Source organism: Larus michahellis, chromosome 4, assembly GCF_964199755.1.
Source record: "Larus michahellis chromosome 4, bLarMic1.1, whole genome shotgun sequence".
NCBI lineage: Eukaryota > Metazoa > Chordata > Aves > Charadriiformes > Laridae > Larus > Larus michahellis.
In genome coordinates, this window is record NC_133899.1 from 32,026,823 (window position 1) to 32,303,767 (window position 276,945).

Below are 276,945 nucleotides of genomic sequence, written 5' to 3' on the forward strand. Positions count from 1 at the left end.
GTGGGCTCCTAAAGGTTCTTCCCTTTCTCACCCATGGGCTTGAAGATAAAAATATGATTACCGTCCCTTGCCTGCCTTCTCAAGCTTAACTACGCATGAGATGGTGGTTCAACCAAGGGACTAAAGGGATGATTTGCACCTCATTCCCCAGACAGCCACGCCAGCAGTCTGCAATTCAGAGCACTCTGTGTAAGAGTTGTCTGTTCTATCATGGTTTTGCTGTTATTTTTATCCTTTTCTTTTGCTACAACTCCAAAAATCTGCAGAGTCTTAGCTAATTTGGCTTCATTTACTGCAGAGATTTCAACATTCAACGAACCAGACCAAATTACTGATTTCAAATGTCTGATCTATAGCATGGATAGAGTCTTGAATCAATTACAACTAGCAGAAATGACGTGTGTGCAGAAGTGCAGACTGGTTCTAGCACTGTACCCCTTTCTGTCTCTATGCTTTTCCCAGGAACTGTAGAGACTTTTTCAATAAAATGCAGAGTCTATCCTTTTACAACATTTTTGCTTTCTAGAGATCAGTTTGCTGGCTATGCTCCGAAGTCCCAGACACTCTAAGAAACAAGGCTCAGCAAGAAATTTGAGAACAGTGTGTCTTGACTGGAGCATACATCTTGTGCGAAGAGACACCCGGGGCTATAATTTTCCTAAATTTTCTTTGTGAATGGGCAGTTACCTTCCCAGGTGTTGTGTACTCTAGAGGCACTATGAATATAGCCACACAAAGTGTAACTGGCCACTGCTATTGTAATTCTAAGCAGTTTCAGCCATCAATGAATCACACTGCAAAGCATGGGTTTTCTTAGACCTCTTCTGTGAGCAAGGGGACCATCATGGCTGAAGGAGCCACCTCCCTTCAGATGAGCCCTGGGAGATGGCCCTATATGCACTTCCTACTTGAGTTAACAACTATGTTTTGTTCCTTGGATAAAGCAGATGGAAAGCACATAAGAGACTGTTACCAGGGTTGTGGCACGTTAATAGCTTTTGATGTTTGTCCCCACCATTCCCATAACTTTAAATTACCAAGATTGACCTGCCCATCCCAGTTGCAAAGGGCTGCATTTATAACAAATATGTTTTGTGCCTACAGAGCTCTTCCCTAAAGTCTCAGCTGCCGGTGCAGAGGAATAAGCCTGTCTGTGTGTTTCATTAACAAATCTTTCATTTGCACAGATTTTCTACCAATTTTATCACGATTTTGTCATAACTAAACTCAGGAAACAGATTTGCAAAGACCATGCTGAAAGGTTCTTCTCTCTTCTTAAATAGCATTTTACCCTGGCATCATATATGAAATAATTGTACGATGTGGTAAATTCACACCAGGCTTTGGTTGTTCCAGTTGATCCAACAGTTTTCGCCAATTAATGACAACAATTTTCCTGTAATATAAAAAATGAATCAGGTCATAGACTTGCAAGCTGAGCTTTTGAATGAATTCATCCAGAATTTTACATGTCTGAGGTGGATTCATAGTGCTAAAAGACTAAGCATATATGCAGCAGTTTAAATAATCAGACTAAAAGATTCACAGTGTATATATAAAGTTGCAAAATAGTCATCTTAAGGAAAACATATGTTTGAAGAACACTTAATGTTTATTTTCCCATTATTTGAGTAATTTTGAAAGGCATTTTTCATGGATACACAGTGTTAAGTAAGAAATATGACAGTATTTTGCCTTAGGGGGATTGTGTTCTTATCTTCTGACTTGCGAGAGGCATGGGGTGAAATGTCCAAGCTGTTCTAGCTGTTGTAACTACATAATACCACTTTGAAGTATGTTAATATTCTTTCTGAGCTATTCCACTGCTCTCCACTGAAACCCTCCCATTACAAGTTGTCTTCAAATAACAGAAACAGCTCAAGGAACCCCTAATCTGTAGGGCTGGGCGATGCTGCTTTAGACATGTTGCAAAAGGGAACAAGAAAAGACAAGAAATTAAAACTAACTGATGTGGCCAAACTGTGGAAATTCATGTGTCTTGAATTCCACGGGCTTACTTTAATCAGTTCTGTGATCTGTTTAGTTAAGCTGTTGTAAATCCTAGTGTAAGCACTATGAGGGATATTTAGTGAGGCTAAAACAAGGAAGGCTTGTTTCCCTCGGCTCTTTCCAGTCATGGGAGAGGGAAAAAGGCTTTGCCAGGAGAACAGCTTCGGCTGCGGATCCGCTGAACTGATCTCATGAGAAGACGCTGAAAGAGCGATGTCCCTTCCTCCAGTCTGTCTGCTCCCTCCAGCTAGCTCTTATACTCGCTGGGCTTTCCCACCAGCCAGATGAGCTTTCTAACACAGAAGAAAACGATGCCGCATTTTTCTGCTGGGTTGTTCTGCTGGCAGGCCGGTGGCTGAACTGGCACACGGGCTGATCTGACCCTCTCTAGGTAGGGGCTCCCCTCACAGGGTGATGAGCAGTACTTTGAATCATTGAGCATCTTCACAGAACTCTGTGCCTTATAAAGCATCACCATTATTCTGCAATACATATATGTACATACATATATACACACATATATACATACACAGATATATATCAATATGTATATATGCCTGTTTAAATACTAACTATAGAGACGTACATACCCCTACATTTGCCTAAGAAGGGGTTGTATAAATGTATAAAAACTATGTTGAGAAGCAGTTTGTTTAAAAAAGAGTCGCTATGGCTGCAGTGGCTTTCGTGTATGGTTATTTAAAAGTGGGCTTATGCAGAACGAAGTGACAGACAGATGTGTATCTTCGTGCGGTCAGATTGCCACTGGCTGTTGGTTGGGCTCTGCTTGCTAGTTATGGCAAAGGACAACATTTCTCTGGTGTCCTGGGTGAGCAAGTCTGGAGCTCACTACTCATAGCCATCTGTGGGCAGCTGTGACTCAACCAACCACGCTGAAGCTGTTTGCTTGCTTGAGAAAGGAGGTGGATGTGTGTCATTTCCTTGCATAGACACATAAGTGCAATTTTCCTTTCTGCTTTCTTTTTTTTTTTTCTGTTTTATCTTTTTTTTTAATGAGATAGATAGCAAATCACTTGGGACCTACAATGCGGTGCAAACTGCATAGGAAGGCCAAGGCTTCTGAGCATGAAAAGGTTGAAGGATCTGAATTTTTTAATGGGTCTTCATTTGAATTCCTAAAAAATCCAAGAGGCACCTGAAGTGACAAGGCACTTAAAAATGTTGTCCTTGGATTACACAGTGAGCCTATCAAACAAGTCACAACACTTAAATTCAGAGGCATAGGAAGGAACTGTGTCACGGAGCCTGCGGCTGAAGGGAATGCAAAAGAAGTGATTTTAAGAAAAAGCAAGTGAGTGCTTGGCAGACATGAAAAGAATACTTGTTCACTTCCATGTGATAGTCCAGCTTCTGAGAAAGAAATATCTTGAAGGTCTAATATTGGGGATTATTTTTGTCCTTCGTTTGTTGTCTTCTGGGAAATTAAATCAGCAAGTGGCATAATCACAGATTTGAACATCATGATCCATTTCTGATGGGCTGTAACAGTATTTCCAATGCTCTGTTCACTGCTCTGTTCCTTTCCATTTTAATTTACCTTCTTAAAAAAGCACACACAAGAGAAAGGCAAAAATATGACAATGAGAAAAGAGAAGGAAATGAGAGCAGACATTCAGACTTCAAAGATCTTAACACGATTGATAAAGCCCTGAGTGTAAATACCAAAATTAATATCATTCTTTTCTTCCTTTCTTGAAAATGTTTATGAACGGTGTGCCATTTTTCACTTGCTCGGAAAGCCCAAGTCCAAGAACTGTGCCATTAGTGAGGTGCACACAGTGCAGATCCCTGTAGCAAGTTAGCAGAAGTCTGCACACTTGCTCATTTGTAGGTCAAGAGTTTGGGTTTTGCCTATAGAAAAAGTAGGTGAAGTTTTGAGGCTCACGCTCTGCATAGGATGCCAAAAGGTTTAATCCCTTAGGAGGAGGAAGACTAAATAACAGGTCGATCCCAAGCCACTCATCTTTGTGGATCAGTAGGGATCTGGTGCTCTGTGCAGACCCTCAGCTTCCCGAGGAGTAAACGGGCACACGTTGCATGCAGCAAACAGATCCAGGTCCCGTGAGACCCTCTCTGCTATTTTGGATCATCTCTGCCAAAAAAAGTCTGCCAAAAGTCAATTTGCAATTGTTTCCATAGCTGTGTCTCTATAATGGGGTCATTAATTATCCTCCATGTTATTTATGAAACAGTTCTAGTGATTTTCAGACGTGGCCTTTCCGTTTTGACATCTGTGCTGCAGAGATGTATTCACAAGGGCCCTGATGCCCCCTGAGCTCCACATGGGCAGACTCTTGTTCAGGTGACCTCTCTGGAGATGCAGACCCTCCACCGAGCAATCACAATGGATCAGGGCCCAAAGACTTTGCTTCCAGAACTTTCAGAGGTGAAACGTGCTAGAGCTGAGCAGGCAGGAATGCTGGGAGAGCTGCTCTCTGCCTGCAAAATTAGGAGAAAATGAGTGGTCTTGATTTTATGGATTAAATTCTTGGATGTAACTAGTATGGTGCATCCCTATTGCATACTATATAAGTACATATACCACCATAGGCATGGAATATATCATTCTATGATATGTTTAAGTGCTGACATTGAAATACTTGCACCAGCTGAAGGTGTTATACGTGGTTTTTTATAGTTGCTTATCTTCATAATTACAATCAGTAGTTGTATTTCCCATTCAAAACTTTGGAATAATGTTGATTCTTTTCACTTCCAACCATGACATTATCTGTTGGACTCATCTGGTTTTTCCTCTCTGAGATGTACCTCAGCAGGATTTCAAGCAGCAAGGATCTGTTCAAACCACCCACATTTGGCAATGGAGGTAGAAGCACAAGTATGAATAAATTCCCTAGCAACTCCCAACTTAAGAGACAGGGATAGAGAGATCACAAAGATAGTACTTAGTTGGTGAGGGTTCAGACTGGTTTGGCTAGAAGGCACCTTTCTATCCACAAGAAAGATGCTGTCTGTCTTCAAAGACTTCATAACCTGATACACCAATTACATTTGTGTGGGTGATAGTCTGTGCTCAGAGCTACGCCAGAATTGGTATACCTGTTATTCACCATCAGGTGTAAATACTAAAAAGAAATATAAAAAATCTGTCAATCCGTATCTGGAAGGAAGCATAGCAGAAACAGAACATCTCCCAAGGGATGCTGGGACACTACAAAGTAAACCCAGCGTCTCCATAAATAGAAGTATGGGCCTCCGTAGTCTGAACTAAAAGTTCATTCTCTGTGGCTAAATAGGGCAAGACCTGAGTTTGAGGACTGCACAGGATCATCCTCATCACTAAGCTGCTGGTGGGCACCATGGCACGATTTTCTCCCTGTGTTCACTGTTAGCAGAGTCAACATTGCTCCTGCAGGCCTCTTGGTCATAGCCACCATGTCCTGGGCAGTAAGAGAGGTGAGCTGTATCGGCGCAAACTGTGGCCCTCCGTGATCAGAAAACGGCCTGTGTAGCATTTTATCTTCTAGCTTGGATGCAGCCAAAAATCTAGTGCTTAAACTGATCAGTCTGGCCAGCCCTTGGCCTCTGTGTATTAGGCACCATCTGGGAGATGGAGCAGATGCTGGCATCCATCACAAACTCAACATATTAGGCCAAGTACATGAATGAAACTGTGGAGCCTACATAAGGATTAGGTACCTAAAATCCTCATTGGATGTGGGTCTTAGTCACCGATAGGGTACTGATTAGGCATTTAAATTGGTAACTGTGGCTCTGAAAATCCTCCCTCAGTAGATACCAAGATCCAGAGTATCTAAACATCAAAGGTCCTTCGTTTCCTGACGTTAAAAGTTCCTCTGACTGTTGACTATCGTGCTGTAGGCCTGCAGATCTACAAACAAGGCACTTGTCCATGTACATCTCATAAGCTTGATACAGGAGGCTGCCTTAGACCACATTGAGAAGACTCCAACAAAAAAAGGGCTCCCACTGAGTGCAGACAACTGCAGCTGCCTGAGAATAGCGAGCCCAGTATTGTCCCCCTAGAAGGGAAGACATCATCAGCAAAGCATTCACTGAGATCGTAGGAAAGCCAGGTTCATTACTTATCTATGCCTACAGGGACGCACATTCCCACTTCCTAGGACACCACTCTAACCACCGGGTGTCAAAGAGAAGATCTCTCCCAATTTCCACCTGAAAGGTATCCAAGATACATTTTGTAAGAAAGAGAGCAAATACAAATGTTGAGATTAAGGTAATCTCTTGAGGGTCAGGAATCCTGTAGTATAAACTTTCTTCCTGGATCTACTCATGCAGACGATTTTCACATGTAGTGTACCGATAGTCCTAGGAACAGAGGTTGAAAGTCAGGTTGAAAGTTTGAGTGATTGCCCCATGTCTTAAATGTTCTGAACACCCCTCATGGAAAAGAGTGCATACACCACCTTCCTCCGTATGACGTTGTCTCTGACATTTTGAAAGAAAAGAGTGGATTTTGTTCCTATGAAAGAAACTGCTGAGGTCCCTCGCTTGATGGGGTGCAGAATATGGATCCTAAGTGGATGGGGGCCCGGGTTGGCAGCTCTAGGAAGGAGCCTCATCACTGTACATGGATGAGGTTTATACAATTCTTTCTGCTCTTCCCCCAGCAACCTGGTGATCCTGGATTACACCCTGAGGACCTACTCCATGTACTGCTCCTACCCAAGGACCCAGCACTGATGGTGGATTTCTCTGTGAGCTATGGATGCACATTGCTGTGATCATGAGACACTTCCATCAACTTCTGAGCTTATAGTGCTGCAGGAATGCTGAAATGTGTTGGTTAAATGCGGCCAACACAAACCACAGTTCTACATGCTAAACAAAATTGTGTTGTGCAACCTTAGTTGGGCATTATATAATTTATTCATAAAGCACTGTATAAACACTAGGAGGAGTTGTTTGTCATTGAATTGAGCAAACACACTGCTGTTGACTTGTTTCTTTGGCCAATCTGTTCTTCTGTTGGTTATCAACATGTTAAATGCCCAGTAAAACCAGTTGAGGTTCCTGAATATTACCTTTGTTCCACTGAAGTTCAGGTTGGAAGGACAGATGGCTGGACCATATGCACGACTTGCTCTGTATATGTTTTTGTCTGTACGCGTGCATAAGTGCCTGGACTGACAAATACAGACCATGTTCTGGTTTATATCGCAAATACATGTTGCAATACTGTATCACTTAAAGTGACATTACTGTATTCCAAGCAGACAGTATTTTACAAGAATCAATAATCATGTTAATTAATAATGTCTAAACCCTCTACAGACTTGTTTTCCAAGGACATCAAAGTACTTGGCAAATATGGGGCTAATTCATGCTCCTAGTATCATCGTATGACTTTAGTGGAAATGTTAATGTAGAAAAAGGTGTAGGAACATTTGCCTATTTCATACCAGTGAAAGCAGAAATGGTGAGCGAATCTTGTGTTGTTTCTTTTCAGAAAAGACCTTCCCTACTTGACTGGATGCAATATTTGCTGTCCATTTTAATTCTTGTCATTGCTCTAACTTCTGTGAGACAAGGCTCCTCCTCAGGTCTACCTTTCAGTACTTTTGATATTCTGCTGGATTAGACCGCTGGTTTTACTAAGTCAAAAGAGATCAAATTTGGCAGTGTGCTGGAGTAATTGAAAGGAAGAATTATACTACCGTAGAAAGAAGTCCCCATATGAAGGCACAATTAACAAAACTGCTCCAGGTGTCTTCTGCTAGTGTGTGATGCTGTCTCCTTTTCTCTTACCAATCTGTGTAACTTCCATCCTAAGAATTTTTTTGCCTGCTGTAGTATCAAAACAGAAGGTCTTAGAGATTGGAAGGTCAATGAAACAAGCAAGCCATGATTTATAAATGAGACATTTGTGAAGGTGAAAGAATGGCCACTTTCCACGGATCCTGGAATCATCATTCAGTAGATTCTCAAACAGCCAAAATTGTTTCTCATGCACGTTTCAGAGCAAATGATTAGGCACAGCCACACAGAGCCACCAGAACAGAAGAAAGAATGAAAAGGAACAGTACATGAGAAATCATAGCAACATCGAGAAATTCAGGTTGGAGGGACCTGTCACCTAATCCAGCTCTTCACTCAAAGCAAGGCCAGCTACGTGGGTTGCCCTGGACTTCACCAAGTTTTTACTGTCTCTCAGGATGGTGATTTCCCATCCTCTGGGCAGCCTGCTTGCCCAGTGCTTGCCTGTCCTCAGAGTAAAAATATTTTTCCTTATATGATTTGATTTTCTCACTCTCCTACTTGTGTCCCGTTGCTTTGCTCCTGTTACTGTGCACCTCCAAGAAGAGTCTGGCTGCATCTTCCAATACCCTTCCATAAGGTAATTGAAGACAGCAGCAAAATCACCCTCAGCCTTCTTTTTTTAGAGCTGAACAAGCCCATTTCCCTCAGTTCCTCCATGTACATCATGCACTACAGACCCCCACCTATCCTCTCTGCCAAATCCTCTCTCCTCTCAGACCTTTTTGGATCAAGGATACACCGGTGCAGTTGAGAGAGACTGTGACCCACTGTCCAAATTGTGCCCTACTAGGATGAGAAGCAACTGCACTGAGGGTGTTGGAGCATTGTCAGAGCTGTGTGGGCTCCAAAATATTCCTAAACCAGCAATTTTTAAAATGCAGCAGTCTCTGGATCAAAAGTGCTCACGAGTGCTGCTGCCAAGGTAGTTCTAAATTTCTGCTCATTGCAGTTATTGCTACGGGAACATTGCTGGCGTAACATTTTCTCCTGGAGTCTTTCTAGAGCACCTGCTTCATTCACCACGTGTGCAGACATAAGCCAGGACAGATGCTCAGGGAAAGAGCTGAAACCCCAAAGCTCACAGGGCTGACGCCCTTTATCAGAAAAGAGGCCACCCAAGTTCTTGATTTAAGGAAGGAGGCAGGAAAAAATCTCTGGAGAAGAAGCAGCTTCCTTACAATGTTTAAGGAAACCCTTTCCAGAGACAATATTAAAAATGCATGGGTGGGGTGAGAGAGAAAGAATTCTTATTTATGTATAAAGTTACACATGGAGACAACGTCCAAAATCACTGAAAAAAAGAGTCTCTGTGTCTCTGTTTTCCTGAGTTATGATAGCATGTGTTTAGTATTATGGCTAATCCCTTTTAGGAGCCAAAGTTAACATCTACCAAAGCATAAGGGTTTTTGGTTTTTTTAAAACTCAGTTAAATTCTAGCGCTTCAAACCTACTTATAGCAAAAAAAAAAATAATAATCTCTGGAAACTCTTTATTTAGTTTTCTGTAACCGAAACAATTATATAATTGGATAAGCAATCAGGCCAGTTCAAATTGGTGAAATTTTGCATTACAGAGCAGTATAATATTTTGTTATATTCAAATATAACAAATTATATTTGAACCTGGCAAAAATAGTAACATAAGAAACGTTGTGCTTTTTTTTCCCCATTAAGAAAGGACAGCCACATAGATCTGTTCTAAAGGGGGTTTATTGTAGCTTAAGGAAATAAACCTAAAGACTTCATGGGATGACATATTGCACACATCCCACAGCACAGAGGTCTCGCAGGATGGTTGGATGCAATGAAAGGCGGCTAGAGAGGGTGTCCTTGGAGGCTGTGCACCATTCTCACATCCCAGCACATGACATTCCAGCCACTGAGGTTGTTGTCTGTGTTTTTTTTTGTGCTCAGCGTGTTGAAGTGAGCAGCCTCTGGAGGTAGCGAGTCACAAGGCGGGAGGAAGGAGCAGTTCGTGACTCCCCATCCTGTCTTTTCAAGCAGCACAGCTGTCGGATCAACAAGATGGTAAAGCATGTATGTGTTTCCCAAATGGCTTAAGTCATTTGTCTTTCACTCAAATCTCTTTTGGTTGTGAAATAAGGGATTTAACTTTTAACAACATCATCTCAAACAAAACTTCTGGGAGCTGTGTGTGTGTAGAACTCATTAGGGGCTTTCTGTGGAGTTGCTGGTAGGAGCAGCATAAAAAGGAAGGTTGTAGAACTGCTGCATTAGGAAAATTTCTTATGTAGGAGAGAGCATAAAGCTAAAAGGGACATTACTTTCCCCAGAATCAGTTCTCCCTCATCTTCTCCCCTTCAATGGCCTCCAACTCCAATCTGGCTGTCAGTGACAGTGTCCCTGCTGTGGTGCCAAGCTGTTGGGGGCTGTATGAGCAGCACTAGGGCAGCAGGAGCACGTGGGCAGGACAGGCTCAGTCTCCGTGGTTGCTTCTGCCAGGACCAGGTCTTCTGCCATGGTCTTCAGTTCAGGATTAACAGAGAGTAGGTTTCCTTTTTCAGATATTAATTGCCTAAGAAAATATAGTACTTCTATTTCTTGTTGGCACAATTCTTTAATAATTTTCTTGCTTTGAGGACTTAAAGGCTAGGACTTAGTGTAGCACTTCATAGTGCCTGGAGAAGGGGACCACTGACGGCAAGAGCCATGATCCCTTTCAGGAGTCAGCTCTGGCAGGACAAGGAAAACACAAAGCTGGTGGAGTTTCTGCACCTCATCCCTTCCTCGTCCAAGGACAGTTAATTCCATATGGTTTAAAGCAGGGAAATTAAACGAGAAGCAGAAAGGCCCCTTAATAAAAACCTGAGGGATTCAGTACGGACTCAGTGCCACCCGGTGTCAGCCAGAATTCCCATCTATCCAAGCTCAGTTTCCTGCAATTTGTTTCATCTTGCCAAAATACTGCATAACAAATCACCTTCTCAGATAGCACGGGGAGATAAGCCGTAATTCCACAACACAGCACTCGCAAAAAAACCCGTTAGTGAGGTCTCCTTGGGCAAAGAGCAACCCAAGTAGTGAGCATATGACTTCTGGTGATTTGCTTCATGACCACGGCAATTCGGCTTTTTTCATTAACCTAGCAGAATGAGCAAAACACCAAACTGTTAGCTTGATTGATACTAGCACTGCCTGGGCTGCCAAACATTTAGCAGATGATAGCTAATTTGTACAGCTGCTTTCATCTGACTGATCCAGTAACTTTTCCAGAGTCAGTTTTAGGGGGGAACATGACCAGATCCAATTTCTGTAATATTTTCAGAGAATTGACAGGAGAAACAAGCCAGATCAAACATGGGCATATCCCTTTTCTACACATAAGGCCAGGAGAGAGTGAACCACAGGAAAAACCACAAATTTTCCATGTTTTTAGAACTGGATGGTTCAGCTAATCTCATCCAATGAGCCAAGGCAAAGAGAGAGGAGAAAATGTTTTACTACAGATCACCACTTCAATGATGAAGACTTACTTCTTGGGAGAAGAGCCACCACTCTGTGGTATTTGCTCATCTTCTCAAGCTCAGCCCCTGGGTTTTACTCGTTCACACTCTCCTTGACATTCGGATCTTTCCACCTCACTCTCTGTCTGAAATTCAGGAAGAAAACACTTTTCACAGCTGAAGGCCCCTCTGCTCTGCAGAGATGTTTGTGTTTTGTATAGTATTAGAGGCTTGCTCTCTTGTGTGGTTATATTATTTACCCTGAACTTACCCAACCACCGATGCCCGGTGTTACGTACTCAGACTTTGCAGTGGGGACTTAAATACACTTAGATGAAGTTGCTTTAGGAGAATAAAAGCCGCAGTTTTGTAATTCTCTCTGTTTCTCAAGCCCGGTTGCAAATCTCTCCCTTCCTCCCATGCAGGCAGAGCCATCTTCAGACATAAAAGCTTTACAAGGACTTACGGATTTGATTAGATAGATTAAAGAGACACAAAGATGAAATTTTCAGTGATCTTCCTGAAAGACTGAGGAGTGGATGGGAACAAGAGCCTCCTTACCAATTTGAGGTCTAATCGCTTTAACCCCTCTGTGTTTTAGAGGCCCAGCCTGCAGACAGAGATGCTAGAGGAAAACCACGCTATCCAAAACTGTCATGAGGGTCCGGTGAGTGCTCTTCCCTGTCTTCAGACATTTCTGAGGTCAGTCGTGGGCCACAGACTGTTAGGAGTCACAGCAAGGATTAGCCATGGTGTGAGAGACCCATGTGAGTTGCTACAAGCTGGAGAGCGGAAACTTTGAAGGTCACATCTAGGCTGCTCAATGCCCTGCGAGGGACGGGTGCAGGCGTGGGAGATTCTCACACCACCTGCTGCTGGGGCTGTCAGACCATGCCTTTCCAACAGTGAGATGCCAACCCTGTATTTAGGCAGCCTATTATAGATGACTTATTTAAATAGCCTTTTGCATATTCTTTCCTTCACTCACCTTTTAGAAGAACACCAAGCAGCAAAACTAGCTGGACCCTGGTCGTTGGCTGAGCGCTATGCCCTTCACCTTCACAGTAAAACCCCGAGTACGTGACAAAAGCAGCACTTGTCAGTTGTGATTTTGCTCACAACCACCTATCACACAGCCTGGAAGCAAAGCAAATGAGTAATGGCACTCCCACACTCAGATGTATAATTGACCATCGATTTATTCCATACGAGAGACACGCACATGCATCCCATGCGCACAGCAGCCCCCCCACAAAGCAATCTTCCCCATAGGCGTGTCATCAATACGACCACAATTTGTTTCACAAATCAGGTGTGTTGCAAAACATAAATGCCTGCTGAGTCAGAAAGTCCATCTGGCACTGTCTTCTCTCTGACACCGACAAGAAGCAAATTCCTGGGGGAAGAGGCAGGAAACACGACAAGTATTGAGTTACCTATTCCCTGCTTTTACCATCCCGGCCCAGTTCCCTGCAGCCAGTGCTTTAGGGACCGTGAGCTATAGGTAGCATGTGAACTATCTTATTTAATAGCTCTCAATGGGCTCCTTTTCCCTGAGTTTGTCTAAACCTGTGAAGGCTTTTGGCCTCCACAACATCCTGCAGCAATGAGTCACGATTCAGTTATGCATTGTGTGAACAAGTACTTCCCTTTGTTTATTTTAAAATAAACCCGCTACTTGCTCTTTTCACTGGGCACCCTTCAGTTCTCATGTATAACAAATAATGCCCTGTTGCTCCTCAGCCACCTTCTCCACACCATTTGTGACTGTAAAACCCTTTTTATTACCTCCCTTTAATCGTTCCTCGTGTCCTTCCCATTTATTGCTATTCAGTCTCCCTGGTACTAGGAATCTAACAAGATCAGTGTCCTCAAATGCAATCCAGTATTTTCTGCGGTACCCCAGGGGCAGAATAGTCTGGTGTCGCCTATAAATGCCAACAAGCTTGGAATTAGACAGTGGCAGATAGATTAGGCTGTAACACCGTGAGATACGAGCTTGCTTTCAGTGCTCGTTATGGGCAGAATCAAGCTGAAAAGAGGATTTATTTGGCTCTGACAGTGCCCTCATTTGAGAAGGTCACCTCACATTTTCCTGACAAGAAGGGTAAGACCTTGCCCGCTTTGTGAGCTTTCTGACTGGACCCCAACTCAGGCCTGTAAGCTGTTCTTCCAGCCTCATGCTTTCTGAGGAGTGTGCACAGATGCCTGAACCAACAGTGATCCTTACGAAGTGGATCAATCACTTTATGACCCAAAGGTAGAAGTACCTATGAAATGATGAAAAAAAAAAAAAAATCCCCAAGGATATCACTTGAGGATGGTGAAATGGGCAGGAAGACATGCCTCACCTACTTCTAAATGCACCAGCTCTCGTACTCCGTTTTGCTACCAGTAAGTTTAACCACAGCAAAAGTGAGCTCAGCAGAGCTGATCATCTGAACACTGTGGACAGAACTGTCTCTCCTGGCTAAAACAAGCCCACTTTGACTTTGTTTTGTTCAGTAATGAATCCGTGGACAAATTAGTTAGTACAGCTCAACAGAATTCAAAGGAGATGACTGATGCCCAGCTATCACCAACATGGCTCTTCTTGTCTTTGAGTCACATAAAGGTAACTTTTTGCAAGCTTAAGGTGTGGAAATGCTATTGAAACCACACATCCCTTTGGGTTGTAACTGGAGCATCCTTTGGCTTGAGGGTTTGCTAAAAGAACAAAATGAATCTCAAACAATACCAGAAATTGCTTAGGGTTATAGAAAATTAGCTAATTATCCAATATGGGGCAAGGATTTGTTTATTAGAACAAGCGAATGCTTGCCATGTTTGTTGGCATCTCATGACCAGTTAACAAGCCGTAACGCCCTTCTTTCAAAACATTGCATTGACAATGCAATTTGAAAGGAGTATGAGTCGTGGGACTGACCCCATCGGACTGGTGTAAGATTAGGTTATACCAAAGGAATCCAACAGAAATGCAGGAAAAATGTCTGCCTGCTGTGGATGTGCCCCTACAAGGCAGCCATTTTAACAAAGCTGGTATTTTTTCTCACTTATTAGTATTACAGCCAGGCAGACGAAAGCGCAAGTATAAAATTGTGAAAATATTAAAAAGTTATACATACTGGTAGCTGTAGACGAGCCCTCAAAATAGTGTCAGAGGTCAGGTAGCACAACGTAATCTCCTAACCCTGATGGCCAGGGACTGACAGACTCCAGGCCTGAAGTTTGGTAAAGGAATTTATTCTCCAGAAGTGATGGATTGAGGTTACATTTCAGCAGCAAGGTCACAACAGTGAGATAAGGAAACACCAGGGAATCTGTTACTCATCATGGGTTTATCTCACTGGACCACAGTGTTGCTACTCCTAATTTGCACCAGCGCAAAGGTGAGCTGAAGGAGTTCACGCTGCAGGAGTGCTTGTGTAAATAAAATGTGATGTGCTTCGCCAGCTCTGCCAACGCTGAGCTCCTCCTCTCTCAGGTCAAGGATTCCCCACAGGGGAAGGTCGGGCACCAGGTCAGAAGGGATCTGTGGTACCCAAACAGGTCTCCTGCTCCAAACACTGTGGGCTTTGATGGTGAAGAGCCACAGACCAACCTATGGCAGAGCCTGGGCACTGCCCCGGTCCCAGAACTGTGTCCCAGCCCTGGTCTCCGAGGAGCTGTCACCATACCACAACCGCAACCTGATGGTTTTTACCTGGGCTGGCAAGCCACTGATGAAATCCTCACTGGAGAGCTGTTCCCGGCACCTGCAGCCAGTGGCACCTAATGACCCCATTCATGATGGACTGGGTGCTTGGGCAAGGGTGGGATTTCCCCTCTGGCTTCCTGGAAGGGACCAAGGGACTTCAGATGCTGTAGTGATAGGGCAGCTAGAGACTCACAGAAAAAAATACATGAAAACATCTCATCTTGCTTCACTCAGAAGGAAACAGAGTGACTAGGGACAGAAAAGGGACCGAGAAGCAGAGCTCAGATTGTTTCTTGTATGGGATGACAAGACTGTCCCCAGAAGTGTGTTGGTTTCTGCACTTCGTGTTCTCCAGCCTTCTCAGTTTTTCTGAGTCTTTCTATGCACTATTAGCCCGTGGCTCTGGGCAGAGGGAGAGGAACTTCTTTGATTTTCAAAAAAAGCAACAACAGACTCTGCCCCGTGCTGGGAATGGAGCGTATTGACCCTGATTCTGTTCCTGGTGAAGTTGGAGCAGAGTTAAGGCCCATAAAGTAAGGCATATTCGACACAAGCAAGGATTACTGAAATAGCCTCTACTCTGCAGTGAACTAGAAGTGGCAGAGATAAAAATTGCAGGTCTGTAGCTCAAACTGGGAAGCTGGCTATGAGAAATCTTTGATGGAGTCACAGCTCCTACTCTAGCAATGGAGAAAGATGCCATGCTGGTGTTACCATAGAGAGATCCCTTATTTCACTGCTCTGGCAAGCTGCTGCCAGCAGGGGGTTTTGTTGGTTCTGTGTGTTGGTTTACCCCCTCCCCCTCTGCTTTCTTTGGTGGAGAAAATAATTTTTCTTCTTTCTGAGTTTGGAAGTTTCTGGACTTTGACCCCTGCCTGCGCATGGAGCAGCTCAGGGTCAGCTCCTGGGTGAGGAAGGGGTCAAAGCAAGGGGTATTGGAAGGATGGCTCTGGAGAGCATCATTGCAAACATTTTTGAAAGACACTGAAAAACTGTTCCTGTTATGTCTGGTGTGGAGCCATCGCAGCCAGGGAAGATGAGCTCTCCTTCAAGAGGGTATGGCAGGGAGCTGTCAGATAACTCTGCTCTACAGCCGTGAGCCCTTGTACGTTCAGAGAATTTAAAAGGGCCTTTCCCTTTATTCATCCTTTCTGCTTTCCTTGTCTGTCTCTCCTCATTTGCCAAGATTATGTGCTGGCGAGAAGAGAGAGAGTGGGTTTGGCTGGGGTAGAGTTAATTTTCTTCAGAGTAGGTTGCACGCTTGCTGCCTGCCAAGGTTAAACCACGACAGAGGGAAAAGCATCAGTTCCTCACGCCTCCCCCTGCACTCCCGCATGCCTTCCAGCTCCTCCGGGAGGTCCCAGCATCTCCGTGTCACTGCTGGAGGAAGCTCCTCCTGGCAGCACTGTGGGGTGGGATAAAGCACCCCATGCGTCCAACTTAGCGGGGACTGAGAGCAGCCGTGCGTGAAGATGTCTTGGAGAGGCTTACTTTTAAGCCTCCTCTGGGACCTTTGCTTCTCTCACCTAAATAAAGCAAATGCTGGCTGAGAGCTCTGCTCCATCTGGGAGCTGAGACCCTGCGCTAGGGATGGAAAAGCCTCCATCAGTCTACACTAAGAGTATTTTCTTTGCTTGTGAACAGCCAATGACTTGCACGATCATGCTGATGGTGCTATGGGAAGAACGGCTCTCCAGAAGGAGAAAGCTCTGACAAACTGGCCCTGGACAGTCAGCACAGGCAGCTGTTCAGCTGAAGGGAAGCCCAGTGGGGTTTTTGGACCCCCCAACAAATGCACAGACCCATCTGTAGTGTGGACGGTGACGTGGAGGAGGGGTAGTGTGATAACCAACCAGAGGTGCTCCAGGAGGCACGTTCTGCTTTGTGGTCACACTTGGGCAGCGTCTATAGCAGCAGCGATACCCAAATCACCACGGGCTTGCATCAGCCTGAGCATGAAGGCTGGTGAGCACAGTCAGGATGTGAACATGCAGACAGTCTTTCATCCACTTGGGGATTTGAGGGCTGTAGATTCAGATCTGCCAGGACTTAGACCCATCCCTAGGCGCTCTGGATATTACCAATAGCGCTGCCAGAATATTTGCTGTAGTTGCCAGCTATGACTGACAGCTTCACAGGGGGGTTCCTCAGGCCCCCACGCGGTGAGGAGCTCTCTGCACATGCAGCAGCAGCAGCAGCAGAAGGATTAAGCATCGGGATTTTGCACACCTCCGTAGGTAGCTGGCAATGCCGGAGGGATGGTGGGTTGCAGAGCTCACAGCTGGAGCTGAGGTTTGTGGAGGACATCAGGGTGTGGATGCACCAGAGAGAGTTGGTACACCTCCCCAGAGAGCACCTGCGTGCAGGCCAGGCTGCTGCACCTCCAGCCAGGTCTGCGCAGACAAGCTGGCCCCAGCAAGCAGCCCCAGCACTACCCACACAAACTGTGGGGCCTTCCCACAAGATCAGAATCAATCCCTACAGCCTTACACCATCATCTTGTTTGCTTGCTTAGCCTTTCCCTATATATCCCACAGACAGTACAGGGAAACGTGTTTTTTTCTGGTGTGGCCATGCCCGTGTGTGTCTGAGTAAGCCGACATTGTCCCAGCCTGAGCTTTCGCCATTCTAATGGCTTCAGGTTTAATCATAAAGTGCTGTTATAAATAATGAATTGTGAGAGGCGACGTCTTCCAGTAAATCCCGCCGTGTCTGCTTATGTTTGGATCGCTGCATTATGCTAAAGTCAGCTGCTCAGTAGCTATTAGCGTGGGGAGGCACGGAGCGGACGGGGGAGAAACGAGAGAGGCATTAATCTGCTTTGTTGGGTGACGATTAAGGGGCAGTGCTGGGGTGACTGGTTTGATGCTCAGAGTGGCCTGACTCTGCTCCATGACAAACCATAGGCAAAACCCAGGCTAAGTCCAGTAGGAGCTGGATCAGACAGTTGTGTGCTTGATTCGCAGTACAAGGGGGGTTTAAATCGTTAACGGCCTCATGTGGGAACTCTGGTGAAGGAGTCATTCGACCACCGGGTGAGGGACAGATTAGCAAGGGAAGGGGAAGCCATTTCCCTGGGGAAGCAGGGAAGTGGCAATGAACTTCCGACTGGGATCAAAGGATATCCTCTTCCACTTTTACAATGGATCCATACGGATTTCAGGTGGGATCTGCTAACCACACAGTGAAAATGTTCATATTGCTTGTACAGCTGGAACATACCAGTCCTCCGGACCAGGGTGCGCAGGAACAGCAGTAGGAGCTTGTCCTTGCTGGGAAATGATTGACATTACACTGACTTTTCTCTGAAGACAATATCATGATTAGAGAAGGCCTGAATCAAATTAAACACAATTCAGAAAATACAAATGGGACTTACATGGTCTCCTTTGAGAAGTACCCCGAGTTTTGATGGATTTAACCTCAAAACTCCCCTGCGGAGTACATGCCCTGTAGTTCCCAGTTTATTACTGAAGAGCTGAAACACAAGGAGCTCAGGCAGTGCCCAGCCCAGCTTTGCAAGACCTGCATGATGCTGGTGACTAAGAACGGACCCATCTGTGTGACAGACGCTGCGCAGAGACCCTGGACGAGCCCAGGCTTTGCAGGCTGTAGGATCAGAAGCCGTATAGCAGGGCTGAAGCGCTGCTGTACCCGAGGGGAGCATCTCCCAGGGAAGGTGGGCTGTGCAGCCCGGGCCAGAGGAAAATCACATCTCAGGGCTCGCTCCTCCTCTCTCTGCGCAGTACGTGCTGTATCATGCTACCAGCCCGCCAGGCTCGCTCACATCTCACTGCACACAAATGCCCTGAATCTCCTCTTCAAACGTGGCCCAGTGCAGGTCCCCACCTCCAAAGGTTTGCTTTTGTAACACCCCCGCACAGCTAGCCGTGGATAATTAACGCCGATGGAAACGAAGGACTTCAGAAGCCTACCCAGAAATGGACTGATTGGAAAGTCCTGCTGCTCACCAACTGGTTTTAATGAAAGTAAACGACTCTAATGAAGTATTGTGCTGTGAACAATCTCATGCTGGCTCCGGACTGGTCCAGCACAATTCCCAGGGCTTGCTCTGCTCTGCGTGGCCGAAGGCAACATTGCCCCCACCAGCCACACATCCTTGCCTCCAGCTGGAGGTCCAGTTCACAGACCCTTTTTTCTGGGACACGCACTCTCGGCCGGGCCATCCTGCTGCTCAGCCACCGCCACCGAGGGGTCACCGTCCAGGTAATGCTCCAGCTGTGCAAAGCAAGGAACAGCTTGTGTTTCCAAATATCCTGTATCCCATCTCCCTGACTTTGACTCAGCCCACCCCCAGGGACCTTATAGGAATCTGGATGGCAAATTTTGGTAAGAACCTGAAATATGGTCAGTGAGCAGTGCTTTTCAAATAAGAGATTACTTTTTAAATAGCAAGAGAGCTCTGGCTACTTATTTACTTGATTGGCACTTTCAATTTTTAAGCAACAATTTATTTAGTTTTAATGTAGAATAAAACATTTCCTGGTGTTTCAAGATCATCTACATTCTTCACTCATTTAGGTTTTATGTGACTGTTTCTCCTTCTCTGCTCTTCCATCCTGACTCCTCCCAACTGGCATTAATGGAACTCGGAGAAAAGGAAAAGGAGGAAAAAAATAAAGAAACCCTTTCCCTTTTCTCATCTTTTACATCACAGTAAGCCAAAATGAGAAACATGGTTTTACTGCAGATTGGAAAAATTCTATTTGGGGGAGGCGGCGGGGGGGGGGGTGAAGGCAGGGGGAGATAAACATAAATTGTTCTAATTATCTTCTGACTAAGGCTGCTCCCATTTCCACCATCTTCCAGTTCCCGAAGCCCTTACCACGCAGGCTGCCTGCCCAGGGCTGCTGCAGAGTCCTTGTCTTACACTCCCGCCTGCAGCATTTCAGCCTCCAGCCAAGACCGAGAGTGCTGCAGACCCCAGCGTTTAACCTTTCAAAGGGCTCCTCTGTCTCGGAGACACATCGTGCAAATCTTCTCTACTTAATGTGAGTTCTTGGCCTGGCCCTGCAATATTGAGTGGTTATGGCAGAGAAAGAGTCTGTGATGGGTGATCAATTTAAGATGGTAAACAGTCTGTCAAGGACTGTTCCAGGAAATACATTTTTTTTTTGAGTCATTTTTATGTGAGAACATGAGGAGGGTAAGTAGAGAAAGCTAACAAGTGTATTCGCTTGGAATTAATAACATCTGAGTGAGATACACAGGCTTCCCATTAGCTAGCAGTAGCACAGAGACATCCCAGAACCTAGATTTTAGGAATGGGTGAAGAATAACAAATGCAAGTGATGTAACCACTGCAGAAGAACAGATTTTTCAAGTCAGCATTCACCTGTTAGGCTGGTCTTCTACTTCACCAAGGCACACTCCTGTTTGGGATGGCATTTTATTCTCATGTCAAGCCATTCTGGGCTCGGAGAAGCTAGAGCCTCAGCTGGTTCAAATTAGCAATATCCCCGTCACCACCCAAGGCCGGGGGAGTTAAGGCATTTGCACCTGTGGAGTCTTCCTGAGGAGATCTGTGAATGATCTTAGGGCAGGCAGACAGCTGAGAAAAGGTTGGGCAACAGCAAAGAGTTTCTTACCTCCTGTCCTGACCCTGAAAGTTGCACCTAGTTTAGGAAAAACAGAGTGTTATTTTTTTCATTTCTATCTTTTTTTCTTCTTTTTTTCCAGCATCAAGCAAATAAGAGTATACAATGGGCCTCTGAGCCTCCCTGCACATCCCAGGGATGCCTGTATCTTCCCTCACCCAGCTTCATGGGACTTGGCTGTTTTCTTAGCGCACAGTCCACCTCCTGGATACACTTCCTGGCCAGCCTTCCAGCCAGTGGAAAACAGGGTCTCTCCATTGCTTTTACAGAGCTTTCTGGTTTAGCCTGGGTGAGAATTTCTCTCTTTGACTTCCACAGGAGTTCTGTGGCCCCTGGGTTATACCTTAGAGCTCCTGGGCCTCTTTGGTCTTGCTATGGATTTCCTTAGGGTGGGCGAGCTGGTAACACCACTCCTGTCACGGGCTTTGTCTAGATCCTGCAGAAGACCTAAACCAGCTCCCCATATAATACCCCTCCCATACTTGTTCTCTTTGTTTCCCATGTTATTTCTTCTCTTTCCTTTGGCTGTGACTCAGTCTGGTGAGCCTGGGATGAAAGCAGCGTCTAACAGCAATGATGGGAGTGGAGCTACAACTTCACTTGGTCCCAGGGGTGATGATAAAATTGCACTTGGAGCAGAGGCTCCCTAGAGCCCGTTAACCCAGGGATGACTGCAAGTGAGTGAGAGTTGCCTCAGGGCTGCAAGCTGACATGGTCTTTATATGCTGCTCATTTGTGTATCTCTGTCTGTTTAATAAGTTGACGAGTTTGTTCAGTAATTGCTACAGTGAAAGCAAGCCAGCAATAATGCAATGCAATGTTTGGATTTATTTAACTATTTCATATTATCACAGGGAGATTTTATCTTCTGTTTACCCTTGAACACTCTTGCTCTTATCCTGCCATGGTTCTTTACCCTGTCTCTGGATTCTTCTCTTGTCTCTAGGTCCTGTTTTCCCTTTAGTCCCACACTCCTTCATATGTGCCCAAGTGTACTGCCCATCTCCTTCACCCTGACTTTGCTTCCTGCCATCTTCCACACCATCCCCTCCACCAGGAACATAATCTCCAGGGTGTGCTGGTAGTTATTCCATGCAATATCATCACAATGGACCCGCACACCGTTCCTCACTCCTCTTGCTGGTTTGAGCTGTGTTTCTCCTGTACCTTTCCCCCTCTATTTCCCATCCTGTGCCCTTGGATGAGGTGAGTGCACAAGCCAACCTCTCCTCTCCCTCTCCTCTTCCTCTCCTCTCCCTCTCCTCTCCTCTCCATGCTGCCACACTTGTAACTTAAATATACTCCTCTTGGATCAGAGCCTGCTGTCTGCTGGACATGACTCACCCATTGCACACATTCAGCAGTGCTAAAGAAAGGTAATAACAACATATATGACTTTTTCATCAGTGGATCTTGGAGTGCTCCATGGAAGATGCCCAGACAGCCTCCTTTGCACGAGGGGGAAGCTGAGGCTGTTAAGAATCTTGTCCAAAGTCACCCAGCAAGCCGGAATTCAAATCTAGGGATCCTACACTTCAGTGCAGTGCTCTGTGTCGTAGGTCTTTAAGCAAAATGGCACAAAACATCTACCTCTCCTTCAATTCTCACTTTCCTGGAATAACGAAAATTAGTTTGAAGCCCCAGGTCGTGTTTCACGCATGGCCTGCTGTGTGTCTGCATCTACCCTCCCCTCTGGACTGGGACCAGGAGGATTGTTCAACGCAGCAGAAGAGACTATTGCATGGACAAGAGCCCCTGGCACGGACACACGAGGGTTATTGCAGGTTCAAAAGCCACGTGTGAGTTCTGCTGGCACAATCTGGGCAGGAAATTTTACAAACATGCCAACTTTCCTGTGTAACTTCATCTCTCCTGGCAGTATATGCGTGATTTATTCAGACATATCTTCACCCCATACTTTTCCCATTCCATTTCAGTTTACTAGAACTACGTCTCTCTTCACTCTTCCAGAGAATGCACTGTCATTTCACCAGTGCAGGGAAAAAATGTGAATTTTTTAAAAGTAAAGAAAAAAAAATCATATTTTCATCTCTTTGTGAGTATTATGATGACAGAAATAATCATCAACACAACTCAGGAAGATCAGTTACTGCCACAGTCAAGCCCTTTACCTCTTATTTTTCTGTTTCTTTTTTATGTCCTCATTTATTCTTATAAATCCTTCCTTTTACAGCCTTCTTTTCGTTATATACACACCTTCTTTTATACCTTTTGGATCACGTTGTGATTTAGGTACATATTTCTGCTTTCTTAAGGTCTGAAACTCTGTATGGTCTAATCCTTGGTATGGAGTTATGTCACCGCTAGGAGGTTATTAGCAGAAAATTAAGCACAGATTAATTCTTCGCCTACACGTTTCTTGCAGCAATCCACATCTACTTACCTGTTTGGTATGATGATCTGGCAAAAAATACCTTGAGCTCTTGGTGTGTCTGTCTGCATGGTTAAGCAGCAGTGGTAGCAAAATGGCCAGGAAGGATCATGGGAGGTAGCCCAATAGCAAAAGGCTTGCAAGTGGGACATTGGTTTGGACAAGTGATGCCTCAAGAGGTCTAAACAGGGTTAGTGACTTCAAAGGTATTTTTTTGACAGCTAGAGAGGTGGCTCGAGGAGTATAAGCCTTCCATGACAACATCTTTGACTGATTGCTGAAGATAGCAAGTTTTGCCACAATAATAATTAGGATGCATTGCTTAATGCTTTTTTTTTGGGGGGGAGGTGGATAATGTCTAGGAAATTGCAGGGGAGAAGCAGCAAGGAGAGGCTTTGGAAAAAGAAGTTCCAGCTCCCAAACACACAGCTTAGCTTATGCTGTCAGAAAGATGCCAGAGCATCCAACCGATCCTGGGGCCTGTGCGTGGAGCTGGACCCAGAGGACTGAGGTGCAGTACCTGGTGCTAACCTTGTGCCTTCTTCTAGCCAAGCCAGCTCCTGCCTCGGTTTCCCCATTTCTAAAACAGTGCTAATTATATGTTCACTCCCTTTGTGAAATGCTTTGAAGCCTACTCATAGCCAATGTTACCTACAGGGCTGGTAATAGCTATTATAATGAAATTATAATCAAATTATATATATATATAATTTGTATATACATCATAATTAAATTATAATTAAAACTGCTATTAAAATTTAATTTTTGCATGACTTGAGACAACATACACAGCTGTTCCCAGTAAGACAGAAGATCGCAAGTTCTTTCAGTATAGAGCAAAACCGCCATTAATTTCAAGCTGGAGTTTTAGTGTAAGCAAACCAACAAAGGAAAGCCTAAATTAAAGAAAAGTATCAAGGGATTTCAGGGTTGTTAGTATCCTACGGAGCTTTTAAGTTATTTAAGCAGAGGTGCTTTTCAGCATTGTTTTGACAAACACATAAAAGTAGGAGTAACAGAGTTCAGCCCTCTGCATCAAAAGTGAAGATCCAGATCTGCTTTTGTCCATATTTTTGGTCTAAGCTCAGCATCCCTAATTCATAATTCAGACAGATGTGTTGACTTTTTTGTAACTGGCAAAAGGTTTGTTTCTTCCTTAATTTAAGTGGCTGTTGGCTGCCAGTCAGAGAGAACTTTACTCCTTCCCACTGTTTTGCAGTATAAGAATAATTCAAGCTTTGCATTAATTTGAAAGCTCTCTCCTAAAACTCTAACCTCCAGTAGCTGTTCAATTTAATAAAAAAAAAACCTGAAATGTAAGTCAGGTTGATTTATATATGACTCAAATTCCCTGGGAGCATGATCTCTAGAAAAGAAGAAGAAAAACATTAATATAATGCAACCAATGTTAGATACAGGACACAGTTCTCTAACTGAAGATGGAGTGAATTGCATTTCCAATTTACCAACACATCAGTCACCTTTGTTTCAGAGGCTCTGTTACATTTAATGAGTTTGTCTTCTTAATGAGGCACTGGACGCATTACAGAATTAGGGTTAGAGCCAAAAATGCATTTAGCTGCTCAATGCCTAATTCACAAGAATTTCAGTAAGAGTGAGGTGCAAAAATACCGCTGTGGGGTCCCTTTGCATTTAGCTGTGATGGCTTTGTATGGCAGAGGAATGAGGAACAAAATGCAACCTTTTGCTTAAAGTGTTGAACTCCCCTTTTGTTGCATTGCTCTGGCAGTCCCCTCGAGCACGCAACTTCCCTTGAGACCTCCCGGGCTCCCCAGCTCCCCACCAAGCCTGTGAAGGGCAGGGATGAGGACCAAGGTCAGTACATAACTGATCGTGGGACTCCCTTTCCAAGGTCACAACGTCCCCTTGGCAGCGGGCTTTCTTCATCCTCCCTAGCCTGACCGTACCAAGATGTTCCTCCAGTTTGCAAGCCTGGGATTTGTGCAGAAATTGGGCACAGTGAACAGGAGGAGGATGACCATGCTGTGGTCTCACTTTGACATGAGAATTCTGTAGTTTGTACCATGGACCACCCAGATCCCAGAGCTGAGCCCTTCCCATCCACTGGACGTTTCCTAAAGGATCTGGGCTGCAGGCACAGTGCACATGAAGCCTTCCCCAACAGCAGGCAGCAGAGAGCGCTCGTTTGGACTTGGCTGCAGCTCTCAGGAGCTATTTGTAACACACTTGGCATGTTTAGAAAGATGCCCTCAGCTCGCCTGCCTTCAAAAGCCTCTCATTTTGCGTACAAGTGGTGCTGTGAAATCATGCCAGTTCTCCTGAATTCTCGATGATGGCAACATGGTTCCCACAGTCTCAGCCCAAGTTTCTACTTCCGGAGAAACTCTCGACATGTTTATCTCTTTGTGCTGAGACAACTATCAACACGGCTCTGCTCTATGGCTGCATGATCAGATAAATTACTGTTTTGTGGAAACTACGCCTGGTGCACATTTCTAGCTCAATATCTGGAGGAAAACTAAGGCTTTATTTAGGTTATCTGCTGTGAGGAGATAAAGTGCTCCGTGCACTTCTTGCTTAGACATGAAAGCTTTGCCACCATCTGTAGTTTATGACTACTATGTTGTGGCTGAAGATGCATTAAAGCCCCAAATCAAAAGTGGAACTCTCCTTTGGTGGTTGCTGCAGAGGAGACAGGCTCTACCACTCAGTCCCAACAAATCTAAATAAGTGAGAAAGTCACCAGGGGAAAGGCAGGATTGTACAGTCTGGGCCCTGAGGCAGAGCTTGACTGTTGCAGAAGTCCTTAGCGCATACTGACCTAACTCAATAGGAATTAGGAACCTGGGTATTCGGGAGGAAGTCTAAAGGACTTGCTGAAGTCACACAGGGAACCCAGGGCACAGTTAGGAATTGAAAGAAAATCCCAAATTGTTTGTTGGTGCCTGGACCACAAAAAAATGATCTGATCATGTTCTTTATTGTGAATCATAGAACAGTTTGGATTGGAAGGGACCTTTAAAAGCCAACTAGTCCAACATCCCTGCAATGAGCGGGGACATCTTCAACTAGATCAGGTTGCTCAGAGCCCCGTCCAACCTGACCTTGAATGGTTCCAAGGATGGGGCATCTACCACCTCTGTGGGTAACCTGTGCCAGTGCTTCACCATCCTCATCGTAAAAAATTTCTTCCTGATATCTAGTTTAAATCTTCCCTCTTTTAGTTTAAAGCCATTGCCCCTTGTCCTATTGCAACAGGCCCTGCTAAAAAGTTTGTCCCCGTCTTTCTTATAAGTCCCCTGTAAGTACTGAAAGGCTGCAATAAGGTCTCCACAGAGCCTTCTCTTCTTCAGGCTGAACAACCCCAACTCTCTCAGCCTGTCTTCATAGCAGAGGTACTCCAGCCCTTTGATCATCTTTGTGGCCCTCCTCTGGACCCACTCCAACAGGTCCATGTCCTTCTTGTGCTGAGGGCTCCAGAGCTGGATGCAGTACTCCAGGCGGGGTCTCACCAGAGCAGAGCAGAGGGGGAGAATCACCTCCCTCAACCTGCTGGCCACGGTTCTTTTGATGCAGCCCAGGATGCAATTGGCCTTCTGGGCTGCAAGTGGACATTGCCAACTCATGTCCAGCTTTTCATCCACCAGTACCCCCAAGTCCTTCTTGGCAGGGCTGCTCTCAATCCCTTCATCCCCCAGCCTGTATTGATAACAGGGGTTGCCCCAACCCAGGTGCAGGACCCTGCATTTGGCCTTGTGGAACATCATGATGTTCACACAGGCCCACTTCTCGAGCTTGTCCAGGTCCCTCTGGATGGCATCCCATCCCTCAGGTGTGTCAACCACACCACTCAGCTTGGTGTCATCTGCAAACTTGCTGAGGGTGCAATTGATCCCACTGTCTATGTTACTGATGAAGATATTAAACAGTACTGGTCATAATAACGACCCCTGAGGGACACCACTTGTCACCAATCCCCATTGAGCCGTTGACCACTGCCCTCTGCATGTGACCCTCCCACCAATTCTTCATCCATCAAATAGCCCATCCATCAAATCTGTATCTCTCCAATTTAGAGAGAAGGGTGTTGTGGGGTCCTTGTCAAAGGCCAGATAGACGACATCCATAGCTGTTCCCTTGTCCACTGATGTAGTCACTCCATCACAGAAGGCGCCTCGGTTGGTCAGGCAGGACTTGCCCTTGGTGAAGGCATGCTGGCTGTCTCGAATCACCTCCCTGTCCTCCATGTGCCTTAGCATAGCTTCTAGGAGGATCTGTTCTGGGATCTTCCCAGGCACAGAGGTGAGGCTGACAGGGCGGTAGTACCCAGTTTCATCCTTTCTACCCTTTTTATTGTGCTTTTAAAACAATTGCACAGTTGCCCAAGAAAGACAGGCAGAGGGCTCGGTCTGGCATAACTCAACTCCTGCCAGTTTTGCTCTGAGAGAATTTACCCTTTATGACCTATAGGCTTCCTCCTTTCTCCTGTCTCTGTGGGTATCTTGGCAGCCATTAAGCCTGAGTAAGTTCTTCCGAGCTGTCATTTCTAGAAATACAGGTAAATATTTTTGCCTTGAGTGGCTTTTGTCAGCAACAGGTGCTGTTTGAGAGTTTTACAACAGCTCAGGCAGGAGAGGTTTCAATGGGGGAGAAGGCAAGGTGACTCCTGAGAGATCTGAAGGGCTTCTGGGTTGAAAGAGGAGTTTTTGAAGAAGGAGCAGAGAACACTTTCTCCATAGGAAAAGAGTGTGAGCAGGCAGGAGCCATACTGCAGCAAGAGACTCTGGATAACAACAGCTGATAAAGGCGCTTCATTCCGTTGAAACCTGGTTTATTTTGCTGAAACCGATTCACTATGAAACATCATTTTGGATATGAGTTTCTTGTTCTCCTGTACTACTCCAAGTGAGCCCTTCAAGGTGTCACTAGGTTAGTCAAGATGAATGCTTTCAAGGCTCAGATACATCAGGTACACCTTTAAAATGGAGAGAGGTTTTGCAAGAACTCGGAGAAATCAAGATTTATCATGTGAGATAAAGGTGGAAGCTGCTTTAATTATAGATTCAGTGCACATTGCATTAAGGATTACTCAATAATGGGATGACCACTCAGTGCCCACAAAACCTCATTGAAGACTGATAAACTTGTCTTTTAAACATTTGCTCTTTGCTGTGCCAGATCTTAAATGGTTCTCTCCCGGTAATGCAGCTGCACCTATTCGGCAGACCTAGCTTTTTTTAGGTTATCGAAAACGCATAAAAAAATGAATCTGCAATGCTTCAAATGTGAGATCTTAAATGCTGACTGCTTAGCCTCTCAGAGGACCCGTGAAGCAGCTGCTGGACTTCTAAAGGTTAAATTCTGCAACCAAATTCCATTATGTTTTTAGCAACATCATTCGAGTCTGGCTGGCTCAGTAACCGGCCTGATGAGTGCTGCATTGGCAGCCCTGCATGGCCAAAGGTTTGGATCATGCCTCACATCTGCATTTCAGTTTGCAATTGCTTTCCCTGGGTCTCCCAAGATCTACAGAATCTGTCTTGGTGGTTGTGAAAGGACCACGGGGGATGTAAGCCCACCAGGGCGCCAGCAAAAATTACAAGGGGGTGGAGGAAAAGTGTTGGAGACCCACCACCAAACAATTTCTGAGTGTTTTTGGCAAACTCTCACTCATCTCGAAATGAGCTTAGCTGGTTTCTTATAGGAGGAAAAAAAGGCTTATGCATCTAGGACACTGTTTCTGGAGTCAATGGAGTCTTTTCCATAGACTAGTCCTGTGACTTTAGACAGGTAACTTATTTTTTCCTTTCCCCGTTCTCATATAAAATAAGAATAACAAAATTTGCCTGTGATTTGTCTCCATCCAAAGTTGAGTTAAGTCAAGAGCATCTCAGCTGGAGTCAATGGATTTGCAGGGATGCAAAAACAGGTGAAATAAGCAGTCATCAGTTACAAGTCTACTTAGAGTTAAGGTGTTCCTGGCTGTGTTTGCACCTCACCGCATGACATGTATATAATAATTGGCACACAATGTCATGATCTCAGCTGGAGTCATTAGATGGTCCTATCCTATAATTAATAAACATCGCCACGTTCACTGTGGTCTAAATATGACATGCAAAACTTTTAACAGCAGAATATTTTTTGTTTCATAGTCTCAAAACAATCTCAGAACGATACTCTGATTTCTACTTTAAAAATCTCTGCTTTTCTCTGGTCTTGTGGAAAGAAAACAGCCCTCCCCCTTGTCTCTCAGCCTAGAGAACGAAGGGGAAAAAAAACATTTATATGTCTTTGCATTCCTGCCAAAGTGATTATCAAAGTCTTTAACATTTACAGCATTTTGAAGTGAATCACCAGCCTACATCTCATCTGAGCATCTATTTTTTCACCATAATCTGCTTTTAGAGGGGCTTTTAACTGCATCAGACTTTTCTTTTCCATTAAAATGCTGTCTGGATGATTGGAAAATAGAATAGCCAGTCCTCATTGCTTAGTTTCCATAGTGAATGTCTGGAGCAAAGGTCTGCGGGATTATTCAATTACTGCAATAATGGCCTTTGACCTGGTAAAAACAATCCAAAAGACAGAATTCATCTATTGGATTATTTTTAACATTAATCATATTCTATTTAGAAATCACAGTAGAACAGCTAGGGTTCAAGACAGACTGCAAACTATTTGTGTGTACTTTATTGAAGTGGCTTAAATTTTTATGTAGATAGTTACACAAATGATGTCTTCAGGGATTTTTCCCCCCTCCTCACATTTATGTACTTTGCTAAATGTGCTTCGGACTGCAAAGCCTCCTCTCTCAGCAGCACATTACCAGCACTAAATACAATGACCGGTGTGATCTGAGCATTCTGTGTAGATATAAAATTGCAGATAAACAAATATTCTGGATCCTGAAACCGCAGAAGCGAGGGAAAGCAACAACACATTTCACTTGAGACTGAACTGTTTGTTTCCACAGATCAAATGAAGAGCGAAGAGACTCAAACAACTGTCCCCCCTTAACATTGCCCCATGTCCACATGTCATAACCTTCTCCATGACTCCACTTTTTGCAAGACGTGACTTCGGAAAAGAGTGAATCCCCGCTCAGAAAGGACTTGTCCCTGGACAAACTCCAGGGAAAGATTCCTGGGATCACCAATACATGCGTCATCCAGACGCGCTCCCCTAACGTCCCCTGAGCCTCCAACTGCTGCCGCAACAGAGCTGTGCCACCACTCCCAACACACAGCATTTACCGACTCAAAGCCCAGGTCCTCCCAAGGAAGGAGGAAAGATACAGGGCTAGCAAAAGAGGTCTGTGGGGCTGTAAATCATGATTAGATTTTCAGTTCAAGTACCAGTTGAAAAACACTTGCTGTTCTTGCAAGCTAATACAGGATCAGATGCCCATGCTGAAATTTGTGGAGGTTTTTGTTGACACTATGCTATACCCATAGCAAGAATGCATTAAGGACACTGGTAAACCAAATAAACATCTGAAAAAGGAATTCACTTGGCACTAATGCTGGCAACACACAGCTTCCCACCCAGTCATTTTAGAAACTACAAAACACATCTGCTTGGAAACCTGGTGACTGTAAAGAAAATGCACACCTGATCAGGAGCACGGTGGCCTGCTTTGAACACTTTCATCCTACTGTGGGAAGAAGTAGATTTATGTTTTGGCATTGGAGGCAGTGGTACCATGAGCACGAAACTCTCCATACAGGCCCCTGCAGGGGAAACCACCACCCGGCTGCTCACAGCAGGTTTGCTGGATGCCCGACGGACTTGCTTGGTACATCTTGCTGGTGGTATAACCGCACGGCAGCATGTTGATTAGTGAAAAGAGAGTGGTCCCGCTGGTCTGACAGATGAAGGGATGGGAGCATCCTTCCCTCTGGTGAGACCTCCCTCGTCCCATGTCTGCTCATCCAGCAACCTCTGTTGGCCAAACACTGGCTGTGCCTGCTGCTCCCACACCCCTGTGACCACCAGCACTCTGCATGTGCAGATGTGGATGTTTCTTTTGTGTTGTCTCATGCCAACATACACATTTCCAGTGAAACCCCCCCCATCAGGAGTGTATTTGAGGGAGACACGTTTACTCTCAGACACACAGTAAAACGAAACTTTCACTGGTACAAAGGGATAGATGTCTGCCCTGGAGCTCCAGAAATACTAGGTGAGATGAATCCTGCAAATTGCCTACTAAGAGCAATTGCTATGCTGCGATGTTGTGACTGTGTGGCTGTGCCCTTACACCAGGGCCAAGTAGAGTCCAAAGGGATTTAAATGCTCAGTCAGTTCTGGCTTTCCCCCAGGGCTGGATGACTTACAGAAGTCCCTTTCAGCTCTTATTTTCGATGATGCTGTGATAAAACTTGAGAGAATGAAGAAAAAGTATAACTTTTTTTCCCCTGAATGAAAATGAATAATTTCCAAACAGAGGAACCCAATAAATCATGAGCGCTCACTCCCAACAGCAGGATATATGGCACCCTGTGACGGGTCAGTTATAAATGGCCCAGCAGAAGAATCTGTTTTCCACTGGGTGAAATCAGAAATAATTCAGTCAGAGCAGGTGATGTGGCTTTGCTGAGGGGAAAATCAGATGCTAGAAGCATGCTGCTACCTGGAAGAAGAGGCTGAATGCAAAGAGGTTCCTAAAAGCCTAATTCTTCCCCGAGAGCCCTCCAGGTCCCTCCCAGCTCACTGGCAGCTTCACCGCTGCCTTCTGCTTGGCAGGAACATGTGTGTGTGTGCGCACACGTGTGTTTCTGTGTGTGTGGCCAAGATGCACACAACACAGCCTTCAGTGGTGTTGCCTCGGTTTATCAGTTAGCCTCGCCACTGATAAGGCTGTCTGCAGAGAGCAGGGCGAGAGTGCTGGTGGTGCTTGGCAGCATCCCTCCAGCCAGCAGCACGCTGCAGGAGGACTTTCCTGCACGGAGGTTTTGCAGCATCAGTGATTATGGCAGGCGGGGGGTGAATAGGGACCCACCACACAGATGGCCATCGCTTCAAGGAGTACCGCGGGCATATCTGCTGCCCCGAGAGCTCGCAGCACACGGGAGGTGCGAGGGCAAGGTGGGAGAGTGTGGCAGTCTCAAGGAGGCAGTGGGGGGGGGAAGATTCACGTGATCTGAGGGGATACGTGGACAGACCACGGCTTTGCAAAAGGTGTTTGTGCTTTACCCCCTCAACACTCCTAATGGGATGCAAAAAGTGAAGCAAATAAATCTGAAGCACACCAACAAAGTGCTGCAGGGACAAACTCCAGGGCAGAAAGGGTGAAAGTGGGCCTGCAACATCACATCCCTGCCTGAGGATAGGCCCCGCAGCTTTAAATGGTGCAAGGAGTGAGAAAAACAGCCGATACACAATGCCAGTGGCGGCTGGTACAAATGGAGTGCTGCCAGATCCCAAGCTGAGCATCCCTGGGGTGAGCTCCTTGCTCAGCTGGGGTTGGTCTTCAAAAACCTGCCTCAGTACAAGGGTTGTGTTGGTTGGTGCAAACCAGGGCTGTGTCCCAACCCATGTGGTGCAGGCAACGCTCACAAATTGAGGTCTTCCAGCCTGCCCCAAAAACTTTGGGCCCCACGACAGCAGCCACATGCCCTCTCTCCACCCGTAGGCTGCTTTCCAAACCCAGCGCTGAAAATGAGACTTTTGTCCCCCAGATTGACACAAGCTGGGTCTGAGCTGCTGAGCACTGTGGGTTTCTATTAAGTCCAGGGCTAACTGGATGTTTCCATTCAAAGTGATGGTAACCTACTGGTCACGGGTAAAAATTCTTTATCTTGGGATTGGGAATTTCCAGCGCCCTGTCTTGGAGCAATGACTTTTCAGCGCCTCTGCCCAATTATCCAGCACCACACCCGGCGCTTTTGGCCATCCAACTGTTCGAAGCAGTATGCAAGTAGCTGGAAAGAAATCAGCTACTTCAAGACGGGAGCTGTACAGGCAGATTATAAAAAAGCCAAGCAAGCACCTGCTAGCACAGGCTTCTGTAAAAGCAGTGAGAGCTAATACATCTCGCTGTGTAAGTGCTGCTTTTGATAGGGCTCTAATTGGGAATTCTTATTCAGCGTTGACTCTCTTTTATCAAGTCCTTGTCTGCATGAGGTTCTTCTAGGCATGGTAAAATGAGATTCATATTACCACATTTCTGCTCCTCCAGGCATTTTCACATCGCTTTTTCCCTCTGCAGATGAAAAGCAACAAAGTAATAAGCAGCATTTCTGTAGAATATACTGCCTCCAGACACAAACTGCATTCACAATTACTTCTCCCCATGGGGAAAATAAGGTGACTGAAGACGTAATGATAAGAGCGCCTCACCTTCGCTAAGCTGCTTTGATCCTGGAGGAACTCACAGAGTTCCAGAAAATCTGATCCCGAAGCAATATATCACGTGAACTGGGGCCAGCATTTCCAGGATTATTTTTTTAAATACAAACAACAGTCATACATGGAAAAAGCTCAAGACATTTTGACTGTCGCATGTCTCCCATGACAGCTTTGCGTAAAAAGGGTGAGAGACTATGAAAAATACCCATGGATTACCATACGCCCAAACATTCTGCTTTTTCCTTAAAAACGGAGTCCCTTACTTGCATTTCCTAAATCATGGCAACCTGGTGTTGACTAGCAGGAGATGTGCAGGTAGGGAGCATGGCCATTACATGGGTGCATCTGTGATTCAAGCAGAGTAAGTGGGGCTGGGCATAGCCCAGAGGTCTGAAATAAAACCATTTTGTTTCCTCTGTGGCTGCGAGGGACTGGAATTACACCCATCTCGCTGTGGGGAGAACCGGTGCCTATCTCTGCTCCTGGAAAACCTTTATCCCAAGTATCCTACAGCCTGGAGGTTAGGGATGTTTGCATTGTACCACGTGGAGAAGGACTTTCGGCATGTTTTTTCTATACCCATAAGCACAAGCTCCCTGAGAGCAGCTGGAGCCCCATCCCTCTATGTTCTTGTTTTCAGGGCGCAGGCAGCCCTGCACAAACCCAGAAAGAGAAACGTATGTGACAGCGGGGACCAGATTAGACAAGAGCTGAATGTCAGTGACATTACACTTATGAATGTAAGAGTCTCCATTTCCTTTATTAACCTAGCTTAAAGACAGGTGATGTCAAATAGGTGCTGTGCAGACAAATACAAGCTTAGTGCCTGGGATATTCCCACGGTAGTAGTTTTAGCTGTAGTAATTCAGAAAACATCTTAGCCTGAACTACCCACCCAAGACATTGAACATATCTAGCATTTTTAAGAGTGAGCTGTACGGCACAGTAGGGTGATTTAAGAAAAAACATTGGGGGATCTGGCTGTCCTTATGTAACAAAATAAATACAGAGAGCCTCTGTGTGAACAATACACTTCACACTCCGTAAGAGCTGCTGACCCCCGATGAAAGGATACTCTAGCAGACATGCAGAGATGCTGCATACAAATTCTAGCATCGGCAGAGCCATAGGTCCTCGAGCTTTCTTTGCTCTCACACTGTGTTGGTGGAAAATTTTACTTCCAGTGCCTAACTCTCAGCCAGATTTCTTTTCGACTTGGTTTTAAACAGCCTCATTAGACCATTCCTTAGGTGGCTTCGGTTGGTGCAGCTCAGCTTCCTGAGCCAGACTGAAATGAGAAGAGAAAAAACAAAAAGTAAGGCAGGACGGTTTTGCTTATAAGCTGCAAGTGGACGGTTTCATAGGCCTGACTAGGAAAATCTTCCCAAAATCTGCTTTCATAAACTCTCCAATCTGCTCTCTGCTGGCTGGCTCACAGATACTTTGCTGGCTCGGTAATGAGCTGTTATAAGTGAGACTCCTGTAAATCAGATGACTGTAGTCATTTGATGCTTATATTTGGCGTGCTGAGTCATAAGGATGGGGGTTACATCATGTCAAGTTAACCATGCAAAATGAATTACAGATGGAACAGCCAGCACCAGGGCGTGCACTGGGATGGTGCCTTCGTGCTGCACAGGTGGCCCCAAGGTGTGGGACCTGAGCAGCCACGGTCCTGCCCTTACCCCATCCACGCCTCATCGTCGATGGGGCTTTGTCCCCACCCCTGCTCCTGGCACAACTCTTCCTCCTCTGGTAGGAATTTCTCCTGCAAACAGCTTCTACAGCAGACTGCTACAAGCCCCCAGATAGCGTCTGGTCACACACCCAGGTTCAGAGCAGGGTCAGACAGGGCGTCCCAGCATGGAATTACACAGAGGACACTGTATTTTTCTTTAAAACAAAAAAGCCACATTCAGTTATTTTCCAACGCAGTGTTCCCTCTTAACGGCCTGTCCCTGACCCTGCCTGTTGGCTGTACGTTTCCCTCCTTGAGCTACAGCTTCATCCCTGCCATCCCTCCTTTTCTGCACCTCCTTCCTCCCTGAATGGTCCCCAGCCCTGTGCCCCCTCTCTCCTTGTCTTCATACCCACTGCTGACTCTTACTCTGTGATAAATGCTAGGCAACCTTTAGACTTCCTAAAGATAACAATCTTCTTTTAAGGGCTTAATGCAGCAGAGAAGCCACGGTAGCCTCTCTTAGCAGCCCCTTTGGATAATTACCATCGCTGTTAAATATTGCCCTGTCCTGCAGTTGGACGTACCCACTTCTCGCGTCGAGCTGTGGGATCTCTTCGTGCCTTTGGCTGCTCAGAGTTCACAACAAAACCACGTAGACAGGCGGAGTGGAGAGCAGCCATAGGATCACCTTCATTTTTCACAGGGGTCGGGCAGCTTATAAGAAAAAGCATTTCACTCCATCTGTCTTAGAGCAGTCTTGCACCATAAAATAAATCAAAAGCCTGCAAGGTGAAGCCAGGACAAAAATCCCATAACCTCACCAAAAAGCAGTGTTTCGATAACGTTATTCTGGTGTTCCCCAGCGAAATATTTTGCAAGTTGCCCCTGACAGGACACTCTTAATTTTCGGTTTTTCTTTCGGGTTGCAGAAGGCAAAGAAACCTCAGCGTATCTGCAGCAGGGGGAAAATGATGACTTTGATGGTTTAGCAGTCAAGCCACTCACGCAGGAGAAGGGGCACTCTGTTCCAGAAAACCATTTCCTTATTTTATCTGCTAAATATTTAATGCAAAATGCTCAACAAGGTTTGGCAGTCACCTCCATACCCTGACCGCTAAGTCACAGTCATATTTGCAGTGGTGCCCTCTCTGTCTGATCAGAGTCTTAAGTTCTGTGCTGCACAGCAGACCCATTTTCAGCAAGATTGATGGGAAGTCTCACCAGCCCCCACTGGACTAACTGGTTAGCAAGCATGGATTTGAATCCCTTCACTCACCAAACCTGGCTCCCCCACTTCTTGGACAAAAGCTTCAGCCTCTGTGGAATCGCAGAAAAGGAGGAATGGGAATTCATTTGAAAAGAAAAGAAGCAGCTCTGGTGAGGACGGTGAAAGGTGGTGTGTCTACACCTGCCTTCAGGAAAGGGTCCTGGGTGGTGGATCCCAGCTGGGTGTAGGTGTCTCCTCGCAATCTTGAAAAGGATGCTGGTCCCCTAGAGGGACAAGTTTTCAGGTATACCCTGTGCTGGATGGTATTACCCCTGTGGCAATGTCAGCCACTGACAGTCCGTGTGAAGAAACCAATGCATTTAATGGGCCACTGCAGGTGGAAACGGTGAGAAAGGCAGAGGCCGGGTGGCCAGTAGTCCCTCGCTGGCTGCTGGAGAGGGCTCTGTTCAAGCACACAGTCTCTGCTCGAATGCTCAGAGTCTCTGCAAGGCACAATGCTGTGCTGAGATGCCCGCACTTTCCACAGCGTAGGAGGGGGTTATTTCTTAGGGAGTCCCATTACCTCTGATGGTACAGGAGTTACCTTCCCTCTCACCGCATTTGATTTTTGTCCCTATTCTCTGTAAAACAGCGCAGCCTGCCCGGCAGTGTCAGGCCAACCAAGGAGAAAAGCCATCTCTGTGAGCCCTCCCGGCTGGCTTGCGGCCGGAGATGGTGCTGTGCACAGCGATGGGTCCCATTACCAGCAGTGCGGGAACCGGTCCCAAAGTTTTACAGCAGGCGACGGGCAGCGGCTGCAGCTGATGGTGTGTCCATGTGCGCTGGTGGCACGGCCGTCCTTCCCCCTGCGCCTGGCTGAGGCAGCAGCTGAGTCACTCTCATGCTTTCCCTTCGCAGAGGTACGGCACGTATGAAATAAATAAATAGCAGCAGCCCTGCTGAAAGGCTCCCACCTTACTGGGGACCAGGCTGAAACCCCAGCAGCCAGCAGCATCACCTTTTCTCTGCCTCTCCCTCCTCTGAGCTTGCTCCCCCTGCTCTCCTCTGTGAGCAAAGAGGGGCCACGGCCCCTCTGCCATGGCCAGTCCCCATCCTGGTGGGAGGGGGGATGCCCAGGCTTGGAGGGGCACAGCCCTCACTGCCAGGGAGAGGTGCGAGAGCCGAGTAAGGGCTGCATGAAACCTCCTTCAGGGCTTCAGGCTCTGTGCTTTAAAGCACAAACAAAAACCCCAAACCCGCTCTCCCCTCATTCCTGGGAAGGGTTTTGCAAACACACAAGATGTGCCAGCCCCACCCAGAGAGACCAGCGGCCTCGGGCCCCAGCCCCGACCTGGGCGGCTCTGCAGCAAGAGCGAGCAGAAAGGTGGAATCCCTGTCCCGCAGCGAGCAGCCGCAGCGCTGGCTGCAGCCGGGACCCTGGCCTGCGGGAAGCCGAGCGCACGCCGTGCTCTGAATATCCGATCCCGTGTGAGTCACGGCTCTCCCGGCTGCGATAGCGCTGGCTGAGCAAACACATCAGTCGGATGCGATGGAGGTTGCAACACCAAAACGATCCTGAAGCACCCTTCTGTATCTGGGTCTAGTAACAGCCCCAGGCACTCTCCCTCCTCTCTCCCCAAGCAGAGCTACTGCGCAACATGAAAGTGCTCGGGTTTTTGGAGAAATCCATACGCACCTCGGTCTCCTGAGGATAAGTAATTATAACATTGTCTGCTGGTGCCTGTGGGAGCCAGCAATGCGTTTCTTGGCAGCCCTCACATGTTGTCCAAGGCAGCTTTCCTGCATAGATCCAGGCGCTGGCTGTCAGCCACAAGTAGGACAGAGACGAATGCACCCACTCAGGAAATTATAAAGGAACTGAGTGAATGCTTTTGTTTATGAAGCAGCGTCATTTGGAGAGCTGTGAGACCCCCTTCCAAAGGCAAAAGCAAAGTGTGGAAATCACAAGCAGCTCCTAAGCCCATGCCACGCGTTGGGTCTCGCTGGGTGAACAGCGTGCGCGAGCCAGTGGCTGCCACGGTGGTAGCAGCATCCAGGAGCTGGCCATGGGGCAGAGCAGCCCCCTGCCCCTCCGCCACTCCCAGCCCTGCTGGGGGTCCTGTCCTGGGACCAGTGGGGGTTTGGTATCAGCACCATGAGCCACCCCCATGGAGTCACAGAGGGACACCACCACTGTGATGTTGTGCGTTCAGTGGGAAGGACTGACCCCAGGTCTGTATTGGTTGAGGTCCCAATGCTGAGATCTCTTGTGACCTCAGCAGAGGACTCCTGAGCAGGAATGAATTTTGTTCCCAAGACCTTAACCATTAGGCAGCTTTATCCTACAGTAGCACTTGCCCTGGAAGCCATTGGCTTAAGCTGTAACAATGATTTACTGACGTGTTGCAGATATTTCTATAATTCTCAGTCATTGAGGACGGCTTCTGATTAACTCGGATGTTAACTTTCACCAGCTCTTTGTTCATCAGTGTGCTTTTCTTCTGGCTTACTGGGTGCTTCTTGCCATCTGATAGGCACAGGCTGAGCACTTCAGTGCACACACACAGAGCAAAACAAACCCATCAGCCTTCCCCACCTGGTCACTGAGGAATTACCGTGGCTGCACGAACTGTGCATGCAGGGCGTCAGTGCAAGAGCGTGGCAGTCAGCTAGTGCTCAAAAGGGCCTTAATGCATTGTCACCTCCTGAGTGGTCCCTTCGGGAATCCCACTGATGGGGAAGGAAGATGGCCAGAAGGATGGTGACCCCCTTGTTATGAACTCACCTCTGTAAAAGATTTTTCTTTAGAAAGTTAGCCTTGGGAAATCAGGGGAATGATCTGGGCATGGATGAAGCTGAGAGAGAGAACAGATATAACAAAGGCTAATGGAGTGGCAAACATTACACAAGTGCCATATAAGTCTACAGTAGATAGGGAACACCTACTAGCAAAGATGGACTGGGCGGATTTCAGCACTGGGGCAACACATGAAACCCTGGGGTTAAAAGGCCTTTTTCATGTGGGAGATTACTTTGTAGAGATGAGTCATGGATGAGCTTTACAAATCGGGCACTCTCCAAGCCAGCAAGCTCTGGAGCAGGGCCTCTGGCAGCACAGAAAGAAGAGGTGCCCACCAGCCAAAGCATTTTCCCAGACATGCAAGAGCCCAGTTCAAACATTTTCCCTGCTGGGTCACGGAATGTTTTCATGTAGAGCACAGTGCCTCTTTTCTACTGCAGCAGTTCTCCATGGTGCAGTCAATGCTTACAAAAGACTCTTGTACAGCAAGAGGTCACTTTCAGGCACTTTCCTCCAGGAAATGGAGAGAATTGCTCTTCAGCTCTGGCAAAAGGGTGGCTTGGACATGATCTCCAGGAAAGAGTCTATGGTTACAAAGCCAAAGTGTGAGCAGGTACCTCTGCAGCTCAGAGCTTAGCGTCTATATTTCTTTGCAGGTCCCTGACACTCTCCTTGACATTTTCTGCAGGCTAACTCAGGTGATTGCTCCTTTTTGGCTTTTGAGAATCCCATTCATACATGTCCAGCTCTCCCAGGATCTGCACAGGACTCAAATCGGAGCTGGATAGGGAAATGTATAAGGTAAAGCCCTGAAATACTCATCCCTGCAGCATTTCGTAGTCCTATCTCTATATCTATCTGGGTAACGCATGTCACCCAGGTAGCTCATTACTTTTTTGGCTGGTTAATGGGGGAGCACTGATCTGACCAGTGTGGAAGAAGAGGTCTTTCTGCACTGATATTTCCTCTTCAGCTGGGAAGAAGAGATTGGGAAACAGAGCTACAGAAAACCAGCAGGTTTTCGATAACCAATGGGAATTTTTTCAAGCTCAAGAGTACATCTTCATAGCCCAAGGAAAATAACAATGAAAAATGTGTCCTTGTGAAAGGAAAGAAATTTATGTAATTGATTTTCTGCGACTCAAATGGCTGAGACAGAAGGAGAAAAATGAACTATCCTCATAACTGGATGTCAGAGTATGCAGATAGTTTCTTATAAAAATGAAAGCTTTGATATAGTTGAGGTTGATATATTCCACTCAGAAACATTCAGATACATTTTAATGAAGCTTTCAAAGTTTTTTTAATAGAATACTAACTAAAAGAGTCTTTCTGGGTAAAACTTTGAGACATTACACCTGATTGTCTTGAGAAAGAAGCCTGAAAGTGTATATATTTTACTTGGAATATCTGTATTGCACTTTCGCATTACTATAGTTTGATGACAATGTTGGAGACTAAACCTGGCCTAAGACTTTCCCATGGTTTACAGCAGTGAAATCTCTTCTGCCCAAGCCTTGATCTCCCCAAGCTTATCGGGAGGAGGCTAAAACAGAGAGCCCAGAAGGCACTCCTGTAAAAGGCATGAAGAGTCAGAGTAGACATTCTCAAAAAAAAAAAAAAAACGTTGAGGCACAAAGGCCCCAGTTATATCAGCAGCAAAAGCCAATGTCTTTACAAATAATAACCATGGAGGGGGTCAGTCTCTACAGGTCTTGCACAGTCCTCTGTCAGCCTGAGTCAGATGCCGAACTATATTGTTCCAGTATCCAAATGGCTTTGAAGAGCTGGTCAGTGGAGCTTGGCCTAAGAAATGGCCGAGTCAGGACATCAAAGCCTGACCCTACAGACACTCACTAGACACTGCATCATGTTTTCCTCCTCCTTTGCCCCATGGATGTGCCAGTACATGCTCACATGCATGCACCAAACACATACAGAGAAAAAAACCCAACATAGCAAGATCCTTGAAAATCAGGACCCATATTCTGGAGTCTTTGCTCAGCCCAGCAAAGTGGTGTGGCCCCACGTAACTAAGGCCTGGAAAAGACCCGGGGCTAGAGAGAAAACTTCCGTGTAAACAGCTGGCCCAAATTTTCTTAGGAAAGGTCCATCTTTTTCATGCATCTGGACTGTGCAGCCTAAGGGCCAGTGTACCTGGGCTCCTTTGGCATCAGAAGGGCTGCAGCAGAAACCGTGTGGTGTCTCACATGTTCGCTTTGGATACTGCATGTGCACAGCTCCAGCGGCTGCACAAATCACAGACATATTTAAAAAAGAGGGATGGGGCAGGAAGGGGGAAGTTGAGGCGGTCTTTTTTTTTATTTCGGGCAAAATATTTTAATGTTTTTCATCTGTTTTTTCCATGCACAATTATGAGCTTTGCTTACCTGTAGGAACAGCTTCAGGCAACTTACAAACTTGCTTCTACTGTTCTGTTCTTGCAGTACTGCTTAAAGCAGCAAGATGTGGCAGAAATGAATGACACCCATTTGGCTCCAGTAAACTTTGTTGCCTTACTTTCACATTGCATTCGTGCCAGAAAAGGTTTGTGCATCTGAGCTGAGAGCAGCTCCCTAAGCAGATTTTTCCTTTGGGGAAGTGACTAGCTGGATGTTACAAGCAGAGGAGATTGTATAACTCCGCAGATACCAAATCACAAAAGTCAAGTGGGAAGAGTCACTGGAACTTGTCCATGCCACGTAGACTAAAACACCTGATCATCTAGAAAGTTAAGTAAAACATCCTAGAGAAAAAACACAGAGGCAAATAGAACTGATAAGACAATATGCAGGATCTTGCAGGATCCCAAATAGAGGAACTGGCCAGAGCATAAACTTAAGCAGGAGGCATCTAGCAAAGAAGAACGGACACATTTCAGGAGGCCACTGAAGCTGAGGGGGGAGGCTGGGGAGGGACTAGTTGGACCTTCTGTTGGACGTGGCAGTGTGAACATGTTTTCCAGGACAATGCAGCTCCCCGCCAGCCCCAACAGACCTCAGTGAAAAAAACTCCTGCTGCCCATTTTCCGTATTTGCCCATGCCGTGGGAGCACCATCTGACCAGTAATCAACAACCGTGGATCAATGGTAAAGAATAGAGGGACCCCTGCTTTGAGAGCAAGGAAGAAGGGGAGGAGGAGAGAGGGATCAGGGCCTTTATGAGAGAAAGGATATTAATTGCTGCTAGAGTGCAAAAGCGGAGAGGAATGTAGGAATCGCGGCTGGGAGATATCTGTGCAACCTGGGAAGTTAAAATGCAGAGTGACAGTGACACCCGGGCCCGTGGAAATGAAGGAGCTTCTCCCACTTCAGAAATGTACCATTGCAGAGCAGCTGGAGGGCTAGAGAAGACACTGGAAGTCTCACGCAGACAGCCCTGCTGAGAACAGATGCCAGTGGCTGATCAGCCTTCCTCCAGCTCTAAGTTTCAAAGGCACTAGCTATGTTCCCCGTGTTTTCCCCACGTATTTTGAGGATCAGGGAGGCATTTGGCCCCATTAACCTTTCAGTGGTATGAAAGCTGCAAAGCAAGAGGACAGCTGGAATTCTTCCTCCCGTACATACCGTTGCTGACCTATGGCAAAGTCGTCTGAATGCACTGGTGTGTGGAGACATGGCGAGGCCTGACCCAGTTGACACTTGGAGAAATTGCTCAGGATACCTCCAGAAAGTAGATTTCTAGCCCCTGCTCTCTGGTAGTATTTATATTTTTGGCAAGACTATAGTGTTATTGTGCAAATCAACCGGCTGAGGAAGGAGATCAGGTGTGCCACGGCCAACACCAGCCATGGCCAGTCTGTGCCCTGCTCTCGCCCTGCCATTGTGCTCCTGCACAGGCTGCCCTCCTCCAACAATGCAGAGGGAACGTGGTGTGCTGGGCCAGAGCCATAAATCCCACTGGAAAAGCCTTACCTGTGAAACAAACTGAATCACACCTCCAGAGAAGGAAGTTTCTGACAAGAAGCCCAATTACTGTTGCTATTCAGTAAGCACACACAAGCTCCCTTCAGGAGATGTCTTAGCAGGTGCTTCAGTGTTTGGAAAAGTTGAACTGCAAAAGAAGCAAGAATGAATGTAGAAAAATAAATACGCAGCTCAGAACAATTCCAATCAACCCATTATTTGAATTGTCAAGATCCAGAACAGATGTGTTGACCCAGCTTTAACAATGTAAAAGTGAGACGTCCTTGGCTAGGTTCAGTTGTCCGAACGTAGGCAAGGGGTTCTCCCTGAGACAACCAGGGCATCCCGCCTTGCCTCGGCTGGCCTCTCTGGAAAGGGACAGGTTTATCCTGTGTCCTGTGTTAGATCTGCCAGCCCCATGCGGATGTCTTGGAGCCCTTAAATGGCTGGATGAGCGCTATGCACCCGTGCACATGCAAGGAAATGGAGAAACTGGGCTGAACCCATCCTCCAGGCTCCCTGTGCAGTAATGGAGAGGTGTGTGTGTCTTCAGCACCTGATGCTGGAGGTGGGGGAGGAATCTCCCCTCGGAGGTGCATTTCTCTTTTCAGGCACTGTAAAAAGATCCTTGAAAATTAACTTACACTGTACATGTCCCTCAGAAAACTAAAGACACTTCAGTTATTCCCTTCCTGAGTCATGCAAACGTACTCCCTCCCAGCACCTCACTTTTGGGTCTTTGTAGACTCAGTGCAAAACAAAGGGTCCAGAAATATGACACCACCAACCTCCTTCTGATAGGTAATGACTTTGCCTCACCCTGGGACATTGCTCAGCTGGTGGTCTGGTCAGGCCTTGCAGTTCTGCCACATCATGGCCAACTCAGCCTGGTCTAGGGGACTAAAGTCATGACAAACAGTGAAGGGATATGGAGCAGCATGGCTGCACAGCAGACGGAAAAAGGCCCTTGGACAGGCAGTTTTCCCAAACCACAACCCACTGGGGCACTTGCACCAGGGGCGGCTCTTCCCTCGCCACAACCCTTCTGGGGTATGAAATGTCACAAGATAGGTCTGGTATTGTCTTTTTTTATCTTATTCTTGTTTGCAGTCCCTGAGAGAGCATTAGCACATTGAAATTGCTTTTCCCTGTTCTTCTGTCATCTGTCAATGTTTCCATGACACATGCCCTGAGGCCATCAGACCCAGCTGCCAGCCCTGAAAGCATCTCCACCTGGCTACATATAATGAGCAATGGAGAGAGGACGTTTCCAGAGGATGAGACATTTGGATTTTACACAGAAAGGGCATGCTCAGAAAACTGTAGCATTAGCTCTGTTCACAGGTTGAAAATGCTTGCAGAGAGCAGCAGGAACACTGGGAAGAGCCTAGGGATGACAGGCTGAGCTTTGGCCCTGCAGAGGTTGGCCGTCAGGTCTCCCTGTGTGGTTGTGCAGCTACAACAAACTAGCAGCTCAGCTCCACGTAGCTGGCACGTGCAAACGAGATGTGCTGGAGCCCACTAATTGCAGCTGTGTGCATGCTGTGCCATTTCCAAGTCTTGGTCCCTTCCATCAGCACCTCAGAGAAACCCATGTTTTAGCAGTGACTGCCACTGTGGTAACATCCCTTCATCTGCATTCGGGAAGACTCTGTCTGACGGAGTGTGTTCAGCAAGCAAGAGGCACAGAGCTTTCATAATGGCCTTGAGAGAAAATGCTTTCCAGACCCAATGCTACTGTTCATTCATGTCTCTGGTTCTTCTGAGATAAGGCAGATGTGGATCCAAACGCTCACCCTTGCAAAACAGACTGACAACTGAACCATCAGCATGCCAGGTGAGTGCTCCATGGACTGGAGTGTTATGATAAAAGTGGGTAACACCCTAAACCACTGCAGATGGAGAAAACCAAACCTGCTAGTGTGGATAAAGTATGCTCCAAGGATACTTAACAAAACATCTCTTGAGATCCAGCAGCTCAGCAGGATCAGGAGTCCAGGCGGACTGAACTTCTCCCGCAGGACAGCTGTGGACACATGCGGGAGCAGATCCAGTCTCTTGGGCAACAGAAATGAGGTACCTCCAGAGTGTGTGTGTGTGTGTTCGGCATTAGACAGCAGCCCAAGCAGAGAGCTGGGGCGCTTGGCAGCACAGTGCTGGACAAATTTCTGCAGATGTCATGATTCAAGCTCTGAAACCTCATTTGAATCTAGTCCCCAACTATGGATCTCTTTCCAGGTCCTGCCCTGCTGCTTCCTGTGCTGGATGGTGACATATTGGTGCATTCCTTATCCTGCAAGCTTTCTGCGTTCTACAGCAATTCCCTACTGATATCACAAGCGAAAATAAAGCTAACCAAAAAAGATATGCTACAAGAAGCATTTTGGCTTTGTAGGTGCAAACACATGGCTGAAGTGAGTAAATAAGGGGAATCTTCCAGCTGAGCTCTTCTCCTGTGTGTGCCGGGGCACGTGCTTGCATCTGCATTTTTACTCGAACTGTTGTCACCTTCACTAAATATTTTACTATGTTCAAAAGCATAATTTTTAAAGGGCTGTCAACAGTAGGAAACAACACATGGGTTTTTATTCCTCTGCTGAGCTAAGAATAATTTGCTTGTCAGATGCCACACCCCTCTCCTGATCAGCTGGTTCTGCAAATAGAGAGGAACCACATCCTATGCGCACAGAGAATCCCTGAGTCACCTCTCTATCTTCTGATCCATCTTCTCTGTGTTCAAGCAGCGACAAGCTGGGGACCTTGGATTGGCTCTGCTGTTCAAGGATTTATGCCATCAGGCATAGGTAGCAGAATATAAATCTTAGGCATATAAATAAACTCTAGCAAAATGTTTATCAACTGTCACTACTGCTCCTACCCAAGTGGTGCCTCAATAGACCATGCTGACATGGTGAATATCCTCTTTTCAAGCCCTGTTGAGGTCCAGGTGGGTGTAAGGGACTCACACAAGCAGAACAGTTGTGACCTTACCCTGCCATGTTACCATGAAGGCTGTGTCTGTCGCAGGCACTGGCCCAGCATTGCGGCAGTTGGTTAATATGGGCTGGTGTATTTAACGCAAACTTTGGTCTCATCTCTTGATCCTCTGCAGTAGTTCACCTCATTGCAGGCATCTATGGTCCCACGGACACCTATGGTGGCATTCCTCTCACCTAACTGTAAGCAACTGAAGTGTAGGTGTCTACACCTAAGCTTGGTATCTGGGCTCCCAGGGCAGTTCAAGGGGTCACGGGTCTACAGTCATGGAGTCAAAACTGTCGGTTGCATGGTCCATATAGACAGTGAAGTCAAGAGCACAGTCTCTTAACAGCCACATATAGTTGGATGACTATAGTCCTCTGACTACAATGGGACACAGAGTGTAAGCTTCTATTCTGAAGCCATTGGAGTTGAACCCTACCCTTAGAAGTCCACAGACCCTACTGGTGGTGGGAGTCGGCTCTCCAAATCCCCAAAGTCCTGGCTGGGCCCAGCTATCTGGTGTCATGGTGGTTATGCTCATTAAGACACAGTAAGGGCTACATATGATTGAAGCTGGGTGCCAGAAGCAGTACAGCCACACATGTTGTCCCATAAATGCCAAGGAAGCCAACTGTAGCATGAAGCCTTGAAATCCCTTCCTACCCTGTGCTCCTTACCAATACCACGGCAACACTCACAATCAGAAAACGGGGGTGACAGTATGGGCAAATTCCCTGCTTTTAGCAGCACTCACCTCCTGGCTCACACTGGTTGCTCTCGTTCCCTCCTCAGCTCCCACCAGGATCAGGGAAACTTGCCTCATTGATCTTGGTGGGCACTGGACTGGGCCTAATGTGCGTTCTTGCACAGCAGCTGGTTTTGGCCCCAGGCTGGTTGCATGTGGAACAGGCAGCATGATTTCCATGTTTTGTAAATATTACTAATGAAAGGCATGGAGGGACTTTGGGATTTCTTTGTCTGATGTGCATTGCATAAATGTCTGAGCATTATCATAAGCACAACACTGAAGATCTACGTATAATTTATATTTTGCTCTTTTTCATCCTTGACGGTGGTAAGTAGCTGGCCACAAACTGAAGTTCATTCTCACGATGTGTCCCAAACCCCTTCCTTTGCTGGGTGACCAGAGTTTAAGTATGTGATTTTTAAGCACTGGCAGATGAGTGGGATCCCTTCTGCTGGCTTCAGGGGGGGTGTGGATCAAGTCCTGCCTCGCAGGGAAGGGAAAATCCCGGGGTCTGCTCCCCATTCTTGCACACCTCCCTGCCTTCTCCCGGGGAAGCATTTAGAAACCTGCCTTGCCGTTTCTCGGTCCCTTTCCCCGCGGGGCTGCCCTGGCCCTCTCCATCACTGGGAGGAGGCTGCGCTCTCCCTGTCAGCTTGCCCTCTCAACTGGAGCTCGGGGAGCGCAGCAGCCAATCGGGCAGCCAGGCAGCCTGGGCATCCTTTATCAATCTCCCTAAGTGTCTTCGGGTTCTGCTAGGAACATCCACATCACTCCTTCTCTCTCTCTGCAATGACCTGAAGCTCCAGCTCTGCAAGCAGCGATCAGTCAGGCATAATGCGATGCAGGGCAGCCCGGAATAATCTGGTTGGCATCCAAGGATGTATATTCACCGAGAGGCTAAGGAGTGTGTCAGCATTTAGTTTCAGTCTAGCTGCACTTTTCCTGCTGCACAGAATCACAAAGTCTCCGTCTCCTCCTCTGGATTGGGACTGATTCTGCACTGGGATCCTCTGAAAAGACAAAGTTTTCTTCTCTTGTTATTGCTCTACCACCATAATCTACCAAGATGTGTGACTGCTTTCATCTAGTTCTTCCTAACTGGCCAGGATCTCCAGCCAGTGGTGGGCTTACATTTTCTATACTTTTCTGTATTCTGCTTCTGCTTTTCTGTGCTCTGCTAGCTGCGAACCAACCTCCGAGGCAAACCCTGCAGCTTCTAGGGTGTGGCTTTCTCTGATGCTGCATGAATCAGATAAGGAAAAATAGAGTTAAGAAAAGCCTGTCGTTTCCTCCTCTAAACTTTCCTCGGTGCCTGCATTATGTTGAAGCTAAGCTTAAGGGAGCCTTTGACTTTGTAAACAAATTAAATTCAGTCATGTCTGAATTAACTGTTTCGGGTTGCATGCCTCAATTCACATGCTTGCCCTTCATTTCTCATAGCGATTAGGAAGCGACTAGCAGGATACAGTGCATGATACAACCTACCTGGCATTTACAATAGCTAAAAGCTGCGCTGCGTAGTGTATGTTTGCGAATTCAACGTGTTCTATGCTCTGTATTCAATCTGTTGGCTGAACAATACAGCACTCTGGAAGAAGGGCTTTTTTTTTCCTGTGTTTCCCGACTGCGGAGCAGAAGGAAAGGAGAAATTTAACCTCTTTTTTTTAAAGGGGAAAACACACACGTTTTAATATAAAATATTGTTGAAGCAGAACAGTGATGACTGGAGGAATGAGTCAAAAGAGTAATGAAAACCAGTTCTTAGCTGGCAGAAGCATATCAATAAATTACAGATCTGCTCTTTAGTTTATGCACATATTAACCTGTTTTAAAATAAGCAACTAGTAGTCTTAAGGTTGTGTCTACAAAAATGCCAAGAATGTGAAATTTCTACAGTATCTTTTTTTTTTTCCTAAAATATACAAAATCTATGTTTATCTACATTCTGCAATAAATTTCCTCACTATTTATTCTGGTAGAAGAAGTTATAATCTACAAAACACAGTCTGTAAACATTTTGATAGCCTAAAAGTAGGGAAGTTTTTTGTTTTGGTGGGTTTTTTTTTAATGTCTTCTTTTCTTTTGTAAATAGTTTAGGATTATGTTTTCCACAACAATGGAAGGTCAGAAATTGCTTGTCAGACTTCCAGTCACACCAAGTAGCATCCTTATTGCTTAAGCTGGCTTGTTGAAATCAGGGAGACGACTCAAGGAATAAGTCACTTCTCTCCACCCAGCGAAAAGATACAGTCCAACCCTCGGCTCGTTACCTGGTGTTTACATTAAGTAATTGAATTGGTATAAGGTTATGGCAAGTATTTTAGGACTACGCCCAGACAGTAATTCAGTATGATTTGCTCAAAATATCCTCAATACAAGTTTTGGAGGAGAGATTTTCTTTTACAAATGTGACTTTTTCAGTAGTATCATTTTCTTAATTTTTGTCTGCCTGCACAGATTTACTTCTTTAGCAAACATAATAGTTTTGTGGCTCTTGCTATTTACCACATCAGAGACGTTGATGGGACTTCTAGATGCTACCTAATAGAAAGAAATAAAACCAAAACACCAACAGAGCGTTCCACCCTCCAGGCTTTCCCCACTAATTAGCAAAAAGGTTTGGGTGGGTTTTTTTCCGAGGGAACAAAATTCTCCCATGTCACGAACATGGGTTGTCATCTCCCCGGTACCAGTTTGCTGGTGGTGCGAAAGGATGCTGCGGTGGGTCACGCTCAAGGGGAGCATCTCCTGTACCGGGTCACGCTACAGCACCAACCGGACCCCGGTGCCTGGCCTGGGAGGTGCAGAGCAGGAATGGGGCCATGGCACGGACAACAAGGTCCCCGCTGGGAAAGGACGCGGCATGTAGAGCCAGTTGCATGTGAAACTTGACAGGCGTCTGTTTTCCAAACAGTTATTGCTGATGTTTCTTGACAACGGGTTATCATCCTCGGAGGTCAGGGTGCGGCAGGGAAAAGCAGGTCTGTTTTTCTCAGACAGGTAGGCTGGCTGGCTGCCCGGGGCATGTGATATGTGTTTGAGAAAGCCTGCCAAGCGGAGGAGAAAGAGAGAAGGACTATCAGCATGGTGATGGGGCAGACTCATCTGAACAAGGGTGGGGAAACCACACGATGAATCCCACATCAAGAAGCGCATATTAAATCCCTTGTTTCCTCCGCAGCATGGAAGGAAGGCTTGTTAAAAATAGGCTCGTTTCGTAAGCTGCTGTCTCTGCTGCCTATATTCATCTGCCTTTGCTTTAGCTGACTGTCATGATGACATAGGTGAGAAACAGATAAACAAAAATTTGCCAGTTTTCTTTATTAGCCAGGCAAGCACAAGCATGCACTCAGATCTGACATCTGGAGGATGCCGGCAGCATTTTGCAGTTGTTGATGAACACCGAGACAATGTTTTTCATGGATAATTTTTGAGTCAGAACAACAAATAAGTAGAAGAGAACATCCGCATCAGCAAACTGTCGCAATTGGCCAAATTCCCAAATATAAAGGTCTTTCTAGCACAAGCGTTTTCTAAACCTATTCTTTACCTTGTTTGGGGAGTGACCTAAACCCCCCCAAAATCAATGGCAGTCTCTGAAAGTTAGTAAGACACTTGAGCAAGTTTGTATGGCCTCCTGGTTGCCACAGGATTGGAGCACAGGGTCAAAGCAAAGCGTGTATTTTAGGACTTTGCTGAATGGGCACTTGAACTGCAATGTTGCTGCATCTCAGGTGCCAGGTTCATCTTCGCACCGTGTGAGAATTGCACACAAGTGGGTTCCTGAGATCAGCCAGAGCTGTGAAAGCCCCTGGGCAGGATTCCATCGCAAGGTGTGACATCTAAAAACCACTAAAAGCACAGTGACATCCCTTCTCTTCTTCTTATCTGCAATGCCAAAGGCACGGCGAGGGCTGGGTGTACATTCTGTCTCACGAGCTGCTGAATACGGCCTACAGATTTTGAGGATCTAAACCAAAATGCCAGCTGAGCTGCATTTTTTCTTAGAAATATTTTCTCAAGATGTTTGTCTACAAGCTGTAACAACATCTATTTCAGACGCATTACGAGACAGAGATAAACAAAACCTGTAGGAGCCAGACTCCCAGCTCGGGTGAGGAACACCCTCCCCGGCTCTCAGGAGAGGCTCTGACCTGACATGCCAGCATATTTCATTTTCCTTCCTTTTGCTTCTTTCAGTGAGTATAACATTAGAATGACACAAGCCGTTTCGGTTTCAGCAGATGTGTCAGGGTGTCAAACTCACTGTCCAGTAATGCTTCCCAAATATACACTCCTTCTTCCCATGGTGACACCAAAATAACTGTGGTGCCAGCACCGACTGAAAGGGAATCTGATTCATCTGGCTCTGGCAGAGCTCCCTCCCAGCACTGTGAATCAGGCTCAGTAAATTGCATCGCTCTGGCTTCTCTCTGTTCTCCCTCCCTCCGGAGGCATCTCCCTCCCTCCAGAGTTTTTATTTTTGGTTATTAGTTTCACACATCTATTTCCAATGGGTAGGCACGGGCCCTTTGGTGACATATGAGCACCAAGTGGAAAAGAAACCTCAGCATGACAGAGTTCCACAGGCAACAAGGCTTTCTTTGTCCATCCACTGGGCAATAAAGTGTATTGCTGTTCTCCATCTAACTGCAAGAAATGAGGATGGTATGTACCCGTTAGAGGCACAGCACATTGTGTTTGCCACAGTTTCTGATTCATGCAAGGAACAGACATACCCTGGGAGCAAACCAAAACCAGCTGAAAAATGTTGATTTTTCTTTACTGCTGCATTTCAAAACTTCAAGGAGGAGGAAGAATGAACAGAGATCTCAAGTTAGCTTTGGTAGAGCGCTCCTCCCTGAGCAATTTGGACTTGTGGTGCATTTGCCCAGTGGTTCGCGCGCCGCCTGTTTCTGTCCAAGCCACTCTGGCTGCAACAACCTCTTTTTCAGAGCCCTTGTTACTGGGCGAGAGGTGGAGGAATGCAAAGCAAAGGCCAGGGAGCGCCCCCGCCAGCAAGGGCCTCTGGGGCCGCTGCTATTGCTACTCGCTCTGGTGTGGGCTGCTGCCGCTGGAGAGAAATGACACCCTCGGTTTGATGCGGGGACTCGCCGCCAAGACAAACAGCAAACAAACAGCCAGGCTGGGCTTGTCCATACAGAGGAATGGCTGCAAAATAAGCCTGGGTCCGAGCTTCAAGCACACACAGTCACCCCATGCCAGTGACCCATGCACATGGACCTTGTATTTCCTGGGAGTACAGTGCCGTGCACCCTTGTCCCGATCACCATCCCATTCCCAGCCCATCTTTCCCTTAACATCTGCCAGCGCGGCCACCACGGGTAACCTGAATCCACGGGGAACTCAGGGCTGCATTATTTAGCAGTGGGATATCTGGCTTGGAGAAGAGAAGGCTCTGGGAAGACTTTATAGCAGCCTTCCAGTATCTGAAGGGGGCCTACAAGAAAGCTGGAGAGCAACTTTTTACAAGGGCATGTAGTGATAGGACAAGGGGTAATGGCTTTAAACTGGAAGAGGGCAGATTTAGATTAGATATTAGGAAGAAATTCTTCACTATGAGGGTGGTGAGGCACTGGAACAGGTTGCCCTGGGGAAGCTGTAGATGCCTCATCCCTGGAAGTGTTCAAGGCCAGGCTGGATGGGGCTTTGAGCAGCCTGGTCTAGTAAGAGGTGTCCCTGCCCATGGCAGGTGGGTTGGAACTAGGTGATCTTTAAGGTCCCTTCCAACTCTAACCATTCTATGATTCTATGATCCCCATGGGTTTTTGGTTGGCAGTGAGGTTGCAGGAGGGTTATTTTTACCCTGGTCTGACGTAGAGTGCACCGTTGGGGATGGCGTGGCACTGAGGAGGTTCAAGAGAGGGGATAATGAGGAGCTCCTAAGGCCATTGTTACTGTCAAAGAAAAGGCACATGGAGCTGGTCTTCTGCATGAGGGAGCTCCATTCAGCCCGGCCTGCCCATGCTAGCACCCATTCATCCTAGGCAATGAAGGCCACCAATCTGTCAAACACCAAAGGAATAGCCATCTTGCAAGGATACATCCCTGCCTTTATGTCAACACAGAGAATTAATCATTGTATTCGGCTGTGAGACACAGACGAGTTTGAAAATGCCTACAAGATCCTGATTTTTCTAGGCTTAACCCTACATGCTTACTAGAATTAGATACTACTACCAAATTGTAATATCTATGTACCAAAACTTACTGGCGTAACATCTCCAATTTGTGTCAAAGTATCTTTGAGGCCATAAGGGTTGCACAAGTATAACCTTTCAATCCTGTTTCTCCATTAGTCTGTTCCTCGGCTAACCCTGCTAGCCCATGTACCTGCACAGAGCCTCACCGTGGGGACAGCAGCCAGGTCTGAGGTTAGAGTAATTAGCCGTGGCTGTGCTTGCAGGGTTTTCTTTAGCACAATTGCACCATTAGATTTCTATCAGTGTGAGTTCCTCTGTCAGAAGAGGCTGAAAAAAAAATCTCTCCAGCTGTTAAAATCACTGTTGGAGAAATATTAGTAAATTTATGCTAGTAATTTAATTGTCAATGATAGCATGCACTCTTTTACCTGCATTTAATGCTGCGTTCATAGAATACACAAGAGGCAGCAAACAAAACTGCCTCATCTGTCCTTTATTGCCACAGAGCTTTCCATGTCACCTCAACACAAACTTTTTCTAATGAAACACGTAGCTGGGATAGACCAGCAGATTAGTCCAGTGTGAGAGCGTGATGCACACCTATGCGCCAGGAAAAGAAGAGGAAACAGCCCTATCACCTTCACCCTTTTCTTAGAGCACAGAAGGCAGATGCACTGCATAATCTGGGAAGTTTTCCAGACTCGCTCTCTATTTTTTTTAAAAGTTCATGACACACAGCAGGAAGCTACTGTGGCATCACATGTTGTTCAGGAGAGGTGCTGTGAATGTGGATGAATATAGAACACATCGGGTTCTCCACACTTTTGTTTTCGAGGTCTGGCAGTACCAAAGCAGTGCTCGGCCTGGACTGATGATCAACATCAGTAAATCCCTTTGGGACTCAGCAGCATAAAAGGGGTAAATCCACCCCAGACTCCCAAGGAAGCCTGATGACACGGACTGGAAGACGAAATGTGATAGGCCCCAGTAAAACCAATGCTATATGGGGTGGTTTGTTCCAGACATTCATATTCAAGTTTCCTTTGCCACTATTTAAAGAAAGATCAAGAAAAGATTCTTCTACCAACTCCAAATTCAATACAACTGTGCCATGGAAAAGACTCAGCACTTCTGTGGCACCCCTTCTCTCAGTGGGATCAATGTTCTGGTAGGACAGGGACAAGAGATGGGGACTCTTCTGTTGACTCCTATCACTGACTGTGAGCTAATAAAATCAATGGGGGATTTCATCATAAAGCCAGGTTGGACCCTTGATATGTGCCTTTGAGAACATTGCTGCCTTCTTAGAGCCTCACCCTAAAAATTATTACCCTTGTCTTTATTGGGCTCCTATATTTAATTAATGGCTGAAAAGCACGTGGAGAAGGTTGAAGTAGGCAAATTATGCAACTTAACTCCAAGTCTGATGATTAGTATCACCATTCCCAGACTACAGTCTCTCTTTGATATTGGGAACAACAGCGAGAAAATGCTGATGATGGTGACATTGGTTTTGGCTCTAGCTGATGGTACGTATAGTTATCTCGTATTTTATAATCCAAATTACATCAGCAGATTTACTCTGGATTCACACTAGTGTAACTGGAAGAGGTAGTTGGACCACAAAAAGCTTTAGTAAATGGGGGTTAAAGCAATGATTAGGAAAACAAAAAGGATTAAAACAGAAGGTATGGAAAAAGATGAAAAAGGTGAGTTTCAGCAGCAAAGTGTGAAGGAGCTGGATCTCAAGCTGTTGTGAAGTATAGAGCAAACAGTGATCTGGCCCAACAGTCTTCAACAGCTGTTCTCTGTATTACAGAGAAGGGCCAACAACCTGATGAGAAGAGAGAAGCAGGGTTGGGCTCTGGTCCCTACACAGTTGAGGAGGAGCAGGAGAAAATATGAGACTTGGAGAGCCACGCAGATCCCACATCACCAGAAAGGCAGCAGTAGCATTAAAGGGAGGATGAAGAAAACAGCCTAGGAAAGCTTTGCCATGAATGATCATGAAATTATGTCAAACAACCTATAAACAGTCTCAGGGAGAAGCTAAATAACAAGACTCTTCTTGTCTCCCTCCCTTCCCCTTCATGTCCCCTCTTAATCCAGAGTGACCTTGGCAAAACAGCACGAGAATAGTTGAGCTCCACCTAATTCCAGCTAAGGATAACTTGCCTCCTCCCTACCCTGTTTCCAGTTCTTTGCTTGACTTGTGCCATGCTTGTCTCTTACTCTCTTATCTCTGTTCTGTGCCACCGCAGGAGCGAGTAGGGAAAGGAGAAATGTTAACCTTTTCCTCGATAAGCAGAACATGACTGGTATGAGAGGGAGCGCAGTGCCTTTGCTTGGCCACTGAATTAGGCAAGAAGAGGAAAAGCTGCCATTTGCATTTCACTGTCCTGATTTCCAAAGGGAAAAAAATCATAAAGGAGAATATGCTCCTCACCAGCATCAGTCCTGCAATCTGACTGAACTTTAGCAAAATATTTGCTGGGTTATGTAATAGAGATGGATTACAACAGCCTGCCACATGGCTGAAAACTGCAGTTTTAACCCCTGGACAGACTGCCTTGTGATAGGTAAAGATAAGCAACATCATGGGGTTGTAGGAATAGTCCAGCTCAGATAAACCTCTAAAATACAGTCTGAGGGTCCATCTGATACAACTGCTCCAAATATCTCAGACCACTTTTCGTCCTGATCTTCTTGGCTATGCACGGCCTTTCTCTCCTTCTCCTCACCTCTTGTCCTGAGCAGTCCTGAGACTGTTCCTCCCATTCCCCAGGTGCCTCTTGCTCAGGCTTCCCACCCTTTCTGGCTGCAGAAGACCCCTTGGAGATGTTCTCTTGCAGCCAGTTTGCAGTGCCATTCTCTCTTTATGTCCCAGATACCCCTCCTGCAACTGCAGGTGTTGTTAATTATCCAGACTCATAGAATAGTTTAGATTGGAAGGGACCTTAAAGATCACCGAGTTCCAACCCCCCTGCCATGGGCAGGGACGCCTCCCACTAGACCAGGCTGCTCAAAACCCCATCCAGCCTGGCCTTGAACACTTACAGGGATGGGGCATCCACAACTTCCCTGGGAAACCTGTTCCAGTGCCTCACCACCCTCACAGTGAAGAATTTCTTCCTTATCTTTAATCTAAATCTACTGTCTTTCAGTTTAAAGCCATTACCCCTTGTCCTATCACAACATGCCCTTATAAAAAGTCCCCTCCTATTACCTTAATTGACTGATCTGTGCCAGGACTGGGAGCAAAGATGTGGTAGTTTTGGCTGCAGGCCACTACAGAAACCAAGGCACGAACCCTACTATGGTCATTAACCCCAAGCAACCAGGTCTTCTCTGATGTTGTTATGTGCATCAGCTGTATGAATCGGCCATAGGCAGAGTTGCACCTTCATTTTTCAGCATAGCTACAGGCTTTAAAGTCTCTCTACATATGATCAGCTATTATTTGGGCAGCACTTAAAAACTGGAGAAGCTGAGTATTGTAGCTAATTAACTGAGCCAGAAAGACACAAAGAATGTTTGAAACAGAAGAGAAAACAAACAAAGTCTTGGCAAACGTTCAAAGGCAAGGCAGAATGGCTGCAATTCGCTGCTCAACAGGCAGAGAAGCTCATGATGGGTTACGGAAACACAGAATGGGCAAAGGGAGTTGCCTCTGGGAAGACCTAGCCGTGAAGGGCTCACATGATGTGAGGCGGGGTTTGGAGCCCAAGCCGCCCCGCCTGCCCCACCCTGGGACCTGGGCCCATGAATGACCCAAAGCGCCTCATTCATCACGGCAGGGACTGCTGTCAGCCAGGAGACCGAGACCTGCCCACGACTTCCAGGTAGGAGCTCGCCTCGTGCAGCACGTCTCTCATTGCCTTTCCTCATGCTGCCTTGCGGTCGCTGCTGCAGACGTGCAGGACAGGCTCCTGGTGCCCTCAAGAAGATGCAGTCTCTTGCTTCTCTGAGCACATACCGCATAAGAGCTTCTACCTGTGTGTTAGGTCTCTTCTCTCTCTTTTCCCCAGCTACTGGTGTTTGAAAGCCTCGCTGGATGTGTGCTAAGGTGATAAACTGGTTTTATTTCCCCTTCTCCTGGTATTGCTGTCATGATGAACAGAAGAAAGTAGGATACCCCCTGTCCTGACAGAGCAACCTACGTGCTGCTGCGGCATGTACATTCGCTTTCTTTACAAACGCCTGCAAAATAGAGAGTGGCAAGGAGCTTATTGAAATGGTTATGAATCATTGAACTTAACTGGCACCCACCCAGGCCCCCAGATGGGAGAAGAGGCGCTTTTTCTAAGCCCTTCCCACATTCTTGTGCAAATAGAAGGGATGAATGATCATCATCCCCAACGCCAGACAGTTTTCTGGGCCAAATTCATACACAAGTCTAAGAAAGCCAAGGGGAACTGAAACTGGTGTAGCTCTCCCTTCCTTCCGCTTCTTGCAATTACTATATTTCATATGTTCAGATCCTTCTGGGATTGCTTAGACTGACTTTGTGTAATTATTTTCATCCTTGGATTAAACAGGCCAAATATGTAAGCTGGATCTCGGCTTGCTGAGATCTTATTTTACACCATATTTTGTCCCTCTGGCATACACATTAGACAGCAGCAGATTGGATTTAAGTAGTTTTTCCAGAATAAAAGTCTGTCTTTGCTTGAGGGTGTCAATTTTCTACTAGTTCTTGCCGCTCTATCTTGTATGGGTACTTCAAAGGATCATGGAAAAGTCCTAAACCAGGCATCTACCAATGCTGGCTCTCAGTAAACGCTGTCTGACACCCCTCCAGACTTAGAGCATGCACAGATTTCTCAGCCTAGAGGTTAGGTGTGGCTTGGTGCAAAAGCCTGTAACTGCAATCTCATTTCTACCAGCTGTTCTTGTCCTTCATTGCTTGTGATCACCGATAAGATGTGCAGATTCATGGATGTGCCTAAACCTGGGGGATATCCTTATTTTCAGGTTAAATAGAGAATAGTGCTGATTGAATTTAAAGACAAAAGGATGTGAAGGCTGTGGGACCCCCAGGAAGGAGCAGTGGCTTTGAAATCAGCTTTTATTTGCCCTGTTAGATGCCAATAGGTACAGGGGGAGGGGTAGACTTTCAGTGTATCATGCTATGGGAAGTCCTGAGTCCGTCCTGTGTGGGGTGGCGCGGTATTTATGCATTACGAAATGTTTGATGTGTTCCATCTGCCACCAGGTCAGGGTCAACAGGTACAGTTAAAATTAAAAGCAATATTTTTGATGCGCACCACCTTTCTGCTGGCAAAGTGCCACTTAAAAGCTTAAGTCTTTCATGGTTGAAAATTATTTGCTCTGCAGCCTGAGATTTCCAGGCTTCACAAGGAAATAACAATAGTTTTGAAGTTTACAGCTGTAAGTCCTCTGTGTATTGGTTTTTCTTAACTTTTGCTGTGAGAATTTGGGGTCTAAAATGGGAATTGTGTTGTTTGCCCATCCCTTGGAGACACCTTGGCTAGAAAAATCTTACCATCCAATTTCTAAATCTACTATTAATACATGCTCAAAGTCTTCCTCTAGACACTTCCCTATGAACTTGTGTGCTAGAGGATTTGTAAAATGCAGTTGTGATGGGCAGAAAATGCACGAGGGGCAAACCCTAGCTACACACCTGAGAGGACCGCTTCCCACCAGACCCATCTCTCCAAGACTTCCTTCCTCCTTGCTCCACGCAGTAAATTCCAGCTGCTTCTGCACTGCTGGCATCTGTCTCCAAGAACTCAGGAGGTTTCCGCCATGCTCCTTGTTCAGTCCAGGCTGAAGATGTGCTCTCCTTGGCCAAGCCTTGACTAGGTCCAACCTGTACCTGAGCCTAGTCTCTCCAGCAGGTATTACGGTAATGCCTGCCCTAGTTTTTGCTCCTCTCTCCAGCTCTACAATCTGTAGGGCTGGTCCCAAGCAGGGCCTGATGTACTGCCAACCCCCTCCTGCCCCAAGAGTTGGATGTTCCTGGTAGGGACATGTTCTGTCCAGAAACAGAAATTTTAAGAGGGAACAAACAGGGCCACTGAACTAAGTTAGGTAGCTAAGAAAATCTTGCAGTGGTAGGGAAGGAAGGGCTGCTTCAGGCTCCTGCCTGTCTCATGCTGACTTTATCAGGGGCGCATACCCAATGGTCTCACCATCCTGGCTCTGGCACTGTTCTCCAGCTCTGCCTATTGCCTGGTCAGTCTGGTCTTCATAAAGTGACTGTTTCTTAAAATTTATGGGCGGTCTTGCTGGTAAGGCTCTAGGTAACATCTGGCAGGATGACATTTTCCTTTTTGCAGATCACTGGATGATGGCTGTGGGCCTTGAGCTGCTGATTCCTAAACCTGTTCTGGTTCGTAGGCACCCCAAGGGCTGTTCTGCAGTGCTGCCCTGTCATTACTTGTTCTCTTCTTAACAGTCAAAAGCTCCCCCAGATTAAAAAAGTGTAAACGAAGAAAATGAAAGATTAATGCTGTACCTGAAACTGTTCTCTTTTCCAAGCTGTCTTTTAAGGTCTCACTAAGGCTTGTCTTCCGTGCAGTTACCCAGGACCAATTCATCCATGCCCTTGCTCCTCTGTCTCACACCCCTTGGTCCTCCTCTCTCCCAGTTTACTGGAAAGTTAGGTGAGTGCTACAGAGTGCAAATAAATCTTCAAAGTTGTTGCTGGCATCTGCACTCTCCCTCCTTCCTCCAAATCAGAGCAGGGAGTTAGATTTGCAGCTTGGTTGAGATTTAGGCATTTGTGAGGCTGTAAATAAAATACTGTTCAAACTTGTCTGCGATATCCACGGTCGTCTTGATTTGCTGATTTTGCACTGGGCTCACGCTGCTGGTTAAAAGTGAGCTGACTGCCCCGTCTCATCTCTTCCTGGATAGCATGACTCACATTAGAAACCTCCTTATGAGTTTCTAACAACTTTATTATGGGGTGTGCACATACAGCATCTTTTTGATGGTCTCAGAGTTTGTGAGATGTGGCTAGGTTTTCATAGAGACCACGCATGATATGATAATAAAACTGACTAATTGGGCATTTGGGATGTTTCACTCCTTCATTCCTTTGCCAGTTTTAAAGTTTCAGGTTGTTGCCTGGGGACTTCCCGTTACCTCCAAAGGCTTCTGGTTTTCTGTGGTGCATGATCCGTTTCGAAATGGCGATGGTTAATGGGGTCCTTCATTTCTCTCTGAAGGATCTTTAAGAAAGGAATAAAGTTCAAAATCCAGGAGAGGAAATTTGTTCTTTTCCACAGAGAAAAAATCCATTTCTCTTTGAGTGAGAATTTTATATCTGACTATAAATATAAACCGTGTTTCATTTGCTTTTCCCTGTTGAAATTTTGCTGTTCAGGAGAAGGATGAGAGCACTTTTTTATCAAAGAGTGAGAGGGTACTTGGGAAAGAGACTCTACAGCCTTTCTGCTGTGATTCCTTGGCAAAATGGACTTCAGAAATAGTCCAATGCAGGGAAAGAATGGTCCTAGGCCACAGCATTATGGATGTGTTTCCAGAATTAGTCTTGGAGATGAAAATGCTGAAAGCAAGGTGAGGAGAAAGCTGTCTCTGAGGGGGTCATGCTGGAAATGCCGAGCACCCAATGTGAGGTGCTCAGTCCCTCCAGCTCCATCCTGCAGCTCGGCAGGAGGCAAAGTGGTGATAGTCGTGTTTCTTATTGAACCCCTCCAATGAGAAGGGCTCAGAAAAAAGAGTGAATGGGAAAACCTCTGCACTCAGCATAACTGAAGATGAGAAGAGGAGGGAACACAAGACAGTCAGATCAAATCGAGGTTAATTATTGGTTTTACGTTGTTGGTTTTATGTGCTAGGCAAAATCTGTGCTGCCATCTTATCAACATATTCGTGCACCTCCTTCTGCCATGAGCGAGAGCATGATGCACAGGGTGCGTGTGCCATTGTTACTCATGCATTTTTCAGGGCTGAAAGACAAATATTGTTGTTAATGAGCTAAATTATTAGCCCCTGTAGCTGTACTTAATTCTAGAGAACTACAGACCTACACCCAGTGAGGCCCATTTTCCACACAGCATGAATCACTAGCTCAGTTTTTGTGCTCACTAGTTTCGCATTTTAATTTTCCGTTCCTCTGTCTTTCCTCATGCGGGTGAATAATGGACCATTTATAATGCATCAACAATATCAGAGCATATGATTATGGCTCCAGTCCGTGTAATCCCTTCAGACAGTTCGCAGAGCACGAGCGCCTGTTGTGCAAAGCCACATCCTATTTCCACAAAGAAAACCGTAAGGGGATGCCAGCCTGGCAGCTTCTCCCCTCTGCCACTCGAAATAGCTCTCAGGAGCTGAGTCACGAAGCGGAGCCCAGAATAACGGGCGATTCCTTTAATCCAGGGACAATAATCAGCTGTGCTAACAATTACAGATGGAAATGGGCTTCAGGCAGTAGTTTCTCATAAGACACGCTGAGCCCTTCTATTGCTGTACATAAAAGCCTGGGTAAACTTTCTTTGAATCCAACTAAATAAGGCTGTGTCATCGAGCTTTATTCTCTTACACTAGGGGCTGAGCCTGCTCCTGCTGCACGTAGTTGTGAGGACTCAGGGGGGTCATAGAATCATAGAATTGCCTAGGTTGGGAGGGACCTTTCAGATTGTCAAGTCCAACCATCAACCTAACTCTGACAAAAAACCATCACTAAACCATATCTCTAAGCACCATGTCTACCCATCTTTTAAATACCTCCAGGGATGGTGCCTCAACCACTTCCCTGGGCAGCCTGTTCCAATGCTTAATAACCCTTTCAGTGTAAAATTTTTTCGTAAAATCCAGTCTAAAACCTCCCCTGGCACAACTTGAGGCCATTTCCTCTTGTCCTATCGCCTGTCACTTGGAAGAAGAGACCAACCCCCACCTCGCAGAGTCCTCATCAGCCCCGAGGACTGAACCCATGCTGTTTTCCCATGGCGCTGCAGGACCTGTGCTGCATACTGGCACATTCAGCATCCTTATCTTTCATCCATACTGCTTTAAGGATAACATGCTTCTCTTCATGCATCCAAAGAACTTCATTAAGGACTAACAGATCAGACTTAAGCGTGTGGCAGATGCTAATTGCAGTTCTGCTTTTCTATTTCCTTATCACACCTTTTCCTCTGTCATGGATTTTTTGCATATTTGGAAAAGGAATAGTTTCCTGAGAGCAGGATTTTGAGTTTGGAAATCGGTAGGGTCAGTGCCGCTTAACTGAATCCCTCTATACATAGGATGCACTCAGCAGGAGAAGGTGATGAATCATGTGTCTATTTAGTGTGAAATGGGAAGCCTTCACAGAGCTGCTTGTGAGTTGTCACATGTGTTTGTTGCCTGAGTCACTGACATTACTCAGAAATATTGGCTGGGATGCGGCATGTGGGTCTGCCCGGGCAGGAGCCTGGTCCATGCAGGATCCCGCTACTGCCAGCGGGGCTTGGAGGGAGCTTGGGATCATATGAGTGGGAAGGATTGCCTAAGTGATGCCATAAGGAGCACTACAGACATCCATTTCAGTTCCTCGAGCAATAACTTAGCAGCAGCTAAAAAATACATGAAAAAAAAAATCCCCAATAACATCTGTGTTACCCATTTATCCATAGGGATACTCATTTTAAATGAGAAACTTTTAAGGACACTTTTCCCCATTTTTTAAAAAGAAAGGTATTTAAAAAAACTAACATGAGGACAGGCTGAGAGACTTGGGGCTGTTCAGCCTGGAGAAGAGAAGGCTCCGAGGAGACCTCATAGCAGCCTTCCAGTACCTAAAGGGGGCCGACAAGAAAGATGGGGAGGGACTCTTTATCAGGGATTGGGGCGATAGGACAAGGGATAACAGTTTTAAACTGAAAGAGGGTAGGTTTAGATTAGGTATTAGGAAGAAACTCTTTACTGTGAGGGTGGTGAGGCACTGGAACAGGTTTCCCAGGGAAGTTGTGGCTGCCCCATCCCTGGAAGTGTTCAAGGCCAGGCTGGATGGGGCTTTGAGCAGCCTGGTCTAGTGGGAGGTGTCCCTGCCCATGGCAGGGGGCTGGAACTAGGTGATCTTTAAGGTCCCTTCCAACCCAAACCATTCTATGATTTCCTCCTTCTTCCAATCTAAACCATTCTATAAGTCTATGATTCTATATAATTAATCTGACCAAGCATGAGGTAGAAAACAGCAAAGCTACATCCCCTCTCCCTTCTTTTTTGCTGTTGTGTATTTTCACTGGTCAATCTAGGTACTTCTTGGGATTCTTTTAATTAATAAAATAATTTTAGATAATTTATTATTTGAGGGGGGGGGGAAGAAAAAGGTAAACTATCAGTACTTCTTGATTTTCTTGATTTAGCTTTCCAAATACTTTAATGAACATTGTGGAAAAATCTTTAAAATCCAGTTCTCCTCCTACTCTCCAAACACTTCCAAAACACCCTTTTTTAGGAAAAGGAAAACGGAAATATTTTTCTTTACAAGCAAAGAAAGACTGAAAACACAAGCATTCGTGTGAGAGAACAGATTCTGTGATTATGGAAGAACAGGACTCACTGCTGACAGCGTTCTGTTTCCTGTGCTCCCAGAAACAGTGCTCTTCTCTGCTCCCGACCCCCCTTTCAGCCTCTGTAGTTTTTCTCTCCAGCCTGCGTTCACAGAGTTTGCATCAGAAACTGAGAGCACTTCTGCTGTCAAAACTTCACAGTATATATAATGTCTTCTCTTAAAAAAAACGTGAGTTATTTGCTCTCATTTCATTGATTCCTATCTACGGGCAAATGCAGCCAGAACCAACGTAGCACCGTGTGCTGTGCAAGACTGAACAGCAACTTTGTTTACCGTTAGCATCATTATCAAATTAGGAGGAATTAATTATTACACATTGGATTTGTTTGTTCAGCCAGGTGGTTAGCAGCTGAACTCAAAGACATTAACGCAGTGATGGGGAAGGGTTTTTTCAGCATGTCACTGGTACCGGGCCTCACTACACACACAAATGCTACCTTGCTAGTGAGTACTTCATCAGAACATGAAGAAATCCTATTCATACTGATCAAGCTCATTTTCTCTGCCAGCAGCATCAAATACAATTTAGATTAATTTTCTGGATGCGTATCAAGGAATCGGGCAGCTTCAGTGCTAACCATCAGTAACATTTTTACTCTTCTCCGGCACCGTCCTGCTGAAAGGCAGGATGAAGTATTTCTCACCCCTGACTGAGGACGATTCCTGTTGTTCCCTCTCCCGTTCAGAGGGACAGAGTTGGTAACGAAGCATTAAAGGGCTCAACCTTGCTCCTATTACAGTTGAAGGCGAAACTTCAGCTGATTTCAGTGACAGCAAACGGGGGATGGAAAAGGCCGGAATCTATAAAGCAGCGAGATGCTATGGTGCACGTGGCAAGACCCTTAATGCCCAAAGATTTCATGGCAACTGTGCGGGTGCTGAGAACTGCACAGGATGAAGCCACAAACGCACTGTGGAAGGAGCAGTCTTTTTCTTACTCCCTCTCGGCTGCCGTTTCCCACAGGTTTCCTTTCTGGGGCACCAGTGAGCCAGTACAGCCGTGTAAGCTGAAGTGCAGAAGTCAGATAACCAGGCAGATTATCTGATTTTATTTACCCTGTACTTCTGGTTTTTCCCTTTCCTAAGGAAGGCTTACCTGTAATAGGATGTAGGGCTTTGAGGTGAATTTCATGTCATTGCAAAATCAGTTTCAGCTCTGTAAGGAAGCAGGAGACCTCACAGCCCCAGAAGGAATTAACCAAATGTATTTCCATCTCTCACGGATGTTGTTTACACAGCGCAAGCCAGTCCAGAGCGGTGTATGGTATATTTAAAACAAGGTCCTCTAACATTTGGATCCACCCCGTCACTCGACTTAACAGATACTTGATACTGATCAAGTGACTCGCTTCATTAAGAAATAAACCCTGCTGTGTTGCCGACCTCCGACAGCAAACAGTGAGCCCCATTGTCATCTGCTGAGTCCCTTCTCTGTCCCAGCCCACACGCCCCGAAGATGCACACCGAGTCACGGGCACAGCAGCAGCGCTGACCCTGTTTTTCCACGGTGGTGTGTGCCAGCCACGGGCACACAGCAAACCCCTGTGCGTGTGAAATACCCTCCTGTATTCCCCAGCCTCCCTGCGTGCCTCTGCAATGGAGGGGCTAAACAGGGTGATCATTCACGATCTGGAGGTAGACAGTTTATTAGCAAGACGGGAGCTGGTGCTTGGTTTTCCCCAGTTTGAAGGAGTTCCTCCTGGTTTTCCTGTTCACCTGGGCTTCTTGCTTGTGCTCGATGGCAGCGTCTGCCAGCTTGTGCCCACAGAGCAGGGCATGGTATCAGCCACAGGTAATCCCATAACAGATGGCACTCAAGATGCGTGCAAGCACCTCGGTTAAAGCAGTCTCAAAAAGAAGTAAATGTAAGAAATGTACCCCTGTGCCCAGAGCCACTGCTGGCAAACAGCCCTTTCCTGAGTGAGACTGCGTGGGTACAGCTGGGTCCCCGTGTGAATATTTACACCCCTTCCACCACCGAGAGCGTCTTTCACTGGGGCCCCAAAGCCAGGGGAAAGGGATTATTTCAGTGCACTTCCCAGTTACTCCTTTATCTGCTCCACTTCAGCAAATGTACTAATCAGTGCTTGTTCACTAAATGCCATGGAAACCCCAGGGCACATAGTGAGATCATCTGCCAGTACTTTTTTATTTTAAGATTTTTGTTTAAGAACTGGTTTTAAGGCTTTGGGGGAAAAAAAGAAACACAAGGGAGGGTTCCCTGAGAATCATTTCCACAGCTGGAAATAGACTTTGTCATAAGCTCTGACCATACAAGCTCCCACAAAAAGCAGGAATTTATACCCCTCCATACAGTCACTGGGAAAAAGGAAAAGAGCCCCAAAAAAATCATAGTGAAGCAATCAAAATGTGTTTTATTATAACAACTGAAAACTTTTGCATTTTCCAATGGCATCTGAGCTACTACATGAAATGTTTATACTTTCCTTTTATCAGTGTCTGCTTTTTATATGAGATCTAGAAACCTCAGTGGCAACATCCTTCAACTTCCAATTTGATAGATAAAAGTGTCTCAATCAAATACAACAAATGACCCACAAAGATTTTTAAAAGTACTTTCTCTTCAGAAATATCCAACTCAATAGACAGTCGTTCGAAAATACAGAGCTTGTGAATATTTTATTCACGGGTGGGCATTTTTTAAGTTTTATTTCCCTGGATTTCCAAACTGAAGAAAAATGACTGACTTGGTGATAACTAGAAGTACCAAAACTGTGGCAAGAAAAGAGCTTAAGGCAGCACAATGACACTAAGAAACAGAAATAATTTGATTGAAATCATTAATTTTTTCAGATAGTTGAGCATTACCATCTAGTACAATCAGGTTATTGGTGGTTAATTAACACCTATCTTTCCAGCTTGAAAAGATGCTTTTGTTCTCACGGTGTCAGCTGTTTCTCACTAATGCTCACTTTCCAGGGAGGCACGTGGTTCTGCTTTCTGTCTAATATCATAGCTTTTGAAATAGTAAAATAATAAAGGTGCAGGGTCAGCCAGCTCTGAACTCCAGTTGAGCGGGGAATTAAAAACAGCAGAGAGAAGGGAATGAGATTGTTGAGGGGAACATGGAGTAAATATTAACTTTGAATTAAAGCCCTCCACGGCACACAGTCCAGAGACGGATCTCTGCTGGCAGAGGACGAGGACGTTGATGGTTAGGTGACCCGACAGGCCAGGGTGGCAAGGAGCTCTGCAGGAGATGGTTCTGCTCCTCTCAGCTTTCAATGAGCTAGTATGGAGCTGACGGGGCAGGAAGGCAGCAACTCCACGAGGACCATGGTATTCTGCAATTCCTGTACGGGCCTTGCTAATTACAGCAGTTTTCCCCCAGGTCCATGGCCATGGCTGCATTGCCCCTTGGTCTGGCTGGCTCCTGTTTTTCTGGTTCATTCTGTCCGGCCTATTTTGGTTGCAGAAAGTCAATGCCAGCACTGTCAGGGCCAGTGGAAACGCATTCAGGGGACAAAGGGAGATGGAGCGTATGCCCCAGGACAAAGTAAAAGAAACTGTCCAGAGTGAATTAGTTTCCTTTTTCTTCTCCTCCTGTTAGTGAAAGGATTGGTTTTGGAAATGTCTCATTTTGTTTCATTTCTAAATAATGCTTTCTCTGTTGTTGGTGGGGTTTTTTATTTATGCTGGTTGTGGGTCAGCATTTTTAGCTTCCTTTCTTTTTTTTTCATCAGCAAGAATATTAACCACTAAAGTGAAAAAATATGTATTTAGGAATCCCAGAAAAGAATATTTGACTTTCTGAAAATACACAACTCTTCCCTGGGTTTGTTTGGGCTATTTTCCCTGGAATTTGGCTTTTACTACTCCATCCCTGGATACTGCAGAGTTGACATTTGTTTATCTTCACAAAGGAGAAACCTATTACTACATAAAATACTAGCAGTTGCAACTTGCCGTCAGCGCAGCATGCAAGCGGTGTTGGTAGAACCTACCAAGAGCAGGTAGACACTGGAGCCTCTTTTGGGTGAATTCTCAGGCGAAAAGGTTATAAAGAACACAAGACTAATCTATTTGGAGGACAGATTCCAGTTAGCTTACAAGATACGTGAATGACACCCATTCACTTTTTTAAGGGGGAATTCATCTGAATCAACTAACTTCAGAGTGAGGCCTTTGAGTGCTACACGGAGGCTTCTTAAAAGAGGCAGTGATGAAAACTCATTTCCATATCTGGCTCTCTCTCTGTTTATGAGGTTATACACCTACCTGTAGCTGGAAGAGTTTTATGCAAAAAAAGGTTGAAGCAAATCAATCAAATTAATGGTTTATGTATTGTGAAAGTGAAGAAATTCAGAGGAAGTTTGTGTGGCTGGCTGACATACATTTTTAGGTCCAACTAAATGATTATAAAATATATAAATATATACATTTCCATGTCTTAACAAAATGTGGGGTCATGGGAGACTAAGTATAGGAGATGTCTGTAAATTGGTGATTAATGTTGTATTTATCTTCCTGTAGGCTTGATCTGTGTGTTGGTGGCCAAATGCCTCCACAGCTGTCTGTTCATTCCTCTTGTTGCTAGTGCAACGATCAGTTCCATCTACTCCTCTACATCTTCTGTTCACACTGATCTTGGCTTTCTCTTCCTTTTTCTTTCTTTTGTGGTTCCTCCTCTTGGCAGCCCATTTTTCTTTAAGCTGGAGGTTCTCGGTTTTTTGACTCCTTTCTGAATTGTGCTGCTAAGTTCGCTTTCTGTAGCTGGTCTTCTCTGTTACCCAGTCTTATCTCCATGTGGAAGTTTGTGGCCTCGTATTTTTCCCCCAGATGTCTAAAGATTCATAAATGCTAAAAAGGAAAAGGAACAGAAATTATCACCCTTGCATCCTCTATAATGAACTACAAGAATTTCTGTTTCAGAGCATGCTTTGCTATAATCTCAGTGGACATTTTGTCTTTCTCTCTTTGGACCAAAGAAAACAAAAAAAAATTCCCATTGTTTTTCATCTCATTTCTCAATTACTAGTAAAGCAGCACACCCTTATGCAGGCCTAACATCAGTCCATTCACGTGTCCACATCATGGGTCAGGATGCGAATAACACTAATAAAAGAGAGCTTGTGTCATTTGATTGTGTGTTCTCAGCCTTACCTGTGAACCGAGTAAAGAAAACAAAGTTGTAATATAGGGAGTTGGGAAACGAGGTTAGAGGTGGGACAGAGAAATGTGAGATACAATGGTACTCCCTGGCAAGGCAACAGAGCGGAGAGGAACTTCAATATTGCCTCAGCATAATCCAAAGAGTTTCTCTTTTAATATTTAGGCATCTATCAAGAAGAGTAAACACAAGGGCTATTTGGAGTATGCCCACTGAATAAGTTATCACTGTTGTGCTGGAATCATTGGGAGAACTGGAAATTACCAGCTTGGTAGCATTTTTTTTAATAGCTCGGTAGACATGCAGTTGATTCGATAAATATTTAAAAATAAACCAAGTGGGCATTATGCATTCGTGTCCGTCAAATAATGTTAAAATAATTCGATAGCCACAGAATTCCACCATGCCGGCTGACAAGAGGGATGATTTTAGGCTGGAAGTTATGTGGGGATAAATCTCCAACATAGGAGTGGCATTCACCGGAGTTACAGCAGCAGGGCACTGCTCAGACGTTAGGGCTGACACGTTCAGTTCCGAGATGAAACTGGAAAAAAGCCAGCAACAATGAACGTAGAGTTCCCAATACCTTGAAAAAGAATATTGTCATTTCTTCCAGGTTTATGGAAAAACAGTTGGCTTCTCTCAACTTAGCCAGCGTTTTGTCTCCTGTGGGCTATAAAAATTCTTAAAAGATCGAAACAACGCCCATCAATATATTCAGCAAAGGCAAATGAAATAAAGCATTGAATGGCGATCGAGCCCACTTGCTGCTGTTACACCATGGTCTGTGCCCTGCTGAAGAGCTGCTGCTTGTACTGCTGGCTCTGGAGGTAGGAGCCAGATTTCAGCATCCAAATGAGCTGTCTCTGCGTCAAACCACGGTGTCAGGTTGGGCTCCTTGTTTTGCATGTCTGTTTCTAAAAATATATATTGTTTGTCAGGGTGATGTTGAAAGATGGTTCAGAAAGGCTGGACATTGGTATAGTCCCAAGGACTGAGCACAGAAACAGGGACAGCAGCAGAGCAAGCCAAAAATTAGCTAACTATTAGAGAGGTCTTGCTGCCTTTCCCAGCCATCACAGTTTACTGCCTTTCCTGCTGCTGACCACACCTCAGGAGGCCTTTATTGCTTCTGGTTGCCTCCATCCTTGTGGCAGCTGTGGCAGGTCTTGCTTGAAACACGTCACGTTGAAAAAAGTCTCACATCGCCTGTGCTGACACAGTCCAATACCTCATCTCGCTCCTTCGCTGCCATACCTCCCTGCGTTGGCTACAGCCAACGTATTTTTTGTTTCTTCATGTGGACGCCACGCTCACAAGAAGAGAGAGGTTGTGTATGAACTGCATAGTGCCTCACATAACATTTATATTAATTATGTATGAATATATATATAATATATAATTATACATTATGTATGCTTTTTATATATATACACAATATAATTGCATAATAAAAATACACATTTTATGATCCACTATTCATTTCATATGCAGGCAAACTGAGCTTATTAATTAGATAAGATTACACGTAGTATTTCTAAATTATGCTATATAGGTCATCTTATATAATTAATATATAGTATATAATTAGATATAATAGTATGCACCGATTACACAAAAATAATCACAGAATTGGCTTTAATATAAATAATGAGTTCTGTTAAGACCCAGTTTTCACAAATGCCTGTGTTGAGTATCCACAGGGGATGGAGGCAGAGCTCTACGCTCAGTTTGTATTGTCAAATTTCCACATGCCCTTTGTAGAAACGGTGTGTGCCCATTCCAAAGTTGGGTCCAGAAATCCGACATCTACAGAACCTCAGGTACTGAAACATACTGAGAGCCAACAGCATAAAAATCCCCAGCACAACACGTGCCCTGACACAAAATGAGGCTGCTCTGCAAACACAGGGGTTTTCCTCCAGCTGGCGTGGTTTTTTTACCTGTTCACATCCTGCTCTGGCGTGTTGGCAAAGCAGCCGGAACGATTGCAGGACACTCCCAGGGCTGCTTATGTGTTGTTTGCATTTTTGCACACTCTCTCACCTCACACCTATTTGACAGCACGCAAACAAGCAGCCAAATACTTCTGTGAAACAAGGAAGCCCCGGCTGAAATCTGTTGCTGTGATTTTTTTAAAGCTTCAAGTGAGGAGGAATCAGAGGATCAGTGGAATTCCAGAGAGAGGGAGGAATCAGCAGTATTACAAATTTCTTTCCTTTTCAAGGGGCGGAGAAATAGAAACAGGTGAGAGGAGGGTGCTGGGAATTTTAATAAATCCATTTCTGCTGGCGCTAAGCAGCTTTCCTCGTGTGTTAGTATTGGGACAGGCTGCAAAGGCAGCAGTAAGCACACCGGCACTCCCACGCTGCGAGCCATGATAGCGCTTCATTTGGTGTAAGGTCTGTGTGCTCGGTGATCAGAGTTTTTCTCAGAAAGAATTAAACAGCTGACTAAAAATGACAAGGAAAAATTAACTTAAAGAGGACACTAGGACAGCCTTGAAACCTGTTTGAACCGTGCTGTTGTGACAGACGGCATCCTGCGTGTGTGCACGCTTGCATGAGAGTTTACTAATACGTATAATGTTAATTACCCACTTCTGTCCTGAAGCAAGGCTGGGAATGAATTTCAGGAAAAGAGATGTTTGTTTTGCGCGGGCGCCCACATCCCATACACTTTCAGTCCCGAGGAAATTGCCCCGTATCTCCACCCTGTGTCCGCTCGTGCCTGTAGCGGTAGGCAGTAAGCAGGGAGAAGACACGGAGCTTACGGAAACCCGTGTACCCTCCGTTCCTCCGCGTCCCCCAGCATGGAAAGCCTGACCAGCAGCAAGCCCAGGGTCTATCCGCTGCTCCCGCCTCAGCTGAAGCCGTACAGCTGTTGCCTTAGTGGAGAGAGGGATTGGATTTCACAGGCTGTGTAATCTGCGACAGCGCTCTTTGGCTTGGGGATAGCAACAAGCCTCACCCAGGCTCAGCCATCCCCTTTCTGCCCGTGGAGGAACGCCCCGGTCGACATAGAAGGAAAATTGTTTGCTGAATTTCTGCACAGCCCTCCTTCCAATTGCTGGAGAGAGAGGGGGAGTGTGAAAGAGAGAGAGTTTAAGGCAGGCTCTGCACTGGTGTTCTGGGCTATTTCAACTTCGGGGCAACTTTAGAGAACTTCAGTTATTTTTGGTAAGTTTTGCTTTTTTTTTTTTAAACAAACCTCTCTCTCTCTCTCTCTCTTTCTTTCTTTTTAATCTCTGATGCAGATTGGTCAAGTTTGCAGTAGATGATGGGCTTTTTAAATTGCAAAGAGATGTGGGCGTGCGTATGTCGCGTCCTTTGATACAGAAACGGGACATTCTGATTATAAAGACATAATGTTCCCAGCTGCTGTACTTGATAAGCAAAACCTGAAGACGCTGCGTGTTAAGCGATACCACTGGGGAAAAGTATGGCCAGAACTTCAGCCAAGGTGCATCCCACCTGGCGTAAAGCTTTTTCTCTTTCCCGCGTGTGGGACGAAGTGAGATCAGGGATGAACAAATGTGTTCAGCCTGCTAAAAAGTTTCTGATGTACATTTTTAATGCAGGGGTTTCAAGCTTGTGCACGAAGCCTCCCAAAGCTTTCCGAGGGATGTTGGTTCTCAGTCCCATACGCACCCCTCCATTCAGTAATCTCTATTCCAGATCGTGCACGTTGTTTTTCCTGCTTCCTCTGTCTGTACACTTAACCCATCGTTGATCTCAAAGATAGTGAAACTCTTCCTTGTAGTACAAAGAGCCATAGTCCCAGTTGTTGCAATGAATTGCAAGGTGCAAATTGCAATTTACTTGTAGTGAAGTTGGTTTGTGATGAATATGAGTTTTCTGTTACTTATTTTCCCCATAGATATGATTGGATTTTTATAGTATCTGTGCTTCTACAGGAGGAATTCTATTTGTGTTGATATTATATCTCAGTAGATACCATTTGCAAGATATATACCATAATATACTGACTTGGCACTAGGATCCCTGTATGTTAGTGGTATTCGAGACTAAGATTAACCTTGAAGCATTTAATAGACCGATCCATAACCTTGTCAGTAGAAGCGGGATCCTGTATGCGTTCACTGCAAGGCTGCTGAGGCTAGTTCACAAAATGCTAGGGATTTTTTTCTGTCCACCTGTCCAGGTTCTTTGCCCCATCCACATGCCTTAGTATGTTTCTGAACACATGAATGCAGCTGATCAGGATTTGTATCTGTAGCCACCTGTAGAAAGAATGAAAAGCACATTTTATTAAAGCTTTGATAGAAAAGAGAAAAAACATTAGTCACGTGAGAAGACACCAGAAGTCTACCCCTCTACAACAAAAATAGCCATTTTTCTTTATAATTTAAGAAAGAAGAAACACAGAAAGTTGAAAGGTGCCTCTTAAGAGATACAGCACTTAGCTTACCATCACCTGTTGCATATACGAGGGAAAAGTTTTAAGTATTGCCTTGCTATATCCTTACTATAATAATGAAAACGTATAAGAAATTTTGCAGATCCAAGCAAATTAGAGGAAGAGCAGCTTACGACAGCCAATTTTCTTCCCAAATCTATCCTAACATAGGTCAAAAGTCCAGGACAAAAAGGTTTCAGATGTTTAACAGCACAGGAAAACATATCACCTCTCAGAATTTATTGGTTTTTATTAGCTATGTTTAAAAATGATAAGTGTGACTGGAACTTTTAATTGCAGTAACTCTATAACAATGGAGTTAACAATAACTCTTCGGCAATAAACTGAGCACTATAAATCTGCTCGAGGCACTCTGCAGTGCTGACATGTTCCAGGATGGCTGTAGCTTTTCTGTCGAAGCATGTAGATTTGTTAGCTAAAATTGCATTTTACTATCTTTGGTGTGGCACTCTCGTAAAGTAAACTCTGCTATTAGATTACGAGGCTTGTGTAAATCTCCGACTGAAGTCGGTTTGACTCTAGTCAGTGCTCGTAAGCAATCCATCGAGGATGGCTGCCTTCCAACCTCCTCTGCAGCGGGTGTTAGCGTCTTTTCAGTCAGACGGGGCAGCGGTAACTTCTAGCACTGATTCGCCGGGGGGTTGGAGGTGGCACGTATTTTCTGCTTTTAATTGTCTTGGACGCTCAATCTGTATTCACAACTATGAGGTCAACGTGCCTCTATTCACTTTTGGCTGTACTTGAAGCTCATCGCTGAAAGAAAATCCAGCAGTCTGTTAATACATGGTCAGGGGAATAGCTCTGATCTGAGTTAACCTCCTCTTGACCGCAGTGGGTTCAGTGCCCCGGGCTCGGTGTGAAGAGGCCGGGCTCGGAGGCACCCTTCTGCATGAAGCCACGCCGGGAACTTCACTGCCACTTTACTTAACATTGTCACTGTGAGTTGAAGGAGCAGAACATACAGCACTGGGATCTTCCTTGAACTATCATGTCCTCTGTGAAGCCACAGGAATGTATGTTCCCTTGGTTTGAACCTCTAAGGATGCATAGAGATTTGGGTTTTTTTTCCTTTGAGTTTTCTGCTAGGGCAAAGAAGTCAGTTCATCCTATGCAAGCGTAAAACACTGAGGGATTTCAGTAAGATTTTTTCCAGGATTCCTTACATCAGGAGACCTAAATAATCAGAATACAAGGCACTGTATTTGAAAGGTGTGAAAGTTACTGGCTTATATTCTGAGTAAATATTTGAGTAAATAGTTTCTAGATGTAAAATCTATCTATTTTTGCATTGCGTTATGATGTCCCTCACATCAGGGAGCAGCAAAATATGCACTGGAAAAATCAAGGGTTCCCCCTCTGGAAAAGCATCTCATTGTGTTTCTGGGCTCCATGTTGATGGTTCAATCCAAACCAATAAGGCTGCAAAAGGCCTCAACATTAGCCCTGCTCTGCGCGAGGAGGGGACCTGGCTCTCTGCACCGGCACAGGCAGATCGAGCAAGGGCGAGCTTTTGCTTTCAGGCAGTTTGACACGTCCCTGAGCCCTAGTGCACTCAAAAACTGTTTTCCTGACAACATCATCTAACAACTACTACTTTTCCGGCTTCCCTTAGCTGTAACTTCCAATCTGCGTAGCAGGCTTTTCCCTCCGAAGCCGAGTGGTGGAGCAGCACCAAGCGATGTAGGGGATTCAGCTCCTGTCGGAGATAAGATTAAACCCTACCAAGACTAGGTTGCCATCTCTCCACATACAGCAGAAATCAAGACAACATTCTTGTGGCAAGAAAGATCCTTTGGATGACCCACAGCTGTGCCTAGCCCCGGTGCAGGAGGATTACAGCTGCACCTAGGGAAACTTGCTAAATCCACATGTTTGCACATCTCACTCCGGATTTTTAAGTCAAGGCTGGAATTCATTATTTTATATTGGAAAAAAAAACTTCAGGCTAGGAGGAGACCTTTCACATACTAAATACTTCCTACCAACATGTTTACTTCCTGAAAGGAGGGTATAGGCAGCCAAATATCTGGAAGTAACCACTGACTTATTGCAGAAGATGGGTCTACAGTTTTCCATCCGAAAAGGGGAACCCATGGGTTCACCATCAAAACCTGACCAAACATGTAGTCCAGAGTGACTGGAACATGTCAACATATTTTAAGGTTATTATGGCATGTAAGTAATAAATAAACCAAGGTAACTGATAGGGGACCCATCTGCTCCCATAGCACAGGGATGGCAGCTCTGCAGGGAGCAAGTCCCAGGCCACGGTAACAGCCCAAATCCCAGCAAAATTCCACAGAGCAGGAATGCGAGTGCCTGAAGAAGAGCAGGCACCGAGCCCACTTCATCTGCCCAATAAAGATAGCAGTGTCTTCAGAGGGCAAAGTTATCTGTTTTTCAAAAACACGAACAAGGAGATAAGGTTTATATGATTTCCAAGCCTGCTGATAAATGCTCGAGACGCCAAAGACATAGTAACTGTTCTTCACTGCTGGGCAAATGTTGTTTCTTCTCTGTTGTTAAGAGAGCAAACACCACTTGATTTTGATAGCGGTGGGCTGTGCCTGACGTTCGCAGAGTCAGGGGAGCAGCTGTTATCCATGCAGCCATCTGATTTTAAATACCTTTCTACCTGCGCACTGACCTCTCAGCCCTCCCCCTTTGAGGAGCAGTATGGTTGTGGCCTCACTCAGCCAGCACCGAAAAGCAAAAGGTTTCAAGCTGCATGAATTTCTTCCCATTTCTACAAGTCCTAGCTAAATAGTCTAATAAACCACTATGGATATAAAATCTTCCACCTTGCAGTGAGTCCTGAAAGCTCACACATTTTATTAGTCCAGCCATCCCTATTTTCCCTAAGTATCCCATACTCCATACCAGCCCTAGCAAGCTAATATCATTCCGCTTCCCACAGGTCACGTCTTCATTTACTTGCTGTGTGGTTTGCCCCAGCACCCAGCCCTTTAACTGTCAGCCAGGCACAAGGCTCTACTTTTCCCGCAAACTACGTACATGCAGGAACTTTTATTTTCCTTGCCTCATGTCATTCTCATTTTAAGCCAAAGAACCAGTCCTAGCAGAATTACTTGGAGGACTGAATTCCAAAACGGAAATTTTAGCATGAAGAAGAAACTCAAAGGACACGCATCCAGGAGTAAAAATTAGAGTTTGGTAGTGAATGGGATAATAACTTTTCTATGCAGCAAGAACTGCTTTAACTGGTGTTTGCATTATATTCTGAAAGAGAAAAATGTCTAAGTGGGATTAAGCATCATTATTTTGAAAAATAGTGAGAAACCGGCTTTTAGTGAACCTCAAAGAGTTTAGCAGCTCTCCCTCAGATCAGATATTCACCCAAAAGGTTGTGTTGGGTTTTTTGTTTGAAATACGTGCAGGTTTATTGGAAAGTATATGAGCCGAAGCTGAAGGTCTGTGAAATTATCACAAGAAAGCTAGTGGTTTCGATTGCTCATATTTCCTGGTATGAGCTGAGCTTTCCCTATTCCCGATTCTAAAATCAGCCAAAAGCAAATAATTTACAAGAGCATAAAAATGTCATTAAACATTCCCCAAATATTTTCATATATGTCAGAGTGGATCTGATTTATGCTTTAGTGAAAGGTTGCATTGATTTTTATATGAAGTGTGTCCTCACACTCCTTAAGGTTGACTTTTTCACATAATGGGCTTGATTATGAGAAAAAAAAAATCATTTGCGCAACAAATAGCTCAACAACTCAGTGCCTAATTAGAGTAACCAGTTAGTCAGAGCCCATTTTGGAGGCAAACTGGGCATTTTCACATGAGAATGACTACATGCGGCATTTGTACGCGTGGTGATGAATGGCTACGAAGGCAATGATGCGTGCAGTTGCGATGCTAGCTTATTAATCAGTCTTTCTATGAACAGACAGTGCTTGAGTGATTGTGAAGAGTAATACAATACGTTCCTAGGCTCTGCTGTCACACTCTTCTTTTGTGGCCTACAAAATTATTGCCTGTGTAAGTGGTGTAAACCAGACTTTTGAAAGTTATTTCACACACAGGTATTTGTAAGGGGACACGTCAGTGATTTACAGAGCTGGATGGAGGCAGGACCCCCACAGAACTGTTATGAAAGGAATACAGTTAGTAATGGCACTGTGATCTTACATCTATATTTGGATTATATGTCCACAGTGGATTTAACAACTGCTTCAGTCAGTCTAAGAGGAATCTGTGAATGAAATGGTTTGGATAGAGATAGGAGAAGAAATCATACTTTACTTTTAAAATTATCCTTCCTCAGAGATTAAAAAGAAGCTTTTGGCTAACTGTACTGGGTTATGCGAGGAAAGCTCATCACAGAGATTAGGGCATTAATTACATAATTACAATGTATACATTGCATGCTTCACCAACCAAATATCTAAACCTTATTTATTCTAAATAAACCTTAAATCCCAGAGAATAAGCCTAGCGCTTGCAGATAAGCTCAAGAATGAATGTAACGTCTCCTAAATATACCAGCTTGTTTCTTAGAAAGAAAACAGGGTGCTTGGTGCGTGTGACAACAAATCATCACTGGGTCTTGTGGTGAGGAGATCAGAGCAGCCATCAGGAGGATGCTCCGAGGATCCCAAGCAAACAGCCCACAGTACATTTTCCTAGGAGCTCTGCCCATGCTCCCCTCTCCTTCTCTCCCTTTCTCCCTTTTTCTGCTCTGCTACCATGGATAAGCAGTCCCAGTCCTGCAGAATCGCTCACGTCCCAAGCATGTGGCCAGCCCTCGTCCATGGGGCTCATCCTGGAGACGTAGAACATTGTTCCTGTTCTGCTGCTGCTGAGCCGCATGGGTGGGTGTGTGGAGGATGCACAGGGTATGCCTATTCAGGAGGCCAGGGTGGTCAGAGCGTATTGGAAAATACAGCATCCCAGAGTGGCAGGGTCTCAGCAGCTGTAAGTCGGGGGAATCTGGTAGCACAAACGTTGTTTGGAGGGCAGCAGTGTTTTGTCGTTTTGGGGCCAGCACACATTGCTACGTGTGTAAGCAGCATTTACGTGCCATACAGGCAGTGCCTGGCAAGATGACAGCCCAGTCAACCTACGGGCTCTGGAGTATGTTGCCGTACAAATGCAGAAATCGCTCTCTCTCTTGATTTAAAAAATGATGCAATCCCTCTGTTTCAGCCTAGGGCCATGGCTTGCCCGGGAAACAGCTGCACATCGCAGCAGTAGGCAAGGCTGCGGTGGGCAGATGGCCAAGCAGATGGGTTGGTGGTTGAGCAGGTGGGGTGTTTGCGTGCAGGTAAATGGGGCTGAGCCTGGCAGCGTGATGCTGGCAGGGGCGTTCAGGGCACTCATCTCATCACTGGAGGGACGCAAGGTGCTCTGAAACAGAAGGCTTGAAGTAGCTGAGTCGGATGAACTTGTTGGATGTGGACCATAGCTGACGGCAAGGCTTGGGTAGGAAAACCTGCAGAAAAAATACAGCACCCGTGAAGGAAGCTTGTGACAGGCCCACCTTGACGTCCTTTGCAGGCTGGTATCTCTGGGGTCAGTCTGCCCAGCAGAGGCAGCGCTGAGAGAACGTACCCCGGCAAAAAGGCAGGTCTGGGGAGCAGGGGAGCCCACAGCATGCCCCACACCCACTGCCTCAGCAAGACTGCCTAAAGGTGCCTGCAAACCCTCCTGATACAATGATGGACTCAGAGACGACCCTGGAGCAGGGACAGAAGCAAATGGCAGGGGAAAAAAAAAAACAAAACAACAACGATTTTGGATTATTTCTCAAGGGCATTAAAGAGAGCAGCCAGCAGGGCCACACAAACACACGTCCTGCCACAAAACGGTGAAAACCAGCATGGGTGTGAGACAACCTCAAGCAGCAAAACCCCCTCCTTGCTCCTGTGAGCAACCACAGCCTTTCCAGGCCAGGGGAGACACCTTGTAGGTGCTGCATCAGACGCAGGTGCCGTAGAGCTGTAGTGGGATGTAAGCAGCAAGACGCACAGCAGTCCTCACAGCGGGCAGGGGTTTTGGGGTATTTCTACTGACCGCCGAGCTCAGCTGTGTTTTATTAATTTCTTTGCGCTCCTCTGTGCCTGGGGCTCATTGCTGGTTCATGTCCGGTCTCAGACCCACTTTGAAAAATGGGGCTTGGAGCCAGCAGATCTCCGCCCTGCCGTGTGATAGGGAAGCAGTGCTTCTGCAGCGCTCTCCCAAGTTGTGACATGCGTTGAAAGCTGGTCTTCTGCCAGCGGTCCTCTGTGTGGGGAGCTGCAGGTAACACCTCTCCACCCTCACGCTGGTATTCCGTGGCCTGGGCTGACATAAGTCAGGCCCCTGGGCAGCACACACAGGTAGAGCCCATGAGCCTGGGCCTGGGGCTTTCATTTGCACCAGAGCAAAGGGAGGGCAAAAGAGGTATAAAAAGCCAGGAGCGTTTCCTCCTTCCCATAAATCCCTCTCTTTTAAATGCCCAATAAGGGATGGGGAGGGAGGGAAAACTATCATACTCTAATCCAAAACAGGAGCTGGCTGTCACACCAGCACAAACAGACCACGCTAACTCCTCCACCAACCCTGTTCTTGCGAGGAGACAGAGATGGAGTGCGATAAGGTTTTGGCTCTTGGACACACTTGGAGCTACATGCGAGGCCAGCGGGGGCCTGCGCGCTCAGGGGAAGGGAGCTGGGACTTGCTAAGTTGGCACTGACAAATTACAGCAAGGAGCAATGTCCGTAACCCGGCTGCAATAGCTTTGAGGAGAAGGAGCGAGAGTTTCCTGCTCTGCAGAGGCTTTGCAGAAGGCGGTGTCACTGGCACGAAGGCAGACTCCGATCTGTCAGATTTACTATTGTTGCAAAAAAATGGCACAACCCAGCCATGTTTGTCAAGACTTATTCTTGTCGTTTATTGCTGCTGCAGTCTGATGGCAGGTTAAGGTCCCCACCGTGTTAAGTGATATACAGCCACCTACCCGGATATGCCTTGGAGGACTCACAAGCTTTGTGTCAAGCAAGTCGAGCAAAACAGAGGTGGCAGTAATGAGGAAATAGTGGAAACAGTTTTACAGGGAAAGAAGGAAGCTTTTTTAGGCTGCGTTTTGGTTTGCTTCGTTGTCTAGAAGATCTCAGAAAATCTCAGTCATAATAAATCCCTGTTGGCTGGAGAAAAGCTGTGGAAGCAGTTATCCAGCATGTAGGTTCATGCAAAGTGGTCGTGGTGGAGGCATATGGTACGACTGAGCACAAGCACTGTGATCTTGCCATGTGTGGGATCTCCTGCTGCTGTCCTGCGGAGGGGCAGAGACCTCTGCTTGGAGACCTGAATCCAAAATCTTGTGTACATTTGTTTTCTAGTAATGAAAAATGAGGGAGTTCTGCAAAGAGGAGTTAAGTATTTTAGGCAATGTGCAGCTGCTGAAGTTTTCGTTCCCACTGTCATGCCCTTCGGATGTTCAGTGGAGAGAAGGATACAACGTGTAACGCTGCATTTCTTTTTAACTTCTGTCCAGCTCCCCTGAAGTATCCTTCGGTAGCCAGAGCAACACATTGGCCATGGAGTTATAGCAACGGCAGCATAACACCTACAACTCCCAGCTGGACTTTTATGATGACAGGCAGGAAAAATGGAGTGGCATTTGCCTTGAGGGCGAAAAAAAAGGCAAGTGAGAGTGTGTTCAACTGCACAGAGACCTGGACTCACCTTGGGCTGGCAGCAGTAAGGATATTTTGCTGACAGGACATGCCGTATTCCCATGGAAATGAGATTTACATCGCTTTTGTAAAACACATGGAAGTGGCCCTCCACACAGACACCATAGATAGCTTAATGAGCAAATCTTAAATATTTAGACATTTTCTCTGCAAAATAAATTCATGGAAAATTAATACTAATTAGACATCAGTCTTTAAGGAAACCTGAGTAGACTCAATGGAAGAACCATCCTGACAGACCTTCCTACCTTTCAACATGCTAAAAAGGTATAGAGGCTTGTTTTACATCTATACTTGCAAAAATCATGATGCAGTATTTTAATTTTTTTAATAGTAGTAGATCAACCTATTCACCGGCTGAGTTGCAACAATAGTATTTTTGTAATTGGTTCTTTGTAAAGTCATGAAATACATATATACAATGCATATCTATATAAAAGTAATAGATGAGTTTTGCACTGATAGGCTAGTTGGCAAAGAAATCACTTTTAGTTGTCCATTAGGGCTGGATTCAATAGAAATGTTGGCTGGCTTCACTGCAAGCCTTGGAAACCAACGGAGTATTCAAGGCTTAGGCAGTCAGATGCCTGCTTTAATTTCTATTGACAAAGGAAAAGGAGGGATGAGTAAATGTAAAACATTTCCTTCCAGCATTGAGCTAAGAGAGGCAGCATGGTGCAGGGAGGAGGTGGAATCCAGGACATCTGGGTTGTATTTATTGCTGGCTCTGCTGCCAACTTGCTTTGTGACTTTGAGCAAGTCGGGTTTTTTGCTTTGCTACCTTGCTTTCTGTAAGGCAGGGAGAGCTCGCCTGCTTTCACATGGTGCTCTGGGCAGGTGTAGGGAGTTTCTTGGTGATCACGACTAAATGCTGCCGTCGCCAAACTGGCTTATTCATATGCGCCAGGCAATGCTGGGTGATGGATACCCCAGAGGGTGCAAGGGGTAGCTATATCCTTTGAGACCCCAGAGAGAAAGATGCTCATTAAGTAGCACTGCGCCTGCACAAATACAAATCCGTAAGCACTAGTAACCAGTGCGTTCTGGTACTACAGATCAGAAAGTCATTCTGGGCAGGAGCTGGGTTGGCAACCTCTTTCACCGATACTTATGATCTCTTATTTCATTTACTACACCACTCCCAGGGAAGAGCAGCTGCTTTTGGGGTAAGTCACAGGGGATGAGGTTGCTATGTTGAAATAGTCTCTGTGTGGTGCTTCCAGTACCCAAAGCCGTTTTCAGGTTCTCAACGTGGAGGAAAGAAGCCTGGCATCTTTTCTTTTTCTTTTCTGTAAGATGTATTTTCTGCCAAATGTGAAGAACTGAAAAAACATGTGAAAGCAAAGAGAGAGTCATATATGGCCTTCTGCATGTCACCAGCAATTGCTCTGTAGTCCAGAAGTGATGTTTAGGCCATAGCTGGAAAAATTCTGCCTGTATCTTATTCGCCTTTGTTTTTCACTTTATATAACACTGATGCCTTAATGCTACTTGCTGTATACATCAATTGAATTAATGGCTAATCTACAAAATGCTTGCATTTTTTTCTAAAAGTATTTAGTCTTACAAGGATGCAGGCGTGACTACTGTGTGCAATGCTGTGTGCTCTGCTGGATTTTACAAGACAGAATCCAAGCTGATCTCAGCCCATGTCACAGTCTGAATTACAAGATGAATGCGATGTAGCATGCCATATATCACTTTCATTTCGGCCAATAGATGTCTTGCTTGAGTAGGCAGAGAATTAAATATCCATACTTCAATATTTGATCTTGTGACACTAAATGACCAGCAGGTATCATCCGAGTCCTACAGATTTTTGTGAGCTTCCAATTATGACACTGTTCTGTTTAACCTGCTGATGGGTCAAGATGTCTTTCATGAGCATTCATGAACACTCTCCCTTGGAAAAACTTGGAACACTACGGGTTGGTCAGACGTCCCACTCTGCAACACTGATCTCAAGACTCTGTGCTGAGGGTTGGGACAGATGATGGAAGAACTTGCCATGAATTGTGATAATCATGTGCTTTTATGCACAGTACAAATCTGTGAATAAAGATGCAATATGCAGTCTAGAGCCAGAGGAATTAATACCAATAGAAAACATGGATAGAAACGGATCTGTATCTATACACTCTGCAGCGATAATCCTGTTTTTTTCACCCATGAAAGAAAGAGGTTATTAAGAATAACAGGGCAACACTAGTATAAATTTTGCCTGACATAATGTAGCTTTGTTGTAAGCTATCCTCATTTAGGAATCACTTAGGCTGTATTGATCTTTCCCTCTTCTGCAGTGTAGGTAATTTATTCGTCTTCCCATGGTAACATATTTGGCAACCTGAATCAGTCAACTGAACTGGGGTGCGAAACACCTGGGTCCAACCTCTGATTTGGTGGGTAGCGCAGTCACATTGCCTCTCCGCCTCTGACTCCCACTCTCTGTCCATCCTCCTCTCCCTTTGGCTCTCCCCATTAGTTCGACAGAAAGCTCTTTGGGGCTGGCATTGTTCTCCACTGTGTATTTGTACAGCATAATAAGGTGTCAGTCTTGGGACAGGCTCTTGGAAACTACCATAGTGTAAATTGTAATAGAAATTAATTAAGTGGATACCAGTGTCCTAGGTGTCAAGGCAGAGTGTAAAAATGGTCTTGAGTAAAGTGGTCTGAATGTTTTAAAGTGTGATCCAAAGCTTCTCCAAACTTCAGAGGCTTAAATCTGTCCCTTAACACAGAGACAGGACTTCCTGCAATGTACTCTAGTCCTGCACAGACAACTTTGCAATGTGAAATAAAAGCCGTATTTGAATCGTCGTGGGTTAAAGCCAGTTATTCCCACAGTTCCCGTTTCCTAATGTTTTCCACTCATGATGTTCTTTGCTTTTAATGTTCGTAGTAACTCATGCCAAAAAAGGTGTTTCCTATCATGTTCTCCTCACATTGTGTGTTGTGGTTGGTTTGGGTTTTTTTTTTATTCCATATTTTCAATCCCTGGAGAGCTAAGGTTAGTCATAAACATGCTTTTGGCTATCAGATTCATGTGTGGTTTGCTATAGCAACAAACAAAAGCATTAGTCAGAAACTGGCATGAAGCTATAAACACATTTCTTTTTTTTGTGATATTACCCAGAGTTAGCTTAATTTATGTGGTACACTGTTGCCACAGGACTGCATCGTAGTTAGTCTATTATGCTTGTTGAATAGGAACTTTGTAGAAAACCCAGAGAAATAAGCAAGTCTGTTAACTGATGTTGTCATCTGAAGATCACAAGCCAGATTCTGCTATTGCACTGCTATAAATCCAGCTGAACTCCTTCAGAATATGCATTCAGATCGGAGTAGAAAATCTGTTTCTATATCTATTTAATAAGAGGAAAATTATCATCAAGCAAATAAACACTCACTTTGCCTTTGCTGTTTTCACCTCCATAATTTTACTGCAGCAGAATGATTAGAGGTAGGCATTATCAGATTGCGGTAGATGGTTTAAGTTCACTGCCAACACACTTGGAAGACATTATCTGCAGCATGGCAGGGAGAGCGAGGCTTAGTTAAAGATAGTGTCTCTCCAGATGTCCCTGTGCAGCATGGGGAAGGTGCAGTTCGTGCGGAGCCGGTGTCTCTCCAGCCGGTCTGGGGACAGGGAGGAGTGGTTTGTGCGAGTACTCACTTCCCTGGGGCGTTGGCTGGGTTTGTACGACATTCACCAAAATCTCACACCTAGGCAGCTACTAGTCCCTTAGCCAGCTGGTTTAGAGGTTGCCCTGAAGGCTCTACAGAAGTGGTGATTTTTGCCTAGGCAGAGTAGGCACATTCCTGTTAATGCTGTATTCCAAACATTTGTCTTCTCTTCACTGCACCTTTTCAGGAACCTGAGCCCTTCTCTTTTTTGAAAGCTGCATTTAATAAAAAACACATGCATGAAAAATGTGTTTTTCAGTATCCCTGAGCTGGCACCGCTTAAGCTCCCTAGAAATTGTTCAGATTCATTGTCAGACCCCTCTCTTCAGACATGTAGCTGTGAAGTGTTTGTGACCTTCCTTGCTGCAGAGGCGTGGGGGTGCAGAGTAACATATGAATAATATGCACATACATCCAAGTGATAAGAGGAACAAAACCTCCAGATTCTTCTTGCACTTACATGATGCTAATACCAGTCCAGAAGTTTTTAATTGGGCCAGTGGTTCCAGCTGCATAGGATAATCCTGCGGCAACATGTAGTTTGCACATGCAGGCAGAGGCCCTCTGAGAACGGGCCTTTGAAGTCCAGGGATCAAGAACAGGATCTAGCACCAAGCGTGGGCCAAGCTATGTTCCAAAACCAAGGAACTCGTTTCCCTAACCGAACTCATAAGCAGAAGAACATGCCCCAGGAAATCCTACATTTTAGCCCTGGCCCTGTTCACCGTGCTTTTCTTAGTGTTGTTGGTTCTGGGTCCTACGTACTTGAGACTCTGGTCCTGGTGTCTTCAAAACCTTTTGACATAATCTTACCATGGTAGATTTACCTGGTGTAGAAGTGTAAAAGGACCTGTTTTCCAGTTAGCAGCTCCTGAAGTAGGACTTACTCAGGGCTACGCCTGGGTTGTCTTCCCCCTTTTCCAATCTGTGCCCAGTTGCATCAAGCCCAGCATTGAAATATGTCAAATACTTGATTTCTCTGAAAACAGGAGAGCTCTGGCTGCTTGTCTTCTTCAAACATCAGCCCAACGCTTTTCTGTTTCCTTTACTTCCTTTTTGGTTAAACGGTTTTGGTTTCCCTGTAAGAGCACTCAAAGTGTGATGAAGTAGCGTTCAAACTATTTGTAATGAAGAAAAAAGAAATTCTGCTGTCAGAGTAGTTGCAGAATGCTGTCAAAACTGACCCCAACAGCACTATATAAAGCAAATATTTCAGTCATTGCTAAAATGTTATTGACATCCTGGTTCATGGAGAACTTTGGGACTGCAGTATTTAAAAATGTCTCAATAAGATGGTGGTGGGGCTTTTGTTTGTTGATGGTAGAGTGAAGATTATTCCACCTTGTTAACAGTAGACAGGATAATTTCACGGTAGCAATTGTTCTCCTTTTCAGGCTTTATTGACTGTAAGCTGTATGGTGGTGGGGCAAGAAACGCAAACACACCTTCCTTAGGAGAGGGCAATAGTCCCTCTGCTGCACATGATGAACTGCAGCTCACAGACAGAAAGCAGAGTCCTCACTGGGGCTGTTGACAGGGCGCAAAAGAGCGTAAGTTCTAAAACACCATTTGATTTAAAATGCTGTTTGCAAGGATGTGCAGAAAAACCTACAGATGAGGGGCCGAGGGGCATCTCCAGGTATCTCCCATTCTATCCTCTTGCACTCAGACTCTCCACATCTCCGCAAATCAAGGTGGTCATTGCCATTCTGCAAGGTGGGAACAAGCCACTGGATTGTCCACCTGCTGCACAGATGTAAGTGACTCTGAAGAAGCCACCTAAGAAAAGAATCAGATCCACCTGCTTGCAATAGATCTCAAAGACTGGAACAACTGAAGCCCTGGGGTCTTCCTTTTCCTTATACTAGCTTTGTATTGGTACAATGCTGTTGATTTCAGTAGAGCCCTTGATCTAGCTAAAGGGCAAAATGTAATTTATTCTCTCTTGTGCATTAGTCTGAATCTAGCACAGCTGTTCATCAAGAAAAATGTTACCATGTGCCTTGAAAAGTAATGCATCCTGCTTTAACTGAGTTAAAAAATATTTAACCTGTGTCCGAGTAGGCCATTATGATAAAGAAACAGTTACTCATTTCCAGAAGATATCATTATTTTCTTATTACAGAGAAGCTCAGAATGTTTGGAACTGTTATGAATCAGCCTTAGGGATGATAATCAAATCCAAGAAACAGTCCTCTTAGTGCTTTCCTCTTAGTGCTTTCAAACAACTCCACCCATCTCAATTCATTCACCAGTTACTACATGGACGAACTGCAGGGTAGTTACTTTCTTGTTGTTTAAGTCTTTAACCAAAAAGAAATCCAGTAATGAGCCTTTTAAAAAAAAATGGTTTCTCCCTGTCATTTATACTAGCCTCTGTGAAACATAAAAATGAAATCTGTTTCCTTAACTAAACTGTGTTTTCCTCTAATCTATTAGGCAAATATGCTGGTTTGTTATTTTTGGGTGCCTCAGACTGGCTAGATGGTGTAGAGGGGAAAAATGAGCACTGAATCATTTAAAAACCACACGTAAAGATTCAAATATTTTTTATTTTTTTTTCAAAAATATAATGCAAAGAAGGTTTGTCACCTTCCCTTTTTCCTTCTGTAATTTAACATGCACTTAAAATTCCAGTGTTTTTCAGTCTCACATATCTGATTATTTCTAATCTCAAACAATAAAGATTAAGTTTACAAATTTAATTTGTAAAAGAAGACAGTTATCAAACGGCAAGTTTAGAAAATGCTGGGGCAAGGTAGACATCTGCTAGGGAAACACTTTCAAAAAAGAGGTGAAAACCAATGAACTGAAAAAAGGAGACAAAATTTTTGAAAAGAATTTGCTAAGTCACCTGTTGACTTCTTTTGGAATCTGACCTTTTTTGGACTGAAACCCAAGTTTATAGTTCATTTATTCAGGTTTCAATTGCATTGTTGTGAACAGAACTGTACTAATTAATTTATTAATTTGACTCAAGGGATCAATTTATCTATAAGTGAGCTTTTATGCTTTTGTAGAGCCACAGTCTGCATCCAGAAATTCTCTCTAATTTTTAAAGGGACTCTCCTACTCCGCATAAAACCAAGAGAAAGTGGGCTGTGCCAAATACTATTTTGCTGCCATCACTGTTTATTGACAGAAATGATTTTTATCTTAACAAAGTGAGGGAACTTCTAACTTTATCTTTGATGTAAAATATTTTCCCATAACAATTTTCTGTCACCTTTATCCCGTATCTCTTGTATTACATATACATTAAGGAATTTAAAAGCTTAAAGGATATTTTCTTCCATAGTGATTTACATCCAAACAAGATGCCCAGGGAAATTTCTCTCAAACTGGAAACCTTTTTCCAAGGACAGATATTTATATAAAAGCCCCCATAAAAGGTTGTGGAAAAGCTACAAGGTTTTTGCTGCATTCCTCTTTTGAGAGGGGCTATGCCCAGCATACCAGAGAGATGTGCAAAGTAACATCACTCCATTAATACTGCTACGTCTGGGCACTTAATTCTGCACTGAATTTTATCAGTGGAGTAAAGAGAAATGAAAAATCTTCCTAGACCATAAGGATCTTTAATGTGAAAAAAAATTTATATATATATGTATATGTGTTTATAGTTATATAAAAATGCAAAAATTTTTACTCTCCGTTGATTCTGATAAGGATGTTTTTTAAGCAGTGGTTTTGAAGAGCAGTTTGGGCTGAAAAATCTGTTTCTAATTTGGAGTGGTGAGTGCCATTTATGTAAAGCCTGCTTTGGGCCTTTTGCATAATGTTAGTAGATCCTCTGTTCTTATCCTTACCTTAAGACCTATCCTTAGGGGACAAATGTGCTCTCTAACAAAAGCAGCAAGAATTAGCGTCCCCCTCTAATGTGTCAGAGAGAGGACAAGGAGTAGTCAACTTACGCTGCAACCTCTCCGGGTCAGTACTGGGCTACCTTCAGAAACAGGTTGGTGTTTCAGACGCTAGTTCTTAAGCAGTACTTGCTCTAAGGCCAGAGAAATTGAGTCTCCAGGGCTGCCAATCAAGCCTACGTGGACAGCACAATCATTTTTAATAAATGTATTCATTTGATTCATTTCCGCATCTGAGCAGGACTGTGCTTTGGCAGTGGAACAGGCAATCTGCTCTGGGAGAAGCCTGGATTCTTAGCGGGGTGAATCAGCGAGGAGAAGGAATGTGGGAAAGTTAATTTGCTTGAGCTTTATGGGCCTTATCTGCAATAGGCACCCACCTGCCTCCACTTCTAGGCAAGTCGTGATATGAGCAGAGTTCACGCCTATCTAACAGGGAGGACGGTGGGAATCAACTCACTCTGAGAGGAAGGCAGCTTTGCATTCACTTTCACAGGCTAGTTTCTTATATAGATGAAGGGGTTTCTTCCGAGTGAAAAAAGCTGTGACATGCCTAATCAATATATTGGGTATCCAAATAAATGCAGAGCAGTTCCTACTGGGGTTTCTGAAGCTGGTAAGCAAGCGAGAGCACTTCATTTGTAACATGCCCCTGAAGCACTTCTTGAAACCCAGACCACGCAGACGGGCAGAGACAGCCTGGGAGATTTTAGCTGGGTATCCGTGCAACTATTTACACCACTGGTAGAGACTCAATCACAAGTAAAAACGGTATGTCCCAAGAGATAAAATTGTTGAGAGTCCCAGGAGATGAAACTGTTGAGGATCACAGTGGATTAGACCAGTCTTTATTGCTTTATTTGGCTGTGAATCTCTAACTCGCTTTTGCCCTGTCCAAAAGGGTGGTAAGAAATTTTGGTTCGGTCCAGGAGCTAGGACATACATAACCACAATTACTAAAAAGTCATTGCCTTCTTTTGCTGACTCTGGGAGAATAGAGGCCCTGCAGTCCTGGAAAAAGAACATAATTGATAATTATCAGAGAAGGTCCTAAATGTCACACCATCATCACAATAATTATACACCAGAACACCGTGGGAATTCATGCAGGAAGTAAAATTCACCTTGGAAACCCATTCTGTCATGTAAAACCTGAAAGAGACGAAAAATCCTGCCTAAGACAGGCAAACACACAGACACAGGGCAGGGCATTACACCTTCCAGGCAATTGTCGGACTAAATCTACAGAGATGATGCAGAACTTGTACTTCTGAGATGGAACCACGGGGTAGGGGGAAACAGCACTCAACCTCTGGTCATCTGGTGGGTGCCATGAGCATTTCTCCACCTGCCTTTTCCGCTCTGCGACTTGCAGCTGTATTTTAGCTAGCGAGAGGAGGGATGGACCAGTTCAGGTATCAACCACTGGCACCTGCTTTTGCTGTCTTTTTTTGGCATCATTCTAATCATGTTCTCACAACAAACTTAGGTTGAGACCTTATTTTCAAGCACTGTGTTACTCCTATGAAACATTATTCTTTTTTAGCAACAGGTGAAACATTGGACTAATAAAATGTTTTAGTAAATATTTTGTTCTTGTACCAGAAGAGTTACATGCATCTGGACAAATTATGTTTCTATGTAGCCAAATAACCAAAAAATGGTGATAGCTGGATGAAACTCATTAGCCCAGGATCTGGGAAATTTCAATTTGACAACTGCAAAAAAAAAAAAAAAGGTCTTAGGAAAAAAAAGTCCCCTGTGCTTTTCATGTTTAAAAACGACTAAAGCTGAGAAAGTCTGTGCAGAGCCCCACCAGAGTGATTTATTCTCATGCTCTGAAACATCCTATGGATTCTATTAAGTTTATCTTTACCATCAGAGGAAAGATGGACCACTGTAAAAATAAAGAGCTCCTTTCTGATTGATCTCATTAAAGTTTTGCTCCTATTGTGAAGTGTGAGCAGGCATGCTTTTAATAGTTTTAAATCTGTGTGCAGAGCTTATCAATAAACACACACTCACAGGAAAGCCATTCACTCTTCTTTTCATCCGGGGGCTGTTAGTTTCTCTTTTTATGGTAGTGTTTATAGCAGTTCTTAGTTGCCAGTGCTCTTCCACATCTTCCCTGATATTCGTCAACCTGGAGAAAATGCTCTATAAAATCCTACAGAGCTCAGCATGGTCTGTAAGAAACCCTAGGCATTTCTCTACTCGGATGTACTTTGCAGAGCAGAGTACAGTTCCTCTTGATAAAAGTAAGGAGCTAACTTCACAAACAGGTCTCCAGTCGGGCGAGGAGACTGATGATTATAACTTACATATATTTTCTGTTTTCGGAAGGTTTTGAGATGAGATGATTTGAAGGCTTTTAATGAAGTACTCTAACTGCCGACAAGGGCAGCTTAACATACCAAGGTATTGAATCAAAACATCTTGTTCATGCCTTGAATGGAAGGAAACTATTCACACGTTGGTTATTTGGGAGCTGTTGCTCCTTTAGCTTTGCTGTGCTTACAAGCCCCTGCTTTTGGCTCCGAAGTCTGAGCTACATTCATCACAGTACAAATATGCAGCTCAGTGACAGAGTGCAGCCAGGGGGCATTACCAAACCCAAGGCAAAACAAAGGCGGGAGTATAGCTTAAACACAGGCCTAGCTGGTTCTGATAGCATCCTGCAGATAATAAGGCCTGTTAAACCCCTTTAGCAGCAAAATCTTTAATCTTCATTCCACAGACTTCGTCCTTTGTCTTCATCCCATGGAAAGTTAGGGAGATCAGAATTTCAGGGCTTGGTAGGGAGGGTCCTACTCCCAGCACAGGGCAGAGGGGAAACACGAAAGGGGAGGTGCTATTCCTCACTTTATCACTTTTTCTGAGGCAGAACGGCTGCTTTTTCTGCTGTGGTAATCATTCCTTTCAGAGCTGACAAGCTGGTTCGTCTAGGTGGAGCTACTGGGTGCCCCCGCTGTCGTGCTGGCAGTGGTTCAAGTGAAGTAACATTACATTCCTGCGATGGAGGGCTGGGAGCAGCAGCCTTCTCCGTGACATTGCGCCCGCATCTCCCCAGTGCCACGTATCCTGCCGGGATAGAGTGACAGCCGCGGCATTCCCACTGCAGTCCTGCCATGCCCCAGAGCCCTGCCCAGCAGTTGTTGTAACTCACTCTGTGGGATCTTGCAGGACAATGGAATGAATCCAGGTCCGTGGAATGCACTAGGAACTCTCCGCAGAAGATGAAGGTGTTGATTTTTCACTGGTGGTTTTTCCCCAGTGTAGTTGGAGCTCCTTACTGGGAATGCCATGGGGCCTTCTGGAGCTCATGGCCAAGCCTACATAGACCGTGCAAGAGCCTGTGCCATGGGCTGTGCTTTAAACCTTGTGGCAGCTTCCTCAAGGAACACAGTGCGTGCATAAAAGAGTTTACTTGCAGATACTTTCAGATTCTAATCTTTGCCAGCTGTTGCTTGCAGGATCGTTTCCCTCACAGCCAGCTTGCTTGGAAGGACACGACTCCTCCACCAAACTGCCCAGGAGGATTTGGGTGGTGGGGATGATTGCTCTGAACTGCCACAGCCAAGCCCCTCACTCACACAGAGCTTCCCTGCTACACTCGTGTGCTCCTAGTTGCTTTTGTTCACAGTCTTTACCCTTAATCTTGGCATTTGCACTTAAAAAGACCCACAGGGGAACTCAAGGTATGGTGTTAGAGCAGATGCTCTTTGCCATGTAGCATCCAGACGGCAGTTCCAAGAAGCGCATGGACCTGTTGGAGCAGGTCCAGAGGAGTGCCACGAAGATGGTCAGAGGGCTGGAGCACCTCTGCTATGAAGACAGGCTGAGAGAGCTGGGGTTATTCAGCCTGGAGAAGAGAAGGCTCCAGGGAGACCTTAATAGCAGCCTTCCAGTACCTGAAGGGGGCCTACAAGAAAGCTGGGGAGGGGCTGTTTGCAAGGGCATGTAGCGATAGGACGAGGGGCAATGGTTTTAAACTAGAGCAGGGTAGGTTTAGATTAGACATTAGGAAGAAGTTCTTCCCAATGAGGGTGGTGAAACACTGGCCCATGTTGCCCAGAGAGGTGGTGGAGGCCCCATCCCCGGAGATATTCAAGGCCAGGCTTGATGAGGCTCTGAGCAACCTGATCTAGTTAAAGATGTCCCTCCTTACTGCAGGGCAGCTGGACTAGATGACCTTTAAAGGTCCCTTCCAACCCAACACATTCTATGATTCTATGGTTCTATGACTAGGACAACGAATCTGCCATGGTTTTTTTCTTTTTCACAATAAACCTTGAAGCATTACAAAATCACTAGGCTTTTAGCCCTTCTTTAACGTAGCATTAGGTCACCACTTCCATTTGTAACTCGAGCTGAAAAAAAAACTCTGGGGGAAACAAAGAGAAATAGTGAAACATTTCAGGCCACTGCTGATACTGAGTAACTATTTTTGTGTTTGTACATACCATTTGCACAACATTTTTAGCCCAGGGATTGGCAAATTCTCTCGTCAAGCCAATTGATGCAGTTAGAAAACAAAGATCTGCTTGTAGATTCAGAGATCTTTAGTACAGCTGATTTTGGAAAGTGGTGAAAAATAGTTCTTTAAGTGCCAAAAATTCATATTCATATCCAGAAAATGGTAACTGAGATGGAAAAGGTGGTCCTTTTGCTGTCATTGTAACTTTGTCTGTGAGGGCTTTTTAAAAAAAAAAACTGATTTAGGCCATTTTTCAGTCACAGGAGCTTTAAGGAAACCAAACCAAGCATGCAATATCTTATATACTTTATGACACTGCCTAGGTGAAGTGACATTTTAATTAGCTGATTGATGTCCATTTATTAATTGGTCTTCTGAGATATCCTGGGGAACCCAAAGAACCCACTGTAAGGTGCATTAATTTAATAACTCATCAAAATAATAGAAACAGTGGATTGGGATGGGTATAAAAAAGAAGCAGACATGGAAACTGAAACACTGGGGTTGCCAAAGAAAAGCTAAAATGTTTGAATTGCTGCCTTTTTGCCCATAATCTTTAAGTGAAAAATTTCTCTTAGTAAACTAAAGTCAGGTGAACTTACCTATCTGAAAAATTGCTCTTGAGAGGCCAAGATGAATGCCAAGCATGTGCATAGTGTTCTGTTATCAAGTGCTTTCCTGAGCTGGGACCTACAATTTTAAATATTGTAACTATTTTAAATATTCCCTATTTCAAATATAAGAAGTGAATCAGAAGGGGCTGCGGGGCTTCACAGCAGCGCTGCTCAGGTGACTGTGAGAGCTCTGAGGGAAGAAAAGGAATCCCAGTAATTGTGATACCTGCAAGAGAGGGAGAACAAGCTGTGGGGGGGAAAATCAGGAATACTATCCATTTGGAGAAAGGGATTTAATTTAAAAATTAGGGTTTTTTTTTAAATCAAAAAAATAAAAAAAAAAATTAGGGATTTAATTTTAAAAACAGGAGGAATTCTGGAGCATTAGCATTGACTAGCCACCCATGCACGAGAAGTAACAGGCCCACGACAGGGTGCCTGAGGGCACAGGGACAGGCAGATCCACAAGTACAGGGACAGATGGCTGTGGGCAGAGGGGCGTGATACAGGAGCCCACTGAAACTGTGGCGGCAGTGATGCACAACCTTAGTTACAATGAGCACACGAAGGAGGGAGCACTGTGGAAACTGCTGACCTACATGTATGAATTCTTGACTGGGTCAAGCACAGTGCCAACAATGACAATGATATTAAATTATTATTGTTGTTGTTTGTCTTGCTCACTCCTCCTTCTCCTTAGTAATAATATGAATCAGAAGATGTGCCCAGAGTGTGCTCTACATTGTCAGAAAAGACCTGAGCAAAAGATGTCCCAGTGTTGCCCACATGTTAAGGCAGGAGTCTTCTAACTGACAGTGGACAAAAAGCTATTAATTATAATAAAAAATAACCTGGTTTTATGTTTTTGTGGTTTTACCCAAAGCAGTCCAGCTGGGTTGTTTGATTAAAGATTAAAAAAAAAAATTTTTTACGTTGCATTTAAAAAGAAAATACAATTTTCAGTATATGATATGAAAGTGTTCCAGCCTATATAACTCCTACTGCTTTCTTTCAGAAAATTCCCTTGTTCTGAAGTCAGTTCAGTGGCTATTAGAAGTAGTCACTGATGTAAATTCCATCTTGTTTATGAAAACATTTTGAACAAAGCATTGATTGTCCAGAGTTTATAAAAAAAAGTTAAAACCTGTAAAATGTTGGCATCACTACTATTTGGGGCATGAGAAAGACGTGCATATAAATCATAGTTTATTGGCACAGTCTTTTATACACAGAAAGAAGGCTTTGCTGAAAATGGAATTCAGTGATGTACTGTAATTCCCCTTTTACAGATTTGTTTTTAAAGTATTCTGAATTGGGAAAAAATCTGAAGCAAATCTTAGTCTACAGTAGGAATCAGGGGCACAAGAAGTCTCTATGACACGGGTTAGCTATGGTAGAGGGGCAGAGTAGGCGGAGTTTGGGGAAATCAGGGTGGATGGAAAGGCCTCGATGTGAAGCTTTGGGAGGGAAAATCATTTGTGTAGCTGATGTACTTCCACGCAATCCGACCCACATCTCTTTTAGCCCTAGGGACAGTAATCTGTTGCTCCATTTTGTAGGAAAGAGTCCTACAGTCACCATTGAGGAAAGGTTAACAGTTTACTAAAGGCTTTCACAGGAGCACTCTGTCCCTTCCTACCCATCATGAGGTGGGTGAAAGAGACCTTTTATGCTGACAGATTTTCCTCTTCTCAGCAGGGGATTTTTCTGGCAACATTTTGGCAAACCTTGATCCGCAGCCCCTCTAGCAAGGGCAAGGAGAGCAACCGCCTGCCAATACTTGGCCAAGCATGTGAAGCCACCCTTGTGCCTCATACACCACTGCTTTGCTTGATCAACAGCTGGTGGAAAATAAGATGGCCTCATCCAGGCCCAGATGAGATGTCATCCAAGGCCAGGTCTATCTCTCTGCATCCACGCTGAACAAGAATTGGACATGCAGGAAGTGATCTAATTCTCTTGGATTTTATGAGTAGCTCGGTCTTAGGAACAGGAAAGTTTTGAAGGTGTTGTTCACCTAGCCATTCTAAGAATCCTTTGTTTAAAACAGCTGGTTTTAAAAGTTTCACCTCTGTTAGAACCTGTAGGATAGCTCCTAGACTCAAAGGATCTGCCCCACTGGATGGGGAAAAATCGACGGCACAAACTATACAGGACCATGCAAGTCCTGAGAACGGAGCAGCCCATACTTGCATTGCTCCAGTTCTAGACAACTAAAACGTCGCTGAAGTTCCACCAGACTAAACCAAGAGGAACAGCCCAAGAATTCTCCCAGATAATTCTTTCCTTTTTCTTTTCCAGTAGCAAAATTATTGGCAGCCAGCAGGGATCAGTGCTGTAATTAGCCTTGAAGTGCTGCACTCAAGAGCAAACACTCTAGCAATCCAAGCAATATTCTGTTAAGTCATTCTACTGGACTGCAGGGCTTGTGGGTGGGATTCTCCCAAGTGAAAAATATGGCAATGCCACAAGACGAAGTCCTTACTGTTTCTTGGAATTTTAGTAACAGCCATAGAATGCGCTGTTGGCACCTGAATCTTTAGAAGCACTAAGCAAATTAAACAATCAAGCCTCAGTCCTGCAGCTTTTCTCCTCATATGATGCTTATTAAAATACATGTGGTGAAGACCTTCACGGAGGGATTCCAGAATTTTCAGGCAGAAATGCCTAAAATCAGGTTCATAAATACACATCTAAATTTTTTAACAGTTATGCTCATTTTCCAATTTTCTTGAGCGTGTGAAAATTGCAAATGCTAGAGCTTTTGAAAAAAAAAATCAAGACAATTTATGCAAGTCTTTAATCTGAATTAAGGTTTGCATTAAAGGTGGTTTTTAGAATTGTCCATCGTAGGCATCAGGACTAGTTCTGTGAAGGCTAAAGGCGGCAAGGTCTGGCAGCCCTGATGCGTTCTGAGTTGATCTTAGTTCTCTGAAGCTAAAATACCACAGAAGAGCTGATTAAGATGATGTACATATGGCTAATGAGGATGCTTTCTATTCTGTCAGTTTTGGAAATTTGGCTCACAGACTGACATGGAATATTCCCACTGGAAGGACACTATTTCCGTTCATCTTAACAAAGTGGTCCATTGCTGATCACATGGCGTAACTCTTTCAAGACCCTGCCGGTACTAAATAATTTCATCTTCCAAAAAAGTCAAGGGAAAAATAAGTGTAGGAGATCAGAAAACTATGAAGAAAAGCTAGCACAATCACAGCCATTTTAACAAGAGCTTGGCAACTTGTGTGAGTTAGAGTGATTGCATACACGCATAAGTCGTGCCAGCTTGTCTGCACACACAGCGTGTAATATCCACATCCAGAAATGTTGTGTTCCAGCCCAAGGATTCTTCATTTAAAGTAGACAATGAATGAGTTGCACAGCTCTGCTTGCGGTTGTCTTCTCTAGTGTTTGAACATATTTTTAAGCCAGACCATTTGTTCAGGAGAGCGAAAACTATGTATACCAATGGCAGTTGCAGAATTGGGCATGAGAGCGCTGGACAGCCTGATGGCTTGAAAAAAAATGGAGCATGGAGAGAGGAAGGAGACATGGTTATCAGGACAAGGACTTGTGCGTGTATTAGAATAGCCTGTGCATCGGGGAATGCGTAATTCAGCCACACTGTCCTCTACTGGCTAAGCCTGGATCTCTGAAAATGATGTTGTTTTCAGAGAAGAGAAGAAAGAAGAGAACATCATGCTGTTTTCATTCTTCAGTGCCCAATTTAAGGCATTTTAACAGAATCATACTTTCAAACAGCCCGCTTCCTTCACCCCATCTCTCTCCACCCTGAATACTTTTAAAAAACAAGAAAGCAGAGTCTTTATGACTATGAAAAATTCATTATGTTTACTTTTCTCTTAAGACCTCTGTTGAAGACAAGGAAGAGTTTTGAGATGGGGAATTTCAATCGATTTAATTTATTGCCAACTAATGAACTTTTAATTACTGATTCTGATATTTTAAAAAAATAAACAAAATAAAACCACCTCAGATCTGCTCCGTACACCTCTCGTCCCCTCTTTCTGGTCTCCAACCCCCTTGCTGTGGGCTACACTCAGTCCTTTTGGGGAGGTGAGGGCTGGTGCGGGAGACAGAGGTCAGGAGATGGTGGCTGCTTTTCTTTTTCCACTCCTTGCTCCATACTCAGTTGCCCCAGAGTGGTTCCTCCACCAGGTGCCAGCCCATCAGAGTCAAGCCTCCTCCTCTCTGCCCTTTCTGAGGTGGCTTTTCTTCCTCCGGCCCCTTCTCAAGATCCTGTTTTGCTCCAGGATTTCTCCTGCTCTGACATCTTTCCTCTCTCCTCCTGCTCTGATGTGGTCTTCTCTGTCTTTCTCCTCCTCCTCTAGTGGTGCTGTTTCTTTTTCTCAGCATTTACCACCCTTTCTTAAACACCTTTTCACAAATGTGCCAGAAACTCCTCGGATCAGTTCAGCTTTGCAGCCAGCACTGGCTGCAAGCGGCTGCATCTGGCACAGGGTGGTCCATGACCTCCTCCCCGAGAGACCACCCCACAGCCACACCACTACCAAAACCCTGACAATTCTGCCAAATACACACCTCAAGCCCCGCTTTGGTAATAAAAAAAAAAAAAAAAATTGATCAACTTCTAGTTCTACATTTTCTCCAATCTGGAGATTTTTTTCCTTCACAAAAGCCTTTACGTTTCTGCATACAAATATTTCTGGTATCTTTGGAAAGATTGGCCTGATGACATCTAAGATAAGGGATCTGAATGAAAGCAGGCCTTTCTACAGCTGGCTCTGCACGTCCCCTGGCCTCCAGCTTGCAAGCTGGCAGCTCTGTGCTCTGCATGGCTCCCACAGACACCAACAACCTGTACACTGCTTTCAGGTTCTGGACGACAGCTGAGACCGGCCGAGCCTCCAGGAGATGCTGATGCTGATGCGGATGCAGAGGAGGAAGACTCTGTGAGGTTTTTTTTATGCTTGGGGTTTCTTCGGGATGGGTGTTTGGCAGTTACCTTGTTGAAAAGGGATCTTAAATATTTTCTTTGTAGCTGGGTCTTGCTGGAGATTTTTTTTCTCCATCAAAAATGTATTTCTGCTTGGGATTCTCCTGCCAGTTCAAAAGCCAGAATAATGCTTCAATATAAAGTGACCTGCTCTTTGCCATGATTCACCAGCATAAGTTTAATACCAAGACTTAGCAAACTATTACACAGCTGTTGACTACAGTAACTTTTCTTTAAAGCTTTAGCTGGTTTTGGTTCCCTATCGCTTGACTCCAGAAGGAAGCATGCCAAGCGTTTGTCAGCAGAAATTCCTGCTGGGACTCTTCCATGTTTTCCTTGGTTATAGAGGGCAATAAAGTTTGGAGCCGCAGGATGCAAAGGTTACATGTGCAAATAAAACAGGAGAGGGAATTTTTATTGTCTTTTTCAATTATTACTAATTGATCTGTTAGTATTTTCAGTCTGTTCAGCCCATAGATGCATATAATTCATAAAAAGAATGAAAATCAGCATACTATTGTTTTTGTCTCTCAGGAGTCTGTCCCTTGTGTTTTTGAGTAACATCCTTAAATTAGAATTGTATTTGTTCTTGACCTAAGGGAAGAGTTATTGGTGATTCTACATCCACCATGACTAATGTAAGATTTGTACGCAGAAGGAGACTATGCCTGAATAGAAAAACTCTCCTAAAAAAATGGGTCACTATTTAATGGTGGATGCTCATTTCCACCACTCATTTCTTTTCCACAGGTTAATGAAGTGGCAGTAGAAGACATCCGTCCAAGGCCACAAGGATCCTCTCCAGTTTATGAATATTCCATAGAAGAAGAATATTTAAAGGCAAGACACTGAGTTTTCATGCAGGCATGGCTTTACCAAGTTGATTCAGGAGGCTTTATCTCCTACAATTAGCCAAGACTCTTATGTCATGTAACAGGATGTTGTTGCAGCCATATTGTCTTCCTGTCCCCACCAAAATCAGGGCCATGCTCATTGATGCTTGAGTATGGCACTGGACTTGTTGTTGGCCCCATTCTTGTTTCTTGGCAAAAAAATGCATTTGACTTCATCCCTTAAAGGGCCTGGGCCAGAGATTGTCAGGAAATTACAATGCTTTTCCTATTAGAATATTTAGCTGGCTTGAATTTAACTAATAGGTATTTCAAAATTACCTGTACCTCTTGGTTATTCAAAGTTAAAGATTTAATTACTACAGTCATGTTAAGATAAGTAGGCAACAGTTTGACATTCATGCCGAAGTCAAACAAATGAAAAAAATATAAGTTCACAAAGATGAAAACATGAGAAATGTGCTGCATGAGTAACACACAGAAAAGCTCCCAATGCCTTAACACAATTGGTCTCTGGCATTCATTTCATGCAAATTTTGGTACAATGCATGGAGGCCTTGGCATCTAATTTGCTACTGGGAATACTATAGTTAAATCATTCACATTGTACATTACACTTGTAGATCACAATTTTGCTCTGTTGCCATTAAAGTCAGCCTCAGTTCTTAGTCTAAACCAGGGATTTCAGCTGATGTAGGACTTCTGTTGTACTTTACAACACCATGACTTCTGAACATTAAATAATCGCAAATTATTTTTCAGCTTCAAGAAGAAAATAAAAAATATTCTACAGACAAATCAAAACAGAGTCATCCACAGGTTGGTCTGAAAGCACTCCATAGTTTTAGGCATATGGCTTGCAAAATACTAAAGTCGATTACAACATATAGGCGTGGATGGGTGGACAGAGGGAAGGACAAATGGATAAAGAATCACTTTAGACTTGTTTTGACCAGCAACTTCACAAATTGCCTAGTTGTGGCACAGGCATGAACACTTACGTGTCCTATTTGGGGTCCTTCCGTGATTCATTTTAGCATTCTTTAGCCTTCTCTGGTTTGAGTACAGTACAGCATCAGCTCTTAGTCTGACTTTTCTGGCCCGTTTACTCTAATTCAGGTGTTTAACATCTTCGCAGAAAATACACTATTTCAGCCCTAAAAGATTCCATATGTTTCACATTTTAAAATTATAACCTATTTTCCCTATGACCCTGATCCAGTGTAGCCCTAACACATGTACTTAATTCTAATTTAGAACAGAATCAAACCCACACGGAGTAAGTACGTTCTCTATTTTAGATAATCTTTCTTGAGCTACTGAAAATATACCTGAGGAGACTCAATTTTTTATTGCAGAATAATGTAGAAAACTTTGATACAAATGAATAAGAATAATAAATTCACACTTTTTTCTGTATCTAGGAGACAATGGAAGTGACCCTGAAAACAGAAGTGGAAGCTGGTGCTAGTGGTTTTAGTGTGACAGGTGGAGGAAATGAAGGAATATTTATTAAAAAAGTACTTAAGGAATCCCCTGCTTCAAAAATATTTAGTCTGAGAGAAGGTACAGTCTGATTTTCTGTTTGTTTGTTGTTTTTTTTTTAATATATCTTAAAATATTCAGGTATGTAGCTGTACATGCATATAGATACATACCTGATATTACCTTTTAGGTAATGGAAATAGTAGATCCCAAACCAAGTAATATTATGTCTGAGCTTAACCTTTCCATATTAATAATTTTGAAGATCAGTTTCTTAAACAATAATGAAATGTGATTTTTTTTTTGGTATACAAAAAAAAAAATGATCTAATTTTTACTGGAACAGTGAAAAAGATACATAGAAAGTAGCGTTTACACAACTAAAATGAAAAAATACCCAACTCATAACGTTAATCAAGAAACTGCCTTTGATTCTTTCACAAAATAGTATGCCACGAAACTACAATAAATAATGATTTAAACAAGAACAAAGGTCCAGATTCTAAATACTGAAAAATATAAGAAAAAGCTTTGTTACTGTCAGGGTGGTTAGACACTAGAACAGATTTCCCAGAGAGGTTGTGGAGTCACCGTCCTTGGAAATATTCAAAACCTGACTCCACATAGACCGGAACAACTAGCTGTAGCTGACCCTTCCCTGAGAAGGGCAGTTGGACTAGATGATCTCCTGAAGTCCTTCGCAGCTTTAACTAATCTGTGATTCTATTATATGAACATGATTTAATATTTTAAATAAATGGGATGTGATAATTATTTTTTATGTAATGAGCATTAATTTAACAGCATTTGAAAAACTGCAAGAAAACACAAACTAATTAAAATGATGTCTGATTCCATTTGCAGGCGATCAGCTTCTAAGTGCTACAATATTTTTCGATAATATCAAATATGAAGATGCACTCAAGATTCTCCAATATTCCGAGCCATACAGAGTCCAATTCAGCCTCAAAAGAAAAATTGCTGGGAAAGAAGAGCTAGCACACATTCACTCTACAGCCCAGTACAAAAAGGAAAGATTAAGCCAGGTAGTTATTTGATTAATTTACAAAGTTTGGATAACACTGTAGTAATGTGCTGTGTAGAAACACACCAGAAAATACACACATGCTTTCTTAAGATTTAGGCGTGTGTTTAAACCTACTAGCATGAATATTCATGCAAAGAAAAAAAATCCCAAACAATATTTGCAGCTTTATAAATATCCTGGGCAAGACTATAGATTTTGAATAAAGCCACAATCTTGCATCAGGGTAGAAAAGCATTCTTCTCTAGTGAACCGGCATTTTTTTGTGTGTTGTTAAGCACCCATGATAGAACAGGCCCAGATAAGCTCTGTAATATTTATATTCAGTATTTTCCAAAATGTGAAATATCAGTAAGTATTTTTCTCAAAAGCTCATCAATGAAATTTTCTCTTAAAAATATGGGCTTAATCAGTGATACCTCCAGATTTGCTCATAGGTCTCCGACCTAATCAAAATTATTTTCCTCATCATATACATATTATACATATGTGTAATACATATGTATATACAATATGTATACATATGCATAATACAATATGTATATACCTATATACATATTATAATATAAATATTATATATATATTTGTACAGGCATATAGCTAGAAAGATACTTATAAAAACCTCTATTTACTGCAATGTTTTGCAGAACACATAAACCTTCAGAAATCCAAATATTACAGACATATAATCCATTTGTTTTATGTAATTTCTGCCTGAATAATATACACTATTTTCAGAAATTTTTATAGTACAAGTAGATACTGTGAATAAAAAGCACATTTTTCTACATATTTTATAGTATGTATTTTATTTTGTCTTGCATGTATATTTAGTTTACTATTAATCTTCTGACTACTATTTGTTCTTTCAGGAAAAAGAACTCAGTGAGAGCATTCCTGAAGAAACACTGCAGGATTCAGGAAAAGGCATTTCAGAAGAAGACAGGGAAATATTAATTGTAAGCCAAAGGGTAGGAAGAAGCAAGAGACCTAAAAAAGATAGATTGTCATGGCCAAAATTCCAGTCAATTAAAAATAAAAAGATACTGGGGCACAGAAGATCTCATAGTACATCAGATGCATATGAGCCTGCTATACAGGATATTTCCCCTACAAGCACAGACACAGAGTCTCAATTTCAACAAGAAGTCCCTATCAAAGAAAAAAAAGGAAGCCAAAAGAAACTGAAGTTCCCTAGCATTGGATTCAAAATGCACAGATCTAAAGCAGAAACACAAGACAAACAAAAAAAAGAAATAAAAACTACACTGTTATCTGAAAGAGAAAAAATACACAAAGAAGATAGCCTGGAAAATGCCGAAATACTAACTGTTGAATATACTACATCTCATGCTTATGAAATTCAAACAGGGGAGGTACATGAAACTTCAACAAAAGACTTAAAAGACATGAAAAATGGCATTCCATCTCATGCAAAAAAAAGCCCTGAAGTTGAAATAAACATTAAAAAAGAAAAAGACAAGGAATCAACAACAAAAGTTACTGTACCTGAAGTACCAGCTATAACAACACAGATACCAAAGCCCAGTTTAGAAACGCCTGATCTGAAAGAAAGCCCAACTAAACAAACACCGCAAGCCTCATCAAAATCCCGAAAAAAGAAACAGAAAGGAACAGCAGATAAAACAGAAAGAGAAAGTGGAATTAACATGGACATGACGGGTCACACAGCAGAAGGGTCTATACAGGTAAAAGGCCTAGAAATAGGCACTGCTAAAGCAGAATTACACAAAACACCTGACACAATGGAAACCGCAGAAAAACAAGTAGAAGGTGACACACAAATACTAACAATTCAGAAAAAAAAATTTGGGATTTCAGTGACCAAAAGACAAGAGCAAGATGCTGACAATGCCAAATTGGGAAGTGACATTCCACATTCAGTACCAGAAAAAACAGCTGGTACAAGTTCAGAGGATGCTAGGAATTTGGATGTGAAACCTCACAAGCCTGATGCAGAGTCAGATGTATCTACTTGGAAAATTCAAATGCCATCATTCAAAATGGCCAAAAATCCTAAAGCTGAAGTGAAAATACCAGGAGAAGAAACGACAATTGAGTCAGTAGATACTGTAAAAAAGGCAGAGAGAGAAGAAGATGTCACGCCTGCAAGTGACAAAACCTCACAGATGAACATTGGCATGAAAATAGGAGAAAAAGATACAGAGGGAAAAGAAAGCAAATTCAGACTGCCAAAGCTTAAATTACCTACATTTACCTGGACAACTACAAAGGATGAGCCAGGACAAAGTGAAAATCAGGTAACGGACAGAGAAGAAAAGGTACCACAGAAAGGAACAGGGCCATCCATAGAAAAAGATGCAATGACAGAGATAAGTGTATCAGCTAAAGACATAGAGCCTCCAAGTGCAGAAATTGAAATTGGGATCTCCAAAGAAAAAAGTAATGCAAGGGATATAAAAAAAGAGCTGGAAGAAAAGCTGCCAATTCAGAACAAGGAAAACATAAAAAGTTCCTCAGAAGACATTCAATTGAGTGAGAAAGAAGAAGAAAAACTGAAAGTGAAACATGATACAGAAATAAAAAATGGTGAAGTCAGAATATCGTCAAAGAAAACAGAAGAAATCTCTCAAAACGTGATGACCGCAGGGGAAGGCCTCAAAGCCGACGTCCCCGGTGCCAAAACCGAAGGGGCCGGCTGGAAGGTGGAGAAGCCCTCCCTCAAAATGCCCAAAGCTGACATCAAAGCTCCCAAGGTGGACATCAGCCTCCCGTCCGTCGACGTCACCCTTCCAAAGGCCAGCGTCGACCTGCAGGCCCCCGAGGCGGCCCTCACCCTCGAAGGGGAAGCAAAAGCCCCGGAGAAGGAGGCCGCGAAGACCAAGGACGGCAAGTTCAAGATGCCCAAGTTCGGCATGCCTTCCTTTGGCTGGTCCAGCAGCAGAGAGGCCAAGGGCACCGTGGCCGCTGACGTGGACGTCAGCCTCAAGGAGCCCCAGGTGACGGTGCCCTCGGGAACCGCCGAAGTCGACGTCACCCTGCCCACGGCCGAGATCCAAGCCCCCAGCGTGGAGGTGAGCGTCGAGACGGCTGCCGGAGGAGACGGCGAGAAAGGTCGGTTCAAGATGCCCGACGTCAAGATGCCCAGCGTCAAGCTGCCCAAAGTCAAAGCTCCCCACGTGCAGGTCAGCCTGCCGAAGGCGGAGGGCTCGCTGCCCAAAGGCCAGGCCGAAGTCCCGGAGGGCGAACTCAGCCTGCAGGGCCCCGACGCCGAAGGTGGCCTGGAGGCGGCTGCCGGCAAAGTGGAGGGTGCTGGCATGAAAATACACATGCCGAAAGTCAAGGTGCCCAGCGTGGTCTTCTCCAAGCCGACCGTCAAGGCTCCCAAACTGGACGCAGACGTCAGCCTCCCAGAGGCAGACCTCAAGGCCGGCGCCGTCAGCATCGCTGCCCCCGACATCAAGCTGCCCTCCGTGGAAGGCTCCCTGGAGCTGCAGGCGCCCGAGATAGACCTCAAAGTGCCCTCTGGCGAAGGCTCGCTTGACGGAGCCGAGCTGGAAGCCACGGGCCTGAAGGGGAAGTTTAAGATGCCCAAATTCGACAAGCCCAAATTTGGAGTGTCGCCTCCCAAGGCGGAAGGGCTCGAAGGCGAGGTCAGCCTGCCCACCGCAGAGGTCGACCTGCCCTCCGCCACCGTGACGGCCGCAGGGGAGGGCCCGGTGCTGGGCCTCAAAGCCGACGTCCCCGGTGCCAAAACCGAAGGGGCCGGCTGGAAGGTGGAGAAGCCCTCCCTCAAAATGCCCAAAGCTGACATCAAAGCTCCCAAGGTGGACATCAGCCTCCCGTCCGTCGACGTCACCCTTCCAAAGGCCAGCGTCGACCTGCAGGCCCCCGAGGCGGCCCTCACCCTCGAAGGGGAAGCAAAAGCCCCGGAGAAGGAGGCCGCGAAGACCAAGGACGGCAAGTTCAAGATGCCCAAGTTCGGCATGCCTTCCTTTGGCTGGTCCAGCAGCAGAGAGGCCAAGGGCACCGTGGCCGCTGACGTGGACGTCAGCCTCAAGGAGCCCCAGGTGACGGTGCCCTCGGGAACCGCCGAAGTCGACGTCACCCTGCCCACGGCCGAGATCCAAGCCCCCAGCGTGGAGGTGAGCGTCGAGACGGCTGCCGGAGGAGACGGCGAGAAAGGTCGGTTCAAGATGCCCGACGTCAAGATGCCCAGCGTCAAGCTGCCCAAAGTCAAAGCTCCCCACGTGCAGGTCAGCCTGCCGAAGGCGGAGGGCTCGCTGCCCAAAGGCCAGGCCGAAGTCCCGGAGGGCGAACTCAGCCTGCAGGGCCCCGACGCCGAAGGTGGCCTGGAGGCGGCTGCCGGCAAAGTGGAGGGTGCTGGCATGAAAATACACATGCCGAAAGTCAAGGTGCCCAGCGTGGTCTTCTCCAAGCCGACCGTCAAGGCTCCCAAACTGGATGCAGACGTCAGCCTCCCAGAGGCAGACCTCAAGGCCGGCGCCGTCAGCATCGCCGCCCCCGACATCAAGCTGCCCTCCGTGGAAGGCTCCCTGGAGCTGCAGGCGCCCGAGATAGACCTCAAAGTGCCCTCTGGCGAAGGCTCGCTTGACGGAGCCGAGCTGGAAGCCACGGGCCTGAAGGGGAAGTTTAAGATGCCCAAATTCGACAAGCCCAAATTTGGAGTGTCGCCTCCCAAGGCGGAAGGGCTCGAAGGCGAGGTCAGCCTGCCCACCGCAGAGGTCGACCTGCCCTCCGCCACCGTGACGGCCGCAGGGGAGGGCCCGGTGCTGGGCCTCAAAGCCGACGTCCCCGGTGCCAAAACCGAAGGGGCCGGCTGGAAGGTGGAGAAGCCCTCCCTCAAAATGCCCGAAGCTGACATCAAAGCTCCCAAGGTGGACATCAGCCTCCCGTCCGTCGACGTCACCCTTCCAAAGGCCAGCGTCGACCTGCAGGCCCCTGAGGCGACCCTCACCCTCGAAGGGGAAGCAAAAGCCCCGGAGAAGGAGGCCGCGAAGACCAAGGACGGCAAGTTCAAGATGCCCAAGTTCGGCATGCCTTCCTTTGGCTGGTCCAGCAGCAGAGAGGCCAAGGGCACCGTGGCCGCTGACGTGGACGTCAGCCTCAAGGAGCCCCAGGTGACGGTGCCCTCGGGAACCGCCGAAGTCGACGTCACCCTGCCCACGGCCGAGATCCAAGCCCCCAGCGTGGAGGTGAGCGTCGAGACGGCTGCCGGAGGAGACGGCGAGAAAGGTCGGTTCAAGATGCCCGACATCAAGATGCCCAGCGTCAAGCTGCCCAAAGTCAAAGCTCCCCACGTGCAGGTCAGCCTGCCGAAGGCGGAGGGCTCGCTGCCCAAAGGCCAGGCCGAAGTCCCGGAGGGCGAACTCAGCCTGCAGGGCCCCGACGCCGAAGGTGGCCTGGAGGCGGCTGCCGGCAAAGTGGAGGGTGCTGGCATGAAAATACACATGCCGAAAGTCAAGGTGCCCAGCGTGGTCTTCTCCAAGCCGACCGTCAAGGCTCCCAAACTGGACGCAGACGTCAGCCTCCCAGAGGCAGACCTCAAGGCCGGCGCCGTCAGCATCGCTGCCCCCGACATCAAGCTGCCCTCCGTGGAAGGCTCCCTGGAGCTGCAGGCGCCCGAGATAGACCTCAAAGTGCCCTCTGGCGAAGGCTCGCTTGACGGAGCCGAGCTGGAAGCCACGGGCCTGAAGGGGAAGTTTAAGATGCCCAAATTCGACAAGCCCAAATTTGGAGTGTCGCCTCCCAAGGCGGAAGGGCTCGAAGGCGAGGTCAGCCTGCCCACCGCAGAGGTCGACCTGCCCTCCGCCACCGTGACGGCCGCAGGGGAGGGCCCGGTGCTGGGCCTCAAAGCCGACGTCCCCGGTGCCAAAACCGAAGGGGCCGGCTGGAAGGTGGAGAAGCCCTCCCTCAAAATGCCCAAAGCTGACATCAAAGCTCCCAAGGTGGACATCAGCCTCCCGTCCGTCGACGTCACCCTTCCAAAGGCCAGCGTCGACCTGCAGGCCCCCGAGGCGGCCCTCACCCTCGAAGGGGAAGCAAAAGCCCCGGAGAAGGAGGCCGCGAAGACCAAGGACGGCAAGTTCAAGATGCCCAAGTTCGGCATGCCTTCCTTTGGCTGGTCCAGCAGCAGACAGGCCAAGGGCACCGTGGCCGCTGACGTGGACGTCAGCCTCAAGGAGCCCCAGGTGACGGTGCCCTCGGGAACCGCCGAAGTCGACGTCACCCTGCCCACGGCCGAGATCCAAGCCCCCAGCGTGGAGGTGAGCGTCGAGACGGCTGCCGGAGGAGACGGCGAGAAAGGTCGGTTCAAGATGCCCGACGTCAAGATGCCCAGCGTCAAGCTGCCCAAAGTCAAAGCTCCCCACGTGCAGGTCAGCCTGCCGAAGGCGGAGGGCTCGCTGCCCAAAGGCCAGGCCGAAGTCCCGGAGGGCGAACTCAGCCTGCAGGGCCCCGACGCCGAAGGTGGCCTGGAGGCGGCTGCCGGCAAAGTGGAGGGTGCTGGCATGAAAATACACATGCCGAAAGTCAAGGTGCCCAGCGTGGTCTTCTCCAAGCCGACCGTCAAGGCTCCCAAACTGGACGCAGACGTCAGCCTCCCAGAGGCAGACCTCAAGGCCGGCGCCGTCAGCATCGCCGCCCCCGACATCAAGCTGCCCTCCGTGGAAGGCTCCCTGGAGCTGCAGGCGCCCGAGATAGACCTCAAAGTGCCCTCTGGCGAAGGCTCGCTTGACGGAGCCGAGCTGGAAGCCACGGGCCTGAAGGGGAAGTTTAAGATGCCCAAATTCGACAAGCCCAAATTTGGAGTGTCGCCTCCCAAGGCGGAAGGGCTCGAAGGCGAGGTCAGCCTGCCCACCGCAGAGGTCGACCTGCCCTCCGCCACCGTGACGGCCGCAGGGGAGGGCCCGGTGCTGGGCCTCAAAGCCGACGTCCCCGGTGCCAAAACCGAAGGGGCCGGCTGGAAGGTGGAGAAGCCCTCCCTCAAAATGCCCGAAGCTGACATCAAAGCTCCCAAGGTGGACATCAGCCTCCCGTCCGTCGACGTCACCCTTCCAAAGGCCAGCGTCGACCTGCAGGCCCCTGAGGCGACCCTCACCCTCGAAGGGGAAGCAAAAGCCCCGGAGAAGGAGGCCGCGAAGACCAAGGACGGCAAGTTCAAGATGCCCAAGTTCGGCATGCCTTCCTTTGGCTGGTCCAGCAGCAGAGAGGCCAAGGGCACCGTGGCCGCTGACGTGGACGTCAGCCTCAAGGAGCCCCAGGTGACGGTGCCCTCGGGAACCGCCGAAGTCGACGTCACCCTGCCCACGGCCGAGATCCAAGCCCCCAGCGTGGAGGTGAGCGTCGAGACGGCTGCCGGAGGAGACGGCGAGAAAGGTCGGTTCAAGATGCCCGACATCAAGATGCCCAGCGTCAAGCTGCCCAAAGTCAAAGCTCCCCACGTGCAGGTCAGCCTGCCGAAGGCGGAGGGCTCGCTGCCCAAAGGCCAGGCCGAAGTCCCGGAGGGCGAACTCAGCCTGCAGGGCCCCGACGCCGAAGGTGGCCTGGAGGCGGCTGCCGGCAAAGTGGAGGGTGCTGGCATGAAAATACACATGCCGAAAGTCAAGGTGCCCAGCGTGGTCTTCTCCAAGCCGACCGTCAAGGCTCCCAAACTGGACGCAGACGTCAGCCTCCCAGAGGCAGACCTCAAGGCCGGCGCCGTCAGCATCGCCGCCCCCGACATCAAGCTGCCCTCCGTGGAAGGCTCCCTGGAGCTGCAGGCGCCCGAGATAGACCTCAAAGTGCCCTCTGGCGAAGGCTCGCTTGACGGAGCCGAGCTGGAAGCCACGGGCCTGAAGGGGAAGTTTAAGATGCCCAAATTCGACAAGCCCAAATTTGGAGTGTCGCCTCCCAAGGCGGAAGGGCTCGAAGGCGAGGTCAGCCTGCCCACCGCAGAGGTCGACCTGCCCTCCGCCACCGTGACGGCCGCAGGGGAGGGCCCGGTGCTGGGCCTCAAAGCCAACGTCCCCGGTGCCAAAACCGAAGGGGCCGGCTGGAAGGTGGAGAAGCCCTCCCTCAAAATGCCCAAAGCTGACATCAAAGCTCCCAAGGTGGACATCAGCCTCCCGTCCGTCGACGTCACCCTTCCAAAGGCCAGCGTCGACCTGCAGGCCCCCGAGGCGACCCTCACCCTCGAAGGGGAAGCAAAAGCCCCGGAGAAGGAGGCCGCGAAGACCAAGGACGGCAAGTTCAAGATGCCCAAGTTCGGCATGCCTTCCTTTGGCTGGTCCAGCAGCAGAGAGGCCAAGGGCACCGTGGCCGCTGACGTGGACGTCAGCCTCAAGGAGCCCCAGGTGACGGTGCCCTCGGGAACCGCCGAAGTCGACGTCACCCTGCCCACGGCCGAGATCCAAGCCCCCAGCGTGGAGGTGAGCGTCGAGACGGCTGCCGGAGGAGACGGCGAGAAAGGTCGGTTCAAGATGCCCGACGTCAAGATGCCCAGCGTCAAGCTGCCCAAAGTCAAAGCTCCCCACGTGCAGGTCAGCCTGCCGAAGGCGGAGGGCTCGCTGCCCAAAGGCCAGGCCGAAGTCCCGGAGGGCGAACTCAGCCTGCAGGGCCCCGACGCCGAAGGTGGCCTGGAGGCGGCTGCCGGCAAAGTGGAGGGTGCTGGCATGAAAATACACATGCCGAAAGTCAAGGTGCCCAGCGTGGTCTTCTCCAAGCCGACCGTCAAGGCTCCCAAACTGGACGCAGACGTCAGCCTCCCAGAGGCAGACCTCAAGGCCGGCGCCGTCAGCATCGCCGCCCCCGACATCAAGCTGCCCTCCGTGGAAGGCTCCCTGGAGCTGCAGGCGCCCGAGATAGACCTCAAAGTGCCCTCTGGCGAAGGCTCGCTTGACGGAGCCGAGCTGGAAGCCACGGGCCTGAAGGGGAAGTTTAAGATGCCCAAATTCGACAAGCCCAAATTTGGAGTGTCGCCTCCCAAGGCGGAAGGGCTCGAAGGCGAGGTCAGCCTGCCCACCGCAGAGGTCGACCTGCCCTCCGCCACCGTGACGGCCGCAGGGGAGGGCCCGGTGCTGGGCCTCAAAGCCGACGTCCCCGGTGCCAAAACCGAAGGGGCCGGCTGGAAGGTGGAGAAGCCCTCCCTCAAAATGCCCAAAGCTGACATCAAAGCTCCCAAGGTGGACATCAGCCTCCCGTCCGTCGACGTCACCCTTCCAAAGGCCAGCGTCGACCTGCAGGCCCCCGAGGCGACCCTCACCCTCGAAGGGGAAGCAAAAGCCCCGGAGAAGGAGGCCGCGAAGACCAAGGACGGCAAGTTCAAGATGCCCAAGTTCGGCATGCCTTCCTTTGGCTGGTCCAGCAGCAGAGAGGCCAAGGGCACCGTGGCCGCTGACGTGGACGTCAGCCTCAAGGAGCCCCAGGTGACGGTGCCCTCGGGAACCGCCGAAGTCGACGTCACCCTGCCCACGGCCGAGATCCAAGCCCCCAGCGTGGAGGTGAGCGTCGAGACGGCTGCCGGAGGAGACGGCGAGAAAGGTCGGTTCAAGATGCCCGACGTCAAGATGCCCAGCGTCAAGCTGCCCAAAGTCAAAGCTCCCCACGTGCAGGTCAGCCTGCCGAAGGCGGAGGGCTCGCTGCCCAAAGGCCAGGCCGAAGTCCCGGAGGGCGAACTCAGCCTGCAGGGCCCCGACGCCGAAGGTGGCCTGGAGGCGGCTGCCGGCAAAGTGGAGGGTGCTGGCATGAAAATACACATGCCGAAAGTCAAGGTGCCCAGCGTGGTCTTCTCCAAGCCGACCGTCAAGGCTCCCAAACTGGACGCAGACGTCAGCCTCCCAGAGGCAGACCTCAAGGCCGGCGCCGTCAGCATCGCCGCCCCCGACATCAAGCTGCCCTCCGTGGAAGGCTCCCTGGAGCTGCAGGCGCCCGAGATAGACCTCAAAGTGCCCTCTGGCGAAGGCTCGCTTGACGGAGCCGAGCTGGAAGCCACGGGCCTGAAGGGGAAGTTTAAGATGCCCAAATTCGACAAGCCCAAATTTGGAGTGTCGCCTCCCAAGGCGGAAGGGCTCGAAGGCGAGGTCAGCCTGCCCACCGCAGAGGTCGACCTGCCCTCCGCCACCCTGACGGCCGCAGGGGAGGGCCCGGTGCTGGGCCTCAAAGCCGACGTCCCCGGTGCCAAAACCGAAGGGGCCGGCTGGAAGGTGGAGAAGCCCTCCCTCAAAATGCCCAAAGCTGACATCAAAGCTCCCAAGGTGGACATCAGCCTCCCGTCCGTCGACGTCACCCTTCCAAAGGCCAGCGTCGACCTGCAGGCCCCCGAGGCGACCCTCACCCTCGAAGGGGAAGCAAAAGCCCCGGAGAAGGAGGCCGCGAAGACCAAGGACGGCAAGTTCAAGATGCCCAAGTTCGGCATGCCTTCCTTTGGCTGGTCCAGCAGCAGAGAGGCCAAGGGCACCGTGGCCGCTGACGTGGACGTCAGCCTCAAGGAGCCCCAGGTGACGGTGCCCTCGGGAACCGCCGAAGTCGACGTCACCCTGCCCACGGCCGAGATCCAAGCCCCCAGCGTGGAGGTGAGCGTCGAGACGGCTGCCGGAGGAGACGGCGAGAAAGGTCGGTTCAAGATGCCCGACGTCAAGATGCCCAGCGTCAAGCTGCCCAAAGTCAAAGCTCCCCACGTGCAGGTCAGCCTGCCGAAGGCGGAGGGCTCGCTGCCCAAAGGCCAGGCCGAAGTCCCGGAGGGCGAACTCAGCCTGCAGGGCCCCGACGCCGAAGGTGGCCTGGAGGCGGCTGCCGGCAAAGTGGAGGGTGCTGGCATGAAAATACACATGCCGAAAGTCAAGGTGCCCAGCGTGGTCTTCTCCAAGCCGACCGTCAAGGCTCCCAAACTGGACGCAGACGTCAGCCTCCCAGAGGCAGACCTCAAGGCCGGCGCCGTCAGCATCGCCGCCCCCGACATCAAGCTGCCCTCCGTGGAAGGCTCCCTGGAGCTGCAGGCGCCCGAGATAGACCTCAAAGTGCCCTCTGGCGAAGGCTCGCTTGACGGAGCCGAGCTGGAAGCCACGGGCCTGAAGGGGAAGTTTAAGATGCCCAAATTCGACAAGCCCAAATTTGGAGTGTCGCCTCCCAAGGCGGAAGGGCTCGAAGGCGAGGTCAGCCTGCCCACCGCAGAGGTCGACCTGCCCTCCGCCACCGTGACGGCCGCAGGGGAGGGCCCGGTGCTGGGCCTCAAAGCCGACGTCCCCGGTGCCAAAACCGAAGGGGCCGGCTGGAAGGTGGAGAAGCCCTCCCTCAAAATGCCCAAAGCTGACATCAAAGCTCCCAAGGTGGACATCAGCCTCCCGTCCGTCGACGTCACCCTTCCAAAGGCCAGCGTCGACCTGCAGGCCCCCGAGGCGGCCCTCACCCTCGAAGGGGAAGCAAAAGCCCCGGAGAAGGAGGCCGCGAAGACCAAGGACGGCAAGTTCAAGATGCCCAAGTTCGGCATGCCTTCCTTTGGCTGGTCCAGCAGCAGAGAGGCCAAGGGCACCGTGGCCGCTGACGTGGACGTCAGCCTCAAGGAGCCCCAGGTGACGGTGCCCTCGGGAACCGCCGAAGTCGACGTCACCCTGCCCACGGCCGAGATCCAAGCCCCCAGCGTGGAGGTGAGCGTCGAGACGGCTGCCGGAGGAGACGGCGAGAAAGGTCGGTTCAAGATGCCCGACGTCAAGATGCCCAGCGTCAAGCTGCCCAAAGTCAAAGCTCCCCACGTGCAGGTCAGCCTGCCGAAGGCGGAGGGCTCGCTGCCCAAAGGCCAGGCCGAAGTCCCGGAGGGTGAACTCAGCCTGCAGGGCCCCGACGCCGAAGGTGGCCTGGAGGCGGCTGCCGGCAAAGTGGAGGGTGCTGGCATGAAAATACACATGCCGAAAGTCAAGGTGCCCAGCGTGGTCTTCTCCAAGCCGACCGTCAAGGCTCCCAAACTGGACGCAGACGTCAGCCTCCCAGAGGCAGACCTCAAGGCCGGCGCCGTCAGCATCGCCGCCCCCGACATCAAGCTGCCCTCCGTGGAAGGCTCCCTGGAGCTGCAGGCGCCCGAGATAGACCTCAAAGTGCCCTCTGGCGAAGGCTCGCTTGACGGAGCCGAGCTGGAAGCCACGGGCCTGAAGGGGAAGTTTAAGATGCCCAAATTCGACAAGCCCAAATTTGGAGTGTCGCCTCCCAAGGCGGAAGGGCTCGAAGGCGAGGTCAGCCTGCCCACCGCAGAGGTCGACCTGCCCTCCGCCACCGTGACGGCCGCAGGGGAGGGCCCGGTGCTGGGCCTCAAAGCCGACGTCCCCGGTGCCAAAACCGAAGGGGCCGGCTGGAAGGTGGAGAAGCCCTCCCTCAAAATGCCCAAAGCTGACATCAAAGCTCCCAAGGTGGACATCAGCCTCCCGTCCGTCGACGTCACCCTTCCAAAGGCCAGCGTCGACCTGCAGGCCCCCGAGGCGGCCCTCACCCTCGAAGGGGAAGCAAAAGCCCCGGAGAAGGAGGCCGCGAAGACCAAGGACGGCAAGTTCAAGATGCCCAAGTTCGGCATGCCTTCCTTTGGCTGGTCCAGCAGCAGAGAGGCCAAGGGCACCGTGGCCGCTGACGTGGACGTCAGCCTCAAGGAGCCCCAGGTGACGGTGCCCTCGGGAACCGCCGAAGTCGACGTCACCCTGCCCACGGCCGAGATCCAAGCCCCCAGCGTGGAGGTGAGCGTCGAGACGGCTGCCGGAGGAGACGGCGAGAAAGGTCGTTTCAAGATGCCCGACGTCAAGATGCCCAGCGTCAAGCTGCCCAAAGTCAAAGCTCCCCACGTGCAGGTCAGCCTGCCGAAGGCGGAGGGCTCGCTGCCCAAAGGCCAGGCCGAAGTCCCGGAGGGCGAACTCAGCCTGCAGGGCCCCGACGCCGAAGGTGGCCTGGAGGCGGCTGCCGGCAAAGTGGAGGGTGCTGGCATGAAAATACACATGCCGAAAGTCAAGGTGCCCAGCGTGGTCTTCTCCAAGCCGACCGTCAAGGCTCCCAAACTGGACGCAGACGTCAGCCTCCCAGAGGCAGACCTCAAGGCCAGCGCCGTCAGCATCGCCGCCCCCGACATCAAGCTGCCCTCCGTGGAAGGCTCCCTGGAGCTGCAGGCGCCCGAGATAGACCTCAAAGTGCCCTCTGGCGAAGGCTCGCTTGACGGAGCCGAGCTGGAAGCCACGGGCCTGAAGGGGAAGTTTAAGATGCCCAAATTCGACAAGCCCAAATTTGGAGTGTCGCCTCCCAAGGCGGAAGGGCTCGAAGGCGAGGTCAGCCTGCCCACCGCAGAGGTCGACCTGCCCTCCGCCACCGTGACGGCCGCAGGGGAGGGCCCGGTGCTGGGCCTCAAAGCCGACGTCCCCGGTGCCAAAACCGAAGGGGCCGGCTGGAAGGTGGAGAAGCCCTCCCTCAAAATGCCCAAAGCTGACATCAAAGCTCCCAAGGTGGACATCAGCCTCCCGTCCGTCGACGTCACCCTTCCAAAGGCCAGCGTCGACCTGCAGGCCCCCGAGGCGACCCTCACCCTCGAAGGGGAAGCAAAAGCCCCGGAGAAGGAGGCCGCGAAGACCAAGGACGGCAAGTTCAAGATGCCCAAGTTCGGCATGCCTTCCTTTGGCTGGTCCAGCAGCAGAGAGGCCAAGGGCACCGTGGCCGCTGACGTGGACGTCAGCCTCAAGGAGCCCCAGGTGACGGTGCCCTCGGGAACCGCCGAAGTCGACGTCACCCTGCCCACGGCCGAGATCCAAGCCCCCAGCGTGGAGGTGAGCGTCGAGACGGCTGCCGGAGGAGACGGCGAGAAAGGTCGTTTCAAGATGCCCGACGTCAAGATGCCCAGCGTCAAGCTGCCCAAAGTCAAAGCTCCCCACGTGCAGGTCAGCCTGCCGAAGGCGGAGGGCTCGCTGCCCAAAGGCCAGGCCGAAGTCCCGGAGGGCGAACTCAGCCTGCAGGGCCCCGACGCCGAAGGTGGCCTGGAGGCGGCTGCCGGCAAAGTGGAGGGTGCTGGCATGAAAATACACATGCCGAAAGTCAAGGTGCCCAGCGTGGTCTTCTCCAAGCCGACCGTCAAGGCTCCCAAACTGGACGCAGACGTCAGCCTCCCAGAGGCAGACCTCAAGGCCGGCACCGTCAGCATCGCTGCCCCCGACATCAAGCTGCCCTCCGTGGAAGGCTCCCTGGAGCTGCAGGCGCCCGAGATAGACCTCAAAGTGCCCTCTGGCGAAGGCTCGCTTGACGGAGCCGAGCTGGAAGCCACGGGCCTGAAGGGGAAGTTTAAGATGCCCAAATTCGACAAGCCCAAATTTGGAGTGTCGCCTCCCAAGGCGGAAGGGCTCGAAGGCGAGGTCAGCCTGCCCACCGCAGAGGTCGACCTGCCCTCCGCCACCGTGACGGCCGCAGGGGAGGGCCCGGTGCTGGGCCTCAAAGCCGACGTCCCCGGTGCCAAAACCGAAGGGGCCGGCTGGAAGGTGGAGAAGCCCTCCCTCAAAATGCCCAAAGCTGACATCAAAGCTCCCAAGGTGGACATCAGCCTCCCGTCCGTCGACGTCACCCTTCCAAAGGCCAGCGTCGACCTGCAGGCCCCCGAGGCGGCCCTCACCCTCGAAGGGGAAGCAAAAGCCCCGGAGAAGGAGGCCGCGAAGACCAAGGACGGCAAGTTCAAGATGCCCAAGTTCGGCATGCCTTCCTTTGGCTGGTCCAGCAGCAGAGAGGCCAAGGGCACCGTGGCCGCTGACGTGGACGTCAGCCTCAAGGAGCCCCAGGTGACGGTGCCCTCGGGAACCGCCGAAGTCGACGTCACCCTGCCCACGGCCGAGATCCAAGCCCCCAGCGTGGAGGTGAGCGTCGAGACGGCTGCCGGAGGAGACGGCGAGAAAGGTCGGTTCAAGATGCCCGACGTCAAGATGCCCAGCGTCAAGCTGCCCAAAGTCAAAGCTCCCCACGTGCAGGTCAGCCTGCCGAAGGCGGAGGGCTCGCTGCCCAAAGGCCAGGCCGAAGTCCCGGAGGGCGAACTCAGCCTGCAGGGCCCCGACGCCGAAGGTGGCCTGGAGGCGGCTGCCGGCAAAGTGGAGGGTGCTGGCATGAAAATACACATGCCGAAAGTCAAGGTGCCCAGCGTGGTCTTCTCCAAGCCGACCGTCAAGGCTCCCAAACTGGACGCAGACGTCAGCCTCCCAGAGGCAGACCTCAAGGCCGGCGCCGTCAGCATCGCTGCCCCCGACATCAAGCTGCCCTCCGTGGAAGGCTCCCTGGAGCTGCAGGCGCCCGAGACAGACCTCAAAGTGCCCTCTGGCGAAGGCTCGCTTGACGGAGCCGAGCTGGAAGCCACGGGCCTGAAGGGGAAGTTTAAGATGCCCAAATTCGACAAGCCCAAATTTGGAGTGTCGCCTCCCAAGGCGGAAGGGCTCGAAGGCGAGGTCAGCCTGCCCACCGCAGAGGTCGACCTGCCCTCCGCCACCGTGACGGCCGCAGGGGAGGGCCCGGTGCTGGGCCTCAAAGCCGACGTCCCCGGTGCCAAAACCGAAGGGGCTGGCTGGAAGGTGGAGAAGCCCTCCCTCAAAATGCCCAAAGCTGACATCAAAGCTCCCAAGGTGGACATCAGCCTCCCGTCCGTCGACGTCACCCTTCCAAAGGCCAGCGTCGACCTGCAGGCCCCCGAGGCGGCCCTCACCCTCGAAGGGGAAGCAAAAGCCCCGGAGAAGGAGGCCGCGAAGACCAAGGACGGCAAGTTCAAGATGCCCAAGTTCGGCATGCCTTCCTTTGGCTGGTCCAGCAGCAGAGAGGCCAAGGGCACCGTGGCCGCTGACGTGGACGTCAGCCTCAAGGAGCCCCAGGTGACGGTGCCCTCGGGAACCGCCGAAGTCGACGTCACCCTGCCCACGGCCGAGATCCAAGCCCCCAGCGTGGAGGTGAGCGTCGAGACGGCTGCCGGAGGAGACGGCGAGAAAGGTCGGTTCAAGATGCCCGACATCAAGATGCCCAGCGTCAAGCTGCCCAAAGTCAAAGCTCCCCACGTGCAGGTCAGCCTGCCGAAGGCGGAGGGCTCGCTGCCCAAAGGCCAGGCCGAAGTCCCGGAGGGCGAACTCAGCCTGCAGGGCCCCGACGCCGAAGGTGGCCTGGAGGCGGCTGCCGGCAAAGTGGAGGGTGCTGGCATGAAAATACACATGCCGAAAGTCAAGGTGCCCAGCGTGGTCTTCTCCAAGCCGACCGTCAAGGCTCCCAAACTGGACGCAGACGTCAGCCTCCCAGAGGCAGACCTCAAGGCCGGCGCCGTCAGCATCGCCGCCCCCGACATCAAGCTGCCCTCCGTGGAAGGCTCCCTGGAGCTGCAGGCGCCCGAGATAGACCTCAAAGTGCCCTCTGGCGAAGGCTCGCTTGACGGAGCCGAGCTGGAAGCCACGGGCCTGAAGGGGAAGTTTAAGATGCCCAAATTCGACAAGCCCAAATTTGGAGTGTCGCCTCCCAAGGCGGAAGGGCTCGAAGGCGAGGTCAGCCTGCCCACCGCAGAGGTCGACCTGCCCTCCGCCACCGTGACGGCCGCAGGGGAGGGCCCGGTGCTGGGCCTCAAAGCCGACGTCCCCGGTGCCAAAACCGAAGGGGCCGGCTGGAAGGTGGAGAAGCCCTCCCTCAAAATGCCCAAAGCTGACATCAAAGCTCCCAAGGTGGACATCAGCCTCCCGTCCGTCGACGTCACCCTTCCAAAGGCCAGCGTCGACCTGCAGGCCCCCGAGGCGGCCCTCACCCTCGAAGGGGAAGCAAAAGCCCCGGAGAAGGAGGCCGCGAAGACCAAGGACGGCAAGTTCAAGATGCCCAAGTTCGGCATGCCTTCCTTTGGCTGGTCCAGCAGCAGAGAGGCCAAGGGCACCGTGGCCGCTGACGTGGACGTCAGCCTCAAGGAGCCCCAGGTGACGGTGCCCTCGGGAACCGCCGAAGTCGACGTCACCCTGCCCACGGCCGAGATCCAAGCCCCCAGCGTGGAGGTGAGCGTCGAGACGGCTGCCGGAGGAGACGGCGAGAAAGGTCGTTTCAAGATGCCCGACGTCAAGATGCCCAGCGTCAAGCTGCCCAAAGTCAAAGCTCCCCACGTGCAGGTCAGCCTGCCGAAGGCGGAGGGCTCGCTGCCCAAAGGCCAGGCCGAAGTCCCGGAGGGCGAACTCAGCCTGCAGGGCCCCGACGCCGAAGGTGGCCTGGAGGCGGCTGCCGGCAAAGTGGAGGGTGCTGGCATGAAAATACACATGCCGAAAGTCAAGGTGCCCAGCGTGGTCTTCTCCAAGCCGACCGTCAAGGCTCCCAAACTGGACGCAGACGTCAGCCTCCCAGAGGCAGACCTCAAGGCCGGCGCCGTCAGCATCGCCGCTCCCGACATCAAGCTGCCCTCCGTGGAAGGCTCCCTGGAGCTGCAGGCGCCCGAGATAGACCTCAAAGTGCCCTCTGGCGAAGGCTCGCTTGACGGAGCCGAGCTGGAAGCCACGGGCCTGAAGGGGAAGTTTAAGATGCCCAAATTCGACAAGCCCAAATTTGGAGTGTCGCCTCCCAAGGCGGAAGGGCTCGAAGGCGAGGTCAGCCTGCCCACCGCAGAGGTCGACCTGCCCTCCGCCACCGTGACGGCCGCAGGGGAGGGCCCGGTGCTGGGCCTCAAAGCCGACGTCCCCGGTGCCAAAACCGAAGGGGCCGGCTGGAAGGTGGAGAAGCCCTCCCTCAAAATGCCCAAAGCTGACATCAAAGCTCCCAAGGTGGACATCAGCCTCCCGTCCGTCGACGTCACCCTTCCAAAGGCCAGCGTCGACCTGCAGGCCCCCGAGGCGGCCCTCACCCTCGAAGGGGAAGCAAAAGCCCCGGAGAAGGAGGCCGCGAAGACCAAGGACGGCAAGTTCAAGATGCCCAAGTTCGGCATGCCTTCCTTTGGCTGGTCCAGCAGCAGAGAGGCCAAGGGCACCGTGGCCGCTGACGTGGACGTCAGCCTCAAGGAGCCCCAGGTGACGGTGCCCTCGGGAACCGCCGAAGTCGACGTCACCCTGCCCACGGCCGAGATCCAAGCCCCCAGCGTGGAGGTGAGCGTCGAGACGGCTGCCGGAGGAGACGGCGAGAAAGGTCGGTTCAAGATGCCCGACGTCAAGATGCCCAGCGTCAAGCTGCCCAAAGTCAAAGCTCCCCACGTGCAGGTCAGCCTGCCGAAGGCGGAGGGCTCGCTGCCCAAAGGCCAGGCCGAAGTCCCGGAGGGTGAACTCAGCCTGCAGGGCCCCGACGCCGAAGGTGGCCTGGAGGCGGCTGCCGGCAAAGTGGAGGGTGCTGGCATGAAAATACACATGCCGAAAGTCAAGGTGCCCAGCGTGGTCTTCTCCAAGCCGACCATCAAGGCTCCCAAACTGGACGCAGACGTCAGCCTCCCAGAGGCAGACCTCAAGGCCGGCGCCGTCAGCATCGCCGCCCCCGACATCAAGCTGCCCTCCGTGGAAGGCTCCCTGGAGCTGCAGGCGCCCGAGATAGACCTCAAAGTGCCCTCTGGCGAAGGCTCGCTTGACGGAGCCGAGCTGGAAGCCACGGGCCTGAAGGGGAAGTTTAAGATGCCCAAATTCGACAAGCCCAAATTTGGAGTGTCGCCTCCCAAGGCGGAAGGGCTCGAAGGCGAGGTCAGCCTGCCCACCGCAGAGGTCGACCTGCCCTCCGCCACCGTGACGGCCGCAGGGGAGGGCCCGGTGCTGGGCCTCAAAGCCGACGTCCCCAGTGCCAAAACCGAAGGGGCCGGCTGGAAGGTGGAGAAGCCCTCCCTCAAAATGCCCAAAGCTGACATCAAAGCTCCCAAGGTGGACATCAGCCTCCCGTCCGTCGACGTCACCCTTCCAAAGGCCAGCGTCGACCTGCAGGCCCCCGAGGCGGCCCTCACCCTCGAAGGGGAAGCAAAAGCCCCGGAGAAGGAGGCCGCGAAGACCAAGGACGGCAAGTTCAAGATGCCCAAGTTCGGCATGCCTTCCTTTGGCTGGTCCAGCAGCAGACAGGCCAAGGGCACCGTGGCCGCTGACGTGGACGTCAGCCTCAAGGAGCCCCAGGTGACGGTGCCCTCGGGAACCGCCGAAGTCGACGTCACCCTGCCCACGGCCGAGATCCAAGCCCCCAGCGTGGAGGTGAGCGTCGAGACGGCTGCCGGAGGAGACGGCGAGAAAGGTCGGTTCAAGATGCCCGACGTCAAGATGCCCAGCGTCAAGCTGCCCAAAGTCAAAGCTCCCCACGTGCAGGTCAGCCTGCCGAAGGCGGAGGGCTCGCTGCCCAAAGGCCAGGCCGAAGTCCCGGAGGGCGAACTCAGCCTGCAGGGCCCCGACGCCGAAGGTGGCCTGGAGGCGGCTGCCGGCAAAGTGGAGGGTGCTGGCATGAAAATACACATGCCGAAAGTCAAGGTGCCCAGCGTGGTCTTCTCCAAGCCGACCATCAAGGCTCCCAAACTGGACGCAGACGTCAGCCTCCCAGAGGCAGACCTCAAGGCCGGCACCGTCAGCATCGCCGCCCCCGACATCAAGCTGCCCTCCGTGGAAGGCTCCCTGGAGCTGCAGGCGCCCGAGATAGACCTCAAAGTGCCCTCTGGCGAAGGCTCGCTTGACGGAGCCGAGCTGGAAGCCACGGGCCTGAAGGGGAAGTTTAAGATGCCCAAATTCGACAAGCCCAAATTTGGAGTGTCGCCTCCCAAGGCGGAAGGGCTCGAAGGCGAGGTCAGCCTGCCCACCGCAGAGGTCGACCTGCCCTCCGCCACCGTGATGGCCGCAGGGGAGGGCCCGGTGCTGGGCCTCAAAGCCGACGTCCCCGGTGCCAAAACCGAAGGGGCCGGCTGGAAGGTGGAGAAGCCCTCCCTCAAAATGCCCAAAGCTGACATCAAAGCTCCCAAGGTGGACATCAGCCTCCCGTCCGTCGACGTCACCCTTCCAAAGGCCAGCGTCGACCTGCAGGCCCCCGAGGCGGCCCTCACCCTCGAAGGGGAAGCAAAAGCCCCGGAGAAGGAGGCCGCGAAGACCAAGGACGGCAAGTTCAAGATGCCCAAGTTCGGCATGCCTTCCTTTGGCTGGTCCAGCAGCAGAGAGGCCAAGGGCACCGTGGCCGCTGACGTGGACGTCAGCCTCAAGGAGCCCCAGGTGACGGTGCCCTCGGGAACCGCCGAAGTCGACGTCACCCTGCCCACGGCCGAGATCCAAGCCCCCAGCGTGGAGGTGAGCGTCGAGACGGCTGCCGGAGGAGACGGCGAGAAAGGTCGGTTCAAGATGCCCGACGTCAAGATGCCCAGCGTCAAGCTGCCCAAAGTCAAAGCTCCCCACGTGCAGGTCAGCCTGCCGAAGGCGGAGGGCTCACTGCCCAAAGGCCAGGCCGAAGTCCCGGAGGGCGAACTCAGCCTGCAGGGCCCCGACGCCGAAGGTGGCCTGGAGGCGGCTGCCGGCAAAGTGGAGGGTGCTGGCATGAAAATACACATGCCGAAAGTCAAGGTGCCCAGCGTGGTCTTCTCCAAGCCGACCATCAAGGCTCCCAAACTGGACGCAGACGTCAGCCTCCCAGAGGCAGACCTCAAGGCCGGCGCCGTCAGCATCGCCGCCCCCGACATCAAGCTGCCCTCCGTGGAAGGCTCCCTGGAGCTGCAGGCGCCCGAGATAGACCTCAAAGTGCCCTCTGGCGAAGGCTCGCTTGACGGAGCCGAGCTGGAAGCCACGGGCCTGAAGGGGAAGTTTAAGATGCCCAAATTCGACAAGCCCAAATTTGGAGTGTCGCCTCCCAAGGCGGAAGGGCTCGAAGGCGAGGTCAGCCTGCCCACCGCAGAGGTCAACCTGCCCTCCGCCACCGTGACGGCCGCAGGGGAGGGCCCGGTGCTGGGCCTCAAAGCCGACGTCCCCGGTGCCAAAACTGAAGGGGCCGGCTGGAAGGTGGAGAAGCCCTCCCTCAAAATGCCCAAAGCTGACATCAAAGCTCCCAAGGTGGACATCAGCCTCCCGTCCGTCGACGTCACCCTTCCAAAGGCCAGCGTCGACCTGCAGGCCCCCGAGGCGGCCCTCACCCTCGAAGGGGAAGCAAAAGCCCCGGAGAAGGAGGCCGCGAAGACCAAGGACGGCAAGTTCAAGATGCCCAAGTTCGGCATGCCTTCCTTTGGCTGGTCCAGCAGCAGAGAGGCCAAGGGCACCGTGGCCGCTGACGTGGACGTCAGCCTCAAGGAGCCCCAGGTGACGGTGCCCTCGGGAACCGCCGAAGTCGACGTCACCCTGCCCATGGCCGAGATCCAAGCCCCCAGCGTGGAGGTGAGCGTCGAGACGGCTGCCGGAGGAGACGGCGAGAAAGGTCGGTTCAAGATGCCCGACGTCAAGATGCCCAAAGTCAAAGCTCCCCATGCACAGGTTATCCTGCCCACAGCTGAAATCCAAGCGTCTGTTATTGAAGAGAGCTTAGATTCCTCCTCCGGGAAAGAGGATGGAACAGGTAAAGCTAAAAGTTCTTTGTTTAGAATGCCTAAGGTTTCTCTTTCTAAAAGTTCAAAACCTCAGGCACAGAGTAAGCCTGGACATGAAGTTTCTGTCTCAGAAACCCTTTGTTATTCAGTAACAGAGGTAAGTCCTGCTGTTCTTTCAGGCAGTGTTACATCTAAACATCATCCTGACAATAAGGGAGACAGTGGCTCTAAAAATACTAAATTCAGAATTCCTAGCTTGGGTTTCTCTAAAGTTGATATTGGGTCTTCTAAAGTTGAACAGGATTCCCCATTACCAAAAGGGGATATTACTCTTACTAAATATCAAATGAATATAGCAGAATCTGAATCAAAAATAACTCTTACTGATGAGAATATTTCAGTAAAAGGTTTTGAAATTTTAAATGAAGATGCTTCTTTGGAGCAAGGAAGTCTGAAGCCAGGAGGAAAAACACCAGCTGCTGAAGTATCTGTCGGTGACACAGAGTTTACAGTTAAAATTCCTAAATTTAGAAAACCAAAATTTGGAATTTCTTGGTCTAAGGGAAAACCATCAGAAAGTGATATTGGTTCCAAAATGGAATCTGAAATTCCCAAAGGAAGAATAACATCTGATATGGCTGATACTGATCTTGAAAAACCCACTCAGATCCTTGATGCTGAATTAGGGGTAAAGATAGAAAAGCCTTCACCTGAAGTTGTTCTCAGTGCACCAAAGTTGGATGTCAGTCTCCCATCAATGGAAGTTACTATGCCAAAATTAGAAGTGGAAATCCACGGCCCAGATTTAGAGTGCAAGGTGGAACAGGAAGTAGTTTCAGGAGAGAAGGACACTGAGGAGAAAGAAAACAAATTTAAGACATCAAAATTCAAACTGCCTTCATTTAGTTGGTCACCGAAGAAAGAAGCTATTGCTCCTTCTGAAGCTGAGAAACATCTGGAAGAACCCACTTTATCTGGAGACACAGAATCTGAATTAACATTTCCTACCTCTGAGAATCAATACCTTCATGGGGAAATTGATACATCAACAGAAAAAGATGGTGAAAAGGGCAGAAACAAGAAATCCCAATTTATGATGCCAAAGATCTCATTCCCTAAAATGAAGGGTCAGAAAGTCCAGGTCTCTCTGCCCGTACAGGAAACTGACGTTTGTGATCCCAAACAAGAAAAAGAAGGTGTTTCAGTACAGAAATCTGAGAAAGGGAGTAGCAGAGAAGGATCAGGAATGAGCATAGAAGTGTCAAAAGTTACAGTCCCAACTTCGGAATTTTCCAAACCAGAAGTCAAAGGTCCCAAAATAGAGATGGATATTAGCATGCCTACAGGTGAGGTCATACTTCCTATATGTGAAGAAGATGACCTGACATTCAAATCAGCTGCTGCCAGCCCCTCCGTCTCAGATATTAAGACTGAAGGCTCCATTGAGGCAAAGAGTCCTGACACAAGTGTTGAAAGAACATCAAGTGAAATTGCTGTGGGTGATGTAGAAATAAAAATCGAAGGTCCTGAAGGGAAAACAAAAATGTCTAAATTCCAAATGCCAAAGTTTGGAATTACACATTCTAAAGGGAAAGGGTCAGAAAAGGAGATCAGCCAATCCAAATCAGAAGTCAAGGCTCCCCAGCTAAAAGCGATGGTAGAAATAGCTGACATTGCTGTCGAAGCACCACATTTGGAGGTGGAATGTGGTACCGGAACAGAAACTTACAGCCCTAAAGTCAAAATGACCAAAGCTGACCATAAGGCATCAGAAGCTGATGTTCCCCTCTCATCAGCTGACATTTCTATTCCAAAACCAGACAGTGATATTCAGGATTCAGATGCAACATTAAAAATCAAAGGGGAAATAAAGCAAGATGGAGATGGAGAAGATAAAGAAGGACATTTCAAAATGCCAAAATTCAAACTGCCATCCTTCAGTTGGTCCCCGAAGAAGGAAGCAAGTGTTAAACCAGATTCTGGAGCAAACTTGGAAGATCATAAACTTGCTGTAATGTCAGGCAGAATAGACACAGAAGTGAGAGGAACTGCAACTGATGATCAAGGTACTGGGTCAGCCCTGGATCTGGAACTATCTGCAGGAAAAGCTGAACAAAAAAGTCCCATTAAAAAGCCTCAATTTGTCATGCCTAAAATTTCACTCTCCAAGATCAAGGTTCCCAAAGCTCAGACACATTCGCCAAAAGCTGAAGTTGATGCTACTATTCCTAAAACAGAAAGACAAGGTGATGACTCAATACAGATACCCGATATAGAAAGAAGTCATTACGAAAGGGCAGAAGAAGGGGCACAAATAAGCATAAAATTGGCTGCTGTTAAGATCCCCACTCTGGAGTTTTCCAAAATAGAAGCTGGAGCCTCCCAAACTGACATGGGAGTCAGCTCCGCAAAGATTGATGCTGCTCTGCCTCCCTTAGAGGGGAGTTCTCAACAGGTTGTCCTAAAATCGAGTTCTACTGATGAGGATGCCATTCAAAAAACAGGTATTAAGCTCCCCAAAGGAGAAGTTTCAACTGAGCTGAGGAGCCCTGAAATAGTAACAGAAATATCATCAGTTGTGGATGGAAGAAAGATGAAGTTGGAAGGTCCTGAAGGAAAGATTAAAATGCCCAAATTCCAGAAGTTTGGAATCTCCTTAACAAAAGGGAAAGGCCCAGAGACAGAGATCAGCTCTCCAAAAATAGAAGCTGAGATACCCCAGCTAAAAATGGCAAGTGAAATTGCTGACATTGCTGTGGGAGTTCCAGCATCAGAACTTACATCTGATATGCCAGATCCTGGAGTAGGTGTTTATGCTTGTAAGATGAAAACACCCCAAGTTCTGACAGCTGGCATTGAAGCTCCAAAGGTAGACATAAGCTCCCAGTCAGTGTCTAAACCAATGACAGAGGCAGCTATTGAGAGCCTTGAAGAGAAATACATCAAATTAAAAGAAGAATATGAAGTAAAACCAGAAGAAGGTCAGACTGAAGAACATCAGGGATGGTTTAAAATGCCAAAATTCAGAATACCTGCATTTGGCAGGACACCCTTAAAGGAAAAAAAAGGTGATGCTGGTATTGAAAGAAGTATGGAAAAAACTCAGGCAGGCATTTCCTCTGCCAAAGTACAAACTGAAACAAGTATTCCTGAAAATACCTTCTCATTGCCACACGCAGTTGCTGAAATTACTATTGGAAAAGAAGGGATGCCAAAATTAGAAGATTCTGTGAAGAGTTCTGATGTTAGCTTGCCAAAGACGGAAGGAGATATTACATTATCTGCAGAAAGAACAGATAGTAGAGTGAATATTCCAAAAACCGAAACTTACGCAGATGTAGTTAAGCGCGGTGCTGAAGGACAAAAAATGCATGCTTCCGAATTCACAGTTTATTCATCAGAATTGACTAAATCGTATGTAAGCGCTTCAGAAACTGACAAAGACAACAGTTTAACAAAAAAGTTTCCTACGTGTACTCTGAATGTTCAAGAGCATAAAGTCAAATCACAGGATATAGCAGTCCCAAGGGTAGAAAGTTCCACTAAGTTAGAGACCTCAGAATTAGGATGCAAACCATCATCAGCTGAAATTACTCTGGATGCAACACAGGAGAAAACAGACATTAGTCTTCCAAAGGAAGAACTAGATATTCAAAATCAAGAGGCAGTAATTAAAAAAGGAAAAATAGCAGGTGAGATGAAAATTATAGGAAAAGACAGTGAAGGAAGTCAATTAAAAAGGCCTACACGTGAATGGTCTACAACATCAGAAGACGGTGTTTATGTTACAGCTAAGCTGGAAGATGTAAAGGTAGAAGTTCCAGGAATGAAAATGGAAGTTAAAATTGGTAGAGTAGATCCTGAAATGAAATTTCAAGTGAAAAGTATTGAACAGGACAAGTCTGCAGGGGTGGAAGTGCAAGTAGAAGATAGAGCAGAAACAAGTAAAATTAAAACATACAAGTTTAAGATTCCAAAGTTTGGAGTACTGCATTCAGAAGTGAAGGGTTTTGAAGATGATATCAATTTGCCAAAGTCAGAAGCTGATTCAGTATCTAAAACTGAATTAGGGACAGCAGAAATGCAGTTTAAAACGTCAGAAGGATCCATTGGCCTGGAAAGTTCAGCTCTAGATCATAGGGAAGCGTCTGGCAGAATAACAGTGGAAACAGTGGAGAAATCACAAGGTGGCCCAGAAGTAAATATAAAAATTCCCAAACTAAAAATACCAAGATTCACTTTCAAAGCTCTCCCAACTGAAGCTGATGTTTCATTGTCAAAAGTGCTAACAGATCCAATGGGATCTTGTACTGACATTGAAGTAGGGCAACTGCAAGCAAGTTCTGCTATCCCTGAAGAAACACCAGAGGCTCTAGAGGGTGCTATTCAAAAAGCAAAAAGCAAAATTCTAACACTGACTGAACCTGACATTAAAACAGCACAGATGACTACTACCATAGAAACCTCCCTTTCAAATGCAGGGCAAGACCTTCATTGGTCGTATGTAGAGGGCCAAGAAGTGAGTGAAAAAGTAGAACCTGAACATGTTGCTATTGAAAGGTGTGAGATTTACACTACTGAAATACTGAAAGAATCAGAGATTCTCTCATCAGAAGTCAAAACTGCTACTTTGGGATTCTCGTTGGTCAAGGTGAAGTTGCCTGAATCACACAGCAACTTAGAAGTGCTAGTCCAGCAGCCATCTCCGACAGAAGATGTATCAGTGAGCAAATCTAAGTGTGCTGATGAAAGCTTTGGAGTAGCAGCACAGAGGACTGGCAGTGCTGAGCTTAAACTATCTGACAAACCACACAGTGAGACCGAAGAATCTAGTGGAAAAGTAAGTTTTCCAAAGTTAAAAACATTTGCTGTTGAAGTAAAGCCTTCCAGTAAACCTGAAGAGACTCATCCTGGTAAATCACCAGAGGGAATAACTGTAGGTCCTCTCTCTAAAGATGAGGATGTAGCTGAAGCACTAGAAGATGAAGAAAAAGATATAACCACTGAAAAGGAAAAGACTGATAGTAAAAGATCTCCTGGAAGATTCAAATTTTGGCTTCCAACTATTGGCTTTTCATCTTCTGGTGATGAAACAAGCACAGATCCAAAAACAGAAGTAAAAAAATCAGTGCCAGAAGATGTGAAACCTGCTGACACATCAGATAATGATTCTTCTAAGCAAACTGAAAAAACTGGATGGTTTAGATTTCCCAAGCTTGGTTTCACATCTCCTTCCAAAAAGGCTAAGACTGTTGACAAAGAAGAGACAGATCACAAAGAGGGAAAAATCTCAGATGAAGATAGCCCATCAGATAAACCTGATGTATTTTTTGATGCACAAGAGAGTTTATCACCTAAAGAAAGAACAGAGGACAAAAAAGTTGAAATTGATGAGGCCTCATCTAATGTTCCAGTTTCTCGTACTATTGTGACGTCTTCAGCAAGAACTGAACTAATCTTGTTGGAGGAAGAAAAAGATAGTCAACCTAATATTCCTGGAGATACAACCAAATGAAGATTGTTTTTTCTCAGCTTTCAATGAAAATAAAATAATCTACACATACAGAAAAAAATATCTTCATAATTTTCTAGTAACTGAAAATTAAACAAAACCCAAAGCTGAAATTTATGAAAACAGTTGAATGGAATTTAACACATTTAAATTTTCAAGTACGTGGATGTACTATACTGTGCACTAATAAAAATACTGATTTCTTCGAATCTGACAAAAGGCAATGATTTCTACAGATACAGAGGAGCCCACAGTTTTAGCAAAGTCTGAAAAGATACCTGGACCATGGAAGTAAATTATTGAAAGGCTCGATGATAGCAAAAAGACTTGTTAAATAGGCTTCTCAAAACCACACCAATTATGTTTAGATTATAGATTTTTTTCCAGAATGGAGCATAAACTAGTACTATGAGAACGATACTTACCTGTTTAGATGTGGGACCTTTCTGACCTACTTTTGCTTTCTTATTAAAATATTTTTCTTTATTTCAGCTAAGGTAATATGTATATTCCACAAACATTTTACAATGCAAAATAAAAACAAAATACTAGTTGTAGAGAGACTAATGCTTTACCCCTTCCTCTCTTCTCATTTTTTTTATTCTGGTGGGTCATATTTAGCCTTAAAAGAATTTTAAAAAACCCAACAGAATAAATTCAAGACCAAAAAACATATAACTAATTCACATTTTTAAGATAACAAAAAAAACCCATGCCAACAAAGAATAATTAGTAAAATGTGGATAAATAAATTGTAATGTATATATTTACTGGATAGTTAAATGCAGAGAATGATCTGCCACACTGGTGGAATTGCTTCAGAGATTTTCTGGGAAAGGAGATGTATATAATTATTAACTTCTTTGTTTATATTAATGCTTCTCTCAAGTGCACAATGAAAACCAGAGTGCGTATGTGACAGCCTTCACATGTATCATTAAAACGTTGTCTGTATTCTTAATTCACAATAAACTCACCATATGAATAACTCCAGTAGTGTGAGTTACTGGTAGTGCCGTTAGCATTTTTTGATTCTGAAAATCCCATCTTAAATTTGATAAAGGTTTGAGTATACCCTGCTATCTGCTGAGGTGGCTGCTTAATGGCAGCACAGTTTCTAAATATGGTGGTAACGGTTACAAACTAATCTGAGATGTTTCACTCATTTCAATCCTGAGTTTGATAGAATCGCATGTGCAGGCGTGCTTCGTTATAGTAGTTTTCTCATCCTGTATTTTCTTCCTCCATCTTCTACTTAGTACAGGGGAAGCAGACACAACAAAATATTTTAAAAATGGGTTGTAAAAGTGTACTTGGTTGTCTAACCTTCTGTAGCTTGAGATGGGCTTCATTTCTGTACTTTGCGGTAGGCTTAAATATTCTAAAGAGAACTCCAGTGATCTCTGAAGGGAAAGGTAAGGGAAGAGCAGCAGAGAAAAGAAGCAGCAATAAAATCTTCCTCCATATAGGCTACTATCAACTTTGGGAAAGGTGAAGGTTAGCAAAAAACCAACAAGGGTAACAGGTATTACCCAACAGCCTGACCACAGGAATAGCTACGAACAGAGCTCAAAAGAGCGCGAGGAGCACAGACACAATCCTGCAGGACATAGACATTTTGTCAACGGGCTCCTGTGGTTCTGACCCCACCTGCATACCTAGTTTGAGATGCTCAGATTGTTCTTTTAACTGCGGTAGTTTCCTTGATTACTGCTTATTTTTTAACATCTGAAAAAGTTCAGCCTAACATCTACGTGCAGTCTCCAGCCAAACAAACCTACAACTGTGATTTGACATGCAAAAGAAGGCATAAATGCATTTAAAAGAAAGACACTCCCACCTTGGTAATATCTTGCGTTGTTAAGACATGAATACATCTCTATTGGTTGGCTACTTTGTTGCTATATTTGAAGCAGGACCTCTCATATATCCCAAAGGCAAGATAGCAGAAATTAATCCTGAATGAAATAATACATATGAAGAGTAGGGTAGGGTAGGGTAGGGTAGGGTAGGGTAGGGATAGAATAGAATAGAATAGAATAGAATAGAATAGAATAGAATAGAATAGAATAGAATAGAATAGAATAGAATAGAATAGAATAGTTCAGTTGGAAGGACCTATAATGATCATCAAGTCCAACTGCCTGACCACTTCAGGGCTGACCAAAAGTTAAAGCATGTTATTAAGGGCATTGTCCAAATGCCTCTTAGACACTGACAGGCTTGGGGCATTGACCACCTCCCTAGGCAGCCTGTTCCAGTGTTTGACCACCCTCTCAGTAAAGAAATGTTTTCTAATGTCAAGTCTGAACCTCCCCTGATGCAGCTTTGAACCATTCCCATGTGTCCTATCACTGGGTAAAAGGGAGAAGACATCAGCGCTCCCTTCTCCGCTTCCCCTCCTCAGGAAACTGCAGAGAGCAGAGGTCCAGGAGGCAGTGCTCCTGACAGGAGAGCTATCCTCCAGGGATTATGGAGATATTTACAACTGTCAAAAAACTGACACAGCATAAATGGTAGATGAAAAGTTTTCTCAGTACCTGGACGAAAGCAACAGATGTATGATTTATCTGGAACAACTGGGAAAGGAAAATCCTGGGTAATGGGGGATAAAATTGAAAACAGATAATACCAAAGCTTTTGGAAGCCTTAATGTGTGAAGCCAGGTGACTTTGTAGTCCTGTCAGAGCTCATAAACCTGTGGAGCCAGCTAGGTTCTGGCTTGCTGTCACCTGCATTGCTGTCAGCGGTGCTGCAGCCACAAGGCACCGCACCAGACCAAGGGCTCTCAGAAATGAGGCTACTGGTTTACTTTAACTCAAGTAAAGCAGGGCCAGGTCACTTAAGTTGTACTCCATCTAACACAGGTACATGAGATGAGCTGAGCAGAGGAGAGTATCCATGCCCAGGATCCAAACCAGGAACTTTTTCTAGACATGAATAAACCAATACTGAGAAAAATCTGAACTGCCTGCAAGCCAAACTAGAAAATCCGTCTAAGGATAATAAATAGATGCTAATGAAGACAAGTATCCCAGCTTGCCCAAAAGCTCTGTCCCACTGAACAACTTATCCAGCCCTGTCAGATTTGAGTTCACAAGCAGAGGAAGAAGTTTTCTTCTTATTCCTGCAATAGCTATCCCCTAAAACCAGTGAAAACATAGCTTCGAGTGCCATCTAGAGGATTACACTCCTCAGTAGAAAATAGTTTTGTTGGCTAAAGACATCACTTCTCAAAAAGATTTTCAAACTGACCCACCATTCACATGTGCTCATCTGTCCAATGTCATTCTTGCATGCAAGTATTAACACAGTGCGTGGTCAGATGGGTTTGTTGGTACAGGATAATAAACCCATGAAATGGAGCTAGTGAAACCCAGCTGGGGAGGTTCTACTTTGCCAGAAATTTTGATTAGTGATTGGAAATCTCAAAATGATAAGCAGCCTCTAGAAAGAAAATAGGGGAGGAGGGTGCTAAAAGCACCTGCATCTTCCTCAGTATGTTGGCGTCTATGTGAATACTTCCAAAATTTCAGTGTTATCTGCCCCGTCCCTGGAAACATTCCAGGTCAGGTTGGAGGGGGCTCTGAGTAACCTGATCTAGTTGAAGATGTCCCTGCTCATTGTAGGGGCGTTGGACTAGATGACCTTTAAAGATCCCTTCAAACCCAAACTATTCTATGGTTCTATAAATGTAACTACATGTCTTAAAAATCTGCCTTAATAACAAGAAGCATTGATTTGTAATGATGGATAAAACAATCCAAGGAATCTTGGAAATGGCTGGAAGAGACAGCTAAGGAACAGCCTGGAAACCAAAAATTGGAAGATTGGTTGGGATCATCTCCAAAAGACTTCATGGGGAAGGGGCCTTATTTGTATGGGGATTTGTGTGTATTCACAAAGATATCATGGAATCATAGAACTGCCTAGGTTGGAAGGGACCTTTCAGAGCATCTAGTCCAACCATCAACCTAACTCTAGCAAAACCACCACTAAACCATGTCTCTAAGCACTATGCCTACCCGTCTTTTAAATATCTGAGGGATGGTGCCTCAACCACTTCCCTGGGCAGCCTGTTCCAATGCTTAATAGCCCTTCCAGTGTAAATTTTTTTTTTTGTATTATCCAATCTAAACTTCCCTTGGCACAACTTGAGGCCGTTTCCTCTTGTCCTATCACCTGTTACTTGGGAGAAAAGACCGACCCTCACTTCGCTACAACCTCCTTTCAGTGATAAGGTCTCCCCTCAGCCTCCTTTTCTCCAGGCTGAACAACCCCAGCTCCCTCAGCCGCTCCTCGTAAGACTTGTGTCTTATGTCACATACAGACAATCACATCAGGTCCCTTTGTCATTCTCAGCACAGGGCAGGGATTCAAAAGCACCAAAACACCTCCTCTGGAGGATGGGGAGGTTGCACCGTGATGGGGAAGCCCGTACTCCCGCTACCCAGAGCTGTGTCTGTGGCAAGAGAGATGGCCTCAGAGCCAAAATGCAGCTGAATGAGGCCCTGCCAGGACGGGAGTGAAGCCACAAGCTGCCACACGCCTTTTGGAGCTGGAGAAGTTCACTGCCCTTTCACAGGTCAGAGATGGAGTGGCAGGACAGGGGGTTTGCCCAACCCTTCTGTGGAGCCATGCTCTGGGCTTTCACCTTGGGCTCTCTTGCCTCTGCTGTACCTCACTCCCAAAGCAAAAAGGGCACTTTGGAACTCCATTTCCAGTGTCAGGAAAAGGTGTCTGGCACCAATGAGGATCACAGAGCCCCAGCCCGGTGTCACTTGCACCCCTCCACAGCTGGAGCACATACCCAGCTTTCCTTTCCTGACCCTTCTGAGAGCCACCCAGGGCAGAGCCACCGCACAGTAGCAGATAAGGACATAAGGCTCCAGATGGCTCAGTTTTGTGGTCCCTACATGATTGCAGAAGAAAAGGCAGCCTAGACACACAACACTGGTCAGGGCCAGCACCAGGACAGGCCTAAATGAGCAAAGAGGCTCTCCGGGAACTGCCCACGGTGCAGGTGGGATGCCTCTGCCACACCAGCACTCACGCAGCAGCTTCACCCCTCTCCCCCCATCCCATTTGCTGCATGAGGCCAACGCAGAGACATCCACAGACCCCCGGACATGCAGAGGTCCAGGGCAGCTGAGCTGGGAACAAGCCCCAAGATTTAAATCCCAGGCATTTCATAGAATCACAGAATGTGTTGGGTTGAAAAGGACCTTTAAAGGTCATCTAGTCCAACTCCCCTGCAGTAAGCAGGGACATCTTCAACTAGATCAGGTTGCTCAGAACTTCATCAAGCCTGGCCTTGAATATCTCCGGGGATGGGGCCTCCACCACCTCTCTGGGCAACATGCGCCAGTGTCTCACCACCCTCATTGCAAAAAACTTCTTCCTAATGTGTTAATCTAAACCTACCCTGCTCTAGTTTAAAACCATTGCCCCTCGTCCTATTGCTCCATGCCCTTGCAAACAGCCCCTCCCCAGCTTTCTTGTAGGTCCCCTTCAGGTACTGGAAGGGGCTACAAGGTCTCCCTGGAGCCTTCTCTTCTCCAGGCTGAACAACCCCAACTCTCTCAGCCTGTCCTCCTACCAGAGGTGCTCCAGCCCTCTGATCATCTTCGTGGCCCTCCTCTGGACCTGCTCCAACAGGTCCATGTTCTTCCTTGTGCTGAGAGCTCCAGAGCGGGACACAGTACTCCAGGTGGGGTCTCACCAGAGCAGGGTAGAGGGGTAGAATCACCTCTCTTGATCTGCTGGCCACACTTTTGATGCAGCCCAGGATGCGATTGGCCTTCTGGGCTGCAAGCACACATTGCTGGCTCCTGTCCAGCTTTTCATCCACCAGTACCCCCAAGTCCTTTTCTGCAGGGCTGCTCTCTATCATGTCATCCCCTAGCCTGTATTGATAATGAGGATTGTCCTGACCCAAGTGCAGGACCTTGCACTTGGCCTTGTTGAACTTCATGAGTTTTGCTCGGGCCCACCTCTCTAGCTTGTCCCGGTCCCTCTGGATGACATCCTGTCCCTCTGGCACATCGACCGCACCACTCAGCTTGGTGTTCATTTAACTCTGGCAACTGGCCTCAACACGGACATACAGGTATCCCCTGTGCCTCTAATTCCTAAATGATTTTAAAAATCTGCCCTCACTGCTGTAGGTGATTACTTACATGACTCAAATCGTAAAGTGGCTTGGAGTTTGTTAAAAAATGCTTAAACACATGTAAGCAAACACTGTTAATGGAACACTAAGGATGAAACATATAGCTTCCTGAGATAAAATAGCACAGCAATAACGGTCTGTATCTCTAATGTATTAAGACCTGGTTGTATTTTCCATGTGTGCTTTAATATCAGACAGCTTGTCATATAACACTGTATGCGTTTCATTAACTCTGGGATGAGGTAATTACACAAAAAGGATATGTCACACACTGACTAATGGTTTTGCAGGTATACTCAACTATGAGAAGTTCTCACATCATCAGTGTTGGATATCACGAGAAAGCAATTTCTCCGACAAAGACATAAAGAAGCAAGCTCCTTGTTTTGCATGGGGAACAAGGTTCAAATGTATTTTTGTTTCTATTTAAAAGGTATATTTCAATTAACTTCAGACTCTGCCCCTCTGCTGGCAGCCTTTCTGTCCCTCCACATCTTCCAGAGTCACTGCGTGTTTGGACTTCCAGTCTCACCCAAAAAGTTTTCTTAATGGTTCCTGGGTAGGCAGTTGCCTTCTTTGTGGGTTGGTCGAATTCTGTTTGATAATTACTCCCTCGCAAGCTGTCTTAATGAAGTAATCTTCCGACCAATAGGAAGTCCCTATGCAATGGAAAAGTAGCTAATTGGAAAACATTCACTTCCCAGTGCTCTGTTTGATCTGTGTACTTGTTAAGTCCACAAGCCTGGCTTTGCTGATTTGCTGTACAACTGCAAATCTCATTAGGACCAATGGAGCAGCAAAAATCAGGTCACCTCCTTCTCATTCCAGAACTCAGCTTTCAGAAAGTCAGTATTAACTGCAACCCTGAAGCTTCCAAACAGTCTGATTCCTTACAGCCTGTGCTGTACGGAGAACCTACTCACGAATCTCCTCATTATAAATATGGGAATAGAGGGCAACATTTGGGTATTAAGAGGGATAAAAGCCAGCGTTTGATATGGGTTTCTGTGTTTAAAAAGAAAAAAAATCCTTAATGGACTTAATTATCTTTACTTGTTAAAGGAAAACAAATGGAGAAACTGGACCCTTGATCAATAAATCCCCAGGAGCTGTTCTGAGCTCAGCATGCAATGCCCGCTTCTAAACCAGGCAAAGCTGGGAATCCAGCTGTAGACATTGTCTAGGGCTCTCTCTAAAGCTACCACAATTCATAAAATCAAAGACTGTGAAAAAAATACACATTTTATCATTTAGCACTTCTCCTGGTCTTCGTCTTAGCCAGAAAAATCTACTTGTCAGTTCCAGAAAGTGCTTAGGCACGAAAACAAATTATCTGCGTATCTGTCTTCGAAAGACAACTCAGTGAGAAACAAGTTCTATTAAAGGCAATTGGAGCTGCAAGTCCTCAGCCCATTGGAAGATCGGGCTATTTGCCGGTTTGCATGGCTTGGAGGATGAGCTGACTGCAATGCCAGAGCCCTTTCACATTCCCTTTTCTGAGGGATCCGAATAAAAGAATGAAAAATAAACACCATCCTGACTTTCAGGAATTGAGCAGCAATCGACATTACCGTTTTCTCATTTCCTTTCCTAGAGTTCTGTTCAACAAACAGTGCGTGGAATTAATTCCTCCCAGCAATTTGTTTTTATGAAAGCGCAATAGCGTTACGTACCAGAGCATCAGCCATCGCTGCATCATTCTGAGCGTGCAGTCTGTGAAATTCCTACTGTGCTTGGCACAGCCTGTGCGCTCAGACGTGTCATCTTCTGTTCTTAATGGTTCACAATCATATGAAATAATCTCTTACTGAACTTGACCTACATTATTTTCTCCCCTTCACATCTCTACTTCTTTACCCAGGGCAGACATTCTGATAAAGCCATATACTTTGACACGTTATCTGCTTTATGTGACAAAATGAGGTCTTTCTTGATATCGCAGACCATCCTATCTCAGTCTATAGATCTGAAGATGCTGTAAGTGTTTGGGATAATGGAATACATACCAATATAGGCTGCTTTGATATATTTGATATAATTCACTCTCTCATGAGGAATGTTTGTGTGATTCAAAACTGGAACAATTCAGACTTTCTGGAGGGAGAGAAATTAAAAACATAAATAGAAATACCAGAGTGAGGAACAGACTGAATAATTGGACAGTGCAGATTTACTATATTCTCAAAGAACAGAAGAGTACAGAAAGAACAGAAGAGAGTATTCCACACACTGTTATTAAATGTACCATAAAAGAGATTTTACTCTTATCCAAGAAAACTAACAAATAGTACTTCCAGTATACATAAAATTGGATAGGCAATTGAGATCAGATAGGGATAATGTTTGCTTCACAATGTTCCATTAGTGGCACAGCTATTATCATTATAGGGCAGACAATTAAATGCAGTTTTAGGCAGCTGTTTAATAGATCCGCATTTACCACTGATTGCTGCTCTTATTTTGTGCTAGAATGGGCTGATCACAGACACGAGGGGTACTGCAGGCAACAATAATGCCTAACTTTTTGCATTAACTCTGACTAAAATTTACATTTACTCTGACTAAAATTTACATTTCTGTTCCTTTTTCTTTTGGTAAAAACCAATCCTCCTTACATTTGTGACTTCTCTCTGTTGTGGTAACTGCATTATGTTGGGAGCTTCCACACCATCCCCAGCCCACATCGATGCATTCCAGCCCACAGCCTATGGCCTACGTGTAATAGTGTTCAAAAATGGGTCCATTTGTATAGGCAGTCAGCAGAATTCTCAATTGTAAAAAAACGATAGTAATTAGACCCATTTAAGATACTCCATGCAGGAAAAGGTCTATGAGAAGAGCAGTAAGTTGTCATATAAACTGTTACTGTCACGCTACTCAGCAAAAGCGACTGCCCGAATAATGTCGCCAGTGCTGCAGCTTGGCACATCCCTTGGTGTCACTAGTAGCTTGCAATAGCTGCTTCCTCAAAGATTATCTCTTAGGCCTTATTTTCTTAAGGACCTGAAACAGTCACTGCAGCAATGGACAATCTGCTCCTCTAAAACCTGATGTTTGCACACGCAACTGGCAGCTTAGACTCAAAAGTCAGTGGGGGACCCATATTCTCCAGCTGTCTTTCCAAAAATGAGCTTTCTTATCTTACCACGTCGACGCTGATGTAGGCGTGTGGGTTGTTGAGAGCACGCAGGGACCTCAGATAGCAGAGCATGGCTCGGTCAGATTGCATCCGGCAGCTGACCAGAAGCCAGATTGGTACTCTGTAGTAGAAAGCTGCAGTTCTCAGAGCAATGTCAATGGTTGGCCAGTATCTAGAGAAAAGTAAGTGGATGGAAAGAGGAGTATTTTTGAAACAGTTCAGTATAAAGCTGTGACAATTAACTGAGAATACAAGTGACATAGTGCACAGATGGGATCCCTGATGTCTCGTAAGAGGAGCACTCGTGCCTTCACTGGAGGTATAAATAAGATTTCTGCCTTCTACCCAGCCAGTTCTTTTCCCAGTGTGTTTCAAGAGCTCCGCTCTCTGCCAAATTTGGTTGCAATTGATCAAAAAGTTTAAAGCCTGAGTATAGTGCATGTACACAGATACACACACAGCATGGTGTCATCATGCTCATCTCCTTAGGAAACTGAAAATGACAACAGCAACTCCAACGTCAAGCTAGGTCATACAGCAGGAAGCAAACAGGGCAGTGCAGAGCCCCGAGGAAAACCTAAGAGCCATTTTGCAGACTATGGCCATTTCAGGATCCTGGAGACCATTTCTAGTGCCTGCAGTGGTCCCGTACCGTCAGCCAGCGCAGGCAGGCTCTATCCCTCCCCGGCCCTCCTTGCCCTCTTTAGTATGCTGTGTGCCCTCGAGGTAACAAACGCGGCTGTGCTCTCGTGAACACGGGGCTGTCCGCTTTCATGACATTAGCATTGGCAGTAGCTTAAGGGATAAAATTTTTCCCTAATCCCTCACCCAACTACACAAGACTAAGAGCTGGACAGTGTACATCCCAGGACTAATAACTGCAAACGCCCGTGTAACATTTTCATTCCGTAGATCCTAACAAGTGCTGCACAGAGGAAGACAAGCATCTTTACTAGAGGTTGGAGGACTGATACAGAGAGAGAGGTCCGGCAGTCATTCACAGTCCCATGAGCAATGATGAATTAATGTGCCTAACTGATTCCTTTTGGTCTCCTGTACAAAGGCCTGAATTCTCAAATCCTCCCTCGCACATCATCCTATCCTGAACAACAGACCAGCCGTGTGCTTTCAGGCTCAGGCTGACTCGTAGATCCTGAAAAACTTGGGAAAACATGCTATTTAGAAGTGCTATTTTTGAACAGTTTCCATTTTTTAAATATATTGGTTTCTAGTTGATTAACGCTCAAGCATTAAGACAGCAGCTTTGTTCCCTCTGCCTCAGCTGCTGGAGGAACCTAACCTGAACTAATCAGCCTCAATTCATTACACTACAGCTGGTTGCTGTGGCGATAGCCCGAGGCCCCGCACCACTTCCCCTAGGCCTTTCAAACTCTTGTTTGCATCAGCTCCGGCCCTAGATGTCACAAATGGCGGATTAAGGCTTCAGATGAAGAATGAGGAATATTAACACACTCATTCCTAAGGGGGAGAAGAGACTTTCTGTGAACCTATTCTTGGCTAAGAGCAGGAGATGAGAAACCCAGAGATTCAACTGTACAACATAGAAACCAAAAAATCCTCTAAGCTGTTTGATTTATAAAAAATATCCTCCAAGTGGAAGCTAGACTTTGAGATTTTGTTTCAAGGACAGTGGAATTATCTGTGTCTATCCATGATCCTACACCCTTCCTGCTAACACACACATGCCCAGCTGAACAACAGAGGATTTACAGACTCATGCCAGAGGACGTGACGCTTGGTATAATTGTGCCTAAATGCAGTCTGGAGCTCGCCCTGTTCTTTACAAGCCACATTGTACATAATTATTTTGCTTGAAATTCTTTCTCAGTCAGATTATTTAGACGATTGGAAAACTCGGGAATGTTGTAAGCAGATAATACTCAGAGCACTTGGTTGCATGTAAACATCCTAATTCAAGCATATCTAAGAGGATTTGGAGTCTTAGTTGTTGCCCCATGACTGGGTAACTTTCCGTGTTACTCAGATTTGAGTTGATGTGCAGAGTCTGCATCATTTTGCTGTGATCTCGGGCAGCCCATGGGGACCGTGTCAGTCATCCGCCACACGCAATTTGATCCCTCCAGACCACCACTACCACCTTCTCTTGGAGACCTGCTGCTGCATGCACCCAGCACGCTTTGGGAACCTGGACGTCCTTAGATGGAATTATAAAAAAAAGGAAAACAAAAGCCAAGAAGTCTCTTTTAGAGACTGTTTTATCTACCATTGCAAAGGTCGGCAAGGACAGTTAAGAATCGGCCTCTAAACTACAGGACAAGTGGGTCAAACAGGCAGCAGAGCCAGAAGTCAAGAGTCTTCAGAAGTAAAGAACAGAAAGGGATAAACAGGAGCAGAAGCGGGGAGCAAAGCAATATTTTCTCTGAAAAGCCTTAAGTCAGATATATTTCTGCTGTTTCCATTCCTCTCTCTATCCATAAAGATGCTCTGGTGCGTTTTGAAGGGAACTGCACCTGATTGTCCCTAGTCTGGCGCTTCACAGTTTTCTTGCTCTGGGCAGGGCACAGGAGGCTGCTCTAAAAGGACAGCGAAGCACATGGGCAGTGTTGGATACCACCTTCCCTGCAGCATCAGTATTTGCACCGCCCAAAAGGCAGTCGTGAATGCAAAACAAAGCCTCACTTCTCTCCACTGAATATTTTCCTTGCATAAGGAGGGGAATAGTATATTTTTCCTTTAAATAGTGCAGTCAACTGACTTGTTCAGGATTAAAATTGTACCTTTCTGAATGAATGAAGTGCCTGGTAGGGAAATACTCCATCATGAAAACATAGACAAATTTCCGTGCCTCACTGATAATATTGATTACAGCAGAGCGGTCTTGGATGCGACGCTCTGGACAAAAAGCTGGAGGAGAAGCCTGTAAAGAAGAAAACACACAGGTCAGTGATTTCATCCTTCTGCTGTCAGACTGTGACTCATTTATATTCAGATGATCTGTTCAGTTTTCACTGCAATAGCATGACCACTATCATTCCGCAAGCCTTCCGTGTCCTGACACAGGACTGAACTCCTTACCTGCCTGAAATAAGGCGGACTTGGCCCTTCTGCTTTTCAGAATAGTCCCCCAGGCCCTGCTCAAGATTGCCTGGGAGGGTGCCAGCTGCCACAGGCCAAAAGAGAGCCAAGGGACAAGTAAACATGGCGGACGGTGGCAAGGTGAGCCTGTGCCACGGCCTCCGTCATTTACTTTTGGTGGTAGAGCCAGAGAGGTCCCGTGGAAGCCTGGCTGCACAGGGTGCCCAGGAGGACAGCCCTGCAAAGGGCTAAGCTGCTGCCCAACAGCGTGGTGCAGGGACACCTGCATAACAGGTGAATGCAGATGCTGTGTATGTAGACGGGGGAGAAGCAGCCTCTGAAGCAGTCGAACGTCCAGCAGACTTTGCTTCCTGTCTCTTCCAGCTAGCCAGTGGGAATTGGCATGTTCACTTGTGTATCAGGGATGCTGTAGGCTCTTCAGCCAAGCCACTGGCTGCCCCTACCACAGGGTCACCTTCTGCAGGGTAAGAGAGCGTGGTTTTGAGGCTGACCTCTGATTGCTCTTAAAATACAGCATAAAAATATCCAGAGACACGGACAGAGACTAGATGGAGCCTAACTTGACTGGAGGAGGAAAGTTGGTCTGCTGCTTCGGACTAGCATGGAAAAGCTTTCTGGGTTTGCAGGAAGAGTCAAGCAATGTCTCTGGGAGACAGATGACACAATCTGCCATCTGCCACACGTACATAAGACACACAACCATAGATGTCTTTGTCATTGATTTTCTCTTACTTGCTTGGAAAATGAATCATTGACGTTGACATGCTTCCCAGTAAGGGACCAGTAGTAAGAAGCCACATGAATTATTTCATGGGCCATATCAAGGAGACTCATCCGGGCTCGGTACAAGAGTTCGGCTGCAGTGCTATTTATCTGAAAAGCTAAGTCATAGGAACATCATCCAGAAGTTCAAAGCTGCAATGACAACTGTATATTATGAAGCAAGAGACTGTGACCCAAGCAGGAAACCAAGCACCTTTCAGGCGGTACAGTAGGCCATTTGGACGTCAACCTCAAAAGCAAACAAGCTGAGCTGGACAAAGCAGCCGGGAGCACTCTCCATACCCAGTTTTTATAGCCAAGCATATATCGTACATTGTCCTCCCAAAACCAGCAAAATGGCTTCTCAGTAGCTGTTCTGAGCTTTTTATTTTACCACCCTAAAGATGAGGAAAAAAGTAACCCCCTGGGGCTGGATGTCGCTTTGGTACCCTCTCTGCCCTCTGCCAGGACAAACACCCACTGCCCCCTCCAGCCTCTGAAAGAGGGTGAGCTCAGGGGAGGCTGCTTTGCCCGCTGGTTGCTTTGCCGCCTCCCACCGCTGCCATGAAGGGAGGATGAATGGAGGTGGTGGAGCAGCAACAGAGCTGTGCTGAACATACAAGCACAGGACCAGGAGCAGAGCTGCAATACTGCCCCTACCACACCTCATAACAGGCAGCTACCAATGACCCAATGCGTAAATAACACCCCCACTTTTCCCAAATGAGTGGTACCTTATCACTTAATATACCATGGGAAGAGAACAAAAGCCATAGTGATATTGTCAGCATTGTAACTATTTCTTCACCTGGTGGTTACTTCTCCGTGTGCCATTGGGCATAGCTTACCTGCAGGAATCATCGGACCTATTGGTGTCCTCAATTATTGTGGTTCCTGGGAGCTATCCATAGAGTCCTTCTTCCTCCTCCACCTCTTCACAAAGGCTGACAATCGCCTCTTCCCTTAGGATCAACTATGCTGTCCACTCTCATGAAGTAAACAGCCATCAGGACAACAAGAGCAAGCATCAAAATTGTCCCTAAGATTTGAAACTAGAACAGAATCCAAATAAGAGAAGATTTAGGCAGTCACCAAGCCACTGATACACAAGCTAATGGATGCCTACCTGTTGCGGGTAGTAAATCACAACCATTGAAAAGTAATTCTGCTTTCAGCTACTGGCAGACTATTCTTAGATACATCCCTGAAAGTGAGGATGACAAGCTACATAGGGGTTGGTTTATGTGAGGACCGTGATTTTAGTTTTGTTTTAATTTTTCCTGTGCCAACATATCAAGAACCTGTTTTTTCCCCAAACCTTATGGTTAGTTTGACATTGATTAGCTTTATTTTAGGACAAGACAAGTGAATGTTCAAGAAAATTTCCACCAAAATCAAAACAAGGAAATCCATAACACAAGATCAGCTGTGGGATCAAGGCCAGCACTACCATAAAGGGAAAGTTCATGAAGTCAGGGGAGAAAAAACAGGTCTGAAAATGTCAGAAGCAGGACATTTTATGGTTTCTGACCATATTCTGGTTTTGCCTCTTAATTTAAACCTCACTTAAGTGAAACTACACAAATCTCATCCATGTGACGAGTGAATAGTATTTCCTTGTGGTTCTAGTGTGGCGAGTTAGCTTCATTTCCCTTTTTCTGTATTTCCTTTTTTTTCCTGAATGTAGATGAAAAAAAAATAATAGATCTGGAGTCCAGCTACTCACATCCAGCACCAGGCTCTGTACGTTGCCCTATATTAAGGAGGAAAAGACAGCCACCAGTGCAGCTCCATTTCCCCCCAGCAATTATCATGCCTGGCTCCTGATGGCACTTCTTGGGAGCTGGGACCATCCACCACCCTGTGATAGGCAACATGCCCTTCAGAGTTGAGCTTTTGAACCTCCAGGCAGGAAGAACTGAGTCTGGGAGCGCTCAGGAGGCTGTAGCTATAAACGTGAGCTCCTAAAAGCACAGCTATGAAAAATTGCACATAAACCAGTTGCTTCTGAAAGTATCTATTTCAGTTTCTGTGTGGATAAAGTTTCTTACTTTTCATTTTCTCTGCATTTCTCAAGATCTACAGTGCTGGCCATCCATTTCAGGCCGCGATTTGAATGAGAAAAATCTTTTTAAACTATCTACTAAAATTTTTTCCCCTCTCTGGCTTGTTCTCCCTCTCACCGATGGCCAAAAAATCCCACCAGTCTTTAACAGTTCTGCATTTCATCCTCTGAACACGTTGGCAGGACTTAAACATCTCACAGGTTTTATAAGACATTTCTACGCTAAGCGTAGAAATTTTTATTAAGTCACCTCTTGGCTGTCGCCATGCTGTACACCGTGATGTCCAGGTGCCCTAGGCATGCTGAATAAATAAATGCGGTGCTAATGGGGGCAGTGAGGCTATTTGTATGAGCAAGGTTTGCTGTCCTGAGCCAGGACTGCGGGATTAGGCTCCGCATTACTCCCTCTCGGCAAGGTTTCATCAGCCTACTGGATAAATCAATGAGGATTTTGTCACTCGCTTGTTTATAAATAGGATCGAAAACCTCCACGTATTTCTAAAACGGGCAATAAAATCATTCTTCTTAATCTGTTACTTCTCCTCAGAAACGTCAGTGTAATCTCAGCTCTTGTAAGGAAATGTTGTGTATCCCAGTAATTACTGTTTTGACGACTTTTTGATTGTTCACGCTTAATTTCATGTTGGAGGACTCATTAAACATCAGGGATGTTTTTAATGCTCTTTTTCACAATCTGAAAAGCAGAAATGTATGCAAGGGGAAAAATAAAACTTCATGGCAACATTTGTATAAAGCCAGTTACAGGCTAAAAATGCAGGTTACTGCCATTGCTTTATAGAATGCTCTGAGATTTAAGTACGGACCTGTGCAACATGGCCATAGTACAACGATGTACTACATGTCCTGAGTGACATTAACGGACTCCGAAGCGATAGAGACAGGTCCCTGAAGTTTTTTCCCTGGTGCTATCTACGCACAAAAATCACCGCGGTAACTCATGTGTAAACAACCGCATCCCTGCCTCTTCAAGTTATCCTTCAACACCCACTTTTGTCCTGCTGCAAGCGAACACATTTGCCAACAAGCTAATAATTAAGCGCAGAAGCCGTGGGTGATGGTGTACAGCATCAGTGTCATCCTGTGTGTGACTCTCTTGGGCTCCTGCTCTCTTTCTGTGCATGGGAGTTGTCTTCAATGCTGGTGTCTCTTCCAGAAGGGACTCTATTAAGGGAACATGGACCAGGCTGAAGTCTAAACTCCCCTTCTCCCCCCCGCTGCAACCATGACCCTGGGAAATAAGTTAACTTCTCTTTCTCCTCACACAGTCTCGCTCCTAGCCTTTTGTTATCACCAGCAGAGGCAACCACAAGAGCAAATACCAAATTATGCCCAAACTCAAAGCAGATGGTAGGGCAGGGGTAGTTGGCCGCCTGCTTATTTTGTCTTCTCAAAAGGTCAAACCAAAAACTTCACACGTGGGTCATGAATCATCCCTGCACCGGCAGAGGTGAATTTACCCCACAGAGGTCAGCTGTCACTTTTCATGCTCAGAAGCAAGAAGCACATCCTGGGGTATGGTAGATTTCAAAAAGCACTACCAGTTGATACCACCACCTTTCCAGTCCCCAAACTACCACTTCCTACCCCTGAGCCACTGGGCGTTTGTAGCCTTGAGGAAGAACACGCTGTAATGGTATCAAATATGTAGTGGCTCTGTGGGTGGCCAAACTCAGACAAGTTTTAGGTAGGAAGGATCCTGCCAGGCTTGTCCCGTCCGTCTTGCCATATGTTCACAGCTATTGTCACCTGAACCAGGTGGGCTCATGGTGTCTGCCCTCCCATACCAGTAAGGCAGCACGGCCACATACATCCATGCTGCATCCCATTCCTGCCCACTCCAGCTTTCTGTACGGATGCTGTGACCCCATGGAGCAGGCAGGAGTTGGACACAGCACAGACATAACCTCAAAGGCTTCTTGTGGGACCCAACTCACAAGAACTAGTGGGGCTGAACCAAAGAGGTGGCGGATGTCTTGGGAGAGCCCTTGGGAGGTGGGTCTCAAACAGTGACAGGGAACGCGGAGAGGGATGTGAAAAGAGAGGACCCACGTTTTAAGTAAAGATGCAGTGTCTTACCTCACCTCTGCCCAAGCAGAGAGGTGACCCAAGCAGTGTCTCAGGAAGGAACTGTAGGCTCACGTAGAGCTGTAGGTGCACTTAGAGCCCTGTGATAGCTTCAGGAGGGAGCTTGTGATAAACGTGTTTCAGTTCTCTTTTCCAGCAACAGTTACAAAATGGCTTCAAAAAGCAGCATTTCTTTTAAAATATGAGAGTGAACAGATCTCATCTGTGCCATAATAGAGTTACCCACCGTTTGGTTCAAAGTCCTTCTTGGTATCTTTGACCGGTTATGGGTTAGGTTCCCAGCTGCTATACAAAAGTCATGAGAACTGCACTAAAACAGGCTCAACCAGAATTCTTAATAATAATATTGTAGCTGGTCAGTAATTAACTATGGCTCCCTCTAAGTTTTCAGGGCTTTACTAGCTGCCAATCAGTGTATTAAGCTGCTGAAGATGGAAAAGCTAAGACCCAGAGGATAGGCCAGTTATGGCAGAAAGAGGCCTTTCTCTGGGAAGCTGAAAGTGCCATGAATCCCCCGCTTCCCCTGGGATCAAGGCACAAGCAGTAACTCCACGAAGGCCCAAAGTGAGATAAAAGAAGATGGTGGAGCAGATAGGACACCTGTCTGACCAGCCAGCTCTCTCCTGAATTTACTGCTGTACACAGATCACCTGTCACAGGGACCATTCCGAATCTCTACTAAAACAGGGCTTAAAAGCAAGGCAAAGGCTATCGCCATCCCCTTAGACTCGGGTTACCAGAATGCTGAAGGCAGGATGCTGCTTGACCGGGGCTCCATCGGCAGTCAGGGAAAAGACGCAGCTCCAGTGAGCCACCATGCTAAAGGTCCAAATCGCCTCTGGGAAGTGTCCCTGTCCCGCCGCTGACTTCAGAGGCTGAGCACCCAAACTAAATAGTCCAGCTGAGCGCCTCATGAGCTGCAGTCAGCGTGCGTGCCGTACATGTCAGCCAGCTTTGCGACGAGCCGCCTTGCTGCGTCTGTGCGCCGGACTGAAATCCTGGCACGAACTGTGCCAACATAAATCACAAAAGCTCCCACTGACTTCAGTGAGCTCGGGATGGTACCACACACGTGGCAGCACATCTGTAGGAAGTTCGGGACTTATCATTTGTTGCTCCAATATCGCCAGCTTAGTTCAAACTGGGAGATGCTGGGTTATACCTGGGGAAAGAGCAGTTTCCAGAAAAGGGACATGTATTTCCCCCTGTTGGCAGCTCTCTAACCGCATACAGCACTGATTAATCTCATCGACCTACTCCTCTCCGGCTCGCAAAAGCCTGGTTTCCTTCTGCTTATCTGATCTCGCATACCAGCCCCACATCCATTACGCATTTCTGACCTTACCAGCAGCGTTGTAGCTTTGAGGGTTTAAGGGTGGAAGTGGGTTTGTGGGGAGAACGTGATTTATTTGAAAAACTCTTGCAATTGGAGGAACGAAAAAAAACAGACTGGCAAGTTTCAGGGCAAACAAGTGATCTTTTTTTATTCCTCCTCTTTCCCCTCTCTCAGACAAGGCTCCTTCTACCAGTTGCTCCGGTTGACTTGCCACCATCCCACACACAGAGTAAATACATCTCTCACCACACAGTTGGGTGCCACTCCGCGGTTAACGTACTCCCTCCAAAAACCATGCTTAGGCTCCTGTTTGGTAGAAGGGTGCACTAAAAGATACAGTGAAAGATCTTTCAATGCCTACGTGGGAGGTTCGCTAAGAAGAAACCGCCAGTTTAACGCGTTCTCATCTCGAGAGCTAATAATAGACAAAAATGTCACTACCGCTGCAGAGATTACTACAAAACTACACTTGCCGTTTCGCGAGGACTAGGCGGCTGGGCTCCAAACACCACGAGTCGACAGAAGGATGGGAGGCGGGAACAGCCGGGGTCCTTACACTTGAAAAGAAAAATGCTCTATTTATACTTTGTGCCAAAAGATTGTACACTCAAACGAGCTGGGGTGGGGGGGCTGGGGAGGGAGGGAAGTCATTTCAGGTCAAGAATTGGGAAGTGATTCAGCTGACATGCCTAGAGAAAATTTCAAAGTCTAAATAAAATTACGATCCTTTTGTTTGGAAGTATCTTTAAAGACTTACTGCATTTCCACTTCTTAAAAAATTCAATAAAGTCACTAAAATATCTAACCACGGACTTGGAATATTTAACTTGAAATATTTAACACTTATTTGGAATAATTTTGTCCAACCTTAAAATTAAATGCTTTGCTTAGAAAAATATTTCAATTAAAAAAAAACAAAACCAAACAAACCTGTGATTTGCATAGCTCAAGTGATTAGAGAGAGCCCTTTGCCGTCTCAGCCTTGTCGCTCCTCTTGTGTGGCACTCGCCCCCCAGTCACACCTAGGAAGGATGACCTACAAGTATTAGGAAAAGCCTCGGTATGTTCTGTCCGCCTTCAATATACCTGGCTTTGTATTACAAAAGTTACACTCCTCCTCTCTGATTTGCAAAGTCCCTGGCAGCCCAGGAAACCACTGGCCCGATGCTACTGCTATCCTCACGTCCTCCTGAAAATAAAGAACATTTTTCTTGCTTACACAGAGATCGCCTGGCCTGCGGTGAAGGTGTATTATGGGCTGTGTTATAACCCATCCCCTTCGGGCCTGCCCAGCTACCAGCAGCGGGGAGGGAGAAACACACCACCCAAAAGAGTGAGCTGTGCTAAAGCCACACGTCCTCTTGCTGAAACCGAATTTCACCTGTACCTCCGGATCGTTCCCTGTCTATGAAGTGTCCCCAGATGTCGGGTGGATGCCGCATTTTCGGTTAGTATGGTTTTTTCCTTCCTATGGTTCCTGTGAGTTGGAAGCTGACAGAGGCAGAAGCGTTACTGCTGAACAAGACTTTTCTGGTACCAGGTCTGTTGGCAAGTACAGTATTTTCAGTAATTTCTGTTCAGAGGGGAAAAAAAGCTTGAGGAGGGTAGAGTCCTATTGAGTACTACTTTCTTACGCTCATTTGCCTTGGCTACCCTTGCTCAGCCCATCTCATTCAGAGACCTAAGAAGTCAATGCATTAAAATAAAACACTGCCATGGTTTTGGCCAAATTGGCCAATGACCGGCGACAGATGCTTCCCCCCACCTCTTGTACACGGAGAGGAGGAGGAGAGATAAATAGATTTACGGGTTTAGAAGAAACTAAACTACTTTCATGAAACATTAATAATAAGATAAAAAAGAAAAAATAATGAAATAGACACAGTATATACAAAAACCGTATTAAGCTCCCAGGATGACATCACCGGCAGGCAGTGGGGAAGTCCCAGACTGGATTCAGTGATGGGTGGGAACTGGGTTCCACAGATGGAGTCAGGAACACATGGATCGGGATCAGAGGCAGATGAACAGGCAGGGTCCTCCTCGGACGTCAGCCACTGAAAGAAGAGAGCTGACCCTTTGATCCCTCGGCTTTTATACTGAGCTTGGGGCAGATGGGATGGAATACCCCTCTTGGTCAGTTTTGGGTCACCTGTCCTGTCTGCTCCTCCCTGCAGGTGGGACCCCTCTACGCTACTCTTCTTCCGACCCTCCAACGGGGCAAATAACGAAATTAGCTGACCTTGGTTGTTATAGCAATAAGTATAAGCACGAGCCTTGCTGCATACCGTTCCTTGGCACAAACTGTCTTATCACTCTGAACGAACCGTTTTTGACACAACATGCTGTTAATTTCAGAGTCAGAAGAAGCCTAGCTAAGAAATAAAATTACTGAACAGAAAGTTGGTTCTGTTTTACCTCAAACCAGGACACACACTTTCTTGAGATAAGCGCATCAAGCGTGCTCCTGTGCGCAAGTGCTCCCAGTACCTGGAAAGCTTTAGCCAAACGGTTGTACCTCTCCCAAGGGAAGCAACACACCCCACAACCAAACACCCCACTTGCCCTATGCCAACCCCATCGTGCCTGAAAAAGCTGAGACCAGCAGGGTTTTGCTCTTGAACAGTCCACAAATGCCCTTGTTGAAAAAGGCATGGTCCTCCCACACCATCGCGTGGGCAGGACCCAATAGATGAGGGGCTATCGGTAGATCTTCACACAACTTCAGAAAATGAGAACCTGTCTCTCCCATGACTTTTGCTCTAAGGAAGGGTCATAGAATCATAGAATCATAGAATCATAGGGTTGGAAGGGACCTCTGGAGATCATCTAGTCCAACCCCCCTGCCAGAGCAGGGTCACCTAGAGCAGGTTACACAGGAACATGTCCAGGCGGGTTTTGAATGTCTCCAGAGTTGGAGACTCCACCACCTCTCTGGGCAGCCTGTTCCAGTGCTCTGTCACCCTCAGGGTAAAGAAGTTCCTCCTCATGTTTAGGTGGAACTTCCTATGTTCAAGTTTGTGCCCATTGCCTCTTGTCCTGTCCCCGGGCACCACTGAAAAGAGCCTGGCCCCATCCTCCTGACACCCACCCTTTAAGTATTTATAAGCGTTGATAAGGTCACCCCTCAGCCGTCTTTTTTCCAGACTGAAGAGACCCAAATCCCTCAGCCTTTCCTCATAAGAGAGGTGTTCCAGTCCCCCAATCATCTTTGTAGCCCTCTGCTGCACCCTTTCCAGCAGTTCCCTGTCCCTCTTGAACCGGGGAGCCCAGAACTGGACACAGTACTCCAGGTGCGGCCTCACCAAGGCAGAGTAGAGGGGGAGGATGACCTCCCTCGACCTGCTGGCCACACTCTTCTTGATGCAGCCCAGGATGCCATTGGCCTTCTTGGCCACAAGGGCACATTGCTGACTCATGGTCAGCCTGTTGTCCACCAGGACTCCCAGGTCTCTTTCAGCTGAGCTGCTCTCCAGCAGGTCTGCCCCCAACCTGTACTGGTGCATGGGGTTGTTCCTTCCCAGGTGCAGCACCCTACACTTGCCCTTGTTGAACTTCATAAGGTTCCTCTCTGCCCAACTCTCCAACCTGTCCAGGTCTCTCTGTATGGCGGCACAGCCTTCCGGTGTGTCAGCCACCCCACCCAGCTTGGTGTCATCAGCAAACTTGCTGAGGGCGCACTCTATCCCCTCATCCAGGTCATTGATGAATATGTTGAAGAGGACTGGACCCAGTACTGACCCCTGGGGAACACCACTCGTCACTGGTCTCCAACTAGACTCTGTGCCCCTAATCACAACCCTCTGAGCTCTATCTTTCAACCAGTTTTCTATCCACCCCACTGTCCATTCATCTAACCCACACTTCCTAAGCTTCCCTATGAGGATGCTGTGGGAGACCGTGTCAAACGCCTTGCTTAAGTCAAGGTAGACCACATCTACCGCCCTCCCCTCATCTATCCATCTAGTCATGCCATCGTAGAAGGCTATCAGATTAGTCAGGCATGATTTCCCCTTGGTGAATCCATGCTGAGTACTTCTGATAGCTTTCCTTTCCTCCACGTGCCTTGAGATGACACCCAGAACGAGCTGTTCCATCATCTTTCCAGGGATGGAGGTGAGGCTGACCGGCCTGTAGTTCCCCGGCTCCTCCTTCTTGCCTTTCTTGAAGACTGGAGTGACATTGGCTTCCCTCCAGTCCCCAGGCACCTCGCCTGTTCTCCAGGACTTTTCAAAGATGATGGAGAGCGGCCCAGCAATGACTTCTGCCAGCTCCCTCAGCACTCTCGGGTGCATCCCATCAGGGCCCATGGACTTGTGAATATCTAGATGATCTAATTGGTCCCTCACTCGCTCCTCCTCAACCCAAGGGAAGTCGTCTTCTTTCCCTGTTACTTTATTCAATGCCTGGGACTCCTGAGGGCTGGGCCGAGCAGAAAAGACCGAAGCAAAGAAGGCATTCAGTAACTCTGCCTTCTCCACATCCTCCGTCACCATGACTCCTGCCTCATTCAGCAGTGGGCCTACAACTTCTCTGGTCTTCCTTTTGCTTCCAATATACTTGTAGAAGCTCTTTTTGTTGTGCTTGATGTCCCTAGCCAGGTCTAATTCCAAGGCGGCCTTGGCTTTCCTTGTTTCATCCCTGCACGCTCTGGTGGCATTCTTGTAATCCTCCCAAGGGGTCAGTCCCTTCTTCCACTTATTATAAACTTCCTTCTTCCACTTGAGCTTTTTCTGAAGCTCCCTGCTCAACCATGCAGGTCTCCTGCGTCCCTTGGCCGATTTCTTTCTCTTAGGGATGCACCGATCCTGAGCTTGGAGGAAGTGGTCTTTGAATACCAACCAGCTTTCTTGAGCCCCTTTGCCTTTCAGAGCCCTAGCCCACGGGATCTCTCCAAGCAGTTTCTTGAAGAGGTCGAAGTTAGCCCTCCTGAAATCCAAGGTTGTAATTTTACTTCTTGTTGTTGTTTTGTTGATAGTACCCATGATCCTGAACTCAATCATTTCATGATCACTACAACCTAGGGTGCCCCCAACCTTAATGTCCTCCACCAATCCCTCTGTGTTTGTCAGTACCAGGTCTAGAAGTGCTCCTCTCCTTGTTGGCTCCTGTACCACCTGTGTCAAAAAGTTGTCATCAATGCACTGGAGGAGCCTCCTGGACTGTGCATGCCTGGCTGTGTGGTCTTCCCAGCAGATATCGGGGTGATTGAAGTCCCCCATGAGAACCAGGGCCTGCGCTTGCGAGGCTACCTTCAGTTGTCTGTAGAAAGCCTCATCAGTCTCCCCATCCTGATCAGGTGGCCTGTAATAAACACCCACATTATTGAGCAGGGTTTGGTCCTCCAAACCCTGCTCAAGGCAACACTTTGTGGTGTTCCCTTCTGTACACACGCGGAAAACCAGGCTCTGTTTCCCAAAGCAGATGAGGATGCTGAAGAACCAGGCAGGATTGCAGCTGAACGCTCAGGAGGAAGATGCGCAGAGGAGATCATTACTTTTGCCGTCCATTGTTAAATTCTGCCAGAGAGCAGCTTTCATTATATTGCAAATAGTTTTGGCCACGGCTCCACTACCTCTTAGGTTTATTCAGTCAGACTGTTAAAAATTAATGAAGTGGATGCACTATTGATTTCAAAAGTGCACTTTGCATAGCATCCCAACTCAAACGCCGCTCCGTGCTGCTGGGGGAGCCTGTGGAGAGGCAATATAGTTAGCGTGTAACCCAGCCCTGTATTTTAGAGAACATAGAAATCCTTCTCCGCAGACACAGCACACACAAACTAAGCTTAAGAAAGTACTTTAAAGAGAGGCAGAAGATTTTTTTAAAAAAAAAAAAAAAAAAAAACCCAACAAAAAACAAAATCCCTCCCTGCAACTTCAAGCGTAAAAGGTCTCATGTTCAACATGCATCACACAGGTCACCTGGGGATGGGAGGTCTCCCATTGATCCTGGTTAGGTGCTAATAATTTTTTTTTTCCTTTTCCCTTTGTCAGCATTTTAGTCATTGCTGGCAAACAATGCCATGCTTTTATCAGCTACACACGTTCTACTTCCTATAGAAGCTGTGCTGATGGAGAGGATGCAGAGCCAAAAGTCCCCCCATGCACTGAGCAGGGGTGGGGGGAGGCTGCAGGCACCTGAAGGCTGTGCCGAGGGGAAAGGAGAACTGGCGTTATTTCAGAAGTGCCAGGAAGGATGCAAAGGTCCGACAGAACTGCAGGAGGGAAGGAGGACAGGGACGGAATGAAGGGGAAAAAAATCCGAAGAATTTCAGACACATAAACTCCAATATATACATATGTAAAAAACCACACAGAATCACAGAATGGTTCAAGTTAGAAGGGACCTTAAAGATCATCTAGTTCTAACCCCGCTGCCATGAGGAAAACAGTGAGTCTAATAACGTTTTTCTGTAATCACATACCTGCTGGGGAACGATCATATCCAGGCTGGATTTAACTACTGTTGTTAATCATGGCAATGAAATAAAACAGTACTAAAAATGAAATCAAGTATCACCACACCATACTCAGAAGTAAGAGCACCCTCAGGTGACGTGGACTTGGGGACTTCAATCCTGTTAACTACGGGGGCAGGGGACAGGGGACTCCTGTACTATTGGAGAGGGATCTGCCCCAGCCATAGGTGTCACCAGGACGGATCCAGCTGCGCTGTGAGTCTTCAGTTGCTGACAATTCTTTCGTTACACTGTACTTAACAGCCATGTAAACAGGCGGTTGAAAAATTTAGTCCACCAAACACATACTCGCCCCCAAATTAACACACAAAATCCAGAAGCATTGTCACATGATAAAAGAATGATTTATTAGAGCAACTTTATGATAAAATTATATAAAATAACAATTTATTTTTTTAAAGACATCCACAATATCACCTTGAAACAAAATGTACAGATACTGCCTATAATCCAAACAAAAATAAATTACCGTTCAAAAAAAAAAACCAAAAGCGGGGGGGAAAAAAAAATCAGGGCAGGAGAAACAAATCAAAATTATACACAGCATTTCAAGAGGGCGTGGAAAAGAGAAAGTCATTAACCGATTCAAGTTATACAAACGTGTTTCAGCTTTACTCTCAGACAGCTCAGCTTGCATTTGTGTTGCATGCAAATGGAATGATCCAGTGAACAGTTCAGAACCGCAGAATCAGCAGCATAACAACAGCAGAGAGTGAAATAGGCACAATTCAGCACGGGGCACATCGAAAGTGAACAGGTAGTTCTGTCTGGTCTTTGCAAAAGTTATACACATTTACTGAACTTCAAAAATAGCTAGTGATCTGCAAACCAAGAAAAAAAAAACCTAGTAGAATCTCACTCTTAAATACTTTACACTTTTTAATCTTTTTCTTGTCTCCTCTTTTTTTTTTTTTTTCAGTAGGCTGTATGTAAACATTCCACTAGTTGTACCTTTACTAAAATACTCAAAGATGATGCAGATGTTCTTTTCTCCTGGAGCATGACCACAACATGACATCACCATTTAGGTCCTTGCTCACAAAGCTCGTACACATTCTCGCAGGAATTTACATTCACGCCATCAGAACAGAGTAACTGGTTTTTACATTTGAAAGCGTCAAACTGAGAACATGGTTTTCAAGTACAGTGGAAGAGGTGAGGGCTGGGATTTTGAAAGGTGCTCACAGCCTCAGGCACCCAAAGCGTGTGGAAACCCAAAAAGACCTGAGCACTTCTTTCCCTAAGACTTTGAAAATCCCACGCTCCGTTACATTTCTTTAGTCAGATACAAAACACATAAAAGCAATGTGGCGTGAGAGCGACCCACAGGTCAGCGTCCCCCCTACCAAGCTCAATGCAAAGCCCATCCGTAGCTGATGGAAGCCAACAGGTACCTCCTGCACCGATCCTGGGTCACGCAGCGACACCACTACACGTCTGTTACGGTCACACTGGAGTCACACAGAGGTGTGTTTTCACGGTTGCATACAGTACTGCTTGTAAGAATGAACAATCAATGAAGGAGTGATAGTCGGGTGGCTAGCTCTTTGGCTTATCTGGAGCAGACAAGTGCAAATGGGATGTACTTCAGGAGCAGTGAATACAAGAAAAAATATGTTGCATTTCATCATTGACCAGCAAAACTGTTTTAAATGCAAAGATCCAAGGATGAACGTTGTGTCTGGACACAGAAGTGTTTTCTAGTTTGGCTAAGTCACAAATAAAACAAATCAAGCTGTAAATCCTCCCCCTCCTTCACACACGTTTCTAAATTATAAACAGACACCGATTGTTGCATCCTTATTAATCACTTGAAGAGGTACCATGTTTTGAGGGTTGATTTAATTGATGTAAGGTGTCTGTGGGCTCTCTCTCTAGTTCATAACAGACCAACCAAGGAAGAAAATCCATCCCTGATGTGTTCATGAATGAAAGACGAATCAAGCAATTTTCAAGTGAAAGTAAACAGAAGTCCCGCCAAGGACGCATTGTAGCAAACCAAAATCCACTAGAGCATAGCCATGAAGATGTGGAAATGTGGGTAACAAATAGCAATAAAAGTCAGATGTCTGAGTAATTCACATGTCTCTACAGCAAAACTGAGACTAACATCAACACCTTATCTGTGAAGGTCCTTCAACTCCTAGTGAGTTGGGGTAGCACCTGGTCGGTTCAAACCCTAACTAAGAAGGGCTTGAAAAATTGTGTCTTATATGTCAGGAATGATACCACCACTTATGATATTCATCAAGGACACAGTCAGGTATTTCAAGAAAAGACAGATCAGAATAAACGACTGAATGAACACATTCAGATAGTGCGTATATTACAGGCAGAAGAACATCAAGGGCAAATTCTTTTTTTATTCTGCATTCATCTAGGCGAAATTCAGCAGACTTCTTCACAGAAGAGCACCTCCACACAAGCAGATGAGTCTTATAACCTACTGGAAATCTTGGAAGGATATTTGCACCTATTGTTTACCAGCCAGCATCTTGCACACTCAAAAGAAACTAACAGCCTGTTGGCACACTCCCATTTTGGGACCGATCCTTTTTCTGCTGAAATTGCTACAAAGCTCCCACTGGCTTCACCAGGAAAGCAATCACGGTCTTTGCTAGTAAGACTAAACACTTTGTGAGCATCCCTACTTATTTAAATTATTTTAACAGGTTCCCACTGTTACAACGTTCTAGCAGAAAAGCTCAGGTAACTACTGAAGCTAACTAAGGAATCCACCACCCACCCCAAAATATAAAGTCAGCACACAAGAAGCAGTCAAGCTTGGGAAACCATTTTCACTGGTTAAACTACACACTGTATGAGGGCAAAGTGGAACTCATCTGCTCACCCTTCCCAGTAAATGTATCCCCCACAGCTACAAAAGAATTTCTTTACCTCATTATTGTTCGTTGACCAGGAAGAATGAAAAAGGAATCATTACAAGACAGAAAAAACTCGGAGCAAACACATCTGGAAGAGGTCCCCTCAAAACCAAAACTTTTGCTCTTAAAGCAACAAGAATTGCTTAGTGTTTTGCATTTTAACTGAAAGACAGAATACAAAAAACAACGTTTTTTAAACAAGAAATTGTTCAGTGCAGCTGCACATAGTCCTTAGCACTTCTAGGACCATAACAGACCAAGAATAAAATCCAGACAAAAACCTCAAATATACGAAGTGCTTTATACTGCTGAATAGTTTCTGAAGAATACCACAGAATGGTGGTCTTCAAGCACTTTTGCACTGAAAAAAATTCATAACAGAATTAGCCGTAAAGGTGGAGCTACATTTAAGCCATTATTTTTTCAGTGCTGTCAAGTGAACGCTAGTTCACAGCAACTGTGCAATTAAGTTTATTATATGAGCCATTGGAACAGATGTTTTTCTTACAATTAGCTGATCACAAACATCTTAGTCTTTGGCCCAGCCAAGAGCATTTGTAGCTCATTGTATAAAGACTGTAAATTTAAAAAAACAAACACACAGAAAAAAAGCAGCTTAAAGACAGCATTTGTACCGAAATCATGAAAATTTGGCAAGCTAAACTGTAAAATCTGTCTTTTTGTACCTACCCCAACTTTAGGCCTGAAACATCATCAAAAATAGTAACTGTATTAGTAGTCTTTACATTCATACCATTATTAACTTTTACACTTTCCGAAGAGAAAACCAAAGGGTTTATTCTGTCTTGTTTTGGGTTTTGGACTGAAAAAAGGATGCACAACTTCAGTGTAGTTGCCTTTTTAAGACTGCTGAAAAGGACTTTTTACACAACTGTACTAAGAGTTTCTGCTAGAAACCCCTGATATTGCACGATCATTCTGTTGGATTTGCATGTTGATTCCAACAGAGTTGTAATGCTTCACTTGTAGACTTAAAAAAAAAAAATAAATCAAACAAATAAAACCAAAACAAATATAGTACCAGAAAAAGTGTTTTTAAATTGCGCCTCATTACAACTGAATCATTATAAACAGGCCAATGCAAGAACACTTTAGCTTCGGCAGTACTGAATGGAGCGTATGCAAAGCCTGTTTTCTTATGGCACACTGGAAGAATAAGTGAGTAATTTTCTAAAAATCAGTTCGCCTCTATGCTGAATATGTGCTGCTCCACAGTGCTAGTCTTGTTTAAAAGGCATACACAGACTTTCCATTCACCCTCACAGCATAGATTTTTGATTTTTTTTTTTTTGTGCAACATGTTAGCAATCTAAACAACTGCTCCACACAAACTGTCCACAAACCACTCATACACAACACTAATGCGACAGTAGATTACAATATGATAGCAATACAAAATATTGGATCAGATCACATATTTCTCCCCATCCGGAATGAAACTTGAATCTTGTAAGCTAGAAGACCCACAGTTCGATTTCTGCGTGTAGCTTCTCATCTGTGCTGGGGACAAAGTCTCCAGCGTGGACCCAGAAGTGTTAGCAGTCCTGACTTTATTTGCTGTAGATTGTTTAGCAGCAGAAGATGATTTATTACTGGCAACTACATCCAAGTTTCCAGTAGGGTCAACGATAGCGTTTATGACTGATGGGGGGGGAGGGGAGAAAAAAAAAAAAAAAAGTGAGACACACACAAACGTATTAGCAGCAGAGTTTCCTAACAGAAGGTTGCTGCCTTCATTTTGAACGCAGCAGGCAGTACTCATGTACATTTTAGTCACGATATTTTCTCCATTAATACCTTCAGGCCTAAGCAGCTTCAATTAGCAAAACCTCTCCCAAACTGAAGCTATGAGGACATTCAACTTTCTGGTTAAATTGGAATTAACCAATCATGGTTAATTGAGATTAAGTTACTAGATGATACAAGAGCTTGTCTTGCCTCTTCTGTTGCACAAAGCTCTATGTGCAACATTCAAGCCCAAAAAGCATAGCACAGTTTATTGGCTAAAAAGAGCTGCTAAACATTATTTCAGCACAACAAACCTTTGCCAGTTCATCTTATGGGAATATGCTAATTACCACAAACAAAGCATTTCCACAGCAACAACTTCTACATTGCAAAAGTCAACAATTTTCTCAAAAATTGGCAGCACAAGATAAATCTACTGTTCATTCCATATGCACTTGTCAGAGAGCACTATGCTAATAAACTAAACTTCTGCATCCTTTCCCAGCTTCCGCTGGCAAATCAAGATATATTATTTTATTTTGTGCAACTGACTGACATTTGAGAGTCAAAAAGAACATTTTACATGACCAACCTTCAAGCTGTTTTTGAACTCTCCTGAGCTCCTTCAGGATAGAACTGATTTCCTAGAAACAAAAGCATCAGAATGGAAAATTAAAATTAAGCAACAAAGTACTCAACTGTCACAGAAAGCTAGTCTTGCTCCTTCTGCCTTATCTGATCAAGAAGATTCAAAGTCAGTTCCAACCTTGCTTATTTAACAGAAAAGACAAAGCTAGTATCCACAAAAATGATCAGAGGGCTGTTAACACCTCTCCTATGAGGACAGGCTGAGAGAGTTGGGGTTGATCAGCCTGGAGAAGAGAAGGCTCCGGAGAGATTTTATTGTGGCCTTTCAATACTTACAGGGGGCTTATAAGAAAGATGGGCACAGACTTTTTAGTAGCAGGGCCTGTTGCGATAGGACAAGGGGCACTGGCTTTAAACTAAAAGAGGGAAGATTTAAACTAGATATAGGGAAGAAATTTTTTTTACGATGAGGGTGGTGAAACACTGGCACAGGTTACCCACAGAGGTGGTAGATGCCTCATCCCTGGAACCATTCAAGGTCAGGTTGGAGGGGGCTCTGAGCAACCTGATCTAGTTGAAGATGTCCCTGCTCATTGCAGGGGGGTTGGACTAGATGACCTTTCGAAGTCCTTTCCAACTCAAACTGTTCTATGATTCTATGATCACAGCTACACAGGTCCTGCAGTCACATGTTAACTTAGCATTAACCATATTTTCTAGGTCCATTACTGTACTTAAATCCCTACTGAGAGTCTCCATAAATGACAATAAGAGGTCATGAGAGCATGAACACCACCCTAGGGCTGAAGCCTTTTTATTGCCCTGTTATCCAACTGTTACAGGCGAAGAAAACAAACATTTATGAGAAACACCTGTCTACAACTGAAGCTATGGGAACCACATGGTAGGTGATGCTTTAGTAGATGTTAGTAGGGGTCTAATGACCCTGAACTTGAACATCTGTTAAGGGACTGGGTTTCTGAAGACGAATCACAAAGAGAGAGGGAAAGAGTTTGGTGAAACACAACAGCTGCAGGAGCTCACTTTGTCACACTTTAAACAGCAACAAAACCCAGCAGCTCAACACACATAAACGGACTAGAAATTTCAGAAATAGATGTGAGAAGGGCCGGAGCTTGTTATTTTGGTTTCTTACAAAGCTTTCATGGATGCAAGCCTGCAATGTGTTCACTTGTTCGCATGGTCTTACCTTGTTTGATGTCTTCAGAATTGGCACTTCGTTTTCTGAATTAATTTTGGCCTCCATCTCCTCCCAGGTCCTTTCTGAGTTTTGAAACAGAATCCTGTAGCACAAAAAGTTGAGTGGGTCTTAAAATTGCCATCCAAAAGCTGCTTGTTTAAAAGACTTAATTATCACAAGATGTGGCAACAAAGGAGATTAGTGGATTAGCAATCAGACAAAGCACCTTTCAGCTGATACAGGAACAATCCAAAGTCCTTCCCTAACTGATGTCTCCTAGAGCAACAATACGCTTTGAAGAGCTTTCACAAGCCTTGGTGACCTGCAAGCTTTCTAAGAGCCTTGGGACAGGGAAGAGGAGGCAATCCACCAACAGGAATACATTTTCTGCTAACTCCTTGCACAGGCAACATTTCAAAATTAAGGCATCAACAGGCATTACAAATCCAGCATTAAAATTCCAAAGGCCAAACATAAGAGGAAAAGAGGTGGCAAATAATCATGTTACCTCTTGTTCACTACACACGTAGTTTCCTACATCTAGATTCCCTGCGTCTTGGTAACAAGACTTTCCAAGACAACAATGCATTATCTTCTGCAAGTAGCAAGCCAACAAACTCAGCAGCAAGTCAACATTTCAGGCCAGGGCTAAAAAGTTACTTACTTCATTTTTTCTGCTAGATTTTCTGTATTTTCACGGATCGTATGTGATAACTGGGACACTGGGTTCAACATCAGATTGTCAAAGATTACCTAAAATATAAGGGCAGGTCAGAGAACTTTTAGCAAAAGTGGCATATTACAAAACTAGAAATTTTTACAGTAAATGATCTCCACTGAAACATCTTTATCTTTGGGGATGGTATTTGAAGTTCAAGGGAGATTAAGATGACATGGAGCTTTGTTGCAGCACTTTGGCAAAAAGATTAATACTAACTTGTTTGGATTTTTTTTTCTTCAGAAGCGTACAAAGAGACAGAGTTGTCTACAGTAAGATAACTATTTAAGCATTTCTGAAAGAAAAAGCTTAAGACTTTTCAAGCCTCACAGGCATCTTTCCTCCCTGCAAAAACGCAAAAAGCCAAATCACAATGGAAAAAGTCCCTCAATCAGTCTCACTGAAACCATCTAATGTGATTTATATGAGTCCAAGCCACCTTCGCAGCCATGTAATCCCACCATGTTACATTCTGCTTTATTAAAAACAATAACAACAAAAAAATACCAAACCCCAAATATTCGGGTCCCATGGTGCAAAACGACCCCCAGGCTTCTGCCAGAAAAGCCCAAATCAGCTGGGGGCACACTCAACCTGCATCTTTTATTCAGCTTTGGCATGTCTCTACAGGGGAGTGAGGGATTGCTTCGAGTCAGTCACAGGACAGGATCGGCACACTGGGTGGCTCAGCCCAAGGTCCCCTCCGTCAGCCTGTTTGTGTCACACTCCCTCTCCAGAGCAGCAGAGTGACTGTGCTGGAGCCCAGCTCTCCCCTCCTGCCTGCTCTGCCTCCCCGGAGCCTCTGCCCCAGCTCTTCCTTCTCAACCAGAGCCAGCAGGCAGAAAGCAGGCAGAAGCAACAGCAGAGTGTTGCATCAGCAGCCTGTTCCTCCGCTCTCTGTCACCATCACCCCATTACAGCCCTCGCTCCAACGTCATTCCCAGCCTCAAGTTTCAGGCCAGGCTTCCTCACCCTTTAGCATCATGCCAGTGATTTCCAGGCTACCCTGCTCTCTAGCTCCAGAAGAATCGCATCACGTTGTGAATGTTGGAGGGAACAACGCAGAGCAAGTGGCTTGCTGCCTGCACAGCAAGCCAGCTGTGCCACGGCACTCGAGCCCAGCTGCAGAAACTCCTCATAAGGTGCAGATCCTGCCACTGCTGCTGTATGGGGAGCTCTGACCAGCATACCCATTGCAGAAAAATAAGGTGCCTTTATCAATTAGGAACAACTGTTTTCATGCCATGATTTCTTGCCATTAAACTATCTGTGCTGCAGATTTCAAAGTTGTGATTTTTTTGCTTTTTTCTTTAAAGGAGCACTGAAATAGCCTAAGCGGGCTCTGACACTGAATGTCTCCTCTCAAACAGCAAGTGACCAAGCCTCTGGTTTTAATGGAGTTCTACACAAGAGAGGAAATTTCCAGTCAGTATTGGCAAGAAGGATGATTCTGTTCCTCCCTTTTTTTTTTTTCTTTTTTAAACACAGTTTCTATACCTACAAGTCAGGGCTCCTGAGAAGTGCCTTTTTTTTTTTCTTGAGTAGCCTCCTTTGGCAGCTTAGAAAGAGCAGGTATACATACTGCAGCTTAAAGCAATGTCATATACGAAGCAAAGAAAAAGGTGGCCTGCCTCCTCACGGTTTCTTGTCCTTGTTTTTCTTGAGGGATCCTCTTCTCTATTATCATTCATATTTTGGTCAAAATCCTTCAGTTCCACTGATCCCGGAGGCACTTTCTGGTAGTTCAGACTTGCTTCTGGAATGTGCTGCACCAACTTGGAAATAATGAGTAATGAGTCATTAAAAATTAGTAGGGAAGGAGGCACACAGGCACTCACTGCAGGTATTGCAGATTTTCAGGCAAGTCCCAGAGGAACACTGATTCGTTTAAGACTTGTTCAGACAGGTATGGGTTCCTAAGCAAATTACTAGACCCCAATCCTGAAAGCATCTACCCACTGGAGTCATCCTGCAAAACTCAGTGGGGCCATTCCACTTGGTAATTTTGAGACTTCAACATGTAGTTGAAAAGTATATCTTTGCCTTTTTTGAATTTAGGCTAAAACTCAAAAAGGCCCTGTTTTCCCATATCTTATGTTTTAATATATCAATGAAACATTAAAGCCACACTAAAATTAATCAGTAACCATTCAGTAACACATGGAAGAGATGAAAAAGCAATACAAAACCACTGACAATGCAAATAATTAACAGGAAGAACAGAAAAGGCAAGACACCTACTCCTGTTTGACTGATAAAAACTCTAAAAGAAGGGGAGGAAAATAACAGTGACAAGACAGGGATACAAAAATAATGGGATGGAAAGTGCACCTGAGATGGATATGCCAGCCGAAAAGATCTACGAGCAATCTGTGTTAAAACAGAAACAAAGAGGTCAATGCTAGTGAATGACTGTGACAGCAAGTATCAAAGAGAACACGTGGTTTGGGGTTATTTTGGGCTGACATTCCCAAAAGCGTACTCCTGAGGACCAGCACTCGATGCCCACCCCCCGCATGCACTGAAGCCCATGGAGGTCCTGGTCACCAACCAGTTCTGCAGAGGTGGTCTCAGGCAGCTCCCCAGTTACTTCGAAACAGACTGTGCTGAGTGAAATCCAGCAGCCCTCCGAGCACAGAGAACGGGCTAATCATACAGCCCAGGAGGCTCTTTGGTTGGCAAAGCACACAGCTCTCGCGAGGAAACCGTGTGCCATCCAAGGTCCAGGCTTCCTACACCCTACGCAATAGCACTTGGGTTATACAAAGGCAGAAGGTACGAGATATGGTAGAGGGGCGCAACAGCCAAAATGTTTAGCTAATAAGCTTCTCTTTTTTTAAGCATCCTTTCCTGAAGCGCAGAAACAGTCAATTAGGCTGCTTGCAGCAGTGAAATAGTGTCAGAAGGGAAGGAGATATTCCTACAGTCCAGCAGTTCTCAGCACAACCAGTTGAAAACACCCTAAGGGCAGCACCTGCTCCCAAATCACCAGGAGGTTTTCATATGTGACCTGGTCTGTTCTCATGCTTTCTGTTCGGTCACACCTGTAAGCATTTCCTCTCATCATACCACCACTCACACTGAGTACGTTAAACAACAACTTAATGAACATAATTGGGATCTTGAGTTTTTGCTATATCATTATCAACTTTAAAAAGTACCAACCAAAAGAATTTTGTGCGGGGCTAAAATTTGCAGAAGTGCCCAGTGATTTGTGATGACCCACTTGACTCTGCTTGCAGCAGCTGAGCCTTTAATTTGACTGCTCGGCTCTGCGGAAAGCTGGGTCCTGTAAAACCTACAAACCCACAACCCAAGGCATCCCAAAGAAACCATGGCTTTGGTAAACAGGAATCACATAGGTTTCACCCCTGCTGGACCCCTTTTCTGTTTTGTTTGTGACTTTTTGCTTAATTTGTAGCAGTACTCAGCTATGCCAAGAATCTAGGTTATTATAAACTATACAGCTGAGACTACAAAAACAAACAAAAACATCCCAAACATGCACTGGGGAAACTGAAAACCTCCCTGGCAAACATCCAAGCCAACACTGGACCTGAAAGGACAGACCATGAAGAATAAGGTTTAAATCTAAGGCTGCATTTTAGCTTTTAAGAGAACACTCATTATTTTAATCTTTAACCAAGCTTCGTAATAAAAGTAATTTAAAAAGCAATTCATTTGATGCCGAGAAATGCTGTGCCGCAAAGTGATGCTTCTAGTATGGCATTAAACCCTCAAAAGTGATTCCAGCATCAGCACTTTTTTTCCCCTGCATTTTCCCCCACTTTATTAGAATAGATATAAATATTTAGTAGTAGAAAATCAAGAGCTAGCAGAATGGCATACAACACTGCAGGAGCCAGAGCAGTATAAGACAGTCACACACAGAAAACATTTCTTATTCATATATTTCCTTTTATGAGATGCTTCAATACATTACTATTTAACTAAAATAGCTATTTCTAATCTCTATGTCCTTTCCTAGAATATTTAATATAAAGTTGTTTAATAAATACTCACAAAATTCACAGTGTTTAGCATCACACACACTGATCTTCAGAGATTTCCTAGCAACTTCCCTGCATTAAGCCAAAATAATTATTTTAGCAGAGATTCAGCAGCACCCAGACTGAGGGAAGCGTGCCCGCTGATTCTACTCTAGTTCCAAAGACGGGATGTGTGTTTATTAAACCCACATCAGTTTACACTGCTCCTATTCATAACATGACCCCCAAGATGCACAGTTCAGGATCCCAAGCTGTTCAGGATTCGACTCTACATCCCAGCACTGCCAGTAGAAAGTCCTGCTGATTTAACCTGTTCCTGGCCATCGTTAACATACAGCAAGCAGCTTCACTGATGCACGGTGGCATTTTGGGTGTAACTCAAATGGCCTCCCAGCCACTGGTCCTGCTGAAATCACAGTGCTGTCCAACCCTGTTTGGAGGAGACTAATTAAAAGCCTTTATGGTGGTTTCAGCCAACACTGTCTGAACACAACAAAGATTATGGCTCTGGATCCATCTTCGCAGGCTCCTACCAGTGCTTCTTCCTTTACACCGCTGTAAGATCTTAAAATCTGCTCCAGCAGCGGGTACTGCTGGGAGCATTACCTACAGCGCGACACAGCCCTATGTTCGCTCTCCTGACTACTGCAAGGGGGCTGCCTCCTCATCCCACACAGCGCACAGCACCGCTGCAAAGCCATGTCGCAGAGAAACCTTCAATTCGCCTGGGTCCGAGCAATCCTGGCTTTGAAATCCTGCCATTCAGCATCACAACCACATGCTTTGGGAGCCCATCATTTTGCACAGAGTAAAACACTGTTTTGCAGGTGTTCTTCCTCTAGCAGCAGAGGACATCCCTCTGTATGAGCCGACTTATGGCCGTACCCTTCAGTGACACCTGACAAAAAAAATAGGTATGCCGATTTTTCTGGAGGGAAGCAGTGCTGTGTACTGTTCGCTGCCAACCCACAGAGAACATTTCATTTGCAAGTGAGAAATAAGGTAGATTTGTCACCTTAACTGCTCAAAAAGAAAAATACAAAAGGCAGTTTTGCAGGTGTGGCACTTGCATGGAAACAAAGCAGTAAAACACTTTATCTCAGAGCCTGAAGTTATTGCGAAACATTTGTGCACTGTGGCTCCTAACAGCCTCAGGGGAAATAAACCCTCCCTGAGCAGGCTGCAGTTAACCTCAGTTTAACACAAGCACAGCCACCCTCGCCTGATCTTCTGGGTAACTCCCTAAACTTCTGCTTTGCACCTTCAGTGATGAACACAGCAGGGTCACAGGGCCTCCAAGTACTCTCTTGGCAGAGTAACAGGTTTGGTCCTCAGCTTCGAATCCTGCTTAGGACAGGCCTGCAATCCTCACAACAGTCAAAGACAACAGAGGGCAAAGAAGCCCACCTAAACAGCAGATAAAGCATGGCATGTATTTTTTTTTAAGCCCACAGCGGGTAGCAGACAGGAGAGAATTTGGATTTAAACAGCACCAAAGGCAATTTTGCTTTAGCAGCTGGAGCCTCCTGGTGACCTTGCAGCCAAGTTTGAGCTGAGCTGAGTCCCTGCACTGTGGCACTGCTGAGCCAAATTAAGAGATCACCTCTCTCATCCCCATTCCACAGCAGACAAACCATGTTACACAGTTCAGGAGGATGCCACAGCTTCACTGAAGAGCTGAAGGACAGCTCTTCTCAAGCTACCTGCCTTCCTCCTTGTCCACCTTGTTGGCTGGAGAGCAGAGTCCTGGCCCTCGCCCACCAACACAGATAGGGGGAACAGATTCAAGTAACATCTACACAGCATTTCAACAGCCCTGGCAGAAAGGACACAGCAGAGGTACAAAACACATAGCTGATACAGAGCGTACAGCCAGAACACATCATCAGGGCCTTGTCTGAAACAAGGAGGGAGGCTCTGGCTCCCTGGTACAGCAGCACAGCACAGCATGCCCGCCCCCATCCTGTTCCTCAAAAGCAACTTCAGGGAAGTTATCTTCTTTAGGAAATAATATGAGGAATCTAACATTTTGACACTAGGGCCCCTCCTGCTTCCTGGAGGCACAGTAAGGAGCCCCCAACAAAAGCCAAACCTGCCCAGATCCAATATAGCTCTTGATCCATGCAGCCTGCTCCCATCTCTTGCAAGACTAGCTGTGGCACAGGGGAAGGCAAAATAAAGAGCACCCTAAAGAGACTTCAGTCAGTCTTTCTGCTGGTGTTTTTAAGGGGGGCAAGGGGTAAGGTTTCTTTTAATGCTGCAGCAAGTGGGGATGCTGCCCTGGTCTTCCACTGCAACTGTACCCTGCACACTCGCTCGCATTCAGAGGCGGAGACTTCTGTCATTCAGGATCTTACCTCTTCTCTCGCTGATATGGTAGAAGCAGGAGTGTTGGGCACAGAGCTGAGAGAAGTGCTCGGTGCCGTCCCCGATGAACTCTGTGAGTCCCCATCTCCAGCAACATCGTGAATCTCTCGAGCAAGGATGGCCACATCCTTCACCAAGGTCTGGCTGAGTCTGAAGCATAGGGCACGCAGCAGAGCAGTTAGGACACATGACACAACAAGCCCCACACTCATAAAAGATAAGAGAAACAGCCACCAAAAGTTTGTACAAATTATAATCTCTGCAGAGGCTAGGGAAAGCAGTTATTTGGGGGGGTACCTTGGCAGGGTGACAAGGAATACTCTGGCTGCATACCAGAGAAACAAAATACATCTGTTCCCCTCTGAACCCAGCTTCAAAGTACAGATTTGATAAAAAGCAAATTCTAGTGACGGTACGCTACCAAAAAGTATTGGAGACAATCCATAAAGAAGTGTTATGTTATTGCTCCCCCACCCATCCACTCTACTTCCTTCTTTCTTTTTTTCATAGAACACAGCCACTTTTTCTTCTTGAGACTTCTTTCTTTTCCCTTAATAAGGCCATGCAAGGAAAAGCTTTTTCTTTATTATTTAAATAACAAATTCAAATTCTCTTTCCTTCTCCTTTGTGGTTTATAGACTGTAAATCAAAGTACGCCTCCACATTCCCCGGTAGGGTTGAAGGATTACCAGGGTAAGCACGGCATACCTTAGAGGGATCTGGTTTTCAGAAACCAAGTCTTCAAGCCCCTTGACAGGTGTCCAGTTAACACTCAGCAATCGCAGCACTCTGCTCTACTTGCTCTAGATCTCAAAAACAGTTTCTAAGTCTCTGGATTGTTGCTAGCAGAGCTTAAAAAAAGAACTTCAGACCAAAAGTAGCTGTTGTAGTAATTCTAAAGAAAAGCTTCTAAGAGAAAAAAATAATCTCCCAGCTAGCTTGCTTCATCTGAAAGACACTTCCTTCTTTAATTTGAAAAACCAAGCAATGTAATAAAACTGTCAGCTCATCAAAACATTTCCTCGGAAAGAAAATGTATAATTGCACTAATAAAAAGCAGCTTGATCTGCCTGCCTAAGGTGCCCCCTATCCATGCTGGTTTGGATATAGCTGTCACTGAACACATCCATTATATGATTCACTTACTGTAAACAAGTGGCATTTTCCCTTTTAACTCTCTCCGACTGCCTCTAAACCCCTCCCAGTTAATTTGGGAGCAGCAACGGAAATCAGAACTGCAATTACGAAGCAGACTCTGTGACCGAGCCCTGCAACGTGCAGCGCCAGACAAGTCTGACGCAACCATTTATTTATAGCCGCTGCAACCCGAACGCTGCTGGGAGGGAAGCCAGTGTCTCCCACACGCACGCTTTACACGGCACAGGTAACGCAGCCTGCTCTGAAGGCTGACACACTTTCTAGCAGCCCGACAGCAACGTTGAGGCAAGAAAAGCCCTTTTGAGATCAGTGTGGCAAGCGATACGGGGACGTGGAAATGCTGACCAGACGCAGACAGAAGACGGCTTCCTCAGTCAAAAGTATTTCAAGTATGGCCAGTACAATGGAAGACCAGTATTTCTGGAAAGTTGGCATAACACAATTGCATATTAGAGATGTCAAACCTCAAATGCCACTGTTTAAAAAAAGAACTTATTTGCTTTATTGCTGAGGTCCTCCAGGCAACCATCAGACCACCAGTACACAATAGGTCCCGTATCCAGGAACACCAAGCTAAGCAACAACTCATTTATACACAGGGCCCAGACAGAGTTATATTCAATTGTGCCAAGCAAAGAGGTTTCTGCCCTGCAGTGACTGCTTACTGCTCCCTTTACCGGCTTCAGGCAAAGCAGCTTCAACAGTTTACATACTCAGTCTTTGCTAATCCATTTGACTTCCTCTGCAGAGAATTAGGACAGTTCACACCAACTGGTCTGTGCACACACAGTGACTTCCAGCAGAAAGCAGAGATAAGCAGGTACAGACAGTTACACCTTTTGACAGACTTCGAGCTATGAGAGGAGACCCATCCACAGCTTGAACAAACAAACCAAGACACAATACCCTGCAACTTTGACATTTTCTAGGGAGAAGGTACAACCAGCACATCCTAGCACGGGATGTAAAGCTTCGTGAAAACGTTCCGAGACTGAACAAGCTGATGTTCAGATATGAAGGAGATGGGGGGCACACAAACAACAGGAGAGCGTGCCACTCCTTCCACCTCCACGACTGGGTTTGATTTGAACACCAAGGAAAAATCAACCCATTTTCAACGTGTGGGTCAATACATAAAGCCCCACCTCACCTGGCTATTTCTGCTATCTCTGCTGTTTGCGCCATGAAGTTGTAGGGATCAGGGTGGTCATCAAAATCTTCATCATCATCCGTTTCTCTGCCATTGTGCTTCTGCTTGCTCAGCCCAGAGCCACGTATCCTCGGTGTTTGTGTGGCTGTTGAAGTATGGGAGCGTTTGTGTTTAGGGGAGCTGTGATTTGAGCCATATTCCTCCTCCGAAGTAGAAGTGTAATCTGAACCCTGTGGTCTCCGCCTTGACGCTTATAAAAAATGAATTGGCTTCAGACCAAGGAAAGTAGTAAAGAATAACTACAAAAGGGCAAAAAGGTAACACAAAACTAGCCCAAGAACACAAGGAAAGGAGAGTTTCTGTGCAGATTTTTAAGTTAAACAGCACATACTCAGAGCTTATTTCAAAGTTGAGCACTTCTATAGCTCTCATTCACTGTACAAATTTGGAGTGGGAAATTCCAATTGAAAAGCAAAACGACTGTGTTAACAACTCCAATGTAGTAAATTATTACCACAGACTTGGCTTTCCATGCACAGAAGCTCTGTGTATAAGTAGCACACGTTTCAGATTCCTCATAGTCCCACAGAAGTCCTTTTCTAAAAAGAGCCCAATTTTCAAGCCTGCAGACACCTTTCCAATTAGCTGCAAGTACAAGCAAAAGGAGGGTTTTTTGAGTGAAGAACAGACTATAGCGATTGGTGTTATTTGCAAGAGTCCACACTCCCACATTCACCTCCTGCCTCACAATTCACCATTAATGACACTCTATGAGAAAAAGTGTTCGCATGGCCAGGACCCGCTCCAGCCTCTGGAGCCAAGTGGAAGCTGCCCACTAATCCAAACCAGTTCCGCAGATCTGTAGATACCCAGGTCCTGCTTGCATGGGAAGCACCGAGATGTCCTTATTTGAAAACTGGGCTCCCAGTGTTTGCCGCCACACTACACTCTCTACAGATACCGCTTCATTCCCTTCCATCCTTCCCTGGAGAATGAAGGCCCACCAAACACAGAACCAGCCAACTTATTTAAAATTACAACGCCTAAAAGCTTCACTGTGTTACCAAGATTATCATAACGCTGAACCACTGCAAGCGAATTAAACCAGCATCATAGATCATACAAACAAAAATAACAAATTTGGCATATGCAAAATGCAGGTAGAAACTATAGATAGTTACTGTATAGTAAAAAAAAAAAAAAAAAAAACACTCTTAGACATTGCTATTTCAGCTATAGCTATACAAAAATCTTGGTTTAGGATTAAAAAAATATATATATATACACAGAAAAAAAAAGTGCTGCATTAGAGATTTAGTTATTTTTTTTTTAACACAGGTTTAGAATCAAGAGGTCATCCTGTTACTTAACAGCAATTTTAAAATTAAGAACCTGATTCTCCATCCCTGTACGCCAAGGAAAATCAGTACCAACTCCCTCAGTACCATTCAAATTATACCGAGTAAACAAATCGCGTACAGAGAAGCAAGGGAGACAGGCCCTTAGCTTTCAGAACTGGTAACGTGGATTATTCTGATGTTACCTGTGCATTTCACATAAAGTTACTTCAGATGGCCTGACAATCTATTGGCATTTCTCGTCTCATGGCCAGATAGTTCATTCTGTTCTTCTGTTAGGTGAGATTAACTTTCTCCCACTGGGAGAGTTGGAAACTCTTGAGGTCAGCTAAATGCTTTAAGAAACCCTTGAATAAATCAGCCACACCTGCCTCCTTACTCCCAAGGCTTGACAGTCAATGTTTTCAAGGGTCACTGTATCATGCTTAAAAGCGTCTTGGTGGCACAGTGCAATAGTTCAGTTTATCAACGTTTCACTTTTGTTCCAGGAATGGGGTGCTAGGCGGTGATTCACTATAATAGCATTAGTATAGGAACATGTATCACACACTTGGTACAGCAGGATGAAGCATGAAGTACACGAGTATACGTAGAGCTTGTGCAAGGTCCACAATCCTATCAAGGAATTAGGAGGTTAGTATTCTAACAGCAACTAATTCAAAGAAAGGATTAGCGTAATTTGCTGCAACTATGCACAAGGAAAGGTGTTAGCATGCTGCTACAAAGCTCTGGAAATCAAAAACCAATTCATTTAAATCAAGAACTGGCCAACACTTATCATTTTTCTCCAAATGATTTGCAGTTTGTGGTCCAAAGGCAGAGGGAACGCAAAGAGTGCCTGCTGTTCGGAAAACTCTGACCACATTATTTTCTTTTAATTTTGTTATTGTTATAACAAGAAGTCAATAACAACATCATCTCAAAACAGGCAAGAGTAGAGACTGTACATAATCTTTCAGCTTATTCCCATTGTGATTTACAAGCATATACAAATGTGCAAGAAAAAAAATAATCATTAAAATAAAAGGGAAGCTGTATGCACTAAAACAATCCAAATCAAAACAAGCAGCAAAAAACATTTTTAGCATGCAATAAAAATTAATAGTGCAAGAAGGATAATTATTTCAACTGTATCAAAGTATACAAAAAGGATACACCCAGAACTTCAGGACTCCTTACAAAAACACAGATCTGGTGAAAACAGCATCCCTCGCAACAGGCCTGAGAAAGCCCAAAGGGGTTCTTCCCATTCCTTAACACCCCCCCCGGCATTCCTAAATACCTAAGCAAACAGATCTGCTTTGCCACATCCATGGTAGGTCAAAAAGTACAAGCACAGAGTGTCGGGGACAATCTGTGATTACCGATTACCATCTTGGAGTGGTCATCTGCATTGTCCACACCATTCAATTAAAGGCTGATTTCAATATGACAAATGCTGATATTGCAAGGGTCTGCTGAGTGCACAGCTAGGGGGCAAGACAGCCCCCAAACCACTGCCGCCTGGGAAACACAACCATGCACCTGCCTTACCTACGGCAAAAGTGAATGGAAACACAGCAGAGGGAGTCTCCTGGGGCAATCAGTGTGTAGCATCCAGCCCCACATATGCATTTACAGGAAGAACAAGGGAACAGCCTTCAAAACACAGGGGTGTTTATTTCTTGTTTTTCTGTTTCAGATGCCTTCGAAACTCCCACCTTGGACATCAGCTGTGATCAACACCATAATAAGCTTTCTTGGAGCAAACTTTGACTCTTAGAGGTCAAAGAAAGGCAGAACAGAATTCCTTATAGCACTGGAAAGGCATTAAATACTACTTTTTTTTAACAGAAAAAGGGCAAACATGCTCTTGTCAAATGGCAACTGGTTGCTCAAAAAGCAAATTCACTTCACAGGGTGGTGGGTGGTGGAGAAAAATAGCCTTTTGCAATATCAACACCACAGTAACATCTCACTGGGTATAAGAGATGCTCTGCTCCAAACCCACAGGAAATTTCAACCACCATAACACTCATTAATGCAGACTTCTGTACTCACCGATGCAGCACTCTTATAACTGAGCTACCAATCCTTGGCAACCATGTGCAGCCTATAAATCTGAAAGAGGGGGATAGGGGAGAAACATAAAAGCACGAGCACTTACTGGATGAGGAGGAGTACTTGACACTGCTTGAACGAGTCCTGCTGAAAGGCTGCTTCGTGGAGGCAGCAGCTGCCGTTTTCCTCGCTGCATTTCTAACCTCCGAAATACCCGTCTTCCGATAGGACTCCACACTCCGCCCTGAAAACCCCGACCTTGACTGAGCCGTTTCGGAGTCACTGGGCACCGTAAAGGAACCTGCCCGTTTCCTTGGCATCGCAAGGATGTCCAGCCGCGACAGCTTCTTTGTCTCCGTGGACTGCTTGGAGCCTGCAGTGGCAGCTTCAGAGTTAGAGGCTGTTTTCTCAGTATCAACACACTCGTTGTCCGAAGCATCTCCCAGCCGGGCACGACGTAACTTTGAGGCCCTTGTGGGCCGTGGGGTGGATAAACTGTTGGAGCGGGTGAGAACTTGCTGGATCTTCTGCACGTTCGAGGTTGTTTTGCTATGGTCCTCCTTGGCAGCCTGAGTAAAAGGTTTCCTTCTGGGAACCGGCCGGGTTACTGAGTGCTCATGGTCAGACACAACCGTGTCGGGGACAGGCAAGTAGGGCAGGCTCGAGCTTCTCTCATCATCCGTGAAGTCAAGCGACCCTCGAGTCCCAGCACTCCGCTTCATCTGGAAGCGCTTGGCAGCCTCTGCGCGGTTTGATGCCTCCGGTGCTTGCGTTTTCCGCTTCTCTGTCAGCCTGTCCCGAGCGCTCGGCTGCCCGCACTGCTCCTGGATGGACGGTGTGGAGGAAGATTTCTCCTTCTGCAAGCTCGCAATCACTTTGCGTTTGGGGGCGCTCGTTGGGACATTTTTGCCACTCACCAAGCTGACCGTGCTGGCAGTGTCCACGTCCGAGTCCCCTGACAAGGAGTCCTCCAGCTGACCAGCAGTTTCCGAAGGCTCCAGCTGTTGGCTTTGACCAAGTAATTTGGCTTCCAGTGCTGCCAAGGCAGTTTCAGTGTCCTTGAGGAGAAGATGAGTCTCCTGACCAAAGTCCATACGGGTTGACCGAACAGCCTCTAAATCTTTAAGCAGAGGGTGACTTGAAATATGTGGGAGTTTATTTTGAGGAACACCACTACTTGATTTATCTTTGGTAAAACTTTCCTGTCTAACAAAAGATGATGTCTCCTTTCCTGCCATGTTTTCCTGGTCTTGAGGAAGACTCTGATGAAGCGAAATAACCACTTTTCCTGCTGCATTAATGTAAGCGCTAACGTCTTTGACTGCTGGCTTTCCAGGAACTGGCATGCCAGCAGACTTGAAGGAAAACTCCTGATCCTTGCTGTCTTTGTCTGCTCGAGCATGGGACACGCTCAGAGAGAGCTTGGAGGGAATCCCCACATCATTGCTGTCATCACCAATGTAGAACGAAGTAGAAACTGGCTCACTTACAATTCTCATGTTTGAAACCCGGGAGGCTCCTGGCTGCCGACTCTCTGATTTTGTGTCTTCACCCATCTGCTCTAGCACTTTATTGTTCTCTTTATATTTCTTGCCTTTTTCCATGCTGAAGCCATCGTCAGATCTGCTGGCATCGCTAAGACTATCTGGATCCAAGTCTTCTTGGATGAAGAGGCGGCTGCTGGGATCGCCATAGGCTTCCACACAGTGGTCCTTCACAACGGTTCTCTTAGCCTCAGAGTAGGACTCCTGGCAGACCAGGACCGCAGGTGTGGGACTGTCTGATTTATCACTTGGTGGGAGTTGAGGAAGAAGGCGCCTTGTTCTCAAGGGCACGGCATTTTCTGGTTCCCCAGGTTTTGGGGCTACACTGCTTTCTGAAGAGAGTTAAGTGGACAAGAATCAACTGCTGCACAACTATACCACTTTTTTGTCATTTAGTAAGAGCTTGATCCTGCAAAGTGCAAGTCTACAAAAGCACTCACAAGACACGTGCTTAGAACTCAGCTTTTATGTAACATGAACACCAATAAGGCCTGGCTCCTGCTCGGTCCCTCAGGTTTATCAATACAGACACTTAAAGCAAAATTGTATTTAATTCCTTTGCTGGATCAGAGTGCTCAACATCTTCCCTCTGTCAAGGTAGGATTTCAGATTCATTCTCCCATAGTCTACCTCTCAGTACAAGCACATACGTTTAGAGGCTAACGGTGCTGCTGGCATCAGTCTACCATAAATCAGGCCATGGGAAGGAGATGAAAAGCCATCAGACAAACCATTGCAGTGATGCAGTGTTTTAAGTACCATTCTACACAACATAGCCCATTTGACTAAATAGATGGCATTTATCACAGTACAAGTTAAGTGATATGATCATATCCCACAGGAAAGGCTCAGGAGAAAGACCCTGTAACAACAAAGAGGCTCTGAATTAGAGCTCACTGTCCCAGCGTAGGTGGGCTTATCAGTATGGACATGCTTCATAGAAAGAGCGCTCTTACTTCTCCCATGCCGCTGGCCAGGGCTTCGTATCTGATACCGCCTTTAAATACCAGGATAACTGGTTATTTGACTATGGTAATATTTCAAATGCTCCAGGAGTCAGGTTCTCACACAGTGTGAAAACAGCGGCAGTGACCTCCGAAACAAAGGTTTCTTCTAATCTTTACTGAGTCTGTCTATCACTGCTGATAGCATGAAGGTAATGACAAATATTTCCAAGCAAAAAAGGGTGAAAATGTTTACAAAAGCCAACAAAGCGCTGTTCTCCCTTTCTCACATGCCAACAGGACCAGGGGGTCTGCAAGCTGTCTTGCCAGCTACAATAGGAGTGTGATCTCCTCCTGCTCCCTTCTCCCCTTCGTACACAGTTTTCTGCACTCATCTCCACATTTCAAACCTGCCACCTGACAGCAAACCCCAGAACAGCCTAAAATTCTCAGCACACCCAGACGTAGGATAAGCACACAAAAAAAGCCCAAGTCAGCAATTAAGTTCAAGACAACTTGCAAAAGGCTTTCATCTGGTCTCATGAGGCAGTCTAAAGAATCACTACTTGGGGCAAGTTCACACTCAAGGCCCTTACAATCTTTTTCCTTCCCAGGTGCCCTTTAGTCATGTCAAACATAATATTTAAGAACTTCTTGGATGACTCCAAAATGCAAACCAGAGGCTCTCTGAATCTCTACTCCACTGGGAACCATTCACTCTGTCCTTCCCCCACCCTAAATACATTAGCTAAAAGAGAAAATAAGCCACAGTCAGATACACAGAAGCTCTCAATTCCTGCTTTTCATATCATCCTGGCCTAGATTCAGCCACCTTCAAACGGTAATGTCAGGATGAAACTTACCTGCACCTCCATCACCCTGCCCAGAAACAGATCCAGAGTCAGAATAACTGTCCGCAAGGCTCGCCCACCTAGACACCCACTTCTGACTTCCTTGAGACGCCGCAGACATCTACAACAAGGTGGGGAAGGCAGTGTCAGAAAGAGGGTTTGTAAACCAAATCCTAGCCACAAAATCTTTCCTCTCATACACACATCACTCAGTCTCCTCAAAATGAAAATCAAACTACGCATCACATTTCCATCCAGACATTTCCATCAAACCCATCTACACCTCCACCATCCCAGCAAATTCACCTGGACTGCCCGTACCTGTGCATCAGCCTGAGACCCACTCACAGCTTTTGAGGCAAATGCCTGGAGCAAGGGTGACTTCTGACTAGTGCCATTTTCACTGATTAGATGCTGATGAGAACCAGAGTCATCTTTTTCACCTTTAATTATTGGTCTAAAGGCTGAAGAGATTCTGGAAAATTCAGGTGACTCAAGAACACCAAAAACCTGAAAAGATGTTTGCATGGAAAAGATTAAAAACCAAGAAACTACAAAAATATTAGCCCAAAATTCAAATTCATGAAACATTAGTCACACGCAAACTATGATCCCGAAGGGCCAGAAACACTTGCCAACGCTTCCATACAAACTATGTAAATCATTTTCTTCTGTACTCCACAGTAGCAGCTCTAACTACGCTTATTCATAGAATCCCACTGACTCCCACCTTTTCTCTCACCCTCATTATTTCGGCGAGTTGCGTTTAACAGTAGTAACTTTCACTGAAAAGGAGTCCCTTTTCAGCCCTGAGAAATTTAGGATGAGTGTCAGGAAAGCTATTTACCAGCTCATTCACGGAGAGTTAGGAAAAAAAAAAAAAAAAAAAAACACCCAAAACTGAAAGCTCCATCTCCAGCGTCTTTCACAGACTGTAGCAAAGAGTGGGCTGAGCAAAGCAGCCTTGCACTACCACGTGAGGACCTGGGAAAGGATGCACCTCTGAGATGCATCTCTGTTTGAACTAGTTGGCCAGGTTCCCTCTGGGGATAAAGAGGCCTTCCTAGGGGGTGACCGAGCCATGCCTCAGAAGGGCTTGTTTTTCTTCCCTGACTACAAGCTCAGAGGAAGATGCCACCATGGAGGGTGCCTAGGCTGAACAGAGATAGCTGTAAAGTTCTCCACTCTCACTTCTATTAAAAAAAGGTCTGTGCGCAATGGTGGGGGAATAAAAAGCAGAGTCACGTCAAAACCTCAGCAAGTCCAGAATTCATACCATCTTTCTTCCTGGACAGAAACACTGAGGGGTCCAGTGATGAGTTGTTTCCTTAGAGGCAGGTCTGCACTGCACCAAGTCTATAGCAGAGTCAGGAACAGAACTTGGCCAGCATGCCTGCCCGAGTCACGCTGCCAAGACTACTAGCCAGAAATAATTGTAATTTTGTGGCATTTTTCTTCATATTTCCCCACCAGAACAATTAACCATGTCAGGACTAGGGCCTTGCTATAGCTTAAACACCCTGCCCTGAAAGCCTCCGATCACATTTCAAACAAAACGTAAGGAACAAATGTAATAAATAAACAAATGAGGGAAGCTAGATCCAGGCTCACAGAACACTGTATACAAAGCTCTAAAGCCAGGTTCAATAAAGGCTTCCTTTAAACCTCACCATCCTCCTGCCTACACTTCACTAAATCTTCATAGCAACTTGCCAGTTTTGTTTTCATAATAGACCACAGATGAAAGTTAAACCTGAAAATCAGCCAACCTTTGGTTTGCCCTGCGGTTGCTTAGTTGGGTGGGTTTATTTAAGCCTCTCCCTCATCTCTGGGGTTTTGTTTTTAGGCTATCATTCACTTTGCAAAATCCAAACAAGTATAGATTCATCTTGGATTGCCCCTGCTCTAGACCACACCCTTCGCTATCTCAACTAGCTGCCACTTGCCCTGCCAGCAAGCACTCCCTTTCTAACCAAGCACAGCCAAATACAGAACCACCTACCACTATGGCTTGTGAAGGATCAAGAGCACCAGCCCTTGGCCTGCATTTTCTTTGCGCCTACCACAGGATGCTGCATCAGTGATGGGCTGCAGCTCCCATCTTCATAACAGTGGGCAGGAGGTGATGCAACGCCAAGGCAGAGGCTGGGGAGCAGTCCTAGAGAGCAGAGCTGCCCCCAGCCACGGCTCTCAGCAGGATCAGCCCCATCTTTATTCTGCTGTTGCCTGTCCTCTAAACAGCTGGCAAACAGACTCTTGCACTTTTACATCCAAATCTCACTTTGGAAGCAAGGCAGGTGTTTGCTGTGGGCTCAACTTGCCTTCTTGCGCTCTGTGGGTTTTTTGTTTGTTTGTAATTTTGTTGGGGTTTTCTAAAGACCATCCTCTCTGTTTTTTCGAAGCCTATCCTTAACACAGGTCACCCAGGATGATTTCGCACCCCTAACCATAAATCCCTGCTGCATCCCATTCAAAAGAGAGCAGTCCTTCATGGCAATAGCTAATGAAGTTAGGCCCTCCAGCACAATGTGCAGAAGCCCAAGCCTTCAGCCCTCAGCTTAGTGGTCAAGCACAGAAAAGCAGCATTTACCTGATCTATCATTTTTCGTGCTTCCTCCACCTCTTTATCCTGCGACTCTGTCTCGATGGTGTACGTGCCTGTCTCACTCACGCTGTCTTCCTCATCGTTCCTCCTGCCCTGGGCAGACTTTACCTCTGGAGGTGGAGCAGAGGCAGACTCTGGTTCTGACGATACAACCACGCGTGGAGCTACAGGCACAGGTAGAGGTGCTGGTTTCTCAGCGCTCGGCTTCCCAGACTGAGCAGTCTCCCGCAAGTACTCGGCCATAAAATCCTGAGCCATTTTAGACTTTCTCCCAACACTCCCATAAGTTTTGGCTGATGCTCTGGAAGCAGAAGAGGATGAAGAGTTGATCCGATCCTCTGTCTTTTCCCTCTTGAAGGAGCTAGTTCTTTGGGTCCCAGAGGAGTTGTTACTGGGCTTGCCCGCCTGAGCCCCAGGGTGGGATGGTGGCACCGCATTTCCCAGCTTCTCTGCTGGCAACGCATTCTTCCGCTTTTCAACCTTGGTCTTCGGCCCTGGATCAGTGTCACTCTGAGAGGAGTGAGCGCTGTGAGTGAAGGACTGTGACCGCTTCTTCCGCGGCGTGTCCTCGAAGAACTCGATGACGAAGGCCTGCTTGTTGTGCAGCATCTCGTGGGGATCACGCCTCATCTGGCGCTGCAGCCTGGTTTGCTCTGTCGCACGTTCGCTGCCCGTCGTTGTCTCCTTCTCTGCCTTGGGCGCCACGGGGTCTTCGGAGTCGCTCTGCGTCCCGTCCTCGTGCCTATTGCCTGGAAACAAGGTACGTAGATTTGACTTTCATATTCTCAGTTGCTGTGGCCCTGTCATTACCTCCCAGCTGAAATTTATTTTTTCAGTTAAAAGAAAAAATCCTATAGGATTAACAACCCCAAAGACATCTGCTGTGGTACAGGGATTGCATTCCATCAGAGGAAGTAAAAGAGAAGGCAGCTGTCTCCTGACACCACTTTTCACAACTAATTGGGTATCAAGTTATTAAAAAACAATTCAAGAAATAGTTTAAACCCCAAGAGTTTCTGATTTTGTAACACTGATTGTTTTAGATACTTAACGTTCTGTTTCTTTCTTTTTTTCCATTTAAATAAAAATGCTGAGATTATTTTGCTGTTCTGACCAATTACTGTAGTCCAAGATCCCCTCATTAGGCTCTCTCTGTTACAGAGCAGAAATATCTCTGCAGGATCAGCAAATAAACCCCGCATGCTGCATCCCTTGAAACCAAATCCCCACGATGAAAGACCAGATTAGCGCGTTACGAGTGCATGCACCTCTGAGCCCACGTTACCCCACTCTACAAGGGGAAAATAAACCAGAGGCTAACAGAAAAGTGAATTTGCAGGATTCTTTACTTTTCCTGAAGATTTAAGGATCGCACCACAACATCCCCATGAGTTACACCATCCTAGCACCAGCCAACCAAAGGCTAAACCATTACTTAGAGTTCACTATAAGCTTAAATAAGTTTATAATTATTTTCACTTATGTTAGCGACAACCACCTTTACAACCTTCTCTTTGTATCAATGATGCTCTGCCCCTCAGTGCCTTAGTTCAGGACTCTCAGAAAGTAAGTTAAACAAAAAGTTAAAAGTAAAACAAAAAACAAACCTTTTTTTGGAGAAGGAAACGGGTGTGAAGGCACACAACACGATTCAGTCAACGACCAGGAACCTGTCATCGGGAGAACGGGGAAAGAGGTCTCTGCGCTCTAGAGTGTAATATGCATCAAGATATACTGGCTAAAATACCACGTGTTTGAAAGGAAAACTGCTCAAACCTACTTTGCAAGTTCTCCAGACACATGGGTGAAGACCATTTATTACCTCGAGTCAGCTGTGAAAGATTAGAATTTAATACAAGATCCATTCAACCCAGGAGTCAGTCCTCTGAAGAGTTTCCTAACACCCTCAATTGAAGGAAGCCAGCAAATTTTGCATTGTGCCCCGAGGGCTGATAAGCTTCATCCTTGGAAGGGAAAGTTCTTAAATTAAAGGGTCTTGGCTAAGAACTCTGCTGAATGCAAAATGGTGAGGACACAAGGAAAAACACCAACCGTGCCCAAGGATGGCCCAGGAGAACACCATGCACATCTCCTCAAGCTGCTAAGACCTGAACTCTGTAGTCTTGATACCAGGCTTTACATTCACTACATTGCTTCTGAAAGTGAACAAATGTTACTAATGAAACTCGACAGTGGGCGTCTCTGATCCTGAAGACCCAAACCTGGTAGGCAGCCAGCGGTAGCCTCCAAGACAACTTCAAAATTAGCCCTGCTAGAAGAACACGTTACACAGCTATCGCGGATAAATGACACCCTGTCCTCTGCCAAATCAGAGGTGGATAAACTCCTCAGGCCACCAACACTGTATGTTTTAATCAAATGTCCAAAGAGTTGATTGCTTGATATGCAAATTATGCATTAAATTACCTCAGCTTGTTTCCATGCCTTATGGACTGTAAAGAGGCAAGTGCAGTCAGGCTAGTATTCCTGTGTACTGCTCGGGAAAATCCTAGGATGAGCAGCAGCTGCCTGACTCTCTAGTTTTCTCCAAAAGGAAAGAGCAAAACTACCAAAGCACATCTGTATCCCTGACAATGTTCTCCAGCAAGTCAACAAAATCCAGTATCACAATAACAAAAAAAAACAACCCAAACCCCCAAACCCTCTATCACACAGTTACACAGTAGACTGAAAATAAGACCCTAAATAAACAGGCAGGGCACCCCACTGTCCTTTGTTGGGAAGAACTAGAAACAAGCAATGACAACAAAACAATTCCACTTCCATGCTATGCCAAGCCACACGGCTAGATATGTGAGACCATTTTGATGTAGGGGCTTCTCTAAAAATTGCAAGTTGGAGGTGTAATAGTTAAAACTCTTCACATTACAAGGAGGTCTTTTTTTTTTTTTTTTTTTCAACAAGGACCAAGCAAATACTCCTTTAAGGGAAAACAAGGTATTGCTCTTGTTTAAGAAGGACCTCAAGCACAAGTAGGTCTGATAACCTTTCAAATGACTTTATCGGTTAAAGCTGTAGTTCAAAATGATAGCTTTTCCAGAGGCCTGCAAGGCAGCGAGAATGCAGGAATCAGTGGTCTCCTCCCAGGTGTTCAGTGCGTGGCCCAAGAGAGACATCCAAGCCCGCCCAAATCTAGCATAATATATTCAAAGTTGCATGAGAATCATGGGAGTCCCACCAGCTGCACTAAGAACTGGGCTCCAAACTACACTTCAAACCTTTGAAAAATCCCCGAAGAATTTCTGTGTGACACACTTAACAGGACACAGGTCCGCAAAACCTGAAGTTTTTTAACAGGGCAGGATTTCAGAGAAGCTTTCGTTTAAGAGAAGAAACCTTATTCTACAAGCACAACAATTTCCTCTACTGGTGATCATGTATATCTCAAATCTATCACCAGTCGCCATCTCTTTGATGACCTTTGGTTATCTGACCAAGTGGTAGGTCACTACAGACATCAGGATGATCACACTTAGCCTCTTCTGGACTACAGCTAAAAAGAAAAGTCATTCCTCCAGCTAAGATAAGCCAAGAGAAGAAAATCCACTGAAATACCTGTGTTTACCAGCCTGCCTGACCACATGGAAATTATTTTAGACATTTAAAAATCAAAATTCTTTTTTCAATCACTGTTACTGCTGAGCTGGCGTTATAGATGTAGAGGAACCAGATTAGAGTGTCCCAAGGCTGGCATCACACATGACTACTTCAGGGCCAGGTGAAGATCCTGCTAGCCAGATCCAAAACCTTAACAGTCATTAAAGAAATATTCTTCATATTGCAAATTCAGAGCAGAGATAATTAAGTCCAGTTCTCCTTGACAGGAAAAGGGGTTTCCCCCTTTATTATGCTGCATTTACACAGCCAACAGAGAACTATGTCCACCTGACAAGACATTCCCTCACCTTTAAGCGTCCTCACATGAACCGGCAGGTCACTCTTTGTACTGTACACATCATCTCCTGGAGACTGCCGTCTCATCAAGCTTGGGTCATTCTGGACAAGCCAGTCAGCCACTTTGCTCTCCGCTGACATCACTTCTGTATGAGCTGGTTCCTTACTATACGGTCTTCTCTGTCTGAGTGAAAATTTAGTTACGTGGTCTTTTATCTTTATTTTACCGGGGGTACCATCATCAAATTCAATGGTGAAAGATGCATGACTCTGTACAACGGGGGCTACTACTGCATCAACATCCTTTGTTGGGATCTCATGGACCTGTGCTTCTGGAGATTTTGATGGCTGCTGAAATTCCTTAGTTGGAATCTCAAAGTAACTTGGCTCTCTCCGGAAGGCAAACACCGACTGTTCTTGGGCATCTCTATAAGCAGAAATATTACCATTCAGTTCCTCTTCATGTTGGGTTATCTCTTTTGATCTTTCTGTAAAAGGAGGGGGGAAAAAAGACAAAAGAATGTTAAATTCACAAACACTAGCTGAAACAGATTAAAGAAAAAAAACACGAGTTCTATTTTAGATAGCTTTGTACTTATCATCAAAATTGGTGCTTACTGCACTGCTGTGGTCTGACCAACATTTGTTATATTCACTTTGTCCTTTCTTCTGTTGCTCCCCAAAGAGAGAGCTGAGTGCACACACACACACACAGTTGTATGTTTTGACAAAACCTATGTGGTGGTGGCTGGTGGCATTTTAAAGTTTTTGTATGCCTGGGCTGACGTGAAAGGAAGATCCTGTTTCACTTTGCTGAATTCACTTACGTGCACACCTACTCAACTTTCCACAGCTCAAAGAAAAAACCTGAATCTGCAAAGCTAATCACAGGCATGGTTTTGCTGAATCAACACCTAATTCTGTAACATCACCAAAGATAAAACCAACAGTACCCAAACTTTTTGGCTAAAGGATCACTTACTTATTCCGACCTCTTGGGAAGGGCTGCTAATCGCAACCCCTCTCTGCTACAGAACAGATACGCTGCACGTGCATTGAAATAAAACACTTCTTTGTGCAGTAAAGCATATGCTTGATAGAAACATCGGGTTTACTGCACAAATGAAAAACGATGCACCTTCCACGCATACAGATTCACAACAACAGGAGTGGTAAGACTAAATGGCTTCCAAGGATGATGAGGTGAGAAACAGACTGCTTCCACAGTAATCAAATCCAGGCAATGCATCAGCTCAGAAAGTGCTTCTTAGATAGGAAACTTCTGGGATACACAGTGGATGGCTTGTTCAGGTGGGCTGCTGTATAACTAGGTCTCAAACAAGCTTAGCGAGGCCTTTCTCATCCATACTGAATTATTCCACAACTGCTGCTTCTAACATTCAAATATTTTAGGGGAAACATTTTAATTTTCCCTTATTCTGTTTTCATCAGCAGCAATCTACACATAGGAATGTGCAAGTACGAGCACAAAAAAGTGGTAATTAAAGCCTTTACAGAAGATGGCTTCACCCAGTAAAGATCCGAAGTGTGCAGAAATTTTGTCCCCCTCATCTTCTCCCACCCCAAATCACCTCCATTACCTGAGTAATGTTCCTCTGGCCTTCTGTCCTCCTTGTTGTTTGCATCATCTTCCCCCCACCAGGAGGGCTGCCCATAAAGAGGGGTGCGGTAAGTACTGGTTTCTAGGAAGAGGATAAGCAAATATTTTGACACAGAAAATACCAATTCACCAGGTTCACAGAAGTCAACCACATCCCAAAAAGGGAAAAACAGCAGGGTCAGATGAGATCATGCACCTGTTACATTGCAGTTATAACAAATAGCAAGTTATACATAATAATTAGTATGTTCAAGCTTTTCTCCCCCCCACCTCACCCCCCCCCGGCTTTTTCTTTCTTACATTCTGCTGAAAGATACTGACTCTACCTCCCTTTGCTGTCTTTCCCAAATGCTGGCTTTTCTCCCTCTCTAGCCTCATTATTTACAGGAAGTGGAAGATTTTTGGCAGGACAGACTGCAAATCAGTAACCACAAAATTACTGTCTACAACTCACCTGCCATTCAGGAAATCAGGCTTTTGTCCTGATCCTAACTGGGAAGACTTCAGCTCTGCCCTTTCTTGCCCCACCATGTACTTGGATGTTGTGAGGCCAGGGATTTTTTCAACCTATTCACCACTCCCACTCTAAGTGACACGCATCCCACAACAGGAAATTCTTGAAGCGTTACAAGTTTAGGGAAAATGGTAAAACCACCTCCTTACACATACATAAGGAAGTAGTAAACTCTTGCTCTCTAAAGCTTAAAGTAAACCAAGTGGATTCCTGAGTCATTGCAGGACAGAGGTTTTACTCGTGGAGAAGCTTCCTCTAATAAAAGCCAGATTTCTATCGTCTTCTCTGCTCAGCGAGGACTCATTGGAAGATCAGGGCTTCGCTGCAACAACTGGTACCGAAAGGAGCTGATCCACTGCTTCTTGTTCTGTCTCCCACAAAACAAGACTGTGTTTTGGCAGTGCCTTGGGCTGCTGCTGTTTATGCAACAAGTAAAAAGAATACACCTCAACTGAGCTGTGGTATAGTTATTATGTTTTTATAATTGTTTAAGAGAAGCAAATAAAGTAGCTTTTGTTCTTTCATCTAGAGGTGATAGAGACATAAGGATAGGTCAGGGGCTGAGGTTAAGCTCCAGCTTTGTTAGCTGCTTCTGCCTCTACCCATAACAGCCATCAGCACACACTTTACCTGCCACGTCTTAAACCCTGGCTCCAGCTACAGAGCCATGGCCAGGCTTCTACCGCCAGCTGCTGCTCGCTCAGCTTGTGGTTTTCAAGCCACACACTGCTCTGTGTAAAGCAGCCCTCAAACAGCCCCGCAATTTTGCATTCCCTACTTTAATAGAGACATGACAGAAAGTAGTCATTAGCATAAGGGAAGTCAGGAGAGGATGGGGAATTAAATAGTTCAAAGAAAAAAAGATGGCTGATTTTATGCTGCTGTTTCTAAAGCAACACAGACCCAATGGCCGCTACTTCAGATGCTTTTTTCTAGAATAGTTCCAGAGATATATAAGCTCATACATTGATAGTCTACAGGCAAAAATTTTGCTTTACAGATGGAGCACACAGGCCCTTTTCAGGAGATCTTCTTCGTGTTTCAAAATCGACGACGCTGCCTCCCTTCACACCGAGGATCAAAAGAGGCTGGAAGTATTACTCTCCTTTCTGCCTAGAGCGCGTGGAAGATAAACTGTGTTCCCATTATGTAGGCAGCCTTTGAAAGTTCAAAGGAGGAAGCATTTTTCATCGTGAATAAATTGGAATTGCCAAGCAATATGTTTCATAACTGAGAATGGGTAAACCACTCAAGGGAGAAAGGAAGGGGGGGGGGAACCCCGCACAAACCTATTCACAAGCTTGCCAATGAACAGAAGCACCCAGATGTAGTGTTCGGTCTCTGCTAGGCTGAGACCTTCTGTCACATAGCCTAGCAGAAACCTACCACCCTGTCTTCATGCCATGACTTGCCCACCAGACCCCCACTCCAACCACGCAGGATCTGCTCTACTAATGTCAGGCACTTCTTTGGGGCACATACTGCAATTAATTATCACCCTCTGAAGTCAGTACTGATCTTAGGGTTGATGGCCAAGTGGCAGTCAGGGCTGGGAGGAGGAGAACAACACCTTGGGTGATAGACAAATCTATTAACAACAGCCAGCTATGTCTGGGGTAACTCATGCCTTATGGTCAATGGGGCACAGTGAAGGGCTCAACCCTGAAGAAACACATGAGATTTTAGATACTTGTCTCAGATTAGTAAGGTCAATTATGAAAGCTCATCAGTGGCTTATTTTAAGTTGCTGTTGGAACATATCCTTAGCATACTACCCTACAGATGCAATGCAAAGACCATCTCACACTTGACTCTTGCACAAGCAGCATCTTCCCCAAGTATGGGTGCTGTTAGCTCTTGCACCTTGCAAGGAGTTGCCTTGCTACAGCTCGTCTCTCCAGCACATCCCAGCCCCTCACAGGATCCCAAAGGCCCCCTAGTCTAGAAGATTTTAGTTACCTGTTCCAAGAAAGTTTTGTTTCCAAAGTGGAAAAGGTGAGCTCACATCCATCCTGCAGGACAGACTTCTTCCCAGAAGCTGCTCCAGCCCCAAGATCTGTCCCCGACCTGTGTACTGAACACAGGAGCTACTGCCTTTGTCCCCCAGGAGCTTTTCTACTACAGGGTAAAAGCAGCTATGGGAGCAAGTCAACCTTGGGCAGACTTTTTTTGTTGATGGGCAACTTTGGGATTGCAAGAAAAGCTGAGGGGAAAAAAAAGAGGCTTTATTAAGAATAATAAGCCAGTTCCACCGCCTTCTCAAATTTCCCCCTCTATCCTAAAGAGCCCTAATAGCTTCTTGGAAATTCCCCAAATTCTCCCTCAGACAAAAGCTAGCACAAAGCCAAAACCACAGGGCACATCAAGGAGCACCTACAGAGAACGCATCAGGTTGGGCAGAGCATACAGAGACCTGGGGCCACCAGGGTAGGAGGCGCTCAGTTGCGCTCATTGCATGGTGGCAGAAGGTCCCTCCTGCCCCAAGACACAGAGCTCACATGGCCCCACCTGTAACACTCTGGTACAGCATGTATAACGCATCCGCTCACTTCTGTGGAGGTTTTTTTTCATTCCTTCCCTCTCCCAGCCTCCACAGTAAACTGGAACTTCATTTTAAAGACTGCAAAAAGCACAGATGGGAAGCTGAGGAGTCAGTATCTTGCTATTTGGGGACAGTTTCAATATTTTAAGAGCAATTAATGTTTCCACTGAGCCTTCATACTAATTTGCATTTTGAATAACATTATCAAGTGACACAGACACCCTCATTCTCAGCTGCTGCTGAGAGTGGCCAGATCCTGACCCAGAGTAAAATTTCCCTGACTTCAGAAAAGCAACATGAATTTGCTGCCCTGTTCGTGTCAGAAGCTTCTGTCCCTTCTAATTTGCCAGCACAACCGACCTGCCGCCTCTCCCCGCTCCAGCTCTAACACAACAATATTGTATAAAAAAAAAAAAGGGGAGGGGGGGAGTGCGATAGGAAGGCAGCTAAACCAGATGGCTGTGACAGAAGTGGGCCAGGGAGCAGCTACATATGCAGTTGTGCCAGGGGGCTTTGCTCTTCACCAGCTGGGATGCATTTTGTGCAGCGACCTCAACCCGGACCTGCAGCATCCAAAGTAGCGCATCTGCCTGTGTCCCAAGACATGCATACCACGCCGAAGCCACCGCCTGTCTGCTATATTTCAGTGTAAGATGGAAGCTCTTGCAAGAGCAGTGAGACTGGGGGTTGCCCGAGTCAGCGGTGAAGCGAGGAACACCAATGAAAACTGCTCAGTCATTTTAATAATGTGAGACTTCCTCCAATTGATGGCAGCTCGTTACCACCTCTCTCCACTCCATGCCAGGCTGCCCAGATGGTGCCAATTCATTTAGACATATTTCTTGGCTCATCAATTCAGGCAGACAGCTCGAAAACCATCCTTTTAGATAACCGAATTGAGGTCAGCACAGGCAGTCAGCCAGATAAACACCGAGCTATCTGTGACGGTGTAATACAAGGGAGACCACTGACACGCACATGTTCTGCTCCTGGATTTCAGTCTTTGACGCAGTTACTCAAAAGAAAAAATGAAGGCTATTTTAGCACAGAACAAGGAAGGTCCATTTGTTTAACAAGTCTAACAATGACGTGACCAATTAAATTAATACAACTATTGATCAACTGAGGGAAAGGCACCACAAGAGAAATTGCGACTTAAATACAAAGGATGTATTTATGGAGAAGTGAATCAGAACAACACAAGGGCAGGACCAAAAATACAGTCCAGGTGATGAAAGGGAAAGGAGAAAGCCCATGTTAATGCTGCTTTCTATCAGCAAATGGGCAGAAGAGCTTTCATAACAAGGAACGCAGCTCCCACTGCAGATGGGTCTGATTTCACTTGAAGGCGTTCCCTGTGGTCAGGACAGGACTTGAGGGCTGCGCACTGCCCAGGTCCTCCCAAAGCTTCAAACCGTCACGAGAGAGAGACAGACAGCAACGGCAAATTTCTTTGCTGACAGAAGCACATGCAGCTTTGAAGCTGTCTACAGCAAGTCGTAACAAAAGCATGAGAAATTCATCTTGCTTTAAGTCAAATCATTTGATTCATTATTAATAACAATAATGTCCATCATCAGAAGATGCAGAGTAGGCTTCTTATGGTAGAGGCCTTGGGGAAAAAAAAACAATGATCTAGCTATAACATTTTAAAATCAATTCCTTACATCTCTGCCTTTTAACTCCTTTCCAAAATAGAGAATTCAGACCTAGTAGGAATAACGATAAAGCAATTCTCTGACTCTTTGCTGCACTATTTATTTCACGTGTGTGTGGCAAACCTAAGCCCTGCTCTTTCATACCTGCTGTGAACATACACAGATCCCAGAGGCTTTCAAATCAGGCTGATAATCACAAATTTATTTGTATTAATTACATGGTCAAACCTTTAACACGCTGCAGATACCACCACCCTAGCTCAGACGAAAAGCAGATACACCACCACCACTCCCCTAAATTAAAGGCTAGGGTAGAGCTGTGTGTCTAAATAGCTATTACCATGATCTCATGGGGAAAGCAGCCAAAGACCATGGAAACCACTCCACAACCGGGCACAACTCCCACTGCCTCCGTCCACGCTGCCTGCTGACCTCAGCCCTGGACACCAACAAGACTTTCAAGTCGGCCACTCTGTTGAGAGGACTCCCTAATGACACAGACGCCAAACTGGCGAGAAAGCCTGTTTCACAGATCCTGGGAGAAGCTCAAGTCCTGCTCCTGCAGCTGCTGATGCTCATTTCAGCTGGACGCTGCAGGCAACCTCCACCCCTGGAAACTCAGGCCTGCAGCAGTTATTCAGAGTTAGTCATCAGATTCAGCATTATCTAGTGCCATCAGCCTGTGAGGGCTTTAAAAATAAAATAAATTAAGATCAGCCTGAGGATTAACTATGTGTTGAGAACAGAGATCACAAAGTAGCTTATCTCATCCAGTACCTCAACTCAGGTAGCAACAGATGGCGATTGTGAGAGTCTTAAAATCTGCTCAGTTCAAGGCTGTACCTGGCCTCCTCATCATTTAAGGCTTTAAACATGAGAGCCGATGGCTATTCTTAGCATTAACTAGCTGAACTGAGGGCACTTTTCTTATTCATATCCATATCCAACCCACGGGGCTTACCAAGCTACTTGCCTCAAACGTTTCACAAAGACTGATGATTTTCTGCTTACAGGCAACATACACCCAAAAGCTGCAAGTTCAATGGCATAAAGACTAAATGGCTGAGCTGTTTCCCATTCACTCTGCTGGATCTCTTCATCCCCAGCCCCTCACCTCCTCCCATTTCTAAGCAGCTCTAATTGTTCACATTGTTTTGTTAAACCTCTTTCCTGAAAGCTTGCATTCCCTCTGCCTCTTTTCCACCCGGGCCCCGAGAAGCGATCCTTCTAAAGGCTTTTGTCACCCCAGACCTTGCTTTAATTAGTCAATGCAAATTCCTAAATACCTACAGGCTTAGCAAAACAGCTCTCTCCCCAAAGCCTCTTTCTGCTGCCACTAAGCAAGCCCACTCCCCGTAAGAATACTACATTCTTCTTTCCACTAATCATTTTAAATTGCTGCCACTCCTCCGAGCAACCAAGGAGAAACTGTGCATGTGCGCAGCTGAAGACAAGGTGAATTAGTCACATCGCAGATGAAAAAGGGCCCCACTAATCATTCTGCTCACGTGACAGAGATGCTTTTTGGAGAGCAAGGCGCTGATTTAATGCTCAGGCTCCCTCTCTTGCTTCCACAGGCTTCAGTCCAACACAGCAAAATATTTCCAACAAAAAGTCCTGATTCCTCCATCTTCCAGTGGGGATAGGAGCACTTCATAGATTATTTTTTTTTAATATCCGTCCATCAGTCCCACTGCATGTGACGTACCTCAGCACTGGCCTCCAATAAGTACTCACAGCCCTTTTTGCCTTAGACCTACAGTCCGTGCCTGCTAACGACGACAGAAATGTAATGCAGGTCTGCGAACCACACGCTAGAGAAATGGGTCACCTTGATGAAGAGTCACTCAACATTCTGACTTTGAAGATGTTCCAAATATCAACCGCTTATGCTATGTAGGTTAAAACCAAACAAGGGTGTATTCTGGAAGGTGGCAAGAATAAAAATGAGAATGTTCATGCAACCAGGCAGCAAATGCAAACTGGTTCCAGTTACTGGCAAACCAACCCAGTTACTGGCAATGTTTTTCAAGAACCCCATGCCCCTTGCAGTGCGGCTGGAGAGCCCTCCCCCCCCTTGAGGTTCACCTCTTCTCACCCTCTTCAGTGTCATGGTTAATCATCACCAACTTCATCCCTTTAACCGCACGCTTGTGAGGCAAAGTCACAAATGCTACATCCATGGTGGAGGGCAACACACAAACACGGCTAAAGCAACACAAAGAAAGGTTTTTGCGGTGCAGAAAATGAGAGTCGGGCACACGGATGCGTGTCATGTGCTTCCATGCACAGCTGGAGGCAATGACAATACCAGGGAGAAAAACTACACTGTTTTAGTACAGTGTGTCAGCTTAGAGGGATTTTCACAAAGACAATACATGGGAGATTAAGGTCAACCAACCCATTCCAATTAGTTATCAGGAAACCTTAACGGATTTACCCAGAGTTGTACGCATTTCTAGAAAGCCACTGTATCTATCTCTAGGTCACCTCGCCTAAGATGATGTCTCCCTCTTTTACTTGCCCATCATTTTCCCTCCATTCACCTCCCTGCTCCTTCCTCCAACAGACCCAGCGGGCAGTCTCTCTGCTAACCCTAAAGCCTTCCAATTGCTCTGCCATCCTGGTGCCACAAGACCACCACTGGCAGTCATCCATCACTGGGATGCTTTAAAACCATATTTGTTCCTCCTGTGCATCATCAAGCTCTAGAAGGCCACCAACTGATATCTGAGCAGATCTAGGGAGAGACCTGCCAGGGCAGTACATACAGGAGATAAGGAACTGGGTGAGACAAGACTGCTGGCGTCTTGGCCCACCATGATAGGGAACGGGGAGGAAGCAAGTTTGACAAAGGGTCTTTAAAGGAAGGAAGCTGTGAGTAAAGAAATGGAGAACATAAGGAATTTTTCAAATGGAAAAGGTTTGGAGCTGGGGAACAGTGAACCTGAAGCAAACATCTCCCAGTTTGGCAGTCAGTTTCAATCCCACATATTGGCACATTAGGAAATACAGACATTTAAGACCTAAAGGGCTTTTTGAAAGAAATGGCTTGTTGCTTCTTTGTCTGCCTGCCTGCCAGCACCGCACCACAGCAGCCATACATTTTCTACTCTGAGTCACCGTCTCTGTTCAAACACCAGCTTTTGATTAGGAAATTAAAAATAGACCAGACAAGTGCCAAAGAACTTCCCAAACCTGCTCAGCCTACAGGTTTTCCAGCACACACACAGCGACAAGGCATGTGTGAGACATCACACCACCTGATTTTTTTTTGGAGTCTGAATCTCCAAAAACTGAGAATCTGGAATACTCAGAGGTTTAGAAAGACGACCCTTCTGGAACTGCTCCTATATGCAACCCACAATACTGTACTGTCAGAATCATGACCCAGCGTAGGGCTCAAGCTGCACTTTGTTCTGAATCTTGATTAACTGGTTCCCGAGCAAGTACCTGTAATTGCTTTCCTCTCTCCTTTCTCCAGCTTGGCTTGTGAGGACTCAGAGTAGACACCGTGCTCCATGGGCTGCTCCGCCCTCTTCATTGCCGTGCCTTTATAATTCATCTGAAGTTGGCTGGTGTACTTTTCATGCTGCGGAGACAAAAGCAACAGTTGCAGGGTGTCCGTGCAATCTGTGTGCCAGCCCCTGCAAAAGATAAACCACCCTTCCCCGCAAATGGATCATGCAAAGGCTAATACCGCAGCTATATTCTGCAATAAAAAGAAAGACCACCTGAGTAGAGGCTACAGGACAGCAGAAATGCCAACTGAGAGGCTTTCCAATACCCCCTTGGAAGATATTAAGTGACAATTCTAGTTCATGAGAAGGTCACTGTGACTTTTCTCTGTAAAATAGCTATTTAGGAAACCCTTTAAAGAATAAACTGAGAGGAATAAGAACTTAGGCCATCTTCCATTCAAGATTCAGATCCTGAAATCCCCTCTGTTCTTAAAGCAATGTTATAAATTCTTTCAGGGCACTCATCTGCATTATCTCAGTTTTTCAGCAAAGGCAATTAAAATATATTTTAATTACTTCTCTCCAAACCCTCTCTCTAGCTAGGAAAGTGATTCTGCCTTAAAACAGGCTCCACATTAATATAGAAAATGTGCTATTTAAAAGTGGTTTTTTTACAAGTAAATTAATAAAAGGGTGTACCCATCCAGATTACCCCTGAGTAAATTCAATGAATCATTTGTCCAATTCTAGCCGTTACATTTATGATCCTCTCCAAGTCCTAAACATGGAACCAGGGCTAAGACAGTATCTGCTAGCCACGAGGTGATGCTTGGCACTGATAGCCCAGTCCCTAGCTGAACATGACAGCTTTCTTGCCTAGAGGGGGGTGCTTTTCTGCCTTAGATAAAAGGATGCTTGACTATTTCGTACCTGCTACTGAACTCTTTGTTTAAAAAACACCTCACTCATAAGAGGACTACTCAGTAAGTAAAACTTGGGAGCTTGAAGGCAAAAATGAGATGATTTACAGGAATAAATTAAGCAAACTTCAGCCTGCTGGAGGAAGTGTGATGGAGCTGGCCTAAGTCACCATGCTCAGAAAAAGTCATCTGTGCTCCACTTCTGGGAGGGAACAAGCTCTGCTGTGCTTCACCCACAAGTTAGTGGGCTGACTGTGCTTTAATACGTTACAGCTTTAGTAACTTTTTTTGTTGGCAGTCATGAAACAATAAATAACTTCATCTACGTGTTAGCACAGGGATAAGAGAGATCAGAGCTGAGATAACTAGGAAATGTAACTCTCCTCAAAGGAAGGTTTTATTAAGCTTCAGTCCCAGGAGAGCCTCACATTGTGGAACATATCACTGCTGTCAAGAGTATTTTAATGCTTCAGTCTGCTTGACCATGACTAGAGCAGCTGATTTTTAAAAAAATGCACCTACACACAGACACCCTTACCTTTAATGCTTCTTCTGGGACTTTGTGTTGAATTTGTTCCAGGACATACATGTTCGAATGTACAGAACTTGTTAAGGAAACCACAAAGTAACTGGATGGGCAGAGAAATCTAGCACTTAGTCACAGAAAGAAAACAAGATCGTAAAACCAGAAAAGCTTAAAATAGGTAGGGTATTAAAAGTTTGACTCCACTGTACCCCACCATGGTCTTTGTTGTGCATGTTTTGCAAGGGCGTGCAGTCACGTCTGCTGGCCAGACCCACGCCAAGCGAAGGGCAGGAGACAAGGGGGGCAGGGCAGAAGCTTGGGGAAGTGCTAGCAGCTCCGTGCAGGACCCAGGGAGCAACCAGAGCCCTGACTCAACTCACACCCCGCTCCTCTCCACCCAGCTGGCATCTTCGGGCAGACCACTCTCTCCCCATAGTATCCTGGCCAAGATGGGGCATGGGAACTGTGGAGTTCAGCTCCCTGAAGGGATGCTTGGCCCTATGGTGCTCTCTTGCCCTGACAAGGCCTTTCAGCCACTGCGGTTTCCCAGATGAAAAGTAAATCAGGTCACGAGCTGCCATGACCTCCTAGGAAGGGAGGCGTTCAACATGGTTGAGCCTAGGCAATAATCCTCAGCAACACTGCGTTAAAAAAAAAAAAAAAAAAGCATCTGGCAATGTCATCATGAAAAATCCAATCAGCACAGCACAGAGCAAAGGGGAGGAAAAAGAAAAGATGGAAAATGTTAGACTAAAAATAAACCAAGTGATACTGGCATAGCAGGGAAACTCTGCACAGTCTCGGTAAGTGAAACTGTAAATGGAAGAGAGACAAACACTCTTATGCAACAGCACATAGCTGACTCACAGAGCTCAGGGGATGCTGCCGTCCACACCGAGCTGAACGCGGTATGTACAGAAAGCACTGCTAAAGAGTGGCACTGAAGCTGCAAAGAAGAGGAAGAGATGGTAACTGCCATAGCAACTACGCTGAAGTAAAAAGATGATTCTGAAACCTACATTCTTTATAGTTTTCCCGTTGAGGGCAATAAATTCTACAATTCGTAAATGCACTCATTCATTTCACATGAATATCCATGTAAGGACTGCAGGACTAAACACTTCAACTCAGCTGCTCAGCACTCAGAATTGCTTTCTATAAAAAGTTTAAACCTGTATCACAGCCATTAAAACCTACCCATGCTCTAGGCACTGGCTTATGCCCTCACTAGACTGGAGTTCACAGCAAATCTTCTACGAGTTTCTCCACACATCTAGAGACCTGAAGACACACGATCAGCTACATCAAAAAAACATTTGCGAAGTCAAGAAAAGCTAGAACTGAGGTTGCCTATGAGGTTGTAACAGGCTTTATCACACGTGCACTGGGATGCCACCATTAATGACACAATTCTAGATGACAGTGCTCTTTTATTGGGCAACACTCAGTAAGGGGCTACTCAGTACTTTTTCCCCCCATTTATGCCTGAGTCCTCATCAACTGCACCTTGTTCAAATACTGACCTGAAGGCAAATAATCTTTTTTCTTTTTCAAAAAAGATTCAGCAACTACCTCCCTTTAAAAAAGAAAAAAAAAAAAAGAAATACCACTGTGAAGCAAAGATGTGTTATTTCCAAAATGGCAAGAGACAGAGGGAGACCGAGACCAAAAGTATGATCTTACACAAGGCCTAGAAAACCCTCTTTTCCAGCAGATCCAGAACTGCACGCACATCATTTTAAGCATCCCTGTTGCAACAGTGAGTGCCCCTGCACTATCACTGCCTAGAGCTGAGGGACCCAGATCCCTGGAAGGCCAGGGAGGCTCAGCCTCTCCTCACTGCTTCAGCTCTCTGGGCTCCACGATTGGAATATTTCAAGGGCTATATATGGCCAAGCACAAACTGATTATCATAGGGACAACAAAAGGCACAAGAATGTGGCCTTGGGGTCAAGGATGCACAAGAGTTTTCCAGCCAAACACTTCCTCCCCCACAACGGCGGAACTTAGTCTCTGTCTCTATTCTCAGAAATGTCTGGACTGTTTTAATTGAAATTTCCCCACGAAAGAAAAAAGAAACCTGGAGAAGACACTTGCTACTTCTAAATTCAGCCTGAGTGGGTAAAGTTTGGCAGATAGAAGCAATGAAAAAAAAGTGGAAAAAAAGATTAGATTTCATAAAAAGGCAGCAATAGGAGCCTCTACTTACCACTGTCGCTCTGCAGGCTCAGAAAGCCATTCCAACATCTATACTTATAGCCAGTCATACAGTCACATCAGGATAAAGAGGAAAGGGATGAAGGCAAAGGTGTTTTAGCAGATGCTGGCAGGATTGGTGACTCTGTAAACAAATCAGTAACTGCAGCCTAGCTTCCCTCAGAGGTGAAATTTGCTATTACTAAACAGAGATTTTCTCTTGCATTTTGTGGCAGAAGCAATTTGCACAGGCAAACTTAAATCGATATAGAGTCAAGGCTCTGACCACAAGCCCCAAAGTTAAACATTCAAGGCTGAAGACCTGCAAATTATCTGAAAGCAAGCATTTGGGTGAAATGATAAACAAAACCACACAAGATGGATGAAAAGAAATAGGAAGATGCTAGTTCATACATAAGCATATGAAATATGTTTGCCCCCTGGCTGGTACCAGCTACAGTTGCCGCCCCCAAAAAAAGAAAAAAAAACTCCTTCCTTAGAAAGAGACAGAAGAGGCACCTCCACAGTCACTACTGCCAGTGCAGGGCCTGATTCAAATGCCAATGAAGGTAGCAGGTGTCACGATTAATATGCTCTGAATGAGGTCCATGGTGGAGAAACAAAAGCTTATGAGCCATCCAAAGGCTCAGGAGGCAAAACAAACACCCTTATTCATTAGTCACAATTAGCACTGTTAACTCTCCATGCAGCAAACAGCACAAAACCCAATCAAAGACCACATCCCACTCCCTCTTCAGATGAGAAGGATATCATAACCAAAGCGAATGACATCATTCAGTTTTAAGGTGATGTACTTCTGGTCAGGAATCCTTACGTCATTGACGAATGTCTGCAAGAAAGAAGCACAGGAATGGTTTTTGACTGAGGGTATCAAGGTGACGCAACATGGACAGCCATGCCCATCTGTCAACAGCACTACACACATTCGGGGTGCACTAGCACAAAGTCAGCCAGGCAAGGAGCTAAGTTGCCTAGAAAAATCAACACCAGCAAGTAGCTCCCATGGGCAAGTTAGAGCACCCCAATTATGCTTCAAAGCAAGGTGCTCTGAAGGGACCTCTAGGGAGATTTGCCTTTCCACCAACTGCAAATGAAATTTTAGTTCCCAACTTGAACACGGAAATGACATGCCTGAAGTTAGGAACTTTAGATCCTCTTGGTTCTCCTCTGCCCTTCACAACCAGCAAGAGCAGCAAATGGTGCAACTCTAATTACTGAGCTGGGAATCAGCTTTCCACTGGATGTCAAATAAGACTGGTGTCGGCCCCAGGGCCTGACAATTTAACAAACCAAGCCTATCACAGAGGAAGGGGGAAATGAAAATGCACAGGAATACAAGCATTTGCAGTGGCATCACCATGATGTCTGAGGCCACATTGTCCAAGGCATCACGCATCAGTAGAACAGGCCCCTCACGCAAAAGATTTGCACACTTGTTTTCCTATGCTCCGGGCAGTTTAATTGAGACACAAAGAAACTAAGTTATCTTTATAAAGGTGCATGAAATGTACTTCATAGCTGTGAACAAATATCTCGGATGTGTCAAATGCCTGCTTTCCGAGGGGACCCCCTAAGAAACAATTCTCGCAGAACAGCAGAGAAACAAATCAAGGACTCACGGACATCTTTCACAAATAAACCCATGTACTTTTGTAATAACCCAGGCCAAATAAAAATAAATCAGGAACTTAGTTGAAGAAGCACCAGTGTGCTGGTGGGAATGAGACACTCAGTTGCACCTGGAGTTACCATACCTCGCAAGGTGGGATTCACCCAGCCTCACAGACCAGGAACCCGCTTCTGCGTCTTTGCAGCCTCAGTACAAACACAGCTATGCTATGCTAGAAAAATCAATTTACATGCTTTCACCACTGAGGCACAGTCTTCTCCTTCTGCCTTCCCACCTCAGCCAAGCCAAACATGCATGACAAGACCAAGTATTAACCACAGAGGAAAAATAAATGCTAGAGCAGGAAACTAGAACCTCAGCAGACAACAGCCCCCAGCTTCCTGGCAATTTACAGAAGAGCTGGGGAACAGGCCTGTAATTTCAGAATAAAAGCAGTAAAGCTGATTAAAAGGCACAGAATTCCTATTTGCATTAATTTTTTTTAATATTTTAAAATCCCACAACAGTCAGATCTTGAACAGGAATGATTATTTGCTGAATTTTCTGCAAACAGAAGTATGCAAGAAAACCCATTTTGATGTTGTTACCTATTCATCCATGGTTACTTCAAATAAAATAGCACAAGGAAACTGCTTATTGCAGATAGAAACACTACTTTCAAAACCAAAAGGCCATAACAGAGACTGCAGAATCAGCTGAACATTAGAATAAAAACAATACAAAACTTTTGGACAATGAATATGAACCAGATTATCCAGCAAGCCATACAATGCATTGTTCACAAGCCATAAAGTAAATACAAAATAAAAGCAAATTCTGAAAATGGAATTAAACTCAGGGTCCTCAAAAGTGATCTTTTTTAGTTTCAGGGGGGAAAACAAGTTCTCATGAAAATTTTCAAATAAGGACCTATGTTTGTTTCATGCAAAATAAATTCAGTTTGGCCATATCAGTCTTCTCCAACAGAAGTGTGTTTTGACCAGCTGCAGAAGATTATAAAAATGATTATAAAAATTATATTTATATAAAAATTATAACTGATTATAAAAGTGTTGTAAATTCATATGCTTTAGCATGTGAAGCTGGAAAAGAATTAGTGGTACAAGCCTTCCCTCTCTTGCAAGCAGAATTTTCAGCTGCTATGTTGCTGCCATGAGTTAAATACCACTGGTTTTGAACCAGGGATCCAGCTAAAGCCCAGACCAGTTACTGGAAATAGTCCCATTTCAGCAAGGCTCTGTGCCTTCAGCTACTAGGCTGAGAAGGATTAACACTCATTCTTGCTGTTTTCAGATGCCAGAAGAGGCAGAACAGTTGAGGTCTGCTTTGGCCACTGTTTTTGTACAAGTTTCTGGGTTCGTCTTGTGGTTTTGTGGTTGTGATGGTGGAGGGCTTCTGTTTCTAAGCCCAAAACAATGACTGCAGTAAAACTCCTGCTGGGAAGGCAATTATGTGAATCTAGCTTAGACCTGCTCCAGCAGAGGAATAGCTCTGCTGGTGTGAAGGAACAGCCAAAAAAGAGGCATGCTATGACATCAGGACAGTTTTAACTAAGACGGTGTATTTAAAAAAAAAATCACAGAATTCAGGTGGACAGACAAAGCCCTCACCGAGCTGCCTAACACCACTGCGTGAATCAGAACCACAGCAAGGGTTAAGATTCAGGCAGGCTCAGCTCCGTGTTCTGGGCTCACATTATCCCTCAGTCTTTACACAAACCAGGCTCAAGGCAGGCAAAAGAGCAATTTTTATTATATATACACAAAAAAAAAAAGAGGTGGTTTTAAATAGTTTCTCCCCAAAGAATTTAAATGTCTCATCATCCCATAAATTGTTCCATGCACTGACAACTGAATTGCCAAAAGGTCACTGTGCTCATGCTGAACAGCTGCTCCAGAATCTTCACCAGTTTAATGTTAATATCCCCAAAATAAGACTTAATTTCCTTCTCTCTTGCAAGAGGCTCTATGATTTGTGAGCCCTGAACTATTCTGCAAGGACAACAGAAAAAAAAAGAAATACAATATCCACCAAAGCTTTCCTCCTGTAAGGTGACATGCTACATAACCTCCATATCAGGTCTTGCAAATAATTATGTGTGTTTAGCTTAACTCATGCCAACAGATGCAGTGACCCAAAAGGGTCTAACAGTACAATTAAGTAAGTGCACAAGCGCTTGCAGACTCAACACGCCACGCGTTTGCCTCCATCAGCCAGGAGGTTTGCTACTTACGCCATTTAAGCTCCCGAGATCCTTCACCCAGTGCTCGTCTTTCTCCTTGTCATAGTTGATTACAGCATGCTGCTTATCGACACTGCGGGACTGGCAATGAAAGCACAATGAATGTGAGACTGGTCAGGCATAAGAGACACTGTTAATCAAAGTAACATCTAGACATTAAACTAACTTGATATGGGGTAGGGGGAGAGAGGGGAAAAGCAAGAATGATTAAATATTATTTACTACTGTAAAAAACCAAGGGATAAACAGTAAACATTTCCATCGTCGTCTAAACACCTCACTGAAGACAAGACACTTTTTGCATGGAGAGTGGAAGGAAAAAAAAAAAAAAAAAATCACTGAAGGCTGTCAAGACTGCGCCATAATTTCAATAAATTATATCAATACACATTGAAAACAAAACCAGTACAACTGAAAGCCCAGGGGGCAGGATCTCATCCAGTGCAAACTAGAAGAGCTCCACTGTTCACCAGCTGAAGCCGGTGGCCTCATCACCAGGGACATTCCTGTTTGGGATGATTTCTTCCTATTTTTCAAAGAGAAAAAAAACATTTTCTTAAGTTACAAACCAAACTTATTCACAACAATGTGTACTGTTCCCAGGATTACGTCCCAGAGTTGATTTAAACTCTAGGATGTTTTCCAAGTTGGAGGGAGGTGAGTAAACTTGGGATGAGAAAGAAAGCAACTCCAGGAAAATTCTAATTTACAGCTATATTTGAGAACACTGAACTGGACAGTGATTTGGTGCCACTGTCTTTGCCACAATGCTCAGGTACCAAATGCATTTTATCTTCAAAACAGAATATGACACTTCAGCAGGAATAGTGTGAGACTTCTGAGGAAGAAGTGTTAGAATAAAAACTCTGAATAATTTTGAAATATGGTGTGTCACAGCTATAAAGACACCAGACTGTATTTAGACCTACTGCCTCTCGTAACTGGAATTCTTGCTGCAGTTGACCTCAAACAGTCACTGGAACCAGTCACTCCATCAGCAAGCACACACGACTCTGAGACCTCCCTGGTATCTCAGGCCAGGAGAGGGTAGGGCAAGCTACCAGAGCGGGGAGACGAGCCAGGCTCTAAGTCAGCTAATCCCCCTCTTCCTGGGCATTGACCAACAAGTTCTTGGTGAAAGTCCTTCACTTTTCCCAGTATGTATGAACACGCTGGTTTCCACAGCACCGCTCTCAGCAAGCCATCATCTACTTCCTTGCAAGTATGCAGAGGCAAAGATTGTTTCAGGGGAATTCCTTGGTGAAAACACAGAGGTTTTTTCCAGACAAACTGCTACCATTTGCAGGAATTTTTTTTGCTCCTGCCAATGTCAAGCACACTGGTAATATTTCAACAGCTGATAAATGGCACCTCCTCCCCCTGCAGAGCATATGTCATTCCAGGAGACCTGTCCTCCAGAATAACCCTGAAGCACCAATATGAAGCAAGCACATACTTGGCCAGAAGACTGCCCTTTTCACCTCCCGATGTCCTTCACACCATTCATGACATGCCACCGCAAGCAGAGGGAGCAAGGAGAGGGGCAGGTGACTCCAAGCCGCCAGCTGCCTCACTAATACAGTTATCCACACATTGCTTAATTTACAAGGTGTCAGCTCACGAGTCCCAGCTGAAAAATAAGGCAGTACTCAATGTTTTGATGCCTGAATGGTGCTGCTCAGACAGCAATCGCTCCCCAAAAGAAAAAACAACTGGTGGGAAAGGCAGAGACAACATGGTTGGGGACACCCCAGTTGTATCTCCTGCTACACCAAGCCCTAAACGTGGGACGTGATGCATAGCAATGCCCTCCCAGGAAGGGCACACGCAAACCTCTTGGCCCCATGTAATACCCACAATTGGTGTCTGACCCCGACCTCAAGCCAGGGCAAGTCTTAAGTATTTGCAGTGTGAAGCTGCTGCTTCTCTCTGTTATTATGCACATTAGATGCCGCCCCTCAGTCCAATGTGCTGTCACCCAAGTGGCTGTGGCAGGTGTGTGCAGCATAAGGCAAGGATGGTCCAGGTAAGGATGGTTGAGGGATGCTGCCCAGGACCTGCATCTCAGCACACGGCCCCAAGGATGGGAACATCTCCAGCCGCAGCCCCATGTATTGCAGCAGCTGGTGCTACACGAGCTAGAGCTGTACCTGACCTGCCACACAGTCCCTCACATCCTTTGGGAGGATGCAAGAGGGTCTCCTTCCACCACCCTGCCTGCCCAGGGTCCATACCCATAACCATCGGGTAGAAGTCCCCTTTCCCAGTCAATGGGCATTTATACAACTACATTTCATCCTGCTGGACTCAAAAGACAACCACGCACAGGGGTCCTGCCTGCACAGCACAGGTGCAAGGTCTTCCCTGATCCCTCTGCTACCCAAAACTGTGGACATCAATCACTGTTCCCAACAGGATGTGAGGGAACGTTGATTAACTGTTGCAGCAGTGTTTGCTTTAGCTTTTTACAGCACATCATAGAGACTCATTTAAAGATTAACAGATTCTAAAGGCAGAACAATCCCTCTAGTCCCCTTCTAAGGGCAGAAAGGTCTCCACCCCAAAAAGCTAATCCAGACAAAAAATTAGGGTAGATTTTATCTGGTATCTGATTTTAAATGAATCACAAGTCATTTAAAAAAGGGTTTATTTCTGGGAATCAGCTGTCTCCCAAAAATTCAATTTGTCCCGCATCTGACCCTGATGTAAGTCGGCTCAGCCTTTGGGCTACTGTATTTTACAACAGCTGACTACAGCCACTCAGGGGTCCCAAACCAGATGACAGTCATCACAGGGGAGCAGAGATGTATTCCAGCAGCATGACATTCCCCTACATAAAAGCAGGAAGAGATCACCAAAGGAACCAATTTATGCCAAAACTTCCCATCTTCTAAGGAAGCTTCAGCTGTGTTCAACATGGCCCTTTGCAAAAGGAGTCAAAACGATACGCAAAATCTGACCCACAGTGTTGATACGACCTCTCAGCATCTCTTTAAAGATGAACACAGCAAACTGTTACACAGATCACACTTCTGTGAAATTTCATGCTTTTGTGGAGAACGGAGGAATTTTCTTAGTTTTGTTTATGTTAAACCAGCAAACATCACAGGAACTGGCAGCAAGAGTTCCTAAGGGCCTGTCTCCAAGGAAACTCAACTTAAAATAACTAAAAATCACACCTTATTTATTTTGATGCAGACTTGCCAAAGGTCGCTCTTACTTGAGAACTGAGGTGTGGTTTATTTCAACATCAGTCACATTTAATGTAAACTGTTCTTGTGTGCAGTGGCAGCAGCAACCCAACGGCTGATCGTGCCTTTATTCTCAGAGAGGAGCAGACTGCCTCAATCCCACTGCCAAAGAAAAAACTAACCAGTTTCCAGACTGAGACCAGTCCTGCACAAGTCACTTCAACGCAGCAGGACAGTGGTTTCTAATGCATGACCCATTGAATCACAGAAAGCGATTTAAGAAGCCTGAGTTGACACATGTTACAGAACAGCCTATGGGTGCAGAGCTCCCAAACATCTGCAATTCCACTGGAAAGATTTTGGGCAACTATAAATTGAAAAGCTGCAATTAAGTCAACTGAATCACAAATATAAGAGGACTCCCTAGCTTAAATGCACACTTGCACCAAATACTGAGCCTTACTTACGATCAAGCAAAATCACCACAACAAAAGGCATGACTGATCCATGTGTCAAGAGGGGACACAGGCATCTAAGAGGAAAAAAAAAAAATATATTCCAATAAAGAGTTAAAAAAAACTGGAGTGCCCATACCCAGATATCAAAAGCAGAAAATAACCGATACACCCTTGCAATTCATCTGTTCCACCACAAAAGTACTTACAATGGGGTGAGCAGCACTCCTGAGCTATGGCAAGGATCACCGAGATCCTCCTTGGATCTGAACAACTAAACCAGAGCTGGAGCACCTCAGATGAGATCAATAAGGGGAAAAGCAGGCAGGGAAGTGAGGTGTCCTCCTAAGCACTAGTGATCTGCAGGCAAGAAATAAGGCTAAACTCCGAGAGGGTGGGAATGAAGGAAGAACACAGCATTCTCAATGTGTCCCAATGCTGGACCTGTTATCAAACGAAAACAACTCTTGGGAAAACACAATGTCTGCTTTTCTGATTAAAAACATTTACGCTTCCCTGAAGGGAAAACATGGACACTGATTTGTTACTACACTAAAGCTCATCCAGGGCTTGCATTTCCAGACATTCAAATCACTTCCTAACATAAGGCTGTCCTGCTTCTCCAACATACTACCTACAATGCATCATGTTTTAAATGCCTAGTAGACAAAAGGCACATGTGGCATACATCTGAAGACGGAGGTATTTTATAGCTCTTCTTTCTACCGAGATCATTATTAAACAGATAGTCCAAATCACAGACAGGAATAGCACCACTGGGTCTGCCAGTCCCATACTAGTACCAACATCCTGGATCACCAGCTTCCAATCAGACAGGGAACCAGGCAGCTCACTTGTGATTCTCAACACTGCATGCATCAAATCAGCAAAAACCCCTGCTTAGCATGGGAGCAGCAAAAGCAGCATCAGAAGCACGCAGGAGTCTCCACAGAAATCCATATCATGCTGGCTACGTGCACTGCAGATGCCCTACAGGTTTGTGTTTGGTGAAGGGCCTGAAACACAGAACAGGGCACTGGGGATGAAACCACAAGCTGCAGAGGTGCCAAGCAAAACCCATAGGAAAACAAGACCTGCTTAGGAAGGCAGGAGGAGAAATACAGCCAGACAGCCTGTGTTTCCCCACAGGGCTGGGGAGCAGACGCAGCTCAGCTGTCTACATAGATACAGATGCTACTTCTTCCCCAGGAGAATTACCACAGGCAAAAACCTACTGCTTGGGTATGAGATTTGGACCTTAGCCCTGCCACTGCCACAAGGCCTTGTGGTACTGGAGATAAAATAAACAAACGAGAGCAGTTTCCCTATTCCTCACTGCAGTCTGTTGTGCACGTCTGGCACAGGATAACTGCAGCATTCTGGTGGCAGCACGCAATAAACATTTGCTCAAATACTTTCCATAGTGAACAGGTTACATTTCTGCCAGTACTGTGCTCTGCACAAGTGTCCCAGTAAGGAAATACAAACCTCTCCCAGTGTCCCACTTTAGAAGGGAGACAGACAAAGCCAAATTTAAAAGTAAAAAAAAAAAAAAAAAAAAAGAATCCCTTGCATTCTGGCCCAAAATACAATTTTTGCTCCACAAAAGTAAAACCCCAGATAACATTTAATGATGGATATGAACACTGTGTCTCCCTCTTTCACCACAACGCATTTCACAGAGTTGTGTGTACTGGCCGCTTCAATACTTTTCCAGAACATTAGTGAATCGTCTGTCCAGCCCCAGGCTGGTTGCAAGTGAGACAGCCCCACAAGAGGCAGCCTGATTGCTCCCAGGGGCATGTGTTGCCTGTTTCTAAATGGCTCTGCCTAAGCAGACAAATGTCTCTTCAGCAAGTGTGGCCACCTCATCCTGGGGCTGGACTCACTTTACAGCTCCTGAGCTGCAGAGGCTCCTGCCTTCAGCTCTGCTGCACTCAAGATCACAGGCTTAGCAGATCTGTGGTAGGACCAGAGCCTGAGTATTCATGCAAAAAATAAGGCACTGAACAAAAGAGAGAAATCCCCCAGGAAAATGGAACTGTAATCCCCACGGCTTGGCAAAGGGATTTGGAAGCTGGCATAGTTCCCATAACTACTTAACCCGTTATTTTGGGGTAGAATGGGTGTTTGCTTGCCAGTTACCCTTTTGCAAAGTGGAGCACCAGTTCAAGTGACCCAAGGTCACATCCTGACCGCAGGCAGGGAACATGCTGCCCAGAGATGCATTGGTTTTCCTTTCACTTTACATGGCCACCTAAGAGGCACAGAAAAGCATCATCTCAGGTGGGACAAAAACCTGAACTTCTATAGCGTAGCCAAATTGCGTACTAGTGCCTGGATCAGGATCTCAGACATGGAAGGGGTCCCCTTTTCCCCTGCCTGCTCTGAAGAGGGACAAACCCTCCCTCCTTGGGCCAGGCTTCCAGCACCTCGCCAGCTGCGTGCGGCCCTCTCACCCCTAATAACCACCTGCCTGCAGTGCCACCGTCACCCCTCCTTGCCCTGCCTCCAGCAATGAACTCCCCTCCTAGGTTTCCTGCTCCTGCCATGCCTCCAGCCTCCTCAACCCACTTTTCATCAGACATCGTAATCTTCCCATCAACTGCACATTAACAGAAAACAAAAAAACAACTCTAGGCCTAGAAATATGGGATGTGCATCCCTCCTCTCACAGCTGCTGCCCAGGCACCTGAAAACACTACTTGTCAAAATGCAGAGCCTTCCCAAGGCTAGATCCTCTCCCTTCTGCCTGTAAGAGACCTACTTCCCTGGTGACACCTAATGAATGACTCTGGGGAATCACTGCAATTCCTAATGCCCTGGGACTAACTTAGGTGTTTGTTTATACCCTCTGGATAACTGCAGCAAAACAGCAAGAGCAGGGCACCACGCTGTTCCGACTACAGCTTCCCACTCCAGCCCCGCACTTCCATGGGGAAGACAGTCCGGATACAAAAGGCAGCAGAGATTCCCCATGGCTTCTACTGGCAGCTCCCAACGCAGGAAATACTTGAGTGATGGAGGGATATGACTTCTGCACCACAGTGAATTCACCTGGAAGTACCAGGAAGAAGATAATCTACCAAGTTCACACCATCTGCCTCCTCCCAGCATAATGCTGTAGACAAACTACACCACACCTATTCACACTTGTTTATGTATACACTTACTAAACTACATAGGAGAGACATTGTATTATCAAGTACAGCCTGGGGAAGGTAGGATATGTCAGGTCAATGAAACCTTAATTTGACCAGGTGTCACATACACGCAGAGTTCACCATCACACTGTATTATTTGCGGAGTGCGCTGTGCACCCTGCCTACCAAACACAGAACAGATCCTGCGGGGAGAAAATATCCGGTAACGCCACAATAACAGATTGCATCTTCATGCCTACATACACAGGGGCAGAAGTAGGATTACACACGCAATATTCACACTGATATGTCGTAACTGCTCCGCAGTTATAAACATTTGCCTTAGCACCCTTAAGAATGTTCCTTCAGTGCCTAGAACGCTTGTAATTCCCTAGTTTTTTTACCAAGGCAAGCTAAGAAAAGGAAATGTCTATTTAAGTACTATCAAGTAACCGTTTATCCAATTCACCAGCAGAATGAACTTTTATGTTCAGCTCACAAGCCCCTAGCACTTGAAGCGACTAATTAATACCATAAGCAGCATGCAATGTCCCATATGGACCCGTGACAGATGCTTGGCTAGAGCTTTCACAGCTAGCTGCTGACACCAGAATTAAAAGCGAGTCTTGAGCCCACCTCAGGCCTAAGGCTCAGCAGTCACGTCCTGTAATGCCCATTTTCCCCACACTGAACAGCTTCTGCCTCATATGCACCACCCTCCACTCTTCCAAGTCCTGCTGCTCCTCCTCTCACTCTGAACAAATCACAGACTCCTTATTGCACCTCCATGCTCAGACAAATCTAAATCTCCTGGTGAGGCTTTGTAGAGTAGAAATCCAATGATTAAATCCAAGGATCTGGCCTCTGTCTTCCTGAATCACAGGTCATGAGGTTAAGCAAATATTCTGCAAGTATCATTATACTCTTGGCTTGTCCTCACACTTTCCTCGACAGCCGCTTTGACCACTGTCTGAGTCAGGATACTGGGCTAGATGCACCTTGATCTAATCTAGCACAGTTGCTCTTACGTCTAAACCCCAGCCTTGTGCATCCCTGCACCTAGTTCCTCTTTGCCCAACCTGTGACAGTTCTGTCCCCCAACCCATCCCCTCACCAACCTCACTCCCAGATGAAACACAACTTAAGATAATAGCATCAAACAAGTCCCTGATGACTACATGCAAACTCCCAACTCTTTTTTTTTTCCCCCAAAGGTTTGGAATTTGGTCAAACACATTTAGATTATTGGGGGGGAGAGCGCAGAAATCACCTCTGACCTACGCTTTCACTCTTGAAAAGCATCACCCCCGAGTTCTACAATGCCAGAACTTCAAAGAACAGGTTAAACATACTTTTAAATAGTTTACATGAAGAAAACTGCATTTTTCTCAGAGTTGCTCACAGTGAAGACCAAAGAAGGGAGCTGAGCATGTCCAGAACACACCGCCTAGAACAGATGCTTGGAAAATAAACTCTCATCCCAAACAGTTATGAAGTTTAGAAGAGTATAAGCAATTTAAAACAGTGTCTCCTGATAGGAAGTGTCAAGCTGTCTTAAAAGGAACACAGGACAAAGGCATAAAACAGAAAGCATCATACCATCTGCACCTACTCTTACTGTAACTCACATTCACATGTACAACCTCACCTGGCACAGGACAATAGCATGCCCAAACCATCACTCTAAAGAGAGCGAAATACTCAAGGGAACACTGGTTAAACATTTTGCTTTCCGAAATTTTCCAATAAACATCTCTCGTTCAAACAAAAACAGGGAAATCATGACCTCCTCCTATTAAATATTTACATTTAGCAAAACTGCAGAAGAGGCTTTGTTCAGGGGCAGAGGAGAAGATTTTAATGGTTAAGTGAAAATTTGTGGTTTGCAAAATGTTTGTCCCCTGAGTAAAGAGCCATCACATTAAGCAAATGATCAAAGCTGATAAAAACTGCAGCTACATTTCCCAAGAAGAATGTTGGGAGAGGGGGAGAATTACTTTGTTCAAGATGGTCCAAAGCCTCTCTTTTCTTTTTTTTTTTTTTTAATAGATTAAAAAAAACACCAGAATTACTTTCTATCACCACCAATCTCCACAGAAAAAACACACTAGTGCAAGCTGGTGAAGGTCTAGATTTCCAGCTGTTAGCTGTTTGTTGACTGTTACCTGAAGGGAGCCAGTAAGACTGCTGAAGAAATCAAACACTGTTCTTCAGCAAAAGGGCAGAACCGAGCCCTTGAATCCCTGTAACAACACTGTGCACGCCAGGCTATGCTACATGGTATTTTCATCCATGCATTAACATTCAAACCCAATGTAAATCTCGCATTTACTTGTACTAGAAGCTTTACAGTGCTGCAAAAACATTTAAAATATTTCTAATCCTCTTAGCAGGCATAGAAGATTTCAAGGTAGATTATATTTCCCCACTATCAAACCTACTTAATTTTAAGCTTAAAGACTATGGCTTTCTTCCCCTCTTTGTTAACCAGAAAGCAAACCTAGTACCTGTATGAAATGAGTAAACACAGGCGAAACTAAAGCTTGATTGTTTGGTGACAAAGCCATCTTTTTTGCTGTTTAGGGATCTGATCCCTCCAGACAACATATTCCAAGAAAAATACCAAAACACAAGACACTCCTAAACAGCAAAACCGGGAAGGCAAGACTGCAAGGTCTCCAGGACAAGGGTTATCTCTGTGTCATGTGTTTGCGCGCCATCTAATACACATGGTCTCAACAGGGAACCACAAACTGTGTCATGATGAAATCACTAAGCAGGAAGTGTCTTAGAGACAAAAAAACACTGATCGGGTCATCCAGTCCGTTCCCCAGACACCGTCAGTCTCCTCTCAGTTGTGCACCGTAAGGGATTAAATGCCAATATCTTGAAATATGTAAGCAAAACAACTGTGCAGTGAATATACGGTTTCACGGTCAGTACCACAGAAATACTACAGGTGCAAACACTATCACAAGAGCTCTGTCCATCTGTTAACTGCCTTGCTTCTTAAGCTTTCTGCAAGACAAATGATTGTGCCAGTCTGCACAACAATTTTGTGACATGGACAGTCACAGTAGGAAAAAAGTCTATTTTTAGGTCTCATCCTCCACCTGCTGACACACAACTTTGCTTGAGTATCAAGTCTCTGTTCAGTCCCTCTTCCGCACTGAGTCTTACTACAATCATCTCATTTGGAGCCCAAGGTACCTCTGGAAAACACCTTTATAAGCGAAAAGCTAGGAAAATAATGTGCTGTCCTGTTCAAAATAAGACTTTACATGTGATCCTGGAAAAAGCTTTATTACTGGAGATAGTAAATTAATATGTTTATAAAGGGTCACATGTAACTCACCCCACGAACATAAGTAGTTGGTTTTTTCACACAATCCAGAGCCTTCATTCTCATGAAATAATGAAAGCCTCCTTTAATACCACTACCACCTACAAGCCCCCAAATACACTTCACTCTCACAGATACTGCTGGCTCCTTCAGTAATCTCAAGCCGTTTACCTTGTAGAAAAGACCATGGCAAATAGAGTGTCACAAGGTTGCTAGTCCATACGCAACACTGACAAGCCACCTCAGACTTGACAAGAAGCAAGAAACACTCCGCATGGTATGGAGTGGCTCACAATCCACACTGTCCACTTAACCCCGTAACTAACCAGAGAAAGAAGCAATGCATTTTAAGCATGACTGATACATGGGTACTTTTATTTTAAGGTGCACAACTTGAGACAAGTGATTCTAAGAGTGCTGAACCCTGACTTAAAAAAAAAAAAAAACAAACAACTGCAGTACCTTCCTTCCAAAAGGTATTAAGATGGGCACCCTAAAACTCAGGACATTTTTGGAAACCAAGGCAACTGTGTATATTCAAGTCATGAGAGAACATATTTTTAATGTCTCACCTTTACATGTCTCATCAGTCAGACATGTAGAGACATGAAAGAAAAGATAGTGTGATTCATGGGAAAACCCAAACAAACAATCTGCTCTCAAACAGGAGAATGCTTTAGACTCTACCACTGCAGCACAGCCATGCCATTCGCTGCCAGCTAGCAGAGCAGTACAAACGCTGCAAGCTCTCCTTTTGTGGACACTAACATTTTATTACAGCTAGACAACACCTTGCCTTCCAAGTACACCTCGTACAAGAACCTCTACTCCCCTAAACAGACCTCCCACTAACATATCATACAAAATCTCTGTAGTAACTACAAACACAGCCTGCCTGGTAGAACATCAGCAAAGCATTTAGGACATACCTGTGCCCAGGTTAGCAGTGGAAACAACAGGGAAGGGAGTCCCTGTTGGGCAGCTTCCTAATTTTGCCACCAACAGGCACATTTGCCACCTTTGTAAAGGGGCAAAACAGGGACAGGCAGGTGCAATCTATCATTTTTTTTGCATTTAAGTAATCATAGCATGGGTCTAGCAGAAACACTAATTTAATTCTGAGCTTCTATAAATTCCTGAGCTAAACTGCTCCTGTCAAAAGCTCTTTGCGAGATTCCAGATCCATTTGTTTGGAGTGACGTCCATTACATTATGGTGTCAAACATCAGACCACAGTCAACACTTCACACACGTTGGATTAGGACCAACAGAGACACATGCTGGTATGGGAAGCACTAACAGAAGCTGCAAGTTTGCCCGAGTAACACAATTACTCTAGAAGAGGTCACCACCTTACCCCACTAAAAGAGCTAGTTTCTCTGCTAAACATCAGTATTTCCTACAATTAAAAAAAAACCCTAAGTGACAGATACAAGCACTGACAATTTAATCAAATTTAAAGGGTAAAATATGCAAACAAAAAACCTTACCTGTCCAAATCACACATACTAGCAAACAGTGCATGTATTAAATGCTACAAATAACATTAGCATAATCACAGAGCAGGACAGAATGGTTTATCTTTGCTTTCTACTTCAGTAGCATGAAGGTAGTTAATCTATTTGACTGATCTTCCACCACTACAGCTCCTATCCATCTGATGACATGGCAATTTGAAAGAAACCTCACTTGCACCTTCACAAACATATGAAGTCTTCATGGAAACCGCAGACTGAACATAAAAAAGGAAGTTGCTTTTAAAAGATGTCATTTGAAGAAAGCATGCAACATCTCTACACGTCCCCAGCGTTACATTGCATCTAATGCATCTTCACAAGAAATAACAAAAAAAAAAAAAAAAAGCATGTTACCTGGAGCATCAGTTCACAGTCATCTCTGCCAACAAATATCATCTCCCGAGGGAGCCGATGGCGAATGCCAGTGCTGCTCACCAAGAACCACGAAGTCACACTCATTTTGGCGCTTAGCACTTAATCTTTATACATCCTAAACACAAAAAAACACGACAGTGAGCTATTAATGAAGTGTGGAGTACACCAGCACATAGCTGCAGTTCCCAAATTTCCCTGTGCAATGGGACCCAGCGCTGCCTCTTGCACTTTGTGTTCATGTCATAAAAATGTCTTGTGGCAACAAGCAGTTGTGAAGTGTGTGCCAGGATCTGCTTCCCATGTGCCATGTGCAGGAGCTCTGCAGCCCTGGAACTATTCCCAAAGCAATGTAAGACTAAGGATCTGAGGGAAGGATTGTTTAAAAAAAAAAATGAAGCATGCAGCTGAATCCAATCAATGAAATGACGAAATATGGTGGGGAAAAAAAAAAAAGAAAGACATAGTTTCCAGAACATTTCCTCATCGCTAGCACTGTGCACGAATCACAGCTTCGGCTTCCCCATCATCAAAGATCTGGACCAGCACATCAGCAGGGTGACATAACCTGGCTCCTATAACCTTTCACGGCACACTCCCAGGAGCAGTTACACCGGTGCTGGGAGGAGAATGGCCTCCCTATTGCTCATCCCACTTCCACACTGATGTAAGTTGGGAGCCCACAGATCCTGCCTTCCTCCCTCCCTCCCTTCCTGCATGAGCTGGTCCAAAGCCCAGACCGCGCTGCTACCCCAGGACGGGAAGCACAGGCTGCCATTCCCACCGGCGGGTTTTGGTGTACACCCGCTCCTCCTTCCCCCCGCAACAGGCAGCAGAGCAGGCGGCTGTAACCTGCGAGGGCAGCAGCGCTTATCGGGAGCTCTCCCGGCCACACCTGTTTGTTGTCGCTGCCACAGCCCGGCTGCCTGTTCCTGCGGCCTCTCCCCCCCCTCTCCCCACAGCATCGCCTTTTCCTCCCCCCGGCTGAAGGGAAATATAAGTGGCACACAGCGGGCTCTCTCGCCTTCCCCTCACCCACCTCCCAGCATGGAAGTTGCATTCCGAAACGTACCGCGGGAAGGAGATCTCCATTTTATCTGGGCTGCGCGGCGCGCCCCGGCCTCCCCGCCGGCCTCGCCTCCCCCGCCCCGCCGGCCCCGGGGACGCGCAGGTGACACCCGCGGGAGGATGAATGGCCTCCCCCGGCAGAGCGCAGGCCTGGGGCAGGGGAGGCCAAGACAGACCACACACCCCGCCGCCCTCTGTACGGCCGCGGACACGCAAAACCGCTCTGGGAGCCGGCGGTTAAGGGCTTCCGTACCCGTGTCACGACATGCCAGCGGCCCCGCCGCCCAGCCCTGCCGGGGAAACGCCGCCTCCCCGACAAAGCGCCCGGGGAAGGAGAGCCGGGAGCCGCCGGCCCAGCCCCGAGCCGAGCTGCGGGGCGGCCGCCGGGGCTGGCCCTCTCCCCAGGGCCCCGGCCGGGCCGCGCTCGCCGCTGAGGGGACAGCGGGCAGCGCCGGCCGGGGCCGCCACGGGGCCAGGTGCGGCGTGGCGTGCGTCCCCCCCCGCTGCCGCGGGGCGGGCCCGGCCCTTTGTCTGCCGGGGCCCGGCTTCCTTCCCCCGGCCCCCCGTCCGTCCCCCGCCGCCCTACCTGCTGCGGCCCTCGGCGCGGTGGCAGGCCGGGCGCCGCGCCCCGCCAGCCGGCTCTGCCTGCCCCGCGGGCCGCTCCCGGCGCCCGCCCCGCCCCGCCCCCGCGCGCGGCAGGTTCCCGACGTCAGGAGGCGGCTCCAGCCGCTGGGCCCGGCCGCGGCCCCACCGCCTCCCCCGCCCGGCCCCGGCCCCGGCCCATCGGCCCCGCACCACCTCCCCCAGCCCGGCTCCCGCCGCGGCACCTGAGCGGCAGGTGTGACAAGGGCGGGCGGGACGTCTGGGTGGCGGCCCCTCAGCCCTGCCCTGGCTCGGCATGCCTCGCTTCAGGCTCTCTGAGGGGCTCGCCCAGCGCCAGCAGAGCCTCACGGCACCCCTCTGACCAGGGTGCGGCTGTCCTCGGCTTCGGGAGGCCCCACGGGCAAGCTCAGGGTTGTGGGACTGGAGATGCTGCCTCCGCTAGCCACCGGAGCCAGCCCCGACACCAGCCTCTTCTCCCACCCAAGTGAATCCCAACACCGGCCTCTTCTCGCACCCAAGTGAATCCCAACACCGGCCTCTTCTCCCACCCAAGTGAATCCCAACACCGGCCTCTTCTCCCACCCAAGTGAATCCCAACACCGGCCTCTTCTCCCACCCAAGTGAATCCCAACACCAGCCTCTTCTCCCACCCAAGTGAGCCCCAACACCAGCTCCCTCTGCCTCGCTCTGCAGCAGGCTTTGGGTATTAGGTTGACATCCATCTCCACGTAGCACGCCTCGGGTCCTCTTGCAGGGCAGTACTTAAAGGCAGTTGACAGGACTAGATTAATCTTGAGGATCTGACCATGGAATAAGAGCCCAAAATGTGTGCTGTGAAAGGACATGCTATTTTTTTTATTTTTTTTATTTTATTTTTATTTATAACTAGAAAATTCCTGAAGAGCAGTAAGTGCAGAGAGCAATGGCCACTTTCTTCTCCCATCGGGAGGAAGACTGAGTATCGTGGTAATGGATCCAACTATCTGCTGATGCAAAAGCTTTTTCAAGAGAAGCCCCAGCTCCTGCAGAAGTCAGCGGAGCTGCAAACAGTATCAGCTTCGCGCTGGCTCTCTGGCTCCAGCTGGCACGACCTGCTAAGGAAAGACTATAGGAAGACAGCAAGTTCACAGTGGTGTTTCCCCAGGCTTGTATTCCAGCTGGAGAGGCATCTTTGCATTTATATGCTGTAAATTTGGGTTTGAGTATTGTTTCTCAGTCACCTGCAGGAGTTTCCCTTAGTGTCTTCAATGCTGTCATTTAGAATTTTGGCTCAGAACATAACCTTAATAAAGTCTGATGGCATGGAAACCATACGTGCAGTACACTAGTTGCTGGGGGCAGTCCTACAGCAGCATCACTCCATAGGCTTACTCCTGGCCTACAGCCTTACTGCAAGGCTGAGGAGCCAGGGAGGGCGAAACGAGCTTCAGCAGGACTGTGAGGAGGGAAGGAAAACATCATTTCTTCTTTTCCCTCCTCTTTCTGAGGAGCGGTAGGACTTTGTTACTATTTAATTAATAGTATTATTGCCTTCATTAATCAACATTTGACTTCTTCCCTGGCAAATACATCATGCCCCAGGATGATTTCAAGGTGTGATTATCTTCAAAGGCTTCAAAGCTGGCTGAGGTTGCAGCATCTGTGTTTTATTGGAGTGTTCTTGGTATCTCCTCGGAGCTGAGCACCACACCCTTGCAGCTTGCCGTGTCCCTGGGATGCCGGGCAGGGGGATGGAGGGAGCAGCAGCCACTTACAGGGCGCTTTGGGGGCTTTTGCATTGAGCAGTGCTGTAAAGTAATAGTACCTAAAGGGGGCCTACAGGAAAGATGGGGAGGGACCCTTTATCGGGAGTGGAGCAATAGGACAAGGGGTAATGGTTTTAAACTGAAAGAGGGGAGATTTCGATTAGATATTAGGAAGAAATTCTTTACTGTGAGGGCAGTGAGGCAGTGGCACAGGTTGCCCAGGGAAGTTGTGGATGCCCCATCCCTGGAAGTGTTCAAGGCCGGGTTGGATGGGGCTTTGAGCAGCCTGGTCTAGTGGGAGGTGTCCCTGCCCAGGGCAGGGGGGTTGGAACTAGGTGATCTTTAAGGTCCCTTTTAACGCGAACCATTCTATGATTCTATGAAATCCTTTATAAATAAAAATGGACTTCCACCATATTTGCCAGTTTGTCCTGTCATTGAGTGATGTTTTATTATTGATTTAACTGACCTATAGCTTAAGTTTTTATAAATATTATTCGATTCTTTTTCAACTACATCTGTTTACTGGAGAGGCTGCTCTATGAGCCAATCTGTAAAGCATTTCTATACTGCTGTAAGGAAGTAGGATAATTTACTTCTTTATACAAGCCTGCCATCTAGGCAAATCTTTGTTATAAGTTACTATAAAAAGGTTAGTGTTTGCTTTAGTCTCTCTTTAAGCCCGGTTTTACTGTTCATTTATACGTGTATTTATCTGAGCAGTCAGCACTTCACTATTTATAAAGAAAAATAGTCCCCGTTCCCACCACGTGTCTTCTGACCTGATTGAAGATGCAGCTTCAGCCAATACACTGGGCCTGGCTGAATGCTGCATTACAGCCTCTTTAATTTTAGTCTGGTATTCTAAAGGGAATAAAAAAGTTAATAAGTGGAGTCCTTCTTCTGTCCTCACCCCTCCCAAAATAGTGTGTGGGCACCGGAGACTGCAGCATAGCATGGTGCTACATTGCCATCTTTACATCCCAGGCAGAGGGTGCCTCTGTGTGAAAGAGAAGCTGTTACACTACTGTACTTTGATTTTTAGTTTTTTTCCTATTGGAACAAGCCCCATTGGCAGCCGTTGCAACCCATAGGCTGCTCTAGTTTACACCACAGGCTGACCAAACACACAACTGCCTTCGAAAATATGATACCATAGAAGTGTCTTAAAACTATCACTTCCTGCAGGGAGGAGGGAAGGCCTGGGAAAGACCTCAAGAAGTTGGGTGCAGCAGCAGTGGAAAGCAGCTCACTCTGAGTTTGCAACAGAAGGTGCTTATCATGCAAGTCTCTACATTCATCTACAGCACTGTCACCTCGAACTACAAGGGACATGCCCACGGTTGTATTAACCTCCACGACCCAGGTGGCAGGGGGTTCATTGTACCGTATTGTACCATACCTGCGTTGTGCAGACGCAGAGTAAGGACCAGGTCCTGTCCCAAAGCACTCAGTAAACAAGGAGTCTGAAGGGGAGATAAAATGTCCAGGCAGAAGAATAACAGCAAGTCACAGTGCTATAGGAAAGCCAGATTTCTGTATCGAGAGCTGTTGAATTACCTCACCTGCTCTACTGAAATACCTTTTGTCTGACACCCTGAGCCCACAGCTATCACAACGTGCAACACTTTAGATCCCTCCTTCAAAACAAAGATCCCACCATCCCCACAGGAGCTGAACTAAATCAAGCTCTTTCTGCCAGGCTCTGATGTAAGGGAGATTTTTGGCAGAGTTCCCAAACATGAACCGTCTTGCTGCATCTTGCTGCAGAGGAGGATTCTGTTCCAGACTGATCATAGCCTGGTCCAGATATCCCATGTGCCTTCCCCCCGAAAGGCAGTTTTCCCTGTGCACGAAGTAAGGGAAAGAAATAATTTTAGTTATTGTTTAGACGTTGACATGATGGGTAGCTTATAAGTAAAGGCATGCAGGACTGCTAGGTGAACTCTGCCCAATTAACCCGTCACAGGCTGGCTGAAATCCGGTGTGTGCAGCTGCATGCGCTTATATTCACAGGCACGCGTGCAGCTCATGAATTCCTGGCTGCTTTGCATCAAAGAGACTGTAGAAGCAGTCGTCAGGCACCGTTCCCCAAGATTATTACATTTGCTCTTTGCTAACTCACTTTCAGATGCATCGGGAGAGGTTCACAAGTAGGTCACATAGGGTTTCTTAACCCCCTGCTTCACCGGGATGGATTCGGCTCCCCGGTGATGACTTTCTTTCCCAGAAATCCGAAATTGCAGCCAGGCCAGTTCTTCGGGCCCTGCTGCAGGGAGCTGTGCACTCCTGCTGTATGCCTGCAGCATTCTCACTTCGGATCAGGATTTCTGCCTTGATTTTTAATGCAGGCAGGAAAGATCTGTGGACTTTTGCAAGAGGACACTGCAGGTCTGAACTTGTGTCCTTTATACAGCTAATGTTGCTATTGCCTGCCAACAGAAAGTGTGGCATCAAGCCCTTTCCTATAGAGCCTGAGACCAAAGCTTTTCGTCATTGGTTCTGGGTGTCAGCATGAGCTGGATCATCATCAAATGCATATAATCCTCCTTCTGAATATGCTTTTTTAGGTGCCATTTTGAAAAATCTTTCCTTTGATTTTTTTTTTGTTTGTTTCTTGTTGATTGTTTGATTGCTTGATTGATTTTTAAATGACTAGGTACTTGTCAAGAGGATGGATGTTTATCTTGATTTTAGTTAGACTGGTGTAACAACTTTGCTGAACTGAGTTTGGACCAGCAAAAGCCACCTGCCCCTCCTCTGCCTAAGCATCAATCTTCCGCTCTGCCCAATATCTCGGCTGTGCTGGTTGCCAACATTCCCATCTCCTGTACAGCCGGGAACAGGCCCCAATCCTGCCCAGTCAACTGGAAAACAATAAGGCCATTCATGTGCATGGTTATTCACTTGCATAAATGTTTGCAGAAATACAGTCAGACTGGGACCGGCCTCTGTCGTTTGGATGGTTCTACAACACAGATTTTTACAAGACTAGTATTTTTAACCCATTTTTAACCAGCTATAGGCACAGATTGTTAGTTGGAGTGTAGTAGCATTGCACACAATGGCTTCAGTTTGGTGTCCTTGTTTTATACAAGCTGGAGAGTTTTTCCTGTATTTTTTTTTACCCACAACATAGTCCTGTGTACCAACATGCCATTTGATATTACTACCATGGAATTTACTAAAACAAAACCTTATATGCGTCAACACTTCTTTTCAGAATGTGCAGTGTGGCCTACTCCAGTCATTCTCTTTTATTCCCCTGCTATGCCACAGAAAGTATTTTCTTTTTATTATGTAGCCTAAATTGTAGAGCTATTTTTAATTTATGACCCTCATAACTCGAGGGGGGGCAGGAAGAAATATCAATGCAATAAAAGAGTGGAGCTGGTGTAGTGTGAACGTTGTCAGAATGTCTCATCTAGGATTTGTGTGGTATAAAACTTCGCTGAAAGAATTAAAAACATACGCTTAACTGATCTCATATTTGGCATTTTTAATTAGTAAAAGCTCAGCAATGATGATGTCGTGCTGTCTGGTGAGATTAGGTCAGATGATACATGGTTGTACGGTGTGGCATCTTAAATAGGAATCACCTTATGGCAAGTCGGAGCTATTTCAATATCACGTTTAAAGAAATAGCTTCTCAGGGAAAGTTGATTGGTTTCATAAGAGAAGCAGCAGGGTTTTGAGGACTCCTGTGTGGGAGAATGGGAACAATGGGCAGCTTGAGATTATCTCTCTTTCAGGTTTTTTCCTCTTATTCATTCAATTAATTTTCGTGTATGTGCGTATTTCTTATGAGAAAGGTTGCAAGCCTACTTAGACAGAAAAATGATTTCATGTGGTCTGGAGAATCCAATGCAACATGCATGGCCAGAGGGCTGTACTTTGCCCTTCAAACCTTGAGCAAATTCCTTCTCCCATTCCTCCGTGGTTGTTGTTACAATGGTAAGGCAAGAATATTTGGTTGAATACCAGAGATGAAAGATTTCCTTAAGCAGTTTTGCTCCAGTAACCACCTCTGGTTTTCTTCTTCTTCCTTTTCCCCTGGAACTCCACTCATGCACTTGTGCATTTTCAGACGCAGTTCAAGGTTTATTTTGGGAGTATATTCACTGCAGACTCTGCTTCACGCAGCTGATCCTCTACTACCCTGTCCCAAAGGTTTGCTTGTTCAGAACATGCTTTATGGAACTTCTCCCATTGGACCAATTTCAAGCTTTTCTAGGAAAATCCTCCTGATACTTAGTTCACTGGGGTCATTTGATTGATATTCATGAAGAGGATGAAAATCTTGATTTGAATTAAAACACCATTTTACACTAACAAAAACCAAGATTTTCATTCAACAGAGGCTCACAGATCTATGAACTCACAATGTTGCTCCTTGCGTGAGAGACTTACTAAGACAAGACTTAGAGACTTGGCAACGTGTGAATGAGAACTCATGAAAAAGACGCCATTCCTGTATGTTTTGATCAAATTAATATATTTTACTGGGAATCCAAGGCTACTGAACTTTCTTTGCTGGCCTTATAAATGAGGCAAATAAGGAAGGGAGGTTTTAGGTTACAATAGACAATTGTATCTCTAGAGGAATCATTACTATTGTCTCTGTAGCCAAGCGTTTGCTCTGCTGACCGATACTAGATCATACCATTCTGGTTTAATGTAAATGTCACTTCTGCTTGAAACTATCTCCTTGGTTTCTTGCATTCTATTGCATTGTAATTTTTGCCTGCAAGACGAAAAGCTTTGATGAAATACTTAACAGACACATTTAGAAAAAAAAATCACAGTTCCCTTTAAATTGAAGGATATGTCTACAGTAACATCCAATGTAGAGGCGAAGGCCTTATAGGAAGAGAAGGTTCATCATTTGCTGGCCTGCAGGGAATAGTATACTAAATTACTTGGAGATTCACCCATTTTCTGCCCTGTGAAGTTAAAATCATATTCCACTATGTTGATCTTCAGCGATGCTCTTCCTTCACTTGAGAATGGTGGGGAAGAACATTATGAATATGGATGAAAAGGTCACCAGTGTCAGGATGAGCCAGCCTGCTTTGATGGGGTCAACTGTAGGGGCAGCTTTAGTAATTTATAGCGTACGAGCCATCGGTTGGAGATTTATATGCTTGCCAGGCATTTTATAAGAACTCATCGGAGCAATATTTATTTGTTTTGGGGAAACAGTTGGATTAGCAGCACCATAGGAGAATAAAAGCCACCAGAAGTAGACCACCAGAGCATTATTTTCAAGATATGGTAGTAGCAGATTCATTACATGCTGATTTTTAAAAGCTTCAGGATACTTTGGGATAATCTTCTTTAGTCGGCAGGTGCATGAACTCCCATGTGTTCCACATTCATTAAATCATCTTAAAATCCTGCAAAATATGTGCCTCAGCTAACTATGCACACATGCTTGGGGCTGTCTTTCTCACCATAGATTTTATAAGTAGAAGCTCCATCCATTTCAGGTAAACAGAGCAATCCCTACTGACAAAAGTTCTCAGGTGAGCTGAGCATGGATCATTGTACCATTTCAACACTACTGTCAAGTCTTAAGTTCCAGGGTATTTCCATGCTAGTGAAATTAAGTCATGAAAACAAGTTGTGGGTAGGTGAGATAATTGATTGAGGAAGGCAAAGGGACATCTAAAGAAGAACCAGAGGTACCACAGTGTTGGTTATCTGCGAAGCACAAAGCAACTGTGTACTTCCTATACACACATGTTCCGTTGTTTAAATTGTCCAGAAGAGACTCAGAATACGTCTCACCTCCAGTGAGTTTCACTATCTTGCAGTATTTTTCAAGATGAATAAAATTCTGGGCCCTTTCAATACCTATACCTACAAGATGACTGCCTGCCGGGAGGTAACAACACCATCCAACTGCCATTGTTAATATCAGCTTCAGTGTTTGGGGATGAATTGCATTTTCTGCAGGAAAGGCTTTAGCAGAAATCACTCTGAACTGATTGCATCTGGCCACTGCAGGCAGAAGGACCCGCCTTCTGAGGCTGATGCCTCTCCTTTCCCTGGAGCACAGCGGATTTGTGCAGGTTTGCTCTATTTCAATGCCTTGTGTCCGTGGCACCAGTTCCAAAGAGAAAAGCAGGCAGATAACACCAGCAAACAGTGTCTCTAGGAAAAAACAGTGACTGCAACACCAGTCACTGCTGGTCACACTTAGTGGTGAAAATGGATTACACTACTAAGTCTCACTAAGGGGCTGTAGCCATCCTTTGTGCACTGAGAAGTACAGAATAGCTTCTGCATCACATCACAAAGCAGAGCCTTCTCCATGACACGTCACCATCTCAGTCATGTCTAGCTTCATTTTGCCTTCGCCACTAGCTACTACAGGTCAAATTTCTTCTCTTGGGATCTTGAAGAAACATCCTAGAGCTTTCCACCCACTCACCAAGAGTTTAAATACAGAGACATTCATTAGCACTGTGTTTCGTCTTAATTTCTCATTCAGTCTCAAGGGTTATTTTCTCCACTCTACATTTTAACATTAAACATTTCTCAGTACCTGTGCCTGTATATGCATCAGCTCAAACACATAGTGGAGAACAGAGGAGCCAACACAGCAGAGAGAAGCCATGAAGAGGTTCTCCAAGTGCTGTCACTGAGACTGGATGGTCATGAAAAAACAAGCATGAAAGAAAGTGGAAGGAAGGCAATAAGAGGCTGAGGACTGCACACCTAGGTGTTGTACAAGAGTGAGAGGTAGCAACAGCAGGTGGGACATGAGAGTTGTCCCACTTTGCAGCTATTTTTGCTCCTGTCATCTCGGGTACCCAAGTAGACTGCAAGCATTTTAAACCAGGGACTGTCTTTAATACTTTGTACTATGCATTGAGCTTCTCAGCAGTCCTCCAATACAAATGATCATTCAACAGAAGCTAGCGTGTACCTGGCATGGTTGAAAATCAGATCCCTTTGAGACCCTTCATAAACTGGAGATAGTGTCTTGTTAGAATTTAACTATGAAGACAATAAAGCGAAGAGAGGAGAGAGATGGTCATATAGTTAAGGTTGATGATGTGCTCTTTAATTTCTTTCTTTGATTGACTGGTAATAGCTGAGCAGAAAAAAAGAAACCGAGCAAGGTCTTTCACTCAAATGATCATATTTGTAACAAGTCATCTTATTAACATAAGGAGAAGATGAATTGGAAATTCTCCAGTGTGTAGTTCGACTGGTCCTATGATCTGTTGTTCAGCCATAAGCTGATTGCTTAGGACACGTCTGAACAAGGAGAGGAGCTGAGGTTAACCGCGCTCTGCAGAGAGCTCGCTATGCCCTTTCACAGTCAATTCAGCAAACTTTATGCAAATATCTTTTGCAAGTATTTGAAGGGAGGAAAAAAAGCAGTACAATACTGTCCTGGTGGCACAAAAGGACTTTTGAAATTTCCAGTTAATACTTGAAAGCGTTTTGAACTCTGACTAGTGTACTGGCCAATTATTTGCCAGGTTTCATTGTTCCATCCTGCAGGAAGAAAAGTCACGCAGAAGTATGGCTTAGGTTTCCTCTCCCCTAGAGATCTACCTTTGCAAACAGAAATGGGCACAATAGCTTTCAAAGCTATTGCTTTAAAGCAAGAAAAACCCCAAATCCACCCAAAATAGCTATCTTTTAAACTATGCTTTTTATTTTTCCTTAAAGAAAAGGGGGATGGAGTTGGAGGACAAGAGTGACTGTATCATTCCCAGTACACCGCAGAGCCCCATGCACTGTGAATAGGAGGAGAGGTATGGCACTGGTGGGGCCAGGGTGCTCCTACCACACGAACCCTCTGAGCAGCAGGAACAGGCCCCTTCCCCGCTGCCCTGCTCACAGCACATGAAGCTTGAGCCCAAGAGCATCCAGAAAGAGAGAAGTCTACATGATGTAACATAACCCACATGAAGGGATGGCGGTACCTTCAGAGCCCTAATCACAAGGTCAGGTCATAAACTGTAGACGTTAACAGCGGCAGCGATGATGTCATTGGCCATCAGGCACTTCCTCATGGTGCACTTTTGTAGCTCTGTGCCATTTCTGTGCTGTGCTATCAGAGTTGAGATGTTTTCTTCCGTCTCTGCGCTACAGCTGCTTAATTTTTTACATTAGAAGCACTTAGAGCGGATGGCGCATAGAAAGCAGCTTTTAAAAACATTGTATGAAAGATGCCTGCTGTTGTAAAATAAATTTAAGAATGCTGTTGGCTTAACAAAAGTACTGTGCTGCCTTTCCGACTGATTTAAAACTTGAATTGTGGCCATTTTTAGCTTTAACAAAATCAATAAGACCATACGCTGCGTCAGTCATTGCCCATTTCAATCTTCGAATTCATTTTGGCAGGCAGTAGGAAAGATACTAGAGAAGTTGTGGATGTCCCCTGCCTGGAAGTGTTCAAGGCCAGGCTGGACCGGGCTTTGAGCAGCCTGGGCTAGTGGGAGGTGTCCCTGCCCATGGCAGGGGGGTTGGAACTAGATGATCTTTAAGTTTCCTTCCAACCCGAACCATTCTATGATTCTATACCAATGGCCTGGGAGGTTCAGTTCACCCCTGAAGATCCTTTAGGATTTCAGTGGGATTTTCATATTGCTGCAGTCTTGAACAATCAGGTCCTAAACCAGTCACAAGTACATCAAGTAGAACAGGGCAGTAAGCTGGCATTTGGCTCTAGTTTACATTTCAGATGATGCTCACTTCAAAAGCACTTGCATCACTAGGTGGAAATGGTGAAATTGTTGATGGTGATGTGAAAAGGACTGAGGTGTTGAATAAATATTTTTGTTCTGAATTTGGAAACAAGAAGAATCATGCACTTATGTCATGAGGACAATGCCCTTTTCCATCCCACTAGTAACCAAGGAGCCTATTAAACAGCATTACCAGAGATAAACATTATTACCGTAACAGGTTCAGACAAGTGTCACCTTCACAACTGAAATGAATTGGCTCAAGGGACCTCTGACCCACTCCCACTTAATCTTGGAGGACTGGAAATATTTTTGAGAACTGGAGAAATGCTGCATTTGGGCAAATTATTTAAAAAAAAACCCAACACTAGGGCAATCAAAGTATTTCTAAGCCAGTCAATTTATCAATTCTGAGCAAAGTAATGAAATACCAGTGTAGAAGTAAGCAAATAAAGAATGTCAGTGGAAATAATAGGGGTCAACACGATTTATACAGGAAGAGTCTTGTGAAAGAAACTTGATTTGGTTTGGTTGATAGCAGCTACTAAATAGATGTAAGATATTTGCCTTTTGCAGATTGCTTGATCATTTGCAATACTCTCATTGCAAATTACCACAATAACTAATAACATTAAAGTGTCAGGTAAATGAATTAAGAACTGACAAACTGGCAAGTCTTAAGTAAAACACAGACTTTGATAAAGACTCAGCGGGAAACAGAAGTGTAACCAGGTCCTGATACCGCAGCCAACAACACCCAGCTGCATTTTCTAAGGTGAGTGGTTTGTGCAGTTTGTGTAAAACTGACTCCAATTACAAAAAAACGGGGATGTCACGGTTTATAGGAGGGCCAACTGAAGCTGGTTTTGTACCGCTGCCTCTTCTGCAACTGGCCATGAAAAAATATCATTTTATAGCTGGGCTGCAGCTGGTCCCTCTGGGAATATGAGATCCAGAGCGTGTGCAGGGCAGGAGCTCAGCCCTGGGGCCTCTCCCCTGGCCATGGCAGAAGGGACAGATGCTGGTCGGATGCAGAAGAAAGCCTGTCCGAACTGCTCCACTTCAGTGCCCGTGTGGAGCCCCCAGATCCTGCTCTGACCCGCTGGGATCAGGAGATTGCCTGCTGGCTGGAGACAGGCCGTGTCCTCTCGTGCATCGCTCTTGGAAACCTCCCAGCCCTGTCTGCCATGGCCCATCTTCATGGACCCATGGGAGCGCAAGAGGCTCAGCATTTGGGATTCTGGTTCTCGGTCACCAAAGCAGTTGTGCTGGGAACATTTAGCACAGCTGAGCGCTTTGTCTGTGCTCTGACTGCTTTTTCTAGACAGTGTAAAAATAGAAAGCTGAGAAGTAAACGTGGAGATGTTAACATCCTTACACAGCGAGATTTCACATCCCTGAGAACTTAGGTTCCAAAATCCTCTTTGAGGGGAGGAAGAAGGGCAGGACAGGCTTTGAACACCCTTGTCTAGAACGAATAGATCCCTCAAAATCTATTTACATTAGCAGAGGGTCTGACCGCGTGCATTTATTCTGCTCTGTGTAATTACCACTCTTGCCTCCTGGTAATTATTTTACTATCCATGCAGGATTACATTAACCTGGAAGAGAAAAAGAAAAAAGCAGGGGCATGTGGGGAAGACTTTGAACACCAAATTCATTCACCAGCTAGAAACAAAAGTGCGTGTTCAGAAGGCTAATTAACAAAAAGTCTGTCTCAAGGCAACTTCTGCTTACTGCTAATGGATACCATGAAAATTCATAAATTCGCTGCTCCCGACGGGAGGATTTGCTGACTGTGGGCTGCTGCATGGGACTGCACCTCTCTGCCCTGTCACCATGGAAAGGTGGGGGATGGCCAGAAAAGCCCCTCGTTCAAGTGAAGGGGTAAACTCCCGCTGCCTTCAGCGAGGCAAGTTTTTACACGCTGTGTCCTTGTCTGTCAGGGTGCACACATCGCCCCATGCCCAGGGAAGGGTTTAAACTGCAGTCGTTGCTATTTGAAGGGAAACTTAAAGCTCTTGACCTAAAATTAGCACTGCCAGCTGCGTTTTGGCCAGCACACCAGCAAAGCTTTTGCTTTGCTCTTGACACCGGGCAGGAAGGTCCAGACTACAAAGGCTCCCGATGCCCTGGGGACCTGCTCCCACAGAGGGCAGCCACGCGCAGGCAGAGCCAGTCTGTGATGGGACTCAAGAGCTCACTCTCTGGGAAGTGACAGCTTTCCTGGAAATTGCCGTACCCGGTCAGGCAAGGGGCCACCAAGGCAGTAGTGCCTCTCTGGCCACAGCCACAGTGAATTCCTGGAGAAAAATGCAAAAATACCTACTTGCCCTGGGTATCGCCCTGGCTGCCAGGTGTTCACAGCTCAGGGGCTTCCTGACGTCTCTGTGGTTTCCCTCTTTTGAACAGCCTTTTGCGAATCTGCGCAACCTCTCCTTGAACTCAGGATAATTTTTATCATGCACAATCTAGTATTGCACCAAAGAGATATAAGGCACATGGGACCGTGTTCTGCCTTCGTTTACTGGGATACAGTGGGCTCCCTGGTACAGAGAGGATTTAGGACACCTGTATTTGAAGGGCTCGCTGCATTTGAAAGCTGTTATAGATCAGCTTGCACGGAGTTTTCCTTCAGGCCTTTATGCAATTACTGTGATTTCTTGGCACTGAGCGCTAATGATTCACCTGAGTTGAGCCACGCACAAGGTGATGTGGCTCTGGAAGGCTTCCCACCAAAATTGCTGTGCTCAGCAAGTCTGCGAGGTGAATACAAAGGATCTTGCAACTGCTAAGCCTTCTAGGGAAAAGGAGAGGCTCAAAAGAGGTTCAACAGTCGCCTGCACTGATCACAACCATAGACTTTATAAATCAAGCTTAGCTCCTTTGCTGGAGAAAAGCAGCTTCTGGATATCTGAGAGTCAAAAGGAGATGGCACAGCTAGAAGGCTGGGTTTGGGGGACAGGGTTAGATGTTGGGAGGGTAGAATGGGTTTCCACAAAAATAACAGAAGCCAAGGAGCCAAAGAGCAACACAGACGTGACTGCAGAGCCCACCCTCCTGCAGCAGGCATGGGGCAAATAGCATAGGCTGGGGAAATGGATAAAAACCTGATTAGAAAGACAAAAGGCAGAGACATGCCAAGAAAGCAGCAGAGATTCACACACACACGTGTCCAATGCACAGAACCATCCCAGCGGCAGACGTGAGGGCATCAGTCCACAAAACTCATCAACCTGCAATTGAGTTAGCACCTTGAACAGGCAAAATCCAGAGTGGCCTCAGTGACATGAACATTTCTAGTTTTGTTTTCAAGATCCTTGTTGCTTGAACCTGTTTATCTGTTGTTTAGCTCCATGACCTGATTAAATCACAAGTCAGCAAAAGAAGTAAACTCAAAATTATGGTGTATGCCCAGCAGTTCTCTTTAAGATATTAGAATAGAATAGAATAGAATAGAATAGAATAGAATAGAATAGAATAGAATAGAACAGAACAGAATAGTTCCAGCTGGAAGGGACCTACAATGATAATCTAGCCCAACTGCAATATTTGTCTATAAAAAGTTGTGCATGTTCTCCCCAGAGCCACCTGCCTTACCTAGTAGATATGCCTTTAGTAGATGGGGCTTTACTCAGTTACTTATATTTTTATCACAAAAAACATTCATTTTAAAATTTGACATGCCAAGCACCTTCCTTAAATTGAATTTACTTAAGTTTCTTGATGCTGGTGAAGATGGCTTTCTGGAAATCCTGCTTTGTCATGGTTTGAAATGATGTAAAAGCAGACAGGGACAGGATGCCTGAGGTGCAAGGACTGGGCCATATTCAGATGCTCTGGGTTCATCCAGGTGCTGTTTCACTCCTTCATAATCATAGGATCATTTAGGTTGAAAAAGACCCTTAAGATCATGCAGTGTGCTCTGAAGAGTCAGGCAATGGAAAATGGCAGGTGAAGGGGCATAGGTGGCAACTTGGTCGTCTCCATTGGGTCATATGTCAGTGTATCTGAGTGAGGAAGATGGGTCAGGTGTGGAAGAAAGGCTGGTGTTAAAGACCGAGCTCCTGCCAGATTTCACCATCTTGGCAAAACACAGCACACTGCTAGGGTTTCCAAAGAGAGAGGGTTGCCAGCACTTCATACAAGCAAGACTTTTTTCTTCTTTTCCCTCCTAGTCTTTCTTAGAAATAGCTAAAAAGAAACTTGGCTTCAGTTATGGGCCTGAGGCAAAGAGAGGATGGAGGGGTTTAACTCAAGTGACTAAGCCTTTAACAGAATATAACTAAGTGAAAATGGGTTTATGAGAGGAAGTTAGAAGTAGCATTGCCAACCCCACGTATAAAAGGTATTATGTCAACTGAGCTCAACATTTTGTGGTTTCGGTTCTCTCCAAGATATATAATAGTCTGTGAACTTGTTCCTTCATGTATTTGGTCCCGTGAAGAGATATCGTATTTAGAAAATCATTTGGAGAGTGCCTAAATGAAATAAGGGATTTTAAAATTCCCTTATGTATAATGGATTTTCCAAGTTCCTGCTTTTTCTGTGATTCCTTCAGCTGTTTCAACATCAATTCTTTACAGGGCTAGAGATGAATATTGAAATGATTGGTTTTAAATATAGAAATATACATATTTGTATACACTAGCATGTGCTTAATAAAAAAAAAAAACCAAACAAAACCAAAACCTTAAAGAATCTTTAAGAATGTGAAATCTGTTTTTCAAAAACTAAATAAACTTATTGTAATGCAGCTTACCAGTGTAAAGGTGGCTTATACCTAGCCATATCCCTTCCATAAATGAATAAAAGAATTGTCACAGTCCCTTTTACACTGAAACTGTGTCTGCGTGAGGGAGGGAGGTGGATGAGGAATTGTCTCTCATAGCGATGCCAGTACAGTTAAAGAGGTAACAACAGAAATGGAAATTGCTTCTTCACTTGACTGATTGTGTCTAGGATGCAATACAGACGTGAAACAAGAGAAGGCAATGCCTTAAAATGAGCCCTCGTGTGATGGCCACACTTGCTGTGGGGTACACAGGTGATCAGTTCCTTTCAGAGCACTCACTCAAAATCGCCTTATTTGACTTTCTTACTGCTCAGTATTTCATGCTCCTTCCTTGAGAAACAAATGCCCTCAAATTTCAGGTCCTTTTCCCTTTCTCATTTTGAGTTTGGTTTTTTGGGTTTGGTTTTTTTTTTGTTTGTTTTTTGTTTTTTAGCATAGGCTTCCTTAGCTGTGGTATAAAGCTTAGCTGCCTCCCACATTGAGTCTGGTCCTATGTTAGCCTCAGGCAACGACATCACAAGACCCCACATATAAACGGATCAGAATCTACCTTGAAAATCACTCTGGGCTTCTCCTCTTGAAGATTCTTCCAGCCCCAAGAGTTAGAAGTTGGCTCATTCCCAGCCAAAACTTGGGACAACTTGGATCTGCTGATCCTGGTGCAAGCCAGAAGCGAGCTTCACCCTGCCCCGTGCGTGGTCCCCACACCACAGCAGTGTGGCCACAGATGTCGACATGGCTCCTTCACCTCCAGTTTGTTTGACTGGGTGCCACTGGCCATCTCCAATATCTTTTGCATGACAGGTGATGGTGGAAGAGCGTGCTCCATGCTGTGCAGTGCGACACCATCCTGGAAATAGTTGTCCCTCCTCTTCCTCACCAGGGCCGCTGCCTCTCACCCAGATACTCCTAGTTTGTGTGAGAGCAAAATTCACAATGGCCACATAAACCAAGAGTGAAAAAAAAGAACAAACCACATAATTTTAGTCCAGGACAGGTCTTCAATGGCAGAACTTCTCCCTTTGGTGGCCACAACAACTTCAAGCACTCCTCTTTCATTACCTCCTCCTCCATTTGTCTTCCTTTCACACAGAGGATCTGCCTGAGCAGAGCATCCCCGGCAAAGTCTCACCAGGCTCTGTACCATGGCCTTCATCCCTCCTTATATCTACTGCAAATACATCTCCGCCCCTTAAATCCTTGGAGTAAACACACCACAGTCAAGGACATGGCATGTTGGTGGCTTAGAGGAGGCACTGAGTTGTTCTCCTTCCCAGACATCCCCAAGCATCAAGCACCTGTTTCACGGCAGAAGCTCGGTTGTTGTTCCATGAGCTCACACTCACAGAGACTGAGTTTCATCCCTTTTTCCTACTCTTTCCCTCTGTGTATGCCCCACTGAGACACACCAGCTCCCTGTACTGGCAACAGTTTCCCAGTGTCTTTCTTGAGGAACTGCTCCAGCAGCTTCCCCCAAGGCCTTCCCTGCTGCTTACATTGCCCTGGCCAATTCCTTACCCCACCAGAACACTCCTACTAATTCCAATCTTAATGCATAATTTCCCAAATGGCACTTTATCAGTTGCTCTGAGAGACAAGGTGGGTAATGTATGGCTGCAGTAGCTCTTATCTGGAAGATCAGTTCTCTTATCAAAGAAAGCTAACAGGTTAGGCTGGCATGGTCGACTGTGGGTAAGCTCTGTTGGATGTTATCTCATTTTGTATTTGCTTCCATGTTGGTAAAGCTCATCCCTTCAAAGTTTCTTTAAAAGCCTTTCATCCCTCTGAGGTGAGATTAATCTAACCTGTGGCTGTCCTGATCTCACCTTTCCTCTCTACTCGTTTCAAGTTTGTGCACAAATAGAGCATGTTACTTGCCCTGTTCTTCTCCAAATCAGGGTGTGTGTGCTGCCTTCCTTTAATGCAGAAGTTTTCAGTAGTGTTTTGCCACACGCTCTTAGCGGACAACAGCAACAAGGAAAAAAACCAACCACCCTGATAACAGATGATCTTCCAACCCCAACCATTCTATGACCTATGATCTGTTCTATGAACATGCACATATGCATGCACAGAGTTGGGTTTGCAGTAGACTTTCTGTGAAAGGAGGTGGCAAGAGGAAACCGCATTGGTTCTGTGATTTTATTGGAAAGGGGTAGTTTGCTAGCTGAGGAAAGCCAAAATGCTAAGGCACGGTGGTGTGGGGAAGGAAAGTACGGCATCATTTCTCCTGTCCAGACGTTGGAATGTAAAATCATAGAATCACAGAATGGTTTATGTCCCAAGTGACCTTAAAGATCATCTTGTTCCAACCCCCCTGCCCTGGGCAGGGACACCTCCCACTAGACCAGGCTGTTCAAAGCCCCATCCAGCCTGGCCTTGAACACCTCCAGGGATGGGGCATCCACAGCTTCCCTGGGCAACCTGTTCCAGTGCCTCACCACCCTCACAGTAAAGAATTTCTTCCTAATATCTAATCTAAATCTACCCTCTTCCAGTTTGAAGCCATTATCCCTCATCCTATCACTACAGGTCCTTGTAAAAAGACCCTCTCCATCTTTCTTGTAGGCTCCCTTCAGTTACTTGCAGGCCGCTCTAAGGTCTCCCCAGAGCCTTCTCTTCTCCAGACTCAATAACCCCAACTCTCCCAGCCTGTCCTCATAGGAGAGGTGCTCCAGCCCTCTGATCATCTTCGTGGCCCTCCTCTGGACCTACTCCATCATGTCCACATCCTTTTTGTGCTGGGGGCTCCAGAGCTGGACACATTATTCCAGCTCTACTCCATACTACCCTCCAGAGTAGAATAGAGGGGCAGAATCACGACCCTCAACCTGCTGGCCACGGTTCTTTTGATGCAGCCCAGGATATAGTCGGCCTTCTGGGCTGCAAGCATGCGTTGCCGGCTCATGTCGAGCTTCTCATCAACCAACACCCCCCAAGTCCTTGCCAAATGTTCACCCACCTGTAATATTTATACAGCTCCCCATCATCTTTTAGCCAAGCACTCAGGATAATAGGTTTATTCCGTTCTGAGGCAGTGGAATTAGCCTTTTTTCCATTTTACAGGAGGAAAAATAAGGCACAGGGGGACCAGATTTGTGTCATATAATACCATAATAGCATAAATACACATAATAGCCACGTAATGGCTATTTTAAAATCTTTAGCTGCACTCTTTATTCTGCACCATTTTTCAAGGTGCAGTGAAAATCAAAATGTCCCAGTGTGGGAAAACTGCTTACTGTTACTGAAAATATAAAGTAGGTTTTCACGGCAAAAGAAAAAATCCCACAACCTCAAAGGTGGTTTCGCTTACCTTTTCTCATTAGCAAAATACATTTATAGTCAAAACACGCCCCTTACAGACATCACTGTAATCTATAAGTACATAATATGCATTCTAATTCAGTTAAAGTTGTCTGCAGCAAGTCTCCCATTTTTAATATACCTGGCCACTTCAAAACATTTAATGTTATGAAGTGGTTGTCTCTCAATGTTGCTCAGAGTTTTATTGATAAGAGCTACCCAACTGCCCCATAGAAAGCCTTGGCCCCATGGGGTTTTCAATGGTGACTCCTCCTAAAGCCAGCCTTAAATGGGAGCAAGCACTTACTGCCTGCGTTTGCATTTGCGTCCTTAGCTAGCGTCTTGTGCTGCCTTTTACCATGAACTTCATGCAGGGTTTTTGCTCCTTTGCTCTGACAATACCATTTTTCCTGAGGCAACCAAGCAAAGGATATGTAAGTATTACCTTAAATATACACTAGAGGATGCTCTTGGGTCAGCAGTGAGAGACAAACTGCTTCCTTCTGCTCTCAACACGCAGCGCTTCAAGATGTTTCAAGGCTCAGAAAGCGTTTCAAGGTTTATCCAAGGCTTAGATGGTGTTTCAAGGCTTAGAAAAGATAAGAAGAAAATGTTCTCATAGGGACAAAAGTCTAACGTAAATGACAAAATAGTGACAAAAACTACTCCCCCTGCTTTTGCAATGCTATTACCGCTCAATATATGTATAAAATATGCATGCAGGCAGGGACTTTGACAAGCCCAATAGTTTCTTTGTTGTTTGGTTTTTTTTAAATCGCCTATTCATTATTCATTCTGTGGGACACAATTTTGATAGAGAATATAGGGCAAATATCAGATACAGGACATGTCTAACTCCTCATGTGCTGCAAACGTTACTGTAAACAACAAGAAGGAAAGGTGGAAGTTTGGGGCTGTTGTGCATTTCTGTAGCACTGCGAAGAAGCACCCACCCCACCGCGGCACCCATCTCCCACCGGGCAGGAGCTCCCAGGACTCGGTGAAAATCCTGAATTTCAGCCTCAGGGGCTCTCTGCTCTCCGGCTGCCGGGCGCAAGCGGGAGCCCCCCATCCTCCTGGCTGCTGTCGGAAGCATTTCTGGGTCCAAGATGCCCTCACACAACAGCCTGGAGGATGGAAGCCAGCAGAAAGTTTAATCACAGCCTTAAGCTCCCGAGTGCTCCCGTTGAGCCAAGATCCACATGTACAATCCAGACAGGCAGCGGTGCCTTCCCTCCCACCGGTAACGAGGGAACTTCTGCAGAGGTTTGTGTTTGTACCAAACGCTGGTTTATAATGGCAATAGTGTCTTGCTCTGCCGTGGTTTTATTTTGCTGGCTTGAAAGACTTTCTCTGAAAGCCCCCTTTTTCAGCAAACTGCCTCATTTTGTAGGATGAAACCCATTGCGGCGCACTGGAACAAATCCAGTGGAACAAAACACCTGGATGCAAATTCAGACTGTCAGGTGAGATTCAAACTAATTATAAAATAAAATAAAATAAAATAAAATAAAATAAAATAAAAATTAAATGAAGGGCTTGCAATTTCAGGGGGAGTTGGAAAACCCAGGGCAGGATTTTTTGTTTCTTAAAAACAGTCTTGGCATTCTCAAAACAAAAGAGAAAGGAAAACCCACCACAAAAAGCACGTTAATTTCAACACAAGGTGACTAGAGGATGCCATGTCTGTAATAACCTCACTAAAACTCCAGCTCGGGTGGCTCATCAGGGGGTTAACACCTGTGAGGCTGCAGCCGGGAGAAACCCTTCCCAGGAGCAAGGTTTGCTCCAGCCTTCAGCCTTCACGGTCCCTCCAGCAGAGCTTATTTCGTACGCAAAACTTTCTGTACTTTGCTCCTGTCTGAAGGGAAGGTAGATGTCGACCTCTCCGACAGCACAAAGCCACCCATCAGCTGGAGTAATGGGGGAAGATACCAATGCCTTTGCCGCCCACACACAAAACCATCAAGCCCAGTCCGTCATAGTGCTGGCGTGGCCCCAAGGAGGAAGGTAACGTAAACTGTACCGCTGCTCAGGCTCCTCCAGTGGGGAAGTTTATGCTACTGGGTGAACTGGTGGTAGGAAAGCCAATTAAAAAAGCAGATTAACGGTGTAACCGGTAGTCGTGACGCTCACCTGGGACTGCAGGTTGCAATTCAAGACCTTGCTGCAGTCCAGGGAGCATCTCAATCACTCAAACTGAAGCTGAAACTCCTGCTCTGAACTTCAGACCCCTCATTCGAATGCAAACCTTTTTCCTCAAAAAATCTGTTCTCCGTATAAACCCCCAGATACCCTTTCCTCCCCCAAAGACGTGCAAAATGTTTGGCCTAAGCAGCTCCATGTGGTAACAAATCCCAAAGGCTAATTGCATGGAAAAGCATTTCCTTTCATCAGGTTTAAATTTTCTGCCTTTTAGCATCGACTGCACCCTTTTCCTTGCATCATGGGAAAGCAATGTTTAATGCACAGAGCTGGAAATAGCCCAAGACCACCGAGCCGTTGCGCGAAGACCAGCGGGCTGCCAGCAGCTTTAAACAACTGTTGATCACCACCACCAAATTCCAAACAGATTACCAAAAAAGGCCAAGGCCAACCTCCCATTTTTAGGCTATAAAAACAGATTCTTCCAACTGTTGTTACGGTGAGGAATTCGGCTTGTTTGCAGATGACAGGCAGAGCGGAGCTGTCAGTCGCTAGCAGGAGGAGAACACCCAAGGCTTGGGAAGTTGTACCTTTCTCCTTTATTTTGCCTGGGTAGTTGCTAACATCACAAACAGCTTTCCAGAAGAAAATGCCAAATCAATCCTCTTTTATTTTGAAATGCAGCAGTAGTTATCCTGACCTTCCCTAGCAGCATCTCTAGGATGGCTTTGCAATGTGAAGAGGTTTCCTCCTCCCTCCCCAAATTCACTTTGTCCTCCCAAGTGAATGCAGGGGCTGGTGGCTCTGAGGACGTGTTGGGAAAAGCCAGATCAAGGGATAAAGGGAAAAGCTGGCAGTGCCCCTGCTTTCTTTTTGCTAAGGAACAGCAGCAGCTCTGGATAGAAGTTGGTTCAAGCCCACCAGCCTAGTCTAGTCTGAACAGCTTCAGCCCTATCTCTCATGGGAGTGAAGCTGGGACGGCAACACAACAGGCAGCTTCAAGCCCTGCAGCCCATATCCACCTGCGGGCAGGGGCTGGAGGACCCTGGATGTGACTACACAATAGCAAGGGGGGTCCAGGATCAGGCCCTCTTTCCTGCTGCCACCTCCTTACAGGTGCTCAACCCTCAGCCTATGGCAGAGGTGGTCCCCAGGGATGGGGCAGGCAGAGCACACCCGTCTTTTCCTTAAGAAATCCAAAAGCAGCCTTGTAAAAGAGGACATGCACCCAACCTCAGCCTTTCCAAGAGCCAGGAGAGCATCAGCTACGCTAAGCATCCCCATATCAGGCCTCCAAACACAGTTTTTCTCCCACTTTTGAAGCAAGACAAATTTGAAAAAGGCAAACTGGCCACCAATAAGTTAAATCAGTGCTGTTTCCCTTGCTTATTTGCAGGGCTGGCTGACACCAGCCAAGAAAGCCATCACTGCTGGCTCCACCTGCTTCTTCCCAACACGCGCCAGCAGCAGCAAGCACCTCTGGCCATGTGCTTCTGGCCGTGCCCATGCCAAGCCCTCCTCGGGGCACAGACCCACACGTGCTGGGCAGAAAGGGCAGCGGGCAGGTCGGGAATCCCACAGGGTTCCCAGAGTTTCCTTCTTTTGGGCAAGGGCTCCTGTATCTGGGCTCTGCAGAGTTCAGGCAGAGACGGTGGGTTTGTCCCCAACGGGAGAGCGCTGCTGTGTTTGTTCAGACCAGGCGAGGCGGAGGATGCCCTTGTGCACGTAGCTCTGCTCATCTTCCTCCCTGCCCAGCCACTACCAACAGGGATGAAATAACTAGCTGATAATCCTAATAAAAATGCAATTAAAAATTAAGCATTACCACCCAAATCCTTTGCTGTAACAATGTACAGGGTAGGCTTAGAGCAGATTAGTCGGCAGCTCCCAGCTACCCTGTATTCACGTGCATAAACTCCACTTCTCCAAAACAGCCGTTCCTGTAACCTGCATCCTCAGATAAACCGGCACTGCTCTGCTCCCTTCCCCGAGAAGACGTGGCGTGCGGGGGACAAACGCTCACCAGAGGCAAGAAAGCTCTGGGGTAAATCCCCTTTTATTATCTGTGGATGTAGGCAGAAGGGCTGAAAAGAAGTCAGCTCAGAAAATATCTGGCTACTACAGATGAAAAACTGGCGTTTGGGGCAGTTATCTGAAGGGCAGCAGCCTTCCCGAGGCTCAAATCTGCTTCCATTTAAGTCAATAAACACGAACCTCAGGTAAACTACTTGACAGAGATTTCTTCAGAGATCCTTCATTCAAAATCTTTGGGTGAAAGAAAGTAGAGTTATGGTTTTTTCAGGTTTATGGCCAAGAAAATGTTGCTGGTTATTATAGTGGAAATGGTGTCACTCATATCGCCATAGGGACAATGCCAAAGTTGTGGCTGAGACGAAGCTATGAATATGCATTTTTTGGGTAAAGTAAAAAAATATACTTTTGGCTGTATAATACAGCCAAACACAGAGGTAAGAAAATTTCAAAAGTCAGAGTTCTGAGTTCTGTTTTTGAGTTTCTGAGGTTGGTTTTTTTCTATTTAAGTTTGAAAATGGCTTTTTTTTTTTCGGGTGGGGGAGCTGGACTGGCTGAGTGACAGTTCTGAATACAATCTCCTTATTTAACTGGTCTCATTTCCTCAAACAAAATCTCTCTAGGATAGAAAATATAATTCTGCACTTCATCCATCCTCACATTTATCTTTGCTTTTAAAAAGTTTCCACGTTCGGTTCAACACGACCATCTTTTCTGGACACGTCCCACACACTTTCGGATGGGCAGTTATGCACGTTCATAACCTCAGCCGTTAAAATTTTGTTTAAACACAACTCGCCTCCAAGAGCTCCAGAACAAGCCAAATTTGTTGCCTGCTGTACACAGGCTTCAAAGCAAGGTCTGTTTGCATTCACATGTCATTAAAGACAATATCGATGAGTTAATGAAAGGTAGAAGTGGAGCAAGGCGTCAAACACTTGACAATAATCCAGGGGCAATTTTGATATCGAGAAAAGAGCTGCTCTGGTCTAAAGAAGCAGAGAAAGAAGTTGAAGCAGCAGCAGAAGTGCGGGCAGATGCTAATGCAGCCTCTGCCTGCAGAGGTGGAGAGGAGGGAAGAAACTGAGCTACGGGTTCTGCTTCTTGTGAGCTAAAACCAGCTGAAGACACGCCGATAATTTTCCCATCCCAGTTTATTTCCCTTTCTTTATGCTTGTGATGCAAGTACAGATTAACGTGATTTTAAACAAAACCTGAACTGTTGCATAAATTCAAGTTCTACAGACAGTCTTGAGGAAAAAAAAAAAAAAGAAAAAAAAGGATGAGTGTATGAAAACCAAATATTAGTACAACTGGTTTCTTTAGGACTGTGGAGGTGATTTTTTTGTGTTTCTCTCTAACAAATAGCCAAATGGATATTATTGCCTTATACCTCAAACCAGACTCATCTTGAGGCTGAGGGAGAACCCACGTTCTGTCAACATTCACCTCTGAGATACCTTCAAATTTTCCTTCTGCTTTTCCTGTTGCCTTCCCACTGCTTTTTCCCAACTGCCTTCTATGAAGAGGCCTGTTGTTCATGGCATCTCAATACCAGGATGGAGGGGCTCATCTGGGCTTGCTGATAACCTGTTGTCCCTTCTGTGCTGGAGTGAGAAGCTGAGGTTGATTTAGTTCAGCTTGTTGCACAGTTTTGCACATGCTCGAGGTTTGAGGAATCGCACAAGAGGCCTAGTTTGATTTTCTTTTAAGGAATTAAGGGGTAATATGAAAAACGTCAAGAATCCTCTGCGGCCCGAGTTTCCTTCTCCCACATCCCACGCTACAAATGTTTCATGCCCTCAATTCGGTTTCTGGGTCTCTCTGGCACTTCTCCCAGCCCCAGCCTCGGCGGCGGGGTATGTGGAGGAGCTCAGCTCAGGGACTAGACCCTGCTCTATCAACCCACCCTCTTCAGGTACCCTCAACACCGCACAGAGCCCAGTTTGGCCAAAACTCAACTCGTGCCGGGAGCACATCCGCGCTGTCTCGCCTTGTGCCGTCGCTGCTTTCTGTGCAGCGTGGAAGCATTTCCCTGGTGGCTCTGCAGGGCCAGGCACACAGGCCAACAACCCATCCTACTGCTGGGAACAGCAGAGTTCTCCTTCATTTCACAGGACCCGAGATATCACCCTAATACCTTTTACTGTTTGTTATTCTCGGGAGAGGGGGCTTTCTGCGGGAGATGGCAGTATTGCAGAAGTGACTTCAACGTTATTGGCTCTACCGCAACCAAGAGACAAACGCTTTCTGTTATTTACCCCTCAAACTCCGGTCAATATTTACTGTATTGTCCTCAATGCATAGTGAAGACATTCACTCACATCCGCTGCTTGCCAAAAAGCAAGTTAATTTAGCTTCGTGATACAATTCAAAGCGGTTTGAGTCATCTACATCCCTGGCTATCGGTATCCAGACAGACACCGCATCCATCCACGCGTGCATTAATAAAGACTTAAAAATAGACCATCGATTCCTCTAGACCTGAAATAACATGTCTGATCCCAGGAAAGCAAAAGACCCTACAGGGACGACCTCAGCTGAGGGGGTGCAACACAGCTGGTTTTCCTAATGTTTCTTCAAGTGGTGGTGGCCGGGTCCTCCTGCTCTCCTGGAGCCTGTGGCTGGGGAGGGGGCACTGGAGACGCTCTGGCAGTAACGGTGCTGCCACCTCGGCTGGGCTTAGGTGCTGACAAACGGCAGATCAATTATTCATCAGCTAAAAGGCAGACTTCTATTACAACAGATGTTTCTCCGAATGTTTGACACTGTCCATTAACTCACCCTTTAATTTTAATTGCTTAACTAATGGCTATGTTCAAGGTTAAATGAGTTTAAATCTTCATTTTTCTCTTGTGCTGCTTAATATAAAGATATTGCCTGACCTAACGGGGAAAAGGGAGGGAAAAGGAACTAAACCAAGTATCATTGATAGGATACAAACAAGTGGCCAGTTAATCCTCCAAGCGCCTGCCCGCGGGTAGGTACAACACTCAGACCTGGTTTTCTCTAAAGCAAAGAAGCGATGGAAGGATCCCTCAGGTTGAAGGTGGATCTGGGGTTGCAAAGCCGGACTGGACCTGGGACCACAGTTGGGAAGGAGGCAGCGTGGGGCGACCATCCTTCCAAAAACCAATACGGAGAGGAAGCACCTGCTCAGAGATGTAGGAAATACTTGTTTCAAACAGGCTGTTTAGGTGGCCTCCAAACTAAGAGCTCCATTTACATGAGTAATTTAGGTTTGTAAGTCATGGCAATGTTGGCCCGGCATGGTGCTCCTGTGCTTCCTCCTATAAATATTTAGAGCTCATCTGAAGAGTGGAGTTTGCTGGCCAAGCGGGGAAGGAGCTCCCGAGGAAGAGGAGAGCTTCACTTCCCTGCCTGGGGCAGCAGGGAGGGATTCGTCTCTTGGAGGATACTACCCCGAAGAAGTGCTGGGCTGCAGCGTAGGGGACGTGGTCCCTGCCCTGCTGCTGCCATTGCATCCTTCTGGCTTTCTCCACTCGTTTTGTACCAGGCGGGACTACGCAGCTGATGCTCGGCATCTTAGTGAGATCACAAACACGCAAATCTCCACAGCATGCGTAGCTACGGTCTTGCTATCTGCCAAGCCAGTAAATACCATGCATTTGAGCTCTATGACTTGGTACCCACCAGGAATGAACAACATAGGTGCTGCTAATGTCACAGAAAGAAGCACGCCCCTGTCCCTTCACTGCTCCCCACCACAGGCACTAGGATGTCCCAACAGCAGTACCCACCTTCACTGCCAGGATGAGTCTACTGAAGTAACGCTAGAAGAAAACAAGGGCGCATCCTGGAGAGGCCACATCACCAGGCAGGAGGCTTTTCGTCAGCTCAGCCGGGCTCGAAGACACCCTTTGGCATTGCATCTGTTCATGTAACTCAAGAATATGTTGCACCATTTTTCTAGCAGGGCCCAGGGATTTAGTTTGGATAAATCAGATCTTTCCCCCCAAAATAAATTACAATTAGCAGTGGGAATAACAGGAGAGGCAGGACCAGGACCAGACCCAGTCCTCCCCAGACCAGGGAGTAGCAGCACTCCCATCCCAGGAGAGGACTTGACACACAAGGTCAAGGAAAACACTTTTTATTCTCTGTGTCTTACCACAATAAGGACATGAGGGAAGGAAAGAGGAAGCAGGCAGAAGAATAAGCCTTTTTTTTTTTCCAACACAGAGGAGAAAAGGAAGCACGTCTCCTTCCTTTCTGGTTTGCTTTCCTTCCTTTTGTCCCTCTTTCGAGAGATGAAGGAGCAGAGATTAATGCACATCATTCTCCAGGTTGTTCTCACCCTTCAGGATATGTTGGTCCAGATACTACTTCTCTGTTTTGTGAATGATTTGGAGACTGAAAGGTGAGCAGACCCCATGTTAGGGCTACAGGAGGCTAGGGTCTGATCTCTGCTTTGCTGGCGTAGATCTAGCTCAATTCAGCCATTACAGCCAAACCAGGCTGAAACACCACGTTCCTACCAGGATTTTGTGAAAGCTTTTTGGTTACACCACTCACCCAAGATTCAGGAAACCTAGTCCCCAGTTTTGTCCTGGAAACGTTCAAGGTCAGGCTGGAGGGGGCTCTGAGCAACCTGATCTAGTTGAAGATGTCCCTGCTCATTGCAGGAGGGTTGGACTGGATGACCTTTAAAGGTCCCTTCCAACCCAGACTATTCTATGATTTACCAAGGAAGTTATAACCAGTTGCTTCAGTGCCATCATGCATCAGCCACTGCTACGATCGTGACCTAGAGCACGCCCAGGCCTGGTTGTCCATGTGGGAAGAGGGAAAAATGTTAAAGGACATCAGCCTGTCCCCTGTTGCCACAACCCGTGTTACACCACAGCTGTTAAAATCGGGGCTGGCTATGGTTAAACATCCCTCTGGGTGCCAGGGACAGTTTAGCACAAGAAGAGATGCTCCCTCCTTCCTGCCAGAGTCTCCTGCACCCCAAAACACTACCAAGGAGAAACAGCTGAAAACCTGTCACCTTCCAATTTCACATGCAGCAGAAATGTTTCCCAGCCCTTCTTCCTTTCAAAGCAATTATAAAGTGGAGCAAGCCCCTTTAGTTTAGTTTCTAAACTGAAGAGAAGTTCTTAGGTTTTTCAAGTGGTTGGGTTTTTTCCCCCCTCAAGCAGGCTCACGAGGACATCCACTCGTTTGATTTTGGCTCCAGCTCAGCAGCGTTCGGTAGTGACAACCATCAATCCTGACAGACAGCCGATGGCACAGACTGTGAGGAGTGGGCGATCTCAATTTTTCGCAGCTCCACTGCAATTTGCGTGGTGGTTCAACGCTAGCTGGCAGCCAGCCAGGCGCTCGGCATCCTCCTCCTCCTCCTCCCACCCGGAAAGGTGTCTCTGCAGAGCAAGGTGCCGGGGCTGCGCCACGGCTGCCAAGACCACGGCGCCAACCGCGCCAGTCCCGCAAATAGACGCCGGATCGCAGAGCTGTTAATCCTACACATTTCGGTGTCGCAAAGTTCACCGGTGAAATTTTTTTTTTTTTTCTTTTTCCTCCCCTCCCACCAACTTCAGCCTGAGTGGTATAAAATTTAATTTTATGGATGGTTCAGTGCAGCCCAACTTTTGGCAGCAAAGGGAAAAGCTGCACCAAGCACCGGAAACGTCGAGGTCCGGCTACCGGCTCGCCCCTACCCTTTGGCGAATATCGGATTTCTGAGTGTAGAAGTGAGGATTTCATTCTTTGTTCTTGAACTCATTCTTTCCATCCCAGGGGCCAGTGGAATGTAATCTCTCCAGATGCCAGCACCTCTTAGGAAATTGTAATATAGCAGCTATGCACTGTAAGTGGCTTATTCATACACAGAGAAAAGAATAGTAATATCCTTGGGGGACGGTTTTGAAATGGTGCGCAGTGACACAACCCCTGGGACAGGCGGGATTTACTTCAGCTGAGGATCTGTCCCCAGAACACACTCGTTTTCAAGAGGTGCGGCAGAGCTGGCATTTCATATTTTACTCTTGGTTTGTTTAAAGTCTTTTCTTGCTGTTTAAAACCACCAGTGCTTCCTTCCTGGGGAGGGAGGCAATGCTTTTAGGGTTACTGTAAATAATCAGAGCCAGAACAATTGGCTGAGTAAATTATCCTGTCTGCTGACACTAACAGACTCCACCGAGCTACCAGGAACTTGATCAGCCTTTTTTCCTTCTTGCTACTGTTATAATAAAATAAAGGTTTGCTGAAAGTCCCTCTTTGGAGCAAAGCAAAAGAAACGCCTCGTGGAGAACAATTCCAAGGAGCATTCTCAAAGCTCTCATTGACCAGCTCTGAATTAAGAGGTCTGTTGAGAAGAAAAAAAAGCATGCAGGAGAACAAGGGAGCCCGAAGAGCCAACTGACAGATTACCACATGACAAAGCTAAAAGGGAACTCCAAAGCCTGCCAGCGCGGCTGCCCGCAGAGCCTGCCAAGAGCCAGATGCTGCCACAGGGATAATATCCTCCAGGGCTGGGGAACGGGTGCTTCTCAGCCGACTGAGCTGAGGACAAGGGGATGGAGGGGCAGCTGTGCACCCCAAGCCCATCACATCTATAAGAAAAGGACTGGAGAGAGGCATAGGCAGGTCCCTTTGGGAAAAGAAAAAAAAAAAAAAAAGGGGAAAAAAAAACCCCAACAAACAAAACCCCAGGGTATCCGCTTCTTACCCAGAAACTCCTTCGGGCAGTGTCTTTCCTCCTTATGCAAAGCAAACCGCTACTCGCAGCGAGGGGACAGCAAACAGGTCAGGCAGGGGAAGAAATGACACATAAGCAAGGGAATAACCCACGCGCTTTGCAGAATTAGGAACCAAACCGTAGCTAGCCAGGAGCTCGGGGCTCACCCCTCTCCAAGCAGCCTTTTATTCGTAACCAGCTCCAAGGGCTGTGCCGCGGGATGACGCCGAGGAGAGGCCGAGTTAACGCAGACGCATCGGTGTTGATGCGCCTTCCTTGAATGGAAGTGGCATAAACACTAAAATATTTGTTTCGCTGCTACTGTGCAACATCTGTTCCCCATGGCTTACTCATTCTCCGCTCTCCCTCCCTTGGGGTTTCAAAGTACACAAGGAAGAGGGAGAGGCTCGCAGGTAGCCGACGCCGTTGCGTCTGCTTGGAAGTTGAGCAACATCAGAGCCCGTTCGGCAGCCCTGACGCGGGCAAAAGTCTGCACCGCTGCACTGGAGTTCACCCCGCCAGGGCAGAGCTTCGCAGGGCACGGCCAACCAACCAGGTGCTTTCTATAGAAAGCGCATTATATTTTCTGCAATTTGGCACCTCCGCACATGAAAAATCTACAGGGCTGGCAAACCTGAAGGCTCTCACCTGAAAGGCTGCAAATCTAATACTTTCCTTAGCAGATTTAAGAAAGAAAAAAAAAAAATCTTTTGAAAAAAAAAATCATATTTTAAAACCCACAGAATCAGCCAGCTTTGGCTGCAGTGCCAAAAGCCAGCGATGCAGGAAGAGCTCTCACTACATCTATTTCCCCCCCCCCCCCCCACAGAGCCCTTTAACACCTTGCAGTTGTAAAAGCTAAGGGAGTTTGTGCCAGGTCACGATGTGGAGACAGGCTCTCCCAGAGAAACTCCCGGCACTGACATTTTAGCAACGAGGCTTTCAGATATGTCAACTTGAGAGGAGAATTAAGAGATCCAGATATCATGACTGTGCATGAGATCGTCCTGGGGGACAAATTTGGGTTTTGTAGTTATGTTCCCGATCCCTCCCTGCATTCCCCCGTGCTCCATCAACTGCACACAGCCGCATCGCGTACCCTGAAGACCCAGTAAACGGAGAGAAACACACAAGAAAAGGCACATTTTGAAAAACCATTTTCCAAGATAAGTCTCCTACATTTTCTTGTTCTGAAAGCCTTTGACATTTTTTTTTTTTGTTGGGTTTGAAAGAAATGAAACGAAAAGCCAGGAACTTCTGATCTGAAGGTGAACAATATAACATGGCAAGAACTTACCAGTGTGCTAACCAGAGACACAGTGAAACACTGCAAGAAAGTCACTGTGCTCATACCACACTTCAGAGCAGCATTTAGCAACTCTTGGCATCTTTTGATGTTTGCAAATACTGCAGAACAAAGTGTTGCCTGATCTTTTAAATTCTAGTTTTACAAGCAGCAAGACTTAAAAAAAAAAAAAAAAAAAAAAAAAAAAAAGAGCCCAATAAAACAGGTGGCTTTTGTTGTTGAAAGTCTCGGGTGACTTTTTAGCCTAATTTTAGAGGTAACAAGAGTTTCTGATTCTGCTGATGGTGAGGAGTTAAACGCAGCGCTCAGGAAGTACTGCAGTTTCTCTGCCCCGCTGGAACTGGGTGCTACTGGGAGCCAGAGCACCTCAGCCCCCTCAGCACCAGCAACAACAGCAGCAGTGCTGTTACCGTCATTTTAGGGTGAGGCCATGCCCAGAGCCCTGTGCTTTGCTCCAAAATCCGATCGCCCCTTTTGTGTTCAAGTCTGCAACCCCAGATTCCTGCCTCCCGAAAACTGTCCTCATCTGCTGGGTGCAGAGCCTGGCTCTCATCTTTGCTCATCTCTTCCGACCTCATCCACTGCCCTCACAGGAGGGGATGGAGAACCACCTGCAGGCACTGCTAGCTGTGCCCTAGGCAATGAGGCACTGTCAAGGTTAGGAACAGCAAGTTCAGGTCCCAAAACGCTGTGAAAGACCTGAAGCTCTGTCTGCCTGCCTCCCGGACAAGCGCTGCCATCTCTGGGTTATTGCACTGAACAGCATCACTGACTCCAGCTCCTTTACTTCCCCAGCTTTGAGAAGGTCCTGAGAAGGCAACTTCAGGTGCTTGAGACTGTACCGCCTCTGGATACATGGAGCTGAACAGAATTTAGTGCTCCAGTTCCATGGCGTTGAAACTAGGACTGTGTGGCAGCCGAGCAGCTCGACAGAGCTCCCTCAGACCCGCTCACCAGCAAGACCAAAACTCAACCCCCTGGCTAAATTTCAGCTTGAGCAAACTTTCCATGCTCCTTCAGAGGCATGGAGCTGAAAGTGTGTGTGCCAGGTGTAGGAAAAGCACCAGGGGACAAAGCGCTGCCCGGGCCAGCGGACAACGGTGAGCAGGCATTAATCCTGCTTCACGCTTCCATCAGCCCGGAGCAGAGTGGAGATAGGAATACCTGCAGTGCCAGGTGTCTCCTGGCAGCCCCCCAGCAGCACCAGACCCTTTCCCCTCCAGCAGCAAGTTTCTCCACCATACTCAACATACATCAGCTGAAATGCTCGGACCTTACAGGGCAGAATGCAGGAAGGACCTGTTAGAGCATGTCCAGAGGAGGGCCACGAAGATGATCCGAGGGCTGAAGCCCCTGTCCTATGAAGGCAGGCTGAGAGAGTTGGGGTTGTTCGGCCTGGAGAAGACAAGGCTCTGGGGAGATCTTATAACAGCTCTCCAGTATCTATCTGAAGGGCACCCAAAGAAAGATGGCGAAGCACTTTTTTACAAGGGCATGTAGTGATAGGACGAGGGATAATGGCTTCAAACTGGAAGAGGGTAGATTTAGATTAGACATGAGGAAGAAATTTTTCACTATGAGGGTGGTGAGACACTGGAACAGGGTGCCCAGAGAAGTTGTGGATGCCCCACAGAAGATGGAAGTGTTCAAGGCCAGGCTGGATGGGGCTTTGAGCAACCTGGTCTAGCGGGAGGTGTCCCTGCCCATAGCAGGGGAGTTGGAACAAGATGATCTTTAAGGTCCCTTCTGACCTAAACCATTCTATGATTCTGTGAAGGACCGTGACCAATTCACTTACCAACACGGGCTACGCCATCCTATGCTGGTCCAGCTCCAGTCTAATGGGTCTCACAATAAGCCCTGGTGTAGCCTGGCCCTTGGCATGATGTATCTCAACACTCACCTTTCAACACAATGGAAGAAAAATTAGTTTAATTAGTAAGAAGCTAATGAGGTCATTTCTGAAGTCAGAACCAGAGGTTCAATTTAAAGGCTACAAGAAAGGAAGGCAACCACATTTGATTTTGGGTTTTGTTTTTTTTTCCCCTAAAAATGTCAATGGTGTTCATTACAAAGAGATCAAATTCTACCTTATGCAAAAGCCTAAGACAAGCCCCAGGAGAACACAGCCTACTGTTGTCCAAGCAGAGGTTGGTCCCTAAGAGTTTCCTGAAGAACAAACACAGCACTGAGGTCTTGACCCTACACATTTTACAGAAGGCACTTCAGCATGCATTGACCCAACGGCCCATTTCTCATGCTGCCTATCTACAGACAGCAGCTTGTGTCCTGGGGCCTCCTGAATCTTTACTGGCCGTGAAATAAAACACCCGGGAGCTTCAGAATAAGCTTGTTGCGCAGTTTGGCTGCTTTGCCCAAGACTCTGCATCCAGGTCTCGTGTGTAAGTTGGGCCAGTTCACCACATAAGCCCTTTTTTACAGCTCAGTCATCACACTGCTGGTAGAGCCTCCCTCCTTATCCACTTGAAAAGGCAAAAGCATCAGAGCGTACGACCTGGGCTAGAAATTAGGGGGAGAAAAAACTTTCCAGGCTAAGGGACAAGTACGCAACCGCAACAGATTGCCTGAGGAGGTTCCCACAAGTAGGTTGGACACCTATTTGCCAGGTAAAAACTAATGGTGAGTTGGCCCTGCCCAGTAGCAGAAGGACCGACCAGATGCCCAGAGAGGGTCTCTTCCCATCCTTTTGCAAGGATTTTGTGTACATTCTCTGACAGCAGCAGGGTTTTCTTACAAAACATTTTCAGAGACAAAGCTGTTAGATGTGTATGAATATCTCTAAGGAAATTATTAAAAGGAAACTAGCTTCTTCTGACAGCTGATTAGACATCAGAAGGGTTGAAATCCTAGTCACTGCGACTACTCCTGGTCTACCGAAACGAAGATATTTTTATCTAACTTACAAAGTAAGGGAGAGAAGCTTCTGCTCCTTCAAACGTCACTGGCCCTCCATAAAATAAAGGTGGCTTCTGGTACAAGAGAAGTGTCACGACCTCTTCCTGGTCCTTGTTCAGTGCTCATTGCCATAACCTATTGGACAGATGCGATGGGATTTTGAACGCAAGATCTGTTATGTTTCCTGCCAGAGGCTCAAATGTGTCCAGGCTTTCAAAACCCCTTGCCAGGTAGTTACCTTTTACAGTGACTGGCAGTTGCTGCCAAGCATTAGCTCGAGTCTTACCAATAGCTTGGGAAGTCAGCACTGCTGATGCAACTCTTCGTATCATCTGAACAACCATCTTCCCCCATCCCAGAGCAAAACTCAAGTGATTCTCACACTCGAGGACCTACCCCAAGGCAAATGAGGGGAATTCGTGATACCCAAGGCAGAATTGGCATCACTCTTTCCACCCCTCCTCTTGCGCCCAGCCCAGCCCCGCATCACACACATTCCGCAAAATCCTGCTGGACTGGAGCTGCCTTACTGCCCCACAGGGGGGTTCAGCCCCTCATCTCCCCTGCTTTGAAGACACTGTATTTTTTTACACTGATGCTTTCAAGTCCAAGCTCCCTCAGTATGACCTTGGGAACGAAGATGGCACTGTCTCATTCCCGTCTTGTGCCAGCCAGGAAGCCCAGCGCCTGCCAAGCGCCGACCAGACACCGCAGAGCATCACAAAGTGCAAGGGAGGTTCTTCCCTTCCACGGCCAAAGCCAAAACAGCCATTTGATAATTAACCACCCGGACTGAGCCAGACAAGTCACAATGATGAAGGTGAAGATCGTCGTGCTCCCCCACGCGCAACCTGCGCCCCGCAGGGTGGCCGGGAGGAGGTTAGGGGCTGACCCCAGACCTCGCTGGCAGACACGGCGGCAGATGTGCCGGGCTTCCCCACGGTCTCCCCCTTGCCTGGCAGATGCTGGCCTCTCTGGGAAAGCGCTAAATGGATTCTGCTGAATCACTGCAGCAGATGGTTCGTAACACCACCTGGATAGCACAGAAAAAAAGAGAGAGAGATAAGGAAGGTTGGGGAACAGAGAGTACCTAGTGTGGGGGCTGAGTTATCCCCAGGGAGAAGAAACCGGTGGATAAGGTCGTCATTTGAACTTCTGTTTCCCCAAATTCCTACGTTATTAAGACTGGCAACGTCCCTTTCCTGGCAGTTCTGTCCCGAGGTCTACAATGCGTAGTGCTTCAAAAGCCCTTGGGATGCTGGAACCCACCCTCTGCCACTGGAAAACGCTGGCAGCGCTGCCCGGCACAGGCTGCTTCGGCTGGTGGCAGCACCAGCCTTCACCCCTGCCCGTGCCAACCTCCTTGTGCCGGGGCAGGGGACGTACAAGGTTGATGCACGTACAAGGCCCAAGAATATAACGGAGGTTTTCAGGGGAGTTTTGGGGTTTGTTTTTCTTTATTATTTTTTTTTTAAAGCCAGGTTGGCAAGTACTTTTCTGCGACAGATCTTTCTGAAAGGGCAGAGGAGCCAGCTGTGTACAGAAGCGTGCAGCTGCACGAGAGGGAACAACAAACAGGAAACAGGTAACAATAACCAATGTATTTGCTTGCTCTCCTCCCGTTAAACAGCATGAGCAATTTTTTTTTTTTTTCCTTTTCTCTTTTTATTGGGATGAAAAGAGCTAGTCAGGAAGAGCACGGAAGGCTACGGCACATACACAGAGGGTGCACACCTGGAAAGTGTCCGGCATCCTTCTGCAGCGGCTGGTCCCCACGCGTGGTAAGTAAGAAACCAGGATCCCTCGGTCCGGCTGTTATGAAAGACACCTCGCTGCACGAAGTTGCTCAATCTGTGGCATTTCCAGCCAGCTCCTCCCCGGCACAAAACATCAAGTCTTTTGAGACAAAATGTTCTCCAGGCAGGTCGCTCACAGCTCCCCGTTCACGATTCCTCCTCCTCCTCCCAGGACAAGGCGTTTTCACACACCAACTGCACCGTAGGCTCGATGGCACTTCACTTGAGCCCAGCTTTGTCCTACATAGGCTGTTTTTGCTGGGTCACACCTGCCATTGATTTCCTCAGATAACAGCTGCTGTTTCGTGTTCTGCTGTGCGCCTCCCTCAGCAAAACGGCACAGAAAGTTACTCACCAGCAAGCAAAGCTCAGGGTGGCACAATCCAACCCTGAGCACCAGTAGAAGCTGGATGTTGACGGTACAACCAACAAGCTGGGCAATACCAAGGTCCCTCTACTCCTCCACCTCAACTGCTTCTCATGGGGAACCTCCCTCTTTAACAGGCTTGGAGGCTTATTTCACCTGCAAGAATCTAATTTAGACAATAAATATGGTCCATCCACACGCTGCTTCCCACAACACAGGCTCCAACAGCACCAGGGACCTCACCTGGTGACATCCCCATGGGTCGGCATGAACTCTCCTCAGTCATTGGGAGGCACTCGGTCCAACCCCGCATCCCATCACCCAAGCTAGGAAAAAGTCATTCCTCCATGGTCTCCAGCTGCACAGTGGCATTTGGTGACACATGGCCAGATGCACCCAGACATCCACAGCCAGCCCTGTGCATGCCAAGGCCAGACCACCTCCAGAAGGCACTTAACACTTCAAAACAAAAGCTAAAAATAAATAAAACCGTTTCACAACACTCACCCCAAGGAGAACCGGGCTTTGCAAGGGTGGCAGGAACCCATGCTGCTGGTATTGGTAGGAGTGACCCTTGCCAACCTAAGGAGCCCATGACATGCTTTAATCCTGGAAGACAACAGCCCTTGCAGCCCAGAGTTAGGACAGCAGATGCTCCTAGGGGTCACCCCCTTTCCCATGGGGAAGGGCAGGATCACTGCCGGCATACCCACGAGCTTGCAGGCAGGGAACCCTGCCCAGAGGGATCCCATTGCTTATTTGGTACGTACGCACCCCACAACCCCCCTTTTCCAGTATCCGCTTAGTGGCCTGGTTTCTTCTCAAAGCTTTTTATATTTCACATTCCTAAGATTTAATTATGTTATCAGAACAACAGGCATCAGGATTTGGAGTGCCAGAATTCGCATTAGCAATTGCTATCAACAAAGAAAATGGGCACAGCATGCCCATGCCAAAGTAGATGTGGGCTGCTCTCCTCAATCTACTCACGGTTATTTATAGCCCATTTGCAAGCCATCCACCTCCCAGGTTTAGCTTCAAGCTCGCTTCTTTCCGCACACCCTCTCCCTCAAAGAAAAGCCTCTTACCTCCCCCTTCCCTAGCACAGCACCCAGGTTTGGACATATTTAGTTAATTTGGAGGGGGGGCAGGGAGGATAAAACACCTTTGAATCTTCCTTCCACACATCCACAACAGCAGAAAACAGTGAAAACCGAGCACGCCACAAATAAGCAGCTGCAGGGACACCCACCCCGCAACGGTAGAAATTAAAAATACATTTATATATTCACAGTTTCTAACGCTTCACCACATTGGAGCAGGACCACCGTGCATCTCCAGCGGCTTTCTGCCCTCCCCACAGACAGGGATGGAGGCACAAGCTCAACGAGGCAGGACGCGTGCTTGAACGCAAGAAATGCCTACCTATTTTGAGACGATTGCAAAGAAGCGGCTATGCGATAGCAAGAGGGGAGGGATAGCCGTGCCCCCACACCAGCATTAACTGTGATTTGCCCTTCCCTCAACCAGCACCATTTCGAGGCGGTCTCATTCTGCCAGCATCCTTCACCGCCAAATAATTAAGAAAAACAAGAGGCAGCGCGCGCAGTACAGGTGCAAACCTACCCACCAGCTTATTTTCCTGCCCTGAGCAGCAGCTGGCCCCGGCAGCTCGTGTCTTCTACCTCCTAATCCCAGCTCCCGCTCAAGTCAATGCAAGTTTTAAGGCAGGCGTTAGCGGGAGCTGGGTCAGATCTCAGCTCTCCCAAGCCTGGGAGAGATTCGGAGCTTAAATAGAAGTCCTTCATGCACGTTAGCCGACGTGGCTTTGGTCAGCCCAATGGCCTTGGCGGGCACTAGTGGCCTCTGCGGGGCTGTCCTCGCACGCCGCATCACTTCTGCATCCACAGGCTTGTCACCTGGTCCCCAGCACCCGCCTGTGGCTGTAAAGCAGCATCGCTCGGGGCAGGGCTGGTCCAAAGCTCCCCCAGGGCATCGGAGGGAGAGTTGAGCGCGATCAAACCTCCCTGATACTGGTTAAAAGGCGGAGGTGGGGCTGGTTCGACCTCCGCTGGTTAAAATGCAGAAGTGGGGCTGGCTTTAAGTCCTGCCTAATGACTAAGGAAATGCTCGGTCAGGCTCTGACTGGGATACAGCGGCTCCTCACGTGCCTAAAATTCCACGTGGCCCTGAAAAAGAAATTAATATTAGAGTATATAACAGTGATTTTAAAAAGCAGCACAGCTGCCTGTAAAATACTACTACTAATAATAAAATACCAATTAAATAATAAATAACAATAACAATAAATAATAATAAAAATTAATAATAGTAGTAAATAACAGTAATAAATAATAATAAAAAACCCAAACACCACAGCCCTTCTGCTAAAGGAGGGAGGAGGAGGAGGAGGCTCAAGCTTACAACTCTAGCACGTTTTATTTTGTGTAAATTTATAAAGACAACAATCCTAGTCACGATTGTCACATTGTACAGCACATACCAATACAGTTGCAAACAGAACTCCACGCAAAACTAAGCGCTAACAGTAGCTTGAATCACTCTTCCTGCGATTGTCGTATCTAGACTAACAGTATTACACTAACACTGAGGAAAAAAATAGTTCACTATAAAACAGTGATAGAACGTTTTTATAAAATATATTCCATTCCAATAGCTTTTCTACATACTGTATACTATAAAACTCTCCCACAAAAATTAGTGTCTTTAAATATACATATTTAATCTGAACTGCACCAAGATTAAAAACAATTAAAAATATCAATGATTTTTTTTTTTTTACATTAACTTCACAGTATTTGTTTGTAGTAGAAGACAAATCCAGTGTTTAAAATGCGGAGCAGGACTGTCCCCTACAGAGACAGCAACCGCCCCACAGTGAAATAGTTTCTGAAGAACCGAGCGTAAGTGTGCAATGTTTTTAGTACTTCTCTGTAGAGCCATGAACCATTTTGAAAACATGCTCCGAGCTATTGCAACTTAAAAATAAGAGACACACAGAGAGATAGCCAAAAAAAGTCACCTTAAGAACAAAAATAAGTGCAAACATTTTTTTTTTTTACTTTAGAAATTCAAGCTATGAGGAGTGGGAACACAAATACCAGACTATGAGAACAGCGTGTTCATGATGTAGTAAAGAATGAGAAAGTCTTTTTTTTTTTCCTTTTTTTTTTTTAAAAAAAAAAAAAACCAACAAAACCTTTTTGCCCCATATTCACTGCAGTACAGAGCATGCTCATAGCATCACTTCAATGAATTATTTCTATACTAAGATCAGACACAAACTTGTTTCAGCTTTTCCCTGCTCCATACGCTAATGGTGTTCTTATGGCACATCCTATTTTATGATGTTCTAAAAAAATAAAGAAACAGTAATTGAAGACTGAAATGCAAAAAAAGTGTCACAAGAACGCAAAATTAAGATTACAGCTTCAGTAATGCTGACTCTAAACTCTTTACATGTTCTTCAACATGCAAAACCCACCGTTATAAAATTTAAAGTGAAGTGTAAATTAACTAGTTTTGAAATAGATTAACAGTAATAATTCCACTTCAAAAAAAAATAATCTAATAAATACTATATCAAGTATCTTCAGGAGAAAAAAAAATAACTTAATTTTAGTAGAAAGAAAAATAACTTAATTTTAGTAGATTTTGTTCAGTGCTATTTCCAATCACAGCAAAAAAGAAGAAAAAAAAAAAAAAAGAGAGAAAAAACTGATTAAGTAGAATAAGACCACAGTACCAAAGCCACTTATGTTCAAAATACAGTACTCTCCCACAACTTTCATATGTAACAGGTCCAGCAAAAATATTTTACAGTCAAGAAATTAGACTGAAAACAACAAAACCCAAAACTATAAATAGAAGCAAAATTTCACATTACATGTACATTCATAGTTTAAGAGATGAATAACAAGAGGAGGCTGTAACAAGTATATCCTGATTTTCTTTAAAAGAGGAAGTACTTATTTGAAAAACAATAATAAAAAGAAAAATCAATTCCGTATTATTTACGTAGGTAGTGCTCAGTTTTTGGACCAGAGGGGGAAGGCATTGGGAAATTTTTTTTCTTCATAAGATGAAATACAGTATTTTAAGCACAACTTTTAAAAATAATCTAACTCAGTGCTTCAAATTCATTTTAAAATAAACGCTTAAGTTTCACAAAACAACTTCAGGAGTGTCAGGAAGGCTGGCGAAGCAACGCTAATGCAGCAGAACGACATTCAAAACCTTCAGATATTATTATTATATTTCAGTCCCGTGTACGTGTACCTTGAATGGGTAATTCGACTGGAAGGGAATAATCCGATATTTAGCCACATGCACAGACCAAAGGATGCTCTATTAGGCAAGTAACTGAGTTATTTGGAGTAAAACTGGTTATAGTTACAGGCAGCCTCAGTTTACAAACAAACTAAAACAAAAAAACAACCACCACCTAAAAATACCCCAAAAACCTCCCCTGAAAAGGTAGGACATGGGGAAAAAGTTGCGCCGTGTTTTCCCCTCCAGCGGTTTATCTTCATACTGCCCCTTTGAAACATCGACGATTGCACGGAATTCGGCCCAGAGGGAATGACCAACTTCTTAAATAAAAGAAAATATAATTCCAAGCTGCTGATTTTAGCGCCGCAGCAAACTTTTCGGACGAGATAGCAGGGCATCTCCTAGCACACATGGTATGAGTTACCTTGAGCCGAGACACCCCAGGACCCTGATACCAAGAGGGGTTATTTATCTGCTTTAGGGCTGCTGCCGCCCCCAAGGGGGACAGGATCAGCCCCAGGGTGTTGATATGGGAATGAAAATATTCGCGTATTACGTGATTTTTCGTATGTCAGGGCTCGCATCCTTCAACGTTTCAGGAGTGAATACGCCGCCGACGGAAAGAGATTTTTCCGTCCACGTTTTATGCTCAAAAGCAGCTTTTCATCAGGTCAGTCCACAGAGGAGGATGGGTGGGAAGGGAAAATTTAAGTCAAGTCCCGAAGCAAAACCTTCTCGTTTGGATTTTAGGACCAATTGCAGAACTATTCTAATAGAATAAAGAGAACAAAAAACGACCAGTACCAAAGACGCAGCCTATATAATTTGGGCCAATTTAAGGTCTCAACTAGCTTGATAAAAATAAGAGTACGGTTGCTTTCTCTATGCGGACAAGTTTCTCTGCGCTGAAATGTATTTAAATCATAGTTCATCTCTTTGTATGTTTCTATGCCACAGGCAGAGAGCATTAGGGGAGCTTAATGGAATCCAAATTTTTCTCAAGAATTTGCTGATAATATTTTTTCAAACTAAAAAAAAAAAAAAACCAACAACCCGAACAAATAGAACAAAAAAAAAAAAAAAAACCCAACCAAAAAAACCCTGACCACGAAGCAAGTACTTCCAGCATGAAAACAGATGCTAAATCACTGCAGAAATACTTAGATCATTTCACATTAATAATGTAACATGGGTGTGCAAGAGAAGACCTAAAGGACGGGGCTGGGAAGGGAGGGTGGCAGGGGGAGTGAGGAGATGGGAGAGGTGGAAGGATTGCATTAAAAGGCCTCTGGAGTGTACACCACTGCATCTTTTAAAGATCATATACCTGAAGTGAATATCACCAAAATAAAATAAAGGCGGGGGGGGAATAATTAAAATTCAGATGCTGCCTTTTTATCCTGTTTTGTTTTAAAAGGGTGGGGTGCGGCGGGGGTGGGATAATTAAAAAATAAAAATCAAAATAAAAAAAAAAATAAATCACACGTCTCAAACAACCAAGGACTTTACAAGGCCACAATGAAATTTGCGGATGTGTCTGTACAAATCCCCAGACTGCGTGAACCGTCTCTCACACCACTTGCACCCGTGGGGCTTCTCCCTGGTGTGCACCACCGCGTGGCGGCTGAGGTTGTGGGAATACTGGAAGCTCTTCCCGCACTGGCCGCAGGTGTAGGGCTTCTCCCCCGAGTGAGTCCTCTCGTGCCTCTTTAAGGTGTACATGCAAGAAAAAGTCTTTCCGCAGAGGGTACAGGTGGGGACGGACCCGTCGGGGGACAGGCGGGTCCGGGAGCCGTCCTTGTCGCGGAAGTGAGAGCTGAGGTGCAGCTGAAGGATGTGGGGGCTCGGGAACACCTTGCTACAGAGGGGGCAAATGCAGATATGCCCGGGAGGCACGAGGACGCCCGAGGAGGAGATGTCTGACGAATCCATGTCGTCCTCGCTCTCGTCTCGCTCTTGATCTATATCCTCCTCCCGGGCATGAGAGCTGCCATTCCCCGCGAACATGTGTCCTAACCCTGTCACTAGGCTCTTGGCTGAATTCCCAAAATGCTGACTCTCCGGACTCCTGGCTTCGCCGTCCTCCTGATCTGACAGCAAGTCTTGTTCATCTTTAACAAGTGGCTCGGTACCCTGCTGCTGGCTGTCGGAAGCCAGCTGTCCAAAGACATAGGAGGGGTGTAAGGAATCTCTCCCCGGCACGGGCTTGAAAGACAAATCCAGCGCGCAGTCCACATCACTCGAAGCCAGGGGATGGTTAACAGACCTTTGGGACAAAGGTCCTGTGGAACTATTGACATTAGCCTTTGTTTTTCCAGCTGCTGCGGCGCACGGTTCTGCCTCTGTCGGCACAGAGCTGACACTTATACGATCAGAGGACCAGGCGGGGTGACTGCTGACCTTTTCTTTGCCTGCTGCTCGCTCGTATTCTGCAACGCTGAATTTTTGTTTGTTTCCTGGGTCAAACTCGTGGACCAGGGGCGCTCCGGCGTCTAGAAAATGCTCCGCTTTCTCCAAACTAGCCGCCTCATCATTAATCTTCTCTTCCGAGCATAATTCTTTATCTTTCAACTTGCCCTTGCAGACTTTCACAATGTCATACATGTGAAGGTAGCTAGCCGCAGCCAGCACATCTTCCACCGGGAGACTGTTGAATTCCAGCTTTCCCTCGTACATGAATTCGAGCAGCAGGCTGAAGGCAGGGGCTGTGACAATGTCACTGTTCAGATGCACAATATCCCTTTTGTCTAACTGGTCCCTGTAGAAAAGATGGAAGTACATACTGCAAGAGGCAAGAACGGCTCTGTGAGCTCTGAATTGAGCTTCTCCAACTAAAACAGTACAGTCACACAGGAAGCCCTGGTGACGCTGCTGACTCAGACACTGCAGCAACTGGCGGCTATGGTCTGGAAACTCCATTCTTCCTTCATAACCTGTTCAAAACAGGAAAAACTTGAATGCTACTGTAAACTAAAGCCTCCTAGCAGCTGTAACAAACAGATCGGCTTTTTGGTAACACAAGCCAAAGAAACAGCCTTGGAGATAACGTTTACTGTTAATTGTCTGTAATAGTTTTATTGGGGGGGGGGGAGGAAGGGGGGGGGAAGAGGGAAAAAACCCCCAAAAAACACAACACAACATGCTTCTCATCCTTTCGCACCTGCTCCGAACAGGAAAAACTTGATTGTAAGTAAACAAAAACTAGTAAAGCAGCAGCCCCTCCAACCTTTGTTTCTCCCACTAAGGACTTTAATAAAATTAAGAGGAGGAAAGCGCACAGAGACAGACACACACACAAAAAAAAAAAAAAAAAAAAGGCATAAACTCCCCGGCTGTCTTCCCGGCAACGCTAACTCGGGGCATCTTTTAATAAAGCACATAACCCACCTCACACACACACACACACACACACACACACAGACGCGCACATTTAAACTTTATCCTCAGTCGTTATGCACCGAATCACAACAAAACGGTCGCGCCGGCGCTGGGGAAGCGGCGTTTTTGCAGGGAGGGGGTGAGGGAGGGGGGGGGAAGCGGGATGGGGAAGGGGGAAGCGCCCCGACCCCCGCAACCCGCGAAGCGGGGCGCGGGGGGGAAATAAAGGCGGGGGGGGGGAAAAGTTTCCCTCGAAGTTATCAAAAGCGGAGGAGGAAAATAAGCGGCGCAAGGAGGGCGGGAGGGCAGGGCTGAGGCTGCAAGCCGGCTACCTGCGGCGGCCGGGCGCTTACCTTCCCGCGGGGCGCGGCGGAGGCGGCCGCGGGCGCGGAGCCGGGCGGGCAGGAGGGAGCGCGGGTGCGTGCGCGAGTGCGAGCGAGGCGCGGCGGGAGGGAGGGAGCGGCGGGAGGGAGGAGGGAGGGAGGGAAGGAGGAGTGCTCGGTTTGCTAATTACACCGCAAGCTGGAGAGTCAGCTGCTCTGACTTCACTGCGATGGAAATGCTACCTCCAGCTGTGCGCCTTTTAATGCCATATGTTACTCCAAATCTCGCTACCAGCCAACCACAGCTTGCTGCCTTTTAAAGTTCCAGCAGCCCCATTTATAGCCCGCGATTAAATCCCACAAACTTGCCCCGAGCCCGCCCCCCCTTTTCTACCATATTCCTCCCCCCACCCCCCCCGCCCCGGACCCCACCTCCCGCCGCAAAGTTGCTCTCCGCAGCCCGCCGCGGTGACCTTCGCCGGCGCCCGGCTCCGCGCAGCGCGGAGAGGAGGGAAGGGGGGGGGGGGCGGCAGCACCGCGGAGCCGCTTTCTGGATTCTCCCCCCCCCCCCCCCCGCCCCCTTTCGCGGCCGCGCTCCCCAACTTTGCAAGGGAGGACTTTCCCCTTGCCGGGGGTGGTGGGAAGAGGGGGAGATTCGCCCCCCGGTCCGGCTCACCCCGTACTTACCGGCGTGCGGCGGCGGGGCTGGGCGTCCGCATGTGCGCGGCGGTGCGCGGCGCTCCGCGGGTGCGGCGCGGCGGTGTTGTGGAGCAGGTTGTTCGCCGGCCGACTCTCGCGATACTTTCCCTCCGAGCCGCGGTTGTGTGAGTGTGAGTGTGCGTGTGTGTGTGTGCGTGTGTGTGTGTGTCCCCGTCTGGTGCACACAATAGCCCCCGCCGCCCCGGCCAGCCCCGCCGGCGGCGGCCGGTGCGCGCTGCCGGCTGTGCCCTCCCCCTCTCTCCTCCTCCCCTTCCTCCTCCTCCTCCTCCTTCTCCTCCTCCTCTGCTGGCCGCTGCATTGGCAGCGCGGCCGTCCCGCTCCCAACTCCGCTGCGCCGCCGCGGAGAGGGCGCGCAACGCCCGCCCGCTGCAGCCCGGCGTGCTGGGGGGAAGGGGGGGGGGGTGCGGGTGTGTGTCACTCGGAGCAGAGAGGGGCTGCGTCCGCGCCCGCGGAGGGCATGGGGGGGGCGGCGCGGGAGTTGCGCGGCGCCTGCCCCGCGGCGGGGATGGGGCGAGAGGCGAGGCGCTCCCCCGGATTTATCTTTAGTTGCGCGTCAGCTGATAAAATACCAGATGCCGGCGGATTTTTCAAGATGACCTTTTCGATAGTTGATTTGAATTTTAAATTTTAATTAGCTGTAATCCCATCAAAAGTGAGCGCCTTCCGAGGGGAAGCGCGGTGGCGGGGCCCGGACGCCGCTCCCAGCCCGGCCCCCGGGGTCAGACCGCGCCGCAAAGCTCCGGCTGCCGGAGCCCCGGGTGCCCCCCTCGCCCCGCTGGAAGCCGGAGCGGGGCTGGCGGGGGGGTGGGAATCGTTGCCGTGGGTCGTCCCGGGAGCAGCAGCAGCGCCGGGAGGGGAGGCGGAGGCGGCCGCAGGCGCGGAGCGTTGGGCTGAGGCTCCGGGTCCGGGTTGATGTTGAGGGTTTTGCTGCCCTTGTAAAGAAAAAGGGCTGAGTTGGAGGTTGTTGTCGCGTTTGGGGGAGTGGAGGGGGGAGCGGAGCGCTGGGGTCATCTCAGAGCCCCCTCGGCGAACACCCTGCGTGGTGGCAGTCGGAGTCAGTCTCCCACCCGTGCCGCTGCCTCCGAGTAAAGCAGGGAAACTCCTTTCTCTTCCTTCCCCAAGGTTGCCTTCTCTAGATTACAATATCCGCAGGATAGCAACTTTTTAAAAATTGTTTTTTAGATGTATGTTTTCTCCAATGCACAATGGTCGCATTAGCACCTTAAAACATCATTTCTATTGATTGGTGTATTTGTTACTAATTTAATCCCGTTCTTCAGTGTTTTATCTTTAGGCTCTTTGTCACGGAAGTCAGGGTCTATGTTGCCAACACCACTTTTCTCTCACAGACATCAACTATCTTAACTGCATTGGCAGAAAATGCCAGGATATTTGGATGGTTTTTGAGCATTAAATCACCGCATCATCACAGAGCTCTTCTCAGGTATTTGGTAATACTGTCACCCGCACCCTTCGAATTGGGAAACTCCATCCCAGAATATGGAGGTGCCCACCTTAGGTGAAAGAGTTAAAGGTCCCGGTGTTAAATCTGTCCCCGCTCAGTAAAGCCGAGAGCTTTATCTATTTGTCCATGATCGCAGACGCGATCGGGGAATGGGAGCTCTCTGTCCTTTTAAAGACAGCATTATCCCACAGCCGCAGCCGGATAATACAGGCTCTACCAAAAGTGGAGCAATTTCTTCCCCGAAGTGCAAGTGCAGTTTCCATTAAGTTACTCTGTGGATTTCTTGGCTTGTGGAGTCTCACTGTGTACACTGGAAATGCTAGGCAGTCTCCTGTATTCGTATGAATTGTGCTGCTTGGCAGAAATCTCTGATTTTGTGTAATTCATTGTTCATTTTCCCCTCTCCCCTTTAATAATAAGAGGACGAAAAAAATAAGATTAAAAAAAGAAGCAAGGTTTTAATTCCTGTTTGGGTGCTGTAAGCTAGGAATAATTGCCCACAATCTAGCAGTGTCTTATGTTTAGTAAACCAATTACAATTTCACAGTAAGTCTGTCTGTGGTCATTACCGAGTTCGAAACGTCAGAAAACACAACAGCATTCCCGTTTTCTCTAGGTGTCCATTTTGCGCGTTGTTGGCTTGCTTTTCCAGGACGCAGAAATACTATACTCACCTTCACACCAAGGCAACGATAGACACAATGCAGGTGTTGTACTGATTTAACTATGGCTGTATAAAATACTGGTAGTACAACTCCCTAATGTAAACAAGCCCGAAGTCATTACTGGAGGCAAGGCAACAGGAAGAACTGCCCCAGAAACTTTATTCCGAGAGCTCCTGCCTTCCTGAAGGCCCTCGTGGAAGCACGAGGTGGGAAGGAAGCCGTCTGCTTCCATCGCTCTGGCCCCCAAGCCCTTTGCCGGCTGAAGGCTCCCCTGCCACGAAGCCGAGAAGAGGCTCCATTTTCAGTCATTCCCCGAGGGAACAGAGCCGGGCAGCAGCTGCTTGGTCAGGAGGAAACTCTCCGACCGGCATCCGTGCTCGGGGGAGATCACAACCATCGTGATGCTGAACATGGGGACGGCTGAACGTGAACAAGGACTGATGGAAGATGCCGGGAGCCACCATGTCAGGCATCCTTGTGTGGCCACATAGGTTCCTAGGTCCAGCTAAATTGCTCCTGGGTGCCAGAAGACCTTTTGCTGCTTACGGAGCCTTCGAGAGTTGAACAGAAAGCCCAGATTTAGGACAGAGAGAGTAAAAATCAGTGGTGCTGGCAGGGCTCTCATTTGCCAAGCAAGGCTAGCCCCGTTCCTGGTTGTTTATGCTGCCTGGACACCCGCCAAAGCCCACAGAAATTAGTAGAAAAACCAACTGGATCAGGTCCATAAAGCCTGAGGACTTGCTTCCATTCTTACCCCTTTGATCCAACAAGAGTATATATTTACTGAGTGGGGCCTCTCTAGCCCTCTTTGTTGGCCAAATGCTGAAGTGGTAGCAACAGGTTTTTCATGCAATTTAATCGTTTTCTCTCTCACCACATTGGGCAGAAGCTTCTTTGTGTTTGTTTCTACATGATTTCAGTGCTTTTATGTTTTTTGGTTGTTTTTTTTTTTTGGAGGGTGTCTTCTTTGTGGTAGTCCGGTTGCATTTCAGAGGGAGAGTCAGAGCCTGAGATTTTTTGATACTTGCAGGGACTGAAGATATTTTCCGTGCATTGGTCATAGAGAGTTTTATTTGCAGAAGTTATTCCAGACTTTTCCAAAGGTTGATTTATCCCATGTGGACAGCAGCGGGCATTAGAAGGACCGAATGCTCCATTCCCTCCTCTGAAACAGGCGGGAATTTACCCGCAGAGGATGCTGGTGTTGAGAGAAGGAGCTGCCATTGGTGTACACAGATCTTCCCCAATTTGCAATCTGCTCCAGCACTTACCCTGCAGCCAAATGCAAGGTCAGCATTCGGGGGGTTGCTCCATTTGCAGTCAAGTCATAAAAGTGGGCATGACCTTCCCAAAGATCTTTTCTAGCACGTCATCTAAGACTCAAGGAAGCATTAACTTTCACTATTGCCATTCCAGACATTAATCAGAGCATATATTGCAGACAGTCTCCTGAGCAGCGTGCTTATGTGAGTCGTGTTTGTTTTATGGCTGTCCTGCTGATTTCTCCCTGGTAATGAGACCCGGTGTGTGCACTGGAGTATTTGGGAGTATATATTGTAGCATCCAGGGCCTTACATCTCCGTTGTCAAATCATCCTCCCAAACGGATAGGCTCATAAGCACTACGCCGCATATATAAATTAATATATTAACTTGTTGTATTTGCTATAACGCGGCTATCAATAAGGATACACCAATCTAGCGACACGCATTGAGAGCGCAAGGGGCTCTGCAGAGGTACCACCCGCGCAGCTCACGTTCGACTCCGCAGCGAGAGCTTGCGACATCCCCGTCCGGAGCAGCCAGGCATTTGATATCCCACCTGCACTTCAGCTCCCTCGTCAGCAGCGGAGAGACGGCTTCCTCCCTGTTATTCATCTTCCATCGTTTCACTCAGCTTGCCTAAGCCGCAACTTCAGGTTGATTTTGTTACGATCTGCCGCGGTCTGGATTTCTAGAAATGGTAAATGAAGGTTTTTCAGCCTTTAAAAATCCATTTTTTTTTCCGTAAAGGGAGTGCACTCCTTGGTTTGCAGCGGTGAAGGAAATCTGCATGGCATTGCTAAGGCATGCTTTCCTCTTTGAGAGGGTTTTTTTCTTCTTTCCCCCTTGCTAATTACCCTGGCAGCCATATTTTTTTTGTTGCTTCGGTTTTCTTTGGCACGTTCAGAATATAATATACATTTACTTTAAGAAGGCCGATACAATTAAGCAAGTTATTTCCTTTTTAATATTTGTTTTATTTATTTATCTATCCTTTCCCAGGAAGGAAATCTGAGAACTTATGTCATAAATTAACAGTTGTATAGAAGTTTGTAGCAGGATATTTAGAGAATGAAAATGAAAGGCCATAAATAACAGTGGACAGTAAGAGACAAAATTGGTGTCTGCTTTGGGACCAGGCGTAAGATTTATCAGGCCCAGACAAAGGTCTTTAAATCAGAAGCTGATGTATTCTCAGATAAGCTGAGCAGCGCTGGTAAAGTCCAGTGTAGAGTCACTAATTTCTTATTAAAGGAGAGGTTCTTAATTGGCGTTGCTCTATTTGTAAGCAAATAATACACTGCATTAACAATGCACTTTATTTTAGTAACTCCCAGAAGAAAACAGCGCTAAATACTGCAGAAGTGTTTTGCTAGATTAGGACTGGGAAATCTCAACAATGGAAATCCTTGCTAAGCAAAAATATTACCTAGAATAAAGAGCTTAGGTGCCAGTTTAGCGGCAGTTCCTCAGAAAATGTTTTGTCGCAGGATAAATAAATTTTATCTCCAACTATTACCCCGAGCTTTGTAAGCAGAGAGTTGGTGTACCTGCCCGTAAAAGGTCTTTTAGCAGGATCCTCTCTTGGGACTTGTAGGGCTGGCCAAACATATTCTTAGAACAAGTGTTGTGATCCTCGTCAGATAAATCTGCAATCTCAGGGCATAAAAGACTCTGTCTTTTCCCACGTGTGTGGCGTATAATCTCGGTTTTTTTTCTTGATTTTCTTGTTTTTCCGCAAGGTTTCCAAATCAAGCAGCCTGAGCAAATATAAACAAGCGTTAGCATCCCGGATGCAAGTTAAAAAAATAAAATCCCAAACATCTCACTTTTCTCCATTCCCCGGACTAAAACCTTCATATGCTACACAGTTCACACCATCATTGCTACAATCTCTTTGTTGTTGGCCTTTGTGATGCCAGCTTCTGCCCTCTTGAACCCATCCAGATAGCTACAGCAATCACCTCTACTATTACTTTATCATTTTTTTCACATAGCGAATCAAAACCAAACTCCTTGTGCCCGCATCCAAGATCCTCTGTAATTTGGAGCACTCACAGTAGCATCATCTTCTAGCCCCCCTTCCCTACCTTCCTTCACCCCTGTATCCTTTCTGTGCTGTCCTTTGGGACTAGAACTACCTCCCTTGCTTGAGGAGCCACACTCCTTCCATTACAAAACACTATTTCTGTCTCCAGATACATAAACTACCAATTTTTAAACATATTAGGTCCCTTCAGCATGGACACCTGTCCTCTCCACTGTGCCTCAGCCTTTCTTTGGTGTCGTTCTCCTCAGTCTAGTCAGAGGAGCTGGAGTGAGGATTCTGGGAGGAGCGGCACTGGGTGGGAAGGATGTTGTGGTGAGTCTGGGAGCTCTGTGCAGAGAGAAGCTGGGCTCAGCGTGCTCCCAGCCTCTGCTTGACTTCCTTGGGTACCTGGATGCCAAACCTGCGCCTCCGAGAGCAGTCCAGTCCCCAGGGATGGAGAGAGGAATGGGAAGCCGGGGATGGGGAGGGCCAGACAGACCATTTTCTAGTCAAAAAGAGCTGCTGTTGTCTCAGGGCTGTATAGTAGCCATCACACTGGTCGCTCCACTTCCCTCTGATGTATTCCAGGTGGAGGGGAAGTCCAGAGAAATGTCATGTAAGAAATGCAAATAAAAATATCTTTCTAGACTTCCTTCTCTTATGTACTGTCTGCCAAAACCTTCGCTCCCCTCCTTTACTGTTTTGCCTATGGATGTGTTTTATGCTTTTATCTTGCTCTTCTGGTAAAAGAAGAAGTACTCGCTGCGAGTTTACATAACTTGCCTTTTACTGCTCTGGAAATGAATGTGGAACTTTGTTCTTAATTAGACTCTCAGTGTTAAGTCCTGTTTTAATGAATCACTGAAATACGTGAATAACAATAAGCTTAACAATATGGCTGCAGAGGTGGGTACTTAAAACCAGTTGCATGGCTGGGTCCATGGGGACATGAACACTCAGCACCCCGGTGAAGGTATAGTAAGGGGGAATGGACTCCCTAAAACCAGGGCATAAGTTTGAATTTAGCTGCAGGTAGAGCTCTCAGCCTGTGGAAGAGTTTTGATTTCAGAGCTGGTACTTGTATACTGAACATTTTGCTCCTGCATCATGGCTTCATCCTGCAACAAAGTGACAGACTTCACCACATCGGGGGTTCAGGCTGCAGTTGGAGGTCTGGGCTATTACGTTACTGAGTTCCTCCTGCAACATGGCAAAGAGCCTCAGCTCCACCTGCGCCCATGGAAGAGAAGGTTTTTGGTAGTCTGCCCTTGGAAATGAAATTCCTCAGAATATGGGGTGGCAGAGATGTCAGCGAACGTGCAAAACCTTGTGAAAAAAGGTCATTAAGACGCGCTCCTGATGCTTTTGCAAAGTGTCAGTCTTGTCTGGCGAACCTGGTGACACTTATTAAAGAACATTTGGAAAAAAGGCTTCCAAAAGACACTCAGCACAACGCTTAGCTGGAGGTTGGCCTGTAACAGTTAGCAAGTGAAAGGAAACAACCTGGAATGGTAATCACCTGCCAGGGACCTGCGGGCATCACTGGTGGGATGTCACCTGGCGACAGCATGGGATGAACCAACCACTGTCATGGAAATGGACTAAACTAAAAGTAACACTAAATGGACAAGGAGAGTTGCAGAAGAAGTAGCAGTGGGCCAAAACCCTGGGGTTTTTACATCCCTTAGTTTGGCTGACCCTCAAGACCCAGATTTGAGGGTGTCCCTAGATGGTCTGTTTGGCTGGGGTGACTGTAGGACCTTGGTTTGCGTAGCCAGCAGCGTACACAAGGTGATGTGCCGCTGCTCATTTCTGCCTTTAATTCCATAGTCCAAAAGGCTAAGTACTTATTTTCAGCTGAGTGAAGCAGAGGTGGCCTCCAGCTCAAGTCCAGAGCAACGTTCAAACTACGCCTTTGTAATTGGGATACTCTCAGGCTCTCTGCTGCATCTCGGGGGTGAATATGGGGGAGGATTTGTGACATTTTGAGCATTTAGACCAGACTTGTAAGAAGGCAGGGAAAGAGTAGGAAAGCAGACATCCTTTTAAAATCAGTTACGGTAAAAAACACCTGGAATTTTTTTGCTTGGTTATTGTGAGTTACACCTGAACTCTTGCAACCTTAGGAGCCTTCCAGTACTTAAAGGGGGCCTGCAGGAAAGATGGGGAGGGACTCTTTATCAGGGAGTATAGTAATGGGACAAGGGGTAATGGTTTTAAACTGAAGGAGGGTAGATTTAGATTGGATATCAGGAAGAAATTCTTTACTGTGAGGGTGGTGAGGCACTGGAACAGGTTGCCCAGGGAAGCTGTGGATGCCCCATCCCTGGACGTGTTCAAGGCCAGGCTGGATGGGGCTTTGAGCACCCTGGTCTAGTGGGAGGTGTCTCTGCCCATGGCAGGGGGGTTGGAACTAGATGATCTTTAAGGTCCCTTCCAACCCAAACCATTCTATGACTCTATGATTTGATGCAGAATCAATACTGAGAAGACCGGCTCTGATGCAGAAACTGAAATCCAAACAATCTCTCTCTCCTAACTTTCTGATTTAACTCATGTCTACACGTAAGGTGGGCAAGTGTAGAGAGATTTATATAGAGGAGAGACTGGAAGGAAAGAAACTGCAAGTTAAATGGTGTTTGAAATGATAGGGAGCTCTGGGGAAACAGGCAAAACCTGAAGAGCAGCAAAAGGATTAAAATCCTGAAGTCCTCTAGAGAGGCTGAAAAAAGTACTTTTTATTTACTGGAAAAATAAGATGGGTAAAGGCTAAATCCCACAATCCCTTACTCATGCAAGGAATCCTGTTGACTTAAATACTTGTGTAAAAGTATTTCTGTGGGTAAAGGATTTGTTGGACTGCATCCAAAACCGGGTTAAGGTTGATGTTTTCACAGAGACGGCAGTCTTTCGTGTGCCACCCTGGGTAGTAAACAGCAATCATGGGACACATTTTACGGGACACACCAAATAAATAAAAAAAACCCCACCCTTTGCTGAAGTGGGTGGGCGGTTCAGGGTGGCGGGGGGCTAAGAGGAAGGTGACTCAGTGACCTGGGAGGCAGGGTCGGTGGTTACGACTCTGCCGCGGCCGAGCGTGGACCCTCTGCCGGAGAACGCCGCTGCCAGCACAAACTCGCACAAGTTGTTTTGGCGCCGGGCCTAGAACAACACGGGGCTGTTTTTTCCCTTTTGTGCTCGACTCCGTTGCACTGGGACAATGTGAGATTTTTAATTTTATACACAGAAGGAAGAATGAATACAACCTTTTTTTTTTTTTTCTTTTCCTTTTTCTCCACTGTACTTATCCTTGCATGGGGTGATGTTACAAAGCCAGGTCAGCAAATATTTCATTCCAGAGACAAGTTTTCGTGCAAAGGGCACAAAGGGTGTCTGTGAGTGACCAGTGCACCTGTAATAGTCACAGACAGAAGAGAAAACCCAGGATATATGGCCCCCACCTTTAATATTCTGCAATGGGTTCTTCAGCTGTGGGCTGCCACATCCAGCTGATGCAGAAAGGGGGAGAGAGCAGTGACTGGAGCAGGAGAAGGGAGGTTTTAGGTGCTTAAATCCTAATAGACAAATGAGATAAAAAGTCCCATCTTCCCTGTGCCCTGCTCTTGGCACCGATGACTCAGGGAACCAGGTTGCAAATCTTGCACTTGTCCAGGTGTGCCTGGACGGAGATGAGTGACTCTGGCCATGCATGACTCTTCTCACATCTTCAGCGCAGCCTGCAGAATCAACCTTAGAATCATAGAATCACAGAATTGCCTAGGTTGGAAGGGACCTTGCAGATCATCGAGTCCAACCTAACACCGACAAAAGCCATCACTAAACTGTATCTCTAAGCGCTATGTCTACCCATCTTTTAAATACCTCCAGGGATGGCGACGCAACCACCTCCCTGGGCAGCCTGTCCCAATGCTTAATAACCCTTTCAGTGTAAAAATTTTTCTGTAATATCCAGTCTAACCCTCCTCTGGCACAACTTGAGGCTGTTTCCTCTTGTCCTATCGCCTGTTACCTGGGAGAAGAGACCGACCCCCACCTCTCTACAACCTCCTTTCAGGTAGTTGTAGAGAATGATAAGGTCTCCCCTCAGCCTCCTTTTCTCCAGGTTAAACAACCCCAGCTCCCTCAGCCGCTCCTCATAAGGCTTGTTCTCCAGACCCTTGCACATACCTGCCCAGCAGCACCAGGAAAGGCTCCACTCTGCCTATGTAAGCCCAGTCCAAGGAAGCCAGAGGAAGAATTGCTCATCACCCTCATCCTCCTTCAGGACTTCGCAGAAGGTGCCGTGAACATGCACAGCCCCGGTGCCGTTGAGGCTTAACACTAGGCAGGTGCTCCCTGGATCAGGACCTAAATGGTTAATTTTCGAGTGGCTTCTTAGAGCAGATGTTCCCATGAGTATCCCCTCCTTCCCTCTTCTGACACATTTCCTACACAAACAGCAGATTGCATTGCTGCTGTCCTTTTGATCTGCGGGAGGGGGAGGAAAATCCCACACAAATGATATTAGTTCTCTTTTCAGGCAGGCTGGTGACGGGGCGTACGGGCATGTGCCTCCCTCCCACCTCTCCCTGCCCAGATGTCTTTCCTGGGACTTTCTTCTTTTGCCTCTGCCCACTTCTGGAGCTGCTCTTAAGGTTGCTTACCTTAAAGCCTGGGAGGAAGGAGGTAGTAAGGTTGGGCAAATTGTGGAAAAGTTACGATCGCAAAACATCGCTGTCTGTCTAAACACATACAGAGGCTGGCGTACGGGCTGATCCGTCTGCTGCCACGCTGCTGGAACTCCTGCGGTGCCTCACACTCGTGTACCCACACTCCTTGCAGGCGCTGATTAATTAAGCCACACTGCCCGCACGAGGCTTAAGATCTTACCAGACAGGAGACTGTCTTTGAGCTTGTGTCCGAGACCATTCCCAATCCCAAACTTGCTGTTCAGCATGGTGGGATGTTGACCCACATGCTCGTGTAGCCTCATGGTGGTTGCAGAGGGACATCTCTTGCAGCCTCAGTGCGAGGTGACTCCGGGAGGGATGTCAGGAGCCCACAGGATCAGATCAGTATGGGGACATCAGTCCTTCCCTCTCTCTTCCAGGGTAAGAAGCAGGGACAGCAGACAAACTTGGCACGGCAGCAGGTTCAGGATGAATTAAAGGAGGTGATTCTTTATGGGACTGTAGTTAAAGTGCAGATCTCCTTGGTACAGCACCTTCAGGGTGCTGAGACTGCCAGGGTTTGGAGGACCATGGGAAAATTTCACGGTCAATAAATTCACCAAAATGTATTAAACATAATGCACTGGTTTGGGCTTAGAAAGCCATACAGTGTTGAGGGTGTGAAGAATATTCTGGGGAAGCATCACTGATTGCTCACCCTGTTCTTACATTGATCCTTCTATATCACTGCTGTTCTTTGTTGGAGAGCAGACACTGGACTAGCCGTATCTTTGGTCTGCCCCAGGATGGCCTTTTTTATATTATTATCTCGAGACAGGGAAGAAGGCTCACTTTCTTTCTGCTCCTGGTGGCAGTTTCAGAAGCCCTCTAGACGTATGGTGGAGATGATGGAGGTAGGTGTGGTGGCCACCAATTTTTCTGCATGGTCCTCTTGATTCCTTCCTGTGACTTGATGGTGTGAAAAAGGCAGAGAATTCTGTCTGAGCTCTTTTCCTAGAAGAGGAAGAGCCTTTGGGATGGCTGGGATGCTTGAAGCTGCTGGTGTCACCGGCCTTGCCACAGCAGCCAGGTGGATGCACCGACGTGGGGCAGGACGTGTGCGTGAATTAGCCTAACGCTGAGTTGGCTGCCAGTGAAAGAGAAATTTAAATGTAGCCAGGGGAGTTTTGGAAATTGGATCTTTTTTCTTCATTTAATTTTGTCTTCTTTCCCTGCTTTAGCATCATCCTCATTTCTAACCCCCAGTAGTAGGCTTACAGTATCAGGGCTCTCTCCTGTTGTCTTTGGAGCATTGCCTTCTATAACAAACACCTGATTATTATGAGAATGATGTTTCTTGAGGCAGGGGAGGGAAAGGCTCAAACGTGACACTGTGACCAGCCAAAACAGCAAGCCAGGGAGTGACTGATTGAAATGCTCTAAATAACAAATTCTTTTAAACCAAAAACCAATTCCAAAGAGACTCAGCGTATTTGCAGATGTTATTCATATAGAAGGAGAGTCAAATATCATCAAATAACCCACTAAGCCTGACTTGCTCACTGGCTTAGAGAGGATACACTAAGCTTCGTGCTTTATTTCACTCCGTTTCTTGAGCTTGTAACCAGAACCAGGCAGTTTGCCGCAATCAGCCCATGTGGTCAATTCACCTCCTCCTTCTGTTGTTAAAATTGTTAAAATTGCTCAAGAGCATATTAATGAATCCGTGGCTGTGTTCACCAGCATTTCTGCAGAGGCATGAAGTGCCCGTGGATGCCGGGGGAGTCTGTGGTGTTGGGTGTATTGGGGAGGGTGCGTGGCAGGGATGCGGGCTGGCACGGGCAGTGCCGGCACCTCCGCTTCCCCAGCTCCAGAACATCTGCTCCCGGCACGTGGTCTCCCAGTGACCCCAGCCCTTTGCAGCAGTTCGGGCAAAAAATACGCCTAGCAGCAACAGGCAGCAGCGGGGAAAGGAAAGAACAGACTTCTTGTACTCCTGGAAAGAGGAGTCCAGGTCGTTTTTCTTTCACAGCACTTCAAATGCAGGAGCTTTTCCAGTTGTGTGGTGGATACGTCTTAGATGGCGATTTCCTGATGTCCTTGGATTTCGCAAATTTCTGATGTTTAGTGTTTCACCTTGGCTCCAGGGGGGGAAAAAGAAACCTGCCCAGTTCTTTGTCTTCCCCATTTACATTTTCTCATTATTTCTCCATTGCCACCCATCAAGTAAGCTCTCATTTCAAAAAGTACAGGAGTAGAAAAGCTAGAGTTTGCTGTACTTTCATTTCCCTGTAAGTTTTCTGAAGTTGATGAAATGATGAGAAGTTAGAAACAGAAAAGAAAAGCAGTCAGGAAAATGGGGACAAATGAATCCCTCCCACTCCTCACCCTGGCATCTCCCCAACATCTTGCATTTTATTTTGTTCAGCAATAATAACAATAGGAAACAGAATTATTTATCAAGTAATCAAATGTCTTTTGTGAATGCTCAAAAAAAGTTGATTTTTTAGTTTATTTCCATAAGTATTGGGCTTCGTTGCTGTATGTTCTCGGGGCTATTTAAAGGGGGGGTTGTTTTTTGGGAGAGCACATTTTGTGGAAAGGACACCACGTTGCCTGAAGCAAATTCGTTTCAGATTCAGATGAAAAAAGGTGAAGGAGGAGGCAGAAAAGTGGGAAAAGTTAAAAATAAAAGCCTTGGAGAAAAGCAGGTCATGGTATGCATGCTCCCAGCCACCAGGAGCCCAGGCTGAATATGGGAGGTGAAAATTCACCAGGAAGTGTGGGAATACCAGGGTCTCCAAGGCCACGCAGGTGCACTTGCTCTTAGATATTATTCTTTCCATCACACCAGATTGTCTCTACAATATCAGTAAAACCTGAAAGCAATTTCTTCGTGCCTTTCCTGAGGTTGCGGCATCCCTCATTCCCACCTCGCAGTTGGCCCATCGCATGGTACCAGCTCTTCTTCCCAGCTGCTTTTACGAGTCATCCGAGGAGTGTTACCAGAGCTCAGGGCTTAGGTGTTTGTCCTTCACATCAGGAGACCGTATGATGCATTGCAGCATTTGAAAGGTAATTTTATCAGTTTGATTGCCTTGTGTGTAATATATATGTATGAAGTGCGTGTCCATACGATTTCTACCACTGAGCTTCTAACCCTGTGGCAGCCCTAAGGCTTAGTAGACTTACACGCAGCAAGACTCAAATTCTTTCCTTTTAACATCAAATCGTTCATTACTGTGTGATTTATTCAAAGGCTGCAGCATGGAAAGTAAGAAATGCCTGTTGTTGCCAATAATATAATCACATGCGGGGCTTAATCCTGTAAACATGCACAAGTAAAGTCACTTACATATCTAAGTCTTTGGTGCATGCAGCCATTTGAATGTGAACTCCTCAGCCTGAACGTGCATCTGTACAGTATTTAACGTGAAGGGTTTGAGCCAGCCTGGGGTCTTTGTGCTAAATATATAATAATTATTATAATGAGGGTATTAATGATTTGTTTGTGTGCTGTTCTTACATCTAGTGCCAAATATTCTATAGAACGTGTATCTGGGAAGAATTTAGCCCTTCATATTTTATATCTGTAATAATCCATGACTGAGTTGCTGGATTCCATCTCATTTGTATATGCCATATTTTTTTCCAGAACATCTGTTTAAACCCACGCTGGATTGCTGCCAGATTAGTGGAAAGGATATGGTATAAAGAAGACTTTTGTTTCCTCTGAGCAAGGAGAAAAAATAAGTTACAAGTCGGTGCATATTGCCGAGGAGAAGCAACTCTTTCTCTCCAGAAGCAGATGTCCTGTAGTGTTTGAAAATGAAATGTTTTTGTGTCTCGCAGGCAAAGGTTCTGCGCTTCAACAATATTGATTGTCAGTTAGTACAGGCTGTCAGCCTGCCGTGGTTAACCTACCAGTTGTTGGAGAGACAATCATGAGCAATTAAGAATCACATTTCGCAGTTTCAAATGCATCCATATTGCCACTTTATTCAAAATCTTTTTTTCATGTTGGAAAGTACGTTGGTGAGAGAGAAGGAGTTTTCGTCTTTCCCTCTGCCAACCATATTTTCATTGCTGGCCAAATTAAGAGAGATATATATTGCTCATAAACTTGCTGCAGTTTCTTGATTAAAATCTTGCATGCAGCACTCCTTTCAACATCAATCTATAATAATAAGGAGGGAGCACATTGCATTGCGTGCCTTTGTGTTGTGCCTTAGACCCAAAGCACCAGGGAAGCATCAGGGAAAGACTCAGCTGCAGAAAAAGCAGCAGCGCAAAGAGAAAAGGACCGTTCTTCATGAGGATGGACCTTTGTGATTTGGTTCAGGGAAAAGGATAGGAAGACTAAAACCAAGGAGAGCTGAAGGCTTAGCAGCTGAAGTTACAAGGGAGCTGCCTGTGCAGCGATTATGGGAACAGCTAGAAATGAGGTAGCAAAGTGCCAAAATCAACCTGTTACACCAAGAAAACCAGCCCGCGTGAGATGAAACATGGAGTGCTACACAACCCCAAAACCAGCAGCGCCTGGAAAGCTTGTGGCTCTTGTCCCCCCTCTGCCAAGCATCTTTCAAGGCTTTGGTAGCTGTTTGCCTTTTAGAGGGAAATATCAGAGGCACTGGGTCTGGGCACTCTCTTACCATAACTCAATGTGTTACAAAGCCTGTGCCAGGCACTATGCACATTATGTTGTGATAAACTGTGTGCATACTGTCACTTTAGCTGGTGGTTTCGGTCCAAACACCTGGGAACCATCTCAACCTCAGGAGTCAACATGATTTCGCAGAATCACAGAATCACAGAATGGTTTGGGGTGGAAGGGACCCTCAAGATCATCTAGTTCCAACCCCCCTGCCGTGGGCAGGGACACCTCCCACCAGACCAGGCTGCTCAAAGCCCCATCCAGCCTGGCCTTGAACACTTCCAGGGATGGGGCATCCACAACTTCCTTGGGCAACCTGTTCCAGTGCCTCACCACCCCTACCGTAAAGGCTTACTAAAGACTTAGAAGGACTTTAGGCAAAGGCAAATCCTGGCTCCTTTTCCAGAACTTTTCCGAACAAATCATTTCCTAAAAGGAACAAAAATCCATCAGTTCTTCCAAGAGACCACACCACTCAAGGCCTCAGAAGAGATCTCTGACCATCAGATGACTCCCTCCGTGGGGTTTCTCAGCACTCTGAACCTCTGAAGCCCTTCCCATGCCTCTGCCACCCACTTCCCATGAAATCCATGCGTGGTCTGGGGCCACAACGCTCAGGGGAATGGGATCGGGAGCAGCACAGGCAGGTTTTACTGGTGGGAGTATGCCCCTTGCAGAACACATGAGGTTCTGCCTTACACACAAGTAAGGCAAGGAAACATAAAGTTTACTTAACTTAAAGTCTTAAGCAAAACCATATACATCATTGAGAGATTGTCAAGAGCACCTAGTAGAAAACGTCAGCACACACTTCACAATTAAGAGGCTCAGAAAGGCAAGTTGTCTGTGAACCTGTCCATGGAAGGAAAGGGTTTCTTTCCCACCGCACACTCCCCGCCATCCCATCATCATTACAAAACCCTCCAAACCCTGAACAACTTCAAAACAGACCAAGCCAGCCACGGACCTGAGCCGAGTCCCTCAGCACTGCCTCGGCATTGCAGCACCGATGGATTAATCAAGTGAAATCTTCATGATTTAGGATCTCAGCAAAAGTATTTCAGAAATTATCACCAATTTGGGGCAGCCTTACCCGCAAATGAAAGGAGCTGAAAATGGGGAATCACAAGAAAAAAAGGGAAATTATGTAGCTGAATAATATTGAGAAATCATCTCCCACATGCAAATGTACACAGGTTCTGATACCGAGGCTGGTATGAGTATAAAAGTGAGGAGTTTCATCTTTAGTAAGACTTTGTCAATTCAGAACTTCGATTAAAGGGATTTCTGTGCAGTACCTCTTTCTGACCATCTTCACCTCTCCTCCGCGCAAAACACAAGTTTGTGGTTTCACAATCACATTTTCCTATTTTTAAAACATGTTTTCTCTGCTGTCTTACTTTGTGAGAAACACACTGAAACTGCAAGAGAAACTGTCTCGGCGGAGGAAACTGAAATGGCTTCGTGTATGACACGCGAACAACGGAACAAAAGTAAACACTGACAAAAATAGAAAGCAGTGCTTAATTTTCTCTCTGATCTTTCATTTTTAGGGGGTATTTGTGATTACGGAGAACTTCCAACATTTCAGGCAAACGGGAGATTTTTAAACAACTGATATAATAGTTTAGGTGTTAGCATGCAAGGAAACAATACCTTATTCTTACTGACAGCAGGATACAAAGATGTCTTGAATTTAGGACTCTTCCTGAAACTAGCAAGAACGATGGGTAAACATCTTTAAATGCACTGCAGAGCTTTGCATCACACGCAAGAACTAAATGCTCTGTCTATTTGATTCTTCTAGGATTAAACATTCAAGAAACCAAACATGCTTTTCCCCCCTCTCCTACGTTTGCCTTTGACTTGAGGAAAAGTTTTCTACTGAGTGATTCAAGCTGTAGAAAATGTCAAGTACCCTGAGCACCTTGCCGGGATTTATGACCCCCAAAATCTTGATCCTGATACCAGAGATGAGAAACTTGGGTCTGCTTTGAGAAAATGATTTGATCTAATGCTAATCTCGATCAAACTGTTGACACTGACATTAGGCAAACATAGCAGGGTGTAATTTCATTTTACACTGATCTATGAAATATTCATGTAATAATAACGAATACATACATGCAATCATACAATATCATCATCATAAACTGTGGTCAAATACATGTGATATTTGCAATGCTTATACCTTGTTCATATAAATAAATATTCATTAGAAAGGAAACTAATTACTGCATGGCCGATGACAGCTGAGAATATTAAGTACCGCTCCTGAATTATGCCTTCAAAGGCAATTTTGGAATGACATTCATTTTCAAGTTGTGGATCAGTTTATTTGTCCAGCTATGATAATATTTTTTTCCAATGGAAAGAATAATGTTTATACTAATTGTCATGAGAATGTCTAAGCATTTTCTGTGACTAATAATCAAATTAGGGAGTTGTGAGTGTCTGTAAGTACACCAATGGTAGTCTATTTTCATATTTAAAATTGGCCTTTCCCACAGCTCATTCAAGTTTATGTTCTAGCCACATGTCCCACAGATAAATAAACAGATGCTCTATATAAAGCGTTAGATCATATTCTGAATGAGTGAGGAACATATGTCATCATTAAGGGAAGCTTTGGTGCCAACGCTGGCATTAAGGTAGAGGAAAGAAAACAAGGAAGAACTTGAAATAGAGCAACATAATCCCAAGGAAGTTGTCAAAACCAGAAAAGAGGTTATTTGCACTAGAGTTGGCAAGAAAACGTTGTTCGGCAGTTTTTGCTGAAAAACAAAAGAATAGGAAGAGGAGAGTTTGATTTTCAATTAAAAAACAACCTCTGTTGTTGGCAGCTTCAGGCTGAAACAAAACATTGTGGTTTTTTACCTCCACATGCCCAAACCCAAAGTTTTGTTTGAACAGAACTTTTTGCAAGGGATTTTAGGCGCCCAGTTTTCCAATCAAAACGACAACAAAACGAGTAAAACTGAAATTTCCCAAGAATATTTCTCTTTGGTGAAAATCTAATTTAGGTTTTTTTGGGTAAGAAATTTTCATGGACGTTTTTTTTCGTACGCCACTGATGAAAGGAGGATATCCAGATATAGTTGATATTGGATCTTTACTGTCTGAATGCAGCTAGATGACATTGTTTTTATTGTTACTATTGTGTTGCGCACTTCATAAATAGAGACTGGAAAGACGGTTCATGCCCAAGAGATCATTGTAATCTAAATATAAGTCTAGAGGCTTTATTTATAAAATGTACAGAATCAGGGTTTTTTAATTGCGTGCAGAAATATTGTTCCAAGAAAAATACTGTGCACATATAGGAAGAATTTTAGTTCCCATGTTTTGGGAAAATCGTAAGTGAAGAATCATGCCGTAAATAAAAAAAAATAAAAATAAAAAAAAAGTTATCTGCAAATGCCTCATGAATTTATCTGCAATTTGATCATAGCAAATTAGCAGAGGACTAACATAGAAAACCTGGAAAAGACCGAAGAGCTCCCTGAAGTACCAGAAGAGGGAGGGGAGTCTGTGATGGGCAGAGGAGAGATCACTGATGCAATTAGAGGGTTTATGTAGGATATTGTTTCAGGTGATGGTTGATTTCCTGAACCACCAACTTCCTAAGACACATCCGACAGTGCAGTGAATCATAACGTGCTAAGCACTGGAAGGACAGAGCTGCTGTTACACCAATTTTTATCTCCAAATTCCATAAAAAAGGGTTTATTTCTTGGATGAAATCAACAAGAATTGGGGGATCCAAGGGTGGGAAGGGAGAGACTGTCCAGAGGAAAGGAAAAGACCCGTTTCCCTGCTATCAGTGTAGCATAGTGGGATCAGGAAATCGGGGGCCAGGCTAAGGAGCCTCTGGCTGGTGG

General features: G+C 46.4%; 4 protein-coding genes across 14 annotated transcripts; 1 reads left to right on the forward strand and 3 right to left on the reverse strand.

Annotated features, from left to right (window-relative positions):
• The first annotated feature begins 47,104 nt into the window (after positions 1-47,104).
• Positions 47,105-129,530, forward strand: AHNAK2 (AHNAK nucleoprotein 2). Of its 4 annotated transcripts, none has more exons than XM_074583806.1 (7): positions 47,367-47,743; positions 98,117-98,193; positions 98,988-99,077; positions 99,851-99,907; positions 100,513-100,654; positions 101,438-101,619; positions 102,491-129,530. In XM_074583806.1, the coding sequence occupies exons 1-7, from the start codon at positions 47,689-47,691 to the stop codon at positions 128,543-128,545; spliced, it is 26,658 nt and encodes an 8,885-aa protein (XP_074439907.1). In that variant the 5' UTR covers positions 47,367-47,688; the 3' UTR covers positions 128,546-129,530. The 4 variants fall into 4 exon arrangements, with proteins under 4 accessions (XP_074439908.1, XP_074439907.1, XP_074439909.1 ...); XM_074583810.1 differs by lacking the exon at positions 47,367-47,743 and adding an exon at positions 71,208-71,654; XM_074583807.1 differs by lacking the exon at positions 99,851-99,907 and having other exon boundaries at positions 47,105-47,743.
• A 5,634-nt stretch (positions 129,531-135,164) lies between these two features.
• Positions 135,165-144,421, reverse strand: PLD4 (phospholipase D family member 4). The gene is given in 9 exon segments (XM_074586798.1): positions 135,165-135,373; positions 136,721-136,808; positions 137,860-138,025; positions 140,613-140,752; positions 141,664-141,824; positions 141,827-141,846; positions 142,542-142,652; positions 142,654-142,745; positions 144,362-144,421. Coding segments are annotated over 9 exon segments (1,047 nt in total).
• A 10,176-nt stretch (positions 144,422-154,597) lies between these two features.
• On the reverse strand, positions 154,598-213,874 carry CEP170B (centrosomal protein 170B). Of its 8 annotated transcripts, none has more exons than XM_074583811.1 (21): positions 213,771-213,874; positions 212,099-212,234; positions 200,087-200,176; positions 196,972-197,052; positions 194,019-194,075; positions 192,553-192,691; positions 184,366-184,467; positions 182,776-183,252; positions 180,457-180,519; positions 178,835-179,598; positions 176,566-176,754; positions 176,257-176,365; positions 173,012-174,781; positions 169,508-169,757; positions 167,190-167,349; positions 163,154-163,192; positions 162,454-162,597; positions 160,769-160,857; positions 160,114-160,207; positions 158,908-158,959; positions 154,598-158,228 (listed from the first exon to the last, which is right to left on the reverse strand). In XM_074583811.1, exons 2-21 carry the CDS (start codon positions 212,201-212,203, stop codon positions 157,993-157,995), a joined length of 5,010 nt encoding a protein of 1,669 aa, XP_074439912.1. In that variant the 5' UTR covers positions 212,204-212,234; positions 213,771-213,874; the 3' UTR covers positions 154,598-157,992. The 8 variants fall into 8 exon arrangements, with proteins under 8 accessions (XP_074439912.1, XP_074439913.1, XP_074439914.1 ...); XM_074583812.1 differs by lacking the exon at positions 213,771-213,874 and adding an exon at positions 213,156-213,261; XM_074583813.1 differs by lacking the exon at positions 213,771-213,874 and adding an exon at positions 213,189-213,208.
• A 41,376-nt stretch (positions 213,875-255,250) lies between these two features.
• On the reverse strand, positions 255,251-258,521 carry ZBTB42 (zinc finger and BTB domain containing 42). The gene is made up of 2 exons (XM_074583820.1): positions 258,287-258,521; positions 255,251-256,831 (listed from the first exon to the last, which is right to left on the reverse strand). Exon 2 carries the CDS (start codon positions 256,815-256,817, stop codon positions 255,387-255,389), a length of 1,431 nt encoding a protein of 476 aa, XP_074439921.1. The 5' UTR covers positions 256,818-256,831; positions 258,287-258,521; the 3' UTR covers positions 255,251-255,386.
• Between the last annotated feature and the right edge of the window lie 18,424 nt (positions 258,522-276,945).

Bases quoted from the DNA above. Each gene is read 5' to 3' on its own strand.
- CEP170B (XM_074583811.1), bottom strand. From the start codon at position 212,203: ATGAGTGTGACTTCGTGGTTCTTGGTGAGCAGCACTGGCATTCGCCAT. The intron at 180,520-182,775 runs GTGAGGGAATGT...TCCCGATGACAG, and splicing joins TCATGTGAGGACGCTTAAAG to GTTCCTGGTCGTTGACTGAA. The intron at 176,366-176,565 runs GTACGGGCAGTC...ACCTTGTTGTAG, and splicing joins GGTCTCAGGCTGATGCACAG to ATGTCTGCGGCGTCTCAAGG.
- ZBTB42 (XM_074583820.1), bottom strand. From the start codon at position 256,817: ATGGAGTTTCCAGACCATAGCCGCCAGTTGCTGCAGTGTCTGAGTCAG.
- AHNAK2 (XM_074583806.1), top strand. From the start codon at position 47,689: ATGTGTGACTGCTTTCATCTAGTTCTTCCTAACTGGCCAGGATCTCCA. The intron at 99,078-99,850 runs GCAAGACACTGA...ATTATTTTTCAG, and splicing joins TAGAAGAAGAATATTTAAAG to CTTCAAGAAGAAAATAAAAA. The intron at 100,655-101,437 runs GTACAGTCTGAT...TTCCATTTGCAG, and splicing joins AATATTTAGTCTGAGAGAAG to GCGATCAGCTTCTAAGTGCT.